The following is a 288358-nucleotide window of genomic DNA, read 5'->3' as shown; positions in this document are numbered from 1 at the left end:
ATGCACTGTCACTTTCGCATAAATCTGCCCCTACATCTGTAGGTGGTTCAGTTGTTTGTATATTCCATAACACCCGTAGTGCATGTCTAATTCTTTGATAAAAAAACTGTTACAATTAAAATATACCCTCTTGGTGAAAGGAGTGAGGTAGCCAGTTTGTGTAGAATAACAAATTGAAGGTTTATTGAAGAAGTCATAACTTAGGTTGCAGTTTACACGTTTCATGGTAAAGTACCCCACCAGGAGCAGCATCCTCTCTGCTTAGCCCACGCTCTCTAACTGACACTCCTATAGGCAGTGTTCAACATTCCATGGCATCACACACTCACTGGCTGAGCAGCAGGGAACAGAGAATCTATGAAGAGAATGCATTACAGCTAACAGCGAGTAAAAACAATTGCTTGTTCTGAATATCGTAGTCTTGTGTTAATATTCTACACTGTAGCAAATGCCCAGCAATGACCAGAGCTCCAACCCTTTTTATTCCTTTAGGAAACTGAGTGGCCCGATTACGATGCTGTTTGGAAAGGCTCCGAATGGGATTCGGAATCTTAGAATCCGATTTGGATCCTATGTTTCCAACCAAATCGTACACATTTCCAACTGACTGAATATGATGCACGGAAACGGTTCGGGCTGTCCGATTCGGTTCCGAAAGGCATTCGGCCAGCTCGAGTAATTAGGAGCCAAATCGTACACCTCTATGGACATGGTTTCTGAGCGAGCGATTACGATGACCGATTTGGACAGCCGTTCCAATTCGGTCTGCCCAACATTAAAGGGCTGTCAGAATCTGACTTTAAGGGGGCCCGTAGCAGACCCCCTTTACCATGAGCTCTCTGGTTGGGGCCCGTGAGGGTGCCCAAGGGACCCCCCTGTTAAACCATGCAGTGTGGCAGGTACCATGGGGTGCCCGCCACAGGGTGAAATATTTTCCCCAACCACCTCTTTTTTCAATGGGAGCCTGTGTTCTCATTTGGCACACAGGCTCTCATTGAAGTCAATGCAAGTCCAACCTAATGATTTTAGGAAGCATCGCAGTCGGTAGGACTCACAGAACCTGATTCGGTCGAAAACGATACTGAAACAGATTTGGTTGGAAGAGTTTCCAAACAAAATCATAATTGGCCCCTAAGGGTGAAGTTGTGATGAAATAAGCAAGTTTTCATGCATCTACTTATCAACAAATTACAAGTTAATTATAATACATCAAACAAATGACATAAACAAGTAACATATTAACTTACTAATCAGATACTAAATTAGCGTAAAACTTTGAAAAAATTAATATAAATTAAGTAACTTCCTATACTAATCCACTGCAAACCCATCAGGCTACTGCTAAATTATAAATTAGTCCTTAAACTATACAAAAATAGATTATACATAAAAAGTCACAAAATTCACTTTATTAAAATATTAATTAATTGGTTAAACCATTTACATAATTAATTACTAATAAATATTTCATTTACATAAAAAAGTAATGTAAAAAAAGTATATCTTAGGTAAGTTTCCACCTTATTCTCCTGCAAATCCTAAAACTGCTAGTAAATTAGAGACCTCTCTGCATACCGCCATGAAATGCAAATTAACCCAGCATTCAGTTCCATTAGTGTAGAGAAGAAGAACTGACATCTTAGATATAGAACATAGTGCTTGTAATATAAGTACTGAGTAGAAATGGGTCTGTGTACCCGACTATAGAGAGTTGGCAATACTCACCTAGGATTGTGAGTATTTAATGTGAGGAAACATAGGGGGTGAAGGGATAAGCTCTTGGGATGTAATTTAAGGATATTATTAATTGTATGACATACACCACACAGAAATGCACAGTAGTTGCACAAGAGACAGGGATAAAGTCAAAATGAACAGTATTCGTATGAAGTATTAAGCTTCAGAGAGAGGCTCAGTTAAGTCATTTGCAGTGTTTGGAGTTAGAGTTAACCTAATAATACATTTCTGTAAAAATGATAAATTGACTATAATATCAATTGACAACTAGGAAAGTCAATACGCCCTATGACGTGTAAATGATTTTGAGATTATGAAGTAGAAAATACGCACAGTTACATGGAATCTTCCCTGCATTGTTGACAAAAGCATTTGAGTTTTGCAGGATTGTCATACGTAATGTTTTTTCTTTATAAGTCACTTTGAATCTGCAGGGGTGAAGAAGGCCGAATCTTACATTACTTGCCCTCAGTTGTGGATGCAGATCAAGAAACTGTTTTCGTTTGTCAGCTGTGGCTTTTGCCACATCTTGAGAGAAGTATAATTTATTGGAGGGCCATAAAATCTGCTTTTTCAATTTAAAAGCATTTAGGACCTTAAGCAAATGTGTATTATCCAAAAATAGAAGAATAATACATCTAGGTTTAGAGCCAATTTTTGGACCTAGTCTATGTGCAAGCTTAGGGTCATATTTATGAAGGCCTTGTGCCACTGTTGCATTACTTTTTAGTGATGCTGCGGCAGCTTGATCACTGTGCCACACTGCCTCTTATTTACAAAGTGACACATCTAGGTTGATGCATCATTTTGTAACTTCCTGCTCTACTTTATGTCTGGATCAGGTTTATTGTTTGCAGGGTGGGCGTTACTCCATGAAAAAATCCTCATAGAAGTGGTGCAGTGACATTTATGAGATTTCACTGTGCCACTTCTACAACTTGACTGCGTAAAAATCCTTCTGCCTGCTTCAAGAAGGGGTAAGGAGTGCCACAGGGCTTTTCACATGGGTGTCATCCGTGTGAAAGTACACATTGCTGTAGTTGCTTTTAATTATCCGACACACTCCAGCAATGCGTCCTTTTTGCGCCACCAGATACGTCAGGATATCTGATGTACCTGTAAATCCTTGAACCATAATACGGTGCATCCACGGTGTTATAAGGATGGCGCAATGAAAAGTGATCCATTGCTGTTTTTGCCCAGTGATGCACCACCTTTCATAAAGGAGGCCCTAAATAGTTATGGCTGAACTACAGTGACGGTTTACGACATTTGGAATAAAGTCCTCAAAGAGAGTAAGATCCCTCCATGTTTTGTGGTAGATCATAATTTCTATGATTATTTCTGCACACATTTATGCATAAATGACCATTTAGTTTTTAGATAATGTAGAGGATTGGTAGCGTCTTTCATAAAAAGTTTTTATATCCTAATTTCCTCTAGGATTAAGTCCGTTGAGATAGGCACAGTAGGTTTAATTGGAGAAGAAGGATCTTTTTTGGGCGTTTATGAGATGGTTTATGAGATGGTAATGGTGTTTGTTTAGCTGGGAATCAGGCTTTTGAACTAGTCACCTTAGGAGTGTCCTCTTTATGTGATGCAGGTTCAGCCATTAAGTTATGTATTTCAATGCCTGTGACTAACTGCAAGGTATGCTGAAGGGTTAGTAGATTTTGTGTGCATGAGTTTCCACTAGCATAGCCTTCCTATAAACTAGACTACAAAAGGTATTGTTGTTTTAAAAGCAGTATCAAAGCCAAGAGGATTAAAATGGTGATGAACGAACACTTGTATTCAGAGATGAATCTCACTCAGGGGCATATGTACAAGACCATATTGCCACCACAACGTCACTTTTATCGACGTTATGGTGGCAATAGGGATTGTGCCTCATTTACAAGGCATCTTTTTCTTTGTACATTGATTGTTGGAATTGATGAATAGATGTCAACATAGTTGTTGTAAAGGTTAATTTATGTCACCTTACAAACTATGTTTGGTTGCTTTTTGATCCTTTATTCCCTGATTTATTGATTATATATTACATTTATTTATATATTGAATAAGATTTTCGCCCGTTGTGTTACTGTACAATTGTTCTTTAAGATTAGATTTCTTTTCTGAATGTTACATTTACTGTTTTGATTAAATCTGCTGTGCACCACTTTTTTAGGGTGTAACCATGAGAGATACCTTTGAAATATTATCTCTAGAAGTATTAGACTAACAAAATCCCTTGTAGGCAAACTCTCTTTTTTCAAAATGTTAGCGCCCAAGCCTCCAAGGGTATATTGGGTTCCCACTCTTTTCGAAATTTCATTTACAAGGCAGCGTTAAGCCACTGAACCTGGCTTGACGCTGCCTTGTAAATAAGGCCCCCTTTCACGCTATGGAAAGTGTGAAAGGGGTGGGCAGTGGGTGTTGTGGTGGGCGTCCCACTGCAACACCCATTGATTTTGATGCTGCCTCCTATGTCCAAGGGCAGCATACATAGGAGGAAGCGCCAAAATTAAGACCAGGGAAATCCTGGTCTTAAGTTGGCAAAACGAGGAGAATGCATTATTTTTCCTCGTTTTTTCCTTTTTCTTGTATGTTGCCTTGTGCCGCAAAAAAAAAAGCTGCCATTGATTGTTTATGTACAGGAAGGCCCCCCTTCCTGTACATATACAATCTGTCAAACAAATGCCATTTTATGATTTTAATGTGTGCTGCATGAAGCAGCACACATAAAAGTGACAAAATGGCATTTTAGGATTGTTTATGTGCTGGAAGGGACACCTTCTTACACAAACAATCCTCACCTGCACACAGACACCCTTACACTATGGTGCAAGTGGGCCTGCCTTGGCGCTACACTGATAAGTGTAGCACCAGCGCAGGGGGAAACACAAGGCTGAACCATATCACTGTAAATATGGTGCAGCCTTGCGTTTCTGAAGTGGCGGAGGGAGGCTTTAAGCCATGATGGCTAATGCCTCAATCCGCCACTTCCTCATACATATGACCCTCAATTTCTACAATATATAGAGAAGAAAATATAATAAATCTATCTCAGGCCTAAGCTTGCCTGGAACTGACTTTGCAGCATCCTGAAAGGTCCTTTTAGGACTGTAAGAAAATAAAATTGCAGAAAGAGCCCAAAGGCTGAACAAAGATCAGAGAAAAGATGCAAGATAGAGCTTGTATTACACCAAAACCAGCATTATTGGTAAAGCTTCACAATAAGGATTCCAAATATTGTCGGTGTGCCAATTCTCAAAATAGCAGCCATGAGTGCTGACAGAGTTGAATCAGCGCTTGTATGCCAGAAAGTTTAATTTATGGAGGCTCTAAAGTTTGCTGACAGTGGAGAAATAAGAGGAGTATACATTCAACACTCCTCCATCCTGAAAATGACAGCTTCGGAACAGCAAGGGTTCCTATATCTAGGCCGTGGCACAAAGCTCCTCCGCTACGCGGCCTTCCTCGCCCAGACCATGCCCTCCCTGAATCTTTCCATCTAATAGATATTCTCAGGACCAGGAGAGCTGGTCCCTCACACTACAAAAAAACAGGGACTCTGGGCTTATCAAGGAAAATCCTCCGCTTTTCATCCACTCCCGCGAAGGTTAAGGAGGGAACAAGCTCCCAGGCTTAGCACAAGCACTGGAAGAAACCAGCAGGACCAGTAGGAACTGGACCTTAGGGCAGAGTTCTTAACTAGAGTTGTTAAGAAGCGTTTGTCCCATTACAGCCCATGCAACAGCCAGTCAAAGGTGACATGTTTTGGAACATCAGAACTGAAGCCATAGATATTTTCTTTACAAGTTCTGATAAGTGTGACAGTTACTTTCAACAGCCTTTGGAATTGTAGACTTGTTTGCTGCAAGCGAGTAATGATGTGTTTTTTTTCGATAAAAGGTATTAAAGAGTTTTTTTTTAATTAGAAAATATTGTGCACTGACATCCATCTTGAAGTTTCTGAAGACAATGTGGCTTTAAAAATTGCATTAACAAGTATCCAATGTGCATGTTAGTTTCCTCTGTTTTTTCTTTTTATAAAATAAAGTAAATGGGATTCATTTGCTGTTGTTGTTTTTTTTTAATGAATAAAGTTGTATTCATCTCTGTGCCTTAGGAGGGTGCCATGTTCAAATGTTCTCATATGTTACAATATTCAAGGCTGCTGTGGCCCAAGTCACAGCTGTAATTTCATTTATTCTAAAATGGCTGATTGTTTGGTTTGCTTCAATAGTCCAATGTCATTTCCCTTGTTTGCAGAGTTAGGGGTACTTAACATTTATTCGTGATTATGGCGTAGGTAACTTATTTTAAGTAGAAAATGTCCACGGTGTTGATTGATTTATGTCTTGTATCTTTGCTTGTACAGGCCTATGATACCACTTCATGCTATGTCAAGTGTATAGTTTTTCACTTCTCAGAAAATCGTAAAATGTGTCCTTTCTGGGATGTGTGCCGCACCTATTGCTCATTTCTATGAAGACAAACTCGATAATAGTCTGTTTGTTTGATTTATGCTTAAAGACGTTCCTTGCTTTCATTAAGTGTACAAAAAAGAGATTGCCAACCTCACATTTCTTTTCTCCTCACAATTGAGGAAAACAAACCAAAATTACTACATAGTTTGTTCGGTATATCCACTTCATACCTTTTTAATTTTTATTTCATTATTGTTAGGTATTTCTTGTTTGAAAAAAACACAAAACATGAACACATTTGACACTTTCTACATAAATACAACATATGTCCAACAAAATATTACTAAGTGCCAAAGAGCTGCACTGAAAGATCTAAAAGAAGATACCTCTATTGTGCTCAAACAGGCCGATAAAGGCGGAGCGGTTGTAATTTGGCCAAGGGATAAATACTTAGCCGAGGCCTTATCACAGGTCAATAGTCGAATGTGGTATAGGCAACTGCAGGAAGACCGCGACAAAGGAGATACAAGGTACAATAGCTGAAATCATCAAACAAGGCAGAGAAAGTGGCTTTGTAGGACCAAACGAGGGTGAGTTCTTGGTGAAGAAATTCCCGAGAACCCCCCTCCTTTACTTCCTTCCAAAGATCCATAAAAACTTAAGCGATCCCCCGGGATGACCTATCGTTTCCGGGTGCGATTCGTGCCTAGAACCGATAGCGAAATACATTGACTTCTTTTTAAAACCTTTTGTAAGTGAAGTCATATTTACGAGACACAGTTGATTTTTTAACCAAAGTGGAGGGTACTCGGTTCAACCCCTTGAACCAACTGATGGTGACTATGGACGTGGCGTCCTTATACACTCAGATTCCCCAGGAGGAAGTACTGGAAATAATGGAGATCTATCTTGAAGCTCGAGAGAGGCCACATAGAGTCCCCACTCAATTTATTCTTAAATTAGCAGAAGTCGCTTTGAGAAAGAATTACTTCAGATTTAATGACCAGTTCTTTATGCAAACAAAAGGGACAGCAATGGGATGTCCTTATGCCCCAGAGATGGCCGTTGTGTTCATGGGCGAGTATGAGAGAACATTTGTGGATAATAATAATCCATACAAAGAACATATAATACAGTGGCAACGCTACATCGACGACGTGTGGCTCCCGTGGCAGGGGAGCCACGCGGATTTGATGCAGTTCCATGAGTGGCTAAATCTAAAACATCAGGACATCAAATTTTCCATCGAGTCGAGCTGTACAAAAATGACATTTCTGGACGTACAAATCACATGTGCAGAGGGCTGTCTGCAATCCTCATTATATAAAAAGAAAACTGACAAAAATACAATATTTTGCCATCGCAGTGCACATCCCAGGAGTCTAAAGGCAAATTTGCCATATGGCCAGCTACTCCGGATAAGAAGAAATTGCACGCAGCTAAGAGACTATGAGCATTATGCAGAAACATTTTGTGGAGAAATGATAAATAGAGGCTATCCACGGAAAATGCTGAAGCATTCCTACAAGAGGGTACGCTTTACTCCACGAGAGTGTCTACTAGAGGTCAATGAAAAACAAGAACTAAATAGATTAGTCTGTGTGACTACATATGGCCCTGACACCCATAAGATCAGACAAATGGTCTTAAAAAATTGGCACCTACTCGAGGACTTAGAATGCCCATTTCCTCGTCCGCTGTTTGCCTACAGGAAAAACAGGAGTATTGGCCAAAATATTGTGCGTGCAGAGATTGCTCTGCCTAAACCAAAGAGTGATTTATTATCACAATGGGGGATGAAATCCATTGAAGGACACCACAAGTGTGACAATTGTGTGTCCTGTGCTAGCACGATGGAGGGAAAAGAATTCCAACATGCTAACATTAAATGGAAACATGTGGGGTTCTCAAACTGTCGGACACGCAAGGTTGTGTACGTTGTTATGTGCCCATGTTCAAAAATTTACATTGGCAAGACTAACCAGCAGGTAAATGTACGAATAACGCAGCACAGATCCCGTATAAAAAATAAAGTAACATCAGCCCCCATGGTTGAACACTTTATTGACAAACAACATGGGGAAAACGACTTTAGGTGGTCAGTACTGTACAATGTCAACCAGCTAAAATGCCCCACTGACACAGAGAAGCTGTTATTGCATAAAGAATCGTATTTGATTCTAAAATTCAACAGTGCCCTTACTGGATTAAACACATTGTCTGAAGTCTCCAGACTCTTATTCGAAAAATGTTTTGTTCGAACTTCAAAATTGAATGAAATTACAACAATCAATTTGGAAATTCGAAATAATCACAAATGGCTATCATAACATTTTTTTTTTTAAACAAATCGAGTTTTTCTAGAAGTCAAGTGAGTGAGATAAGACAACCAAGATTAAAGCGAGATTATACGCTAAAAGATGGCGCCGTGCTTGCCAACCCAGGAGAGCTATATCTTTTAAAAAATTGCACGTTAAAAGATGGCCGCCATTTGCCAAACAATAAAAACACACTAAAAGATGGCCGCGATGTCATGGAAATCTGAACATTAACGACCGGCACACAGGAGAGACAGGCAATACGAACGATACCTCTAGGCGATTTTTGACTGAAATCCTATGAATGTTAGACTAACATTGGGCACTGCGCACTCACAGGAAACTGCCAGATACGATGACCCCGAAGTGAGTAAGCCAAATGAGCAAGCTGTAGACGCGAAAAGCACTCAGCGCTGGATCGCGTAAGAAACAAAGCAGGTACGCCCTCCTAGAGGTTAACAAATGCGGGTAGCAAATAATGATAATTGACATCAAGGTGATAGAATTCATTCTAATTTGCAGGCAGAATACAGTCTACTACTTCAACTGGAGACGTGTAGCACCCCGCGCATGAACGCGCCCATTTGAGAGCAGGTATGTCCCTTGAACTGCCGATTAGCGCAGAATGACTTTGTGAATAGAATGTAGGAGATCAAATTCTAAAGTACTCCATTTTATCAATTACAGCTAATGAACAGACAGCGAGTGAGATAGATAAGTGATAAGGGTGCCAACATGATGACAAAGAACTGATGAGGTACGCTTTAACAATGCTTTTGCAAACGAGTTCGTGAGTCGATTAAGAATTGAAAACAAAGGTCCTTATGTATATAATTTACATTGTAGATAAAGAAACAGACGAAGTAGTGAATAAAACGTACAACTGTGGACCGGCGAAACGCTGCAATACAGGTAAAAGTAGCGACACAGGAGAATGGAGGCGTGAAGATTGAGAATATTTGAGAGTAATAACTGAGTACTAAAACAGAACACTTTTTGTTTTATATATACTTTATAGATAAACAAAAGAGACAGAGCCCTGATGAGAACCCAGAAAGTGATGAAATTGGGTTTGAAACGCGTCGGCATTTGGAACAGAAATGCATTAAGTTGCTGTTTATTGAATGAGAAATGTTTTCGTGTTGACTTTGTCCGTTGGGTAAAAATGTAACCAGAAAGCATTTTGTGAAAACGAATTTATTGTTGATAAAAGTCTTTGTGAAATGTATAGTGTATATATATGTATTGTTGAATAGTGTTGAATTTTGATGTATTTGTATTTATGTAGAAAGTGTCAAATGTGTTAATGTTTTGTGTTTTTTTCAAACAAGAAATACCTAAAAATAATGAAATAAAAATTAAAAAGGTATGAAGTGGATATACCGAACAAACTATATAGTAATTTTGGTTTGTTTTCCTCAATTGTGAGGAGAAAAGAAATGTGAGGTTGGCAATCTCTTTTTTGTACAAGTATAGATGGTCCAGCCAACTTCGCGCCCCTGGACCTAACTCCCCCTTTTTTAGAAAATTGCTTTCATAAAGAGCAGTCCACATGAGTGATTACTATCTGACTTACTTTGTTTTTAACTGAGCGATATCCCATTCATAATCAGTTTTTATGTCTCGGAGGCGGACTACATGTCGGTGATTACTCTTGTTGGCCTGATAATCTGAGTAGAAGTATGCGAGTTTATTATTGATCTATAAATATCATTAACGTGCTTGTTTTCTCTTCTTTAATGATTTTTATTTTTGGTTAAACCTTTATGGTTTTGACTTTTAATAGTGTCTTGTAAAATGTTTCTTTTTTCATTCAAGGACCCGCTTTCTTTCTGACTCCTCTATGAAGTTAGGAGTGCAAAGTGCCAACAAAGGCATTTTCCTAAAAACTGTACTGTCTAGGACCATTTACTGGGTGGAGGCAGGTTTGCTTTAGTGCCAAAAAGTGATGTACTGCTACATCCTAGTGTCCACTTTTGAATTCTCATTTGCCAAACCTGTTTTTAATGCACAAAGCTTTCAAATGTGTGTTTTTGCATCACTCCCAATTCCTACAGTAGGTGTAATTCAGTGTATGTAATTTTAATCATGAAAGTGTTTTTGGCCAATTCACTCTAAATAGCAGAGGTTGTGTACTTATTGTGAGCAGTCTGGACAGAACAGAAAAAATATTTCACTGATTACCCGGCTGCTTTCAAAACAGCAAACATTATTTACAATTTGGCAAATAAACAATTATTTTTCTCGGCTGTTGGGTAAATAGCAGAAATGATACACTATTTCACTGGTAGCCTGGCAAATGGCAAAACATTTTCAATATTTAACCAGCTGCTGGCTAAAAAGAAGAAATTATGGGGCATATTATCAAGGACAGGCGATACATTATCGCCGCTTTTATCGGCAGGAAACTGCCGATAAAGCGGCGATAATGGACTTGATAATATGCTCTATGAATTCCAATCGAAGCCCATGTTAGATGTGTTCACATCTAACATGGACTTCGATTGGAGTTCATAGAGCAATAATGTATTGCCTGTCCTTGATAATATGCCCCTATGTATTTTTAGCCAGTGGTCTTGCAAATAGAAAAGAAACTTAATTATTCACCTGTTAGCTCACTAAATGGCAGACAGTGTTTGCACCTTGGGCAGTAGCCATGCAAACAGCAAATGAATTTCACTAACTACCTGGCAGCTTTCTAACCAGTTACAATTTTGTGGTATTATGCCCTATGCAGATTTCAAAATGTACATACCTGCAAAAACCCACCTGGTACCACAAGGAGACCACCTGAGAACTTCAAACACAAAGTGAATATAAATGGCATCCATCTCCTTCTGAAAGTTAGTGCCCTAATGTATCATTATTTAATTCACAAAATGAGGTCACAAATTGCACACATACCTTTTATGAATGGAAGGTATTTTACAAATTGACATATGTACTATTAGATTGGTTCACAAAATACTGGATTGCAAAGGCTCGTACAATGTCCTGCTAAATTAATATTCATTGGTAGGTGCCATTTTACAACCCTTTATGATTGGCTGTAATCACGGGGGTGGTGGCCTGCAAAGGACTGCACACTACCATTTCCATGAATGCATTCCAGAATGGAAACCCTTTTTTAAACCAGTCCATGTTCCTTCAAGGAAACAGTGCTGTTTTAGAAACATAAAGCTTTCTGTTTTGAAAGGGGTCTCCCCTCAGAGGCTGCCAACATGATTCCCAAAGGGTAACGGGCCCTTAGGGGGCCTTTTCCTTTGTACACATTAGTTACAATTTGGGGTTCCGCTCGCACAGTTGGAGGAATGTAGTAATTCTGCATTACTCATGTAATGCGTAATTACTAATAAATACTGCTGCTCTGCTGCCGGAATTAATCAGCGCTGTAATTGTTTTCTAAACAGGGCTGGAAGAGGGACCAGTCCCTCTATTTTTAAAAACTACTGCAGATTATGCTTTAACCCCTCCCATGCTCGTGACGGAACCGTTCCGCCACGAGCCTCGGGTGGGCTGTGCTGGTGACAGAACGGTTCCGTCATGGCCCGCTCGCGCGCCTGCGCAGCGCGAATTCTGTGCCTGCGCTGACGTTCTAAAGAGCGGGCGGGCCGTGACAGAACTGTTCCGTCACAAGCACAGCTCACCCGAGGGCCGTGAGGGAGCGGTTCCGTCACGAGTACGGGAGCCGCGCAGGCCCCGTCTCCCCCTTAGCGCTGCGGCGGAATAGCCGCCGCAGCGAAGGGGTTAATATACAGTGATCTAAACATAGAGGGACTGCTCTCTCTTTTAAGCCCTGTTTAAACCACTAGAGTGCAGAGCATACCCCTTGGTAACCCAACATAAGAATATAAGGGCACAAAGGGGGTATGCACTGGAGGGGATACACCTCAGTGACCTTACATAAGTATGTGAAGGTGCAGGGTGGCATGCACTGTAGTGGATACCCCTTAGTTCCTTACATACATATGTAAGGGCACCAAGGAGTATGCTCTGCACATTGCAGTGCCCACTCTGCCCCTTCACAAAACTCTGAAGAATCCTGTGGAATTTCAATATAATTCAATGGAATTCTGCAGTATGAAACTCCGCCAATTCTTCCCACCCCTAGTTACCGCCTCAACTCGGGGGCCGTATGCTTATCTATGGTTTGTGAAAGCTATTACAGCAGTACAATATCAATGAACTAGCAGCCCGTCCCGACGTTGTCTGGGGGCAATGAGGCTTCCAGGTAGCAGGAACTCCCTTACCTCGCGTCATCCCACTGTGTGCTTGTCGGCTCATAGGAGGCACAAACGGAAGGCCAACTATTGGTTCCTCACTCTCTCTGACACCACGTTAGGAGTTACCAATCCCCAATGAGGGTGCATCCTCCACTCTGGCCTGCAGCAGACGGCGACTTGGAGTAGTAATAAACATGCACCACACACGACAAACTGCCCTCGAATATGTGTACTCAGTTATTTATGGTCTCTGCTGTCAGGACAACACACAATCTCAAGAGTAATCAGCGCCTGGGTCGCACAGCACAACTCTAAACGTCACTGCATTCAATCCCCAATGAGGCTGCATCCTCCACTCTGGCCTGCAGCAGACGGCGACTTGGAGTATTAATAAACGTGCACCACACACGACAAACTACCCTCAAATATGTGTACTCAGTTATTTATGGTCTCTGCTGTCAGGACAACACACAATCTCAAGAGTAATCAGCGCCTGGGTCGCACAGCACTACTCTAAACGTCACTGCATTCAATCCCCAATGAGGCTGCATCCTCCACTCTGGCCTGCAGCAGACGGCGACTTGGAGTATTAATAAACGTGCACCAAACACAACAAACTGCCCTCGAATATGTGTACTCAGTTATTTATGGTCTCTGCTGTCGGGTTTGTGTAGCTCGGTCAAAATAGCCTTTTTACATGAGGGGCGTTGCTCACCTTGCGTCTTCCTCGGGGGCCGTCTCAGCCCCACGGCCCCACTGTCGCCGCCGCTCTCTTCCGCGCTCCTCCCGCTGAACGCCGCGTTACTTTTTCTCCCCGAATTTTTTTTTAGCCCCCCCCCGAAATTTGGCTCTAGTTGTGCTTCTGGATGGCAGCCTTTGAACCATCGACAGAAAGCAATGTGCACAGCATAACTGTCCCAAACAATGAAAAATACCACGAACTGTAAATTATTACGCAGACGGAGCCCATGTTTTCACCAGGCGCACGTGAGTATTTCGGTCATTTTGTTAAAAGTTGTATTATGGGGGTTGTAGTTCCCGTTTTACATTATGACATGCAAAACCACAACTATGAGAAAGCCAGGAAACAAACAGAAATGGTAATCTACTCACACCTGCCATGATACGGTACTGACACAACCAACAGAGCGGCATTTACGGACGCACAAGGTCACCGCTACTCCAGAGACAAACTACAACTTTCCACCTTGTAACAAAGGCAGCGGGACTGCTCTGCGTTAGCACTTCCTCAGTTCGGAAGGTTGGAAAGTTGCTCTTTCTTGCAAACATGTTTTCAAGGGAGCAACAGAACATCATGCTCCGAGCCCTGACTGCAGCCCATGGGCTGTCATGGAAGATGTAAATAATAACCCCAGTCCTGCCAAGTATCACGCAACAGCATCACCGCACTGAAATGCATTGTCGCGCATTTTGCCACTGGCCAGCGCGCACCACCAGCGGCACCGGCTCTAGTGCTCAGAGAGACGTGCTGCCAGCAGCTTGCTTGCTGGGCTGCGTTAAATAAATAGTTAAAGATCCTTCTGCGCTCAGCTGTGGAGAGCGCTATAAAGTAACAAATCTTCCCAACCTGTGCGTGCGCCTGGCTGGCGCCGCTTTCCTTTGACTCACACTGCTGCCAATTACCGACAGGGGTGGGGGGGAGGCGGGTCCTGCCCTCTCAGTCCACGATGCTACTGGTTGTCAGTTATTATGGCCTACCAGGGCGCCCGGGTTTATTAAATCCGGATGTGACCCCAGTGCCCTCAAGTCCGAGAAAGAGGAAGTGAGGCAGAACGGCGGGGGATCCAATCTGAATCAGTCGAATCCTCCTCGCCGAGTGTAAGAGCGACTGACCGACCGCACCCAGTGAAAAAGTGAATTAATTTCACTGACCGCCGACACAGGACAGTGAGTGACTCTCGTCATGGCCGCCCGCCGTGCAAGAGGCATCAGTGATCATGGGTGGCGCAAATTACTGCGGCCAAGCGGGGGACGAGTGAGTCAGCAGCCTGCAGTGTCTGGGGGGAGAAGAAGATGAAGACTGCAAGTGAGGCTGCAGAGTGCATTATGCAGCAGCGCAGTCACAGTGCTGCAGCGCTGTGTGTCAGGTCCCCGAGTCTCTGAACTTGTCTAGTAAGTGTTTTATTATACTACGATGAGTCATCTGAAAAAAATGATTTAACACACAATAGCATCTGCAGGGCTGATCTGTCTCATAATCCTTCCTGAGTCAGTTAGCCTCCTGGTTTATCTGCAGTTTGATCACTGTGATTTATCACAGTAAATGCAGGCGGACCGCAGGGATGCTCTGTCTGACTCACATCATTGATCTTAGGGCAGTAGTAAGGTTTATATTAAAGGCCGGGTCACTGCGTGACAGTTTTACCAGGCAGGGCTCTCTCTGCTCTGAGCACTGGGTGTAAAGTGTGTGCGGGCGTAAGTGATTATTTGTGGGTCAGGGTGTGGCTGCCCTTAAAGAACATTCTGCCCTGATTTACATGCGTTCCTCCAGGTTGGCCCCGGGGTGACTATAACCAGCCTGCACCTCCTGTGGTTCGCATCTGGGAACTAAAATTAAATAAAAGATCTGGGGGTGGAAATGGAGCTCATCAGATATCCCACGTGGACACTTGGAGGGCTGGGGAGGGGGTGGCGTGATTCCTCAGAGGCCCCCTCCCTATCCCTTCTCATGTTCAGAGTTAGCATCTGCAGGCAGGGCTGCTCTGTCATCCGTGACAGTTTTACCAGGCAGGTCAGGGTTCTCTCTGCGTCTGCACTGGGGCCTAGTGCGGGGAAGGAGTGGGGGGGTGGGGGGGGAGGTGGGTAGGTTAGCGTCATTCCTCAGAGTCCCTGTCCGGAACAGAACTTACTTGCCGCTGCAGCACGCACTGTAGATCAACTCTGAATAAATTATTTCAGTCACATACAATCAATATTGTTTAAAATCTGCAGGCAGAGCAGCTCTGTTTTATCCACCCTTCTGAGTAAGCCTGGTTTATCTGCAAGTGCAGATCTGATTTAATCACAGTAAATTTGTAGGCCAGGCCGCAGGGCTGCTCTGTCTCCTCATCCTTATCATGGGCGCTCCTGACTAACTTTTATCTTCACAGATTGGGGGTCAGTGCGTGTCATCCTGATCGTTCCCCATGCAAGACTTCACATGGTTTCCCCTTCAAGAAGGCTTAGCAAGTCAGTGGAACCTGTCGCAGGGTCAATTGACCGATCTAGTGTTGGTAGCCAGCCTCACCCATCGCACTCTGCAGTGGTGGAACCCACAAAATGTATCCAAAGGGCAGCCCTTCATCGACCCTGTTCCACAGCCAGTGCTAACAGCAGATGCATTGATCACTGGTTGGGGTGCTCACTTACACAATCACACAATTCAAGGATAGTGGAGTCTAAAGCACAAAAGTCTCCATATAAATCACCTAGAACTACTAGCAGTGTTTCTTGCGTCCAAAGCCTTTCAAATTCACCTCATAGACAAAGCTGTCCTAGTCCGTACGGACATGGCATCTATGCACTATATACATAGGTGGGGGGAGACTCTTGCCAACTGTTGTGCCTAGCACAAGCCATTTGGAAATCGGCCATACACCACAAAAATGTTTGCCTGGCATAGCATCTTCCAGGAGTAAACAATATGATTGCGGACCTTCTCAGCAGACAAAGCAGCAAATCCACTAGTGTGAACTTCATCCTCTGGTTCTCTTTCCCTGCTTTCAGGAATTGGGATTTCCTTAAATCTAGCAGCAGTAGCTGCACAATTACAAAACAGACACTTAGCTCTATTCAAAGTACCAGTGATTAAAGTCTTTATGGAAGGATTAAAAAGAGTGATACCACCAAGGGTCCCACCTGCACCAGTATGGAACCTAAACATAGAGCTTACAAGCCTACAAGAAATAGCACTAAATGTCTGGTCACACTCCTTGCGTCATTCTGTGTAATTTTGCTGTAATTCCAGGTAATTATGCTACAGAAATTATGCGAATTACACTGATCCTTACTTATAGGTCTAAATGTCCAAATGTTTGAATGTTTACAAGTTGTTTTGATATACATGGCACAGAATGCCACTCCATTACACCATGGAACAAGATACAAGAGACCTGGGAGATGTCTCATGTTCAACACATAAACCTACTCCTTCATGTTTATCCATGCAGTGGAGGCTAATGAGAAAGATAATTAGAACCTTTGCAAGTCTAATTTAAGTTGTTTACTCTTCAGCTATGAATTCACTTGTACTCAGAAAGCCATGGGAATGTACCAGGCAAGATACAGGGTTAGCAAAAGGCTCATGTAATCAGAACACCTCTTTTTCTTCAGCAAATCAGTGCATTCTGGGATTGTTAATTCAGGTTCAATTCAATTAAGCAAACCAGACTAAAACACCTGAAAACAATGATTTGTAAAAGCAAAGGCCAGAACGACAAATGTTGTATCCCAGTGACATGGTGCTGTCTGATATTTTGGGTGATCTTATCAAAATAGAATAATTTGCATAGGCCGCTAATGAAGTCAACAACACAGAGTAAATGAGAAGCTTCATTCCAATCTCATTACTGAAGGATAATAACTATGGGCCTTTGCAGGACAGAGTTAACTCTGGGGATGGCGGAGAGCAATACCTATAGTTTGCCCTCAAAATTATGGAAAACGTTCTACATTGACAGGAACTACTGTCATGGTGATTCCTGGTAAGCAGGAAACGTTTGATGGACAATACAATTAGACATGATGGACAGCTTGGAAACTTTTTAATACTGGGAACCTTTTCAAAAGTTTTTTGGTTTTCAAGAGCAAACTCCCAAAGCGCAAGTTTGTTTTTGAAAAACAAACAAACAATGGCCCCAACAGGCTGAGCCATTATTTCTTTCCTGTTCCTTACAGTCGGTGTTTCCCTAAATAGTGTGAATGATGTAAAGTCCCTAATCAGACAAACCCAACTGTGCCAGGCCGCCGGAGAAAGTATTCCATTGAGGAGCCACAAACAAAGGAATGGGACAATAAAATAACTGAAATGAATGTTATTGGAATGTGAATGAATAGCTCCAGTAAATCAGAAAAACATCAAAGACACAGAAGAAAAGAAACTCAAAGAGGCATTTTCTAGGCCTGGGAGGAACACACAGAGTTTCACTCTGCTGAATTCTGTGGAGTTGCAAAACAAATCTGTGAGATTCCAGAGAATTCCTTGAATGGGGGAAAAAGGCATGTTGCTGTGCTCTAGCTATGATTTCGCGCCAGGAGCTCAATCACATAGGATGCCAGAGGTCTTAGCTTCTCAAGTTGATTTTGATGCCGCTCAAGTAGATTTTCAACGCGAGCTGCAGCTTTCTGACCACGAACGATAGCAATTGCCCTGTAATTCCAGCATTGGAGAAATCTCACCGGGTGCTCTCTTAGCGACCAAAAATCATGCTAGGGGATGCTAAATCTCACTTGCTCTCACCAGCTTACCGTTTCGAGCCGCATGTGACATAAAAGTTCGCTACACTGCCGTTGGCGGAATTTGGCCAGAACTCCGCGTTACAAGCGTAACGTGGAGTGGACAATATTCCACCAATTCCGCCGGAAGAGGGAATATATCGCCCACCCTTAATATTTTATTCTTTGACTTTATTCAAAATATTGCAAGAAATAAGACACTTACAGCCAGATTCATGAAGCCAAATTGCGATCACAATCGCAGCGAATCAGCAATTGTGATCGCAAATTGAAGAAAAGCAATTCATGACAGTGAAAACTCACAAATTGCGAATTCGCAAAAGAAAAATTGCGATTTCGCAAAGTAATTAGCAGAATCCAGGAAGAAGGCCATTAGCGAATCGGAAATAGCGAGAAACCATGGATTCTGCGAATTGAGTTGCGAAATCGCTAAATAATCGCTATCGCTATTCAAGAAAAATCGCAAATAACGAAAAACCCAAAAATCGCCATTAGCGACGCGCAATTTAAGTAGAACCCAAACCAGGTGGTAACCATTAGGAAAAAAAAAATCCTTTAACAAATTACCAACAGGTGCAGGCCTGACCAAACACACTTAAGGATACCCAGCTGGTGCATGAGGACTCTCACAATGCCAGGACTCCTCATGGTGGTCAGGCGGCGAAGGCTACAGCGAGTAGCAGGGAACAGACGCAGGATCCAGGAGCGAATATTCCGCCAGCAGGTCACCCTTCTGGGCCAAACTGATGAGCAAATTTACTCTAAGTACCGCCTGAATGGGGCAATGATCATCAAGCTGATCCGGGACCTAGGCCCCCTGATGCAGCAAACAACAAGGAGGACCAATGCCGTGCCCACTCATGTCCAGGTCTTGTGCAGCCTGCACCTACTGGCCTCCGGAAGCTTCCAGGGGATAGTCGCTGTTGCAGGGGGGATATCCCAGCCCACCATGTCCCGCTGCCTAAAGAGTTTCCTGGAGGCAATGCTGAGCCGGCTACACCACTACATCTCATTCCCGACCACCCAACAGGACTTGAATGACACCAAGCTTCAGTTCTACAACATTGCGCAATTCCCACATGTAATAGGATGCATCGACTGTACCCACATCCACATCTGCCCACCAGCACAAACGGAATACATGTACCGCAACCGCAAGTCATACCACTCCCTCAATATCCAGATGGTGTGCAACGCCAAGACAATCATCACGGACATAGTGGCACAATATCCGGGGAGCACACATGACTCCTTCATATTCTGGCACAGCGGCATGCACGCACGACTGGCCAGGGGAGACTTTGGCGAAGGACACCTACTAGGTAAGTACACATGCCCCCAAATAGTGCACTGTGATCATGTATCTGCGCAGAACAGGCACTCACCCTGTGCTCCTTTCCTTCAGGTGACAGCGCCTACGGTCTCCGTGAGTACCTCCTCACCCAATACCTCAACCCTGCCACACCACAGCAACGGCGTTACAATGCTGCACACATACGCACAAGAAATTGCATTGAGAGGACATTTGCCGTTATGAAGAGCCGTTTCCGCATACTTCACAAGACTGGTGGGGCCATCAAATACACGCCTGAGGTCTGCTGCCGCATCGTGGCTGTGTGTGCAATACTCCACAACATTGCTACCAAGCGCAGGATACCAGTGGAGATATCTGGCAGTGAGTCGGAAGGGGACAACCGCCCACCTCCACATGTGCGTCATGCACGCGGGGAAAATCCTGCTGAAGGACACAGGCGCCGCAACCACATCACTATTAACTGTTTCTAGTGCTCCCATTCCCCTCACACAACACTGCACTCATGCATGACAAATGTAATAATGACATGAGTTGGAGTTAAGTGAGACCAAACATTTTTATTGTTAATGCACAATAATGTGGCCTTTGATTTCCTTGGTGTCACATGAGGACAGTATTGCTTCATACCTCCCATGCAGGGGTAGAGGGCTTGCTTAGGTGTCCAGCATGGCCCTACACACAGTGTTCAAAGTGTCACTGGCCCCTACGTACAGACGCACCGAGTCGTCTCTCAGGCTCCTGAGGGACGGTGTTGGCCCGTGATCCTGCTGTGGGCCTGCTGCTGCGGCGGCGTTCGGGCACCGGCGGCAAGGAGATGCTGCTGTTGGTGGACGCAACCTCGCTGACATCGTCACCCCCCTGGTTTAGCATGGGCAGTGGGCTGCATGCTGAGCACTGCTGCTGTCAGCTGTTCAAGTGGCCTAGCCACATCCAGGCAACACTGTACCATTTGCCCCTGCATGGCAAGTGATCTGCGGGATAGTTGTGATGTAGCATTGCCTACTACGTGGTTTGACCTGGTGTAGGCCGACAGGCGGGCCAGTAGTTGGCGGTGGTGGCGGCGGGTCATGTCCTGCTGGGCTACCAGCAGCTGACTATTTTCACGGACAGCTGTGGTCATCTGTCCGACATTGTTGGCAGTCTTCTGCAGCTGAATATTTATCGCTGCCAGGTGACGCACCTGTGTTTGGTGTACCGCCAGCATGCGGCGTTCAATGGCCAGGCCAGGATCAGGTAGATGGAGTGCCCTGCCCGTGCCTGTTGAAGCTTGACGCTGCTGGCGCCTCAGTCCGCTGGACTGGGATCTTGCTCCGGCAGTGCGCCTCGTCTGCCTCCTAGCCGCTGGTCGTGTGGCCTGTACAACCGCCGTGGGTGTCTTTTGGGGCGGTGGCTGGACACCTGTGGCTGCAGGGGTGGCCCTGTCCACACGGGGTGGTGATGGTGGAATCACTGCAGGTGGCTGGGATGGACCTGGTTGTTGGTCAGATTGGCCCTCACCCTCAGTGTCCACCGGTAACTCCTCGATATGCAGGGCCTCGCTGTCAGTGCTGGGTTGGTCGGCAGCACCTGTGATGTGAAAGGGTGCATGATTAATGATATGTATCTTGCACATGAGATGTTGCTACATGCATGCAGGCTTGCTTTCCCTGACTGGCTTTTGGAATGACTTTGATTTGACAGGTCTGGCTGTGTTGGGCTATCTGGGGAAATATGATTACACTACAACTACCACAATGCATTGGGGAATTTCAGGTGTGCATGGCCTGCATTATTGGGGATGGCATATTGCTAGCACAGGAGTCATGGGCATTGTTAGGGGAGGGGGTCGCAGTCGCATGGCACTTACCTTGTGATTGTTTGCTGGGTCGGGACGAGTCCAACTGAGTTACACCGACGAAAGGCTTCTGGTGTGAGGGTGTCCTCGACACGGTCCTCTAATGGAGTGTTGGGTGTGGCAATTGGATCCCCTCCGCCGGTGGCAACTTGCTCCCCAAGCCTCTCCGCAATGCGCTCCTTTGCACGACCTCTCAGGTCGTACCAGCGCTTCTTTAAGTCATCGATTGACCGCTGGGTCACCCCGACAGCATTCACTTTCGCACGGATGCTCAGCCAGATCCGGCGCTTGTCTGCCTCTGGCACCCTCCGGGAGTCCTTGCCGAAGAGGCGTCCATGGTCATTGCAGACCCCCTCTATGAGATGCTCAAGTTCTTGTTCTGAGAACTTAATTTTTCTCTTAATGCCTTGGCCACTGATCCCTTCTGCTTCCTGGGACATGTTGGTGGTATGTGTCCTGCTGGGGTACTGCAAAATCACTGTAGTTGAGCTCTTCACAATGCTGCTTCCACTGGCTGGCTCAGTGATCTGTTTGTGGGAGGGAAAAGCCTACTTCCTGGTTGCGAGATCGCAATTTCAACATGGGAAATGGGCGATTCTGTGAATTTTACGCGATTGTGGCACAATCGCAATCGATAATTGCGGCCGATTGCGATTCGCATTTTTCTATCGCTTTTCTTCATGAATGCCATTCTGCGATTTTCAAATTGCGATTTGTTATTTTTCGCAATTTGAAATTCGCAGAATGGCACTTTGATGAATCTATGTGATAATAAATAGAGACATTTTGTTACATTCATTCTTGTGACATACAAATTAATATTTTCACTGTTCCACTTTTATACAAATTTTTCAGACATGGTATGTGGATCCACTGTTCAGGTTTCAGAACTTATTTGGGGTGATTCTCTTCCACATTTTATTTTCTAGCTGTAGCTCATACACAACCTTTGTGCTAGGTGGTGGTTCCCAAAGCTGTTGCAATAGTTCTGTTTCCAAGTAGGAGGATCCAAACAAGATCTGAACGAAGAATGAGATATCAGCACCTGGATATCATCAGCCTTCCTCAGTAGTCATCGGTCACCTACAAAAGGCCAGCCCTGCTGAGTAACCTTGTCACGATTAACAAGAGAATTCTCTTACCTACCCCTCAAACATAACATCAACCCTATGCCTTCACTCCGAAAGAACTAATCACAAACCCTTTGCTAACAAGGACCTCACAGAATTTCTGGGTGTAGCCTTTCATTGTGTAATATTTTACCCATCCTCCCTCATTAAATATCTGGGTTTCCACCATCTGGCCACAAGGATGCAGTCAATAAACTTCCACTGTGTAGAGAAGTTGTATATACTCTCCAACACATCATGAAAAAGAACCCCACTGGTCCATGAACGAAGGGCCATATTATGAAGGAAGCTGCGGTAGTTTATCGCCGCTTTACCGGCAGGAAACTGCCGATAAAGCGGCGATAATGGGCTTGAAAATATGCGATTCGAATTTCAATCGAAGCCCAGGTTAGATGTGTGAACATCTATCCTGGGCTTCGATTGAAATTCGAATCGCATATTATCAAGCCCATTATCACCGCTTTATCGGCAGTTTCCTGCCGGTAAAGCGGCGATAAACTACCGCAGCTTCCTTCATAATATGGCCCGTAGACTTTTACAACACACGGAGTCTTACTACTACACACTTGCTACATTTTCGCTACATTTTCGCTACATTTTCGCTGCAGGTACATACACATGAAACATCAACTCAAAGATCTGGGAGTCACACAGACTGCTCTACCAGACTTGACACTCATTGCCTTTTTGCTGTTCTTCAAACACTTCTGTCACATATGTACCTCCAACACCCTTAATCTAGTCCTGAGAGCTTCACATGCCACTCATCTGGTGCTGACGCTACCATGCTGGCCTTAGTTCCTAGTGCTATCACAGCTAGCAATCAGAGCCAGAATTCAACTTTGGGCATTAGACAATCTATCTGGAGCCTCCTCACACCCTCTTATGTTCATCTGAGCCTTCTTATAATGCTGAGTTCCACTTTTCTGATTACCATAGCTCTTTGACCCCCTTTGTTAACCATTAGGCATTTTTGCCGAAGTGAGCCACGTAAATTTCCCCGCCCCTTTCTGCCATTCTTCACAGACAACACCATTTTTTTATTTGTATGTACATCCATACAAGTATTGCTTGAAGGTGCACATGGGGTATGAATTACCCATATCACCTCCATATCTAAGTATAATACACCACACACAAACATCAACGTGATGGTTTGGGCTTGGTGCAGTATACACAGATATTAGTATTTTATAAATATACACATATATAAAAAATGGCAGAGAGCCATGTATCCACTAAAGTGAATTGCTCACTGACATCATCCATTGCATAAATGTACCGCATGCTTCAAAGCATATTGCCTATATTGTCTTCTTTTAGGTGACCACAACTTGAGTCCAGAAACCTTTTACTAGGGCCTACTGGTAGGCTTTCACCTAGGGGTCACATGGTAAATATAACATGTCCATGTTACAGAGGAAAAGATTGGGTAATGAGGTGTTTTTATACCTACTTTAATGTCATTTGTATGTTTTTCACTTCCTATTGTTTGTCCATTTCTTCTTTTAATAAAGGTCCGATGCTTAATTGGGTGAATATGTGTCCTCATACCGTGCTGAATTTGCCAGTAGGTTTATGTGTGGCAATGAGAAATGTTGGCCATTCACAGTAAAATTGTCTGAACATGCAATTTTGTTTTTAATCATGAGCATAGGGGTAAAATAAAGGCATGTGTAACATGCCATACTTCACTCTTTTGAGTATACTCTTGTTAGGAAGATAGCATAGCCATTTCTCCCTGAATGAGGACTGACAGGAGGTTAATAGCGGGTGTTTTTTTACTTTAAAGAGAAAGTGTGCACAGGAAACACTAGTAGCTTCAGTTATGGTGTTGGTTCCTCCTGTCAATATAGGGAAGTGACTAATGATGACAAAGCGATCCAGTTGTAGAGTGACAGCCAACCGGCTCATAGTGGTCGCTTACGTGAGGTATATATATATATATATATGTACATTCAAAAAGAAGTGCACCGGCACAGGTCGTGTCATGAAAAAATTAGTTCATTCAATGGCATGGAACCCCATTGCATGAGGGACTCACACTTTCCCAACGTTTCTGCTCTCACAGGAGCCTTGATCACGGGACTAATCTCTGCATTTTGAATCCCCCCACGTGGTCCTTTTAAACATGCAGGCACATTTTCAAACAGAGTGCAAAATGGGAATAAGGAAAACCTGGCATGGAGAAAATAGCGCTCTTTTAAAAGTCCATGCGCCAAATAGCTGAACAATAGACCCAGCGCTGCATAACTTTCCTTCCACTGACAGTTTTTCCCATGTGTGCATAATTAAGGTGTGTTCCAACACTTCATAATGTTTAAAAGTTCCAGGTACTCCTTCAAACACAACACAGCCAGCAGTGAAAACCTTCATCAGCTTCCTTTACTTTCCACACACGAAAGATTTCACCTTTCAGGGGCAAGCAGGTCCGGCTCCCACAATAATTCTCCAACTCCAATTTGCCTAGAAAGAGCCCGACCTTCACAGGGCAGCCAATGCATCAGGATGAGGCAGCCTGAATATGTCCCAACAAATCTCCTCTCTCTTCAAAAAGAAGTGCTCCGGCACAGGTTGTGTCATGAAAAAATGTGTTTATTCCATGGAACCCCATTGCATGAGGAACTCACTCTTTCCCAACGTGGGAACTAATCTCTGCATTTTGAATCACCCCACGTGGTCCTTTTAAACACGCAGGCACATTTTCAAACAGGGTGCACAATGGGAATAATGAAAACCTGGCATGGCAGACTACCTGTACTCAGGCCCAGCCTCACCACACGCATACACTCACATACTCATCACCATCAGTTTCAGCTGCCATGTTTGGCTGAATCAATCTACGTATTAACTTACTATTCTGGATAGGTCCTATAAAGAAAAAGAAACCTCTATTGAAATCTGTATACTGTTCTAGAGCAGTTTCAGTTTGATCGACAATCGGAGACTCGATCTCCCTTCTATGTCTAATGTGTACTAGATGTGTGTTTCTATGATAATCAGATGGGGCTAGGAAAACTGGTGGCAGTAGGAAGGCAATGTAACAGGTTCCATCCCAATCGAGGGGCAGACGAACATATGCGGTCTGACCACAAACAAAATAAGAATGACGTGAAGCTTTGAAAATAGATTTCCCACTGTCACTATACTTTACAATAGTAGTACAATCACTATGTCCTACATGTGCGGAACCATTATTTCTGACACATAATTCGCCTTTGACTGGTAGTACTGAAATAGCAGGTAAGTCTGGAGTAGGATCAGACTGAACATTCAAGACCATAAAATTCGAAGAATAATTACCCAAATTATAAACTTCATTTTCTAGATCTAACCCTGTTCTGTGGGGAAGACCTCGCTTGTCTGGAAAACATGTACTATTCAGAAGGGACATATCATTTGAGGATGACGTTAACATGGACCAGGCTCCACATGAACCATTATGTGAAAACGGATAAGGAAACAGTGGCAGAACTCCCTTCGGTGTCTGGAAAGGGGGGAGTCGACCACACACCCAACAATTAGTGGCATTGCTGGTCTGGTGTGAATAATGTAACATACGGATAAATGTATTGTTGCGCATAGCAAGACGATAGGATAGTTCGTGAGGAGGTAGATCACTAAACGTGTGCTCTACTGTAGCATTAGAAAACTTATTTACATGAGAAATTGGAAAACATAAATGAAATGCATAACTCGTGCAGGTAACCATCAGACTCAAAAACAATATAAAACTTAGAAAAACGATACATCGGATTGAGTTTTGACTAACTCTCTCACTATGGGGGTCTATCTCATACATGTCAGATACCTGTCTAACCGTTTCACCCAGGGGGACTTAGACAATTAAACTGGCTGACTTATTTTACTAGACCGAAGCTTCTGTTTATACTCCTGTTGCGGAGTTTTCCCTAACAGGGGATCCTTTGAATCAGAGTCAATAGCGGGACAGTCCTTGATAAAAGTGTCTGTAGAAGTGTTATTTAAAGTTTTAGGTCTTAGTCCATGAAATTTCTTGACATGAGACAGATGCACCCAGCCATACACTGGCGAGACAAGGCACTGTCTACATGGCATTTATGGACTTGTCGTCCGCATTTGACTGTGTAGACAGAAGCCTACTCTGGGCTGCTTTGTTGAGAATGGGTGTAGAGAGTAACCTTGTCTACTTCCTCGCTGATCTGCATACAGATACCAGAGCGAACGTCCGTTACTCCCAAGACCTCAATGTAACGGACGAATTTAAAATAAATCGAGGTGTCCGACAGGGCTGCATCTTGGCCCCATTTTTATTTAACCTGTACATTAATGAACTGGAGGAATTTCTTCTTAACGTAGAAGCAGATTACCCCTTAGTTGAGTGCAAAGGGGTACCTGTATTACTCTACGCAGACGATGCTGTTCTTATTTCTAGAACAGCAATCGGTCTCCAGAAACTATTAAACTCCTTCCACAAATTCATGGAGTCACGTGGTTTAAGCATAAACAATACCAAGTCCTACGTCATGAAAGTAGGCAAGGGTGTCTTGAAAACTGACCACTTTAGTATAAATGGTGAGAAAATTCCATCAACCAACTCCTTTTCTTACCTCGGGGTCCTGCTTGATCACAAATTGTCATGGGGCCCTGCAGTCTCCAAGAAGAAGGGAGAAACAATAAGGGTCAATGCGGCCATTCTCGGCTTTGCAAAAAAAATCGGCAACTGCCCGACGGTCGCATCGCTTAAACTGTACCAGGCAAAAAGCGTGGCTGTTGCCTGCTATGGGAGTGAGCTCTGGGGCTATCGTAAGAGTAAAGACCTAGAGGTCACAGAAAATAACTTCCTAAAAAAGATTCTGAGACTCCCCAGGGGTATTGGGAACTACTCGGTTCACGAGGAGCTGGGGATCCCCCATCTAGGTGACAGAATAGCAGTAAGCCCTGTTATATGTTGGCTGAATTGCTGGCTGAACAATGACATCCCATTAACACATGCTATAATGAAAGAAGCCTTACAGCTAGATGGGAGGTTTAAAATACCGTGGGTGAAGTACATAAAGGACAGCCTAACGGCAATCGATCGACAGGATCTGTTCTATGCCCCAAATTTAATTACAAAATCTGATGTGAGCTTGGTTAAGAACGCTATACTACTGTTAAGAGGTACCGACAGAGAAGAGGTTGAGATACAGAAGGTCAGTGTTAGGAAACATCTTTTATTAAAAACTTGCTTGCAAATGGAACCTTACCTGACATGGCCTATGTCTAGCTATGAAAGATTTTTGCTAACAAGGTTCCGCTTTGACCTCTACCATCTTCTACTGGCAGTCCCTAGTGGGGTTCAACGGGGCGAAGTGTTGCCAGCTTGTGGCTGCGATGGAAAGTCTCCACAAGACCTGGCACACTTCCTTTTTATCTGCCCCTATTATTCTATCCCACGGAAATTATACCTCAAACCGTGCCTTAAAAAGCTGAGTTTTACACAAATTAAACCTGCACTTTATTATTTACAACTACTGAATAGCGATTGCACTTTATTTGTATGTAATTTTCTTAAAAAAGCCATCTGCTTTAGGAAAAGCATGGATGGCTAACCACGCTGCAAAAAATTTTTAGGTGATTTTAATATTACAGTTATTTATATTTTTAATCATATATTGCCCATGCTCATACTGTCTGATATATTGTACTGTATACTGTGTCTCTATTTGCCAATTGAACTGAATTGTTTGTAACGTTATTTTTTATTGTGTGCTTATAAATTGTACTTTTATGATTGTAAAACCTACAATCGAATAAAGATTTTGAATTGAATTGAATTGCTCGCCATGCCCCATTCTATGTATGTAACCCTGTTATTTTTTTTTAGATAATATTTTTTGACATACTGTTCTTCTCATTCGATATTATTGTTGTCAATATTCTGCCATACAACACAGTGATGTCACTGGTGATATCAAGTTTGATCTCTTCATTTATGTTGTCAGTGATGTCATTAGAGAGGTCATCAATGATGCTATCAGCGACACCATCTGTGATGCCATTTGTGAGATCTTGAGCACTGTATCACTGGGTCATGAGTTATCGTTTGTAATGTAAAGTGGATATATAGAGTGCTGCTTGTCAGCTGTGAAGGTAACCAGGTGATGGGATCACTGAAATTATATCGACTACCAAAATATCGAATACCTAAAATATCGAGGAAAAAATATCGAGGGACATAATATCGAGTTCCTATCTTTACAAAGGTAAGTACAAAAATATCGAGTTTAAAATATCGAGTATTAAAAATAAAGACTGTCAAAATATCGTTTTTTTTTATATGTCTTTAAAATAATTTGAAAAGTATTATAATAATAAATATATTTAATATAAACATTATTAAAATTATTTAAAAAATGTAACATTATTAAATATTTAATGTAACTTTAAAAAAATATAAAAAATATAATACATATATATATATATATATATATATATATATATATAAATACTTATTTATATGCCTTTAAATTAAATTACAACTAATATATTAAGAAATATATTTAATATAAACATTATTAACATTATTAAATACATATACAATTATTAAATAATTAATGTAACTTTAAAAAATATATATAAAAAAATTAATACATATATATATATAAATACATATTAATTAATATAACATATATAATAAATTTACTGTAGCATAGCAAAAGGTTTAAATTTAATGTAACCACTCCAGTGGGTGCTAAATTAGGGAGATCGTTGGATAGCGTAGGGGTAAAAATTACTATTCCCTCTCCAGTGGGTGCAAGAGTAGGGAAAGCGTTGGATAGCGTTGGGGTAAAAACTACTATTCCCACTCCAGTGGGTGCAACAGTAGGGAGAGCGTTGGACAGCGTAGGGGTAAAAATTACTATTCCCACTCCAGTGGGTGCAAGAGTAGGGAAAGCGTTGGATAGCGTAGGGGTAAAAATTACTATTCCCACTCCAGTGGGTGCAACAGTAGGGAAAGCGTTGGATAGCGTAGGGGTAAAAATTACTATTCCCACTCCAGTGGGTGCAACAGTAGGGAAAGCGCTGGATAGCGTCGGGGTAAAAATTACTATTCCCACTCCAGTGGGTGCAACAGTAGGGAAAGCGCTGGACAGCGTAGGGGTTAAAATTACTATTCCCACTCCAAAGAGTGCAACAGTAGGGAAAGCACTGGATAGCGTAGGGGTAAAAATTACTATTCCCACTCCAGTTGGTGTAACAGTAGGGAAAGCGCTGGATAGCGTAGGGGTAAAAATTACTATTCCCACTCCAGTGGGTGAAACAGTAGGGAAAGTAAATACTTCATATATATATATATAATTAATAGAAATATAAATAGCAATTAGAAAGTATTTACCAATACCAATTAATTTGTATTACCAATTATATTTTATTTAATTAACAATTAATAATTAATTAACAGTTATAATTAATTTACATATTTAATTAATTATAATTAAATTACTTCCCACCCTATTCCCCTAAAAACCCACAACCCACTACAGAAAATTATTTACTAAAAATTAATTTGTTATCAATTATTCAATTATAATTAATTACCAATTATATTTTATGTAATTAGCAATTATTAATTATTTAACAATTATAATTAATTTACATAATTAATTAATTATAATTAAATTACTTCCCATCCTATTCCCCTATAAACCAACAACCCGCTATAGAAAATAATGCACTAAAAATTATTTATTTATCAATTATTCTATTATAATTAACTACCAATTAGATTTTAATTCATTAACATGTATTAATTAATTAACAATTACAATTACATTACATGATTAATTAATTATAATTAAATTACTTCCCACCCTATTCCCCTATAAACCCACAACCAGCTACAAATTTATATTACACAATTATTAAAAAATATTAAAAACTTACCTTATTTTCTATCTAGTCAATATTATGTCTAGTCTATATTTTTGATTCGATATTTTGGCTATTATTATCGATATTATTCGATATTTTTGTAGTCTATATTATGTCTGGTCGATATTTTGGCTAGTCTATATTTTTTACTCGATATTTCGTCCAAACGATATTTTGGAATCGATATTATGTCTGTTTACCCAGGTGATGAGTATGTGAGTGTATGCGTGTGGTAAGGCTGGGCCTGAGTACAGGTAGTCTTGATGGTCCCGCAAGAAGACTAATTAAAAAGCCAGGTTTTAAGCTTTTTGTGAAATTCAAGAAGTGAGGTGTACGGCTTGATGTGTTGTGGGATGTCGTTCCAGGATTTGGTGGCTTGGTAGGAGAATAATCGACGTCCCATTCTGCTTCTGTGAATGCAGGGTGTATGTGCGAAGGAGAGTTATGCTGAGAGAAGCTGTCTGGTGAGTTGGTGATAGTTAAGCCAGTGATTGAGATATGCAAATCCCATTTTGTGTAGTGACTAGAATGCATGTGTGAAAAGTTTGAACTGGCAGTGCTTCTGGATCGGGGGCCAAATACTGGAGTGGTGTGGTGTAAGTTTGGTGAGTAAGGTCAAGGACAAGTCTGGCGGTGGTATTTTCGGTGGCTGGAAGTCTGGGCAGAATACGGGTTGGGATGCCTGCATGGAGTGATTTGCCATTGTCCAACCTGCTATTGATTAGGGCCTGTCTGATAGTACATCTGGTGCCCAGTGGGAACCACTTGACGATTTTAAGTAAAATGCAGAGGATGTGGAAGCATGAAGTGGTGACGTTTTGACCTGGGACTTCATGGTGAGGTTGGTTTTCAGGATGAGGCCTAGGGTCATGGCTTGGTCAGTTGGGTTGGGTATGGGTCCAAGTTTGTTGGGCCAGCAGGTGGAGTCCCAAGATGAGCTCTTTTTGAAGAGAATCTGCAGAGTCACAGAACTATTATTGGGACCCTAGAACCTTAGTAAACAAGAACTGAGTTATCTTACCACCTTAGTACCTATGAGCCCGGGACCGACTAGCTATAGTGTCTCACTTGCCTCCCTACTCACTCACAGAGGAAAAGTAATTAGACACCCCAGAACACAACGCTTCTTAGTGGTGACGGTGTCATCTGAGAGGGAAAAAATTGGCTGGGTGTCAACAACACAGGAGATGATGTTGACTCTGTGGGTCTGATGATGTTAGCCAGAAGAGCCATGTAAATGTTGAAAAATGTGGGTCTAAGTGATGATCCCTGTGGGACTGCACAGATAATGTCCTCAGGTTCCGATGTGAACAGCGTGACCGGGACTTCCAGGAGGATGATCCATTTGGGAGCTGGTCTATGTATTCCAGTTGGGTGTATTATGGCAATGCGTACGTGGTTGGAGACCACGTTGAAGGCAGTTGAGAGGTCAAGGAGGATGAGGGAGATGGTCTGTCCACAGTCGAGGATGGTGCATATGTTGTCTGTGGAAGTGATGAGTTCTGTTTCGGTGCTATGGTTGTTTCAGAATCCTGACTGCGAGTCATCCAGGAATTTGTGACATTCTAGGAAGTCAGAGAGTTGCCTATTTATGGCCTTCTCGATGACTTTGGCTGAGAAAGAGAGCAGCAAGATGGTTTGGTAGTTGCCGAGTACCTTGGGCTCGGATTATGGTTTTTTGAGGAGGGTGGTTACTTTGGCGTGTTTCCAGCTATCTGGGAAGGTGGCTGTCTTGAGGGAGGTGTTTATGATAGAAGTGATTGCAGCACTGATCGCGGTTCTTCCTAGGTTGCAGATATGGTGGGGGCAGGGGTCTGTGGGCACCCCTGAATGGACTATCTTCATTATTGCTGCAGTGTGCTCAATGGATAGTGTTCCTTGCAGTCAGTTGGTATATTTGGTTGATGAGGTTAGCAGGCTGGGAAAGAAGAAGGGGTGGCTGTGGTTCATAGTTGTTGTAGATCTTGCCGATTTTTTCTTGAGAAAAGTCAGAGACGTTTTTGCAGAGTTTTTGTATGGGCTGATGGTGTTAGTTGTGGCTGGTTGGTTTTGGGAATTCCTTGACAAAAGCAAGCAGTTCCTTGCAGATTTTGAAGCTAGATTCGATTCTCAGGGCCATTTTCTTTGTCTCCTTCACTTGATGGTGATGGAGTCTAAATGTGGCCTTGTAGGTGGTTCTTGTGGTGGTTCCTTGGGTGGTTCTCAATTTCCTTACTGTTTGCAAACTCTTTTGGAGTCTCTGAGGTTTTCATTGTACCAGTTAGCTTCTTCGTTGGATCTTTTGGGGCTGGTGTTTTTCATCAGTGTGTGTTTGTGTCATTGGTGGAGTCCAGGTAGTTTAATTGGAGGGTGTTGAGCCAGTCTGTTTCTGTAAATTTCTTCCAGCAGTGGCTTGAGGTGTTGCTAGACTCCGTAGGGGTGGTTGGTAGCCCTGCTATGTGGCATTGAATGATGCAGTGCTCTGTCCATGTGAGTGCAGTGATGTGGCTGACTAACCTTGTCGCTGGAGGAGAAGATGGGGGTCCAGGGTGTATCCAGCAATGTGGGTAGGGCCTTGAAAGAACTGGGTGAGGTTGATGTTCTGTAGACTTTCAAGCAAGTCCATGGAGCTGGAGTCTGTGGAGTCGTGGAAATGTGATCGCATGGGAGTATGAAATCTTTGGTGCCCATGGCAAGGGGTAGAGTGAGGTTGGTGAGGAGATTGCAGAAGTGTGTATGAGGTCCTGCAGGCTGGTAGGCAAGAGTGCCTTTGAGAGTGGTTTTACTGTCTGACTGAAGGTTGAAGTGAATGTGTTCAAAAAGTGGCTTCTGAGTCAATGTAAGAGGTACACTTGATAGTTTCTCCGTTGTTGATGGCGTCTCTGTGGATAATGGCGAGTCCTCCTCCTGGTATATGGGCTCAGACCTAGTGCAAGATTTTGTAACCAGTACGAATGGCTGTGGCGATGTCTGGCGCCAATGTGAGTTTGAGTTAAGTTTTGGTGAGGAACAGGAGGTTTGGTGCGAGGGAGTCAATGAGGTCCCAAGTCTCCGTGGAGGGCTTGCCGAGTGAGCGTGTGAGCACACGAGCAATAGAGTGTTATGCATTAGATGAGTGGTGCTGTGTGAATTCAGGTCATGAGTTCTGATTTGGTGAAGGATGCGGTGTGTGTGTGTGGTAGTTGCTGGTGTGTGGAGGCATGTGAAATGGCAGTACGAACAGGCTTAGGGGCCCATCTTGAACAGAGCTGAAGCTTGGCATCAGCATTTGTGGTGGCAACCAGGGTTGAACAGGTGGAGTTCATCTGTAGTTTAGCTGTGGGAGACATTTAGACCAGGATTCCTGGTTCCAGGTGCGATCCAGATGTGGAAGGGAATAGAAAGGTTTGCCTTTGGACCGACCTTTGGTGCACCGGTGGCACGGCCACCCTGCGGCCTTCATTAAGTAGGACCTTGGAGAATGGGAGTAGACCAAGGGGCTGGGCTCAGCAAGATTGAGAATTCAGGTACGGAGAGCAGTAAAGTGTGGTGGGGAGAGCAGAAAAGTCCGGCGGGAGCAGCTAGACGGGAAAGCGCGATCTGCAATGCAAGTCTGGGGGAAAAATCTAACAGAAGAGACCAAGATGTAAAATGGAGCAGTAACAGGAGCAAAAGATGCAGAAAGGGGCAGCTATAAGGAACATAGAATGCAAGATGCGCAGATAAACAGAGACAGGGGACATATTAAAGAGTCAGTAGAATTAAGGCTAAAGTAGTTACCGAGTCTTAGGCAGAACAAGCAGCTAACAGGAAAAACGGCAGGAGACAGACATCAACATCAGTCAGAAGGGCAAGGAGAGGTCAGAGTCTTGCTGAAGCAGAAGAGAGATGTCTGGGCACCTTTGTGTCAGTTTCAGATGTTTTATTACGTAACCAAATCTTCACACAAATAGTTTTTGTTCAATACATATGTTGCAAGATATAATTGTAAGCAGGAAGCAGATTTGTTTGAAGTTCAAAGGAGTATTTATTTAAGTATACGTCTTCTGAGTAGAGAGTATGTGGCTCTTCCCTGGACAGTGAATCTGCAACTGCCAGAGTATAGAACCACGAACAACAACCTGGAATGTGGAACGCACTAGGCACAGTGCTCCACACTCCATTATGAACATGAACAAGAATATAACATATCCTTTCCCCTTATACAATTAAAATAACAAAAGTTAAAAGGAGAGGGAGTAGGACGGGGAAAAAATGGGAAAAGGAAAATAGCTGCTAAATCATATACTAGGAATATCAATACTAACAAACTCGACATAGAGAAACCATAATACTAATATTTCAAGTGCATATGTGATCTTTTAAGTAACCTGGAGGGCAACGACCTCTATAAAGTCTTACCTCCCTTGTTTGTTGACATTCGACAGGAGGAGCAGGAGCATCACCTCCCACTTGTACCACCCTTTGAGAACCATTGCTACCCTGAGAATTGTAAGTAGGGTCACTGTCAGACATAGAGAAAAAGATATTGCTAGAAGGAACATCATGACAATTTGTTCTGACATTAACATTCATGTCTGTATTACCCTTCTGATACAGAGCTACCCGTCTATAATTCCATTTCTCACCATTGACTAAAACTACACAATAAGGTAAGGCAAGTTTTACTTTGTAGGGTCCTATACATTTTGAAAGACGAATACCAGGTCTACCAGTACGTATTTTGACCCAGTCTCCAGAACAAATTTTCTTTCCTATTTTCCTCTTGTTGCTCACAGCTTGTTGAACAGAAACAGAAGCTGAATCAATGGAAATAGAATTTCTTAAAACAATGTCTTTGAGCCAAGTGGGAACAAGTTTTGTGTTGGGAAGTCTCCCATGCATCATTTCAAACGGTGTTTAATTTGTAACACCATGCACACTCGAGCGATATGCCCAAAGCATTTCTGACACCATTGAGTCCACATCGTTTCCACTGGAAATGGCCATTTGGATAGTGCCTTTGACTAGGTGGTTCACTCTCCCAACAACACCATTTCCTTGTGGGTTATATAAAGAGGTGCGAGTGTGTTTAATGCCACAAGTAGACAAGAAATTCTTCATCTCAACTGACGTCAGTTGAGTGCCATTATCCGTTATAAGGACTGAAGGTACACCTTCCTCACCCCAGATGCTCTTCAAAATATTGATTGTGGTTGAAGTTGTGATATCTCTAGTAAACTTGACTGTTCATCACTTAGTGTGGACATCAACAACTACTAAACCAAAACGTAAACTATCTTTAAGACTAGTCATGGGCCCAATGAAGTCCAGACATATGGTGTGCCAAGGTTGTCCTGGATCAGAGATGTGCCCTAAAGAGGCCTGAACACCAACTCTCAAACGTTTGTCACTTTCCTTGCAAACTTCGCACTTTGTAACCCAAGAGTCTCCGTCTGAGTCCATACCTGGCCACCACCAATTTGTTCTTAGTCTTTGCTTTGTTCTGGTTTGACCCAAATGCCCTACATGGGCCAGTTTAATTAAATTAATCCTTAAAGCAACAGGAGGAATGAATAGATCGCCTCTCATGATTACAATATCTTCATACACTGATAATTCATCTAAGATCTTTACAAAAGTTCTAGTAGTGAGAGAAACAGTACTTTCTCTTTTACAGCCTAGTTGTATTCATCTCTTAGATTCCAACATGGAATTATCTGTAGACATTGCATTAATCCATTCACTCTTGGTCAAAGCTTGATATTCAAACACACTTAAAACATCTTGAACAAAAGCAACTGCTCCTTCATTTTGATTCTTCAAAGCAGCTACTTTGTTAACTGTTACCAATCAAGCGATAATCTCGACAGGCAATCGGCCTGTATATTCTTCCAACCTTGTATGTAAACTATGTTGTAACAAAACTCCTGAAGCCGAGAGGCTAATCTAGCTAATCACGCTGAACACTATGGGGTCCATTAGAATGGCGGGCGGATTGCCCCCGCCAGGCTGGCGGTAGCCACCGCCAGCCTGGCGGGAGCAATCCGCCCGCCATTCTTCCCTGTATTCCCCCCCGCCATATTAGAATGGCGGGGGGGACCACGGCGGAGCAAAACACCGCCCGCCACTTTTCCGCCCAGTCGCAGTGCGGCCAGGGCGGAAAATGATTAATATGGTGGCGGTGTCTATGAGACACCGCCAGCCATATTACATTGGCAATAGTGCAATGCCTTTCCGTGGCAGCGATGCCGCCATGGAAAGGCATGCAGTGTTCACTCTGGGGGCCCCCTGTGGGCCCCCAGAGTGAAGGCCCAAGGGGGGTGGCACACGGGGGGGTACCTGTGGTACCCCCCCTGCATTTGCATAATCAAAGCGGCAGGCACCGCGCGGTGCCTGCCGCTTTGTTTATGTAAATAATGCAAAGCATTTTTAGTATTGTGGCGGGCGGAGCAGAGAGCTCCGCCCGCCACAATACTATAAATACAGGATGTGCCCGCCACTGTGGCGGGCACATCCTAATGGTGTGTCCAGATTTCCGATTTCCGATAGGATGATCGGATGATAGGATGATCGGATTTCCGATAGGATGGCGGGCGGGCAAAGCCCGCCCGCCATCCTAATGAGCCCCTTTGTGTTACCTCCTGGTAGTAATACCTTAATGAGAGGTTTATGATCTGATTTAAGTGTAAACGTGGATCCCCAAAGGTAGGTCCTAAAATATTCACAAGCCCAAGCAGCAGCTAAGGTTTCCCGTTCTATTACAGAATCGTTTTTTTCTGAACTGGTTAACGTTCTGGATGCAAACGCCACAGTCTTTTCTTGACCATCATGTATTTGAGCCAAGACAGCAACGAGGCCCGTGGCGCTGGCATCAACAGTGAGTACTGATTGACGCTTAGGCCCCCATTAGAATGGCGGGCGGATCATCCCGCCAGGACGGCGGTAGCCACCGCCGGCCTGGCGGGGGCGATCCGCCCGCCATCCGTGCCGGAATGACCCCCGCCATATTGGTGTGGCTGGGGGGTCCGCGGCGAACGTAAAGACCGTCCGCCGCTTTTCCGCCCCGATCAGAAGGGATGGGAGCCAGACGAATGACATCTAAAAGATTCTGTTTAGGCTTCACCCCAAGATCTGAAATTTCATACCCAAGGTAGTCTACTTTATCAACTAAGAATTTCCATTTGTCCCGTCTGAGGGTTAATCCTGACTCTCTGATTTTAAACAAGGCCTCTCGGAGTGTATGGTTATGTTGGTCAACAATGTCTCCAAAAATTAAAATATAATCTTGGAAGAAGACAATGGTTTTTATGCCTTTAAAGAGTACATTCATCATTCTTTGAAATATGCTCGCCGCAGAACAGATACCAAAAGGCATTCTTGTACATTGATAAATACCCTCCATGGTGATAAAAGCTATAAGGGGTTTGGGTTCTACATGTAACTTAATCTGGTGGTACGCATTTTTCAAATCCAGTTTGGAAAATAACTTACCACCACTCAATGCCAATATTAAATCATTAATATTTGGGAGTGGAAAGGTATCGACCACCACATTTTGATTAAGGGACCTAAGGTCAATGCAAAACCTACATTTTCCATCCGATTTTTCGGTAATAACCACTGGAGAAACCCACATTGAGCTCTCAACAGGTTCAATTACACCAGAAGCAAGCATTTCTTGCAACATTTCCTTGACAGCTTCCCTAGCTATCAAAGGTGTTCTACGTACTTTGTGCTATATTGGAACAGCATTGGGTTTCAAGATTATTTTATGTACGTACCCTTCAAAACAGCCCAACTCATCTTTAAAAATGTCTTTAGCTTCCTCCAATATTTTTCCTAATGACGGATTATCAACCACTAGTACTTGAGTAGGAGCTCTGGGATCGATAATGATGGAAAGATCAAACTGATGCATCCATCCCAGAATAGGTGGGCCATCTGTGGGAATATACACTTTGCCTTCAACAATCTTCCACTGAATTCAATAATAGATTTCATATAATCAATAAGGTTTATCGTTCCACCCTGATACACTTCTGGATTAATGTCTTTAGGTTGTAACTCAATATTGGACCACAACTTAGTTTGAACGATTTCCTACACATATTATAGAAGGTATACACCTGTTACAACGCATTTTTTACTCCGCACTACCATTACAACGCGACTTTTACTCCGCATACCATTACAACACATTGCGCTGGGGGGCGCTCTAGGATAGGGAATAAGTATAATTTACTATCCAACACCTTCCCTAGGGTCCACGGGGACTGGAGTTAGAATAGTAAATTATACTTACCACTATCCAGCACCTCTAAGCGCTATGCGTTGTAACGGTATGCGGTGTAAAAGTCGCGTTGTAACGGTCTGCGGAGTAAAAGTATGCGTTGTAACGTCATACATCCATTATAGAAGTGACCTTTGCGTCCACATTTCTAACAATCGTTATCAATGGCAGCACATTTACGGTAATCCGCATTATGGGAAGAACTTCCACATCTATAGCATGACCTGAATTGTTGTCTGCCCCTTTGAAAGAATTTTCCTGATTTGGATACTGCTGCCACATTCGAGTCTTCATTAGAGACTACAGATACATTACCAGGATTGTTTTTCTCTTTCTTGCTTAACTCACGCATACAATACTGTGAGTGCTCAACGACCTTTGCTATATCTATTGCATCTTTTAGTGAAGGATTCTTGGCAGTCCATACATCAACATGAGTCAGAAGGGCAAGGAGAGGTCAAAGTCTTGCTGAAGCAGAAGAGAGATGTCTGGGCACCTTTGTGTCAGTTTCAGAGGTTTTATTACGTAACCAAATTTTCACACAAACAGTTTTTGTTCAATACATACTGCATCATCCTCTTATGTTTTCTTATTATTCCTTTCAGAACACTGCTCAATACAGATTTGGTACCAAGCTTGCCTTCATCCAGACCCTGGTCCCTTGCCCTACTTCTTCCTTACAAAGGGATGTCAAAAAGTTTTAGATGCAGTGAGATTTTCTCATACTTGTGATAATTTGATAATGACTTTACAGGTATTGCTTGTCTTAGCAAAATAATCTTCTACAAAAACTTACATTGTGGTTACCCCAGGGAACTTTTAACCTGTTTGTTATTCTAGTTTTTGGAGAGTTTGACTTGTTCAACAATGCTGCATTTTTTACAAATAAAAATATATTATTTATCGGTTAATACATAATGTAGTAATTTGGTGTCTCTAGGATTTTGTTCTTGCAATACTATTGTAAGAGGCAACTAACTAAGTTTTAGATTTTGTGATAAAATTGTCTCTTTTTGTAGTGTTTTTAGATATGTTTGACTGCAGTTTATTTCCTGCTTTGCAGTATATGATTTTAATCAATCGACAATCAACTTGCTCAAACTCAGATCATGCGAAGTGTCAGCCCTCCTTAAAGCGCAACATGTTTTACAGTTCTAGGGGGCTTTGTGGTAGTTAATTATAAAAATCTTTTTATAGCTAAGACCTTTGGGATAGTCAGTGAGTCAGAGATTACAATACCTTACGAATTTCAAATATTCATATTTTCCTGTCTGCCCACTTGTCTTCTTTTCGATCTATCCGCAGACATGCATCTGGGTGCTAGAGTCCTACAGTGACATATATGGGGGTTGTCGGAGATACAGAAATGTACTTTTTTTTGTAAATATTACTGTTGGGTCACTTATGCAGTGACTTTTGAAAATATCTGTAGCAGTAGTGCTCTTCACTCCACAGCGATTTCTACTCTGGTGCACTTGAACTTTGATGCATCAATAAAAAGATTTAAATATGAAAATTGAGTGTAAAGAGTACAGCTTCCATGGCCAGACAAGACATGTTTCCCCTACCTCTTCCTTTCATTTGAAGCTCCCACAAAGAATTGTGCCATTTACTGATTTACATCTACAAGTTACTGTCGTCAATGCCTTGATTCAATCCAGGCTTGATACAGAAATCTATACTACTATTATAAAGAGAGAACACAAACCTTTGAGCCAGGTAAACTACAAAAGTAATGCACCAATCACTACACCCAATACACCATTTGAAAGGGGAGATATAGCAGAAGGACATAGGCTATAGATATGTACACCATATACATTAAGAAAGAAAAAACGCAAAAAGTGTAAAAGTAGTCCCTTGGGGGCGTGGTCGTGTGTGGGCGTTTACAGGGGCATGCCAACTGCTAACAACACCTTACATTGCACACATACAGCACAAATGCGGAATTATGTGCTTTCACTGAATTTAAAACGCAACAACAGCTTACATTGCACACATAGACCACAAATGCACAAATTATGCGCTTTCACGGAATTTAGAACGCATTATATGCAGACCCAGGCATTATATGCAGACCCAGAGCGAAATGCGCTTTCACACGAATTATAAGTAATACAAAACCATAAATCGGAAATTCTTTTTATACGGCGCGGGATCAGCGCGGTATAACAAATATTGTAATATTATAACACATTCCTTGTAGTTACCCTTGACGCCTTCGTCCCATTAGATTCAAAAGCGGCCGTGCCTTCCATTCACGATAACTCTAACATGACGTCACACAGGGGGCAGGGTGAATCACATTGTTGACTAATCACAACGCAGCTACTGAAACACACACACGACTTCAAAGTAAAAAAATCACAACACGGTAACCATTGGTCAACGACGTCATAAAGGGGCCAAACAGGAACAAAACAAGGCGCCATTTCTTCGGATACAAACGCGATCAATGCTTGATTTATAACTTTTAAAAGAGCGCAGAAACCCATTACAGATCTTTTGACTGGGTGTGAGTGTTTGATTGGTTCAGATGCTCCGGCCATCACCACCCCCTTTTGTACCGAAATTACACGAAGGCATCTTTAGATAGCGCGGACTCGTTCCTACATAGCGCTGAACATAGCCGAAGGCGTCTTCATATAGCGCCGACCTTACCCAAAGGCGTCAGAGCAAGTGTGCAGGTTAGGTAGCGCGGACCCGTTCCTACATAGCGCTGAAATTAGCCGAAGCCGTCTTTAGATAGCGCCGACCTTACCCATAGGCGTCAGAGCAAGTGTGCAGACCAAACGAAGTACAATTAGAAAGGCGTCAGAGCAAGTGTGCAGGTTAGGTAGCGCGGACCCGTTCCTACATAGCGCTGAAATTAGCCAAAGGCGTCTTTACAGAGCGCCGACCTTACCCAAAGGCGTCAGAGCAAGTGTGCAGACCAAACGAAGTACAATTAGAGGTATAATACTGCAATATATGCTACACACTCTGGCACACAGCAAACAAAATGTGAGAGGTAGCATACTGTGTTACAAGGGAAAAGTGGTGTGTGCAACTAACATAAGGAGCACATTACACGTGAACACATTACAAAAGCAGACGTAAAGATACACATAAAAGTCATAATTCTGACCAAACAAAATACATAAGGTAGCAAAAACTGCCAGGAGGAAACAGTAACAAGTGTGCAGGTTACACAACAGGTTACAAGACAAAACAAAGTACAATAAGAGGTATAATACTGCAGTATATGCTACACACTCAGGCACAACAATAAACGATACGTAAGAAACAGTGACAAGTGTGCAGGTTACAAGACAGGTTACAAGCCAAAACAAAGTACAATAAGAGGTATAATATTGCAATATATGCTACACACTCAGGCACAACAATAAACGTTACGTAGGCAATGGTGGCACTTGTGCAAGTATCAACAGCAAACAAAATGTGAGAGCTACCATACTGTCTGTTACAAGGGAAAAGTGCTGTGTGCAACTAACAGAATTGAAACATAAGGAGCACATTACACATAAACAGATTACTAAACCAGACGTTAAGATACATGACAGAAAAGTGACAATTGTGACCAAACAAAATACATGAGGCAGCAAAAACTGCCAGCAGGAAACAGTGACAAGTGTGCACGTTACAAGACAAAACAAAGTGCAATTAGAGGTATAATACTGCAATATATGCTACACACTCAGGCACAAGAATAAACGTAACGTAGGCAATGGTGGCACTTGTGCAAGTACCAACAGCAAACAAAATGTGAGAGCTAGCATACTGTCTGTTACAAGGGAAAAGTGGTGTGTGCAACTAACAGAATTGAAACATAAGGAGCACACTACACGTGAACAGATTACAAAACCAGACTTTAACATACATCACAGAAAAGTGACAATTGTGACAAAACAAAATACATGAGGTAGCAAAAACTGCCAGGAGGAAACAGTGATAAGTGTGCAGGTTACAAGACAAAACAAAGTACAATTAGAGATATAATACTGCAATATATGCTACACACTCAGAAACAAGAATAAACGTTACGTAGCCAATGGTGGCACACACATTACTACGCAAAAACAATTAGGGAAAGCAACAGTGAACATCAACGTAACTACATTACTCTCTCTTTTGTAAATATTTAAAACACATACATTTCAATATGGTGAAGAGGAAAACACATCTTTCACGGACTACATATAAAAAACGTGCAAACACAAACAAGCGCATAAGACTAACGCACACAAATAATGAGGAAACGTTACATAACATCGATGCACCATCAACCTCACATCTTCCACAAACAAACAATATAACACATTCACAACGGCATCACAACAGTACTCCACAGCCAACAACCTCTAATACCAGACACGTGGACAACACTAACAAGACTAACAAAGACACCACTCACATACAAAAACAGCAAACTTTAATAACTCCAAATATGCAATCACAACAAGAAGAACATACAGTACAACACACACACACTCTCAGATCTGCATTCAACTACAACCCACTTCATGACTACTGCAACAGTCCACATGTCAAAATTGGAGACATGGACAATGTCTGTAGTCACTGCAACGCACTTAAATGGAAGGCAGAACCTAAAGGCCTTTGCTGCTCATCAGGAAAAGTACTTATTAACAACATTCAAGATCCACCGCCATTCATTAGACACCTACTAGATGGCACTCACACACTTTCAAATCATTTCTTAACAAACACACGCCGTTACAATACTCTATTCCAAATGACATCCTTTGGTGCAAATGAAGTTAGGGAAGGAAATTTCATGCCAACATTTAAAATACAGGGACAGTTATACCACTTGATTGGAAGTATGCTTCCAATCGAAGGGAAAGTGCCACAGTTCCTACAAATATATTTCCTATCTGAACAACAACAAATTGACGCACGCTCACACATGGTGCCAAATTAAAACACACACCTTATACAACTACTACAAGACACATTGCACCATCATAACACATACATTCGTTCACTAAAGTACAACTATGAAATTAATTCACAAGTGGAAGATTTGCGCATTATTATACACGCTGATATACGGCCACTAAATACACATGCAGGAAGATATAATGCACCAACTACCGATGAAGTTGCAGTTCTTTTAGTCAACGAAAACAAGGGACCACGCGACATTGTATTACATACCCGAGAGGGAGTATTACGCAAAGTAACTGAATTACATAGATCCTATGATCCTTTACAATACCCCATCCTATTCCCTACAGGTGAAGATGGTTATTGTCTCAATATACCACAAACAAACTCTGCAACAAACAAATCAGTTACATGCATGCAGTACTATGCCTATACTCTTATGGTTAGAAATACAACTTTCAATACCTTGCATTAGTTACGCAATCTCTTCAATCAATACATTGTAGATATGATGGCCAAAATGATCACAGAAAGACTAGACTTTATCAGGCACAATCAAAAACAACTAGGCGCAGAAAACTACATCAATTTAAAAGATGCTGTCAATCAAGATCACAATGTACAAGCTCAAGACATTGGACAGCACGTTATTTTACCAGCTACCTTCACTGGATCACCAAGGTACATGCACGAAAAAACACAAGATGCTATGACATACGTCAGGCACTATGGCAGAACAGATTTATTCATTACTTTCACATGCAATCCAGACTGGCAAGAAATTAAAGATCAATTGTTCCCAAAACAAAAACCATGCGATAGACATGACAAAGTTGCACGGGTATTCAATTTAAAAGTTAAAACACTATTGAAACTATTAACACAACAGGGTATCTTTGGATCTACTAAAGCTTACATATTTACTATTGAATGGCAAAAGAGAGGACTACCTCATGTACACATACTATTATGGCTTGACCCAAAAATTAATGCCGATGATGTTGATCTCATTATCTCCGCAGAGCTGCCTGATCCTATTAACGATCCAAAACTATTTCTAATTGTCAAGAAAAACATGATACATGGTCCTTGTGGTGAACACAACATTCTTTCACCGTGTATGAAAAACGGGATTTGCACCAAAAAATACCCACGCCCTCTCATTAATGAAACTGAAGCTGGGGTTAATGGCTACCCCATTCATCGTAGGAGGAACACCGAACATGGTGGACATACTGTCACAATGACGGTTAGAGGACAGGAAGTCACTGTCAATAATCAATGGGTTGTTCCATATTCACCACTACTCTGTCGCACTTTGAATGCTCACATTAATATTGAATACTGCCAATCTGTTAAAGCACTCAAATATATTTGCAAATATATTAACAAAGGATCGGATCAAGCAACTGCTGCTATTGAAAACAAACACAATGAAATAGACACATATCTAAATGGATGGTATATTAGCACTTCCGAAGCAGTGTGGCGCATTCTAGAGTTTCACATTCATGAACGCCATCCCACTGTCACACATCTAGCTGTGAATCTTGAAAATGGTCAAAGAGTCTATTTCAATGACAAGAACATTCTACATGTAGCACAGAACCCAACACACACAACGCTTACTGCCTTCTTCCAATTGTGTGCCACCGACAATTTCGCAAAAACATTGCTATACCAAGAAGTACCACAATACTATACATGGTCAAAATCAAATTTTAAATGGCGAGAACGTGGACAGCAAGTATTAGGACACCCTGGTGTAAAAAAAGACTCAGCTCTTGGTAGAATGTACACTATTCACCCAAACCAATCGGAGTGTTTCCACTTACGCATTCTTTTACAACATGTTCACGGACCTACAGGCTTTGACACTCTTTTAACTGTTAACTGACAACTAATGCCTACCTATCAAGCAGCGTGTAAAGAACTTGGACTCATTGAAGACGACCAACATTGGAAACATACATTAGGTGATGCTGCACTTTCACATTCCCCATCTAAGCTACGTGAATTGTTTGTTACTATTCTGCTGTTTTGTAACCCATCTGATCCTCTTACTTTATGGGAGCAATACAAAGAAGATTTGTGTGAAGATATACTACACAATAGGCGACAACAAACAAATGATGAATCACTACCAATGACTAATGACATCTTTAACCAAGGTCTCATTCAAATTGAAGACTCGCTGTATGTACTAAGTGAAAAAACATTAAAAGATTTCAAACTACCCCAAACATATAGAAATATACATACACTGTACAATCACACAGATCTGCAAAACTCAACAGACAACCTAATGCATTACGTTGCACGACATTTACCAAACTTAGTGCACGATCAAACAATAGCATACAACACCATTGTTGAAAGTGTGGGGAAAAAAAGAGACAATTTTCTTCTTAGACGCACCAGGAGGGACTGGTAAAACATACTTAATTAACCTAATACTTGCAAAAATACGGTATTTAGGACTACTGGCTCTTGCAGTTGCATCTTCTGGAATAGCAGCCACTTTGCTAACTGGAGGAAAAACAGCACACTCCACCTTTAAACTACCTTTAACGGTTTCCATTGAAAAAGAATCCACTTGCTCAATACGCAAAAACGGACCCATAGGCACCATGCTACAAAGGGTGTCTCTTATTATGTGGGACGAATGCACTATGACACACCGCGCACATATAGACGCCGTACACCGAACTCTACAAGACATTCGAAATTCTCATCAAATCATGGGTGGTGCCACTTTTGGCACCACCCATGGCTGACGGTGTTGCTCCCCACAAATCCACCCCCCGCGCCAGGATACTCTCCAGTAACGGAGCGCGCTATAAAATGGTTTATACTTATACTTATACTTATACTTTTGTCTTTGTAGGTGACTTCCGTCATACTCTTCCTGTTGTCCCAAGAGGAACACGTGCCGATATACTTAAAGCATGTTTAAAAGCATCACACCTATGGGACTCCATACAAACTCTTACCTTACGCACTAACATGAGAACACATTTAGGAGGTGGAGATAATATGTTTGCTGATCTTCTACTACAAGTTGGTAATGGACAATTCCCAAACATAAATGATAACATTAACATTGAGAAATTAGGAACGGCTGTCTCTACCTTACAAGAACTCATACAACATGTATACCCAGACGTTCAACTGATTATTAACAAACACTACCAATGGATTTGTGAAAGAGCTATAGTTGCACCCAGAAACACAAATGTCAACCACATCAATGAACATATACTCCAACAAGTCCCAGGTGAAAATAAAATATATAAATCCATTGACACAGTATTAGATACTGAAGACGCAGTACATTATCCTCAAGAATTCCTAAATTCGCTTAACCCTTCAGGACTTCCGCCTCATGTACTACAATAAAAAATAGGCATTCCAATCATCTTATTGCGCAACCTACATCCACCCAATCTATGCAATGGAACACGACTACAAATTAAAAGTCTTTTACCTTATATCATTAAAGCAACTATTCTATCAGGACCTGCAGCAGGACAGTTAGCTCACATTTCACGCATACCCATGATCCCTACAGATCTACCATTTCAATTTAAACGTTTGCAATTCCCTATTAACATTGCCTTTGCATCTACCATTAACAAATCGCAAGGTCAAACATACAAAGTTATAGGCATCGACTTACAAGAAGACTGCTTCACTCATGGCCAGTTATATGTTGCACTCAACCGCACCGGTAATGCCAAAAATCAATTTATTCTACATCCTCATTCAAATGAAACTAAAAATGTTGTTTACCGTGAAATCTTACAATAAGATCACACTTCATCAGTAACAACATTACACACTTTACTTTTTATCCCCGGACAACGTCGGGACGGGCTGCTAGTAATATATATTCATGGATGGAAGAAAACACTCTTCACCAATTCAGGCTGATCAAAGATGACACTGGTATTTATTTATTGTGTGCTTAATTAGAAACCATTCGAATTTTAGCAAAGAAGACAGACAAGTTCAAAACAGCAAGTCTGATAAAAATGCAGGCATTTAACTACATAACAATTTGACCAATGTGCAGAAGGATTATTATGCATACCTAAAAACAGGAGCGTTAATATAAATTTACAACCACATTGAGTCAAACACCAAGGTAAAAAAAACAGCAGGGGCATTTGGGAGCAATTTAGAGCAGACATCAGGTTAAAAAGAGAGATAAAAAAAAGAATATTAGTTCAAGACAAAGTGCAGGTGCGGAGCCAATGAGAGGGATCCACTGGAATAGAAGAACTAGAGTCACTCGGAAACCCAACAAACTTGGTTAACAGGAGGCCTCATTTACAATATGTTGATGCATGGCAGCACAGCAAGCCTTCCTGCTGTTCTGCCATGCTTCAAAAGAAAAGGGGAGGAAAGCACCATATCTACAAGATACAGCGCATTCCTGTCCTTTTCTCCTGTACTGGCGCAAAACAGGCTGCCATTAACCAATGCAGGCACCCTTGTGCCATGGTGCCACGGTATCTGCATTGTTAGGGTGACTGTTGTTGTGCAGGAAGGGATACCATAGTCTTGGGCATGGCGTTGGATGGACCTCTTGCTTCTGGCTGACGGTGTTGCTCCCCACAAAGAGGTGCTCATGCCATGGCATTGCTAATGGATGTGGCCTTAGGAAGGAGTGATTAGTCTGCGCAGGATTCCTGCCCGTGGGCAGCAGGACATGCTAGACTGTACTTGACCCATCTAGGGGGGCTACAATGTTGCCAGGAGGAGGCCTCTCACTGTGCCAGCATGCAGTTGGGGTGACTGATCTTAGGGTCGCTTTTTCCCCCTCCAGGTTGATGGACAACCAAGAGTGAATGGCGAGCAGAACAATGCAACACCAATAGTGCAACCGAAGCCCGCCAAACCCTCCTCCACAGAGGCATCGGTCTGTATCAGAGATGCGGAGGGGGAGCCTGTGCCACAGGCGTCTGTAGGTGTTTTTGTAGGACTGGCTATCCTATACCGTGCTGAAAGGTAAGGCCTCTAAATGGTTCACAGGTTTCCCAGGAGACCACCGGTGCTGTGGGTTCCCTCCAAGGGCAGTGGTGGCCAGGTTGCTCAATTTCCGCGATCAGGATGCAATCTTGCATGAAGCCAGAATGCACAGCCCATGGAACATTGAGAGCGGAACAGTAAATTTCTACCCGATTACACAGCTGTGGTGCAGCACCAACATAAGTCATTCTTCAAGCTTTAAACCTTCACTATACCCTGTTGTTCTCAGCAAAACTGCGGATCGAGGACCAAGGGGAATCACATTTATTTGATGCGGCAGAAGATGTTTGGTACTGGTTAGAAGCCTGAGGCGTATCCAGACCAGGGGATCAAGAAAAAAGCTGTCCTCCAAGAGGTCGGCACAGATGGGGATAGTGCCGTAAGTGGCTCAAACAGCCCCCACCAAAGACCAGGTCCAATTGGAAAGGGCCAAAGTGGTGGCGGAAATTCACCAATGAAGATATTCTGTACAACTGAATAGGTGGTCAACCCTGACAATCCACCCTGGGGACTCTGATTGAAGAGGGAGTGGCAGAGAGCCCTCCCAGTCAAAGGTTACCCCAATGACCGCAGATGACAATTTGAAAAGGGGGCCAGGAGGAGTATGGAGGTCACTGTTGGCAGGGTGGGGGCAATGGCTCCCTGGAGAGGGGTATTAATGTGGCTGAAGGACTGTACTGTGGGCCACAACAGTTATACAATCATCCCTGTCTAGACAAAGGGGGGGAGACTTGACCCCTGGAACCTGACAGACTTGCACAATCAAAATCATATACTCCGGGAACTGAGGAACTACCTCCAGGACAATGCTGGGTCAGTTAGCGCTGCACCACCTTTTGGGAAGTGTACAAACAGTCATACTAGTCACTTGATAACCCCTATATTAGGGAAACATAAGACGTGGGAGAAGGACCTGAGAGACTTAGAGGACCAACTAGTGCATGAGGAGGTGGACTACACAGCCACCCCCACCACAGAGCAGGTCGTCCAGAGGAGTATAGGGCCTGCACCACTCAGGAGGCAAGAGCTCTATTCCGGAGTAAGCAATCTCACCAATATGAAGTGGGGAACATAACTGGGATGCTCCTGGCCTGGTTAGCCTGCAGGGAGTAAGAGCAGATGTGTGTTCATAGGATGTGTAGGCTGGACGGGGCCCTGGAGACTATGGGGAGGGCATAGCCCAGGCATTTGCCATTCACATGAATAGTCTGCATCAATCGCAGTGCAGGATGGCAGTACTGTGGCTGACTTTGTTCCCCACTTAGGAGATGAGGCGAGACATTCTTAGAGGTGGAGATCACTGAACTGGAGATCTCTGAGGTGATAACCCAGTTGCAAAGCCAGAATGCGCCAGGCTCCAATGGTTTATTGGTTGAATATTACATATGCATGAAACCCAGAAGGATGGGGCCACTCAAGGTAAATTATGGAGGTGACCAGGAAAGGGGAATGCTGTCCTAAGACTGGAGGCAAGACACAATAGTGCCCATTCTTAAGGAAGAGAAACCAAGGGAGGGCTATGCCTCATATACAGGTCTCCCTGCCTAATATTGAAGCCAGGATATTGGCCGAAATACTGGCCAACCATCTGATGGGGGTGTTGGACGCACTAATTGTGGCCGACCAGTCTGGCTTCATGTCGTATAGAGTGATTCAGCGTAATCTGAAGAGATTCTTTGACAACCTTGTGCGCCTAAACTGTGTCAGGGAGCTATCTGTGCTCCTAACCCTACATGCTGCAAAGGCCTTAGACTCTGTGGCATTGCCCTACATTTAGGAGGTCCTATGCAAAATGGACTTTGGCCCGTCCTTTATGGCAAGGATATGGCTCATGTACAAAGAGCCGGTGGCACAGGTATGGGTCAATGGTGTGACTTCTCACAAATTCCACCTAGGCAGGGGCGCCAGACTAGGTTGTACCTCTTGCTCTTTGTGGTAGTAATCGAATAGTTGGCTTGATGGATCAGAACGGATGCTCTACTATGGGGGCTTAAGTGAGACCCAGATTGTGAGAATATGATCTTGCTCTATGCGGATGACATGCTCCTCAGTCCGGCGGACCCTAAGCGCTCAATAGGACAGGTCCTGCGGATCATGGGAGTGTTTGGGGCCTACGCGGAAATTTGCATAAACTGGGCAAAGTCGGCCATTTACTCCCTGACACTGCAGGAACCGGGAGGTGAGTGGGGTTCCTCTATGCGATGCGAACCTGAGGGGTTTAGGTATCTGGGGATTTATATGACAATGCATCGTGATAGGTTATACCACAGTCTGGAAAACTACAAAACTATGTCAAGCACTGGCAATGACTCCCCCTATCTCTGATGGGCAGGGCAGCCGAATACACAATGATCCACATATCAAAATTCCTATACTTCCTGCAGAACACTCCGTTTGAGGTCTCTGCACTGTTCTTTAGGGAAGTAGACGCACTGACGATGGAACTCCCATGGGAAGGAGGAGCCTCTATGAAAGCACTCATAACCCTGACTAGGAAACCCCACAATGGGAGAATTGCTCTCCAGATCCTAAAATTAGACTACTGGGCGCCTCAGCTATAGATGGCTTATGATTGGGTTGATCCAAGCCAATGGCACACCGCATAATGGAAGACAGGGGAGCAATGGACTCAGAGGGATATCTACAATACCTGTTATGGTGAGCCCGGGCAGGCACGCTGCCATACCTGACGGCAACAGTGGGAAAAAGCAACAGTGGGGTGGGGTGGCTCTCCAACCTTCTGCCTTCCACAGGGTTTCTTCAGGGTCCATTGGAAGGATCCTTTAAAATTGCAACCACAACTTACATGTTGATTTATAAGTAGAAAGGTGGTTGTGTTCCCACACTGTACACGAACTCCGTGGGGTTCCTAGTCACTCATCTTGGGTGGTTCCTTGGGTCCCCAGCACTTTTACGTCCTCTGGGCATTGTCTTGACACAAGTCGTTGTTCTTATACTACTTTCTTAGTATTTGGTTTGGTCCCACTGGGTCTACTGTGTATTCCATACTATTTACTTGCTTTCGATGCAAAGTATTGTGTGTATTGTGTATATCTCCAGGTAGGAGATATCCATACATATTAGTGAGTGTTGAATACATATTTTTATAAATACATTGTGTGGTTCTTTTTTACTTAATCTATACCTATAATATTGCATTCTGGTAAAAACAAGTTGTTATACACTCCTTCTGGAATAAGCCTGAAGGCTCCTCTACACAGCTACCACTTTGAGAGCTTTCTAAGGTTGTCTAAGACCTCCTAAATCACCATAAGGGTTGTCTGGACTGGTGCAGGGTGTCCACTAACATAAGTGGACATCATATACAAGGCCAGCCTCTCACAAGATCTCACTGTAATTTTTGGTTTTCTGTCCTTCCCCCAGTGCTGCTAAACAACCTGTCTATTCTTGTTGATTTTTTAAACAGATTGTATTGGATTTTAAACAGACATTCAATAAGGCACATCAATTTTACAAATTACGTACATCCAGGTGTTTTCGTCCATGAATTCCAGTTATTTTTCAAGATGATCTGGAGGGCTGTGCCAGTGGACCAGAGCCTCTCCCCACTACCCACTTAATAAAGATAGTACAGTGTACAACCCAGTTAGTCCATCCAGGTCCTGCTATTAGTCCATATAGTCACTGGTCAACATTTCAACGCATCCCCCACCAACCCCACCCACAGGCATGTCACATGCGACCAGGCACTTATCCATTTGATCCGGGATGTCCTGCTCTGTGCTCTGCTAGCTGCCATTATAGTTCCATACCACTAGTCTACCGGTAGATAAGCAACTGCCCTGGTTATCTGCTCCAGCATTCGGCGTACAACAGAGTCTAGAGTGTGTGGTTCAACCTTCACCATCAGGGGCCTCTCCTGCTGGGTCTTCGTCTCTCTCATCTTCCGGGTTCTTTAGCAATTCCAGTAAAGCTGCACATGCCCTGGCTGTTTCCAATGCCTTCTATCTTCCTGTTTTTTTTATATTTGCAACCTGACCTCCCCCTCACATTTTGCCCATTTAACAAATTATTTGTTCCCAGCTGTATTTGTTAGGGCCACCTCTCGATTTCCAATAACTGGTGACGCCCCTTTCAGCTAAGACCAGCCCCCTGTATATTCTTGTTAATGCTACCACACTTTGGCTTCTGTCAGAAATATACCTTTTGTTCTCATACTAAAGCTGACTGTTACTCTATTCTCTTTTTGCTGCCAGTTCCCAAAATGGTGTTGGTAATAACAAGCCACCAAGCCAGCAAAATGTATTTAGTGCTAAGGTTTTCTTGTAACGCCACCCCCTGCACCCCCCAAGACCGTCGCCAAAATTAAGCTACCTGCTTGATGGAGGGATAAGCAATGTTGCCTAAAAATGAACACTGCTCTATTCATAATGTTATGCACTACTGTCAGACTCAAGTCACCACTAACCTCTAGCTCTACGTGGAAACCACCATCCTCATTTCCCATTGACAGTGCTGAGCACGCCCACTTGACGTGGATGGCGAACAGGGCAGATGAGGGATAGGGATAGAAGAGATAGCACACAAGAGACATTGTCAGTTTGTAGTCACCCGGCTCATCTGTAGTCTCCCACCACTAATTACTTTACTGTAAACTATACAGAACTCAAAACTAGACTCTGTCCTTATGTCAACTTGAAATGAATGCCTTTTTTCATTTACATGGATTTCACATGATTGGCAATATTCTACTGTAAATGACAGATATTCAAGTTTCACTGTAGTAAATGATGCACTATGGTAAACATTCAGTGACAGAGTACCATAATCATTAGCCAGAATAATGCATGGGACTGTTCTTGTTCCAATACTGTATCACAGTTGTTAGTCTCCACAACTGGAGACACTGATCAGAAACAAAAGTTCACACAGGATCTGCATTTAAAACGTCAAAAGCCAATAGACAGTTGTTACAGAGTGTGGGAGAATCCAAATATGTAGGTTCGGGTAGGGGAAACAACCTTTACAACGCAACTTTTACATCGCATTACCATTACAACGCAGTTATTACATTGCAACATCCTTTACATCACATGTCACTACAACGCATACCATTACAATGCATGTCACTACAACGCAGGCATTACATCGCAAGACATTACAATGCATACCATTACAACGCATAGTATCCTTACACTATTCAACACTTACCCTACTGTTGCACTCACTGGAGTTAGAAAAGTAATTATTACCCCTACACTATCCAACATGTACCCTACTGTTGCACTCACTGGAGTTACAATAGTAATTATTACCCCTACACTATCCTACACTTACCATACTGTTGCACTCACTGCAGTTATAATAGTAATTATAACCCCTACACTATCCAACACTTACCCTACTGTTGCACTCACTGGAGTTAGAATAGTAATTATTACCCCTACACTATCAAACACTTACCCTACTGTTGCACTCGCTGGAGTTAGAATAGTAATTATAACCCCTACACTAGCCAACACTTACCCCAAATGCGATGTAATGGTATGCGTTGTAATGGTATGCATTCTAAATATATAATGCGATGTAATGGAATGCGTTGTAAAGGTAGTTTCTAAAAATGTGTTGTAGTGACATGCGATGTAAAATCCTGCGATGTAAAGGATGTTGCGATGTAAAAAATGCATTGCAATGGCATGCGTGTTAAAAGTATGGGTTGTAACGTCATACAACCGCGGGTAGAGTAGTGGGCCCCACGGGAGTACCAAAATCCAAACAATATCTGATTCTCCCTGGTATCACCAACCTGAGTCCACAGAGTACAACACTGGGAGAGACCGAGTAATTACAAGGATGCAAGTATAGTTCTCCCCCTGACAAATTCATATGCTGGAGTCAGGGATGTTGAATCTGGACAAGGCAGACTCAGCCTTCCACCTTTCAAAGGTGGGTAGACTAAATTTAATAAACTGGGCAATATCAAATCTTCTTTTTACAGAGTGACGAAACTACAAATGTATGGTAGTGGGTGCTCCCTAAAAATAAAGTTATTATTATTAGGGCAGTTTATCTCCCACAATCATTTAAGGTAGCATACTTTTGCTAAGCTTTTTAACAGTCCTCATGCTTCTCAGATTGCTGACATTTAGTTTCTCACCAAACATCTTCTGCAAAGTGTGCTGAGTGTTCAACTACTAGTGAAAGGTAAAGTCAAGATTATAGCTTGAACACATCGATAATATCTACTAAAAAAACATTCTAAAGTTAGGGGTGTAAAATTGTTTAATTTGTGTCACATTTTATGAAATCCCATGCAAAATTACATGAAATTATACTTTCATATTAAAAAGTGGTTTGGCGATACCTTGCATAACTTACTTTATATAAGTGAACACCTCAGATAAAACACATTTGCAAGATACTAGCAGAGTCTGACTCAAGTAGAAAATTTGCTTGGTGAGTCATTTTCTGTATGCACCAGTCGTCTGCAGTCACCATTGGACAAGATTGTGCAATGCAAAATGTTAAGAAATGATGGGCCACATGCATCAAAGTTAGGATTTGCGATTCCTAAAGAGCGATTTTTAAGAAATGGCTATTTAGGACTCGCAAATCCCTATACATAAAGGAATCACAAAAAAATTGCGATTCCTACATATACCTTAATAGCGGGTCGCAAATTGTGACTTGCTAATAAGGAATGGCTTCCCATTCATTTCTATGGGAGTAGAGGCCCATAGGAATGAATGGCATTGCATGCGCAATTTGTGAGTAGCAATCTGAAAGGGGCCAAAAGGCCACCCTGATGCACCCCCAAAAAAAGGGTAGGTATGCACTTGTGACAGATTAGATCAGGCTACATACTTAACATTTTAGAACTCATCCATCAGCTCCTGATTCTGGATCATCCTCAGTTATGACTTCTCCCAGAGCTCCTAACACCTCTTTCTTCTAATTGAATAGGTTGTTAACCCCTTCGCTGCGGCGGCAATTCCGCCGCAGCGCTAGGGGGGAGGGTGGGCCGCGTGGCGCTCACATGCTCGTGACGGAACCGCTCCATCACGAGCCTCGGGTGGGCTGTGCTTGTGACGGAGCGGTTCCGTCACGGCCCCACCCGTTCAATAGAACGCGCCGCGCAGGCGCGCCGAGCGGGCTGTGACGGAACCGCTCCGTCACCAGCACAGCCCACCCGAGGCTCGTGACGGAGCGGTTCCATCACGAGCATGGGAGGGGTTAATAAGTCAGCCCGGAGCCTTTATTACATGCCCTAAAAGCCGACCATCAGAACTGATATAGGTGGCGATTGGACCATTCGAACAGAGTAAATCCTAGGTATATTCTAAAACAAATTGTAGTTGGATTTACGATTTATTAACCACCTGACTCTTACGTGAGTGACATTGCTGACATTGCAGCAGGGTGTCTGTACCATATCTTTTATGCCAGAGGTGGCAAGTAAAGGTAGTAGCTCTGCAGGGACTCTGACAGGACTCATCACAGGGCCATTGAAGAGGACTGATGAGCGCCGAGTTTATCATAATCTGGTGACGACGATCTCCCAGTTGACCTGATCTCCACCTCAAAAAGCATGGAGTTGTCATGTCTCTTTGGTGACAGTGCCAAACAGTTGTAAGTGTGCATCCATTGCACATCACCACTTTAGGCCCACCAAACCCCTGGATTTGCTTGGACATGTAACAATGCCTTTCCTAGTCCTGGGTGGGTATTGATCCTAGACTTTCGTCATGCCGATTGTAGTAGAAGGAAGATCCAGTGTAAGAGTTTTGACAACCTGATTATGTATTAATTACCCCATAGAGGGAGCAGGAGGAGGTAGTTCTTTCAATCATCTCAGTTTTCCTAGTGCCTTTGGACTCACTCTACGGAAGCTCCATGTAGCAAAGGTGAGGAAGCCTGAGTGGCTTAGTATGGTTCAAAGCGAAGGTTTTGGAGTGTGGTACAAAGCGAAGGTTGTGTACACTTGCCTATTATAAGAAGAAAGCAAACACAAGGAGATGATGGACGGAGCACTGATACTTTTCAGAGACTCATCCCCAGTCACAGATCTGGGTTGAATCCACCATATTTTCTTAGCTCACTTTGCTACCCCAGTTCAGACACAGCTATATGCAAATCAGTCTTGACCCTGTGCCTCATGGGAACAGTCCAGCCTGAACTGCCAAGCCGAGTCATCCCTGGATTGGATACAAGCATCCTGGGACCTGATTTTTGGGGTGATAACCCTTATCAGCCAGGCTAGCTCGGCTCCAGTGGCAAAGTGAGCAAGGGACCCACGTCTGGGCATACCCTGCCAACTTAGGGTGAACAAAGCAAACCCAAAGAGATGATGGATGGAGCCCTGAATCTTTTCAGACACTCACCCGCAGTCACAGATCTGGGTTGAATCCCTCATCCTTCTTCAGCTCACTTTGACACCCCAGTTCAGACACAGCTATATGTAAATCAGTCTTGACCCTGTGCCTCATAGGAACAGTCCAGACCGAGCTGCCAAGCCGAGTCATCCCTGGACTGGAAACAAGCATCCTAGGGCAGGTTTCGGTGTAACATCCCTCATCAGCCAGGCTAGTGTGGCTCCAGTGGCAAAGTGAGCAAGGGACCCACATCTGGGCATACCCTGCCAACTTAGGGCGAACAAAGCAAACACAAGCAGATGATGGACGGAGTGTTGAACATTGCAAGCACTCACTCCCAGTCACAGATCTGGGTTGAATCCATCATCTCTTTGTGGTAGCTCTATTATAAAAAGAGTTAATTCAGCCCCAGAATGAATGTGTTTCCCTTTATGGATATTTCTGCTTTATGTGCCCACAAAATGATTTCCAGAAGGTCTTGTTAAGCAGCATCCTCCTGAAAGATGTCCTTCTGTATCCTCATGAAAGAGCAACAATGCAATTCATGTATTTCTCCAAATAAACCGAGTTTGGCACACTTAAGTGATGTCTGTGGTCGCTTGGCCGATGGTTTTTGCTGATCTGCTCAAATCTAGATTAAGGCGCTAGAAGATATGATTTCACACTGGAGACATCTACTCATAGTGCATCGTAGGCTGCAACTACAAACACCAGACATGGAAAGCCCACTTTGGTTACAAACCAAAAGTTGTGCCACTTCAATCTGACCTATTGGACATAAGATAACTCCATACGACATGGACTTCATTTTACTCATGGCTCTGTGTGGCTTCAACAAATGAGCATTGCGGTTGTTAATTGAATGTTAGGATGAATAATAAATGAAACAAATTATTCAGCATTACATCTTTGATTAAGCTCTTGAACCAATTTCAGATACCTTTAAAATTCATGCCACATGTCCTCCAGTTCTGGAAACTCGGTTAAACTAGATAATGGAATGTACTTTTGCGATAAAACTGGGATTAGGCAACTATCAGGTAGATTCATTAACACAAATTGTGATCGCAATAGTTGCGAAACAGCTATAGCGATTGCAATTCCATGAACCGCAATTCATGAACAGAAAAGTAAACAAATTGCGAATTTGCTAAATATATTTTGCGAATTCGCAAATAAAATCGCAGAATCAAGGTGGAATACACTTTGCAATTCTGAAATAGCGATTCCCCAATGATTCTGCGATTTCATTAGCGAAATCGCAAAATAATCGCAAACCCAATGCATGAAAAATCGCAATTAGCGAAAAAGCTACAAATCGCTATTTGCGAGGCGCAATTTAAGGAGAACTCAAACCAGGTGGTAACCATAAAGAAAAAAAAAATGAAGAAACAAATTAAATTCTAACTAGCTACAGGTGCGGGGCTGAGCAAACACACTTAAGGAGACACAGCAGGAGCATGAGGACATTCACAATGCCAGGACTCTACATGGTGGTAAGGCGGCGAAGGCTCCAGGCTGCAGCAAGGAACAGACTCAGGATCCAGGAGCGAATTTTCCGCCAGCGGACGACACTCCTGGGCCAGACTGAGTAGGGAATCTACTCAAAGTACAGACTGAATGGGGCAATGATTACCAAGCTCATCCGGGACCTTGACCCCCTGATGCAGCACCCAACATGTAGGACCAATGCCGTCCCCACCCATGTCCAGGTCTTGTGCTGCCTGCACCTCCTGGCCTCCGGAAGCTTCCAGGGGATAGTTGCAGTTGCAGGGGGATCTCCCAGAGCACACAGTCCTGCTGCCTAAGGAGTTTCCTGGAAGCCATGCTGACCCGGCTACACCATTACATAACATTCCCAACCACCCAACAGGACTTGAATCAAACCAAGCTACAATTTTACAACGTTGCTCAATTCCCCTATGTAATTAGATGCATTGACTGTACCCACATCCACATCTGCCCACCCGCTGAGACAGAATACATGTACCGGAACCGCAAATCCTACCACTCACTGAACATCCAGGTGGTCTGCAACGCAAAGACAATCATCACCGACATAGTGGCACAATACCCGGGGAGCACGCATGATTCCTTCATATTCTGGCACAGCGGCATGCACACACGCCTTGCCAGGGACAACTTTGGCGAAGGACACCTTCTAGATAAGTACACATCCCAACAAACAGTACATCTAAACCATGTAGCTGCGCATAACAGGCACTCACCCTCTGCTCCTTTCATTCAGGTGACAGCGCCTACGGCCTCCGTGAGTACCTCCTCACCCCATACCTCAACCCTGCCACACCACAGCAACGGCGTTACAATGCTGCACACATTCGCACTAGAAATTGCATTGAGCGGACATTTGGGCTTTTGAAGAGCCGATTCCGCATGCTGCACAAGACTGGTGGGGCCATCAAATACCAGCCTGAGGTCTGCTGCCGCATCGTGGCCGTGTGTGCAATACTCCACAATATTGCTACCAAGTGGAGGATACCTGTGGAGATCTCTGGCAGTGAGTCAGGAGGGGACAACCGCCCACCTGCACATGTGCATCATGCACGCGGGGAGAACCCTGCAGAAGGACACAGGCGCCGCAACCAAATCACAATGAACTGTTTCTAGTGCACCCATTCCCCTCACACAACACTACACTCATGCATGACGAATGTAATAATGACATGAGTCGGATTTACTTGTGACTATAAATTCTTATTGTTATTTTCACAATAATGTGTATTTCAATTTTTTACAAAGTAAATGAGAACTGTATTCCCTCATACAGCCCCATGATAGAGAAGAGGGCATGCTTGTCTAATCAGCATGGCCCTGCTGGTAGACTTCATTGAGTCACTGGCGCCTCCGGCCGGACGCACCCAGTCACCTCTCCTCGTCCTCCACGATACTATTGGCCCGTGATGCTGCAGTGGGCCTGGTGCTGCGGCGACGTGCGGTTACCAGCGGCAAGGACAGGCTGCTGTGACTCGAAGTGCCCTCACTGGCATCTTCCCCCCACTTGCTTGGCCATGGCCAGACACCTGCAGACTCTGCACAGCTATGGTGACTTGTTCAAGGGCCCTGGCGACGTCCTGGCAGCATTGCACCATCTGTATCTGCATCGCAAGAGAGCGGCGCGAAAGTTGGGAGGTGGCATTTCCTATGAGATGGTTGGATCTCGTGTATGCTGACAGGCGGGTCAGCAGCAGGCGGTGGCGGCGGCGGCGGGTGATATCCTGCTGGGACACCTGGATCTGGCTGTTGTCCCGGACAGCTGCGGTCATGACCTGCATGCATTCTGTGAGCTGGCTCACGTTACGCGCTGTCTTATTCAGCTGCAGGTGGATGGCTGCCAAGTGCCGTGCCTGCTTCTGATGGACAGCAAGCATCCGGCGTTCTATGGCCAACCCTGGATGTCGGACATGTACCCCCTGCCAGCGTGTGTTGGGATGTCACGCTGCTGCCTCATCAGTCCGCTGGACTGAGATCACACAGTGGTTGTGCGCCGTGTCTGCCTCCTGGGTGGTGGTTGTGTGGCCTGTCCCACTGCCATGGGTGTCACATGGGGTGGTTGCTGGGCTCCTGTGGCTGCAGGGGTGGCCCTGTCCACATGGGGAGGTGGTGGTACTGCTGCTGGCTGTGATGTTCCGGGTCATGGTGCAAGATGGCCCTCTCCCTCGGTGTCCTCAGGGTTCTCCTCTATGTGGAGGGCCTCGCTGTCTGTGCTTGGTTGTTCAGACGCACCAGTGATGTAAATGGGTGCATGATTAATGATATGTATCTTGCACATGGGATGTTGCTACATGCATGCAGGCTTGCATTCCCTGACTGGCTTTGGAATGACTTTCATTTCACAGGTCTGGCTGTGTGTGGCTATCCGGGAATTGTGGTAACACTACAGGTCCCACAATGCAATAGGGCATTTCAGGTGTGCATGGCCTGCATTACTGGGATTATCAAATGGCTAGCTCTGGAGTCATGGGCATTGTTAGGGGACGGGGTCGCAGTCGCATGGCACTTACCTTGGGATTGTTGGGTGGGTCGGGAGGAGTCCAGCCGGGTGACCCCCACGCAGGCTTCAGGATTGAGGGTGTCCTCCACCAGGTCTCCCAGTAGAGTGTTGGGTGCAACTGTGGGGTCTCCTCCTCCGGTGGCAAGTCGCTCCCCCAGCCTCTCAGCGATGCGTTCTTTGGCATGCCCTCTGAGGTCGTACCACCTCTTTTTGAGATCATTGATGGAGCGCTGGGTCACTCCAACTGAGTTCACCTTTGCGCGGATGCGCAGCCAAATGCGCCACTTGTCGGCCTCAGGCACCCTCTGGGCCTCCTTTCCAAACAGCCTGTCATGGTCCTTTGAGACTCCCTCAATGAGGTACTCCAATTCCTGCTCAGATAATTAAATTGTTCTCTTTCTGCCTGGTGCACTGCTCCCTGCTGCTTCCTGGGACATTTTCAGTTGTTCTTTGTGTCCTGGTGTGGTGCTGCAGGAAGTCTTTGGTGGAGCCCTGGCCTGTGCTTCTTCCACTCTCAGGCTCTGTGTTCTGAATGAGGGTGGGAACTGCCTATTTCTTGGTTGTGATGTCATCATTGTGCCCGACTTCTCGTTTTTGCGATCTCGCAATTCGCGAGATCTCAATTCGCGATTTCGGTATTTGCGAGTTCGCAATTTCTACATGGAAAACGCACGATTATGCGATTTTTATGCGATTTTGCGAAAATCGCAATCGGCAATTGCGGCCGCTTGCGATTCGCTTTTTTTAATCGCTTTTCTTGATGCATCCAATTCTGGAATTGTAAATTGCGATTCGGTATTTTTCGCAATTTATAATTCGCAGAATATGGGATTGATGCATCTGGGTGTATGTATCCAACAAGAACAGGCACTTAGAAGTATAACCAAATCAAAGTAGTACATTTACTTAGCATTTTTTAATTCTGATATTAAGATAAAATGGCTGCATAATGTTCTTTATCTGGAATTTGCCTCGTCTCTGTAGAGTCTTATTTTAGAGGTATGAGTTAGTCTACCAACATCTGCAACTAATCTAATCCCAATTACCTCCAACCAGCACATTCACCCACACAGGTTTTAGGAACTTGTGAACACCGAACCGATGATGTGAGAGCTGCCATGTTAGCTGGGACACTTTCAGATTGGGAAAACAAGCTGGTGGAACACCACCAGTATGCCAAGCGCACTGCAAACTTTAAAGTATAAAAGATACGAACCACAGATATACAAATTACAAGAAAACAAGAATCAATCAACTTGTCATAATCTTTTTTCAACCGTTTTTTTGTGTCAAAAGCAATATATCATAAAACACATCGTACACAATTAGTGTTCATGATTACACACTGCGTGTGTGAAAAAAATACATAATGTTGCTATTAATAAAAATAATAAACTGGTCTGTAGGAACAAACTTGTTCAACAATCACAAATAATTGAATTACTGCATAATTATACTTCAATTCAAGTCATGCCCAATACATTTCGGGATGCAATCCCTTCTTCTGGGGCACTGTGGAAACAAAACAGTAAACCACTTATGACACAAAACATACTAGACATTATGTAACCTAATTGATTAAGATCTTGAAAAGGAAAAGAAAATTATTAAACAGTGTAAAACACGTCCAAGTTTGTGTAACAATAAAACCAAGGGACATAGATGTCAGGAATGTGCAAACCTGGTATAACTACCACAATCAATTGCTGTAAGAAAAAAGACCACCACCATTGTGCAAAGGACTACAAACCAAGAATGTCTGGCAAGCAAATGAAGTATGAAATGAGAATCGAATGAAGAGATTAGCAAAGGCGAAAAAAAGGAAGAAGACAAAACGAAAAAACGAAAAAACGGACGGCCACTTACGTGTGATCTGAAATCTGGTGCAGAATGTTGAAAAAGAGATTCACAACTGCTGGCCATGATGAGTAGAAAAAACAAAACCTAATGTGTGATACTGAATGAAAACGGAGTAGACTAATGCAATATAATGGATACTACACAATGAAAAGCAACTAGTGAAGCAGTTTTACACGTTGAAAAACATGAAAAAGAAAACCAATGCTCAAAATCCTGCCGCGTATGACGCTGGTCAAGATAATCATGAGAATGGTGTGAGAATTACCTCTTATTGAAAATGAATCCGGTTCAAAATATGGAGCCTGCGAAATGCGACAACCTAATCACGAAGGAGTTCAGAGTGACTGAGATCCCGAGCCTGGATGCCCATATTAAACATAAAGATGGGACTGAATGCAGCCGCCATCTTGTAGTGTCAAAACTGCAAGAGACAAAATGTGATGAAAGTGCTGAATGCTGGTGGGATGCGAGTAACCGAATGAATGAAAAAGAGTGTGGTGAAAATGTAAAAACGAACTGAAAGACTGATGCCAATAAAAAACACAAAATGAACGCTCTGGGACCCAAACCAAAAGTGAAAAACGCAAACCGAATTGGAGCTGCATAAACGTGAGGAGAAAAAGGAAAAAAGGAAAATTAGTGTCGCTGAAGCGAAAAGAAACTGTTAATAAAGTTGAAAATAGGTGTGACAAAGAAAGAAAAAATTCTAGAAAAAAGTGTGTCACATGCCAAAAAAGTGTGTACTGCAATTGAAAAGAAGTAGGAACACTCACAATCTGGTGTAATAAAGAATGCAATGAGTGGTTGCTTGCATACATCTTATGCACAATCTGCAGGAACATTCAAATAAAACACAGATGTTCAATCCTGTCATTAAGCCCCTTGGGTACAAGGGTCTGTAAAAACTTAATCCACCAAGCTTCCCTCTGTGCGAGGTGTCTGTCAGAATCTCTACCCAATTCGTGCAGTAGCACTTCTAATATAGTGAATTGCAATTGGGCGATTGTATGGTGATGTTCTAACCAATGTGCTGAAAAATGTGATTTTACATTTTTAGTGCGGAAGGTGCTTTTGTGTTCTGTCATCCTAATCTTGACTTTACGTGACGTTTTGCCTACATATAAGAGACAGCAAGGACATTTGATGGTGTAGATGACATTTGATGTGTTGCAGTCTCCGTTATGTCTAAGGAAGATAGTTTTGCCAGTGTATGGATGATGCATGGAATTACCAACTATTACGTTGTTGCAATGGACACAGTTTTGGCATTTGCGCATGCCCCGGAATTGTTGCGTTGTTCGATGGGTAGAGGATAATATGTCTTTGAGGTTGTTACTCCTGGTGTATGCGAATAATGGTGCCACGTTGAACAAGCCATTGAAATCAGGATCATGTTGGAGAACATCCAGGGCCGGACTGGGAACCAAAACCGGCCCTGGCAAAGTGCTCGGCCGGCCCCCCCTCGGGGGGCCGAGCGCTTTGCCAGGGCCGCTTTTCGGCCGATTTTGTTACAGGGCCGATTTTGCAGCTATGCTGCAAAAACGGCTCTGTAACAAAAACGGCCCCCAGGGCCCAAAACCGGCCCCCACCCTTGCGGCCGACCGGGGGATTGCCCGGTGCACACAACGGCCAGTCCGGGCCTGAGAACATCCCATCTTGATCTAATGATATTTTTGATGACATTAGACCGAGTTGAATATTTAGAAACAAACGAATGCCGCTTATTTACACTTTTGATTTTGGTTTGCAACAAGGATGCACGATTCTGAGACTCAGTTTTGTTGACTGCAAGAGTCAAAATAGATGCGGGATAACCCCGCTACTGGAATCTAACATTCTGTTCTTGTAAAGTTGTGGCCAGTTTGTTGTGATCAGAGGTAATCCGTTTCATTCTAAGCATCTGCGAAAATGGAAGGTTTTGGATTAGCTGTGGCGAATGAAAGCTAGAATACAGAAGTAAGTTCTTCTTATCTGTAGGCTTAGTGTGCACTGAAGTCGTAAAGCCGTCATTTCCTTTATGTATTGAGACATCAAGATAGGCAATCTTATCATGACTGAAGCTGTGTGTGAACTTGATCCTCTCATGTTTAGAATTGAGATCCACTATTAGTTTTTCCAGAACTTCTCTAGAATTATTCCAAATAAGGAATATGTCATCAATGAATCGAGTGTAGAACACCAGGTTGGTGCTCCACTGTTCTTGTTGAAAAATGTGTTCATGTTCAAATTGCGCCATGAACGTATTGGCGTACGACGGCGCCCCAGAAAAACCCATCGAGGTTCCACTCACTTGTAAGTAGAAGTCCTCTTTCCACTGTAAGTAACTGTGCTGTAGACAAAATGTAAGTAACTCAAGGAGAAAAACTTTTTCAACACTAAGAGTGGATAATTGGAGCAAGGCCCATTCGCAGGCGTCTATTCCTTCTCTCAAGGGGATCGATGTGTACAATGATGAAATATCAATTGTACACATGAACCTAGAGGGAGAAAACTGATCTTGAATATCTTGTAATTTTTTGAGGAAGTGAGTAGTATCCTTCACATAACTGCGCCAGGATTGGGCAAATTTCTGTAAAAAATTATCTACCAAGCATCTCGCTGGTGCAAAGATGGAATCGCACCCGGAGACGATTGGTCGAAAGGGTGGGTTGCTCAAGCTCTTGTGAACTTTCGGGAGCATGTACAACTTTGGTCTCCGTGGCTGTGGTACTGTGAGAAAATTCCGTAAGGTGTTGTTAATCCATGACATTTGTTCAGCATGTTCCAAAATTAGACCCAAAGTGTCCTTAATCATTGTTGTTGGGTCTTTGTCTAATTTAATGTAGGTGGTTGTGTCCGCTAGATGATCAAGAACTTTTTGATCGTAGAAACAAGTGTCCATTATGACAAGTGCACCGCCCTTATCAGCCATTTGAAAAGTGATCCTGTCATCATTGGCCAACTTACGTAGCGTATTCAATTCATGTTTTTTTTAATTGGGTTTAATGCGTGGATGTAAGTTGAGCTTGGCGAAATCCTGCCTGACCAGGTATTCAAAAGTGTCAAGCGATTTGTGTGAAACTGGAGACATGAACTGGCTCTTAGGTTTAAAAGAAGTAAGTTCAGGATCAACATCTTAACTGGGTGACGCTGCGTCGCCGAGTGTAGGAACGACGTTAGTGAAATAATGCTTTAGTCGCAGATTGCGCATGAATTTGAAGATGGAAACCTCCAGTTCTAGCTGGTTAGTGTGGTACGTTGGAACAAATGATGTACCTTTGTTCAAAACTTGCTCTTGGGCGACTGTCAGAGAAATAGATGAAATGTTGATTACAAGGGTTTCCCCTTGCTTCTCAGTGTTCTTGCTTCCTGTTCCTTCTCTTTGGCTCCTCCTTGTTTTTTTAAATCTGGTGGTTTTCCGGATGTTGGACCCTTCTCTAAAAAAGAAGCCGACTGTGTAGATTGTGTATGTGCAGAAGACGAACCTGCTCCATTTTTGGCACTTACTAGTGAAGCTTCACTGCTGACTACAAGCGGAGGTCTTGATGGATCCAACTCATCATCAGCGACGACTGACTCTTGCGAGGATGTATTGGGTTTTTGATACGGGCGTCTACGGGCATATACCTCTGCCCAGGTATATACCTCGTTTAGTTTGTAATCTATTGTATCTCGCCTGTATTTCCTCAACTTTCTTTCTTGTATATCTTTGCCATAAATGTCAAGTTTCTTATTCAAATCTTCAAGTGTTGCTTGCCAAAATTCAGCTTCACATCTCATGGAGAGATCATCTTTAATAACATCAATTTCATCGTCTAGTTCTTTGATGGTCTTGGACAATTCTTCGATTAATAATAAAATTAAATCAAGCGAACACTTGTTAAGTACCGCCTGCCATTTCTCCATGAATACCTTGTTGAAATGAAATTTATACAGTAATGATTTGATTGGTAGTCGTAAGCCACGGGGTATTCTCTGAACTTTATGATACTGTATAAGGGTGGATGCGTGCAACCGTTGACTCAATGCACGACGTGTAATAAACTCTAATTATCTGATTTGTTGTGCGACATAACTCCCTTGGGCGTTGAATGACGGTGCATCTTTAATTAAAGAATAAATGTCTTGTACTTGTGCACTAGTGTAGGTGCGTGTATCAGCCCTATTTTCAGTCAAATTTGATATGCTGTCAAAAGACATGTTGCTAATGTAAGTCGGGTGCTGCTCACCCAAAGGGGCAAATGAATACTGAAAGAATGGGTAGGTGTGTGCACTCCCTATAATCTAATGTTCATCAAATGTACCAATGTATTCAACTGATGCGTGCTGCCTGGCGGAATGGTTGCCAACCATGGAAACAAGGAAAACAAGCTGGTGGAACACCACCAGTATGCCAAGCGCACTGCAAACTTTAAAGTATAAAAGATACGAACCACAGATATACAAATTACAAGAAAACAAGAATCAATCAACTTGTCATAATCCTTTTTCAACCGTTAATTAGTGTCAAAAGCAATATATCATAAAACACATCGTACACAATTAGTGTTCATGATTACACACTGCGTGTGTGAAAAAAATACATAATGTTGCTATTAATAAAAATATTAAACTGGTCTGTTCCTTTTCAAGATCTTAATCAATTAGATTACATAATGTCTAGTATGTTTTGTGTCATAAGTGGTTTACTGTTTTGTTTCCACAGTTCCCCTGAAGAAGGGTTGCATCCCGAAATGCATTGGGCATGACTTGAATTTAAGTATAATTATGCAGTAATTCAATTATTTGTGATTGTTGAACAAGTTTGTTCCTACATACCAGTTTATTATTTTTATTAATAGCAACATTATGTATTTTTTTCAAACACGCAGTGTGTAATCATGAACACTAATTGTGTACGATGTGTTTTATGATATGTAGTTTTTGACACTAAAAAACGGTTGAAAATAGATTATGACAAGTTGATTGATTCTTGTTTTCTTGTAATTTGTATATCTGTGGTTCGTATCTTTTATACTCTAAAGTTTGCAGTGCGCTTGGCATAATGGTGGTGTTCCACCAGCTTGTTTTCCTTGTTTCCGTGGTTGGCAACCATTCCACCAGGCAGCACGCATCAGTTGAGTACATTGGTACATTTGATGAACATTAGATTATAGGGAGTGCACACACCTACCCATTCTTACACTTTCAGATTGGCCATGCAAGATGGCCATTTCTAAGGTACTTGCATGCTGTTGCCCTCACCTTTATCTACATCTTCCAATCCATGGACACCAGCATCGTCCTAAAGGATCCAGAGTTTCCCTCCAATCCAACGCAGTCACCATCTGAAACAAGCAATCTTGGTTGCAACTTGGCCATCTTAGTTGGATGCTTTCAATGATTTATGCTTTGATTTGTGTCTGACTTTCCTGCAAATAGAAAGATGAAGTCTTAGCTGAATGCTGTGAACTTCTATTCTGTGCTCTGGAGCTCTGGTCTTTGTCAAGGTCCACGCGTGGGTTTGATTGACTGTTGTAGGAGTCTGGTGGTCTCCAAGCAGAGTGGATGCGTCTACCCCAGTGGCAGTGATTACACTATGATATTTTGCTGTAACTAGTGCTCCCCATGATACACCTTGCCCCACCACTTTCTGAGTTTGTGGCGGTGACCTGGCCATTACACCGTTGACTCCATGTGCAAGGTCTTCAATTTATTCGGCATTTCCTTCCTGCATCGTTTTGGAAACCGGCCAACCATTTATTTAGCATTAAGCTTTAGATTTTCTTGGAAAGAAATGTAAGCTCCTCAGACAAGTTGAATCATTCTGCATTCAGTAATACGGGCAGGAGCGGGTTTACAGGTATGTGTGCCAAACCGGTTAGTGATGCTTAATCCGTGCCTTGATGGGCCAAAAAGTAATATCAACGCCTGTTTAGTCTTCATGGGTGTTGGCACTGTCGTTTAATGCCCACTGATTTAGAATTCAGGCCTAATCATGTGTGTCAATTTTCAGCAGAGAATGTTTTCTGCACACTTCCACAGTGTGCCAATCCTCCTCATAATGGCCATCTTCAACGGGAGTGGCCTTCAACAGAGTTCACGCCCTCTGCTCATTTTAAAATTATACCTTCGAGGTGTGGAAGTTTGCTAAAATTCACCTTTACAAGATACCTATTTTTTGAAGCCTACATAAAGTTCACAATCCTTGTGAAATTTAAAAAATATAAGTTTAAAACAAAGTTTTAAAACATATGCTCCAGCAGGAAAACAAACATGGCAAAAAAACACAATTGGAGAGAGGATTTCCCGCCAAACAAAAATTTAACAGGTAAATTCTTCCTCAAAAACAGGTTTTTCCTACTAGAAACTTTTCCTTCATGCAAAGCTTGTTCAAGTGCACAACCTTTACAACATTTCAAATAACTTAAAAATGTATGTACTGTGTGCAAAAGCGCTGGTGTAACTAAAACTGTGCTTACCGTGGCCAGTTCTAACCATAATGTCCCTCCAGAGCCCTTAAGTGAGGTACAGCCATCCTGAGCAGCTAACGAAGAAACTCGGTAGCAGGTTATGGCCTCTGAAAATGACACCTCTCCATGTTGACTAGTTTTTAGGTCGAGCATTCGAGACCTCTTGTATATACTTTAGTATATACTATATGTGTATGTACTTTGTGGGCTTCGGAGATCAGCCCTAGGACTTGTCTGCTTCCGCTTAGGGACTTTTTTTTCTGTTCAACTGCCTCTATTTAAGTGTCTTGATAGAAAACCACCAGCAGAGGTCAGTAAAATACCAGAATTGATTTCTGCTGAGAGACTTTCTTTTTTGAATTTTTCTGGCAACTGCCTCTAGTTAACTTTCTTGACAGAAAACGACCATCATAGGTCAGTAAAATATCAGAATCACTTTAGCATTATTTAGATTCCAGTCCATAGAAATTGTCTTCCACAAGCACCCGTAGACAATATTATTTTTTTTAAATCTTGTATTTTCAGTGATATGACCACTGAAGGCCGTGATTTTATATTAAAAACTGAGCTTTGGAATATACCATTTCCAGCTGAAAGGCAATATTTCTCTCTATATGGTCTCCTACCTGGCGTGTCACGCAGTTTGGTGCTTACTTTCCACCATGTTAAAAAACAGTAGATATTTCAGCACCCAGGATAATGTGCTGCATAGCTAAATACATATAAGGTCCCAAAGGCGAGACCGATTGCTTTGCAAATGCTTGTTATGCTTATCTTTCATGTCTTTTCAATGTCAAACGCCCTAATTAATTTGGTGCAGGACACTTGTTTATTTTTGATCCCGGGTAAGTATTTAACTTACTATGGCATTGACTATGTCACATTTTAGTTTTCTGTATATATCACTTTGATGTTTGTTTTGTGTTATTAATTTAAAAAAAAAATCACTATCACTTCTGAGTGGAAGCCTTCTGCTTGGCCTGCTAGCAAAAAGTCACCAAAAAATATTTGTAAAGATCCATTGTCTGTTCTGTTAATGCTTGGCCTTGCAGGAAATTTGCTCTGGAGCACATGAATGCCTTGCTCTACCCTAACTCCCATCTGACTGAGGGTTAACTGGCACATGCATCAACATAGGCTTTTTTTGCGATTCCTAAATAGCGATTTTTAAGGAATCGCTATTTAGGAATCGCAAAAGGCTATGCATGTAGGAATCGCTATAAAAACAACGATTCCTAAACATTCCTTAATTGCTAATTGCAAATTTCTAGTCGCAATTAAGGAATGCTGTTCCATTAATTCCTATGGGCCTAGGAATGAATTGGAGATTGCATGAGCAATTTGTGAGTACCAGTAGGTAATCGCAAACTGCTCATACAATTTCAAGGGTGCAAGGGATTCAAAATGACACCCTGTTGCACCCCTGAAATTGATCTCTGGAGATATGTTGCACACACACATGCCCTAAGGGCATATGTGTTCGCAACGTGAAACTTTTAAAAATGCAGAAAAGTGCATTTTTCAAAGTTTTTGCAAATTACCATGTAGTTCAACTTCATGGTAATTTGCTACTCCTTTTAGCAAAATCGCTAATTCTTTAACTTTCCCGCATTGCATTTAAGGAATCTCAATTTGGGATTCCTTAAATGCAATCGCAATTCAAGGAATCGCAATTTAGAGATTCCTTAAATTGCGATTTTTGCATTTGGGATGATGCGTCCCAAATTAAAAAATACCAGTGGCTAAGGGGCGGATTCTGAGAATATGCCCGTTTGCGACCGGTTTTTGGTATATATATTTTAGATCGCCCAAACTTCGACAGTTACTAAGGGGAAGAACAGGTCTGTGTCATAGGCCAGGCTAAACGAGAAGCAAGTATTCTGTGCATTGCAGCAGCAGTGTGCATGACACCACCATGCTTGAGAATGCAGGACGGGGTAAAGGACCCTCTAGAAAATATGAAAGGCGCCCTCAAGTGGCCCGTGAGCCCCTTTGCGTGCGCCGAAACGCGCAAGCTGCACCCTCATGCAGCTGCACAGAATCTACTGAGCGCGTCATAACTTCCTCACCTTCTGCCCGGTGAGATAAGTTGTGCCTGGTGCAGGCTGCGCCCTGCGTCTACAGCCGGAGAGCGCTGCCCCTCGCACCCGCCCACACGGGACGTGTCTGCATGTTTTCAAGTCTCTAGCCGGGAGAGTTGTGAGTTCTCCAGAGTGTGGGCAGGGCTAGAGGGCGCGGCGACGTAATAAAACGCACCTTTCCAATAACCTGTTTCAATCAAAGCCATCTCCACTCCACCGCAGCGCGCGCCGACTCACAGGTGAGAAAAGATGGGCAACTGATGCGCCACTATCCCTTTCTTTTATCTTTTCGAGGTGCCATGAAGCCTATCTTTCGATACTTTAGAAAAGAGGGTGACTTATTTTTTGTTCCAGCAGAAGAATCGAGTTTCAATCATTACAACAGGTTTCTTGGCCCGTTTCACGTGCGAAGGGAAAGGGAACGTCCCGTTCTCTGCGCTGCGCGCGCGCACCGCCTTATTTATGAAGGCCTTGCGCCGCCGGTGCGTCACTTTTTCCCATTTAAAAAGTGGCGCATCGGCGGCGCAAGGCCTTCATAAATAAGGCTGGGTCTTTATATTTCTTTTCCTTCTTCAGCGCGTAGGTGAACCCTAAAACTATCCGTGTCAGTGCAGGGGCTGCAGAGAGCAGAGCTCGGGGTCAGAGGGCAGTACATTAGCTTGTGGTAAACACTCCAGGATACCAGAAATGCTTAGAAAGTAGTTTAACTGTACAAATGAGCTCAGGACCTGGCAGTGTCTGTCAGAACAGCTGCAGCTGAACCCCCAGAACTGCAGACACCACCAGGGGCAGATTGATGCCAAAAATTGGACCAAAGTGGCCCATATTTGAGGAGCGAGTCCTTTCACAAAACATTACTTGGCTAGTATGAGGAGGTTACATTTAGGGAAACGTGTGGTACATTAAGGCATGTTAAAGCTCGTAGAATCAGTATCCTTGGCGAAGAATGAAAATACTGTAGCTGAAGCTGGCCCCAAGTCCTAAAAAAAGAAGTGGGGGGACACTGTCACCAGAAGTGACGTCACGACAGGAAGTGACGTCACGAAAGGTGGCTTGCACCATCAGACTCATTGCCTCCCCTCGCTCACCCCTTAGATGCGATTGTATCAGAGAAGCCAGCGCGTGAGCAGAGTTCTGAATGGGCTCCGATCTCGCCCCAGAGAGGCCAAAGAGTGAATGTGTGGCTCCATTTGCTCCAGTTATCGAGCTCCCGGTAAAATAAGTGGGGGGACGCCCTCCACCCGCGAGGTACCCCGACTCGAGCCCTGAGCTGAAGGAAGGTGCCCCTTCCTTCTTTTCCATTTCTCCTTGTTGCACCTCGCTCCGCCTCCCCTGGAGTCCAATATTTTAATTAATATTTTGAGTTACCATTTCACTGTTACGAAGTACTTCATTTCATGATAACTGGACCAAAATAACCTTGTATTGTAAAAAATATATTTACCCCTTAATGTAGTCCTGGATCGCTGTTTCTGGGTTGTAGAGACTTTTACGAGCCACTCTGCTTTTGAGTTTGTCGTTTATGATATCCTCTGAACCCCTCAATGGCAGTGAAGATTCCTACACATGGTTACTCACTCTGTACTCTCTAGACACAGGCTAAATGTTTTTGAAGACTTCCATTTAAAACCAAGCAACCAACATTACAGATTAGTATTTGTCCAATCGATGACCCCCAACATCCTGTCAATGCTATGCATTCATCAACATTCACTGTTTTATTAAAGTATTATAAATAAGGCTCCCTGTTTTCCGTTTTTACTGATTTTTACAGATGAATACAGACAGGAAACATTCATTTTCTTGTTTGTGTTTATTTTTAAATGTGGATAAAAATGGAAACTGGGTTGCTTTTTGAATATTTCTAAATACTGCCTGCCATGACTGCAAGGCCAATAGAAGTGTGGATTGAGAGATAAGGGGGTCAAAAAAAAGGAATTTTAGTAAAGAGGCTTTAACAGCAGTAGATATGCACAAGGTTGATACTGAAATGTGCATAGTTTCATATAAGTGCCCAGATTTATCTTCTGCGGGTGTTCACAGCACTGAAACCTGGCAGATATTCAAGCATGAGTGCATATTTAATGGTGGAAATATACAGATTTCAGCTTAATTTTTCCACAAAACCCAAAATAAATATGGATAAATACAGATAAAATTAGCAAAAAATAAATATGGATAAATAGAGACGGAAATGGCATAAAAATAAATACCATAAAACCGAGCGCTAATTAAAAACAATAAGTGTGTTTAACCAAATGCGGTGGAACACATTGGTGGTGCATGTTTTGAGGAAGCTGTTAAGAACTGGCTGCCTCTTGTGTACCTGCTAAAATGATTGGTAGTCTTAGGACAAGTGGAATGCCGAGAATGCTCTGATATCTGCTCGGATTAGAATAAATCTCTTGCAATGTCAAACCCTGAGGAACCTCTAATGTTCAACTTACAGTGGACTGGTAGGAGCGGCTAGTCAGTGAGAATGTTGAGGGTGATGCGCTTGACCTTAAAATAAGCTGGTAGTCTCAAACATTCTTTTAAATTCTGTGCAATTTAACCATGTGCACCCTGTTGTACAGTTTATTATATATATATATTCATAAAGTTGTATATAGCGACAACAATATATATATATATATATATATAAATATATATATATATATATATATATAACATAGCCAAGCCGCCTAACCCGCCCCTATTGTTTTTTTCTTTTATTTATTTAGTTTAGTACAGTTGGCACATAGAGATGTGTATAGCACATGTCACTTTCTTATCCTGTTTTAGCATATAGTAACAAACAGAGAACAGGTAATGCAAATTAAAACAGGGTATGTTGATGCAGCTATACAAATGAAATCATTTTATTCATAAGAAACATTTGTTCTAGTACATATTTTTATGAGTGTGTTTAGGTATTCAAACCAGGACCAAAACAAGCAAGACAATATTATTTATTCAAGTATTTATTGTAATGGTAGGGTATATTTATATATTTTATATATGGCTTGCTGTTCAAAAATGCATGTATGCATGTATTAATGAGGACTATGCAGTGTTTATCTTTTATGTACAATAGCAAAACAAATTACATTAGCAAATGGTTGACAAATGTTGCTAACAGCTGTTTAGTGGGTGCCATTGATGAATTGCAACACCTCTTTTATTTCCATGTATTTTTCTGTTTGTTTAAATGCATGGGTCACTTTAGGAAAAAGTCACATTGTATAAAAATGAAAAAAAAACGTATTTAAAAACTGTCAAAGCTAATAGCCTGTCATGTGATCAAGTCCCCGGTGAGGGACGAAACGCATCATGGCTGCTTCATCCATTTGGGAGTTTTAATAAATATTGCAGTTTGACGAACTTCGGTGGTCCACGCTCGTTCTTTGTGCCCTGGAAACTGGCAGATCGAGATGGAGTTTGATTGGAAATATATATATATATACATCTTAAGATCGGACCCAATCATTGGAAATGATCTTCCAAAGGTGCCACTCATTACTTTCAGGAGAGCGAGATCTCTACGAAGAGCCTGGTTCAGAGCCACTGTGAGAAAGATGATAAAATGTCGCCATTTGGGAATTTGGCGGGATTTTACCCATGTCTGAAGTGCAAGGCTTGCAAAAATAGTAAAAAGGTGTTGGAATACAATGTACCAGGTATGACAGAACCAAAGAAAACCAAGAGTCTAATGAATTGTAACACAAGCCACACGGTCAGGGCCGTTTCTACCATTAGGTAGGACTAGGCACTCGCCTAGGGTGGCAAAATGGGGAGGGCGGCAAAAAGCAAGAGTTTGTGCTGACCCTATCCAACATTTCACAAGGCTGTACAGTGTCTGTCAATAAGGTTTTTATGTATATAAACAAACTGAGATGCCTTTCGAACCGTTGAAAACGAATATATCTAAAGGACAAACCTTATTTAGCCATAGGCAAAAAATGAAGTTTTCTCTTTTATATGTAAAGAATAAGAACTGTACTAAAAGTTACTGATTTTCCGAGTATTTTGGTTATGTGCATATACTTGGTGCTGTTTTGTTGTGTACAATGGCAAGTTTTGTCATGATTTACGAACATTGTGTACAGCGCTTACAGGTGGCGAGGTTTCGTATTCCAAGATACGCCCTTTCTTTCAGAGCATGTAGGTCCATCTGTCGCACCTGGGAGTCCTATGGGCTAGTTTTCAGACTAGGTCACACCGACGTCAAGTCAAGTTCAAGTCAAGTTTGAATTTATATAGCGCACTACTCACCCAGAGGGTCTCAAGGCGCTTGAGGGAGGGGGGGAGCTTTACTTATCAAATATCCAAGTTTTAAGTTGTTTCTGAAGGAGAGGTGGTTCTGTGTGAGGCGGAGGTGGGTGGGGAGGGAATTCCAGGTCTTGGCCGCTAAGTAGGAGAAGGATCTTCCTCCCATGGTGGATCTTTGGATGTGTGGAATTGAGGCGAGGGCTTGATTGGACGATCGAAGTTGGCGGGTGGGGGTGTAGAAGGACAGGCGCGTGTTGAGGTATTCGGGTCCTAGGTCGTAGAGGGCTTTGTGTGCGTGGGTGAGGAGGCGGAAAGTTATTCTCTTGTTGACGGGGAGCCAGTGGAGGTCTCTCAGGTGACCGGAAATGTGAGCTTGGCGGGGGATGTCTAGGATGAGTCTGGCTGAGGCGTTTTGGATGCGTTGGAGTTTTTTCTGTAGTTTGTCTGTGGTTCCGGCGTTAAGGGTGTTTCCGTAGTCTAGTCTGCTTGTGACCAGTGCATGGGTGACCGTCTTTCTTGTTTCGGTGGGGATCCAACTGAAGATTTTGTTGAGCATTCGTAGGATGTTGAAGCATGATGATGAGACGGCGTTGACTTGTCTGGTCATCGAAAGGGAGGAGTCTAGGATGAAGCCCAGGTTACGTGCGTGGTCTGTTGGTATGGGTGCGGTTCCCAGGGCCGGTGGCCACCATGAATTGTCCCAGGCGGAGGGGGATGATCCTAAGATGAGGACTTCCGTTTTGTCTGAGTTAAGTTTAAGACGGCTGTTCTTCATCCACTCGGCTACTTCTTTCATCCCTTCGTGCAGGTTGGTTTTGGCGGTGTTTGGGTCTTTGGTGAGGGATAGGATCAGCTGAGTGTCGTCTGCGTAGGAGATAATGTTGAGGTTGTGTTGGTGCGCGATGGATGCGAGGGGGCTCATGTAAACGTTGAAGAGGGTGGGACTGAGTGAGGATCCTTGGGGTATGCCGCAGATGACTTCGGTGGCCTCTGACCTGAAAGGGGAGGCGGACTCTCTGGGTTCTTCCGGCGAGGAACGAGATTATCCAGTCTAATGCTTTTCCTTGTATTCCGACGTTGCTGAGGCGCTGTATGAGGGTGCTATGACAGACCGTGTCGAAGGCTGCGGAGAGGTCGAGCAGGATGAGGGCAGCAGTTTCTCCGTTGTCCAGAAGAGTTTGAATGTCGTCTGTTGCTGCGATGAGGGCGGTTTCGGTGCTGTGTTTGGCTCGGAAGCCGGACTGCGAAGGGTCGAGGGTTTTGTTGGATTCGAGGAAGGCGGCGAGTTGACTGTTGACGGCTTTCTCAATGACTTTGGCAGGGAAAGGGAGGAGCGAAATGGGGCGGTAGTTTTTAAGTTCGGTGGGGTCCGTTGTAGGTTTCTTCAATAGGGCGCTGAGTTCGGCGTGTTTCCAGCTTTCCGGGAAGGTGGCGGAGTTAAGGGAGCAGTTGATGACGTCTCGGAGATGGGGTGCGATAATGGAGTCTGCTTTGTTGAAAATGTGGTGGGGACATGGGTCGGTTGGCGATCCTGAGTGAATGGTGTTCATCAGGCGGATGGTGTCTTCAGTGGTGATTGGGTTCTAGGCGTAAAGGTTGTTGGAGGGGGGTTTGGTTCGGAGGTTGGTGGGGTGGGCTGGTCTCCAAAGCTGTTATGTATGTCGGCGATTTTGTTGTGGAAGAACGAGGCAAGAGAGTCGCAGAGGTCTTGGGATGGAGTGATGTCGTTGGTGCCGGCGGAGGGGTTGGTAAACTCTTTGACGATGTTGAATAGTTCTTTGCTGTTGTGGGCGTTGTTGTCGAGTCGATTCTTGAATGCTGATTTCTTGGTGGATCGGATCAGTTGGTGGTGTTTGCGGGTGGCGTTCTTGAAGGTGGTCAGGTTGTCAGTGGTTGGGTTTTTATGCCAGGCTTTCTCGAGGGTGCGACAGATCTTCTTGGATTTCTTAAGGGCATCATTAAACCAGGGGGCTTTTTTGTTGCCTTGTTTGATTTGATGGTTTTTCAGGGGTGCTAATTCGTCAGCGCTGTGGGTGATCCATTGTGTGAGGTTGGTGGCTGCTTGGTTTGGGTTTGATGATTTTGCAGGAGGGTTTTGGTGTAGCGAAGTGAAGAGCTGTGCGGTAGTGATTTTATTCCAGTTTCTCCGGGGAATAGGTTGTGGGTGGTTGTGGGTCGTGGTCTTTTTTTGTAGTTGAAGTGAACGCAGCTGTGTTCCGTCCAATGGAGAGCTGTGGTGTGATTAAAGGAGATGTGCTTGCTGGAGGTGAAGATTGGGTCGAGCGTGTGCCCGGCAAGGTGGGTGGGGGTGTCGACAAGTTGTTTGAGTCCGAGATTGGCGAGGTTGTCTAGAAGGGTGGTGGTGTTGCTGTCGTTGTTCTTTTCCAGGTGGAAGTTGAGGTCTCCCAGTAAGATGTAGTCCTCGGAGGGGAGGGCGTGAGGGCTGATGAAGTCAGTGATGTCATCGCTGAATTGTGTGCGGGGTCCGGGTGGTCTATAGATGAGGGTGCCTCTGAGTGTGGTCTTAGGGTTGGTGTGAATCTGGAAGTGAAGGTGTTCGGCGGTTGTGAGGTTTTCCTTCAAATTCAGGAGCAAAGACAAGTTTTACATTAACCAACAGGCTACTTTGTCTGATGCTACAGCGGGAAACATTGTAAGTAGAACAAACATGCAGAAGTGGAAGATTACGAGAGGTTAGTGCACACTAGAAATGTAATGCGTAACACATCAGAAAAATAGGCTTTTTTATCTGCTTAGAGTCTTTGGTGAGGCCCAGCCTGTAAACTATGGCATTGTGCATGCTGACTGCGTAGGAGAGATTTAGGAATTAGGTATAGGAAACAGGTTTAAGTGAAATATAAACAGAACTATGTGAGATGACAACAAGAAATACTAACCCCATAGATAAGATCTGGGGTGGTGTCATGAAGTCGTGTGTTCCCGCAGGGCACTGATGTCTTCCTGTTTTTGCGAGGCACTTTCTAAAGCGCATACAATAAACTTGGGTTGTTTTCAGGGTTAAACATGTGCTGCAGAGAGCACCACTTGATAACAGTGGGAGGTTACTGCCTGTCATTCTAGTTATGCTGCTTGCTGCACATCCTCTGAGAAATTCCGAGTTAAGTGTTTGTAATTTTTGTTGTTGTTGCAGTTTATATACCGCAAACTCGAGCGGAAGGTATCAGTGCACTTTACAGGAGCACCAGTCGCATTACAGATTTACATGAGGACACATTCATTTTTGTTCTTTTCTAGACATGGGGAAATTAAGTGATTTTCCCAGAATCACAGGATGATGGAGCCTCCCGCCAAACTCCAACCTGGTCCTCAGCTTAAAAGTCACAATAAATTCACCTAAAAACAAACACACATCTGGGCCCTGCACGAACACGCACCCACATCATAGGGCCCTGTATTTGTAGTTCAATGAATGCCCATTCAATAACATAAAGTGCATTCCAGTTATTGTGGGTGAATTTGGTACACTATATTTGGGCTGCGTCACCTGCTTATCAGCATGCATAGAACCGGAGTGATGTACCTTGGCACCCACGAGCCTCACCTGTCAATGAATTCTGAAAGCCTGGATGATAGGGGGAGAGAGTAATGGAGGTAAAAAGGGAGGGGACAGCATTTTTCTATTCTCGCCTAGGGTGGCAAAGCACCTAGAAACGGCCCTGCACACGGTGTACTGTCTGATATGTCTGTGTGGCTTGCGTTACTTTGGAAGCACTATACACCCCAGTAAGATCAGGATCTTGGAACATCTCAGGGTCATACAGAATTGGGACCCCACCTATCTGGTGGCGAGGCATTGTGAAATGTTTCATTAGAGCAACAGAGATCAGTTAAGTTTGTTATGCATGGATCAGATGTCTGCGAATGTTAGAGGAGGGAACAGGCTATTACAGCTATGTAGACTTGAATCACGGCACATAATTGACAACCAGACAAAGAGACCAGGGGGTCTTAATAGTGGTGAAGAGTTGGCCGTACACCTGTAATTTTGCTCAGAAGTATGTGTGAATCTGGTGAACATTGAACATATCTAAACTTTGGGTGCCCATCCACGGCGTAATTATCTTTTTTATCTTTTCTTTTTTGCATTATATGAATGTTGTTTTCTATTTCTGCATATAACCTTATAAAAAAAGCCCATCCAGGGCTAGAATTCAATAATTTTCATGTAAAAAGACAACAGGGAATGTGAAAATTGCCCATTTAAAAATGGTGGACTCCCTGACTAAAGGTGAACCGGGTGTCCTTTGTTTATGTTAATGAATGTTGTATATTTAAATCTGCCTTATGGCGGCGCCGGCCACTATTGACGAAGGCGGCAGCCGAAATGCGTTTAGTGGTGTATTGTTGAGCCCAATAAAGGTTTGGGTCACGTTCCTGAGAGTGCTGGTGCATTATTTTGTACTGTGGAGCTGTGGTCTCGAAGACCAGCGTGGTGTCCGTCATCCCGCAATCAGAGCACCTGGTCACGAGTGAAAGGGAGTTTGATGGTAAGTGAGCATGGTATATATATATATATATATATATATATATATATATATATATATATATATATATATATATATATATATATATATATATATATATATATATATATATATATATTGTCACACACTTCCAAATTGTTCGGATTTATAAAACAGGTGGCACTCCAAGTCAGCGTTTTCACCAGGATGGTTTATTTGGCAGACCCCCCTGCCCCCTCGACAAACGCGTTTCACCTTTTAGGCTTCGTCAGTAAAAAAAAAAAATATATATATATATACATATATATATATATATATATATATATATATATATATATATATATATATATATATCACCACACTCCTTCTCTTTTGGGAAAAGAATTCGGGCGCACTCCATTTGAAATTCCACAAATTAATTTATTCAACTCCGTTTAAGCATGAAAAAGCAGTCGATCTACGCGTTTCGACGCTGCAAGTGTCTTGCTCACGATCAGCTTCCTGCAATTTTTTCAATACATTTAAGGCATTCAATTAGGTATTACGTAATTTCCTTAGCTTAACTGCAAGTCATTGTGGGTATTGTAGTTTAAATTAAAAAGAGTCTTTGAAGGAATGAGTAATTGTTCAATTTTTCGAGAAAGTAATAACCCTTATTTTCTTTTTAGATCATTGAGTCCCATTCTTTTTATATTTCATTTTCCGTTTTTTTATTATTGTTTGATACCCTCTGGTCGGTTTAGTCCTTTCTTTCAGGTGCATAGTGGCTCAATGTTCACTTTGATTCCCACTAGTGGGATTATTCATGGTTGTTGATTTTTTGCGGTTTCTGTTCTTTCACAGTTGTTCTCTTTCCCTTATTATTTAATACCCTCCGGTGGGTTTTAAATAATAAGGGAAAGAGAACAACTGTGAAAGAACAGAAACCGCAAAAAAACAACAACCATGAATAATCCCACTAGTGGGAATCAAAGTGAACATTGAGCCACTATGCACCTGAAAGAAAGGACTAAACCGACCAGAGGGTATCAAACAATAATAAAAAAACGGAAAATGAAATATAAAAAGAATGGGACTCAATGATGTAAAAAGAAAATAAGGGTTATTATTTTCTCGAAAAATTGAACAATTACTCATTCCTTCAAAGACTCTTTTTAATTTAAACTACAATATCCACAATGACTTGCAGTTAAGCTAAGGAAATGACGTAATACCTAATTGAATGCCTTAAATGTATTGAAAAAATTGCAGGAAGCTGATCGTGAGCAAGACGCTTGCAGCGTCGAAACGCGTAGATCGACTGCTTTTTCATGCTTAAACAGAGCTAAATAAATTAATTTGTGGAATTTCAAATGGAATGCACCCGAATTCTTTTCCCAAAAGAGAAGGAGTGTGGTGATAAGTAACGGCGTGGTTCTGCCGTAGGTGTACGCACCCGCTGTGAGCGCCCGATGATCGGGGACCCGAGAACCGGCGTGTGAGGATATATATATATATTTTAAAAAAAATATATATATATATATATCCTTTCTGAAGTTGCCCAACGCTTAAGGACGCACTCCACAGCAACGTGTCCACAGGACAATTTTATTTGGAGCGAGCCAGCGCCTACATGCTCGCATTCGTTCATGCCTGACCGGTTTCGGAGCCCCCAAGCTCCTTAATCATAGGCATGCTCTGCAGTTGAACAGCTTTCTCTGTGGCTTTCACTCCAAACCAGCATGCTTTATTATTTCCTGCCCTCCAGTGGGCTTTTATCGTCAGTAATGTCTCTCAGGTGAGTGTTCTAAAACCGCCTTGCATGCTGGAACTTGTAGTTTCTTTCCGCAGCATACTTTTTCCCTTTCAGTAGGTTGAAATGGCTGAAATGGCACACCGGAGGCCATAAATACTGATCACAGCACGCAGGGAACTGTGGGAGCCTTAGAACAATTAGTGCTTTTAAATGCCTCTGATGAAAGAGCGTGAACGCTCTGAAACGCGTAAGGCCTATGGACAGAAAAGCCGAGCTGGAACCTTGCTCCTGTAAAAAATAAAGCTGTGCTTACCAGCTGGAGGAGTGCGTCTTTGTTTGCTTGGGCAACTTTGGGTGAATATATATATAGTGTAAGGGCCTATACACCGTTTAAACCCAAATCAACTTTTTGCCCCATAATGCTGAGGGACAACTGGGATCAATTTAGTGAAAAAGTTACCAAGGAGTTGAAGACATTGTATTACAAAACTATGCACTCAGCAAACAAATTCAACCATCAGAACAATGAATACCACAAACTGGTGAAGAAATTACAAGCCCAACAAAAAATCATCATTCGCCAATCAGACAAAGGGGGCAACATTGTTCTATGGCCGCATGATATGTATGTAACTGAAGCCCCAAATCAACTAAACAACAGAGACTGCTATAGGCGAAGCAACATGGTACAGGTTACTACAGCGCGCAATGAATTTTATGGTAAACTGATAGCATGGAAATCAGCTGGCCTATTATCAAAAGATGAATTTAGATTTCTGAAAAATGACTATCCGAACCTTCCTGCAGTTTACTTTATCCCCAAAGTGCATAAGAATGCTTCAGCCCCCCCGGGCAGACCAATTATATCAGCATGCGGTGGTTTACTAGAGAACACTTCGCGATATGTGGATTATTTCCTACAGAACTATGTCAAAGAACTTCCATCCTATATAAAGGATACTAGTGACTTTTTAAGGAAACTAGGTGACTTGGAATGGAAGGAAGATTGTCTCCTAGTAACACTTGATGTGACAACTCTATATACGAGTATTAACCACCGAGATGGTATCAGAGCGATAGAGTACTACTTGGATACCAGGCCTGAGGATATGAAAATGCACAACAAAATGTTATCAACCATGATTTTAACCTGCCTTGAGAATAACTTTTTTTTATTTAATAACCAGATCTTTAATCAGGTCAGAGGAGTAGCAATGGGGGCCTGTTTTTCATACAGTTATGCGTGCCTACATATGGGCTACTGGGAAGAACAGGTCCTCAACAAGGAATACTCAGATGTACTAAAGAAGCAGGTTTTATGTTGGTACCGTTTTATCGATGACATTTGTTTAATCTGGCGGGGAACTGAGGATAGTGCTCAAGCATTTGTGGGATGTATTAACTGTAATGCTTTTAATCTTGGTTTTACAGCACAGATGAGTAGTAGCACAATCAATTTTTTAGATGTGGAAGTTTTTATTCGGGATAACATATTGAATACCAAATTACACAGAAAGGCTACAGCTGGTAACACATTACTACATGCCACCAGTCACCACCCGATCCACTTAATCAGAAGCATCCCCTATGGGGAGATGCTTCGGATTCGCAGAATATGCAGTAATGACCAAGATTGTAGAAAAGCACAGTCAGCAAGTAGGATGAGATTCCTGGACAGGGGTTACTCTGAAGCTGTACTGGATACTGCTATTCGTAAAACAAGGGGGCTAAATCAAATGCAATCCTTGATGGAGCGCACTAATGATGTAGAGCTACAAGAGGAACAGCCAACTAGACTAATCTTAACTTACAGCTTGCAACACAGAGCCATACGTAAGATTTTAAATAGAAATTGGCCACTTGTGAGAAGCGATCCAGTTTTAGACATTCAATCTACCCAAGCATAACATTCAGGAAAGCCCAATCCATGAGCAATGCTCAGGTGCTGACAACTCAAAACTGGTTAAGCCCGAAGAAAGGTTTTGTACACTGTAAAACATGCAGAGCATGCAAATACGAGGTAAATATGACAAGCTATAATACACCATTCAGACCCAAGCCGGTTCCAATAACGAAAAGCTTAAACTGCAAAACAGAGTATGCAGTTTACGTATTAGAATGTACCTGTAAATTGAGGTACATAGGAAGTACGAAATTACAGGTACACAAACGAGTTCTCAAACACTTAAGGGCTATTACTAATAATGACACCGCATATCCGGCGCACGCCACTTTAAGGAGTGTCATAGCAACCATCTAGAAGATCTAAAATACTATGTTATTGACACAATATTGCCCCAAAAACGAGCTGGCCACCAGGAAGCATTGTTACGCAGGTTGGAAACTCGATACATTTTGGAACTTGATAGCAAGATACCTCAGGGTCTGAATTTTAGTGAAGATTTTTATACTTGTCTATAATCCCTATACTGTGTGTTTTATATTGGGTTTTAGATAAGAGGAGATTCTACTGTACATTTATTCTGTTGACTGATGTTTATATGAAAGTTCTATTCAATTTCTAATTTTTACCTTCTAAGTTTTTTACATGCACATTTTTGCACAAGGTAGGTCATGGCTGTGACCACCTATATATTGATAAGATTCATTTTTTGCACTAGAACTTTAGGCCATTGAATTTCATGGTAAACATTTACAACATGGTCCACTTGGGCAATACTATTTATGAGTGGTTGTTTACATTGTATCTATACAGATATATTTTGCATTTTTGCATAAATAACTGTCATCTAAAAACACAATCGTTTTTAAGATATTATGCTGCTAAATAACAAAAAGATGTATTTTTAAAAAATGAAACTCCTAGGAGAGTTTCCTTTTTTTAAACATTTTTTATCATATTTATGAATATTTAAATTATGACTAAAGTGATAATATTTATTATTTACTTTCATGATTGGTAAATAGCAGCTCTTGATACAATCAATGCACTTTAACAACTCATAATGATTGGAATGAAGTATGTTTTCCATGTTTATGCCTAATTTGTAATTTGCACTGTCACTTGAAAAATTGGGAGGCACTCCTCATGCGCGTCATGTGAGCAAGGGCACGGAGATGCCCGAAACGCGTCATGATGGTGGTGCAGGGCGTAATGGATTGAAATAAAAAAGTATTTGCACCGAACTTGGGTCTGTGCCCGTTTGTTACGAGAGATGGAAACAAGAAACGGAACTCTAAGCATATATATATATATATATATTTTTTTATTGATTTTATTTTATTTATTTTAAAGTAAAAGTCATAGCTAACGGGTATCATTATGATCCTTGTGTATTGCAACATGTCTGCCTTGCTTTTCTTTTCTCCTGGAAGCTACCTGTAGATGTTCCACAAAACAAGGTCTCACTCTCCACAGGGAGGGAAAGGGCTTCAGAAGCATGGAGTCTGTACTTGCCAGTTGCACGTCTAAGCGAGTTTGGGGTTTACCTGTATTCAGTGCACAGAAAGTTGAGCATCGGTTGAAGGCTTCAGTACTCTATGCTCTCCATCAGACCCTAGGGCTTAGAAATTGTTCCCCAGTGTGCTCTCTGCTACCACCCTGCCCCACTTCTGCACGAGCTTAATCCCTACACAGGTGTGCTCCAGAATCTATTGGTTCCTGCTGTTATACAGATGATGCATATGCCACTGCTGCAGAACATGAAGTGTTAAATTACTTGTAAGCCGGCCTGCATTTTGTTCTTAAGGCACAGTTTACTCTGTCAAATACCTTAAAAAACCCTGGGCCTCATTTATGAGGCTGTGTGTCACTTTTACGCCGCCGGTGCGTCACTTTTTGTGCAGCACCAGTGGCGTAAAAAATTGCGCCTTATTGCGCCATATTTACAAATTGACGCATCTAGGTAGATGCGTCACTTTGTAACCCCCTGCGTCACATTATACCAGCGCCAGGTATAATGTATGCAAGGGGGCGTTTTGACGCAAGAAAGGGTCATGGAAGTGACACAGTGAAATCTATAAGATTTCACTGCGCCATTTCTTGGCCACTAATGCGTCAAAATCTTACGCCTGCTTCATGGCAGGCGTAAGACTGACGCAGGCACTAACAACATGGGACTTGCTCATGTGAAAGTACCCATTGCTGGAGTTGCGTCACTTTTGTGACACACTCCAGCAATGCGCCACTTTTGCGCCTATATATACGTCAGAAATACTGACGTATCTGTAACTCCTTGCGACATGATGGGTCATATTATAAGTATGTCGCATCAATTATGACGCAAGGAGTGCGCACTGAGAAGTGATGCATCGCTGCTTTCACGCAGTGATGCGTCATTTCTCATAAATGAGGCCCCCTGTAATTAGAGGAATCCTCCTGTAATGGTTTTGTAGATTGTACCGGCACGGCTGTCCAATATCATCTAATAACATTTTTTGCCATATGGAATTTGTTATAGCCCATGAGGTTTTCGACTGTCCCGTGTTTTTTATTTGTATCTGTCCAGATTTAGAAACACCAAGAATTGTGCACGTTTCATGTACACTTTTAGGAATAACACTGGACTGAAATATTTTTCACTGATCAGAAAACCAGAAATCTAAGATTCTTTCTTGACAGATCCCAAAAGCGTGAAATGCCACATTAAAGTTTCGAAGAGTGAGTGTGTAAATAAGCGAGCGCAACCAGAAGTCTGGTCCCTCCAAAGTGGTGGTCATGTTGACGTGTAAAATGAGCCTTATTACCCCTTTTTTTTCTCATGCCAGGAGGTAGTCTGGTTTATTCCTTCTCTTGAAGTGCATCTAATTCCCAGTTAATTGCCTTTACCACAATATGGGAGGAAGATGCCTGGTGTTTGGGAACACTGGCCAGATTTGTTTTATTTTCATTTTAATAATCACTTGTCCTATTTTGAATTTTTTCTTTTTAAACCAAGAAAGCATTTATTTTGCCAAGCTCTAACTCTGCCCTAAGACCATCCCCTTTTCATGTCATAAATAATTAATCTTGTCCATTTTCTGCTTTTTAATGTCAAATTGTGAAGCTGGGAAACCTTTCATAGTGGATCAGATGTTTGAAAATCCTTAACTTACAGTTTCAAATGTGTACTTTTCATATGGCAGTAATCATTCCCGCCTGATTCTGAAACGTTCACATGGATTGCAAAGTCTGTAGAGGCAGAATTCATTCCAACATGAAAGTTGGTGTCCATTTTGTGTTCATGCTCCTTCTTTTCCCCTTTGAAGTGTATTGGTTTTTAAATAGTAGAGTCAATGAACAGGTTATTGGTTCCGTTCTCACTGCATGCAGAAGGCTACCCTCCACCCCAAAACTCTGCCTGTCTCTCTCTTCTAAAGTTTCTCATCTTCCTCAAATCCAAACTCTGCCTGTCTCTGTTCTCTCAAATGCACGCTCCCCCGCCTATCCTCCTACCCAAAACTATGTCGCTCTCTTTCTTCTAGTTTCTCCTCTACCTCACTCCTAACTCTGAGTTTATCTCTTTTAAACTAACTTATATCCTCCAAACTCTCTGTAGATCTCTATCTATGCTATCCCATTACCTCCCACTTCTGTCCTTTTGCAGAACTCTCTCCTCTCCCTCTCTCACACTGCCCAAACACTGCTTTAAAAGTCTACCCAAACTGTGTTAGCTTTTTATTCAACACAGCTGGTCTCCCCATTTCATGCCTCTACCCTAAATGTGCTAAATCGCTAAATATGTATAAGGTCTCAAAGGCGAAAACGATTGCATTGCAAATGCTTGTTTATAATACCAGTAAGTAATAATGACCTATTATTCACTAGTATAATAATAAATATGCCCACTCTCGCTGCCGCCGAAGGCAGTAAATCAGTCTGATGATTGGTAACGCCTCATGGAGGCGCCTGCAACAGCCATCACCGTGATTGACCAGGACTAACTAAGTCCTAGCCTTGGCCTCTGGATCCTGCCAGACCTCAGGACCTCCCTATTAGTGCTGTAGTGTCACTGGTACAGGTATCCCTGGGTGCTTTTGTCGTAATCCCTACCGTGCCCAAGGCTACCCATCAGTCATGTTGTCAGCTCATCCTCTCCAATCCCAACACGGGGGAAAAGGAGAGGGGTTGGTAGGAGCCTCAATAACTGCACCCTACCTTATCACAAGAAGAGGTGAAAAGGCAAGAAACTGACCGCTGGAGTGTAGGGGTCACTGTGCACCAACTTTGTGCCTCAGTTCTCAAGGTTGGAAGAACCTGTGTACCTGCCCTGAGAGTTTACCCAGTACCATCAGCGGAAGCACAACAGGTCAGGTAGCTGAAGGTCAGTAAAAAAACCCCTAAGAAATGTTGTCCACTGGCTCCCAATCAACAAGAGAATCACCTTCAAGCTCCTCACACATGCATACAAAGCTCTCCAAAACGCAGGACCATAATATCTAAACCACCGCCTTACTTTCCACGAACCCGCCAGACAAATTCGCTCCACCTAACCTGCCTTGGCCTCCGTTCCACGGATCCACAAGACCAGAACTGGAGAAAATCTTTCTCCTGCCTCACCGCTAAAACCTGAAACACCCCGCCACTCCCCCTCCTGTTGATGACCCAATTCAGGAAGGACCTCAAGACCTGGCTCTTCAACTGAACCTCCACGCTCAGATGGATCAGCAGCCCCCCCTCCCCCTCAGCACCTTGAGACCCTCACAAGTGAGTACCCACACTACATAAACTCCTGATTGATTGATTGATTGAATGAGAATGTATGTGTGGGCGTCTATGAGTTATGGTGTAACTGAGTGTGATTGAGTGAGTCAGAGGGAGTGGGAATAAGTGAGACTAAGTTAGGATTAAAGTGTGAGTAAAAGTGAGTGCAAGTGAGTGTGAGCTAGAGTGACAGAGTGAGTGAGAATGAAGAAGAGAGAAGGAGGTAATTCCTGGTATATTATGTACGTAGATACAATGCAGTCACATAAGCTGTCATTCATAGCATACGAGACAGCTGTGGCAAAAGGTTGGCGGTGACACACTGGGCGTAAATCTTGGTACAAGGGGGACCTATGGCAAAATGCAGGCATTGGCACATTAGAGGTAATTCTTTGCATATGAGACGGGGCACCCATGGCAAAATGCTGGTGCTGGCACACTAGAGGTAATTTGTTGACTATGGGACGTCAGTGGTAAATGTATAGTATGTGATTTAGCGACAAAGGCGATTTCTGCTTAATTATAGATTTTCCGCATATGCCACTTAATCCTTCACCTATAACATAATATGCAGATTGTAAGGAGAAAAATTGTTTCTAGCTCTGTCGGTTTAAAACATACTAAAAACTTGGCAACATATTTTCCTACACATTGGAAGGCCCCTCTTAAATGCTGACTGGTCATCTTTAAATTGTTTATTGCAGCAGATGATTGTTAAACTGATACTAACGAGGTCAAATGTTTGCCAAGGCTGGCTTACAATATTTTAAAGTCCTGTAATAATGAAGCAAATCTTTAAGCATGGGCGGATTTTGCGGATTCGCAATCCGCGAATTTGCGTATTTGCGGATTGCGAAAATCCGCAAAATCCGCGAATTCTCGCGGATTTGCGGATTTTTTTTGGGGGTGTGTGTTCGCACGGGTTTCTGCAAGTTTGCGACGGTTTTGTACAATTTCGCAAATTGCGAACTTACTTGTCGGGTCGCCAGTTTTGCGAACTTGTTGTTTCTACGTGCCCAGCCTGTTTGCAAGGCTTTCTTCATCACTGCCACCCTCTGTCACCACTGGCACTCTCTTTGGTCACCCATGCCACCCTCTGGCTCACCCATGTCACCCTCTGTGTCATCACAGCACCCTCTGGTTCACCAGTGTACATTATTGGGGCAAAGCAAAGCACTGCCATCCTCTGTCAACACTGGCACTCTGGTTCACCCATGGCTCTGGCTGGCACACCCATGCCACCCTCGGTGTCATCACAACACCCTCTGATTGACCAGTGAGTGTACATTATTGAGGCAAAGCAAAGCACACCTGCTAAGTGTTTTAAGTTTTGCAAACAACAACACCTGCCCTGCCCCAACTGACATTAATGAAGGCTGGCACCTGCTTGTCTGCTCCCTTTCCTTTTTGTTGCATTGTAAATTTTTTTTAACAGGATGCAATGGCATACTTGTAACTATTCTGTGACTGTCAGAGCAGGGTCACACAATAGTTGCAAGTAGGCAACCGGATTCTGGAGGGCCCCTTCAGGAAGCACTACAGGTAAATGGTTACAAATGATGAGCTCGAACTTTTGCACCTGCTCGTTGGTTTTGCTTTCGGTAATTTCGCCCTATTCGCGAGGCGCGGCGTCGTGCGAAATCGATCGTGTGAGCCGCGAACTCGTGCGAGTTACCCCAAGGTTGAGTACGGGCGCCGCCATTTTGTTTGCATGACGTATTTCCGTTTCCGCCCGGTATGTGTAATCTCGCGCGATGAGCGCCTTGCGAATACAAGTTCGCACGAGTTCGCGAGAGAAATCGCGTGTGAACTTACTTACACGCACGTGTTCGGGCGGCCATCTTGTTTTTCATTCATTCCTATGTGTCTGGGCATGGTGTTTCTATCCTCTGTATATCTCTGCCATCCTTTGCTTGTTTTATTTTTTTTTTGATCTATTAAACTTTTTTTCTATCCCTCTTGTTTTCTAGGTCTATATTTTTGTGTTTTAGGCTACTTTTGTTTACTTTTCAACTACTTTTTAAAACTTTTATTTCCTTCTTCTCTACTCTTATTCTTTTTCATTTTATCTCCTTACCTGCCCAGAACATGGTGAAGACAGCTGTCAAGCTGCCCAAGACGGGCACCGCAGCCCGTGCCCGGCTCCCGTGTGGCCGCTTGAGGGCGGAAATGGTGGTGCCCAGGGAGATCTTCAGCCCTGAGTAGGTCGGCTCACTGGTTTATTATGTGCAGCGCCGTCTCCCCAGGACCATCGCGGCAGGCGGCAGGATCGCTGCCGGTTATACCAACAGCCAGGAGCGACGGAAGCGGTAGGGGCAGGTGTGCCGGGCCCTTTTTAACATCACGGGGGTCCAGCGCACCTATAATCAGGTGACCCACCGCTGGACCGATATCCTGGACCGGGAGCACGACCTGCTCGACCTGCTGGGAGTGGAGGTCCCCGGGCTTGGTGAGTAGTAGTAGCAATTTTTTCATCACTCACTACTCTGTTTTTTCTCCTGCTCTGTGTGTTATATAATATTGCAAATGTTTGCTTTAACTTTTTTACAAAGAGCAATAATGCTGCTGATTACATTGATAGGAGAGGTAAATTAATATTTCAAAATCTTCTGTGCATTTCAGGTGCACTGCTCTCCTTCTCTGTGGCGGTGCCACTGCTTATTTGTTTTCTATTTTGTGTTCATTTAATTGGACTGAGTAATGTATGAGTGTACTTTACAGAACTGCGTAATGCTAGACACAAAGGGGCAAATTTACAAGCCCCTTGCGCCACGTTTACGCTGCCTTACCTGACGCACAGCGACGTAAACGTGGCGCATCCCTGCGAGTCATGTATAACGTGATGCTTCTAAGGAGATGCGCCACGTTAAGACCTGGGCCTGCGCCACAATGGGTGCGTTCCCACGCAGGGGGAGGGGGGGGTGGCGGTCAGGCAGATGTGCGCCTCGCAAAAGTGCCTGCGTGAAATCTACAAGATTTAACGCAGGCACTTCCGCGACGCTGCTACGTCAATTCTTTATGCCTGCTTGCTTCAAGCAGGCGTAAGGACTGATGCGGTATGTTGAGTATTGGGCAGCCCTGAGCATTGCTATAGTTGCATCGCGCCTGCGACGCGACTCTAGAGATGCGCCCCTCTTTCGTCACGAGATGCGTCACGCATCTGCCTACCCTTGCGCCAGGGTTTGCCGCATTGTAATTGCGGTGCATCTGCCGTGATGCAAGATTAGTTTTGCGTTACGCATTTGTTCTGGTGCACATCTGGAGGTGTCCAGCTCAGAACTCGTAAGTATGCCCCTAAGTGTCAGATTAGCAATTACCTGCGCATCCCTGCAAAGTGTGAGGCACGCCAGCACCACCCATGGTGCGCCGTATTTTCAATGCGGCACGCCATGGTGCCAAAACGTCACCGAAGCGTTACGCATCGGTGCCGTAAAGGTGGCTTATTGATGGAGTTGCGTTGCAACGATGGCGCAGCTCCAGCAATGCTGCGTCAAGCCGTAAGTCTGCCTCATGCAGGCGCAGGGTTTCAGTGACGCATCATTGTCCTAAATGACTGATTGAAATTTTATCTATTCCCCATAGCCACTTTTAGCATGCGTTCCTGCGCAGGAACGCCCTCCCTTGCGCTGGAACGCTCCCTTATGGCGCAGGGCTTTAGAATGGGATGCATCTCCCATATGCGTCACGTTGTTAATATACGCCACACCATGGCGCCTCTCTTGTTGTGGCGCTGCGTCACAAAAGTGACGCAAGAACGGAGCAAAAGAGCTGCAAGGGGCTTGTAAATCTGCCCCTAGAGTAGAGGCTCAGGTGCAGTCCTTCCTTTGTAGCCCTCTTTTTGGCTGAAATAGTTGGTTCTTGTTCTTTCTAAATGTTTGATTTGGTTGACAAGGACATCGACAAGCAGCAATCATCAATTTTTTCTGTTCTTTCTTTCATGTTGTACGTCAGGTCCGCCCAGGGGCAAGCGGACAGAAACAGCTGATGCAGTGGCTCCAAAGGAGGAGGATGCAGGCCAGGGCGGCGAGTGCTCCTTTGCTGGCCCCAGTAAGTTTTCATTTAAATATAGAGGACCTATTGTTGTCCAAGCGTTCCTAATTTAATTTTTTCGAAACAGTGTTTAGATAGGAGCAAAATCAATAATACTACTGTTGCAGGGACAATTCTCCACAAACCAAACTATGGACACCAAAGACCAGAGTAATAATATTTCAGAGTGGCGTGTTTGGCACACTGTATAAACCTGGTAGTGTCAGCGGCACGGACTCCTCCTTGCAAAAATTACAAAACCTTTCGCTCAGTCACTCTAGTCTGGAGGACCAAAAACCACAGAGTCAATTCAAGTTTAAAAGCTTTATTAAAAGTAAAAGTAAACACATATATTAAAATAAAGTTAGCTGGAAAAGGAAAAGTGTTTGGTGCTGAGTTGATGAGTAATGGAACACATTTCTTGTGGTCGAGCCGAGCTTTCACCTGGTTTAGTTGATGTTGCTCTTGTCCGTAGAAGTCCAGCGTCTGTCTGTTCAGAGAAAAATGATGTGTGTTAAAATTAAGCAAGCATTCATCAATTGTGACAAAAAAAAGCAGCAAGACAACAGCCTTCCCTGGAAGGAGGGACATTTTTACTTTAGACTAGAGTAGACAGTCAATTATTTTTTCTGTTGTTTTCAAATTTCTTCATTCCTAAACCAAATACTAGTGAGTGGTGTAATCTAACAGTCTTAAATATATTTTTTAGGTGGAACATCTGGTGGCGGGGCCAGCTCGGACGTGATCGTGATCGACTCAGAGTCTGAGGACTACTCTGGGGAGGATGCGGCGCCAAAGGACAATCAGACTGTGAGGAAGCAGGCAGTGGTGGTGGCGAGTACAGGTAAGCTGGATCATGGTACTATCTGACTCTTAGATAGCATATGATGTGTATCCAGTGCTGGCCCAGTGACAAATTACAATATGGTAATTACAGCAGGCTGGGACCGACAGACGGATAGAGGCAGAGAGAGAAGAAGACAGAAGGAGAGAGAGAGAGAGGGAGGGAGCCAGAGGGAGGGTGAGGAGGGAGACAGAGAGAGAGAGACAGCGAGGTAGAGGGAGACACAGGGAGACAGAAAGAGGGAGACAGAGAGAGAGAGAAAGAGAGGGAAACAGACATATCGCCTGGGCCTGGTGCAGATGATACGGTTGCTGGTGTGGTTAACGGCTCAGAGGAAAAGTCACTCACTTCTGCCAGATCTCTTTCATATGAAAGAGCACCAAACCATAAGCGCCCCACCTTGCCCCTCCATGCAGACGCCCATGATACTGGCCTGAATAGATTTGTACTGCGCTGGCTAGTTGCTAGTTGTACTGTGACACAACTTCCTGCTGAATCATTTTGTGTTAATCATATTCTTAAAGAGCATTCGTTACAGATTATGTCTTTCTTTCTTCATATAGTTGGTAATACTAAAACTGCAAAACCGAGCAGGAGTATGCTGGCTGTACTGGCCCGGCAACGGAGGCTGGATGCCACTGTTGCGCAATATCGCCGGCTGGTGGAAATGGAGGGGGACGACACGCACTCAAGTGCATCAAATGTAACATCTTCTGCATCCTCCTCCGTGACCCCATGTTCTGCCGGTAAGCGCAGTGCTCCAGCCAACCAGAGCCGTGCTGGAAGACGCCACCGCCGAGCAGCAAAGGCTGCACCTCCTCACAGTACTGTAAAGGCTCGCTTGCGCCGTGCACTCCGCAGAGTGTCCAACCTGGAGGCGGAGGTCAAGAAATGGGAAGAGTACAAAAATGTGATGGAGGGCCTCCGCTTAGATCACTCCATACTCCGGGAGGAGTACGATGCCCTGGCCCTAAGGCATGATGCCCTGGAGGCTAAAGTGAACAACCTGCATCCGTAGAGTGTCCCTTGCCCCTTTTTTAGAGACTTTTGGGGGGTGGGAATTGGGAGTTGGGTTTTTTGGGGACTTTTGATGGACTATTTATTTGGGGTTAGGGAGGGTCTTGCGGGAGATTATTTTGTTAGGGATATAAATATACTTTTTCAAACTTTATCTGAGCATACCTGTTTTTTACTACTTTTGAGCCTGGTGGGTGGTGGTTTTGCAGTAAGTTCGTTTTACTTAACACTGTCATCGTGTTGGTTCACGTGTAATAGGCCAAATGTTTTCCGAAGTAAATGCCTGTCACAGAGTTTGTTAATTCAAGAGCCCTAGGACTTTACTGCTAGTACCACTGTCACTCTCTCACCTCTCCTAATACTCCATTATACTACCTCCCATCCAAACGCTTATCTTACCTGTAATTTGTGTTTGAGGGCTGGCTCCACCTGGAATTCACAGTGTCCTAAGGCGTTCTGCAGCAGGGCCCCAACTGGAGTTTCCCGGCGTGGATTTTCTGCAAAACAAAAGCAATCAACATTAGAAATGTGGCAGCGGTGCTCACACAACCCAAAAACCTAGAAGCCCCACAGACAGCACCCCTGAGACAGGCAAGCGAGCAATAATAACGTCTAAACGTTCATGTATAATAGGCCAAATGTTTTCCGAAGTAAATGCCTGTCACAGAGTTTGATAATTCAAGAGCCCTAGGACTTTACTGCTAGTACCACTGTCACTCTCTCGCCTCTCCTAATACTCCATTATACTACCTCCCATCCAAACGCTTATCTTACCTGTAATTTGTGTTTGAGGGCTGGCTCCACCTGGAATTCACAGTGTCCTAAAGCGTTAGGGGACTCGTCAACGTACGTTTCTTCATTGTGCAGAATCCAGGCATCAGCATTATGGGTAATGGATAGGGTGAGTCTGGAGGAGGAGGACTCAGGATAGACGACCAGGACTGAGTTCTTGTCAACTAATTGTTGTGAACCTGAGGAATGCTGCGGCATCAAAATCAAGACAGTTCTGTTGATGGGCTTGTTGTTTTATTGGTTGATTACAGTTTTGTTGGGAATGTGATGAAGCACTTGCTAAACAAAGAAAGACAGACACACAGGAATAAAAGTGAATAAGGAGGACTAAATTTACAGTTAATGAATGATTGACTCATTTTCAGAACTCGCTGTCAGCGAAACAGAACTCGTCCTCATACTCTGCTAAATCATCAGTCGGTTGTACTTCTGGTAACTGAGGAGAACTTTCCTCAGGTAGGTCGGTGTCCTCTTCTTCCTGCGTGGATTCTCGTACTCTGTAATCTGGTGGTATGAAGTGCTGGTTCATCTTTATCAAGGTGAGCCGCTCCACATTTGCGGGCAAGAGGCGGGACCTTTTGGAAGTCACAATGCCACCAGCAGAACTAAAAACACGTTCTGAGGACACGCTTGCGAGTGGGCAAGACAAGTAATTGATAGCCAGGTTGGTGAGCTCTCGCCATATTTTTCTTTTCCCATGCCAATACGCCAATGGGTCCTCAGTAATATTGACCGCTGTTGAGTCATCCAGATAGGCCTGCACCATTGAAAGAATTTCCTCCCGGATTCCTGTACTTTGCACTTCTGTGTCCTTTCTAGGACAAGGAAACCCTAGCTGAGTTAGCCAAGCCGCTTCAGACATATCGCCTGGGCCTGGTGCAGATGATACGGTTGCTGGTGTGGTTAACGGCTCAGAGGGAAAGTCACTCACTTCTGCCAGAGGCACAGATGCAGAAGTGCTTTTTGGGACGCCTGATGGCCTGCTGATTCACTAGTAGTACTGTCTTCTCCTACAGTTTCCTTCCGCTCTCTTTCAAAACGAATGGCTGACTGAGCTAGCCAACCTTTGTACTCTGTAACATCCGATGTTTCAAAAGGAATTATTACTTTGCCAAACAATGGCTTTTTGTAACGTGGATCCAGAATAGTAGCACAAATGTAGTGCTGTTGTTTCTTGATATTTACAAGCCGTTTATTGCTAACTAGGCGTTGTAATAATCTCTGCGCCAACTCATGTGCTTCGTTCTTTCCAGCGTCCTTTAATTGTGAAGACACCACCTTGACTTGGTGCTCGAGCTTCAGCAACAATGGGATAGCTTTGCTCAAAGAACAGTCCTCCCTGCTGACGTCACGCGTGAAGACCTCAAAAGGACGAAGCATGTCTGTCAGGCTTTTAACTAGCTGCCATTGCTCCACCGCTAGCATCATTTCTGTCGTATCACCACCCAGGTTGTAGAAATACTCATTGACTACTGGAAACAGCTCATGCAGACGCTCAAGCATGTAGAAGGTTGAGTTCCAACGTGTTGCCACCTCCTGGATAAGTGCTTTCACTGGCATTCTATGTTCATTTTGCTTGCGCCTCAGCTCCTTCCGGGCCTTAAAAGAATGGTTGAAATGTATGCATATTCTTCTGCAGATGGTCAGTGTTTTGTCGACTGCAAGTTCTTTTTTCAAGAAATTTTGCACGACAAGGTTCATACAGTGCGCCAAACACGGCACTCTGAAATAGAAATCGTCCTCCATGGCCCTAACTACATTGCTGCCATTATCAGTAGAAACATAACCAACCTTGCAATTTCTTGGGGGCAGCCATTGCAAGACCTTTTTGTTAAAGTCAGCCAAAATGTTGACTGCAGTATGACTTTTCTCCATGCCAAACATGGCTAATGTTGCATGTTTACGAGCACCCTTAAAAATCTCGACCAAGTCACCACCTGCATTTATCTGTTTTGTAACCCCTGAAAAAGAGACCCAGTGTGCAGTGATGCACATGTAATCAAGGGCTTGGCAACTGGTCCACATGTCTGTTGTCAGGTGTATAGTGTGAACAGCACTCTTCTGCAAAGCTGCCCCCACCAAGTCAAGCACCTCTTTATTTAGTGCTGGAACAGCAACCCTGGCAAAATAGAACCGGCTAGTAACCTTCCATTTAGGGGCCAATGTTGCCACGAGTTCAAGGAAACCCACACCTTCGACAAACGAAAAAGGGAGAAGGTCCACCGCTAGCATTTTTGCCAGCTTAGTGTTATACAGGCGCACAATTGGGTGGTTGCGTTGAAATTGCACATCCGAGGAGACCATGGCTGTAATGGTGCGCTGGACAAATTTACTGGCTGATGCCTTCTTCGACCCACTTCTGTTCAGTGTTGACATTTTCCGCATTGGTGTGTCTCCCAGACTCTCAGTGTGCCTCCTATGTGTTCCAGAGGGTGTGGTGCTGCCAGGGGTACTGGGTGCAACCGGACACATGTCTGACGCTTCTTCTACCTCCCCGTCATCTTCTGATGAAACACCAAGTATGGGTATATTTTGGCCACTTGCCCTTTGGGATTGCTTTCCCTTGACGTTTGCTAGGTGCGGAAACCATTCGACAGCGTGCTTTCTTTCAAGATGACCTATCTGGCCTCCGGTGACATAGTTGGTACCAGTCTTACCACGGCTAACTCTAGTCTTACAAATGCAACAAACGGCTATGTTATCATACTTTTCATGGACACTAAAAAAGTTCCAAACTGGGGACTGGAAACTTCTGGTTTTGCCGCACGAGGTGATACTGCCAATGCCAGATGAAGCAGTGGTGGATGAGCCTTGCAGACATCTACTGGGTTGTGCAATTATTGCAGCAACCTTACTTGAGGGAGTCGAGCTGGATGGAGTCCCCCTCTGGGGAGAAAATATGGGAGCTGTAGGATTTGTTGAACTTGTTGTACTACTTGACTGCGTTGGTGGTGCTACCAGTGGCACGTCGCCAGGGTCACGCTCAGCATGACGTCGGGATAGGGTATAAATGTCTGTCTGCTGCATGGCCGGTGTGGCTGGACTGACATGTGTGATGACTAGGTCATTGCTGTCATCCTGTTCATCAACATCAGAATGCACCACTTCATCAAGTCCGACGTTCGGATCCATAAGTATGAGCTTTCCGGGGCCCTTCCTTTTAACATTTGATACCTTTCGCAGCTCATGGTGTGCCTCCCTCTCAGACGTCGGAGATGGTTGCCAATCTAGATCCAGATCATCATCTGATGGAGCGGGGCTTGAAGAGGAACTTCTACACACCCTCCTTGATCTTTTCCTTGCTGGGGAGCTGGGAGAAAATGAATCATCAGGAGGAGTGGCTTCGTCTTCCTGACATGATACCCCGGCTCCAAAGTCAATTTCCTCCTGTGCCCCTACTTCTGGAAGAACAACCATTGTGGGCACTTGCACCGCTCCATGCGCCGCTACATGGGCATCTTCACTGACCTCTACTTGCAACTCTCCATGGACCTCTCCTTCTCGGTCTTCTCCTTCTCGGCCTTCTCCTTCTCGGCCTTCTCCTTCTCGGCCTTCTCCTTCTCGGCCTTCTCCTTCTCGGCCAGCTCCTTCTCGGCCAGCTCCTTCTCGGCCTTCTCCTTCTCGGCCAGCTCCTTCTCGGACAGCTCCTTCTCGGACAGCTCCTTGCGCATGTACTTCTGCTTGTACTAGTAGCCCATGCAGTTGTTGTTGCGGCTTTGGTTGTTGAATAGTATTTGTGAGATGAGTTACAACCTGTGTTGATGGTGTGCTGCTACTTTCTTGCGATGAACCAACATCACTGGTCGTTGGTGATTCAACAACTAAACAGGCTACCTGTGCAGCACTCATGGTGGGCCTTTGTTTTCCCCACAAAAATTTAGTAGTGGTGCCACCAGTCTCCTTGGTAAGTGGTGCCACTTGCTTCTTCTTCTCCTTAGTAGAGACATCTTTCTTGCTAGAGGACCTACGGGCACCTCTTTTTGGAGCCATCTTCTTCAGATGTCGGAACAACAGGCCGTAGCAGGACTTCTTCCTGGCACTGATGCTCAACGATGATGCGGAGTTTTGTGCACCTAAAAGCAAACGAAGACAGAGGAACATCAGTAAATATATGTTGCATATGTAGCGCTTCAATAAATAGTTTGCAAGTAGGCATTTATGAATACACACGTGCACACCACACAATATGGAAATTTCTAAATTAGGATTTGCTAAATTTTTGGGAAACAGGAATTTAACATTGATCCAAGAGAGCACACACAGAGAGGGTTGTACTTTCATGTACCCCTGACTCCGCCTGGGCACAATGGGTGAAAGCAAGGCACAATGGATGCAGGCCTATGTCTCAAAGCTCACTGCCTGCCTTCAAAATGGCCGCTTGACCCCCATCCACATGGCCAGGACCATGCCTCAAAATGGCCACCACCAACATAGCCAGCCCCCAACCCCTACTCCAAAAAGTCAAAAAACACAACACAAATCAAATCACCACAATCCAATGCCATCCATCAAGTTTCAGAAGGCTTATGCTGCCTGCTGGTGGTTTTCCGGTGCAAAATTGCAATTTTTACAATTTCGCGAGTGCGAGATTGTTGCTTCACGGCGCGAACGTGACGAAAAACCAGCAAAATCCGCGAACAGACCGATTCTGGGCCCCCTGGGCATAATGGATGACATCAGAGCACACTGGGTGCAGGCCTATGGCACAAAGCACACAAACTGCCTTAAAAATGGCCCCTAGACCCCCACCCACACGGGACCAGGCAATAAAATGGCCCCCACCCACATAGCAAGCCCCCAACACAACCCCAAAAAGTCGTAAAACACACAAAAATCACCACAATCCAATGCCATCCATGCCCTGGCCAGAATCATGTTAAAAAAAAATTCAACAAAACAGTTGTATCATGCATGCACCCATAACTAAGCCTGGTGGTTTTCAATTCATGTGCAGAATTGTAATTTTTACAATTTCGCGAGTGCGAGATTGTTGCTGCGCGGGACACGAGCAGTGCGAACACAAGCAAAAACATCCTCAGCTCGCGAACTTGCAGATTTTCCCCCCAAAAAAGTCGGGAAAAAAGCAACACACACAAAAATCACCACAACCAAACAACATCAACTTACTTCTTTGTGAAATCAAATTTCAAATCCAAAAGTAATCCAAAAGGCCTCAAATCCAAATATCCAGCAGCAACCACAAAAAGTAATCCTTCCCAGTCAAGATCGAAATAAAAGTGGCCAGGAAGTGGACTAAGCAATGGGAGGAGCTTGCTGGACAGGAACAGGAAGTTGGAGACTGGGGCACTTCCTTCACCCCACCCCTATGGGAGGAGCTTGCTGGACAGGAACAGGAAGTTGGAGACTGGGCCACTTCCTTTACCCCTCCCCTTGTAATTTTTGTACTTTCGCGAGTGCGAGATTGTTGCTGCCCGCGCCGCGGACCGCGAGCAGTGCGAACACAAGCAAAAAATCCGCTTCGCGCGGATTTGCGTATTCTCGCCACATCCGCGAGAGTTCGCGGATTGCGGATTTTCCGAAAATCCGAAATATCCGCGAGCGTAACGGATTTTACGCCAATGCTTAGAAGCAATACCATCATAAAAGTTTCATAATTTGTCTTTCCTTGCCCTAAAATGTAGTCAACCATGGTGCATAATTTGGTCCTCCCCTGCCGCATAATTCGAATGGCCCTGGTTATAACATATGAGTTGCAAGTAACAAAAGGACATCTAAGCAGTAACCCACTGACCGTTCTACATAAAATACAAATATGTGATCTGCAAGCTACATGCTGCACTTTTCAGCAGGCATTTAAACCCTCTCTGTTAACTTATGATGAGTCAAACCTGACTAGACAAAAATAGATCTATCCAGCAAGTAAATGCATAGAAAAAACTGGAGATGTGCTGGCTAATTTACTTAATTAAAATGGAACTGGCCAGGTCGAGGTAAAAATGGCCACAACACCTGACCTGTCGTTCCAGCGAGGATTTTCAATCTTTGTGTGCTCCCCTACCCCCTCTCGCTATGACCTAAATGTGACGTCCCGTTAGAAGAGGTGGTCAGATGAAATATAAATTACATTGTTTCGCTTCTGGGCCACGCTGGCCTATGATGGCCGGGGCGAGACCTGACAACTAGGTGAGGATGGCCCAAAGGCCACAACAAGACCTCGCCTCTTCATACTCCCCCCTCCCCCGCTCATTATGGTCTCAGTGTGGCGGCTGGGGGAGGAGAGTTGGGGAAGAACGCTGCTTCTGGAGTCAGGTCCAGCCCCATGGGGGCTAAGCTAGCCTCCCAATGACGATACTGCAAGCCCCTCATCCTTGCACCCGCCACAAAGCATAGCGCTATGTTTCTTTAGCCTACCTGCCCATGCCGTCCCCATTTGACTGTGACCTGTGCATGGGGACAACCATGGGGGTGGATGGGGAGGACAATAGGACATGCTGTGGGCAGGGCACAAGTGGGGGGACGCTGATGTCACAACAGGAAGTGACGTCATGAAAGGTGGCTTTCCCCATCAGACTCATTGCCTCCCCTTGCTCACCCCTTAGATGCGATTGCATCAGAGAAGCTAGTGCGTGACATACAGCTGAGACACTTCATGTGTACTGTATTTTACAGATCAAAGGAGGTGTCACTACGGCCGACAACAAGCACGCACATTAGACTCTGGCAGTAGTTTGTTATCGAGCGCCCGGTAAAATAAGTGGGGGGACGCCGTCCACCCATGTGGTATCCCAACTCGAGACCTGGCTTTGGGCAGTTGACAGAGGCCCAATAAAAGCTGCCCCATGCTGGCACTTTAGCACCATCCCATGGCCGATTGCTGCCTTTGGCAATCCTACCCTGGACACAACTCTGGAAGAGTAACATTAGTTAAATACAAGTAGAATGTGGAACACATTGAAAGAAACGAGACATAATACAATGAAAAGTAAAGCATGGAACATCACCCCTTTTGTAGAACGGAAGATGGTGTAGATATTTGGTTTGATGATTCTTCCTGTGGTCCATTACGGTCTGAGCGGTCTGAGCGGCCTGTTCATTCTAATGATGGATCTTTTACTGCGGTCCATTACGGTCTGAGCGGTCTGAGCGGCCTGCTCATTCTAATGATGGATTTTCCTGTTGCCCATTACGGTTTGAGCGGTCTGAGCGGCCTGCTCATTCTAATGATGGTCTGGACAGTTCTGTTCTCTCAGATGCTGATCCTGTTTTGGGCTCTACTGCTTCTGATTGTGATGTTGGTACTAACTCATCTGTTCATGGTTTACATGGTTCAATTAAGAGATGTGTTAGGTTGCCAAAGAAATTTGATGACTATATCTTAGATTAATTTTTGTTTTTATTTATTTTATTTTTGTTTTATTTTATTGTGGAAAAGGTACATGTGGTAATGTAATGTCTTTCTTCTCTCTTTATTATTGTTCCTTTGATGTCATATAGAACTTAAGGGTGTAATGTAGAAGGTTTGCTATGTAATGTGGATTGTGTTGTTGGTGTACCTAGGTTCTAGATCAGAGAAGCGGTTGGAGCTGATCTGGTCTGGACGCATAGGTGTGAGCACCAGTGGGTCTTTTGTACAATTTGAATAAACTTTAATTTAAACTTATTTCGCCTCCTCCGCTCTTTACAACCCCCTTTCCTAAACATAACAAAAGTGAGAATTCTTCACACGTGATATGAAGCATAAACATGCTACTAAAAAAGGCAGCCATTACCCTACACCGCGTGGTTTATGTCCTGGTGATCGTCCCCGGGGTCATGGAGTACGAAACGCCTTCGACCTGCACAAGCTAAATTTGGACTTTTGAAATATGACATGATTTTATAAATTCGTCCATATATGTATTGATTCATTCATATTGTTTTGATATCCTGTCCAGTACGCTGAGGCATTATTTATTACCTTCACTTGTGCCATTTTAATGTTTTTTATAAGCACAAAGTGTTCGCCTTTTCACTTAGTACACAACTTTAGAGCGGAGGTATGACATTACAACGCATACTTTTACAACGCCTACCTTTACAACGCATTTTTTACACCGCAACATCCATTACAACGCACACCATTACAATGCATGCCATTACAACGAATTCTTTGAAACTACCTTTACAACGCATTCCACTACAACGCATACTACATTTACAACGCATACCATTACAACGCATAACATTACAGTGCATGTAAGGTAAGTGTTGGATAGTGTAGGGGTAAAAATTACTATTCTAACTCCAGGGGGTGCAACAGTAGGGTAAGTGTTGGATAGTGTAGGGGTAAAAATTACTATTCTAACTCCAGGGGGTGCAACAGTAGGGTAAGTGTTGGATAGTGTAAGAGTACTATGTGTTGAAATGCTATGCGTTGTAATGGTATGCGTTGTAATGACTGCGTTGTAATTGCATGCGTTGTAGTGGTGTGCGTTGTAGTGTCATGCGTTGTAATGACTGCGTTGTAAATGCATGCATTGTAATGGATGTTGCGTTGTAAAAGTTTCGTTGTAATGGTAGTGTGTTGTAAAAGTTGCGTTGTAAAGGTTGTTTCCCCTTTAGAGCATGGTTGATGCTGCATTTTGATTTGTGAAGTTCAACCTGTATGTCTCTGCCGAAAATATACTCGCATTCAGTCATGTTCCTGGGACAGTTTATCTTTTTTTAATGTTTGCATTGTAAGTAAGTTACTTCTTGCATGTTTTCCCCCTGATTTTGTCCCCTTGCAGGTATGGCTTCTGCCCTGAGTTAGGCACATTGGCACAGTGTCTAAACCTACACTTGATTGTGGGGAAGTATACCATTGCTAGGCGCTATCCACTGTACCTGGCCTTTATGGACCTTTCAACTGCATTTGATAGTGTAAATGGGACTACAATATGGCTGACTCTTTTAGATCTGAGAGTGGGAGTCCCCTCAGTAAATTTTCTGTATACACTTCATGAGAACTTAGCGGACAAGTTTAGGTTACGAACGCGCAGCGTAAACTTCAGACATCTCTTGCTCAGGCAAGAGTGCATCCTGGCTCCTCTGCTTTTTATTATTTACAGGAATGCATTAAGTGTTCACCTAAGGGCAACTACTTCAGACGTACCAAAAATAGCTAACATCCTGGTTCCTGACATTATTATATGCGGATGACGCTTTCTAATGGCCCCCACCCCATGTGCCCTGCGTATATTGAATGAATCTTTCATCAGATTTATGGGGAGTGTAGATTTGACAACTAATTTTGGGAAATCTCATTTAATGGCATGTGGCCCAGGAAGGAACAATTTAGGGTCCTTGCGGGTTATCAGTCCATGAGCTTTGTTCAAAATGATAGCTATTTTGATGTCTCGTTTGATTCCCAGGCTCCTGGCAGGCTCAGGTTAAAACAGCCTGTCTTAGGTCAATTAGGGCTGCTGGGTCTTTATTTAATCTCACTTGTAAGGAAGTCAAGGGTAATATCCCTCCTTACATGAATATCTATCATTTGCAGTGTGTCCCTACAGCTATTTATGGGGTAGGGTTGTGGGGGTTCCACAAGGGAAACATCCTTTACAACACAACTTTTACCACGCAGTGCCTTTACGACGCAACTTCTACAACGCAAACCATTACAACGCATTGCGCTGGGGGGCGCTCTAGGATAGGGAATAGGTTTAATGTACTATCCAACACCTTCCCTGCTATCCACGGGGACTGGAGTTGGAATAGTAAATTAAACAATTCACTATCCAGCGCCCCAAAGCACTATGCGTTGTAAAGGCATGTGTTGTAAAAACCGCATTGTAAAGACATGCGATGTAAAAGCATGCGTTGTAACGTCATACATCCGTTCCACAATGCTTCTCCCATTCAGGTGGAGGAAAGCAGAATATGTAGGAGACTCCTAAATCCACCACCAACTAGCTCCAACTTTATTCTGCATTCAGAGTTAACCAACAATATGTTTCCGATGTAGTTAAGCTGGCGTGAGTCCTGTTGTGAATTAAGGTATGGTCCAGCCCGAAACAAAGCTTCAATAGGGAGGTCGTTTTTGATTGCCTCATGCAAGACAAGGGTTTAGCTATACCCTGGCTGAAACATGTTGATAAGGTATTCACGGATATTGGGCTCCACAAAATGTTTACTAGCCCAACTAACTTAAACAATCAAGCAAGCATCTAGTCAAGTCCCACCATGTAGAGTTCTGTAGCTCTCAAAGAATGGAGGGTGTGTTTAATAAGTGCCATTCACAAAACTAATATATACTTCTAGCTTCAGGGGAGAATGGCATCTTATTTGCATGTGGAGCTCTTATGGTGGGAATAGACACTTCCTTATAGACTTAGGGCTGGCACAGTTTGGTGCCTTTTGTATTTTCCTGATGACTTGGAGCCTTGGGGGAGCAAAATACCGACCTGCCCTTGCTGTAGGGTGGCTGAGCAATCCTTGGTGCATTTTATGTTCTTTTGCAAATTTTGCAAATGTTTCTTTCTAAGCTGCCTTAAACATATCCGAAAACCTCTTGCCTTCCAGTAATTTACATATGCTCTCTTATTTTTGCAGCTGCTGTGCAGTCTATGTATGTATGTATGTATTTGTTTTTGTAGATCGCCCATTTCACCATTAGGTCTCATAGCGCTGGCAGAGGGTATGGGAGATGCGGAGGGGAGAGGAAGTTATACTGTTGTCTTGAATAGAAGAGTTTTAAGTTCTCTCCGAAAGATTATGTGATGCTGATTGGATCTTAGAGCTGAAGGCAGGGGGTTCCATGCCAGAGGACCAACCTTTGAGAAACTTCTGTCTCCATTTCTAACAGTACGAACTCTAGGAATCTTCAAAAGATATTTATTTGAAGATCGTAATGTTCTTTCTGGGCAGTATTCTTGAAGTTTGTTTTTTAAGTATTTCGGGCCTTGTCCATTTAGTGATTTATGCACTAGACAGCAGATCTTGAACCTTATGCGCTTTCTGACTGGAAGCCAGTGCAGGTTTTTCAGGCAAGGGGCAGAGGAAGTGCGTGGAGGTAGGTCGAGGGCCAATCTGGCTGCTGCATTTTGGAGTGTCTGCAGTTTACTTAGTGTGCCTTCGTTTGCATCCGCGAGGAGAGTATTGCCGTAGTCAAGGCGGCTAGTAATTAAGCCTTGAATCAATGGTTTGTGATAGCATAGGGGTAGCCATTTAAATATTTTCTTTAAGGTCCTCATAAGACCTATGCAGGTGTGTACTAATTTGTTTGTATGGGGGACCATGGACAGCTTGTCATCAAGGGTGAAGCCCAGATTCCGAACAGTATCTTTAGGGGATGGGCAGGGACCAAGTTCAGTTGGCCACCACTCTTGGGACCAGATGGATTTGGCCGCACCGAAAAGCATTATTTCGGATTTATCTGCATTAAGCATGAGGTAATTGTTGGTCATCCAGTCCTTTATTTCTAGCATACAGTTCCTAAATCTCACTTTGGTCTCTGTTGGATCAGAGCCAAGAGTTATAAGAATTTGGGTGTCATCGGCGTACAACAGTGTGTTGAAGCCGAAGTCCCTAATTATTTTGGCCAGTGGTGAAACATAAACATTGAATAGGGTTGGGCTTAAAATTGAGCCCTGAGGCACTCCCTTATCGTTGTCAATGGCTTCTGATGAAAAAGGTCCTGATTTGACCCTAGAGCTGCGGCCTGTGAGATAGCTCTGGATCCAGCCAAGGGCTTGGCCTTCGACACCTATCCCCGCTAGTTGCTTTAATAGGACTCTGTGGGATATGGTGTCGAAGGCCGCAGAGAGGTCTAACAAGATGAGAATAGCCGACTTTTTGGAGTCCAATGCCAACCGGATATTGTCAACCACCTCTATCAGTGTGGTCTCAGTGCTATGGGAAGCTCTGAATCCTGATTGTGAGGAATCTAATAATGAGTGACTTTCAAGGAATTTAACCAATTTTGCATTAATAATAGATTCTATGGATTTGCCAAAGAGTGGTAATAAAGATATGGGGCGGTAATTAATCGGTTGCTTGGGGTCTGCATTATTTTTCTTAAGGATTGGCCTCACAATGGCTTCTTTCCAGGGGGTAGGGAACCAGGCACGAGTTAGGGACATATTAAAAATGGAGGTCAATGTAGGAGCCAGGGCAGGTGCTAGTTTCGCTAAGATCTGGGCGGACGCTGGGTCTTTAGGGGAACCTGATTTGGCCTTTTTTAGTATGTTGGTTACCTCGTCCTCAGTGATTATTCCGAAATCAGCCAAATTTTGCTGTATGGGGTTTGTGGGGGGATCAGCCTGGTATATTATGCCTGTTTCTGTGGGAAATGATTCATGGATTGTGTTAATTTTAACTTTGAAATAAGTGGCTAGTTCATTGGCCCAGTCTTGAGATTCCTGAATGGCCTTTTGGCAAGCAATGGGGTTTGAGAAGTCTTTTACAATTGCATAGAGTTCTTTCTGTGAATTCCAGCTGCTATGATTTTTTCCCCAAGATAGGTTTTCTTGGCATTGGCAATTGTATTCATATATTCTTTATGGGCAGTTTTATAGTGTAATTTATCATCAATATTTTTTGATTTGCGCCATTTACGTTCAGCTTTCCTGGTGAGTTGTTTAATAGTTTTCAGTTCATCAGTGAACCAAGGTGATTTCAGTTTCGGGCAGTTTATTAGGCGCTTAGGAGCTATAATGTCCAGGGTATTACTAATTGCGGAGTCAAGGTCTAGGACCGCTCTATCTAGCTCAGTGTCCTCAGTTATTCTCGGAGGAGCAAAGGTTTTGACAAACTTTTCTAAATTAATCTTTTTCCATGGGCGGCTCATCTTTTTTTCTTTAGAGTGGACATGTGTGGACTCATTTGTTTTAATGGTGAATTTCATTATCACATGGTCTGTCCATAGAACAGGAATTAGTTCATTGATATGCAAGTCTTGATAATTGGTACATATAATATCCAGGGTGTGACCCGCTTTATGTGTGGGGTCGGTTTCGAGTATCCTTAAATCTAGAGACTCAATACTATTCATTAGTTCCATTGTGTACGGGTCATCGTGTATTTCCATGTGATGGTTCAGATCGCCTAACAGGAGGAAATTTTTACAGGCTAGTATATGAGGTGCCAGGATGTCGACTAGCTGGGCGGCAAAATTGGCCTTGGTCTCTGGAGGTCTGTAAATCAGGGCTCCTTTCCAGGACCTATTACCAGTGAGGATAAGGGAGAAGATTAAAAACTCTCCCCAAGTCTCGAGATGAGTGGAAATGATGTTAATTTCAATCTCCGTTTTATAAATTATTGCGGTCCCTCCCCCTCGTTTTCCAGTTCTATCTAGGCTGACTATTTTATAGTCAGAGGGCAAGGCAGCTGCTATGTCTGGATCAGATGTTTCTGATAGCCAGGTTTCGGTTATAAAGAAAAGATCTGGGGTTTCTTGATCTAGTAAGTCCCAGATCTCTAAAGAATGCTTAGGGAGTGACCGCACATTTCCGTAAAGGCAGGTCAATGGTTTACAAGTTGGAGGGGGGCCAAGGTTGATAGAAGGCGCAACGATAGCTGTGTGGGGCAAGTTAAAGGACAGGAGCTCTTTGCGAGTATAAGTGATCATATTTAAGAGTTGTAGAAATAGCAATGTTAGTACCTGTTAGGCAACGATGGGCTGTCAGGAGTTCAAGAAAAAAGTTGGCCTGTCGCCGGCCTGGCGCGGACAGGCGCAGACAGGCAGGGCTTGACTTTGGCGCGACTTAGGCGCGCTGCCTGCGCGTCGCTGCGCGAGTCGGCTCTACGCACTCCGCTATATGCAGGAGTGGGCGGCACCGCCTTCTGGGGAGTCTGTAGCGCTGACCGGTGTAGGCTACCGGAAGCGCCGTAGGGTAAACAAAGAGCCCGCCGTGCCCGCGGCAAAAGCCGAGACGGATCGGGTCCACTTAGTAATCAAGGGCCAGGTTTAAATTACTGCATTAACAAGTTGTCACACATATGTGAAAATGCTGACAGCACGGCGCGGCGCAGCACAATTAAAGTGAAGGTGTAGGGCGACTTTTAAATCAGTCAGACGCGATGTATAATTTTACAGTTCTAAAGTGCTCGAGTGCTCTGTGCTAAATGCTGCTACTTGCTTGTCATAGCATGTGTCATTATTTTAAACTTTCAGTTAGAAGCAGGAAGTCCATGGACGATTGAGAAGCTTTACTCAGTTAACTATTGAATCTATGGTTCAATATTTGGGGAGGGGTAGTTTGCTAGTGATTATGCACCTTCTTTAAATGTTATTGTAAGTATTTTATAAAACTTTGCTTTCCATGGAAGCAATAACAGTAGTGAGAGTGTTCATTATCGAAACTGTCTTTATAAATAGTTGTATTGCTTCAAGATGCAATGTATTATATTTATTGGGGAAACATCTATTATAACGCAGTCATTACAACAACCTACCTTTACAAAGCAACTGTTACAACGCAACTGCCTTTACATCACATGCCATTACAATGCATGCCATTACAATGCATGTCACTACAACGCATGCCATTACAACACATTATAAGGTAAGTAACGAAGATTTCTTTAGTATTAGGCTGGATATGGGTTTTGGGGTACAAGGGAATTTGTACCCCTATACTATCCAAAACTTTCCTTACTGTTGCACTCACTGGAGTGGGAATAGTAATTTTTACCCCTACACTATCCAACATGTATCCTACTGTTGCCCTAAAAGTATTATGCATTGTAATGGTATGCATTGGAATTGCATGCTTTGTAACGTCATATATTATAGTAATTGTCTTATGTTCTTTTCTAATTTTATCTGTAAAATTGAATAAAGATTTATTGAAATTGAAACAGGTCACTCCGAAGGGTTTAACTACCACAGGCAGGCTGCAATGGTAGACACAAAGACAAATTTTCCTTGGCAGACTAGATGATGGCACAATCAGTTCTGCAATCCATAGGTGACATTTAACCTTCTATACCGTGGATGAAGTGTTTACACCATATGCTATGGCCTTACAGGAGAGCTAAATATGCCAATCAGGAGTGAGACAATTTTGAAAGGTTTTAGGGGTCAAATGACATGCACTGGGGACTGGACAACAACCACCAATAACATTCAGGAAAAAAAATGGAGACGGCGACACAAAAAGGGGCATTTTTTCACAGGAAGTATTTACTTAAAAAAAGCTTGCAACTAATTATTTATTTTACCAGTATTTATGCAAATATGGCAACTGTGTGTGACTATTCCTAGCATCACCATTTTCATTTACAGGAGCTATCCTCGTGCAGCAAACAACAATACTGTAAACGCACAACAGGGGCCGGCACAAAAATGTCACACCTACTGGAAGGCTTGTGGAGCAATAAGGTTTCAAAATTACGAAGCAAGTAACAAAATAAGCAAATTGCACTACAATAGGTCATCAAACAAAGCAATATCAGCACTTCATCTGCCTTCCTCCTCCCAGTGATAACATTTGAGATTCTGCACTCAAAAACACATTTACACAGCTAGTGCCATAAAGCTGTTCTTCCTGCTATAGTCCCTTGGACCCAATATCCCAGCTCTGACTTCTCTGCCAAGTAAACCAGTCAGGGGTGGAGCACCCACTGCAACACCCATTGCCCTCCCCTTTCAAGTTAAGTACTGGGTGAATAGGGGCATTATTTACAAGGCGGCGTTAAGCCACATTAAGTGGCTTAACGCGGCCTTATAAATAATGCGAAGGGGTTATCGCCACCAGAATGTCAAAAAAGTGGCATTCTAGTAGAGTTAAACCCTTGTAAATATGCCCCTCTGTTTTTTATTTTGTCCAGCTTGATGTGGAAACATACTGCGCTCCCTAGCTTTGTAAGATAGATACTTTTTTGATTTTTTTGTTGTCAGTGGTAGAGAGTATAATGATTACAGCAGAACTATCTGGAAATGCTCCCTGTATGTAAAGTTCTAGCTGATGTGGAGTGCAAGCTAGTGTCCTATACAATAGAGTGAGGTGGCTTAGCCCAAGGAAGACAGACACTCCATTCATTAACCAATGTATTCAAAATTAAAGTACACATTTACTGGCAGGAATCAGCCCTTGAATTATGTCAGCTATGTCTGAGACATCAGGCACACTGAGTTCTTCTTTTTTATTTTTCAAACATATTTTATTGCCTTTTATAGTCAACATATCATCTGCAATTTCAGTGATACATTTACATTTATATCATCCAGTCTCTGCATCACTTTCTTACATCACATCTCTGTTAATTGTATAATGCACCCATACACTTCAGCGACATTTAATGAGTCTTAGTGTTGCTGTCTAGTCTACTTCTGCATAGGCATTATCCCCCTCCCAACTTTTCCCCAACATCCCCCCCCCACCCCTGTGCTGCTGCTTTCTATGGTGTCATACTACATCCTTCTGACTTGCATTGTGATCTTATGTCCTGTACCTCCGTGACACGGGCAGTGGCGGCTCACATAGGGTGTGCTGTGGGGCAGTGTGGCGGGGCAGGGGAGTGCTGGGTGAGGGGTGGTAAGCTCAGACATACGACGGAACAGAGGAAAGTATTTTCCTCCGTATCGTCGAATGTCCGAATTTACTACCCTCCCACCCTGCCCCTCCCCCGCCGCGCCACACCGTCCGCAGCATGCCCTATGCGAGCTGCCACTGGACATGGGGGGCCACCTCATCAATCTTGGGGGACCTGCCTGCTATGGGCTCCTCTCCTCTAGCTCTGGCTCTATTCCCTCATCCCACGCTCTCCTGCCAGGGCTCCCCTGTCCAGGTACTCCCTCTGAGGTGCCGGATTACACTAATGGGTCAGAATTTTCATGTCTTCCAGCAATACCTCCCAAGCATGTGCTCTCTCAATCCTGAATATACCTCTTCTCGCATTCCTGAGCAGAATTCTTCCTTCACTGCTTGCCCATTTCTCCAGCTCTTGCATCCATCTATAGAGGCTGGGGCCATTCGATGCCTTCCATGTACTGGTTCTCTCTCTTTTTGCCAATATAAATGCAAGGTCTTGAAATGTATCAGTAATTGTAGTTTTGGCTGTGTGAGGGAACATGTGTAGTAAAACCTGTTCTGGTGTGCGTGGTATCTCCCACTCTATAATCCGCACCACTTCTCCTGTCCCTTCCTGCCAGTAAATCTCTAAAGACGGGCAACTCCACATCATGTGTATCAAATTTGCCCCCTTTTCTCTACATCTTGGGCATTCCCTGTGAAAGAACCAGTTAATTCTGTCTGGGGTAAAGTATGCCCTATGTAGTATGTAAAAAAGAATCAGGCTAAATTTAGCGTTGTGCGAAACTTTAGTGGTTTGTTGTAATATGTTTTCCCCGTCTTTTTCCTCTTAACGGTTTGCCCAGGTTTTTCACCCATTTAGTCTGTAGACCCTCAAGCGGGTACGTAGAGTTGCTCCTAATGGCCCTGTATAAACATGTCACCGCTTTTATGGCTCCCCCTGCCAGTCCTATGTATTCGCAGGCAGCATGTGTCGGTGGGTCTGTCGTCCCTGCCCCCCAATGTCTTCGCTTTGCTCCTGTGACAGCTCCGTAGAGCAAGAAATGCCCCTGCGGGATATCCCATTCTGTGCTGAACTCCTCAAATGTGAGTAATTCCCCATCTCTGTAGAAGTACCCAATCTTGGTTACTCCTGCCTGTTCCCACTCCTCTATTCTCCCCCATTGCCCTCCATGTGGGAGCACTTCTAGCAGTTCAAGCGACAGCTCTGGTGACTATGGGCGTTTTGTCTCCATCCTTTGTAGCAGGGCTCGAGTCGGGGTACCACGCGGGTGGACGGCGTCCCCCCACTTATTTTACCGGGGGGACGCCATCCCCACTGTCAAACAGCTGAACTTAACTCTTTGGCCCTCTGGGACGAAGAGCTCGGCACCTTTCGTGATGTCACTTCCTGTCGTGACGTCACTTCCGGCGACAGCGTCCCCCCACTTCTTTTTTTTACGACTTGTGCCCTGCTTTGTAGACATCTGCCCCAACACCGCCGGATCACCCTGTGTTCATTAGTGTGTATATGCCTCAGCTTAAGTGTCCCCATTAGGGTGCCAACACCTCCACTTTTTCTGGGTTAAAAGGGAGCCTCCCTCTCTCTGGCACCAGACTTCCCATCACCCATTGCGTGAGCCTCTGCAGCTGTCCTGCCAGGCACACTGAGGTCTTGCAGCCTGTTCCTTCTGTACCTAGAAAAACATAGGAAACCAAAGCAATAAAGCGCATTTGAGTGCACTTCTTCGAAATGTTTTTGTTTTTTCTTGACACCTCTTGTGAAGAGCCATGCCATGGGGGTGATGAGAAACACAAGCATTCAGACCAGTCTCAGCATGAGCAGGAGGCTAAGCTAACAATCTCTTGACTCTTTGGGTGTTGCAGACGACCATTGATAAAGCAGTCAGCAAGGCACGAGGAAACATGCTGAAACTGATCCTATGTATGTTTGTGATTAAACTGAAGGAAATTAAACAGAAGATATCTTAAGGACAAAGATTAAAGGGTTTTTTTTTGGCACACATAAAAGATAATTTAGGTTTTGCACCTCCTGATATGGAAGTAGCTGAGGAGCATTTCTTTGCAGGTTTTTGCTCTCAGAGATTTGATTCTTTTCCAGTAAATGTATCAATACCATGTAATCTGGAAAAAGATAAATAAGCATAGAAAAGCAGCCAGGTTTTTAGCAAAGAAATACCGGTTCTAAAGAATTGAAGATGAGGAGTGAGCAGCAATAACTAAGTGAATTATGTGTTGGTCAGTGGGTCTTCACAATCTTTCTTGGTTTTGGAAGATGCATTATCTTCAGGCAGTACAGATAAAAGATTAACATGCCATTTAAAAGAGCTTATCCAGTCTCAATGTTGCTATGATGGAAGGAGCCTATGCCACTCATACTGTGCAGTTGTTGCTAATCGTTTTCAAAATCCATTTGAAGTCATGCAGACAGATGTCTTTTGGCAGGTGTGGCTGAGTTCTTGGAAGTTCAAAGCAAGTCAGCTCACGTTCTTTCTTCATTTGTCATTTCTAAGATCTCTTTATTTAGTTCAGGTTTGTAAATGTGATAAAGAAATAACTGGAATATAAAGACAATGTTGCCTTTTTTGACACGTCACTTGTTCTTTCTTTAATTCGTGCTGTTTTTTCAAAGGGGCAGCAACACTTTTAACAATTTAGAAGACCCTTTCGGGGCAGGACCCATGCCTGCGGGGGAGGTGCTAATTCGTCTATGATAAAAATATAAAACAGGCCTTTGCAACCAGTGTTACAGAAAATTAGCCAAACCCTCCCAAAGCATGACTTTATGTAGGCCTTTTTGGTCTTGCCAGTTGGTGTCAGAAAATATAATTATCTGGCATTTTCTGATGCTTCCATACGCAAGAAGGAGAGAGATCCCTATTTTCTGTCTGTAGCCATCAATCCCTGGGATTTAAACTGCTGCACCCTCTATTGTTAGGTTGAAGCTGCTTCTCCCAGCTTTTACAACTAAGCAAACACCACAGTCTATATAGACACAGTTGTAGGTGGATAGCTCTGTGGCAGACTCTTGCACACATTTGCTTCCCTACTGCTGTATCCACCCTCCCCCCAAATTTCCTTGGTATATAAATTTCAAAGGATCTGGGAGCATGATCTGTATTTGGGAGATAACCTGACAATCTGGCAGAAGTAAGTAGACTGGAATTGCTATATTTCTGTTTCTTTTTCCATGTGGCCCCTAAGATATTCTGTGCCTTGAATTTCTAAGTGGGTTTGTCCCGCTTTCTGTTTTGGATTTTCACACATTCTCATCTCAAAATGAGAAACTGCAAGGGTGAGGTTGGAGAAGAAGAATAGCAAGCAAGGGACTAGACAGCAATTTTTAGAAGAACCTGTAGCCCTTTGCAGTTTTACTCTAGTTTTTCTTTTGCTGTGGTTCTCATCCAAACATCTAACTGTGATAATGTGACCTTTTGTGTTTACTCTACAGGAACAGGTGTCCAATCTCAGGAGTGAGATGTTTTCACTGATCAAATCTAAGGGGACTCTTTGGCCATCAACGCTAACAAGTCTTTGCTGTTCGTCAAGGAGGAGCAGCAGGGCAGCAGAAGGGAGCGCCATGCATGCTGGGAAGGTGGCTGTGATGACTGCCTCCACTAAGGGGTAAACAACCACTGCAAAGAGAACATAACTGAATGTTGTGATGAAATCATTGGGATAGAGGACAGAGATAAAAGTGCATGTGGGTACAAGATTGACTGATTCCTGATGCTCACACAAAACTAGCAGCAACCATTATGCATCCTATTTAGGGCAGGCGCCAGGCATGGGCAGAGCGGGTAGCTGCCCAGGGCCTCGTGTCTGTTCCCATGCAAGTGGGGCCTCACAGCAGTACCTTTTAAAAGACTCTGTTACGATTGTGGTGCAGTGCTGTGAAGTCTTTCAGTAATCTAACTGCTGCATCTGCATGAGAAAAGTGATTAGATGGGTACTTGAAGTGCTCCTCAGTTGAAGAGAGCCCAGCCCCTGCCTGAAGAGAAAGCCGGGTATCCTGCAGGTCTCAAACTACGGGACAGAATCAAGTTGCATGACAATAAATATTGCTCACTTTATGGGGTTGTCACATTTCCAAGAGAAAAATAACCACCATTTTTGTGTCTTTAAGAGTCTGCAAAGGGCCGGACATTATACGAAATGGGATTTATAAAAAACACCATATATATTCATTTGTAACATGACTTTTCTACCTCTGCTGACTTTAATTTAGTCAGGGATAATAATAATAATACTAATAATAATACTAATAATAATAAAAGTAATAATAATAATGTGATTTCTAGATTGCATAGCTACCTCAAATGAGGTGACCCAGCTCTAGGTACAGGTATCCACCCGCCCCTTTAGGGTATTAAGCCCCCTTATATCCTGAAAAGAAAAAAAAGGTTGTAAGATTTTTCTTGAAAGGGCATTCCGACTGGGCCTGACGAACTGTTAGGGGCAGCTCATTCCACAGTTTTAGCGCTAGGTAGACAAACAAGCTCGCACTCTCTTAACTCTGGGAGCAATGACCAACCTTTCTCCTGTCAATCAACGTTCCTCAGTGGTATGTAAGGTCTAATCAATGATTTCAAGTACTGTGGGCCTTTGGTATTCAGAGGTTTGTAGCAATGATACAAGGCTTTAAATGGGGATCTCTGTCTCAGTGGCAGCCAATGAAGCTGCTTAAGTGCAACCCCTATAGATGCATGCCTTGGCAGATCCAGTAGGAGCTGGGTTGCCACATTCTGCACTCTCTGGAGTTTCTTTATCCTACCCTGTGTATTTTTAAGATATAAAACTTTGCAGTAGTCAAGCCACGACACAACCAAGGCCTGCACTACTGTCTTTCTAGCCGACTCCGGTAAGTAACGCAAAGTTTTCCTCAGCATTTTGAGAAGTCTAAGGCAATTTCCAGAAACTGCAGTAGTTTGACTGTAAAATGACAGCTTATCATCTACCCAAATGCTGAGATTCTTGACCTTAGGGTTAGGATCGAGTACTGGACCCAGCTGCTTAGGCCACCATGCAGTGTATTTCATTCGGACCGTTAAGACGAGACTCTGCGACTTTTACCGCCTCAACCAAACCCTAAATGCAAAGAGAGGGGAAAGGAGGATGAGTGGTCGAAAGATTCAGCACGGCCCAAGACTATCAAGGGAAAATAATTCCTAGCCAAAAAGAAGTTTTTTTAGACTTGATTTTTTTTTTTTAAAACCTTTATTCTTAATCGCAGTATTACATTTGCGGGCCTACAACCACGAAACGAAACAGAAACGTAATATACCACATATACAAAGCTATTTAGCCGACAGCCCGGAGGCCCGGCAGCCATTCAGCATATTGTTCTTACGATTCAAATGTTGTAATGCAGGATAAGGCCAAGGTTTTACTGTTTAAAAACATACAAACGAACAATAAAACAACCAAAACTAACTGAACAAAGAGGCAATGCAATATGTGTCCGTTCCATGGGGAGAGCCGTATCAACCACCGTGTGTTGTGACAATAATGGAAGGAGAGGTGGGACGGGGGGGGGCAGGGAAATTGATCATGTTCTGCAAAAATCTGTACCGTACAAGGAACGTCAGGCTATGGGGACTGCGACATCTCCGGGTCATCTACAAACGGAGGGGTACAAATCTCCCCACGGTATGAATTCCACTGGTTCCAAATTCTGCCCCACTTTTTAGGCTTGCCACGTGCAACATATACAGTTTTTTCCCTGAACATGCACCAGTCCATGTTTTCTTCCCAAGCAGAAATCGTAGGTGCTCTGTGGGACCCCCACAATTGTGCTATGTCCCTTTTAGCCACCATGTTCCCAAGGGTAACCCATTGCGTCTGTGCCACTGAATAGTCATTCGGCTCCCACACATTCAGTAAACAGCATCGAGCTTCAGGCAGCAATGAGACTCCCGTGACCTCTTCCATGACCACATGCACACGGTTCCAGAACACAGCCACTGCAGGGCACTCCCATATAATATGAAGGAAGCTACCAAGTGAACCACATCCACGCTTACACATACCGTCTACGCATCAGACGGGGACCCGTTATATAGATACGATGTAAAATCTTTAGTCGCGACCTCTTTGGGAGAGGATATCGCAGCCTGCCAGTCTTCATCATCCAACTCCAGTCCATCCCCGGTCCAAGCCTCCTGGAGCTGCAATAGTAAATCCGTTCGATCGTTAATCAGCTTTTTATATATAAGGGATATAGTGCTATCGGGAACATGGCCATCAAGCACCCTATCTTCAAGGGGAGAGGATTCCGGGATAACGGTTCCGGCCGGGAAGACCGAGTGAAGTGCGTGACGGATCTGCATATAACGGAAATGTTCCCTATCACTAGGCACATATTCCAACTGCAGCTCGGCAAAGGACTTTATCCTATCTTTGACCCAGAGGTACCCTACCCTGCTGATGCCAATGAGGTCCCACTTCTCGAAACCTTTCGTTGTCCATAGGCTTCCCAATCTCTCGGCTGCGTAGAGCGGGGTCGCCCTGGTCAATCTGTCTGATTACCCCATGGCGGCGTTCACACAACCCCATACCCGTACTGCCACTCCGGTGGGTCCCGGTAGACCCCTGCTAGCCGATTTGGAGTACAACGCCCTGTTATAGTTCCCTCCCGGCAACAGCCATTTGTCCATTTCAAATGCGGGATTTGGCGTTGGGCCATACATGGCATGATTAATTGCGCTCAATTGGGACGCCCAATAATAGCGCCTGATATCCGGCAGTGCGATGCCCCCGTCGTACCAGGGCAGAGTCAGTTTCGCTAAGGCGATGCGAGGACGCCCGCCCCATACTAGCTGTCTCTGCAGGCTCTCTATCTCCCGAAAGTATCTGGCTGGTACGAGATCGAGCGTGTTCTGAAGGGCGTATAGGAATCGGGGTAGGGACATCATCTTGAAAAGAGCCACCCTCCCAATCGGGGACAACGGCAGGCTACCCCAGGCCGCTACGTCAGATTTAAGCCGAAGAAGCGGAGGGAGCAGGTTGCGTTCATATCGCACCGTGGGGTCTAATGATATAAAAATCCCCAGATATTTAAATCCAATCTGCGTTATTGGTATCGGGCATATGCGCGGTAAGGGGGGTACGTCACCAGTAAGAGCATAGACACTGGATTTAGCCCAATTAATCACTAGACTGGAGTTTTTCCCAAACAAGCCAAGGACATCAAATAACACTCCCAACGACTTCCGTGGGGAAGTGAGGTACAGCAGGATATCATCTGCATATAACGATATGCGGTCCTCAAAGTCGGGGGTCCACCTGATACCCTTAAGCGATGGTTCCCATCGCAGCCAAGCCGCCAGGGGTTCTAAAGCAAGCGCGAAGAGCAGAGGAGACAACGGGCATCCCTGTCGCGTACCCCTCCCGAGAACAAAGGACTTCGAGACCCTGCCATTGACCACCACCTGGGCCAGCGGTGCCTCATGAAGGAGTTTAACCCACCCAATGAATCTAGGGCCACAGCCAAACTTCGCGAGGGCAGCCCACAAATATGGCCATTCCACCGTATCGAAAGCCATCGTGGCATCCAAGGACACCAAGATGGCCGGTTCACGTAAGGACTCCGCCCTCGCCAAGACACCATGAAGATGACGCAGGTTGAGCGCGGTGTTGCGGTGAGGAATAAACCCAGACTGATCCGGGTGTATCAGGTCGCCGATCACCTTTATCAGTCGGTTCGCCAATAATTTCGCCAAGATTTTGGGCTCGGCGTTCAAAAGTGATATTGGTCTGTAAGATAAACATAGATCCCGGGGTTTCCCCTCCTTATGGATCACAACAATGGACGCAAGTCGCTGGTCTCGGGGAAGTGATCCGACATCACGCGCTTCCAGGAACATCTCGCGGAGATATGGCGCCATTTTGTCCGGGCGTAACTTGTACAGCTCAATGGGGATACCATTTGGGCCTCCGGCCTTTCCCGAGCGGATGGAGCGGATAACGAGCGCTACTTCATCGTCGGAAAATTCCGACTCCATAAGCTCTTTGTCCGAGTCCGACAAACAAGGCAGAGCGATATCTCTAAGCAACAAATGCGAGTCCTCCTCCTGTAGAAAAAGGGGTCAGGCAGATCAGGTCGATTACCCCTTTTCAAGGTTTGCCCGGCGTTAGCCGCTTTTCACCCAACTCACGGTTACCAAATAAAGAGGCAGGCGCTGGAGACTGGAAGGCAGGAAACAGGAGTTTATTTCCGACGGAGCAGAACACATCAGATCGGACAACGAGGTATCGTTTCGAGGTGCTCTAACCGCATCTCTGAGGCCTGGCCTCTTATACACAGCTTTATGGCTTTATTACATTAGTGACATCCGTGGTATTGCTTTGAAGTACGGAAAATGCATCTTTGGAATCCCCGGTTCAGGCCCGTTCCCACACATATCTACAGTAGGAGTCCCCACCCCAATCTCAGCATGATGGCTATCGCGCAGCTGGACATTCCGCTGGGAACAGAAATGCGGGCGATCGGTCGGATCTAGGGGTGTGAGGGCATTTATTTATTTATTTATGGGCTTGTATAGCGCTATGAATAAACTCCCAAGGGAGTATCTCCGCGCTGTAACTGCAGGTACAGAACTGAAAAAGGAGCAAGTAGTTAAAATACTGTGAGCAGGAAGCTTTAAAAAGAACCAAACAGAAACGTTTTTAAATGTTTTCTGAATTGACGGTGGTCATTACATTGCCTTAATGACAACGGAAGCGAGTTCCACAGTTTGGGACCCACGACAGATAAGGCTCTACCACCCAACCTGGTTTTAGTGATTTTTGGAACATTTAGTAGCAGTTGGTCGCTAGATCTAAGGGCACGGATGGGAACATAAGGAATTAATTTGTTCGCCAGGTACTCGGGTCCCAATTGGTTGAGGCCCTTGTGGATGGTACAACAAGTCTTAAACTTCACTCGTTGACGTATTGGCAACCAGTGGAGCTTATAAAGTAACGGTCTGGAGGGAGATCTAGGGGGTGCATTTAGCACCAGCCTCGCTGCCGTATTTTGCACCACCTGCAAACGGTCCAAAACCTCCTCACTTGCACCTGCCAGGAGCCCGTTACAATAGTCGAGCCGGCTGATGAGCAGAGCCTGAACAAGGGTTTTCCTATGAGAGTCAGGGAGGAAAGGAAAGATTTTACGAAGAAGGCCAATTACATGAAAGCAAGAACCTACAGTGATGTTAACGTTTTGCTTCATGGTTAGCTCTGGTTCCAGTCTGACGCCCAAGTTCTTGACTATTGTTTTTGGCACAGGGACCGGCCCTAGGTCAGAGGGCCACCATTCAGGGGACCATTGAATCCTGGCTTCACCAAAGAGCATCACCTCTGTCTTTCCAACATTGCATTGTAAAAAGTTGGAAGACATCCACCTTGCAACTGCCTTCATCCCCTCGGAAAAGGATTGTAAAATTTCCGGGGTAAGAGTTTTAAAAGGGAAAAGCAGCTGCGTGTCGTCTGCGTAGGACACTGGACAAAAACCAAAAGCTCTAGTAACACCTGCCAAGGGGACCACATAGGTGTTAAATAGCGTTGGGCTCAAACATGAGCCCTGTGGTACCCCCTTGGAAATGTTAACCTCCTCCGATTTAAAATCACCCATGATGACAGATTGGGTGCGATTGGAGAGAAAGCTTCTGATCCAGTCCAGTGCCCTTCCGCCGATTCCACTCGCAGACAGTCGTTCGATCAAGATGGTGTGGGAAATCGTATCGAACGCTGCCGATAAATCCAGTAACACCAGGACAACAGAATAACCTCTGTCCTGGTACAACCGAAGATCGTCTGTTACCGACATTAGAGCTGTTTCAGTACTGAATTTAGGTCTGAAACCTGACTGCGAGGGATCTAGACTACCAGAGTGTTCTAGGTAGGTGGATAGGTGTTTATTGGTGTGCTTTTCGATGATTTTCCCTAAGAAAGGTAGAAGGGAAATGGGCCTCAAGTTGGACATGTTAGACCAAGGAATGGATGTATTCTTCCTAATAGGTCTAACTAAGGCTTTTTTCCAGGCCAATGGGACCACTCCAGATGCAAGTGATAGGTTTACCAGTCTTAGCACATCAGGACCTAGTAAGCTCCCCAGCGGACCCATAAGTCTGGCTGGTAGTAAGTCTGCCGGGCTTCCACTTTTAATATCAGAAAATAGTTTCTGAACTTCCAACAATGATATTTCAGGGAATTCGTTAAAAGCACAAGTGTTGGTAGAAGTTGTCAGGGTGGAGGTCCCAGTGTCTAGATTAGTTAAGTCAGGACCCAGTGCTTTTATTTTATCATAGATGGCATCAATTTTCTCTGAGAAAAAACAGGAAATGCTATCACACAGGGATTGTGAAGCCATGTCAGCACTTTCGCAAGCTGTTGGTTTTACGAAGGTGTTGACAATTTGATATAAAACTTTAGAGTCATTACCAGCAGCATCTAACTGAGCAGTAACATAGTTTTTCCGTGCTAGCCGCAGGGCTTTATGATAGATGTTGAGGTTGGCTCCATAATAGTTTTTATCTTCCTCCCTGGCAGATTTTCTCCATGTTTTCTCAGACTTTCTCGCCAAGCGTTTAAGACTACGTAATTCCTCCGAATACCAGACCTCCTGTTTCCTAGCAAGTCTAGGTTTAAAAGTTTTTATCGGGGCAATATGCTGTACTGCAGCATCAACTGCATGCTCCCAATTTAAAAGGGCAGAATCAATATCATCTGAACCGTCAATTAAAGATGAAGAGTATTTGTGTGCAAAATTAACAACGTTAACTTTATGCCACTGCCTACGTGTAGATTGAATATGAATACAGGGAGTGGGACAGGGATCATTAATAGGCATAGAAAACGCTAGCACAAAATGGTCGGTCCAAGGATATTGCCTAGGAGCACCACATTTTATACCAGGAAAATTCGATATAATCATATCCAAAGTATGTCCTGCTTGGTGCGTTGATCCACTATTGCATTGTTGTAATCCTAAAAAGGAGATGTCAGTGAGGAAGGACTGAGTCTCACTATTGACCTTATCCTCACTATGGAGATTGAAATCTCCAAGTAACAAGAATTCTTTATCGTTGCACACATGAGGAGCCAGTGCTTCCACTAGTTCCTTGGACATATTTTTTAAAGGGCCCGGAGGCCGATAGACCAAGGCGCCTTTCCTACTATGTTTGGGAGAGGAGCCAATCCTAAAAATCAACATTTCAAAAGAAGTATTAAAATGTTGATCGATAACCGATATGGAGATCTCTTGTTTAAAAACAATTGCAATACCCCCACCAGTTTTTATTGGTCGATCCAACCTGACAATTTTATAACCCTCCGGTATACCAAGGGTAATAGCGGGGGTAGAATGTGGTTTAAGCCAGGTCTCCGTTAAAAAACAAAGATCAGGTTTATAAGTGGAGATAAGATCCCAGACCTCGAAGGAGTGCTTGACTAATGATCTTACATTGCACAACAAAATATTTAAAATATTTCCTCCCTGAGTGTTGACCACAGAGAGGTTCTTAGAATCCTGCCAATGGTATTGTTTTTCTGTTGTAAATTGTGTTCGGCACGACCTACATGAAAATGGCCCTTCCGGAAGACAATTAAGCGGTAACTTACAGTGTGATGTTAACAGATTGTATCGTAAGTGCCGTAAGGACTGTGAGGAATAGACCCGCCTAGGTACAACGGTCTCGGCCAGAGATTCCTCCATAGCCCCTAGCCACGTCATGCCGCGGACGGGCGCAGACGGGCTTCTCTCTGGCGCGTCTCAGGCGCTTCGCTGCGCGCGACCGCTGCGCGCCAGCTGCGACGAGGGGGCTAAATACCCCTGAAGGTGCAGCAACTAGAGCGCTGACCGCTCTGACAACACGGAAGTGGCCTGGCTCTGCCTGACCCGCCCTCCGCTCAAACGGCACTGGTTGCCGCGTCGGAACGGGGCGGGCAGGACGGAAAATCGAGCCCAGGCTAGGTAAGTGGATGTTAGTGTCAGAGAACACAGTAGCGAGTAGCGCTTTCAACAATATTTTACACAAGTGTTAAAATACAATCCGGCGCTATTAAAATAAAAGATCAATTCAGCGTGCTGTAGTAATTCACAGGACTGAACTATATAATCACAGTGGCATTAAAACAATTGCTGCATCATTCAATACTGGATACCAGGCCGTCAGCGGGTCGGGGAGACACTCTCACCGTCCTCCCTACCGCGAATGGCGCCTGTTCCTCGCTGCCTAAATACCCCTGAAGGTGCAGCAACTAGAGCGCTGACCGCTCTGACAACACGGCATTGATTAATCCCCGCTCCTTTGATGTGAGGCGAGGCCCTACTGTAGGGGCAATAAACTGCATCTGTTGGGCTAGGTGATGGCCTGGGATCAGGCCGGACAATCGGGCAAGGAGGAAGAGGTTATCAAAGGGCCTGTTTTATGAATGAGATGAAAGAGTGTGGGGGTTCAGCACGGGATGTGGCTCGGAGGCAGGGTCGCGCTGGAGGTGCGTTTAGGGCCCAAGCAGGAGAGACCGGGGGCTGTCAGGGCGCGGGGGGAATGCTTGCGAGGCCGGGGAGTGAGGGGGAGAGACGCGCTGGCTATCGGCAGTGGGCAGAGAGGCCATGGCACCTAAAATGGCTGCCGTGCATATTTGTGCGTGAGTCTGAGTAAATGGACAAGATGGCGCAGATGATGTTCAGTTCACAAACTAGATTTCAACAGTCCTCCCTTTTAACATGTCTCGCCAACTTGTCAATTTGGATCTATCCCCATAAGGCCACGTATTTCTACCTCATAGAGGGGACTCATGTGCTCAGTTCCGAAGTCCAAAGTCTTAGGGCACATGCAGTTAGCAATGAGTGAACACAAAGGTGGCAAGCATTGAATACCTAGGCAACACCCACACAGTACCATGACCGGTATCAATATAAATGTAAACAACCTCCATCCCCAGTCCTTCAAAGTACCCCAAAACCAGCTCCCAAGCGACCATCCTTCCTGCTCCTGGTGAACCTCTGAGGAAAGTCTGTGGAGGTGCTCGATTGCTTTGTAGACTGAGGGCGAGTTATCTGGCACGTAGGTGCAACAGCTGGATCCGATGATGCGGCATGCTCCTCCACGGTCAGCTAGAACCACATCTAGAACAAGGCGGTTCTGAAGAGCCACCAGGCGGACTGCCTGAAGCTCGGCCGTATTGTTAGTGAGGATGCCAGCCGTGATGTTCATGGTCGTTTCTACTGCCTGGGTCAGGTGTCGGATGGCGCGGCTGTTTGCCATTGGACCCCACAGAGGAACAAGTCCCTTCACTGCATCCAGGAACTGTGCTCCGGTGGAGTCGGCTTGTTCAATGTCTCTTGCGCGCTTCTGCCGGTGATGGTTTGCTGGGGCCACGTACGTTGGAGGGAGAATGAAGGCGATGTAGCAAGTACCCCCCCAACTTTTTGGAAGCCAAGTGTAAGCTTTGGTGCCACAAACAAAGTACATATTCGGAGAAGCAACAAAGGAGGGGGGATCAATTGAGTCCAATGTTCTGGTGATGTGGCAGGAACTGTGACCCACCAGCTGTGTTCCCAGGCCTTCGAGGCACACGAGGCCTGTGACATTGATAACAGACAGAGCCACAGTCAGAGTGGCAGCAGTTCGTTTCCGTAGGTAGGAGAAGGTGGGTCTGGCTGGATTATGGAACACCTGCATTTCAACTCGTTCCTTGGCAGGGATGTCCATATGGAAGGAGGAACCAGAGGTCAAAGGACAAAAGGGAGCAGATGTCCTTCCGGTTTTGTTCAGCCAGAACCCATGGTAGAAGTGTGACACTGTTTGACCAGAAGTGGCGTTGTCCTTGTAGCTCTCTTGCAAGAGGATCAACCAGGCAAGGCAGGAGCCGTGAACTGAGAAAGGGGAAGGGATGAAAGGGATGGAGTGTCTGGTGGCATGCGGGAGCAACCCGCAGATTCAGCAGTTTGTGGCGTTGGCGGCAAGGTTGTGTTGGTCCAACAGTTGCACGAAGGAATTGTTCCAGAACTCCTTACGCCTTTCTCGGAGCTGAGGCGAAAGGGAGATCAGGTGATGCTCTTTCATAGTGGTTGGCTGTGCAGTGGTCAGCAATATCTGATGAGCGGGTGTGCTCTCTTTCACGATCCAGAAGGAAGTCATGATGAGGAGGCAAAAGAGGAGGACAATGAAAAGGGCAATTGTCTTCGATTTGTGCATACTGTCAATCTTTGGGTTCCAGTAGTTGGTATTTCCGGTTGCTTCCATCATCTTCTTATCTGGCGCTTCTATCATCTTCGAGGTGCTCGGTAGTGGGCAGAACCGCAGACTTCGTTTAGCTTCTCTCCGGGTAACCCTTGGTTGTGTTTAGGCTACCGTTCTGAGATTCAACTTAGTCCGTGGTCTCATTAGCCGAAGCTCCCTCCTTTCGACGCAGGAAATACCCTTCCCTGGATGGCACAGTGGGATCAGAGAATTTTGCAAGTTCGAGTGCCTCGGTATCAGGATAACAGTTCAGTGATGGCCGGTCTTTGTTCAGGAGCTCTTCTTGGGTGCTGACGTTTTCTGTCGTGGCCAGGGTCGAGGAGACCTTCTTGCAGTGGTGTGCATGCAGCCAGTGCCGTTTCCCCTCCACTCGAAGAGCCGTCCGGGTGGTGATCAATATTTGCCAGGGGCCTGTCCACCGGGGTTCCAGACTCTTCGCCCGTTGGAAATTTCGGATCATAATCCCCCGGTTGGATATCGTGACCCGGACCCCTGGAAGCATCGGGGATGGCCTGCTGCACCTGCTGATGAATGACAGACAACGTTTTAGTCAATTTGCACAAGTAATCAGACAGTAGGACGTCCGGGACGTCGTGAATGGAGGTCGGTTTAGGGGCAGTCCAGAGGTTCATCTGTTGCCCAAATACATCCTCGTAGGGGGTCAAATGGTGCTTAGTGGGAGTGGAGCGCATCGATAGCAATGCCAGTGGGAGGGCATCTGGCCATTTAAGTCCTGTGGTGGCCACTATCTTCGACAGTTTTAGTTTCAGTGTGGCGTTGTGTCGCTCAACTAAGCCAGCAGATTGGGGGTGAAAGACTGCATGAAACCTCTGTTTTACACCCAACCCTTTCAAGATTAGTTGGATAACTTCAGCTATGAAGTGGGGGCCGTTGTGGCTCCATAGAATTCGACAAAGACCGTAGCGAGGGAAAAACTCTTTCAGTAGTACCTTGGCAGTGGTCATGGCAGTGTTATCACGGGTTGGATAGGCTTCTACCCATTTGCTGAAGGCACACACAATGACTAATACATACTTCAGGCTTTGGCATCTTTCTAGTTGGATGTAGTCCATCTGGAGGACCTCAAAAGGATGGTCGGGGACCCCAAACCCTCCCCGGGGTACCACAGTTCCTTTCCCAGGGTTGTGTTGCAGGCAGATAAGGCATTGCTGGACCAGGCGTCTGGCTGAGTCGGGGATTTTGTCGTTGTGCCAGACCTTGGAGATGAGTTCGATCATGGGGGGCAGATCCTATGTGTGCAGGGGAGTGAGCCATAGTCAGTATGGGGATCAGGTACGAGTTGGGTAGCAACCATTTGTTAGTGTCCTTTGTCCGCCAGCAGCCTTCATCGTCTTTCAATCCCACCTGTGCCCATTCAGTCAATTCATGTGGTGAGCTGGCCATCTGGATGTCCCTAATAGTCTCCCTAGCGTCCGTCCATTTTTCAGCTTGTGACCTAGTCACGTACATGTGAGTCGTCGTCCTATTTTTGGCTGTGGTCCGAGCAGTGATGTCGGCCAGTGCGTTTCCCTGTCCTATGACGTCCGTCACCTTTCTGTGTGCTTGGCATTTGATTACGGCCAGTTGCTTGGGGAGGAGAACTGCTTCAGTCAGAGCGGAGACTAAATCTCCGTGCAGGATGGGTGTGCCATGAGATGTCAGAAATCCCCTCTCCTTCCATAAGAGCCCAAAATGATGAACCACCCCGAAGGCATACTGGCTGTCCCTGTAAATGTTTGCAGTCGTCCCCTTTGCTAGGATGCATGCTCGTGTGAGGGCAATCAGTTCTGCCGCCTGTGCGGATCGTTGCGTGATGCGGGCGGTTTCAACTACAGTTCGGGCTGTGGTAACTGCATAGGCAGCTGAGGTGGTGCCGTCGGGGAGTTTTATGCAAGAGCCGTCTACCCATAGCTCTCCGTCAGGGTTTGGGAAGGCGGTGTCTAGGAGGTCAACTCTACTCCTAGTCTGTTCGTCTGTGAGGGTCACACAGTCATGTATAGGGGGGACATTTGGGTCGTTTTCGGGCAGAGGCAACAAGGTGGCTGGGTTCAGTGTGGTGCATCCTTTCAGCGTGATGTGGGGTGCAAGCAGAGTCAGTTCGTATCCAGTCAGTCGTGTGCTAGTCAGGTGTTGCGTCTTAGTCTGGTTCAGGAGGGTGTCAACAGCATGGGGCACTAATACCGTGAGGGAATTCGAGAGTACGATCCCCTCACTTTGTCGGATAGAGACAGCAGCGGCAGCTACGGCTCGAAGGCAGGCAGGCAAGGCTCTCGCTACGGGGTCAAGGGTGGCAGAGAAATAGGCACATGGTCGTTGCTTGGGGCCAATGGTTTGAGTCAGGACAGACAAAGCGCACCCCTCCCTTTCGTGAGTGTAGAGAGAGAAGGGCTTGGTGTAATTAGGGGTTCCTAGGACTGGTGCAGAACAAAGGGCGTCTCGAAGTTCTTTGAAGGAAGATTGGCATTCGGGGGTCCAAGGGAGTGGAAAGGGGACATCTTTGGCTAGTAGGGAAAGTAGTGGCATTACAATGAGGCTGAAATTTGGCAACCACTGCCGGCAGAAGGAGTTGAGGCCTACCAGGGAGCGGACTTGTTTCTGGGTCTTTGGGACAGGGGTTTCTAGAATGGCCTGAATTTTATCTGGTGTAAGCTTTCTCCCGTCTTTGGACAAGAGGTGGCCTAGGTAGGTGACCTGGGGTTGGCAGAATTGCAACTTCTTCTTGGAGACCTTGTGGCCATTTTCCGCAAGGAAGTGCAAGAGTTGGATGGTGGCTGTGACTGCAAGTGGAGTGGTGTCGGCCGCCAAAAGGATGTCATCGACGTACTGTATCAACACCACTCCATCCGGCAGCTGAACGGCGTCCAGTTGTCGCTTGAGGGCCTGGCTATAGATGCTGGGACTTTCTGTGTAACCTTGGGGAGCTCTACAAAATCTATATGAGCGGGATTTTAACGTGAAGCCAAAAAGGTAGCGGCTGTCTGGGTGGATGGGGATGGCGAAGAAAGCGTTCTTGAGGTCTATTACAGTGAAGGTGGTGGCTGTGGAAGGAATCAGGGTCAGAATGGTGGCGATATCTGAGACTACGGGGTACTGAGGTACAACTACCTTGTTGACCTCTCGAAGGTCGATGATGAAGCGGTACGCTTTCTCATCTCCCTCGCCCTGCTTCTTCACAATGGGTAGGATAGGGCTGTTGCAAATATTGCTGACTACTTCCTCTACCACTCCTGCCTCTACCAGGGACTGGATTATCATTACCAATGCCTTCTCACCTTCGGGCGATATCCGATACTGTGGGAGTTTTGGGAGTATCGCATCTTGGCGAACAGTCATGTGCACGGGGTCGATCATCATTCGTCCTACGTCAGCATCAGTTTTAGCCCACAGATACAGAGGTAGAGAGTCAAGTAAGGATGCGTCAGCGTCAGAGATGGAGAACATGTGTCGTGCGGGATGAGGTCTGAGCAGAGTCGGGTTATCGTACAGAATGACTCGAACTCCGTCTTGTGAACACCTGATAGTAGCTCGGAAATGCTTCAGTAAGTCAAGTCCCATAATGGCATCGGGGGTGTTGGAGGAAAGCAGAAACGTCGTGTCAGTGGGGTTACTGTCCAAGTCGAAGGAAACCGGTACGGATAAGGGGTTAGTGGAGGGCGTTCCATCAAAGCCTATTGATGTTATGTGTGAGCCAGACAAGGGTGCCCTTGGAATCAGTCATTTAGATAACGCACTACGTGTCGCGCCAGTGTCTACCAGAAATGGAGACTTCGTACCTAGGACCTTAGCGGTGACATAAGGACCTTGCTGGTCAACATAGAGCTCAACTGGATCCCTCCCTTGCCCTAGGCAGTCCTATGCAGAGTCGCGGGCATCGTCATAGTCAGTCTGCTGGCATTGGTTCTGTCGGGGGTGGTCAAACGTGTTCGGTCTGCCAGGTCTGTCATTGTTGGTGTCGTAGGTGTGCCCTCGTCCCTGCCCTCTAGTCCTGGGGCCATTCGTCATGTCCCTCGTCTCTTTATTTTTAATCATTTCCAGAAGAACCGGACATTGGGACTTCCAATGGCCAAATCCTTTGCAAAACGCACACTGGTTCTCATCGAGGTCTGTTCGTGGAGCGCCGGGTGCGGGTGTGCGGTCTCTAGGGGGTGGATTTCTAGGAGCATTCGACTGGTAGTTTCCTCTATACTGTTCCCTTCCTGTCGTCACTCCTTGCAATTGAGCAATCATCACTCGTTCTTTCAAGTCCTTTTTCTTTTTCTCAGTTGCCCTATCGTTCTCGTTCTTTTGCCGTTCGTAGTATTGAGCCATCTGAAGGATAGCCGCGGGTTTGGAGGCAGCCCAACTACTTTCACTAGTCTGCAGTTTTTGCGAGACTTCTGGTGTCAGGCCTTTTACAAAGTTCTGGACGAACAAGTGATGTCCGGTCGCAGAGGTCATGTCCTGGCCACTGTAATCGGAGAACACCGTTTTGAACCGGGAGAAATATTCTGAGGCGTCTTCCTGTGGTTTCTGGCAGCAGGCCGTTACTATCGACCAGTCTACCTTCTTTTCTGGTACTATGGTTTTCAGTTTTAGTACTATTTTGTCTGGCAGGTCTAGAATCGATTTCAAGGGTTTCTGTCCGGGCTCTCGCTGTTTGTCCATGCCATCGAGTTGTGACCAGGTATGTCCGAACAGCTCAAGGTGGTCGACTTTCCGGATTTGCTTCCACACATCAGTTGGTAGACATAGCCCGAAAAACAAGTCGATGTCCGCTAGGGTCATAATCGTCGAACCCAAGGCGGTACCTAATTCTGTGTAGAAGGCAGTGGGGTTCTTTCGTAGATCGGGCAAGGACTTTCGGAAAGTCAGGATGTCTTGCCGATCCCAGGGTTGGTAGACCCAGTTGTACACTACCCTCCCTCTCGCTTCTTGGTGGTTAATATCATCGTGTGTTCCCTGTCCTCGTGAGGGGACCCAATAAGGTGCCGCTTCTCTTATTGGCATCATGGTGTCAGTTCTCTCGGTTTGAGGTTCAGTCGCTACACGGGTCGTGGTGTCGGCTTCTAATCTTTGTTCAGTGAGGTGGCGGAAGACTTCAAGCGTGCGCGTGAAGAGGTCCGTCACATCACCCTCGCCCTCGTCTCCAATGTCGACTTTTCTATACAGAGTCGTTAGGCTTTCAGGACCTTTGTTCCGATACCGGTCTTCATAGGCGTTAAGGGTGTGGTAACAGAAACGTGCAACAAAGTGTAGTTTGTGGTTATCAGCATATGTATTGCATATATCTGTCACGTAATCTTCGTTTTCTTTCCGTTCTACTAGCGTCTTTACAATCTTATCAATCCCTGCTCGTTCATTCTTACTCAATCGATTGAGTCTAGCAGAGTCTTTCTTCTCAGTTTCGGGCTCATCTAATGTTGCTGCTTGCGCTGCGCTGAGTACAAGGGGCTCGGCCGGCGCGGAGGCCGTGAGGACCGAGGCTCTGGCACTGCTCTCATCTGTGCTAGGGGGCTGCGCGCGTTGCACTAAGGGTTGGGAAGGGGCGAATGGAGGGGGCATGTAGATGATCGGGGGACCTAGCAGTAGATCATCGTTCGCTCGCTGCTTCGAAGGTAGCTCAGGGTAAAGCGTAGAGGGTGTTCTAACGGGGCATTGGCTCGATGTCTCGGATTCTTGCTTCAGTCTAGCTCCCTCTCTTTCCTTTATCTCTTCTTTCAACTTGCTCGCGGCTAAATGAGCTGCTTTTCGCAATTCTTTCTCTAGTCTGACTTCGTTTCTTTTCTTTCGTTGTTCCGTCTCCTTGCGCCACATGCCGAAACTATCAAGCATAGTGGGCGTTGTTTTATTGTTACAAAGGGCTGTTTCCAGCACGCTTATTTTGGCGTCATCGAAGGATCCTATCAGTGGCCACTGACTTTCCTGATCCTTTTTAGTATATTTATGCCATAACTTACTATAAGCTACGGCGACTAGTCCATACTTTCAAACATATCCTTATTAGGGGTGCCCTCCAGAGGAGCCGGATGATCCACCTCTAATAAGCGGTCCGGGCTGAACCAACTACTGAATAATGGGGAGAAGATAGGCATGACGGGTTACAATGGGGACAAAAGTCTGCACTACCTATCCTTCACTACTTTGCGAAGACTAGATAGAATATTTCTCTTCTACAGTATTCGCAAATAGGGAATACCCAAAGAGAGAACCAATTCCAAACAGTCAATGTTCGGACAAACAATCAATCAATCAAATGAGGAAAAAAAAATAGGTGCGACGGGTTACAACGGGGGCAAAAGCCTGCGCTACCTACCCTTTCACTGCTTACAAAGACTAGACAGAATATCTCTATTCCACGTTATTTGTAAGCAGAGAATACCTCCAAAGAACCAATATCGAACAATTAATGTCCGTTCAATCAAACAATCAGTGACGAGAAAGAAATAGGCACGACGGGTTACAACGGGGGTAAAGGCCTGCGTTACCTATTCTTCACTATCTGCAAAGGAGGACAGAATACTTTTATCCTTCCCCGTTTGTAGACAGAGAATTCTCGAGAAAACAATCCTCGAACAAACAATGTTCGGCAAACAATCAATCAGTGGGGGAGAAAGATAGGCACGACGGATTACAACGGGGGCAAAGGCCTGCGTTACCTACCCTTCACTACCTGCAAAGGAAGAGAGAATACTTTCTATTCCTCTCCGTTTGCAGACAGAGAATCTCCAAGAGAACCAACAATTCGGAGAGTAATACTAGTATTTTCCAATCAATCAATCAAATATTTCACAGTTTGTCGTGTTACACGACCTTACCCGGACCGCATGGACAGTTTCCTGTCTTCCGATTCCAGCGCCCGATCGTCCTCTATCTTCTGTCGTGGCACTCCTGATGGTTCCCAGTCAGGACCGTAGATCACTCGAGAGAGGTCTGCTCGGAACCAGTGAAGTTCGGATGATCGGCCGCCAGACGAGGGTCTATCGGGCAGGTGCACTTCCCGATCGTTGCAGTCGTTCACTCCGTCGTCAGGACCTCTCCCACTGGATCCACGTGTCGCTGATGGGCCCCACGTTTGGGACGCCAATTGTAGAAAAAGGGGTTAGGCAGATCAGGTCAATTACCCCTTTTCAAGGTTTGCCCGGCGTTAGCCGCTTTTCACCCAACTCACGGTTACCAAATAAAGAGGCAGGCGCTGGAGACTGGAAGGCAGGAAACAGGAGTTTATTTCCGATGGAGCAGAACACATCAGATCGGACAACGAGGTATCGTTTCAAGGTGCTCTAACCGCATCTCTGAGGCCTGGCCTCTTATACACAGCTTTATGGCTTTATTACATTAGTGACATCCGTGGTATTGCTTTGAAGTATGGAAAAGGCATCTTTGGAATCCCCGGTTCAGGCCCGTTCCCACACATATCTACAGTAGGAGTCCCCACCCCAATCTCAGCATGATGGCTATCGCGCAGCTGGACATTCCGCTGGGAACAGAAATGCGGGCGATCGGTCGGATCTAGGGGTGTGAGGGCATTGATTAATCCCCGCTCCTTTGATGTGAGGCGAGGTCCTACTGTAGGGGCAATAAACTGCATCTGTTGGGCTAGGTGATGGCCTGGGATCAGGCCGGACAATCGGGCAAGGAGGAAGAGGTTATCAAAGCGCCTGTTTTATGAATGAGATGAAAGAGTGTGGGGGTTCAGCACGGGATGTGGCTCGGAGGCAGGGTCGCGCTTCAGGTTCGTTTAGGGCCCAAGCAGGAGAGACCGGGGGCTGTCAGGGCGCGGGGGGGAATGCTTGCAAGGCCGGGGAGTGAGGGGGAGAGACGCGCTGGCTATCGGCAGTGGGCAGAGAGGCCATGGCACCTAAAATGGCTGCCGTGCATATTTGTGCGTGAGTCTGAGGAATTGGACAAGATGGCGCAGATGATGTTCAGTTCACAAACTAGATTTCAACAGTCCGGTCTGTCTGAGACTGGCGCATAAACTTTTTGGAAATGACACGCAAAACCCTCCACTATCTCCATCGGGTCCACCACTCGCATTCCATCAGCAATTTCTATCACAGGCACAACACGATTCAATCTTTCCTTCATATCTAACCAAGCAATCAACTTCCCCGCTTTATCTCCCACATCATACAGCTGCCCCTGCTGCTCACGACTCATAGCCTTGGCAGCGTCAGTCACCAAAGCTCAGTAATCCGACTGTTTGAGGTTCAGTGCATGCAGTCTATCCTGTGTGGCACCAGACTCCAACTCTCTCTCCAATTCAATCATTTCAGCCTCCAGCCGTACCATCTCCTCATTTTTCCGCTTCTTTGCATCAGCGATCAACGACAAAGCTTGACCACGGACCACAGTCTTGAAGGCCTCCCATAACGAAATGGTGGAGGAGACCGACCCCACATTCTCCGTGAAGTAATGATCAATAGACTTAACCACACCTGTCCGGGTTTTAGGATTGCGAAGGTGCCAGGGATTAATCAGGGCCACTCGACCCTCCGCCCCCAGCTGAATATCAATGGAGAGCCACAGTGGGGAGTGATCCGAAATACCCCTGGCTAGGTGTTTAACCTCCCTCACTGAGACGACCTGTGCCGTCGGCATAAGAACATAATCAAGTCTGGCGAGGCTCCTGTGCGCCCCCGAGTGAAAGGTGTATTGTGCCTGTCCAGGGTGCATCATCCTCCAACAATCCACAAGACCCAGTGTCTCCAGGAAGGTGCTCAGCCAAGACTGCGACCTTAAAAGGTCCCTAGGGGGGTTACGGTCTTCTCTACCACAAACCACCGAGTTGAAGTCTCCACCCATAACTAAAATACCCTCGGGTAGACCCAACACTACCTCCCCCAGGTCAGCAAATGTGGCAGTTTGCAAGCCAGGCGGGACATACACACAAGTATGGAAATCGTCTTCCCCTCCCATCTGCCCGTGATAGCTGCATATCGCCCCCTGTCGTCTAGAGTCGTTCCATCTATTTCCAACGGGAGGGAGTTCCTAATTAAAATCCCCGCCCCCCTCGACCCAGTAGTGAATCCAGAGTGCGCAACCAGACGATACCCTCCTCTATTCATTGCGTGGACTGTGTTCCCTATTAGATGAGTTTCCTGCAACAACACTACATCAGGGGAGAGACATTTCAAAAACTGCAATACAATACCCCGTTTTATCCTGTCCCCCAGACCATTGACATTCCAACTTAATACCCTCAACCCCCTACCCCCCATCCCAAAGTTGAAGGCGGTCTCCCTCCCCCAGCGAACCGGACACCAAGATCAGAATATTTCGTTAAACATTGCCTCTAAACCAAACAAGAGCAAACAAAGTTCCCCCCCCTACCCCCAGGAAAGCCCTTCGAACACATCCCCCCACCCTGCACCCCTGCGTTAGACCAAAAAGCCACCCCAACTTGCAGTGTGCCTGTCGCCCCATCATGAAACTAGTCTACAAAAAGAAAGAAAACCCCTGAAGGAGGGAGAGTCCCGTCTCCCCTGCCGCCTCTGGGTATGACAAATAGATGCATAAACATAAGAATGTCATCAAACCACTGCTGCGAAGTCCATATACTGCATGTGCCGGTCGTCACTCCTCACTCCTGTTCCTGCAGGCCACCTTCTGCGCCCCTCGAGTGCTCCGTGCGATCTCGCTGTGTCGGCAAAGTATCAAGCCAGTCGCTGACGACCTCAGGTCGATCAAAGAAAAGCGTCCGGTCGTTGTATTCGATGCGAAGTTGGGGAGGAAAAAGCATAGAATATTTCATTCCAATGTCTCGCATTCTCCGCTTGACCCCCATAAATCGCATCCTCTGCTTCTGCACGGCTTGAGTAAAGTCTGGGTAAAAGCCAATCGTAGCGTTCTCAAATTTCGTGGGGCCAGTAGTCCGTGATGCCTGCAGGATAGCGTCCCTATCCCTAAAATTAAAAATTCTGGCTATTATGGGTCGTGGAGGAGCGCCAGGCTTATGTTCCCCACCCGGAACTCTGTGGGCGCGTTCAACCGCAAAAAAGTTACTCAGGCCCTTGGGGGCCAGATGATTCAATATCAGGTCCTCCACAAGGAGATCCGTGGTCATCTCGGAGGACTTCTCCGGAACCCCGATGATACGGACGTTGTTGCGCCTTGCCCGACCCTCGAAGTCTTCCAGCCGGCGGGCGAACAAGTCGGTAGAGGAGCGTAGATTACGAACCTCGGTTTGGAGATCGGACATATCGGTTGTGAGACTGGCGGTTTTGATGTCCAGAGACTTGACCCGTTCATTGGTCTTCGCCAGGTCGGTCCTGATCAAATTAACATCAATAGCCATCGTGTCCAGCATCAAAGCCAATGTCTCATATTGCTGGCCCATGGAAGTCTTCACCTCCGCAATGACGCTCATGACGTCTCGTAAGGTCAACTCTTCCGTCGTCGCGGAGCCATCGCCAGGCGTATTAGCCAGGAGCAGACCATGGGCCACCGAAGTCAGATGGAGACTGGTTTCAGTAGAGAAGGTCCAAAAACGAAACCGAAAGTACCTCAAGGGCACAGGACAACCCCCACTGGCCGTTGTTGTTCGATTACCACCTGGATACCTCGGGGACTTGAGTCCCAGGTTGTTTCTCGGTGTAGGCCGTCAACTTTCAGAGGGGAGTGAGTCCGGTTCCCGGCATCCAAATCGAATTCCGAAAAGAGCTTTTATGTCAGCAGGGTCGTGTCCTTAATAACCCATCTTCTGTAACAGGATTAGTGGCAGGATATATGCGGGAGGCGGCGAGGGTCTCGGGAGCCCTGTGCTCACGCGACCATCTTGGATGCGCGCTAAGCTCCTCCCCCTAGACTTGATTTTAAAAGCAATCCTGTGTAGCGTGGTGGACACACAAGAAGATCTTTCAACAATGGGGAAGAGTTACAAAATTAACGGTCGGTCATAGAACTCCTAGAGCGTGCACTGTCTCCATTATTATATTCAGAAGCATTTGAAGTAACAAATCAACGGATATACAGGGGACATACTATATTTTATACTAACTTGACCAGTATTGGGGCTACAAATAGTATTACCATGAGAAGGCACTGGAATAATTGAAACCTCTGCTTCCGATACAATCGTAAAAATTTAGAGAGTACGAATTGTCTTGTCTAGAAAAAGATGGTGAAAAAATTTTAATCCATCGAAACGCGTCGACGCCTATTCTTCATACATAATCTGTATTAAAGGAGGAGGTCTTCGAGTACTGTGTACCAGGATTTCTGCCACAATTACCGTTGCAACACAGATATGTAACAAACAAGGGGCATATTGAATTTGCCTGTGTTATGTACTCTCTTTTCTATTATTACTTGTATGTATTTCCATTTTAATATATTGTCTATTTAGTTGTGATCATATAATAGAGCTGTGTATAAACTTGATCTGATATCATGGTATCTGGCATGTGTTAAGCACAGGGTTCTTCCTGGTTTTATTAGTATTTTTTAAATTATTTGTGTCTTTTTTAATCAAGAAATCGATTTATATTTTTGCAATCTTGACTGTTAATGACTTTCTATGGGACATGTTTGGTACATTTCTCTCAAGTGTATTTGTGACTTTGTATGAATGGTGTGTACACACAAACTAGATTGTGATATATAGATGAATGGTTAATGAATAGGGATTATAAAATCCAAAAGGATAATTATTTTTCCTACACCATGCAGTAGACCAGATGTTTGACCGATTGTCTGCAGTGATTTGGAGGCAATTCAGGTCCATCCATCTGCAACATCTGCCAGGCAGAGGCATAGGGATCATTAACACAGCTCTAGAACACATTTAGTATATATAGAAATACTTTCTATATATACCTGCTGTTTGTACAGGTAAGGGTTAAAAATAGGAGAGTTTGCTTGTATTTGATCCGGCTGGGAAATTTAAAAACTTGTGGTGCCGGTATACAACCGGCCAAGTGGCAATCCTACTCACCCAGGTTGAAGGAAAATGGTAAATGAAGCACAGAGAATGGAAGTGCATTATATATAAAAGTGGTAAGATAAAGAAAGAACTTAGATAGAAGGAGAGAGAGAGGTGACAAGGGAGACGTACAGCAGAGAGGTGACAGGTGAGTGTAATGCGGGCAGAACAGCAACAAAGAGCAAGAGGCTTGAGGAAACAAACAGGGAAAGAGGAGCAGTGTATAAGAATAAGTGAGAGAGGGGAAGAGTCTGGGGGTATAGGTACTAACATTTTGCACCAAATTTGCTTCTCAGAAACAGTGCTGGCTTTAGCGCTGGTGGCGCCTAGGGCGTCAGTGTTTTTTGGTGCTCCCCAATGGCTTCCTTCATTACGGATTCCATTACTACCACCCATGTACACTGTTCCTCAACTCTTTATAACCAGTCTTTCACATGCATTTTTTGGGGTTTTATAACACCACTCATGCTAGTTTAGGGTGTCAGAGCACTTTACATCACGCTCACATTGCACAGAGAAAATGAATCATACGTGTTTGAAACAGTGTATAGAAATGTTACATAAGAAAGAGGACTACAAGGTGTAGTAGTCACAGCTCATCCATACTAGTAGGTAGTATAGTTTAAAAGTACTTGACCTGGAGAAGTACAAACTCCAAAGGGAAAACATAACACACACATAACATGTGTATTTGTGAAGCGCATGTTCACCCAAGGGTATCTTGGCACTGAATAACAGTTGTTTATTGTTACCCATTGGTACTCATTTTATCGACCCCAGAAGGATGAAAGGATGAGTGGACCCAACAGGATTTGAACCTGTGTCGATGAGAATGAACACAGGTCCCTACAGTAGACAAATTAGTCCACTGTACCCACCAGACCCCGCAACACCATGTTTGAAGGTTGTCTTTACTAATAATAATTGATTTCTACCCGAATTAGCCCTTTTTGCGATATTAGGACAATGAAAGACTTGGCAAGAACGCATAACGTTCTAGCCTATACTTGCAGCCTGCATGCAGCTCTTTGATGACAGTTAATAGGTCGCTGTTCTATATTAGGATTTAACGTATAAACTGCAAGTAACAAGAGGATCTCTGTGACAAAAGCAGTAACCCACTGAACTATTTACATGATATGCACTTTGTGATCTCAATAGGGCTCTTGCTTTGCAGCAAGCATATTAACCCTCTGTGCTATGATGAGTCAAAACTTTCACTAGACAAAGCTCTGATCTCTCTCCAGCATACCCATTAATTTCCAGAGTTATGTTGACATTTTTATTGTTGCCTGGATATTGCTGGAGGCAAAGAAGCTGCAGCAGGTATTTTTACATCCACAAAATATTTGAAAACAGGGAGCGCCTGTGCTGTGGCTCCAGTTGTACTGCCCTAGAGTCAGCCCTGCACAGAAGTGACACAAATTGGTGCAACAAGATTAATTGAAATGTACTTTCCAGCACAAAGCTTGTGTTGCGTTTGAAAGTCACCGGAATGTAACTCAATGCAGGACCTGTCGCTGCTTGCATTACTTTGTGTCAAAGTGGTGTTCAATGGGTGGTACATGGGCATTCTCTTGCAACCACCCATGGTTTTTGATGTAAAACTCTATCTAGTAGACAGAGTTTCACATAAAACATATCTCCCCTTTGACATTGGCATTATAGAGGAGAAACGTTGTTATCTCTCCAAGCTTTTCCAATTTTGATGTGTGCCCCACTGTACAGCACGAATATAAAGTAGAAAAAGTATAACATTTAGGGGCCGATTCCGATCTCGGTCGGAAAGCACTCCAACCAAGCCAGATCTGGGGTGTTTTCCGACCGATCCGAACTTCTGCAGTCCAACCGAGCGAGTACGATACGGCCGTATGCTGTCAGACTCGGTTCGGTCGGACTCCCATAGAAGTCAACGGGAGCCGGTCGTACGACGCGTACATGGGCTCCCATTGGCTGAATGGGTACATCGCGGACAATTGCATCCCCTACAGTGGGTACGGGTCGGTGCCATCCGCACCATAGATGCCTGTGTTTGGGAGACCCATGGGTCTCCTCCTGTGTCCTCGACGCGGAACCCTGAAGTCCAACTCCGGGAGCTATTGCGCGCCGGACGCTCCGACTCGATCCAGCTGTCCGAATCGAGCATCGTACTAGCTCGGTCGTGAAACCTCTCCATTGCAAGCCACGGTTTGCTTGTGTCCGAGTCGTTCAGAGCGGTTCGGACCCGGAAACAATTCGGTCGGAGATTTCGCGCTTGTTCGCATCATTCTTCGACGTCCGGACCCGTGTACGATTTGGACGGAAATTCAGCCTCCGAATCGAATCCGCTAATGCCGAACCCGATTCGATGCCCTACCGACCGATATCGGAATTGGCCCCTTAGTCTAAGTATAGTATTTTATACTGGAAGGATATCATTTCAGGACAAACCCTATGCTAGAGTGACACACACACTTGCACTAAGGTAAGGCTGACCAGACAACCCATATTTCCTCTGACAGTCCTGGTTTTCAGAGGGCTGTCCCGGGGTCCTGACACTCTTCCTAATTTTAAATACATGTCCCGGTTAATGGGTCCATGGTCAAGTCATTGTGCTAAGCTTAACTGAAAGTTATGTTATCGTTTCCATAGACAGCCCTCAAAAGTGTAAACTATGTTAAGTAATTTGTCTGTTTCTCAGTGGCGTAGCTAGCCCTTTCGGGGTCCCTGTGCTTTTTCCACCCTGCGGCACCATTGAAGAGCGGGGTAGGGGTTCCTGTTGAGATTCAGCCCATTTTGCTGCCCCACAATGGCTGTTTTGTGGAGGGGGTGATAGCAACCCGAGACGGCAGGTAAGAGTGGGAAGCGGCCGCCGCTGCCAAAACTCGTGTCGCCCGGGGTGGACTGCCCCTCCTTGCTATGCCACTGCTGTTTCTTTCACTCAGTTACATCTGTAGTACAGTGCGAGCATAAGAGCAAAGGTATTCCTTCTTGTGTATTGGGCTGTGATCCCCATGCCAATAAGTAAAGGACCCCTTGTGAGTATGTTGGTCCACATTTGGGTGCAGCACGATCCATATTACTGCAAGCATCTGTAGTCCCTTCTGTAATACCAAAGCGCCCCGGGTGGAAAGGTGGGTGCAAACTTAGATTGCACCCTTGGGCACTCTTTGTTGTATGGCGGTGGTTAAATGTGTCATCAAAGACATGTTAGTACTACTGGAGCCCACCGTATACCTCCACATACCATATTATGCTTTGTTACAGGTCCAAAGTCCCTGTAGCAAAACAAATCCTGATTTAAAATGTTGACATTACACTGAACATGTCAAAAATGCCTTGGCAAAAATGTAGAATAAGGCACTGCTAGATAGGTACAGTAATGTTGAAGGAACAATAGTTTTCACATTCTGTTAGAGGATTTTAAGAAAGAGAATAATACAGTAGGTTTATTATGGTGACAAGCCCATGATAAAGACTATAGGCTGATTGGTTCACTGGGACCCTTGACCCTGCCTCCAGTTCCTGTGCCCCGCTGCTGAATCGTTCTGTGGGTGTTCGAGGCCCGCCTCCACCCGCAGGCTTCCACCTGCGCCTCATCCCTGGTGGCCAGTGGGCCTGAGGTTTGTTGCTGCCACCTGTTTTTGTGCCCCAGTATCCTTGTGTCCACCTGTATTGTTGCTGCCACCTGCTTGTTTAGGGCCCCAGTTCCGCTGTATTTGTGACCGTTTTTTGCCTCTGTGCTCTTTTTTATCACTTGCCTGTTGCCTTGCCCTAGGCTTGTTTCCCCTTCCTGCCCGGTCCCGCCCCCCGCCCCCATTGGCTCCCTCCCCCCTCCGAGCTGCTCCTCCCTCCCACCTCCCCTTCTTAAGGCAACCGTGGCACGGACACGCGCTAAAGGCAAGCCCGCCTGCGCCTGTCCGCGCCTGGACCGCGCCCAGTGCAAGAACCCCTGGACCCCGAAGCCTCCACAACACCAGACTCCACTACGACCCCAGCACCCTCCACACACTCAACCCCGGATGGCCACCCCAAAACGAACCCAAGGACCCTTCACCTGCCGGAACTGCAGCTTCACCAGTATCCGGCCCGCCAAACCATCAACCAGAGAAGCCAACCACCTCCGCTGCATCCTCAACACCCGCTCCGCTCGCAAGCGCGCCATCGAACTCTGGGACCTCCTAGACTCAACCACCCCCGACGTCGCCTTCCTGACGGAGACCTGGCTGAACGCCACTTCGGCACCAGACATCGCTATAGCCATCGGAGAAGGCTACAAGATCACCCGCAAGGACCGCACCAACGGAGTGGGAGGAGGAATCGCCATCATCCACAAGGACACCCTCAGAGTCTCGACCACCACCGAAGACACCCTCACCACTGCCGAGCACAGGCACTTCCAGATCCACATCGACCCCAACACCACCCTCAGAGGAACACTTGTCTACAGACAACCTGGACCCCGACCACTTTTCAGCGACTGGATCACCGACCTCATCAGCACCCACGCCCTCACCTCCACGGACTACATCCTCCTCGGAGATTTGAACTTCCACCTCGAGAACAACAACTACGCCAACTCCACCTCCCTAATCGACAACCTCGCAAACCTCGGACTCAAAAAGCTCGTAACGACACCCACCCACGCTGCTGGACACACGCTGGACCCCATCTTCTCCGCAAGTCCCCATGTCTCCTTCAACCACACCACCGAACACAACTGAACAGACCACAGATGCGTACACTTCACCTTCAAGAAACCCACCACTGCACCCAACATATGCCACGCCGATGCTGGGGCAAGGTCACTGAGGACCAACTGACCGCCACCCTTGCCCTGGGACCACCCACCGACCCCACCGACCCTGACACCACCGCCATCAACCTCAAACAGTGGATCAACGACTGCGCTGATACCCTCGCCCCTCTCAAGACCTCCACCACCAATCACACCAACAAGAAAGATGCATGGTTCACTGAAGACCTTCGGACCTCCAAGCGCACCTGTCGGAAGCTGGAGAAGAGCTGGCTCTGCGACCAAACACCAGACAGCCACACAGCCCTCAAGAACTCCACCCGCAGACACCACCAACTCATCAGGACCGCCAAGGGGACCGCCTTCAAGGACTGCCTAGACAGCAACGCACACAACAGCAAAGAGCTCTTCAACATCGTGAAAGAACTCTCCAACTCCAGCTCCAACACCAACAACATTCCACCATCAGAAGACCTGTGCGACTCACTGGCCACCTTTTTTCACCGCAAGATCGCCGACATCCATAACAGCTTCAACACCGCCGCCCCCACATCCACTGCCGAGACCACCACCCCGCGACCACCACCCGCACCAGCCGCCTGATCGCCTGGTCCAACATCAGCGACGAACACACCGTCAAGACCATGAACTCCATCCACTCCGGATCTCCAACTGACCCATGCCCTCACCACGTTTTCAACAAAGCCAGCACAGCCATCGTGCCCCATCTCCAGAAAACAATCAACATCTCCTTCAAGACAGCAACCTTCCCAAAGAGCTGGAAGCACGCCGAGATCAACGCCTTACTGAAGAAACCGAAGGCAGACCCCAACGACCTCAAGAACGTCCAGCCCATCTCCCTGCCCCCTTTCCTGGCGAAAGTCACAGAGAAGATCGTCAAGAGACAGCTGACCCTCTACCTCAAAGACAACAACATCCTGGACCCATCCCAGTCCTGCTTCCGCAGCAACGACAGCACCGAGACCGCCCTGATCGCCGCCGACGACGACATCAGGATCCTTATGGACAAAGGAGAAACAACCGCCCTAATCCTTCTGGACCTATCAGCAGCCTTCGACACGGTCTGCCACCTCACCCTAACAGCACGCCTCCATGACGCCGGAATCCAAGAGAAGGCCCTGGCCTCGACCACGTCCTTCCTCTCCGGCAGAACCCAGAGCGTCCGCCTCCCTCCCTTCCGCTCCAAGACCACGAGATCATCAGCGGCGTTCCACAGGGATCATCCCTCAGCCCGACGCTGTTCAATGTCTACATGGCACCTCTCGCCCACATCGCACGAGAACATAGTCTCAACATCATCTTCTACGCCGAAAACACCCAGCTGATCATATTCCTCACCGAAGACCCCCACACCGCCAAAGCCAACCTCCGCAGAGGAATGAAGGCCGTCGCCGAAAGGATGAAGGACAGCAGGCTGAAGCTGAACTCAGACAAGACGGAGGTCCTCATCCTCTGCCCAACTGCCTCAGCCTGGGAGGACTCCTGGTGGCCAACAGCACTAGGAATGTCCCCAGAACCAACCGACCACGCACGCAACCTGGGGGTCATCCTCGACTCCTCCCTCTCCATGACATGGCAGGTCAACGCCGTCTCCGCCACCTGCTTCAACACCCTCCGAATGCTCTGCAGGATCTTCAAATGGATCCCCCCCAAAACAAGAAGAACCGTCACCCAGGCCCTGGACATCAGCAGACTGGACTACGGGAACGCCCTCTACGCAGGAACAACAACCAAGCTCCTGAGAAGAATGCCTCGGCATGACTGATCAACGATGTCCCCCGACACAACCACATCACACCCCACCTGAGAGGCCTGCATTGGCTCACCGTCAACAACAGGATCACCTTCAAACTCCTCATCCACGCACACAAAGCCCTACAAACGCCGGACCATCATACCTCAATAACCGACTCAGCTTCCACACACCCACCTGCAGCCTTCGCTCTGCCAACCTCGCCCTCGCCACTGTTCCACACGCCCGGAAAACGACCGCCAGGGGCAGATCCTTCTCCTAACTTGCCGCCAAGACCTGGAACACCCTCCCTACCAACCTACGTCAAGACCTGGCTTTTCGATCAGTAGCTACCACCCCTCCACCCCCCTCACACCCTCCCAGCGCATTGAGACCCTCACGGGTATGTAGCGCGCTTTACAAATGGTAATGATTGATTGATTGATTGATTGATTGATTGATGGGACCAGTTATGTCCAACACCATAGGTCTGATCAGTATCTTGTGAAAGAAATTGTCAAAGGCTGTGCATATTTGTTAAAGGGAGTAGGCATTTAACTGTGGATTTTTATTACGGGATGGGTGTAACTGGTGTAATTATCTCTTGTGTAATTACAGCGAAAATTCACGTAAATATGTCAAAAGCGAATTCCAACAGTTAGTGCTTTTTCTCTTAGCACAAAATTAACCCTGGTGTCCGTAATGGGATGTATTTTGCGCTAAGAAAATAGCTCTAACAGCTACTGGACATGATCAGCAGTAGCCAGCAGCCGCTCGCTCTCTCTTAGTTCATTGTTCCTGTGCTCCTGATGTTGAATTTGTGCCCTCAATTAGTCGTAATTACTCAAGCTGGTCATAAAGGTACGCCATACCAGGTGAAGCGCAATGAGTAATAACTTTATTTCTCCTTGTTTTTTCCTTTTTCTATCTGTAATGCATTTTGCAGCACACATAGAGAAAAAAGCCTCTTGGGATTGTTTTTGTGCAGGGAGGTGTCCCTCCTGCACAAAAACAAAATAATTCTTTTTTAAAACAAAATCTTTATTTGTTATATATCCAGCACAACATACAACTGTATATACGACATATTAAATTTTGAATTATACTGCGTCTCCATTCGCATTTTTGTGCGCTCTATGTGGGGGACAAATCACGGCATTTGACTTTACAATTGAACATTGCCAGCAGTAAGTCCCTCCAGAGATTGGCAGTAAATATTACTGTACAAAGCTGCCTTGAATCATAGTGCAAAAGAGTAAAAACAAAAACAAAGAAAGAAGTATTACATTTGAGACCACCATGCTAATATGCCTGTTCTAACAATATTGTGTGTATATGCCTGCTTAATGTGCCGCCTATATGAAGTGCAGGCCAACAGGGTCCTACCGTAATAAGTATTGGTGCGGGTGCAGAGTAGAGGGGGAGAGATTCGGACCCAGTGTTGCTGTTTATATGGGTGCGATTAGGCCGGGCCGGAAGTGTGAAACAATTATTTGGAAGTGACACGCCTCCATGGCACAATTTCACACAAAAAGAATCCTGCCGGCTTGAAAGCAGCCACCCTTGCACCATGGCGTAAGGGTGCCTGCGTTGGTGCTAGGCCGCACTGTGTACACCAGCATAGTGAGAGAGAAGTAATACACCCTATATTAGTAGATATTGTGCTGTGATGTATTCCTATAGGTTCTGAATCGATCCCCCTATTCCTGACCCAATTCTAGTTAAACAAACCAACGAGTTAACTAGCAGTCAGCCCATGAGGCAGAAAACCCCCATGATGCAGATACCGTTATCTGACGCAGTCACACTACGGCACAGGAACGTGTTATCTGATTAGGTCATAACGCTTGCGATCTAATTAGACAAGCGATATTCCTCCAGCCCCTGATAAGGCATACGGAGTTCTCATAACAAATCAAACCTATGACAACCTGGGCAAAACCCTGCGGCCATTGTTTTGATTTCACCGAGAACTTCAGTAAAAGAATGTGCTAACGAGCAAGTCGTATGACATCCTTATTGACGTATCTATGTCCATCCTTACGTCAATCTCGGCACCTTAAAGGTATAAATATTACCGATCTTGCCCTATGCAAACACACGCGTGGTGACGAGACGGAGCAGCCATACTTGCCGAAGCCAAGAGCAGAGCAGACCCCGCTGGCAGCAGCCCCGCCTTCCTGACGCGCTGAGAGACGCGCTGCTTTCTCCTGCCGAGAAATCCAGCCCCGGCGTTTCTGGGTAGCCCTCGCAGGCAGCCTGGAATATCGAGACCAGAGAGAGAGATACCATTCCTCATTCATCCTAACTTCCAGGTACAGAACTGAATAACCCCTCACAGAGAATTCCTTAGTTATTCACTTGGCAAAAACAAACTTAACTTAAACTGTAACTTTCTATTCCCGCCCACGTATTAGACTTAGGTCAGGTACACGGGGTAGGCGTATCTAGAAACACCAGTTGAGTACGTTTAGTCAAATGTATATGTGTATGTAATATATTTTAATCATTTTAAAACATCTTATGGCTTAGAAACCATATCAATGTTTTTACAGTATTATTTTATACTATTGCTTTTAATGTATGCACTTTACTTAGCTATAAGTATTGCAATAATATCGATCCATTTCTCTTGTATGAGAAAAGAGACTGATCAATAAATAACACCTTTTTATTGAACACGCCCGTCTCTTCCTTTTCTCTACATTCTGATGAGACTAAGAATGCACGTACTGACTGAGTAAAATAAATTGCCTTTTGTTCACACGACTCTCGAGATATACTCTTGATTAGGGGAGAGCAAAGTTGTCATGTTCTATGGTTGTCAGAAACTAAATCCCTTCTTGTCTAATCAGGGAAGTTAATTCCTCCTTGAACATTCGAGAAAGTTTCTAGTGAACTCTGAGCTAAGCTGGCAAACCCAAAACTTTAAGTCTAGTATCGACAGTAGTAGACCTAGTTAACGTCTGGTCTAGGCCTTTACTGCTGTAGGTATTATTCCAATGCGCAGAGCCTATTGGGATGATAGGAACTACACTACATGGCGCCCAACGCGTTTGGAAAGGGCGATAAAACTAACGTAAGACATTTAGAGTAACTCAGTCGTGCTTTCTCACTCAGACCCCTTTTCCCAAATACTCCAAAGACGTCTGGAGTGGGTGAAAGGTTATATCCGCCAGACCTCGCAGGAGGGAACTCCTATGTATGGTTCTTGGTATAAGTCAACGTTGAAGGATACACTGTTCCAAAATATTGTGCATCTAATCTTTGTTTCCATAATAAACCTGATCTGCAAACAAACAAAACAACCTTTTGGACAGAAAAATGTCAGACAATGAGGATGAAAGAGAGGCAGTTAGATTAGCAACTGAACTCGCAGCAGCTGATGCTACCATGCAAGCAGCAGACGAAGATATAATACTCATCCCGGTCATCAAAAGGAGATCTATAACTCTAAAACTTATAGAAAATGGACTGACACCTAGAGGTGGCACAGTCATATTCGTAATTGAGGCACACGAATATCGGCAGACAGAGGTATATTATTCATGGATACATTTTCCAGCAGCAAATGCTGTAACAAAGTACTTCCACTATTACAAAATAGAGGAACCTCCTAATGAGTACACTCCTTTCGAGGAGGTGGAAGTACCACTCAAATTTCAAGAGCATTTGCTCTTATTTGATGGCGCCCTAAAACATAATAATCACATCACCAGGCTCGGTCCTTTAGGTAGACCAGGAGCAACGTGGCCGGTCCTAGCCGGATACACACCACATCCAGACATCGAAGGGATATCTGCAGCAGAGCTGTTAACACAGCTAAAACAATTAGTAAAAATTCATAGACAATTAGTTCAGTATGTGATGCGGACTTCAACAATTCAGCCAGCGATTAAACTTCCACAGCTGACCCCTCACCAGGGGAACACAAATAAAATTACACCACAGAACATCCAATCCTGCCTAGGTAAAGTACCGGCTAAACGGGAACAAATACCATTCTGGTTAGCACAGAAAATAACCCAAATAGAGGCGGTGTTTCCAGACACCACCCCGCTAGAAAAGCACAGGATTCTGACTATCTGTCTTCCAATGGGAATCGCACCACACATTGAGGACTGTGACACTTGGGGTACAGTCTTTGCTTCCATCTACACAAAAACGCACGGTGTTCCATCCATTTCGGTGATACCAGATGTGCTAAAACAAATTCAAGATGAATATGGTCCGGAACCCGCTTTAACTCTTGGTATGAAATTACTGAAGGACTTCAAGCAGGTCTCGGCTATATTATTAGCCAACATAAAAGGTGAAGCAGCAAACGTGGCGATCCGCCAGAGGTTAAAAGAGACAGATATAGCAGACCAACCAGCTGAAATTGCCAGAATCATAGAAAAATCCTATGAGGAACTAGGCAGAGATAGTTTAGGTGGAATACCAGTAAAACCGCAACTAATTGAAAGTCCTGAAAAAATATTTTTTAATAATAAATCTACATCACCAAAAAAGAACTGGGATGGAAACAAACAATCCAATCCTAAAGAAAAGAAATTCCAGTCCCGTGGAAGGTCTCCTAGGCGAAGAGAAAAATCTCCGAACCAAAGACACAGGTCACCCCAGAATGACCCCTCTGGGAATAGATATAACCTTAGAAATAGGGATAATATAAAGAAGCCTGATAGATATCAAGACATTGATACACGTCCCTCTCAATCTTTTCAGACTTCCTCGCAGAAATCGGAAAGAAGAGGACGATCAGAACAAAGAGAAGAGCACGCCAAGTCCAAAGACAAGGAACCTGCTCAGCTAAAAAAGAAATTACAATTTCCAAAAAAGAAGGTAGCCAGTATCAAGGTAGTTAACAATGCCGAGAATACTGAGGACACAACTGAAAAACGGAGAGTGGGCTCAGACAATGCTAGACAGTGCAGCAGAAGTGAGCATAGCTCGCAAAGTCCTTATGAATCATCTGGAGACAGTGGACACGAATGAATATCTTCAAGTGGAAACTGCGGACACCAGAGTTAGCAAACCTCACAAAATATACGAAATAACATTGCGTATAGAGGGTGATAAGACTAGAAGAATAAGGGGTCTATTTTGGGATAATCTCTCCAAGGGCTATGATATCCTTCTAGCTGAAAAAGACTGGCCACCAGAGTTTGTCAGGGAGTGCCCTCATGGCAAAGAAATAATTATGCCTGCCTTCTCAAATCAAATTCCAATTCATAAAAAATACACACTTGCTAGAAAGTGGGCAGTGGCTCTAGCTCCTGCTTTATATAAAAATCACGAGGGATGGGATGAGGACTCTCCTCCTCACAAAATCCAGTTAAAATCACAACCTACTGCACAAAGGCAGTACCCAATTAAGCAAGAAGCTAAAAAACAGGTAAATGAAATACTAGATCAGCTAGAATACCAGGGGGTGATTGAAACTTGCACCTCACAAATGAACAACCCTTTGTTTCCGGTCTCCAAACCAGACAATTCATATCGTCTAGTTTTGGATTACCGACACCTTAACACATGTTGCAAAACTTTTGCAGTGCAAAACTCACATAGTGCTGCACTAATGAATAACATAGTGCGCAAAAAATACAAAACAACATTAGACATCTCTAATGGATTCTTTTGTCAAAACATAGCACCAGAGAGCAGATATTTAACTGCATTCTCAGTAAATGGCACTCAAAAACAATTCTGTCGGTTAGCCCAGGGGTACAAGAACAGCCCGGGGGTATTCTCAGCGAGAGTAACAGAATTACTACAACTATATGATGATGAAGCATTATCTTATGTCGATGACATTTACTTAACAGATGATGACTTGGAGACTCACTTGAAAAGAGTGAACACCATAATACTTGGGTTCGCAGCAGAGGGTTACAAATTCAACTTTAAAAAATCCAGAATTGCCCATCTGACAGTCCTGTTCGTAGGATATGAATTATCAAGTGTAGCCTGGCTTACAATCTTACAGAACTAGAAGAAATGGAAAATCTAGAATATGAAAAAACATATCCTCTGCCAATCGACATTCTGCCTTTACGACATTACGCCTGTGTAATCTATACAGACGGACATGCTCATCCCTCCGTTTGGGGAGAACAAGCATACAACCCCACATGTGAGATTACAAAAGAAGTGTGGCGCGGAGGTAAACTAAGACCTCTATTAACAAAAACACACTCAGTTGAAACTAATTCAGAACAACAAACTGAAATATTAGCTTTGAGAATGGCGCTAGATAATGCGGATCGCGAATTCCCGACACTTGTAGTGTCAGATTCATATTACTGCATCAAATCATATAACAAGGATTTGCAGACATGGATTCAAAACGATTACAAAGATGACACAGATGCACCAATAAAGCAAAAACTGCTCTGGGAACAAATAGCTCTTTTACAGAAAGAGCTACCAAAGACTCACGTGACTCACTCACTGAGTCATCAGCGTGATGGCGTTCACGTTGTAGGGAATTCATTGGCTGAAACAGCCGCAGCGGCAGCCACTAAATCGGCTCCCGTAGTTCGAAAAAAGCGTACATTAAAATACATTGACGGTGAAACAGTGCTGGCGGTGAAAACGTCATCAAAAGGCGACTGCTCAGCATTACCGATCAACTATCCACTCAATTATACATACATAATCGATGCAAACTCCGTCCCTTTTGCTCGAATCCCTGGAGTGGGGGATAGAGTGATTCCAAACATGGACAGGAGAAACTTGTCAATCGCAGACGCACATATGGGCGAGGGTCTCAGACACCTCAAACTAAAAGATTCTCTGGAAGAATTACAATCACGGTACTGGTGGCCAGGCATGAGCCTGCGTCACACCATGTTTGTAAAAAACTGCCCAAACTGCAACAGAGATCGCAGTGGGGAGAGAAACAGTTTAATACCTCGTCGTTCTACTCCAGAAAAAATCAGGAGTAAAAAGGAAGGGTTGCGATTAACATATACAGGCTAGTTCCACTTATAATGTAGATCACCAGCACTCGGCTGACGTCCGGACTGTTATACAAAGATTTGCGAGTCTAAATGGCATATACGCTAAGAGCATGCTACGTTTTGACCATTGTCTCCACTCTAGCCCTCAAGCCTGAGGGGAAACATGACCAAATGAGCATAGCCCAGCGGGAATCTTCTCACTTCCTTCCTGAGGGTACGGGATGGTGTAAAGAAAAAACCAAGGCATAAAGCAATCTATAACGGAAAGGATATTAGGTTCGGGAGCTGGGTGGGTCAAACATCTAATAAGTGTCCAACGTAGTCTCAATAACTTGCCAAGAAATTCTCTGAAGGGATTCAGTGCGTACGAATTATTATTTGGAACTAGGATGATGATCTCTGACATTGATAGTCAGACTTCAGTGGTGAAAGAAAAAAGCTTTGATATCAAAGACCGTTTGGCTATTTTGCAGGACTTAAACAAAACAAGAAAAGACCTGAGCAACATAAAGTTGAAACAACAGCCAACAACCACTGAAGAACCACCACCTGTCCCAGCAAGACCTGTCTGGATTCCAAAAGTCGGGGATCTAGTCAGGGAAAAGATCGCGGTAAAGAAGGAATTTGGGCCTTCTTACAGAAAAGCAGTTCCTGTCTTGTCTGTCAACGGGACAAGATCAGTTGTACTACCGCCACTTGCTGGTAAAAAGGAGAACCGAGTTGTATCCATCGACCTGGTAAAACCACAATCATGTGGCCGATAACAAACAGTAGGCCAAGTGGACTCCCAATAAGTAGCAGAACACCAAGGTTTGCTACCAGTACAGAGGTCCTAACAAAGAGGCTCATCACATTCGAAACGCCTACAGAAGAACAACAAGGGCTATGCAACAATGCAATAGAACTCAGACCTCTGAAAACCCAAATAAAAACATTTAGCAGAGACACACCAATCTATAATGAAGTACCAAGTGAAAATGCAAGAAACAGAAATCCTGAAGCAATTGGAACAATTGACAGAACTGCATCCGGCTACTTCATAAACTTCGATGATTCCTCTGAAGGCTTCCGTGAATCAAAGACACAGCCATCATCAAAAACCTTTAAAGATAAAGCTAAGGAACTTTTGAAACAACTGAAAGAAACATATCTGATTTCTCCATGGATTGAATTTTGGGTGGGTTTTGGTGCATTTATCCTCATACTTTGGCTCATCATGGTACTTACTTTGGGACGCTTCATTGAGGGAAAATATGCTAAAATGGACACAGCAAGTCAGAAAATCAACTTGATCCTCAAACCACACACATCTTCACACATCGAGAAAAGAGAACTTTCTTCAGCCAACTTCACAGCCAATCCGATACCTGGTGGGGTAGCCTGGGACAAAACTAACTATGAAATTTATGGTCCGGTCGAGATCCTGAAATATCCACACCAAATTAAGATCTCCTTGAGTGACTTTGTAAAACCAAACTCATTTGCTGATGATTGGGACTTCGAAAGCATTAATAATATGATGTCTGACTTAGTAATGTCTGCTAAATTTACCAAACATGATTACTTGCAGGGTTCTACAAATTATGATAGTATGTACTGTTATAACCACTATGGTAACCATTTTTTACATAGATCTGCACAAACTAGAAATGTTTTAAATTATAATCAATGGGAACATTGTGCAACACCTCCAAAAGGGAGCTCAAGAACCATTTACGACAAATATTCATATTTTTCAGGTTTTAACACAAGTAATGCTGAAACATTTTATTTTAAATTGTCAAACAAAACAGGGACCAAGACCATGATAACCAACACAAAATTGATTTATTCAGACTCATTCTTTGAAAAAATGAATTCTTTTGGTTTTGATTATTGGGACAAAAATGTTGAATTGAAAAGTGTTTGGGGTACAAAAGAATGGCAAGTACAGGGTATAGAAGCTTTGTTTAGAGCCTGCATGATCCCAGAACAAATGATATTTTTAAATGACACTGTTCAACAAACCACCTGTCTTGGCCTAGCCAAAATCAAAGATTTAAATAAACCGTCTATTCCAAAGCCAACAATGTTTAGCAACACTTCTACAGATGAAGAGATAGACGTAAACCATATATTAAACCAAAACAGAACACATCCTGATTGGAAACAATGGTTGATCTGGCCCACAGATACTAATAACTGTCAAGACAGATTCCTGAACAAAACACAGGGGTTCAAAATGACCAGGCCAGACCCTAGATATCCTCAAAGACATCACCCAGGGATAATAACAACCTACAGTGTGGGCAAATTATGCCTTCAATGGCTACAAACTTCCACACTGGCAGAAATTAAGCAACACCTAACTTTACTTACTGATGGTGCTGACTTGCGTGATTTCATAATGGGACCGCGCAAACAGCGTCAAAAACGTTTCATAGCAGCCTCTGTATATGCAGCATACAATGAGGCCTGGAAGGTTACTCAAATTGAAACAGCAGAGAGAATACGGGAAATTGACCGTAATAATTTGGAAAAATCACTTTCTGTAGTGGACAATGGGTTAATGACTCTGTCCTCCAGAATTTTTTCTTTGGACAGCTTTGTGTCTTCAGCAATCGACATATTATCGCAAGACTTACTGTTATTACAACACGGTCAGTCACAATTGCGCTCTATTGTACAGCTTGGCTGGACGTTACAAAATCTGCGTTCAGGCTATGTGCCTTGGCGTTTAATCAACATAACGTCACTATTCCAAATCTTTAACCTTACTGATAGACAAATCAGTATGGCACAAAAGGGTGCTGATTATACAATCCTGAGCATTGAGAAACTTGAGAGATTACCAGTGACAATGTCAGAACGACCTGTCAGTGAATGGATAATACATGGGATAATAAATATTCCAATCTCAACCTTCAGGTTTCAATACTGCCAAAAATATATACAGGCTGGCATGTACGAGAAATTGGGAAAGGGGTACCTTAAAACAACTTGGAACCTGCCCTATTCACATGCATGTGTCAGTAATAAAGGACAGAAAGTGTTTCTTAGTGGCAATAATTGTGCGATGTCACTAAGTGGCACACTTCTGTGTAACGGAATTAGTTTGCATGGAGCCTGTGAAGGGAATTCATACAACCTTTCATGTCACCAGCAATGCGCACCTGCAACAGAAATAGAACCATTCTTTCAAAGACTCTATAATGGTAGTTACATTCTAATTGTAGACCGCAGATGTTGTAGTCTTATGCCCGGGACTCCTTATCTAGTAACTACGACTGTGAAGGTCAAGTGCTGTGGACGCTCATTGTTCCCCAGCTCCTTCCCAGACAGGGAGGCAAGGGCATGGCCCGATTTGAAAATTACTTCTATTCGAATAGATACTTTAAGCAGAATGAAAACAGTGCTTCTTCAGACGCCTACCAGGCTCTCGTCATCAAAAGAAACGTATGATCTACAAGTCGCAAGGACGACTGCAGAGATACATACATTATTATCAACTAATTCCCCCGTACATTTCGCGTAAATCCTGAATGAAATCTTAAATATTTCTGATACCAATGGGGTCTCAAAGGTATTTAAGACAGTATTTTCGATGGCATTAACACCATTCAAAGCCATACTGGGTATTTTTCCAGATTTCGTCCATTCGATTTTTGGCGGACTTCCCCATATCATTGGGACTAATTGCAGGAATCCTATTCTTAGTCCTTATTTTTCGTTATGGCAACCCATGTCACAGACAAAACTCTTGCGACAAGGGAAGAAACAATCCTAGCCATTGGATACCGGGACAGGATATCAAAAATCCTGGGACTCTCCCGGCTTAGAGACCTGTACATGACTTGGTTTCTATCATTTCGACCAATGTGGCAAAGATGTGTTTTACCTGTATTAAGGTGTCTGCTATGCGGAGAAGAATGCGTGTTAGACACCTGTCTGACGCTACAATCGGATGCGCCAATGGATGCAGAAACATTGTTGAGCCCGATCAAGGTTCACGCTTTGTGCTGCCCTCAAAGGCTACCAATCCTGATGACGGCATTCGTGGAAGCTTCACCACTACGATTGATGGGTAGTGAAGTTCAAGATGAAAGCAGCATCGAACAGGTACGACCTTCTGTCAGTAATACAAATCAGAATGTCAATGGAGACAATCATGCACAAGAATGCATGATTACACCTATTTCCGAGTTAGTGGAACTTTCCCAGGAAGCTGTTGACAGTTTTTTCGAAAGCCTAAATGATATGATGTTCTCTCCAGAGCAGAAATAGAGACTTTTGAGCAAACTCGCACACGGCGCTCCCTGAATTCAGCCTTCAACTTTAAAAATAAAGTCACATGAACAGATTTTCCCTCCAGTTCACGGACAGCAATTTTTCAGCAGCCCTAAAATATTTTTCATATTTTTCGGGACACTATCTTCTGCTTAAAGTAAGAACTATTCTTAAAGAACTAAGGTTTCTAAATTTTAGATAGCTTATAGACATTAGCTGCCCGCTGGTACGTTCATAAATATTTTATTCTGTGATGGAATGGTCTCGAACCTTTTTTCTGTATTTAAGAGCCATTTCATGTGTAATTCTCATATACCAAATAGCAATAATGTATACAAATGCGATTACTTTGGCATTTTTCTACAGCTTGAGTGCATACTATACATATGTCTGCAATTTTTCCGTATATTTGAAAATTTCAAAATGCATTTATGTATTTTGGGGTGGTAAGGTATACACTATACTCTATAGTATGTTGTACTATGTTATACTATGCATAGATTAGTAAATATGACCATAGTTAGCGTGGAGTGGGTGTGATGTATTCCTATAGGTTCTGAATCGATCCCCCTATTCCTGACCCTATTCTAGTTAAACAAACCAACGAGTTAACTAGCAGTCAGCCCATGAGGCAGAAAACCCCCATGATGCAGATACCGTTATCTGACGCAGTCACACTACGGCACAGGAACGTGTTATCTGATTAGGTCATAACGCTTGCGATCTAATTAGACAAGCGATATTCCTCCAGCCCCTGATAAGGCATACGGAGTTCTCATAACAAATCAAACCTATGACAACCTGGGCAAAACCCTGCGGCCATTGTTTTGATTTCACCGAGAACTTCAGTAAAAGAATGTGCTAACGAGCAAGTCGTATGACATCCTTATTGACGTATCTATGTCCATCCTTACGTCAATCTCGGCACCTTAAAGGTATAAATATTACCGATCTTGCCCTATGCAAACACACGCGTGGTGACGAGACGGAGCAGCCATACTTGCCGAAGCCAAGAGCAGAGCAGACCCCGCTGGCAGCAGCCCCGCCTTCCTGACGCGCTGAGAGACGCGCTGCTTTCTCCTGCCGAGAAATCCAGCCCCGGCGTTTCTGGGTAGCCCTCGCAGGCAGCCTGGAATATCGAGACCAGAGAGAGAGATACCATTCCTCATTCATCCTAACTTCCAGGTACAGAACTGAATAACCCCTCACAGAGAATTCCTTAGTTATTCACTTGGCAAAAACAAACTTAACTTAAACTGTAACTTTCTATTCCCGCCCACGTATTAGACTTAGGTCAGGTACACGGGGTAGGCGTATCTAGAAACACCAGTTGAGTACGTTTAGTCAAATGTATATGTATATGTAATATATTTTAATCATTTTAAAACATCTTATGGCTTAGAAACCATATCAATGTTTTTACAGTATTATTTTATACTATTGCTTTTAATGTATGCACTTTACTTAGCTATAAGTATTGCAATAATATCGATCCATTTCTCTTGTATGAGAAAAGAGACTGATCAATAAATAACACCTTTTTATTGAACACGCCCGTCTCTTCCTTTTCTCTACATTCTGATGAGACTAAGAATGCACGTACTGACTGAGTAAAATAAATTGCCTTTTGTTCACACGACTCTCGAGATATACTCTTGATTAGGGGAGAGCAAAGTTGTCATGTTCTATGGTTGTCAGAAACTAAATCCCTTCTTGTCTAATCAGGGAAGTTAATTCCTCCTTGAACATTCGAGAAAGTTTCTAGTGAACTCTGAGCTAAGCTGGCAAACCCAAAACTTTAAGTCTAGTATCGACAGTAGTAGACCTAGTTAACGTCTGGTCTAGGCCTTTACTGCTGTAGGTATTATTCCAATGCGCAGAGCCTATTGGGATGATAGGAACTACACAGTGCAAATTGGAGTATTAAACTTGGAAACAATATAACCATGGATGAACTCTTACAAATAATAAAATTAGGTAACACCCTTCTGCTAACAGCGAATTTAAAAGATGCAGCATTTTAAAAATATTTTGATTTGTATTATACTCTTGTTAAATTATATAAATGGGGATGCAGATCTAATAAGCAATGCCCAATTTGTTGCTTACCCAAAACCTAGATAGTTCATATATTCCCAAACTGCCCCTATCCGCAACCATTTTGGGGCAAGACAAATGGCGTTATGAGCAGTGTCTTGATGGGATGAATGGGTTCTTTGGAGTCAATAATAGCACAAAAAATCAACTACAAATTGCAGCGCTCTATTTGTAGCCTTGTTCTAAGTCTAGATCTCTTTAGCTGCAGCCTAGATCAATAGCAAACCACCTATTGCTCATCAATGGAAGGCTAGATACCTAGCAAGCTATTATCTGGAACATTTGCTGTATGAATGTATGGGTAGATTAGATCGGCGGCGGGGGGGGGATTGAATTGAAGGATGAATTATTAGACTTCAGTACAACTTTTATTGTAGGTATTTGTTCCATTAACTCTCATTAACTTTGTATAATCATATCTTTCTTAACATATTCATTAATATTTGTAAACAGCCCTCACAACGAAGCCATCACCCAGAAAGCAATTGCAACGTGGTCGTTACAACGACCGCATTGTAACAACGCACACCATTACCCCGCAAGTCGAAACGACGACTTGCAGAGGGGGGGGAAATTGTTGGATGTAAAATCCAACACCTTCCCTACTGTCCGCACAGATTGGAGTTGGAATAGTAAATTATACTATTCCAACATCTAGCGCCCCCTCCACAAGTCGTTGTTCTGGCTTGCGAGGTAATGGTATGCCTTGTAATTGCATGCAGGGTGATGGCATGCATGAAAAGGAGGCATATTCATTATTATTTCCTTAATTTAATGATATAGTATATTTTTCTCTGTGAAATTTTTATGATGGATTACACTTCCGATAAAAAATGAAAAATAGAGAATATATACTTGTGCACAACCCTATGCCGATTTTAACATTTTGAGTGGCGCCTGATATGCTGTTAACAGTGGCTGATCATGTTCATTTGTGAGGGATCCATATTTTGTGCTCAGTGGCTTGAATGGCTCCATGACTTGCCGCACTAAGTCTGACCATGTAAGCACCTTATATTTGCCTTCTGACAGGATTTGTATGTTCAAGACTCCATACTATGGTTAGCTTACATACAGGTGTGTGGGGCAGAAGAGTTTTGGAGCTAGGAACAGGATTGCTTGGATTGTGGTTGGCTGTCCATCACAGGGAGAACCCTAAAGGCATGTTCTGTAGTTAAGATGTGGGACATTTAAACAACAGGTACTGTGCACACGTGAGGTAAAACAGTATCGGTAATGTGGTAGTTCTTGAGACAAAAGAGAAATGTAGATATTATCGATGGAGTGAAGACAATTAGTAATTTTGAGTGTCAGTCTTTATTTCTTTTCTTTAGTCGAAAAACACCAGCCGACACGTGTTTCATCACAGGTTAAGGACTGTGACTCATCAGGGCTGTGAAGGCGTGGTGCATATCAAGTGGTCTTGGGATACGTCAGATCCAAGGAAAGGCGTTCGGCAATGGTGTATGCTGAACAACAGGTCAGCCGTGCTATTCGGGTGTGACTGCTACGGGGCTGAAAGGGGTGGTGTGCTCCTGGCCGTAGTATGGCAAGTCGTGGAGGAGCTAGTGTGGGACATTACTTCAGTGGCAGGATAGGATATTCAGAAAGTTATGATTCCAGAGATGCAACCCTCATACAACTCTTACAATGAGTTTCGGAAAGTGTGCACAGATGATTACAGTAGGTATATTGGGGTTCTCCATTATGCCAAACAACTGTAGGGCAGTCCCTGTTCTGGTGGCTAAAGAAGCTAGTGGTGGTCAAACACATGTGCTGGCAAATAGATAACTCTATCGGAGATGTGTAAGAAAGACTTTCTCCAGACAACTATACTGTGTAATGTGCCATAACAAGTATCTGCTATAGACAAATCTAAGGACCTGAATATGAGTTTGGTGGTGCGGGAGCGGACCACCATGCTGGCAGCCCGCTCTCGCACCACCAAACCAATGTATGTACCGCTCGCCAGATTACAAGTTTCCTCATGTCTGGCAAGCTTTTTTGGGAGGTTCCTTGACAGTGCCTCTTAAAATGGGCACTGCAATGAGAACACCATTGTAAAGGCCATGCAGTGCAGGAACTGGGGTGTATGTACACCGGGGGCATATTATGTCCCCCTGCAAGCATCCCATGGCCTTGAGGCAACAGAGGGCCCTTTCATCTCCACCATGTTTTTCATGGAGTAGTAACCGCCATGAAAATCCTGGCAGAGAGGAAGCTCATAATTTGCTTAATGGGACTCCTGCAGTCCCGGCTAGCATATTGCAGCCTCAAGACCACTGTACCACCACCAGAGATCTCTGTTCCCTGGCAGTTGTTGTGGTGCAACAGTGGTCTAACTGCCCTAGTTGTCAAAGCACTGGTGTCGCTGTGGTTGGCCTGCCACCACGACGCCACGCACTCAGGAGTCTGGTGGTCCACGGACTGCCATACTTGTAATCAGGGCCTTAGTGCACTGCAGGATATATGACTCCGTTTTGTAATTCTAAACTGGTTTGCAATTTAAGACTTGACCCAGTCATCGTTATTCAAGAACACTTTGTGCGCGTGTGTGTGTGTGTGCAAGTGTGTGGGTGTGTATGTGCTTTTGTGTATGTATGTGGATAAGAAAGTTTATACAATTTCAATTAGAGCAACAGGATTGGGCTAGTGTCTATCAAGTGACTAGGTGAAGGTTTGATGGAAGTAGAATGACCACGATGTGACTGTCATCAGTAGAATAGAATAAAGTGTTCCTTTTCTGAGATATTAAGGTTTGGTGAACTCTGCTCTTAATTCACTGATGCACATTTACTGCACTGTTAGTAATTATCTATGGGCCAGTGAAAGAGAAAAACCAAAGGTGGTGATGGACGGAGCGTTGACAATACAAACACTCACCCCCAGTCAACTGATCTGGGTTTGATCCATCACCGTTCTTTAGCTCACTCCGCCACCCCAGTTCAGACATGGCCATATGCAAATCAGTCTGACCCTGTGCCTCATGGGAACAGTCCAGCCCGAACTGCCAAGCCATGTCTTCCCTGAACCGGAATCAAGCTTCCCAGGACCGGTTTCTGGCATTACAGCCGTCTTCAGCCGGGCTTGCTTGACTCCAGTGGCAAAGTGAGCAAAGGACTCATATCTGAGCATACCCTGCCAACTTAGGGCGGACAAAGAAAAACCAAAGGTGGTGATGGACGGAGCGTTGACAATACAAACACTCAACCCCAGTCAACTGATCTGGGTTTAATCCATCACCGTTCTTTAGCTCACTCCGCCACCCTAGTTCAGACACGGCCATATGCAAATCAGTCTGACCCTGTGCCTCATGGGAACAGTCCAGCCCGAACTGCCAAGCCATGTCTTCCCTGGACCGGAATCAAGCTTCCCAGGACCGGTTTCTGGCATTACAGCCGTCTTCAGCCGCGCTTGCTTGACTCCAGTGTCAAAGTGAGCAAGGGACTCACGTCTGAGCATACCCTGGCAACTTAGGGCGAACAAAGAAAAACCAAAGGTGGTGATGGACGGAGCGTTGACAATACAAACATTCACCCCCAGTCAACTGATCTGGGTTTAATCCATCACCATTCTTTAGCTCACTTCGCCACCCCAGTTCAGACATGGCCATATGCAAATCAGTCTGACCCTGTGCCTCATGGGAACAGTCCAGCCCGAACTGCCAAGCCATGTCTTCCCTGGACCGGAATCCAGCTTCCCAGGACCGGTTTCTGGCATTACAGCCGTTTTCAGCCGGGCTTGCTTGACTCCAGTGGCAAAGTGAGCAAGGGACTCACGTCTGAGCATACCCTGCCAACTTAGGGCAAACAAAGAAAAACCAAAGGTGGTGATGGACGGAGCGTTGACAATACAAACACTCACCCCCAGTCAACTGTCTGGGTTTAATCCATCACCGTTCTTTAGCTCACTCCGCCACCCCAGTTCAGACATGGCCATATGCAAATAGAAATAACAAAACAATAAGCCATGTGAATTTATTTTGTATTTGTGTATATTGACTTACATTAACACCTCCTTTGTTAAAATGTTCACTCATTTTTAACAATATCCATTCCATGTTGTGATTCCTCTCCTCTGAATATAAAGTCTTTATTTTAGTTACTCCCTGCCCATGCTAATGTCAAGTAATTGACCCACACATCTTTGTCTAATATCTTAATTTGTAGTCTCCACTCCTTGACCCATTTTCTACCCCTTCCAGCAGGGTCTTATTTCCTATCCACAGCACCTTAAATCCATTATACACTCTTAACCCCCCTTTATTTCCGTATTCATCACCATTTGCATTATCTGATTCTAGCTTTCATCGTATGTCAAAGAATCAAAGTTAATAAAATGTATTCGAACATATATCAATATATTGACTTGATCATCAAGGTAAGAATTTATAGGGAAGTTTAGATTCACTATTCTATACTCCTCATCTTCTCTCATTGACATTGAGCTGATGTTCGATAGCATGAAGTTGATACAAGAGTAGATCAATATTAAAATCTCAAGACTTTAGTAGAACACAATTTCCAGTCTTTCCACTTGATTCTGTTACCCTCTTATTTCTTCTCCCTATATTTGTTACAGCTTTCTCCTTAATCACATGATTGATCTGATGATTGCCCTTCAAAGCACCCTTAAAAATGAATCATTTCTAACTCAATTGGTCTCACAAAGAATTGCATCTTGAAGGTGTCTTATTGAACATACCATCAGTATGCCTAAGTAGCACAGAACTCTGCACATAAAAAGATAAGACAGGCCTATCTTTTAACCCCTTTCCTGCTGCCGTCGGCCATTGGCCATTGCGAACACTACCTCGCTGGTGCTGCGAACGTCCAACGGCCGACGCGGCCTCGCCCATTTCGGGGAACCGCCGCACTGCCGCGAAATCGCGGTCGCAGGTAACGGGTTAATGTGTGGAGTTCTCTGCCCCGAATGTCTGCAGAGTCGCTGCAGTCATAAACTTACGATTGACTTGTAATTTGTGAAAAGCAAAAAAATAGTAAAGTTACACAAAAGTTTACCGTTGTGAATCAGACCCAATGAGTTCTAAAACCTTGTACATAAAGTATTATCATTGCCCTGTTGAAAGCCTCCTCTCATATTCCTCTCTTTCAGGATTGGGTTAGCAGTTGCAAGGCGCCTCGCGCAGCAGGGTGCTCATGTGGTTTTGAGCAGCCGAGAGCAAGAGAACGTGAATGCAGCCATTAAGCAACTTGCAGCAGAGAACCTGACTGTGACAGGAACTGTTTGTGATGCTGGGAAGAAGGAAGACAGGAAGAGTCTAGTACAATTGGTAAACAGAACCGCAACAGAATGGTTGCTTCTTGTAAACTATAGGAGATTTGACTGAGTGTGTATTACAGTCTGGTAATTTATGTAGACAGATAACATCGCCCATGTATAATTCAACTTCTATTTGTCTGAAACTGTATACACCAGACCCACAAATGCAGACACAACAGCAATGCACACACAATCCTCCATAGTTATGGGTTGGCAGTCTAGCATATCATGATTGAATTTTTTTATTTCCCACACCTAAACCAGATTATTTTGTCCTAGGTTTATTCAATTTACACATGGGTGAGGCAGTATCGTGATATTTGTTCTGGCAGTAGCCAACACCATGTGCTAAGACATGAGCCACATCAGTGGCACACAAGAAACAGCTAGGTTCAGGAAACTCCATCCAGAGGGATATAGAAAATGGTAGATTATTCACATACCCACAAAGTAACTATTGCAAGAGAAGGATCACAAAAGGGGCTCCATTGCACTGATTTTACAAGTGTGGACAGCATTCACTCATCCTCCAGCTTTGTTTTACCTGTTTACACTACTGATCAGGTTGACTTTTTAAAATTAATTTATGAGGATAATTGAACTGAGTGACTATTAGATTTCCTCTGAAAGTAGATGCAAACTTTTGTCCGAAGGATCTGATATGGTTAATCTCTACTTCCACTAACGCAGGGGATCTTATTTTTCAGTTTAATGAGTGACTGCATGTATATAGTCCCCTACAATTTGACAGTCTCATTGTGCTCTTCTGAGTGCATGAGAGGCGAACAACAAAGTCTTGAGATTTTGTCTGAATTCTGGCAAGATAGTTGAAAGTCTAACATAGTGGGAGAGTATTCTATATGACAGAGGAATGAACAGAGAAATATGAACCATCATTAGTCCTGAGATTATAGAGTGAACTATTTTACAGAACCTGACTGGAACTCTGATGGCTCCTAGTTGAGGTGTAAGTCAACATTATATCTGAACTGCATTCAGGCCATATAGTGGATGCAGGTAGCCAAGCTAAATAGAATTGGTTTATAAATGTATAACCCTGTGATGTATGGACCAAAGAATGGAGGGGGTTTCATTGTGTAAGTGTTTATCTCTCTTTAGCCACTGAAATGATGCTCTCTGTTTTAGAATGATAATGTTTTAGGGGGTTTGCAATCATCCATGACTGAATGTTATTCAAGGTTTCTGTTAATTCATTGCAAGAAAAGCTTCCTCAGAGAATCTAACATGGACCTATGTGTCATCAGCATATGATTCAGTGGACATTTGAATGTTCTTAAAGAGGTCTCAAAAGCAGGGGAGGGTTGTCTATAGGGACTTAGGGGCACTTACCCGCAGAACTCCCCACTGCATCACAGCAGTTCAGTGGGAGGACCTGAGGCTGTGTCTACTGAACAGCACATGTCAGATTGGCCAGTGATTTCTCTTTGGAGAGCCTGACATGCGCAGTTCAGGTTTCTGCAATCAACAGCTGAAAGGCAGCTGAGAAGCAGATTCACAGACCCATAAGTGTCCCAACCAGCGCTGTGTTTGCCTGCTCCAACACATCCTAGCACTGCTCTGTAAGCAGAAAGAGAGAATCACTTGGCTTTGGCTTGGATGGTTTTGTCCAGCAAGCAGCGTGAGGCAGGATGAACTTCGAGAATCTATGAAGCCAAATGTGCTGCAGAAGATCACTGTTCAAGGCAAGTTTTATTTTTAACAGGTTTAATGTCATTTTCTTTGTTGGTCCCACGACTTTTAAAACATAGCAGCTACCACTGTCTCAAAGCGGAGAGTCTTGGGATCCTCGTGGGACTCCACACTCAACTCAGTAGCCAGATGACTCAAAACCACAGTCACTAATATCTGGGAATTTCCTCAAGACCTTGAATCCAAATGATACCACTTAGCCCTCTTGGAGTAGTGAGTCAATGACTCACGCATTGCCCTAAGTGATAGTAGGGGTAGGAAACTCTCATACACAATTAGAGAGTATTTAACTTTTATTACATTTGTTGAAAATGGCCTTCTCTGCAGGGTCACCCCCAAACTTGGCTATTTTTGTTTTCGTTGGCTTTAGAACTCTGTGCACTTTACCACTGACAACCAGTGCGAAAGTGCTTGTGCTCTCTCTTTAAAACATAGTTAAATTTGAATACACCTGATTGGCACATTTAATTTAGGTGATTCGTCTGTTTAAATATCTTTCACATTCTGTTCCTGTCCATGACAATATATATGATGGAAGAATGGTAAGTCAGAATTGGAAGCTGATGCTATCAGCCAACCTTACCTCACGAAGAACCAGAATACGGTTCAAAAGCCTCCCTCCATAATCCCAGTAAAAATGGGCACAAATAGAATCCCTAGAATTATCTAATCGCCCAGACCTCCTGCTCAATGCACCATCTTTCACACTGACAATAATCTTTGCCCTCTATCATGCATGCTCCTCAACTGTAGATCAGCAGTTCAACACGCTACAGATATCGCTGAAGCTATACTCGGTGAAGAAATAGATATTGATTTCCTCACCGAATCCTGGCTTAATGACCACTCCACCCCGTACTAAACTGGCTTACACCACCTGGTTACACCATCATTAGTCATGGCAGACCAAAAAGAACAGGTGATGGACTAGCTATCATTCACAAAGAAGAAATACCTCTTTCCATCTTTAAAAAACGCAGAATACCTAACTTTTGATAACCTAGGAGTTGAACTTACAGTCAAGGGCTCTTCTCCTATCAAACTACACACCATTTACCACTCTCCTGGTGATCACTCCCTCTTCGCAGAAGAGCTTACTGACCTAGTAATGCGGTTCTCCTTTACTGACACAAAGCATGTGTTCTTGGGCGATTTAAATATTCACTGGAACAACTCAGAAGACTCCATAGTCTGAAACCTCACAAACCTTCTTGAAATAGATTACCTTAAACAACTCTGCAATGGACCAACACATATTAAAAGCTCCACACTACATGCAATTATCACTAATAATGAGCTTGGCTCACTTAGATCCATCTCACCCATTGACTTTTCCGACCACCATCTCATACTGTTTAATAGCAATATCCTCCTCCGATCCCACTAAGCCTTAGCCTTAGCAGATAAACCTAAGCAATGGACTAAGAACAACAAACAAGTCCCAATAACTAAATTGGAATCTGGGATTTATGCCCAACTACTGCGTCACCCTCTCACTCAATTCAATTCATGAAGCTTTATTCGGCACATACAAAATGGCCATAAAAGCACAAAACATATAAAATACAATTATTACAAATTCAAGACAATGAAAAGGATATCATAAAATACAGGCGCTGTTCCTAAAATAACATACTTTTACGTGCCTTTATAGAACAATTTTAAAAAATGGCGGTATAAAAACAGATATCAGCAGACTCCATGTTAAATAACAAACTCATTGCCTGATTAACTGTACTGACACCATATTTAACAAACATGGGTTTCAAATAAGCTAATCGAAAATTCATGTACAGTTTACAAATCAGTAAAAAGTGCAAAGTGCTTTGTTTGGTAACCCCATCACACATACACGGCCCAATTGGATGTTTCTTAAGGTTTGACAGGGCCACTAAATGATGTGCTACGCCAAACCTCAACCTAGTTAGCACAAACTTATGAGAAGGCCTAGTTACCATAGCTATACAATGTGGGAAACCTTCATTCAAGTTGTATTTACTGTGAAACATGACTGTGGACAGAGATCCATGAACTGAAACCCGTTTCCCTGCTTTTTGGGCAAGGAATGTAGTTTTCATCTCTGCTTTGGCTATCTTAGATGCGGCACTAGGATCAATCAATACATTTATATTAAATATTTTTAAGTAACAGTCAGCTACATATTTTAACCATGGGATATTGCGAAATTTATCCAATGATAAACAATCCTCTATAATAGATCTATTAAAAACCTTTTCGTCCTGAAGCCATATCGATCGCCATAGCATTAGTGGCCTCAAGGATAATAGATCATCTAAAAAATGGATATCCAATTCCCGGTGGGTCAACTCAGTCGGAGCGGAGATAGGTAAACATAAAAGTTTTTTCTAAAAGGAATTCTCCTCCAATTGCAGGTTATGGGAGCATGTGTGACCCCATACCCCTGCTCCGTACATAGCGATGGTGACACATCTGGCTTGATAAATATACAGCATATCCCTTGTGTGTATGTCACCAACTTTTGCCGCAAATCTAAAAACAAAATTTTTCACTATTTTATTACCAATATTATTGAATACATTAGTCCACTTTCAATCAATCAATCAATCAATCAATCACAACACTTGTATAGCGCACTACTCACCCGGAAGGGTCTCAAGGCGCTAGGGGGAAGGGGGCCGCTACTGCTCGAACAGCCAGGTCTTGAGTTGTCTCCTGAAGGCGAGGTGGTCCTGGGTCAGCCGAAGGTGGATGGGGAGGGAGTTCCATGTCTTGGCTGCCAGGTAGGAGAAGGATCTGCCTCCGGCGGTGGCTCTTCGGATGCGTGGTACGGCGGCGAGGGCGAGGCTGGCGGACCGTACCTGGCGGGTGGGCATGTGGAAGGTCAGGCGGTCGTTGAGGTACTTGGGGCCTAGGTTGTGGAGAGACTTGTGTGCGTGGGTGAGGAGCCTGAAGGTGATCCTCTTGTTGATGGGGAGCCAGTGCAGGTTCCTCAGGTGGCTGGAGATGTGGCTGCGTCGAGGGATGTCCAGGATGAGTCGGGCTGAGGCGTTCTGGATGCGTTGCAGTCTTTTCTGTAGTTTGGCTGTGGTTCCGGCGTAGAGGGTGTTTCCGTAGTCCAGCCGGCTGGTGACGAGGGCCTGGGTGACCGTCTTCCTGGTTTCGGTCGGGATCCATCGGAAGATCTTGCGGAGCATGCGGAGGGTGTGAAAGCAAGAAGAGGAGACGGCGTTGACTTGTCTGGTCATCGTGAGGGAGGAGTCCAGGATGAAGCCCAGGTTGCGTGCGTGGTCTGTCGGCTTGGGGGCGGTGCCAGGGCTGGGGGCCACCAGGAGTCGTCCCAGGTGGAGGGTGAAGGTCCAAGGATGAGGACTTCCGTCTTGTCTGAGTTCAGTTTCAGGCGGCTGTTCTTCATCCACTCGGCGACGTCTTTCATCCCTTCGTGGAGGCTGGTTCTGGCGGTGTCGGGGTCTCTGGTGAGGGAGAGGATCAGCTGGGTGTCGTCGGCATAGGAGATGATGTTGAGGTTGTGTTGGCGTGCGATGGCTGCGAAAGGTCTCATGTAGACGTTGAAGAGGGTGGGGCTGAGTGATGATCCTTGCGGGACGCCGCAGATGACTTCGGTGGCCTCGGAACGAAACCGGGGAGGCGGACTCACTGTGTTCATCCAGCGAGGAACGAGATGATCCACTTCAATGCCTTCTCTTGGATGCCGGTGTTGATGAGGCGTTGGACTAGGGTGCGGTGGCAGACAGTGTCGAACGCGGCGGAGAGGTCCAGGAGAATGAGTGCCGCTGTTTCCCCATTGTCGAGAAGGGCTCGGATGTCGTCGGTGGCTGCGATGAGGGCGGTCTCGGTGCTGTGGTTGGCTCTGAAGCCGGACTGCGAGGGGTCGAGGGATCCATTCGTCTCGAGGAAGGCGGCAAGCTGTCTGTTGGCGATCTTCTCGATGACTTTGGCAGGAAAAGGGAGGAGCGAGATGGGGCGGAAGTTTTTGAGGTCGGTGGGGTCCGCTGTTCGTTTCTTCAGTAGGGCGCTGAGCTCGGCGTGCTTCCAGCTCTCCGAGAAGGTGGCGGTATCGAAGGAGGTGTTGATGACATCTCGGAGTTGGGGTGCGATGGTGGAGTCGGCCTTGTTGAAGATGTGGTGGGGGCAGGGGTCAGTCGGAGATCCGGAGTGGATGGTGTTCATCGTGCGGGCTGTGTCTTCGGTGGTCACTGCGGTCCAGGTGTGGAGGGTCGTGGCGGGGTGCGTTGGTTCAACGGTAGGGTGCGAGGATGGTGTGCCGAAGCTGTTGTGGATGTCGGCAATCTTGCGGTGGAAGAACGAGGAGAGGGACTCGCAGAGATCTTGTGAAGGGGTGATGTAGTTCTTGCCGGTGCTGGGGTTGGAGAACTCCTTGACGATGCTGAAGAGTTCCTTGCTGTCGTGGGCGTTGTTGTCCAGTCGATCCTTCAGTGATTTCTTCTTGGTGGTGCGGATGAGCTGGTGGTGCTTGCGGATCGAGTGTTTGAGGGCGGTCATGTTGTCAGTGGTCCGGTCGAGGAGCCAGGTTTTCTCGAGGGTGCGGCAGGTCTTCTTGGAGTTCTTGAGTTCGTCGGTGAACCAGGGAGCCTTCTTGCTTCTGGGTTTGCTGGGGGGGTTCTTCAGTGGTGCGAGGTCGTCAGCACAGGCTGTCAGCCACTGCGTGAAGTTGCGGGCTGCATCGTTGGGGTCCGGTGTGCTGGCAGGTGGGTTCTGGCTGAGGGAGGTGGTGAGCTGCTCGGTGGTGATCTTGCTCCAGCTTCTGTGAGGAACCTGTTGCGGGTGGTGGTTTTTCCGAAGCTGAAGTGGACGCAGCTGTGGTCGGTCCAGTGAAGTCCGGTGGAGTGGCTGAAGGCGATGTGCTTGCTGGATGAGAAGACGGGGTCAAGTGTGTGGCCGGCGTAGTGGGTGGGGGTGTTGACCAGTTGCTTGAGCCGAGGTTTGCGAGGTTGTCCAGCAGGGCGGCGGTGTTGCGGTCCTTGTTGTTCTCCAGGTGGAAGTTGAGGTCCCCTAGAAGGATGTAGTCGGCGGAGGGGAGGGCGTGTGGGCTGATGAAATCCGTGATGTCTTCGCTGAATTGTGTGCGTGGTCCCGGGGGTCTGTAGATGAGGGTGCCTCTGATGGTTGTCTTTAGGTCGATGTGAATCTGGAAGTGGAGGTGTTCAGCGGCGGTGAAGGTGTCATCGGCGTCGGTCGTGATGCGGATGGTGTTCTTGTGGACGATGGCGATGCCTCCTCCGGTCTGGTTGACGCGGTCCCTCCTGATGATCTTGTATCCATCCGGGATGGCGATGTCGGGGGCTGAGGAGGCGTTCATCCATGTTTCGGTGAGGAACGCAACGTCTGGTGATGTTGTGTCGAGCAGGTTCCAGAGCTCGACGGCGTGTCTGTGGACGGAACGGGTGTTGAGCAGGATGCACTTGAGATTGCTGCTGGGGTTTGGCGTTGCTGGTGCAGTGCATGTTCGGAGGCAGGTGAATTTGCAGGTTGTGCAGGTGAAGGGTCCGTGGAAGCGTTTCGGGGCGGCTTGGCAGCAGGCGGGGTTCCGGCCGGCATTCAGTGCGTTGAGGGTGGCGGCGTCGTATGTCTGTCGGGTCGTCTTGCATCATCGGTGGGGGCCAGGGGACCTGGCGCTGGGTGCGGTCCAGGCGCGGACGGGCGCAGGCGGGCTTACCTTTGGTGTGCCTTCGGCGCACAATCGGCGCGCCCGCTGCGCGTGACCGATGCGCGTAGGCGCGGTCGCCATTTATGGCGAAGTGGAAGGGAGGGAGGAGCAGCTGGGAGGCGGGAGCGGGGAGGGCACAGAAGGAAAAAGGGGCGTGGCCTCTAGCACGGCGGCGGGAAGTGGGGCGGGCAAATACAATACAAACACGGCACTGGGGGTACAGAATGTAAATGGAAATAACAAGATGGGGACGAAAGGGTTAAACAGCAGAGGAGGGAAAAAAAATGTTAATATACGACACAAATGGTGAAAATACAAAGTGATGAAATACGGCCCAGATGGGGAAAAAGAAATACAGCACACGCAGTTGCGGCGAGGGTCGGGATCAGCGAGGCAGAGGGTCGGGGTCAGCGAGGCAGGCTCTGCGAGCAGTAGTGGGGCGAGGAGCACACGCAGCAGCTGGTGGCCGTGCGGCGCGGGGTTGTCCTGAGACTTTCTGTTTTTCGAGAAGGTTATACAGAGATAGCAGAATTTATCTACTTCTTGCACCTTTTCACCCTCTATAAAAAAGGCATTAGAGGTTTTGCTTCTAGCCCCACAGATCATTGTATGCGTTTTCCCCTTATTGATAGACAGTTTTCTATCCTTAATAAAGTTAGAAAATCTATCGATCAGACGCTGTCTTGAAAGCAGAACAGCGTCGTCAGGGTATAATAACACTGGTACAGAGACGCCTTTAATTTTAGGGGCATCAGCATTAACGTCTTTTAAAATGGAGTCAATTTCATTAATAAACAATATGAAAAGTAGTGGGGCTAATACGCATCCCTGCCTAATCCCTCGTTTAACCCTGAATTTCGGGGTACATTCACCTTTTGTGCAATAACGCACACAGGTTTCTAACTTTTCGTATAATCTAGCAAGAAAAAAGATTATACCCTCTGGTGCTCCTAGTTGTAACAAGGTCGTCCACAATATAGTATGGTCGACCATGTCAAAGGCACTACTTAGATCTGCAAAGCAGAGGTATAAGGAACCCTGTTTAGCTTTGGTGTATTTACCTATCAATAAATCAAGATTAATACACTGGTCGAGTGTTCCCCGACCCTTCCTAAACCCGAACTGACTGTCGGCCAGGACACCCTCTAGCTCAACCCACTCTTCTAATCTAACCAACATGACTCTACTCATGATCTTAACTGAGGAGTCAAGAAGAGAGATGGGGCGATCATTTCTTACATCAGATCTATTACCCTTTTTGTGAATCGGGATTATGATGGATTCCCCCCAGGTTTTTGGTGTTACTGTACAAACTGCTGCATTAAAAACAATGGCCAAAAGAGGGCTCCACAACTCTGGGGCAGTTTTATAAACATCTATTGGGACCCCATCAGGTCCCTGTTTGCCTCCCTTACTGGCACCGATCCCAAGCTCAACCTCTTTAGCAGTAATGCCCAATGGAATAGTGGGCCATCTACTAGGGTTATTATCGACAAAATTGGGCAAGCCAAAAATTTTGGAGAAATGCGAGACCCAGTCATCACTAGAAACGTTGGATGTTAGCTCAGCTATGTTTTCCTCCTTAAGAAAAGCGGAGTTAACTGTTGCCCAAAACAGTGTATTATTAGATAACTCTACGGCTTCATTAAGTGAATCCCAAGCCTGCTGCTGCATATCACCCTTCCTCCTCTTAAGTGCTCTAGTCTTAATTTGACAATTGTGCCGAGGACCCTAGACTTTTTTGCAAGAGCGTGTTTTAGCTTAATTAATAAACTAGTACACATATGGTCGAACCAACCCGGGCCATTTCTGCATTGTGGTTTTTTTGGTCTGGTGAACCTGGCATCAATGGATTTATTAATTCCCTTAAAAGCAGTTAAAACACGTTTGTGATCTGTATCATTATCAGGAATAAGGATAATGTCAATCAAACTTTCTTTGACAATAGAGCTTATCAATTCTTTAGCCTTCTCCCCAACCCATCTTATTCTTAAACCGTTGGGTCTGTGTGGCTCCACATTAGTAATTGTGGTACCCACTTCCACAGTGCTTCTCCCCCACAAGATCCATTCCAAAATAATACAATTGTGGTCACTTAAAGAGGTGACCTCGATCCTGGGTGGGGCACAGTATGGGGTAATACTCTCACTTAGATCTCACTGCCCACTATAATACAACAATGACAGAAGTTCTCGACCAAGTGCCACTGCTCAAACTAAAACAATTGAGTTCAATCCAATCTAAATCTTGGTTCAAATCAGATATTAACAATGAGAGGTGACAACTCAGACAGGCAGAAAAGATATGGAGACAGAATCCCTCGACAATGCACCTAGCACTACTAAGAACCGCATGGCTTTCATATAAAAAGCATATTTTCAGAGAAAAAGCCTCTTTCTTTCGTAACCAACTTGACCATGCTAAGAATAGACCCAGGGAGCTCTTCAACATGATCTCACTAAACCGAAAAATAAGGCTATTGGTCTGACCCCATCCACGATAGTACAAACTCTTACCCACATCATTGCCCCATTCTGGACAAAAATCATCAATATATTTCTCTTGCTGTGTACCTGACTTCCTCCAACTAGGACAACTCACATCCATACTCAAAAAACCAGGGGCAGACCCTAATGATCTCAACAACCTCAGACCTATCTCCAACCTTCTTTTCCTAACCAAAACTACGGAGAAGTGCATCCTACAACAACTTAACCGACATATATGGAAATTCAACCTCCATAAACCCTCCAATCAGGATTTAGTCAATGCTGTAGCACAGAAACTAAATTAAACAGAATAGCTCTCTTGTGACCTGTATTACTTCTTTGTAGGCTTGAAAAACCTCTATGGATTAACCACCACTAAACTTATTGCATGTGAAGAGACATGAACAGGCTGATCTTTGTATAATTATTTTTTTTTCAATGTTTTAATTGTTTTCTTCTTATTGTATTATATAACGTTAAAACCATTTTTTAATAACCACATGTTGATCATTAATGCCAAATGCGTAATTCTTACACATTGTAATACATAAAATGATTGTCTTTGACAAAAAACAAATTGCCAAATGTACGAACATTTAAAGACTTGGGAGATACATATCTATAATTGTACCCCCAGCCACTTCACATTCACCTCTCATACATAACCTTCGCAACCGGAACTACATACACAGGTGGTAACAATGGGTAGAAACCTACAAACAATTGTCGTTGTAGTGTTGTAAGTTGGGATTCCAAATAAACAGATCGACACACGTTTCGATGGTTTGAGTGATTTTGATCCACTTTCCTCAGGACCACCCATTTATATAATATGAATTATGTGGATATTTAGGGGGTATCTGAAAAGAAATAAATATTACATTTGTAGTAGTCCACCCATGAATTCACTGCTCTTTAGAGAAATCATTTAGCAGAAACTGCCTACTTATCCTACTTGACTTATCAGCGTCATTTGATACTGTAAATCACTCAGCATTACTTGAGACACTAAAGATTCACTCTGGTATCAATGGCACAATCCTAAGATGGTTCATAGCTTACCTGCAACACTGCTCGCAACAAATTAAAATCAACACCTGTCTCCAAACCCACATTAGTTACTCTTGGTGTTCCCCAAGGCTCAATTCTCTCCCCTTCCCTTTTCAATCTCTTCATGGAACCCCTTTACAATCATCCTGATGCAAGTAGTGTTCAAATATAACCTATATGCAGATGACACTCAATTCTACTACAAAATCAAATCACCCAGTGACATCCTACATCTCAACGCCATACTAATCAAGATACAAACTTGGTTTAATACCAACCACTTAAAGTTGAACCCCAAAAAAACTGAACTAATTCTGTTCTTCCCCTTAAAGTAACCCTCTGCCAATCCAAGACTGGCTCAAACTGGGTGCTCTAAATTCCCCCTCACTGTGTCCAACTCCATAAAGTCCCTAGACATCACCCTGTACAAAAAACATGTCAATGAAAGATCACATCACAAACTCAGCTAAAGGAGCATTGCACACACTAAATCACCTCAGGAAAATTAAAGAATTCATTCTCACCAGTGATTTCAAGATGGTAGTACAATCGCTAGTCCTTTATAAACTGGACTATAAGAACGCCATTTTCACAGGGATGCCAAAAATTCACCCCCCCTCCCAAGATCAGTTCTAAACATGGTGGCCCTGCTCCTAACAGGTGTTAAGCAGTTTGAGCACATCACACCAGTCCTCAGGAGCCTCAACTGGCTTCCCATCAAAGGAAGATGTATTTACAAGACTGATGCCACAAACAAAGGTGCTCAGCACACACCAGTATATTTAAAGTATCAAGAAGATAATGTAATACAATCTATTGGAGTGCAATCTAATATCAGTCACAATCACAATAAATATGCTTCCAAGGCCCAATAAATTTGCTGAAAACTTCGTTTTATCACAAAATGTTCTTCTTTCTTTATTTTGATAGATGATATTTTCATTCAATTGTTAAAAACATGATACATGATCATAGCCGACGCCGGGCGTTTCGACTCCATGAGTCTTCTTCAAGGCTATAAAAATATACAATGATAAAGCTAATGTTATACAATATTTATTCAAAAAATAATTTATATGACATTTAAACAGCATGTTATTTCAAACTGTCTAAAAGGCCTAAAATATATAGAAAAAGTTCACCTATCTATAGAAATTTGTTTATATCAACAGAACAAAATGGGCTATGAAATAATGGAAGCATATAGACAAAACATATGAGCAATGTATATCGTGTTACATTCAAATAATCATCTGTTCAATTCTGCATTAATTTATCAATTTATCAATTTGAGCTTTAGAAAACACGGGGATTGTTCCTTGAACAGTTTTTCATAAGCAGATAGTACACACATCAATCAAAAAAACACATCAATCAACAAAACAGGAAAAAATTTCAATGACCAAAGAAAATACACCTCAAATCTGAATGTTTAGAATAACCATTTCTAAAGGAGTTGAAATATAAACATGAACAGAGCATCTGAATTTCAATTCACCGGTGCAGGTCTAGGGTGCCTTGACCGTTTTCTTTTGTGTTTTGTATTTACAAGACTGCTTGCATCAGATACAAATCCATTCACACACATATCCCCAACTATCTAGACAACAAACTTTTGAAAGCAGGAAGAACGAGAACTCTGAGAAACTCCAACACACTTCTTCTCATACCTCCCAAACTGAAAAGGAAATCCACCATGACTTGTTCTTTTTTTGGAAATGCAGCTAGGATTTGGAACTCACTCCCCAGAGATCTCCTATTCAAAACCTTCTTCTCCTGCTTCAAAGGGGCCCTAAAACTCCTTCTCCTCAACAAATAGTTTGACACACACGGCAACTGAATTGTGTTCCAATAGCTCACTCTCCCTATGACTAGATCCTTTGTGACAGTTGGTTGTTTGATTGTTCCAGCTGTATAATATGGCATGTACTCCTTTAACTCATGCTGTTCTAATTGTCTGCATACTGTATCCGCCCTAATTGCCTAACGATTCTCTTTGTCTCCATTTATTCTTGTAATTGAACCTATGTATCTCGCATTTTATGTAAGCCTATTTTGTTTTCATTTTATTTAAAGTGCTCTGATACCTTTGGGTCTAGATAGTGGTATATTAAACCTATAAATAAATAATATATAAAGTCAACTTTAGCCAACTTCACCAATTGGCTCTATTGCCCTCTGAATAATGGCATTTAGGTAAGCGTGCTCCAGTGCCAGGGCTTGTGTGCCAGTCACTTTAGGTTTGCATTTTCTCCTTTTATACGTCCCTATAGGTTCTTTCCTTAATTTTTTTCTATCTTTTAAAAAATTTCCGCACTCAGCAGCTGTATAGACAATTCTAACGAGCTCCTAGTTTACTGCCTATTTCATCTTCAGTGCACCATTTTCCTGCCTGACCACTAATTCTAAACCAGGCAGCCATCTTCATAATATATAGAGTATCAGTGTTTTACCATTTCATGTTGATAGCCACATTCAGAAGCAACATATCATTGGATTAGTGCTTTAATTAATCACCATACACATATTTAATTTTAAAATGGTTGCTCACCTCTATGTTTAACTTTTATTTATTCTTAATTGCAAAGCACATCTGCCATGTTTATCCGGTAGAATATCACCTCTTTTCTAGTATATTGCACATTTTTGGTGAATTGCTGAATGTGTTTTTTTACTGTAGATGGATGAGTGGATGAACATAGGAATGGGTTAGTTGGTGGATAAATGGCTATACTATATTGTATTGTAATTGAATTTATATAGCGCTTACTACCTCGACGAGGCATCAAATCGCTTTTTCAGTGAGTAGCACGCTACTCCGGATCCCATAATGGATTAGTGGTGAATTAGTATAGTGAAACATGAAATTACTTTGAGCATGGGATATGTTCGTCTGTTATTTGGAATGAGAAGGATTGTGGAGGGATAGAAGATTAAAAAGGTTTGCATTTATATAGCGCTTGCTACCCCTGGTGAGGTATTAGGCGATTAGTGGTGAATATGTCTTGGGAAATATTAAATTAATTTGAGCGGTGGACATGTTAGTCTGTTGATTGGATTGAAAAGGAAAGTAGAGGGATGGAAGAGGGAAGGGTTGGCATTTATAGAATGCTAGCTACCCCTGCTGAGGTGTTAAGCGTTTTTGGCGGGTAGCACGCTACTCCGGAATCCAAACAGGATTAGTGGACGATTAGAATAGGGAAATATGAAATTAATTTGAGTGGTGGACATGTTAGTCTGTTATTTGGATTGAAAAGGAATAGTAGAAGGATAGAAGAGGGAAGGGTCTAGAATTCCTATTTTTGTTGAGTTTATAGCAGTCGGAGTGGGTTTGGGATGAGTAAAGAGAAGGTGGAGGGGAAAGGTCAGAGGGAAGGGCTTGCAAAAGGCATGTTTGGGAGATCTGAATAGTAAAAGAGGTATGATATGATGCAAGGAGAGGCAGAGTAACGAAAAGTCTAGATAGGGTTATTTTGAGGATCATAGTAGTGATATGGGGTTTGGGATGAATGAGAGAGTGGAGGTAGAGGATATGTTGATAGTGGTATAGGGTGAGAAATAGGGGAGTGCATTGGAGAGAGTAGTAGAATGAGGTTTGAGATTAGTCAGAGAGTTGAGAGTTGAGGTCAGAGAGTCAGAGAGTTGAGGAAGAATATATATTGAGAGTGTTATAGGGTGAGAAATGTGGTAGTGCATTGGAGAGAGTAGTAGAATGAGGTTTGAGATGAGTGAGAGTGGAGGTAGAGAGAGATATAGGGTTAGAACAGGCATAGCGCATTGGATATGCTGAAGTAGAATCAAAATAATAAATATAAAGATACATAAGTACATGGAAGGTATATATATATATGTATAAGGAAGGTAACATATGTAGATTACATTGGCATTTAATAAACTCAGACTTCCAAGTGTTGTTGTACTGTAAATTAATGTATTTGTTTTACATTTTTTGTAATTCAGTAGCGAAGCATTTGTCGACAAATAGTTATTACAAAATATTTACTTATTTGTACTATATGAGTCCCATGATGACTGACATAGTGCGTGTTTCATGGGGTATTGAGCCAGACACAGTCATTTATGAGCCAGACCTACTTGCATTGCCTTTGGCTGCTTATTTGTGTCACTGATCTATCCTCCTGTGAACTGCTTTATGAAAGGAAACTGTAGCAAGATTCTAATACTTAGCGTTTTTAAAGTCACAATGGGTTATTTTATTACTTCTTGAATGGCACTTTAAACCAATATTTATTTACATTCATCTCTCAGTTGGCTCACTTCACTGCTCTTGACCAACATTTAACAGTACTCTATGCTCCTGCTTTCTTGTTTTGATACATTGAAATGTTTTCTTAAGTAGTGCTTGATAGAATAGGCTTTTGAATACAACCACCAACTAGCCCTCATGAAGGTCATATTTGTAATCATCTGTTATATTGCTATGTTGTGTGTTTCACTGTGCTGAGAAAAGCTTGTGAGGGATTTATGACTGTTATATATGGTATCTGGGGTAGTGTGCCTTAAGGCCTAGTGTTGCTGGACCCTGTGAAACAAGACAAACTATTTTTTCACCCTCATTTTGCTTCAATTTATATATCGTGAGCACCAGGGTTTGAATATTTTGGAGTTTGTGCTCTAGTAATAGTACTAATGATTTCAAAGATATATGGGGTATAAAGATTAGACAGGACACCAATATCTATACTTTTCCTAGTATTAGTTTTCCTCTTGTCTACAAGGGGACTTATATATATTTTTCTTCAGATTTTTCATCTCAGTGTGTATTTAAGTCCAGTTAGTTGCTTGAGCAACCTGGTGACTTTTTTAAGAAAGACATGTTCGCAGGAAGGCGAATCCCACATGATTTGACCAATCAAATGTGAGCAGTATTTGATACTAAGATGATAGAATAGTTGGTGTTATTTGATGGAACAACAGCACAGAGTTAAGTTTCAATGCTCCTCATTTTTCTGATTTTGTTTTTGGTGCAGGCCTTAGACAAATATGGCGGAATTGACTATCTGTTCTCGAGCGCATCCATGGAACCACTAAGCAAGGACATCTTGGCGACAACAGAAGAAGATTGGGATGCGGTAATGTACCAGGGGTCACAAATGCAACCTTCTTGGAGAGTCTGGCTGTTATGTTACCACATTCCTCCTGAATGAAATTCTTGTGTAATGAATTGCCTTCAAGGTTTAGGTTCTATATAGAACCTTGACAAGTTGAGAGGTGTGAGATTTCCTCTTACTCCAGGATTATTGGACAACTGCTCATCCAGTAATATTAAATCATTTAACAAGTGCAAAACATGAACAAGTCATATACTAGATTACAAATGACGTTGTTTTTTTCAAAAACCTGCACAATTATATCAGCACCACATTTCCATGGTAGTTGCTGTTTATTTAGGAATACTGTGCAAAGCTCATTGAAGAAGCCCCTACGTATTGGAAGTATCTATGGTATAGTTGCAGCATGCACCCCTGAATGGGACCACATCTCTTTAACATCAAAGTGTTGTATCAGATGCATCCAATGTCTCAGGTTTTTTCCCTGTACCATAGGACTATATTAACAAAATACAGTAGGTCTTGAAAATTAAATATTGATCAAAATACTTTTGATGACCCAATTGAATGGGTTCAGTTCTAAAACTAATATCTTTCCAGTATGGCACCATATTATAGAAACTTGATAATGAGGCAGAAAACAGATCAAGCCCATGCAAGACTCTGCTGTTGCTTAAATATTACAACACAGAGATCTCTCTGACAAAAACAAGGCCCTCACACATATCGAGATGTTGCATGTTCCATCATTGGGATTCCCACACCCTGAACCTAAATGAGTTGAAGATGGGCTCAACCAAATAAAGGGACCCATTAGGATGGCACCCTGGCAGTGCTAGGACCAGCTGCCAGTGGTGCGGCAGACCTGCACCTGCGATTAGGATGCCACTGCCACCGTGGCATCCTCCATCACCAGCATTGTGGCGTGCGGTGCTCACAGCACCACCCGCCACAACCCTGGGAATGCACTGTGTGCATTGTCATGCACAAGGTGACAGGCAATGTAAGGTGCCTACCACCATGTCCATGACAATGCAGGGGGTTCCATGGGTACCCCCTATGTTCACCCCCCACCCCCCCAATACCCTGGGGGCCCGCAACGGGCTCCCGTAAGTGCATTCCGCATGCCTTTTGCCACAGAAAGGCATGTTCCTACTCCCATGCTAATATGGAAGGCGGTGTCTAGCAGACACCACCACCATATTAAACCCTTTTCATCCAGGTCGACTTGTCCACCGGGCGAAAAATCGGCGGTATTCCGGTCCGCCGAGGTACCCCAGCCATACTAATTTGGTGGGGGGGGATGGGTGGCGGGCGGGAAAGGATGTAAGGTGGATCGCCACCGCCCTACATCCTAATGGACTCCCAAGTGTGGGAGCAATGGTTTTTGTAGGTGTGGAGTATATACTCTTTATTGATGAATGCTCAGTTAGGATTAAAAATAAAAATACAGGGATGAACCCAGAGACATTAGTAACCCTGTTATCCCTACATAGTCAACATGTTTTGGACATCCTGTATACACCTAACAAGGTCAGCGGCCTTCTTCAGGATCTAAATTCTCTGGTTAATCAATTAGCAGACAACCTCCACTAGGACGGAATATGCTGTCTGCCTCAGTTCTGCTTCCCTCTATGTAGCCTATAGGATTGACTAATAAATCCTAATGTTTGTGAAAATATAAAAGGTGTAAGACAGTTACTTTTATATCACTGTACTCCTGAGAGCAATACTCTGAGTAAAAGGAAAACTTACCTAACCTGGGGAACCCACAGGAGCGTCGTATTTACTCCAAGAGTCTGATGCCTCAGCGAAATACCGGTGGGGTCCAGGTTGTGTCCTGTGATGTTTGTTGGTTCTGTGACAAGTTGGGTTAGTCCAGGGTTGTTCAGGATTTTGAGGAGTGCTATAGAGCAGGGACTGATTCTATCTTCTAGGTGGAAGTTGTGGTCACTGAGAAGTATGAATGCTCTAGACGTGATAATAAAAAGGGCGTTAAAGTCAGTGATGAGGCTGGTGAAGGTAGCTTGGTGGTTGGTAGATGAGGATTCCATATACGGTGAAGTTGACAGAGATTTGCAGCTTAAAGTGTAAGTGTTCCATGATTGGGGTGGCACTCTCCGAGGATATTGAACTTATGATTGAGTCTTTGTAGATGACTGCGAGACCTCCTCTTGACTTGTGAGGGCAGTCCTGTGTTGCGGTTGTTTAGCCTACTGGGATTGTCGCAGCGATGTTGGGATCCTAGTATGGAGTTGACCTAGGTTTCCGCGAGGAAGAGGCAGTCCAGTGCATTGTTGCTCAGCAGGTCATAGATTTTGATTGCATGTTTGCAAAACGCTCGTGTGTTGAGTAGCTTGCATATGAGTTAGTGTTTTAGGGTGTGGGTTTGCCATAGCGTGTGTTGTTAGATGTGGGTGATGTGTGCATAGGCTGCTGCAGGAGAATCAGCAGTGGCTGCAAAGGAAGGCTCCTACCATGGTGTGTGTAGTGGGGCAAAAGCAATGGGCGTAGATGCATCACAGGAGAAGCGATTAGGCGTTATAACTGGAAGACCATTGAACAGGCTTTGTGGCTCTGGGTGCAGTCCAGTCATGGATGGGCGCAGACTTTGGTGTTGCAGTAGTGTGGACACGAAGGAGCCATCATAATAGAATGTATGGTTTAAAATATTTTTCACAATAGATTCTAGTATATTTCACTGCAGGAAATACACTGATGCACTCTACAGGTGTTTCTCCCATGTTGATGTCATCATCATTTTTCTGAGTTCCTTGCCCTTCCCTTATACTACACCTTCTTTTTCGTGTTTTTTTGTCACTAATCTGTGTCTTGGAAGAGTGGCTTCATTTTGCTTGTATGAGTAGACTGTAACCTAGATGTGATCCAAGTTTCTGGCCCACCTTCTTCCCTTTTTTATACCCCAACCTCATCTGCAGCTTTCCTCTGGGCCCTGACCCTTCCTGCCTGCATCTTCACATTGTTTCTTACCGCAGAGAAGTGCAGACAATAAAATGTCCCGTGCAAAGGCTACAGTGAAAAGCAGCTTTAAAACAAAATCATGAAGAAAATATTTTTTAAATCAATCAGATGATGCTTCACATTGTGTGATTTCACCCAAATTTTTCTTAAATCTATTGTATAGTTTACTTTTAAGTGTCTGATATAACTCAGTGATAATTTGAGTGCAAGGTTTCCCATCTTATAAAATCATTATGGACTTTGTCCTGTAGGGGAGGTTAAGGTAACTGATCTTCCAGACCTGTGCACCTTTATTAATTTTTCTAAAAGACATACCTACTATGGAGACAAATACAGTAGTTGTTGCAGTGGCGTATTGAAACGTGAGGGGGCCTCCCTGCAAAATACATGTAGTACCCAGTCGGGGACGTTCAAGCCAGGGGCTCCTCACCTGTACACAGTGCCATAGGGAGCCCCATGGAGCTTGGGGGCCTATGTAAAATATTTGTTATTATAGTACAATACATACATCAGGCAGGTCTTTTCATAATAAACAGATCAGCTCTATGACCCGGAATATTGGTTTGTCGCCAAAACTAACTCAGTCCTGCTGTATTGAGCATGAGCTTTCCAACATTGCACAATGTGTAACAAAAGCACTCTTTTTCAATGGTTACATGCAACGTCTTCCCAATCAGGGTTGACTGGCATTCATTGATCCAGGAAACCGCCATGAGGGTGGACACTCTCCAATGCAAATGGGACTCTTGGCACAAAACATGAGAAGTTAGATCTTCCGCAGGACTAATCTGGGACTGCATCTGACCGGCCTGAACCTTTACCTCAACCCAGTCCAGCATGACCAGATATCTCCAGTTGGCTCTTTATGCTTTTAAGCACTATTTTTCACTTTCATTTTTAAAAATTCATAACTCTGGGTTCTACTGATTGTTTTTTTCTTTTTGATGTTATTTATTTGATTTTGCTCTACTTTTCTGACTTTGTGTTGGATCCTTTTTGTGTGTTGTTTTCACTGTTTTACTGCTTGAAATGCTGCACACATACTTCTCACATTGCCTCTATATTAAGCCTAACTGCTGTATGCTAAGCTACCAGGGGGTGAGCATAGGTTGATTTTGAGTTGTCTTGTGCCTCAGCCTGAAATTGACTATGGTTTGCTGCTTGACCTGGGCTCACACCCCATTCTATGAGTAACCCACATGTAAATGTACAGCATGAGCATCTGCAGGGCAAATTTCCTCCCACCAAAGAATAGGAGTTACATGGGCTTCTAAAGTACAAGCTTTAATGATTCACAGAATAGGTATATCAGATGGCTCAACAAATTGTGGCCACCTTCTTTGGTCTGAACCTCCCACAGATTAGGAATAAAAGTTAATGTAGTGCTTAAAAAAATACATATAAAAAAGAATCAGAACCCATTGGGTGTCTTATCATCACAACAAGCTCTATGTCAAACCTCAACCTGGTGACATTTAAAAATGTATAAATCTCCCACAGTATGTGTCTTTGACTAGGCCACACAAATATCATCTAACAGCTTGAAGGCCCACACCATGGGCCTTCAATTCAGGGCAGGCCCTTCCTCCCTATGCGGGCACCCAAAGAGGTGGACTCAATCCCCTTCATATTCACTCTTACACTCTTTATTTTATTCCAGCCACTAAATAAGGAGAGTGTGAGCGTTCCCTCCTTCACTCACCATCTACACATTGTACACTGTTGTTACAATATGTGTTATGGTCATCTTCTCTTTTCTTTCTTCCTAGGGCTATGCACAGCCTCTTCATAATGGCGTTTCGCCCTCTGTAATTTCCGGGTAAAGCCCCTGTGGGGGAACATGGTATTTTGTTATGTTTCCAACCATCAATATCACACCTAAGTAATACTCATTTTTATTGGGGGTATATTCTCCTCACCTTAGAGGGACCCACAACTGTGCTCAAATATACATAGATGTCATCCTGCACCAGGTCCTCCCTTGGAATAGGGAGAAAGTCTCATATTCCCCAGATCTTCCTCAATCCTGGTATATACGTTCACTACCTGTGAATAAGATGTACGCATTGTAGTACACCATGATTCCCCCCAAAAAACATGAATCTGTTGGGATTGCTATTTCCCACCCCTAACTATCCCCTTATTCAGTTGTTTACTTCCAGCAGCCGGTTTTTCCAAAAAACTGTCTAGTTACCCCAATTTGTTGCAAAATGAATTTTATGAGACACCCAAATTGATACGTGGGAGACTTTCACTTAGTACCATGTGGTGTCACCCCATAAACTTCCAATCTCTTCAAATGTTCAGATATCAACTCCTTCCCAGAACTTCTTGCTAATTGTATAGCCTTCTTAATGGTGCAACTATTCCTTTCCACTGTTCCATTGGTTTCTGGATAATAAAATGCAGATTTTTTGTGTATTAACCCTCTTCTGTGTAAAAATTCCTGCATTTCTCTTTAAACAAACTGGACACACTGATTCAGGCAGCTCTTCTCTTGCAAACCCCTGAGATAAAAAGTCTATCACCATCTGTGAAGTGACTTCATTCACAACCATCAGTTCCGGCCACCTGGAATAAAGATCCAGCAAACCAATAATACATTAGCCCCTTGTCATTCAGAGGTCCTAAAATATCTAACTTCACTTCATTCCACACTTTCTTAGGCAAAATCCTCACTATCATGCAGTGTTCCCTTGTTTTACACACTGTGTCACTCAAACAGCACTCTTTACACTCCCTCACCTCTCTCTTCACTTCTCTATCCATTGTGGACCCCAATAATCCATTCGCAAAAGCTCTTTATACCCAATAATTCCCTGATGACCCTCATGCACCATTTTCACCAACATCCTTTTCACAGATTATGGGGGAATCAACCTGGTACCTCTAAACACAACTCCTTGTCACTTGACAATTCCACCCGCTAAATAAAGCTCAGGACACCGGTCTCAAGAAGAAGTTGGATTATTCCATAATACAGGCTCTATTCACAGCTATGGCTCCAGCTCCACCAGTGTCCCAGCCCCAAATGACCTTCCAACATTCCACAATCCATCCATCAACACCCCTGGAACCTTCTTCACCACAGATTCTGCATTCTCATATCAAGACACCACACATTCACATCATGATGGCCTGCAAGCTGGGCCTGGAGGAATTCACTTGTTGCATTGGGGACCCAGAGTCGGCTGGTGCTGATTACTAGTTGGATACATTGTATCCACTGCTATCAGGAGTGGGCCTGGGCCTCTCAGTCACTTGACATGATGTAAAATTTGATCGGGTATCTTACAGTCAAAGAAACAGCAAGAAGTGTCTGGGTCCAGGTAGCAGCGCTACTGAATGTTTTATTTCCTTGTTTCACACTCCCAAACAAGTGGTCCCTTGGCTCGCATAACCCTGTTTATTTATTTATTTTATTTATTCGTTTAAAGAGTTGTATATAGCGCTGGCTAGACCCGAAGGTATCAGAGCGCTTTACATGAGAATCAACAATGTAACAGAAAAAGATCAACAATTACACAATACATCAAAAAATAGGAAATATATTGGGAGAGGAGAGAAAGGAGAGAGAAAAGTAGTGGAGGGGGCAGGGGAGGTGAGAAAGGGAGGATAAGGGAAGAGAGAACAGGGAGAGACTAAAGGAAGTCTGTCTGAAGACTGACTGGGTAGGTGACGACCAAGGAGGGAATCCACGGCCCATCTCCCCTATAGCTAAACCAGGTAGCTCCATCGGGCATCAGACAAAATAGTTCAGTCTCAGTACATTGAGAGAGGAGAGACATAAATAGAGAGAGGATGCGGGAAGAGATGACAGGAGAGACAAAAGAAAGTCTGTTTAAAGACCGACTGGGTAGGTGACGTCCAAGGAGGGAATCCCCGGCCTGTCTCCCCTATAGCTAAACCAGGTAGCTCCATCGGGCATCAGACAAAATAGCTAGATCTCAATTGAAAGGGAAAATTCACAGATAAACAGGGTGGGGGCTAAGGGCCAGGACAGGTAAGGGCAAAGGTCGGTAGCAGGAAAATGGAAAAGAGTATTTATTTAAAGAATTTTATATAGCGCTTGCTAGACCCGAGGGTATCAGAGCGCTTAACATGGGTATCAACAATGTAACAGAAAAAGATCAACAACTACACAATACATAAAAAAATAGGCAATACATTAGGAGAGGAGAGAAAGGAGAGAGAAAAGTAGTGGAGGGGGCAGTGGAGGTGAAAAGGGGAGGATAAGGGAAGAGACAACAAAAATAGATGAACGGAAGTCTGTCTAAAGACCGACTGGGTAGGTGACGACCAAGGAGGGAATCCACGGCCCATCTCCCCTATAGCTAAACCAGGTAGCTCCATCGGGCATCAGACAGAATAGATCAGTCTCAAAACTTTGAGAGAGGAGAGAAGGAGAGAAATACATAGGGGAAGGATGTGGGAAGAGACGACAGGAGAGACGAAAGGAAGTTTGTCTAAAGACCGACTGGGTAGGTGACGTCCAAGGAGGAAATCCCCAGCCTGTCTCCCCTATAGCTAAACCAGGTAGCTCCATCGGGCATCAGACAAAATAGCTAGATCTCAATTGACAAGGGAAAATTAACAGATAAACAGGGTGGGGCCTGAGGGCCAGGACAGGTGAGGGCAAAGGTCAGAAGCATGAAAGTTGGAGAAGAGTAGAGCAGAGAAGGGTAAACCTTCTTGGCTGGAAACATCAATAAGAACTTGCCATTAAATTAGACCCCAGTGGCCATGGTTATTGGCAATACGCATTTGAAAGATGCTATGCTTGGAAAGTTTCCAGACTTTTTTTGTGAAAAATTGGGCCATTTAAAAAACTTACAACACGGAATAACAAGCATTTACAATGCAATAGGTTTCGCATTGACGTGAGTTTGAGCTATTGACATTGCAAATAACAATGCCTTTTATTATTTTATTTTTTTAAAAACATAAATAAAAGGCATTGTTATTTACAATGTCAATAGCTCAGACTTGTGTCAATGCGAGACCTATTGCATTGCATATGCTTGTTTTCATTGGAGTCTAAATGAGCATCTTAATCTGTAGCTGCACAATTATTCTGACCTAATTAGCTTGAGTGGGGGTGGGGCAGGTGGCGGTCTGCTCTCTGGGCGAACCACAACCAGGTGTGTTCTGTGCTGGAACAGAGGCACGTCAGCCGCTGCCCCGATAATTCACAGGGACATAGTTATCCGTGTAGCAGGTGCAGTGACGCCGGGGTAGACTGTAGAAAGAGCCACAGTCATCGTAAAAAGGAACCTGTTGCAGGAAGTGGAGTGAGGGGCTGCTTCCAACTTCCGGTCACATATTTCTCCGGACCCTGTACGCCCGCCCCCCACCCTGGGGCACCCAAGGGCCGTGCGGGGTGTTATGGTGCCCTTTGAAAGGTTGTTTTATATCCTACAAATATACCTGTTTTTTTTTTACATAACCGCGTTATTGTAAATATAAAAACACTAATCAGAGGAACCCTCGCATCAAAATCTCCCAGAACCATTTGTGGAAAAATAGATGCCCGTGATGCCTTCACCTGTGGTATTCTCCTTTGAATCGCTAAACTCGCCCCATTTAACATAAAAGAAATACGGGAGCACAAACCTCTATCAAAGCAGGGGGGGGAGGTCAGATTGACATGGTGTTCATCTAACAATGTGTCCACTGTATGGTCAGGTGAAGTGTAATAAATTAGTAAAATGACAACTCAAGGGGAGCCGAAAAAGTCTGCATTCTTTCAAACCCAAGAAGGCAGCAACTGGCTCTGAGCCAAGAAAAAATGGAAAACTAACAGATTTAAAGAGAAAAAAATGTGAGGGGAGGCGCTGAAACTGAGCGCACAATATCAGTGTCATGGAGGGGCAGAGATTAGGCCGGTTGGTTTCGGACTGTTGTTTTGGCGTCCCACGGAGATGATGTTGGCACAGGGGATAGCGGGCGAGGCCCGGCTGCTGCCAAGCACGCTGGGGTAGAAAGGAGCCTGGGCACCGGGAGAGATGAGGCCACGGGTCGTGCCAAGGGCACCCAGTGTCCATAGGGAAGAAGCGTGAACTTATTTTGCGGCCTCTGACTGTTGCAGTGCTCCAGATTTACTACCGGATTTCTAGAGTATGGCGGGAGTTCAGGAGTGCAACTAAAGCAAAGCACTATATGTGCATTGGGTTCTGGGGGGGGGATTTCTTCATACACGACTTATATGTAACACCGAATCACTACATCTATCTATCATTTCGATAAACTATGTTTATCTGACAGGATCGCAGCTCTTCACGCACTGTGAACACCAGGTCACTTTTACCAATATTAAGCGTAACTTTTAGCCAACTCGATAGTACTTTATTAGTTGTGAAGGATGAAAGACTGAACCTACCCCGCCCGGATTCCAACCAGTGGTCGGTCATACGCAAAGACAGATGCCCCACATTCGACTGACGCCCCACCAAGCAATATGTCCCTAAGTGACCTGTGTGCTATACTGCTCGCTCGGGGAACTCTTCAAGAAGCAGGGACAAATCTGCGTAATTGCTCTGCAGCTAATCAAGTGCCGGTTGGCGGCAGTACAGCCGATGGCAAGGTTAGGCCGCGAAACCGAAACCACGGTTGTAGAGCAGGAGACGCCGTCGCCGTGCGCATGCACGTTGCCTATACCTGAGCAAGCTGTGATGAGAAGACACGCCGAGCCGAGGTAGGGGATGTGTGTGTGTAAGCGCCGGGGGGCGGGGGGGTTCTGTATGTATGTGTGTGTGTGAGTGCATGTGTGGGTATATGCACGGCTGCAGGGGGGGTGAGGGGGTTCTCTGTGTGTGTGTGTGTGCGTGTGTGTATGCGCGGCGGCGGGGGGTTCTCTATGTGTGTGTGTGCGTGTGTGTGTGTATGCGCGGCGGGGTGGGGGGGTTCTCTATGTGTGTGTGTGTAAATGTGTGTATGCGTGGTGGCGGGGGGGTCTGTATGTGTGTGTGTGCGTGCGTGTGAGTCTGCTTCCAAGGAGCCATGGGAGACAGGAAGCGCTCGTGACCTGATCCGTTTACTCGCGCGTGCACATCACTTGTCTCCTGTCTCCCTTGACTCCTTGAAAGCAGAAATGATTACAATAGAGTCTCGCAGCGACGATCGCTTTGCGATCGCTTCGCAGTGCGAAACCTAAAAAAGATGCCTGGCGAGTGCATTGCTTATCACATCGTAAGTGCCAGATTATTAATATGGCTTTGACTACCTTATCTTTATCATCATGCTCTAAATTACAAAAAATGCATATTTGTATTTAAAGTAACCCAAGTCTTCACTTTGCCCTCTTTCATCCTCTACGATAAATAATAATAAACTACTTGATGTAAAATAATATTTGTGGATCGATCTAAGATTGCAAACCCACCTCCAGCAAGGCATATTTCAAGGACATTTGTTTCTCTGTTTTGTATATTCTTTTACCTGTCTCTACTTATGTGCAAGGCTGCAAATAAACCGAGAAACAGAAGGCATCAAACAGGCTGAAGCTAAGACAAGATTGACTATACAATAGAAAACCTTTCTTCCCAAAGCCTTGCTACACATCTTTGAAATCTCAAACTTAGCCATCACAATGGAGTCCTGTCTACAGGCAGAGCTGACTTTTCTTTATCGCCACTTAAAATCTAATTAATCCATATTGAAGCACAATGATTTCTGTTGTGTTTTAAGACGCAGGGTCATAGAGCCCTCTTTGTTCGACCACGGGGTTGTAATCATCAGCCATTGGGATATAATTTTACTGGGCAAATTGAAAGGCAACGACTCCAGTCCTTATCACTGCCTCCGCTCGCCGTGCCAGCAGAGTCCTCCGGTCTCTGAATGAAACCCTATATTCTTGGTGAACACACATCATGGTCAGGGCATGCAGAGGGTCAATATGCGGTAGGTTCATATTCTGAGCAGCACAGGCAGACGCTCATCACAGCACCATCAGCCGCTACAGCATACCTGACCTTGCTGCGATCCAGCTGGACAGAAGACCCAGGTCTGCTCAGAGACACTTCCTAGCCATGACTATGGCCAGACGGACATTGGCACAGTTGGCAGGAGTTGTGCTTGCACTGATCGGATGGGTAATAACCTGTGTCACCATTTACGTGCCCCTGTGGAAGAACCTTAACCTGGAACTGAATGAGCTCGAGTTCTGGACTATGGGGCTCTGGCAGGTCTACGTGGTGCAGGAGGAGGTTGGCATGGAGTGCAAGGATTACGACTCCTTCTTGGCAGTGCCTTATGACCTTCGAGTGTCCAGGATTCTAATGTTTCTGTCCAATGGGGTGGGGGCGCTCGGCCTCCTGGTATCAAGCTTCGGCTTGGACGGTTTGAAGATTGGAGAAGAGAAGCGTGACTTAAAAAAGCGGCTGCTCCTTCTTGGCGGGGTTCTGTTTTGGATTTCGGGGCCGACTACCTTAGTCCCAGTGTCTTGGGCGACCTACATCACAGTGCAGGAGTTTTAGGACGAGGACATGCCTGAGATTGTTCCAAGGTGGGAGTTTGGAGAAGCAATGTTCATGGGTTGGTTTGGAGCCTTTTTCCTTGTACTTCGCGGGTCGTGGCTGATTTGCATCACTTGTTACACCCAGACCCGGTCTTCCCCTGTGCACTATGCGCCCACAGTACAGCAAGTACAGTGTCCTTACTTGGAAACTGGGGGCCAGATGTAGCTCGCCAAATACCGGTCGGTAACGGCCGATTTCGGCCGTTACCGACCGGTATTTGGGATTTGTAATGTAGGGGGCCATTGATTTACAGAATCGGTAATTTTACCGATTCGGTAAATATACAGAGTCGGTAAAATACCGAATCGGTATATTTACCGATTCTGTAAATCAATATGTAGGTGGCACTGTAATCAGTGCTACAGGCCCTTACCGAATCGTTATTTAGCATGGAATACTATTCCATGGTAAATAACGAATTCCTGTGTACATGCACATCTGTGCATGTACACCTGTGCCATGTGGCACACAGACATGCCCTAAGGGCATGTATGTGTGTCACATGGCACACAAGCCAGAAACAGGGGTGAAACACGGTGTCAAAGTGACACCCTGTCCCCCTTGTAAATTCGGTATTTTTACCGATTCGGTAATTACCGATTCGGTATCTGCCATTGAATCCTATGGGCTTCAAGGCCCATGGGAATCAATGACAAATACAGATTCTGTAATTACAGAATCGGTAAATACCGTATCATACCGATTCGGTATTTGTTACCGAATTTCTACCTACATTTGAATTACCGATTCATTAATACCGAATCGGTAAAATTCGGTATTTATGAATCGGTAATTCACATTTACCTACATCTAGGGCTGGGTACCCAGACCTGAAAATCTGAAGACATTAGTGAAAATCTTACTGTCGGGTGGAAAACTGTGATGTGAACATAAAACCAGATATGTCTCGTGGGATTATGTCAAATAGGATGCACAAGCTAAACTGCCGCATAATGCATGAGAAAGTGTGAGTTTCTATTGACAAGCCTTCATGACACATTCAAGGTCAACTTTTAACATTTCATATCAATTAGTGACAGGCTCTAGTTATAGAAGCCCTTACAAAACTAGTTAGAAATTGAAACGACTACATTTTGAGACCCTGAGGTCCATCAAACGTCAATACTTTCACATCTAAAGAACTTGTCTGACTCTAGCATCCTTCTCAGAGTCAAGTTGTGTCCCACATTAGTGTGATTCGTTGTAATGCATTTTCTGCACACTTCCACTGCCAGCTGAAATGTTATTTGAAAAGTAAATCTAATGTACTGTCCACAAACTTAACATTGATTTTATCTTGACCATGTCATCATACTTTGCATGTGTTTCATTTCGCAAGCATTTTTCATTTTGCTATCACTACATATCATTATCAGCCTGATTCATCAACGGGCCGTTTTGCGAGCCCCTAATAGCGATTCATAGCGAATCGCTATTCAGGACTCGCAAAACGGTATTCATGTATGAATTGCTAAATAAATAGCGATTCCTACATGTTCTTTATTTGCGAGTAGCAATTTGCTACTCGCAAATAAGGAATAACTCCCCATTCATTCCTATGGGCCAAAAGGCCCATTGGAATGAATGGGGACTATCCCTTATTTGCGAGTAGCAATTTGCTACTTGCAAATAAGATAGCGATTTAAAGGGTGCCAGGGGTGTCCAAAGGACACCCTGTAGCACCCCTTAAATGCACATTTGAACAGGTGTTGCGCACACACATGTCCAAAGGACATGTGTGTGTGTAACATGCAAAAGAAAAAAATGCACTAAAGTGCTTTTTACACTATTTTCGCAATTTACCACCAAGTCAGACTTGGTGGTAAATTGCGACCAAATATTGCGATTTCGCAATTTCTAATTGGTTGATGAATTGCATTTAAGGAATCTCTATTAGAGATTCCTTAAATCCAATTCCTCGCAAATATGCGATTTCGGTAATAGTGATTTTTGCATTTGGGATGATGAATCCCAAATGCAAAAATCGCACTCGCAAAGGGCCAGATTCTCAGAATCTGGCCCTTTGCGAGCGCAAATCAGCTTGATGAATCAGGCTGTATATTCCTTAATTTCCTTGTTTACTATGTTTTCTGTGCCACTGTACATTGATGTGTACAGATTTTATTTCTGTGAAACTTACTCAGCAATCTGAATCACCCTCAAGGAAATGACTTTCAGCAATGCTTGCTTGCATGAAACTGGCAAAGCACAAGGAAGAAATCACATTTCATTTGGGGGTAACGTTCATATCTCCCAGACTCGGCCATCTCTCTCACCTGTGTTGGGTGTCCCAGTAGCAGTTCAATGCATAGCAAATAAATACAGGAAACTCAGAACAAGCGGAAGATGGAGGCACGGAAATGACTTGTTCTTTAGTTCTTGCCCTGTGAGACAGTGCACGCTTATCAGCAGAGAAATAAGGTTGTAATTTGTGAAACAAGATTAAGTTGTCCTAATGTTGAAGCACAAAACCCAACCTGTCATACTTGCATGTACTGTGCATTTTGTGCACAGCAAATACCTGAAATCTTTGAGTGATCTTATTTCAGTACTGTATGTGAAAGGCTGCGTGGGCAATTAAAATGTCAGAACAAATTACATTTGACACTTTACAAAGTTTGTTGGCATGTTTTTGTCTTTTGTGAGTCATGCAAGCACTTTCTCAAAGAGCCATCGTGCAGGGCCAGATAAGTACTAATGTCTACCGATTCGTTATGGAATTGATGAAAAACACATCAGCTAATGATGTCATTTGATTTGGGAAGCCTAACCAGGTCTTTTGAAATATATTTATGACGACTATAGGTTTTTGGGGTCGATGGAAGAAACGTTTTCCCCCAGAGTTTACTGCTTTGCCCGTCTACAGAATAATGCGCATAGTACTGTTTTTTGCAAGGGCGGTATCCTTCTGTACTCCAGATTGTGAGCAGTGCCCCACTTTAAATATGACCTGCTTTCTGGGCTCAGTGGTTCTAGAGGCAAAGGAGCCGATTCACAAACAATTATTGAGTTTGGGAAGCAGACCTAAAGAAGCACTTTTCTGCCCACTCTTAAATGCCATTGTGAATAAGTCCCAAAACGTCCAATTTCCTATTAGTAAAATTAAAAAGCGATACCAGTCTTTTCTATTTGTACTAGTGTGGATGAATGCTTTTTTAATAATCGCATTACGCTCAGGAATTACTTCAGTACTACTTTACATACAGGAGTACTGCTTCAGTACTACTTTACATGCAGGAGTACTGCTTTAATACTAATTTACACACACCATAATGCTTTTGTGCACGGGGGCAGCACTTCTTCCACACCTCGTGCGAGAAAAGGGAGACAAGACTGGTGCTGCAGAACAGGACTGATTAAGTAAACTTTCCTCTAGCACAATATAATTTTTCACTGACATTTGCACCGACCGCCTGCGTGGTGAAACATCGATACAAACTCCTCTGCAGCGGTGCCAAGATTCCTGTGGTCAGACTCTTTGTGCCGGGCTGCCCGCGGAGAGCAGCGCAGCAGTCCTTTGCCTGTGTTTTACACCTCAGCACTCAGCACTATTCTAGTCAGGTGTTAGTTACATAAAGGCGTGTGACAGCCTTTGCCATTTTTGCGTGACCTGCGCGTCTCTGTTCTGTGTCCTTGTGACGTGCCCCTGCTTATCTTTGTCTCTTAACTGAGCACTAAATTAAGGTGTACGCCTTATTTTAGAGCTCAATTGCGAGGCGCTAAACAGCTCAAGACAGGCCCCAATAACTGACGGTCATCTTGGCTTCAGGACTTACAAGTGATTGCGTTCATTCCCTATCTGTTGCATTACAAATTTTTATCTTTTTTACTTATGGGAATATTAACAGTTGTTGCCCGCTTTCCTGCAATCGAAAAAACTCTTTTTTTTAGTACCAAGGGCAGGTATCTAAGCACCTCTTACCGGTACTCTATCGTTCCAGTTTGCGCTGAGGGGAGGAGGCTGAAGGCCACGAGGGAATTGCTCTGCAGGTAATCAAGTGCCGCTTGACGGCAGTACAGCCAATGGCAAATTTAGGCCGCGAAACCGAAACCACGGTTGTAGCGCAGGAGACGCCGTCGCCGTGCGAGTGCACGTTGGCTGTCCCTGCGCAAGCTGTGATGAGAAGACACGCCGAGCCGATGTAGGGGATGTGTGTGTGTAAGCACCGGGGGGCCGGGGGTTCTGTATGTATGTGTGTGTGTGTGTGTGTGTGCATGCGTGTGTGTTTGCGCGGCTGCGGGGGGTTGGGGGTTCTCTATGTGTGTGTGTGTGCGTGTGTGTATACGCGGCTGTGGGGTGAGTGGGGGGTTCTCTATGTGTGTGTGTGGGTGCGTGTGTGTATGCGCGGCGGTGGGGGAGTTCTCTATGTGTGTGTGTGCGTGCGTGTGTGTATGCATGGCGGCGGGGGGTCTGTATGTGTGTGTTTGCGTGCGTGTGAGTCTGCTTCCAAGGAGCCATGGGAGACAGGAAGCGTGCGTGACCTGATCCGTTTACGCGCGCATGCACATCCCTTGTCTCCTGTCTCCCTTGGCTCCTTGAAAGCAGAAATGATTACAATAGAGTTTTGCAGCGACGATCGCTTCGCGATCGGTTCGCAGTGCGAAACCTAATTAAAAAAAGAATGCAATGCCTGTGGTACATAAAGTTGAAAACATTCCTAATTTAATGCGTTTGTCTTTTGGAAAATGAATTGAACAAATTAGTTTTGCAAGGTGTAATCGAGCCCATTGAGAGTTTGCTTTGGCTTGCCCCCATTGTCCTTGCACAGAAGGCGGGCGGGAAAGGTATCCATTTGTATGTGGACCTCAAAGATCTAAACAACAGCATATGGGTCGACAGGTTTCCCCTGCCAAAGAATAATGACAAGTATGATTGGTAATGCAAGATACTTAAGCGTGCTTGATCTTTCCTCAGCTTATCATCAAACTGAACCTCACCCTGAATCCAAATCCCTTCATTCATCACGCCGTTTGGTGCCTTTCAGTTCCGCAGAATGCCTTTTAGTCTGGCATCTGCGGCAGCTGTCTTTCAAAGAGTGATGCATCAGTTGTTGAACGATATTGAACGAATGTATGACGTTACAACACATACATTTACAATGCATGCACTTACAATGCAGTTTTTACATCGCAACATCCACTACAACGAATTCCATTACATCGCAATAAACTACATCGCATATTAAAAAACGACCTTTACAACGCATTCCTTTATGTCGCATACTACCTTTACAACGCATACCATTACAACACATACCATTACATTGCATTTAAGGTAAGTATTGGATGGTATAGGGGTAAAAATTACTATTCTAACTCCAGGGGTGCAACAGTAGGGTAAGTGTTGGATAGTGTAGGGGTAAAAGTTACTATTCTAACTCCAGGGGGAGCAACAGTAGGGTAAGTGTTGGATAGTGTAGAGGTTACAATTACTATTCTAACTCCAGGGGGTGCAACAATAGGGTAAGTGTTGGATAGATAGTGTAGGGGTACTGTGCACTGTAATGGTATGCGTTGTAATGGTATGCATTGTAATGCCTGCATTGTAGTGACATGCAATGTAGTGTCATGCGTTGTAATGGTATGCGTTGTAATACGTGCATTGCAGTGACATGCATTGTAAAGGATGTTGCGATGTAATGACTGCATTGTAAGTGTAGTGCGATGTAATGACTGCGTTGTAAAGGCTGTTTCCCATATTGAACATGTTCCTTATTTCCAAGATGGCGTGTTGAATCTAGGTGATTCAGTCAGTAGTCATAATGTCACTTTTGATGCTGTTCCTAATACTCTGAAGAATGTGAGTTTGACCATTAAAGCAGACAAGTGCAGTTTTTGTGTTCAATCTATGAATGACTTGGGTCACAACATTTCCAAAAACGGAATTAAACCAAAAGATGGCTTACTGGTTGCAGTCAAAGAGGCACCCCCATCAACGAATATGGAGGAACTCAAATCGTTTTTGGGGTTAGCAGAGTATACGGCGAAATACGTGAAGGATTTTGCTGACCACACTGCGCCCATAAGGCATCTTTTAAAAAATGGTGTATGCTTTGAGTGGGATAGAAATTGTAGAAAAGCCTTCGATTCGGTTAAGTGAGACATATTGGGGGCTCCTCATTTAGGAAATTTTGACACAAAAAGGAAATCCATTCTTTCCACAGATGCTAGTGGGAAGGCGGTAGGAGCATCCCTGGTGCAAGTGGTGGAAGGCAAAAAAAGAGTCAGCGTTTGCCTCAAGGTTGCTAAAGTATATTACTCAATGATTGAAAGGGAGGCCCTGGCTTGTTATTGGGCTATAACACATTTTAGATTTTTCTTATGGGGTCTACCTTTTACCCTGAGGTCTGATCATAGGCCACTAATGTACATTTTATCCACTAAAGGTAAAACGCATGCCACCCCTCGAATAGCTAAGTAGATTTTAGGCTTAGAGGGTTATAACTTCAAAGTTTACTTTGTACCGGGAAAAAGAATCTAGTGGCCGATTGCCTTTCTCAGTTACCTTGCAGAGGGGAAGATGAGGAAAAGTTTAGCTGTACTTATGATTCTGTGTTGCAAGTGACTTCCCAGTATGACTAAAGAAGAGTGGAAAGAGTTGTCTAAAAAAATAAATCTAAAAAAATGTGGACATTTTGGGCCCGATTCACAGAACTAACTTAAGACAAAATCCTAAACTTACTACTTTTGGTATTCACAGAAGTTAAGATTTTGTCTTAAGACAGACTTAAGACAAAATCCAAATTTAAGTCTGTCTTAAGTCTGTCTTAAGACAAACTTAAGACAAAATGCTAACTTCTGTGAATACCAAAAGTAGTAAGTTTAGGATTTTGTCTTAAGTTAGTTCTGTGAAGCGGACCTTTTATCTTTGAAAGATAACATTTTACATGGGTGACAGCCCAAACCCAACAGCCCTTATAAAAAGTTAATTGCATGTCCCAGAATGCAGCAGGGTGTTAGTTGAAAAAGCTGTGACTGGCTTAAGGTGTCACATATGATAGGTATACTTTTCAAAGGTATGCAGAACAACAGCTAACCTGTCAGGTCTTAATGGTGCCAGACGTGTTGCAGCAAATGGTACAGATAAACTGAGCTCTTCACAGAACAAGAGAATGGTATATGCCCTGACTTGTGTTAATCTCGTACTGTCAATAAAAGAGACATCATTTTCATAAGAACTTCTTGTGCATTGCCTAAGCTTCAATGTTTTTTCTAGACCTTAACATTGTGCAGGAGGTGGTAATATCTTATATTTATTAAATCATATGAACGTACCTATTTTGGTTTACCCGGTGAAACATTTCACACAAAGTGGCACACAAGAAGCATTGAAATGTCACACATACCCACACTGAAACTGTGGAAATGTCACACATAAGCAAACTGAAATGTTGGCAGCAAGCTGAGTAGTGATACATGTTGCTAGGCACCTCCTCCCACCTCCTCGTATTCTAAAACAAAGATATAAACAAAACACTGCAAAGGGTATTCCAATGGTTTGAAACATTTTACTGCAGAAAGGACACTCAAGTGCAGCTCAATGAGGAACATCTCATGTAAAAGTGTGTTCTTACGCGCGTCCCTCCGAGGGACTCTTTGGTGTCTAAGCCGACGGTTATAGTGATCAGACGTTGTCTGCGGATTCTCCCTATAATACCCAATTTCCTAAACTCTCTGCCCATCAACTTGACGTAACTTCCAACACAGCTTGAACCATGAAAATAGGTTTATTCAGAGAAGACAGCTTAAACAACCACAACTGGCAGAAACTCTCCCAACCGTTTTGCACGCGTGGGTTTGTATCCCATCCTCGTCGCCAAATTGTGAAGTAACTTCCAGCACAGCTTGAACCATGAAAGTAGGTTTATTCAGAGAAGACAGGTTAAACAACCACACGTGGCAGAAACCTTTCCATAACTCTCCCAACCGCCTGTGTGTAACCTCTCTAGTGTAGAATGCAAAATGACATTCTAATACCATAGGAACACCACACAACTCTTCTGCAGTTGCTATGGTAGCATGCTTCCTATTAGACAGGCGAAATAGTTCCACCAGCAATCCATGCTTAACCCCATAGTTTTGCAGCCAAAGAAAGACGAGACAGCACCTGCACTCCAAAATACTCCTCGGTATCAAGATCATTTCTCCTTTTTTGTACAGAGCTTACAAATAAAACTAACTGGGTGGCCCATCAAAAACTTTAAAAAACAAAAAACCCCACATGCGTGATAAACTTACAAGACAGCTACCCATTGTCTACTAGCACGCCCCCCTCCCCTATGAAGTTTCAGTAGATTAAACTACACTTCCCTTACTACTCGGGTTATTAACCATACAATAAAACTAATTTGTGAGTTGAGCAACTGCAGTGTTGCAGGCTTCCAATAAAAAAACTCCTATAATTTTAAGTAAATAAAGTAGCAGTTTATTAACTTACCCACACGTTGGCTAAAAATTTAAAATTATAACACACAAAAAGAGAGAAAAAGGGGCCTTAGTGGGCTCACGCCTGCTCTTGTTCACAAAATCACAACTCCAAGAAATGAAGTCACGCCCTAGGTGTACAAATACAAAATCATACAAGAGCAAGCAGAAAGGGCTAGACTGATTCAGGCGTGTCACAGCCACAGGCACAGTTTTATCAGGAGGAGTGCTATGAAAAGTAGGGGCATATTATCAAGAACGGAGATAAAATGATTGCCGCTTTAGCGGTAGGAAACTGCCGCTAAAGCGGCAATAATGGCCTTGATAATATGTCCTTGTGAATTCCCATAGCAGCCCAGGTTCTGTTGTTAACCTTGGCTTCTATGGGAATTCACAAGGGCATATTATCAAGCCCATTATCGCCGCTTTAGCGCCAGTTTCCTGCCGCTAAAGTTGTGATAATTGTATCGCCGTTCTTGATAATATGCCCCGTAGTTCCTTGTCTACTGCGTACAGACTTCCTCGTCATGTGCATGCCCCTACTTTTCCTGCCCGTAGTCAAAGCGATGAAGCATGCAGTGGGTGTGCACGGTGGGGGTCCACAATTCCAGGATCCGGTAACTTTGGAAGGCACCCTGCCTTTCTTGACTCTAAGCTTCAAGAAAATATCTGAATACTTCATTTGCAAATGTTTACTTTGACTTTGTTCAGGCATGTTGCTTTGTGCTCAAAGAACAGGCTGTATGTTTGAGCAAAGACATTTTTTTTTATCAGTGCCAATTTATGTAATTATGTGAATTCACTATAAACATATGGGTATTGCAAACATTACTACATTTGTGTTAGCATGTAATTTGAGGGGCAGTCCTGCAATCAGCAATTTTCATTGGATTTATATAGCACTGAATTTCGCTAGCTAGAGGCCAAAACACTTTTCTGATAGCCCTTGTGTGTAGCATTTATATGGATGGATAAAGCGAGACCCAGCCAGAGGTATGATCGCAGCCATTGGAATTATGCGGCAAGGAAGGACCAAAATTGTGTGCCAATAAAATGTAATGGATGCGGTGTATCACATTCTGTGATAGTATTGGTTCATTATTTGGTAATTTTCATGCTTGTGAACAGAGTATAGACAAACGTTTGATCTAATTAGTCCCAGTTTAAAAGTCAAATACAGCAATCAGCATCTGGAAGGTGGCTAGTCAGTCTTTGTAAATGACCCTTGGCTTCACAACACTTGTCACTGTGTTTTTAATAACTTTTGATCCATTTAAGATAGAACTTTTTTTGCTAAAATCTACAAATTATGCGGCAGATGATGGACTGTATGCAAAATGCGGCATATCCATCATAATGAGAAAAAGGGCACGGACGCAGAATCACATTATTCCCATGGTTCTTGGTATTATTAAATGGCCCACTGAGATTTCTGCTCAAATGAACAAGCTTAAAATGTTTTTTATACCTCGTGAACAGTTCACTGGATAAGGTGAAGGCAATCTCAGCTCACTGTGTGCCGCCTTCTGTGTAAAGGCTCCTGCATTTCTCTTTTAACAAGTTGGACACACTGATTCAGGCAGCCCTTCTCTTGCAAACCCCTGAGATAAAAGGTCTATCACCTTCTGTGAAGTGACTTCATTCACAACCATCAGTTCCTGCTACCTAAAATAAAGATCCAGCAAAGCAATCATACATTAGCACCTTTTCATCCAGAGGTCCTAAAATATCAAACTTCACTTCATTCCACGCTTTCTTAGGCAAAATCCTCACTATCATGCAGTGTTCCCTTGTTTTACACACTGTGTCACTCAGACAGCACTCTTTCCACTCCCTCACCTCTCTCTTCACTTCTCTATCCATTGCGGACCCCAATAATCCATTTGCAAAATCTCTTTTTATCTGGAAATTCCTTGATGACCCTCATGCACCATTTTCACCAACATCCTTTTCACCGATTCTGGGGGAATCAACCTAGTACCTCTAAACACAACTCCTTGTCACTTGACAATCCCACCCGCTAAATAAAGCGCAGGACAACCATCTCAAGAAGAAGTTGGATTATTCCATAATGCAGCCTCTATTCACAGCTATGGCTCCAGCTCCACCAGTGTTTCAGCCCCAAATGACCTTCCAACATTCCACAATCCATCCATCAACACCACTGGAACCTTTTTTACCACAGATTCTGCATTCTCATATCAAGATACCACACATTCACATCATGATGGCCTGTAAGCTGGGCCTGGAGGAATTCACTTGTTGCATTGGGGACCCGGAGTCGGCTGGCGCAGTCCTTGATATCTAGTTGGATACATTGTATCCACTGCTATCAGGAGTTGGCCTGGGCCTCTCAGTCCCTTGACATGATGTAACATTTGATCATTGGGTACCTTACAGTCAAAGAAACAGCAAGAAGTGTCTTGGTCTTGGTAGTAGCACTAGTGAATGTTTTATTTCCTTGTGGCACACCCTCAAACAAGTGGTTCCTTGGCTCGCATAACCCTGTGGACAATGAGGTAATTGGCATCTGCATGCAAAAACATCAGATGATAGACAGAATGCTGAACAAATCAAACAGTAAAATCTTCTTGGCTGGAAACATCAATAAGAACTTGCCATTAAATTAGACCCCAGTGGCCATGGTTATTGGCAATACGCATTTGGAAGATGCCATGCTTGGAAAGTTTCCAGACTTTTTTTGTGAAAAATTGGGCCATTTAAAAAACTTACAACACAGAATAATTAAAAAAAGAATGCAATGCCTGTGGTACATAAAGTTGTAAACATTCCTAATTTAATGCGTCTGGCCTTTGGAAAATGAATTGAACAAATTAGTTTCACAAGGTGTAATCGAGCCTATTGAGAGTTCGCTTTGGCTTGCCCCCATTGTCTTCGCACAGAAGACGGGCAGGAATTGTATCCATTTCTATGTGGACCTCAAAGATCTAAACAACAGCATATGGGTCGACAGGTTTCCCCTGCCAAAGATTAATGACATGATAAGTATGGTTGGAAATGCAAGATACTTAAGCGTGCTTGATCTTTCCTCAGCTTATCATCAAACTGAACCCCACCCTGAATCCAAATCCCTTATGTCATTCATCACGCCGTTTGGTGCCTTTCAGTTCCACAGAATGCCTTTTAGTCTGGCATCTGTGGCACCAGTCTTTCAAAGAGTGATGCATCAGTTGTTGAACGATATTGAACATGTTCCTTATTTCCCAGATGACATGTTGATTCTTGGTGATTCAGTCAGTAGTCATAATGTCACTTTGGATGCTGTTCCTAATACCCTGAAGAATCTGGGTTGACCATTAAGGCAGACAAGTGCAGTTTGTGTGTTCAATCTGTGAATTACTTGGGTCACAACTTTTCCAAAAACTGAATTAAACCAAAAGATGACTTACTCGTTGCAGTCAAAGAGGCACCCCCACCAACAAATAAGGATTCTTTCCACAGATGCTTGTGATAAGGGGATAGGAGCATCCCTGATACAAGTGGTGGAAGGCAAAGAAAGAGTTAGTGTTTGCCTCAAGGTTGCTGAAGTATATTAATCAATGATTGAAAGGGAGGCCCTGGCTTGTTATTGGGGGTATAACACATTTTAGAATTTTCTTATGGGTCCACCTTTGACCCTGAGGTCTGATCATAGGCCACTAATGTACATTTTATCCACTAAAGGTGGAGAGCATGCCACACCTTGGATAGCTAAGTGGATTTTAGGCTTAGAAGGTTATAACTTCGAAGTTGACTTTGTACAGGTAAATAAGAATCTAGTGGCCAATTTATTTATTTTTATTTATTTATATCATTTATAGAGCGCAAGAATCACCCCAACCGGGGTATCTCCGCACTGCAACATCCTGAGGCAACCAAAAGGGAAAGATCAGAACAATGAAGTTTTCAGCAGCTTCCTGAAAGATAGGCAGTTGGTGCAGAGACGTAGGTGGATGGGCAGTTGGTTCCATATAGATGGAGCCAGATATGAAAAAGATTTACCCCCTAGTCTCGCTTGTTTTATCCAAGGAATGTGTAAGAGATCTTTGGACCCTGAGCGGAGGGTCCTAGAAGGAGTATATCTTGACCAACTTATCTGACATGTATCTTGGTCCCATGTTGTTTAGGGCTTTGAACACCATGCTGCAGATCTTGAAGTTTATTCTTTTACGGATGGGAAGCCAGTGCCATTTCCTGAGCAGGGGAAGTGAGGCTTTTCTGGGGGGGGGGCATTGGTCACTAAGCGGGCTGCCGTGTTCTGGACTACCTGCAGTCTGTTTAAGGAAGATTCCTTGGCTGAAATAAACAGAGCATTGCAGTAGTCCAGACAGCTTAAGACCAGTGCTTGTATCAGGGTTTTGTGTGTAGATAGTGGGAGTAGGTGGAACACTTTGTGCAGTGGCTGAGTACATGGTAACAGTTCCGGGTGGTTGATTTGGCATGTTCTTCCAGGCTCAGCTTCTGGTCTATTTGGACCCCTAAGTTCTTCACCATTTGTTTTTGGGATGGGGCTGGGCCTAGCTCTCCTGGCCACCAGTTAGGTGGCCACCTGGTGACTGCTTCTTTGAATAACATAATCTTTGTTTTCTCTGCGTTTTACTGAAGGAAGTTGTTGCTCATCCAATCAGTGATGGTTTTCATGCCATCAGAGTAGGTGTCCTGAATACTTGTGTTATTTTTGTCAAAAGAGAGAAGCAGTTGTGTATCATCGGCATAGGAAATTGGCATGAACCCTAGGTTTCTTAGGAGAGATGCAAGTGGTGTGATATAAATCTTCAATAAGGTAGGGCTCAAACATGAATCCTGTGGTACACCCTTAGAAACATTTGTGGGTTGTGATCTGAAAGGACCAAGGTTGCTGGTTTGAGTTCTCTCTGCCAGAAAATCTGTTAACCATTTTAGTGCCTTCCCCTGGATCCCTAGAGCCCTGGGTCTGTTCAGCAATATCTGGTGTGAGATGGTGTCGAAAGCTGCAGACAGATCCAGCAGTATAAGAAGTACTGCTTGACCATTGTCTGCAAACATTCAGATATTGTCTGTGACTGTCACAAGTGCCGATTCTGTGCTGTATCTGGTCAGAATCAATCAATCAATCAATCAATCATGCCATTTGTATAGCGCACTACTCACCCGGGAGGGTCTCAAGGCGCTTGGGGGGAGGGGTACGCTACTGCTCGAACAGCCAGGTCTTGAGTTGTTTCCTGAAGGCGAGATGGTCCTGGGTCAGCCGAAGGTGGATGGGGAGGGAGTTCCAAGTCTTGGCAGCCAGGTAAGAGAAGGATCTTCCTCCGGCGGTGGCTCTTCGGATGCGTGGTACGGCTGCGAGGGCGAGGCTGGTGGACCGTAGCTGGCGGGTGGGCGTGTAGAAGGTCAGGCGGTCGTTGAGGTACTTGGGGCCCAGGTCGTGGAGAGACTTGTGTGCGTGGGTGAGGAGCCGGAACGTGATCCTCTTGTTGACGGGGAGCCAGTGCAGGTTCCTCAGGTGGCTGGAGATGTGGCTGCGTCGGGGGACATCCAGGATGAGTCGGGCGGAGGCGTTCTGGATGCGCTGGAGTCTTTTCTGTAGCTTGGCTGTGGTTCCGGCGTAGAGGGCATTTCCGTAGTCCAGTCGGCTGGTGACGAGTGACTGGGTGACAGTCTTCCTGGTCTCGGTCGGGATCCAGCAGAAGATCTTGCGAAGCATACGCAGGGTGTTGAAGCACGATGAGGAGACGGTGTTGACTTGTCTGGTCATCGAGAGGGAGGGGTCCAGGATGAAGCCCAGGTTGCGTGCGTGGTGGGTTGGCTTGGGTGCGGTGCCCAGGGCTGGGGGCCACCAGGAGTCGTCCCAGGCGGAGGGCGAAGATCCCAGGATGAGGACTTCCATCTTGTCCGAGTTCAGTTTCAGGCGGCTGTCCTTCATCCACTCGGCGACGTCTTTCATCCCTTCGTGTAGGCAGGTTCTGGCGGTGTCGGGGTCTCTGGTGAGGGAGAGGATCAGCTGGGTGTCGTTGGCGTAAGAGATGATGTTGAGGTTGTGCTGGCGTGCGATGCTGCGAGAGGTTTCATGTAGATGTTGAAGAGGGTGGGGCTGAGTGAAGATCCTTGCGGGACGCCGCAGATGACTTCGGTGGCCTCGGAGCGAAACGGGGGGAGGCGGACTCTTTGTGTTCTTCCGGCGAGGAACGAGATGATCCACTCCAGTGCCTTCTCTTGGATACCGATGTTGCTGAGGCGCTGGACTAGGGTGCGGTGGCAGACCGTGTCGAACGCAGCGGAGAGGTCCAGGAGGATGAGGGCCACTGTTTCCCCCTTGTCGAGCAGGGTCCGGATGTCGTCGGTGGCTGCGATGAGGGCGGTCTCGGTGCTGTGGTTGGCTCTGAAGCCGGACTGCGAGGGGTCGAGGGATCCGTTCGTCTCGAGGAAGGCGGTCAGCTGTCTGTTGACGATCTTCTCGATGACTTTAGCAGGAAAAGGGAGGAGTGAGATGGGGCGGAAGTTTTTGAGATCGGTGGGGTCCGCTGTAGGTTTCTTCAGGAGGGCGCTGATCTCGGCGTGCTTCCAGCTCTCCGGGAAGGTGGCGGTGTTGAAGGAGGCGTTGATGATGTTCCGGAGTTGGGGTGCGATGGTGGAGTCGGCCTTGTTGAAGACGTGGTGTGGGCAGGGGTCGGTCGGTGATCCGGAGTGGATGGTGTTCATCGTGCGGGCTGTGTCTTCGGTGGTCACCGTGGTCCAGGTGCGAAGGGTGGTGGTGGGAGGCGTTGGTTCGACGGTTGGGTGCGTGGGTGGGGCGCCGAAGCTGTTGTGGATGTTGGCGATCTTGCGGTGGAAGAACGAGGCGAGGGAGTCGCAGAGGTCTTGTGACGGAGTGATGTCGTTGGTGCCGGTGCTGGGGTTGGAGAACTCCTTGACGATAGTGAAGAGCTCTTTGCTGTCGTGGGCGTTGTTGTCCAGTCGTTCCTTCAGGGATTTCTTCTTGGTGGTGCGGATGAGCTGGTGGTGCTTGCGGGTAGCGTGTTTGAGGGCGGTCATGTTGTCGGTGGTCCGGTCGAGGAGCCAGGCTTTCTCGAGGGTGCGGCAGGTCTTCTTGGAGTCCTTGAGGTCGTCGGTGAACCAGGATGCCTTCTTGCTTCTGGGTCTGCTGGGAGGGTTCTTTAGTGGTGCGAGGTCGTCGGCGCAGGCGGTCAGCCACTGTGTGAAGTTGCGGGCTGCTTCGTTGGGGTCCGTTGTGTTGGCGGGTGGGCTCTGGCTGAGGGAGGTGGTGAGCTGGTCTGCGGTGATCTTGCTCCAATTCCTGTGAGGTACCTGTTGCAGGTGGTGGTGGGTCGTGGATCTTTTGAAGCTGAAGTGGACGCAGCTGTGGTCGGTCCAGTGGAGTCCGGTGGCGTGGCTGAAGGTGATGTACTTGCTGGAAGAGAAGACGGGATCAAGCGTGTGGCCGGCGTAGTGGGTGGGGGTGTTGACCAGTTGCTTGAGTCCGAGGTTGGCGAGGTTTTCCAGCAGGGCGGTGGTGTTGCGGTCCTTGTTGTTCTCCAGGTGGAAGTTGAGGTCCCCGAGGAGGATGTAGTCAGTGGAGGGGAGGGCGTGCGGGCTGATGAAGTCTGTGATGTCTTCGCTGAATTGTGTGCGTGGTCCCGGGGGTCTGTAGACGAGGGTGCCTCTGAGGGTCGTCTTAGGGTCGGTGTGAATCTGGAAGTGGAGATGTTCGGCTGCGGCGAAGGAGTCGTTGGCGTCGGTCGTGATGCGGATGGTGTTCCTGTGGACGATGGCGATGCCACCTCCGGTCTGGTTGATGCGGTCCCTCCTGATGATCTTGTACCCGTCCGGGATGGCGATGGCGATGTCGGGTGCAGAGGAGGCGTTCATCCAGGTTTCCGTGAGGAAGGCGATGTCCGGTGATGTAGCGTCGAGGAGGTTCCAGAGTTCCACGGCGTGTCTGTGGACGGAGCGGGTGTTGATCAGGATGCACTTGAGGTGGTTGCTGCTGGTGTTTGTCTTGGCGGGTGCGGGGCAGGTTCGTAGGCAGGTGAACTTGCAGGTGCAGCAGGTGAAGGGTCCGTGGGTGCGTCTCGGGGTGGCTCGGCAGCAGGCGTGGGTCCGGCCGGCATTGAGTGCGTTGAGAGTGGCGGCGTCGTAGGTCAGTCGGGTCGTCTTGCCTCGGCGGGGAGGGCCAGGGGTCCTGGCGCTGGGCGCGGGCCAGGCGCGGACGGGCGCAGACGGGCTTACCTTTGGCGCACATTCGGCGCTCAATCGGCGCTCCCGCTGCGCGCGTCCGCTGCGCGGTCGCTCTGGGGGCGTCATAAGTAAGGAGCCGGGAGGGAGGAGCAGCTGGGTGGTGGGAGCGGGGCGGCGAATGGAATCACAGGGGTGCGGGCCGCAGGGAGGCAGCGGCGGGAAATTCCAAGAAGCAGCGGGCAGCGGGAAATTCCCAGGAGCAGCGGGAAATTCCCAGGAGCAGCGGGCAGCGAGCGAAGGAATCTGCAGGCAGGAGGCAGCAAAGGCAGGCAGGAGCGGCAGCAGTGAGTGGGGCGACCAAGCCCTGTGGAGGGCTGAGCGGTCACCTGACTGTGAGTGGTCTAGGCAGTTTGAGGATTCTATGTATTTGGAAAGGTGTTTATTTACATGCTTCTCTAGTAATTTGCTTTGTAGAGGGAGAAGTGAGATGGGGCGATAATTAGTGATGACGTCAGCGGGCAGTTTGGCATTTTTCCTAATGGGCAAGATCTGTGCTGCTTTCCATTCCTTGGGGAGCTTGCCTTCTTTTAAGGAGCTATTTAAATGGAACAAATGGAAGTAGCGAGCTGATTGGCTAGCGAGCCTGAGATTTTGGCGGGATTCAGGTCTAGGAGGAGCCAGATTTGGTTGTTTTAATAGAGGTTCAGTTTCCCCTAGAGAAAGTTTGGGGAATTCTTCAAGTATATTATTTATAGCTGAGGTAGTGGGGGGTCCAATATGTGTCTTAACCGCATGCGCGCTAGCGGTTTTCCCGCTGCGCGCTGCGATTTCGAAAAACCCGCGTTACATGACGAGCTCAGCTCGTCATCAGCGTAGGGCACGTTACGCTCATGACGAGCTGAGCTCGTCATGAGCGCCGAAGGGGTTAAGCTAGAGCAGTTGTTCGCCGTTATCTTGTTGTAGATATTTTCTATTTTGAATGAGAGGTATTCTGCTATATTATCGCAGAGCTTCTGAGATGGCGCCTCTTCCGAGTTGCACGCTTTAGGATTAGTAAATGTTTTGAGGACCTGGAATAAAACTTTGGGGGTACTATCTGCCTGATCCAGTTGGTTAGTTATATATATTTTGCGTGCGATCTTCAAACTGCTGTGGTATTTGGCCTGGGTGGATTTAAATCTTTCTCTATCTTGGGGGTCGTGAGTGCGTCGCCACTGACTCTCTAATTTCTTGCACTGACTTTTTTCTGTTTGGAGATTAGGTGTGTACCATGGGACCTGAGGGCGTTTAGGGACTGCAGGAGTTAATTTCAGTTGTACCAACCTGTCCATGGTGGTCTTCACTCTTGATTGAACGGCTGTTAGACGATTGTCTACTGTGTAGGAGTCGGAGAACTGCGGAGGGACAAAAGTGTCTCTAAAGAGAGTGGGAGTCAATTTGTGCCACAGTCTATAGCACCTTGTCAATTGTGTTTTGGGGGCTTTGTGCTCTATGGATCCCACAATACTGAAGTCGATTTTTGAATGGTCTGACCATATAAGGGGGCAGGTTGATCCGCAGATAATGTTTGGTGAGTTGGAGAGGATTAAGTCTAGAGTGGGTCCTGCTACGTGGGAAGGTTCGCTATTGATTTTGGTCAGCTCTAGCGTCGATAGCTCTGACAGGAGGGAGGTGGCATCAGGGTCGTTAGGATTTTCACTGTGTACATTCAGATCACCAAGAAGCAAAAAATTGTTAGCGGATATAGCGTAAGGGGAAATCCGTTCCATAAGTATAGTGACGGCATCAAGGAGTGGTCCTGGAGGGCGATATACCAAGACTCCTTTCCAGCTTACTTGAGCATGTAGGTCTATTCTAAACACCAAAATTTCAATCTTGTCATTGATTAGGTGATCTAGTACTGTGACTTTTAGAGGATCTTTGTAGATGACAGCTACCCCTCCCCCCGCCCTGCATGGTCTATCCAGTTTTCGGATGTGATAGCCATCGGGTAGTGCAAGTGCAATAGCTGGGTTGGATGATGGCTTAATCCAAGTTTCCGTCAGGAAACCGATGTGGGGAAGGGAAGAGCAAATCATATCCCATATATTGATGGCGTGTTTGGGGAGTGATCTGACATTTGCTAGAAAACAATCCCAGCTTTTGGTCTTATCAGCTATATGTGACAGACTTATTTTTTTGCTGGGGTGCTGTGTATCCCTAATTCTTGAGTCAGTTATTTTATCGTTAGTCCTGGGTTGAGCAGAAAGTATACTTTGGTATCCGCAGTTTCTGCAAGTGAGAGGGCCTTCTATATCAATAGGGTAGGTATTCACGCATGAGTTGGTGATTAGCCTTTTAGGCCGGGAAACGGCCACTACAACGCGGCCGTTTCAACGAAATCCTTAACCACGCATGCATTACAACGCATGCGTGGTTACAACGAAAGCCTTTACCACGCATACTTTTACTACGAGGTACGTAGTAAAGGCATGTGTGGTAAAGGGTACAATTAAAAAAAGGGGGGGTGGGGGGGTTTCCCCCCCCAAAAAAAACACTAACCTTTACTCGAGATGTGCAGGCATTCGGCGTCGTAGAGGAAGGAAACAGTGTTTTTTTTTATTACGTATGACGTCACCACGGACAATTACGTGGAGAAGGATATGCGTGAAAATAGCATTCCGTTGTAACGCATGCGTGGTAAAGGCATGCGTTACAACGGAGTTCGTTATAAGAACATACAACCACCTGATCCTTTAGCAAATCGACTGGCTCCTGGCGATGGACGGGCGCAGACGGGCTTGATTTAGGCGTGCCCGCTGCGCGTTGGTCCGGCCATCTATTTAAGTAGTACCAGGCAGCTGAACTGCTGAGCTGGGCTACGCTCGTCACTTCCGGGTGGTGAATTAACTCCCTCCACTCAATCGGAACAATCTGTGGTGGAACAGAGTGACACCCCACAGAGTGTCTAATGAGCGCACCGCGATTGCGAGTGAGGACAGATTACAAGTGACTTTTGCTAAGGACAGAGTGCAAGTTTAAAAGCAAGCGACTTTCCTTTTAAAAGCAGGCGATTTCAATAGTACACGTGAATCACTAAGTAATGTTTAAAAACGGTTCTAAGAAGCCCTTTCCTATGCGCTCCTGCTTTCATTTTAAGAGCAAGTGACACTTCCCAGTATGACTAAAGAAGAGTGGAAAGAATTGTCTGAAAAAGATGTGGACATTTTATCTTTGGAAGATAACATTTTACGTGGGTGACAGCCCAAACCCAACAGCCCTTATAAAAAGTAAATTGTATGTCCCAGAATACAGCAGGGTGTTAGCTGAAAAAGCTGTGATTGGCTGAAGGTGTCACATATGACAGGTTTAGTTTTCAAAGGTATGCAGAACAACAGCTAACCTGTCAGGTCTTAATTGCGCCAGACGTGTTGCAGCAAATGGTACAGATAAACTGAGCTCTTCACAGAACAAGAGAATGGTATATGCCCTGACTTGTGTTCATCTCGTACTGTCAATAAAAGAGACATCGTTTTCATAAGAACTTCTTGTGCATTGCCTAAGCTTCGATGTTTTTTCTAGACCTTAACATTGTGCAGGAGGTGGTAATATCTTATATTTATTAAATCATATGAACGTACCTATTTTGGAAAAATTTCACACAAAGTGGCACACAAGAAGCTTTGAAATGTCACACATAACCACACTGAAACTGTGGAAATGTCACACATAAGCAAACTGAAATTTTGGCAGCAAGCTGAGTAGTGATACATGTTGCTAGGCACCTCCTCCCACCTATGCTAAAACAAAGAGATAAACAAAACACTACAAAGGATAGTGTTATGATTTGGAACATTTTACTGCAGAAAGGACACTCAAGTGCAGCTCGATGAGGAACATCTCATGTAAAAGTGTGTTCTTGCACGTGGCCCTCCGAGGGACTCTTTGGTGTCTAAGCCAATGGTTATAGTTATCGGACGTTGTGCAGCACACATGGAAAAAGCAAAATGCCATGGTTTGTTTATGTACAGGAAGGTGTCCCTTCCTGTACATAAACAAACTTTTTTAAAAATTTCATTTTGTCACTTGAATGAAGGGTAAACATCCATTTGTACGCGGTCATTACACTGCGTACCATTACTACGCAAGTGTTACAACGCGTGCGCTGTAATAACGCATAGCCTTTACTACATATATTATCACTTCGCATGCGCTGTTACAATGCCTGCATTGTAATGCATGTATGGATGAGGGCAGTCAGGGTATGGATTGGCGCACGGAATTGCAGTGACGTGGAGGCCAGCAAGACGGCGTGTTGGAAGGAGACCTGGTGAGACCAGCATCGAAGTAGGACACCCCCGCAGACGAGGACACGGGACGTGCACCGAGGAGAGAGACGTAAGAGGGACTGTGAATTTTTTAATGGTTTCTGTATGAGGAGTAGTGTTTTTAGTTTAAGGGTAGTGTTGTGGGTCGTGCAGGGTAGTTGTGTGTGTAGGGACAGGAGTGGGAGATGGGGGAGGGTTGTGCAGGGGTTAATGTTTTAGGGATAAGGGTAGTGTTGTAGTGTTTGTTTAGTGTAGAGTAGTGTTTTAGGGTTTAGGGTAGTGTCGGGGGCCATGCAGGGTAGTGTTTCAGTGTAGGGGATGGACTGGGGGTAGGGGCAGGGTCGTGCTTGGGGTAGTGTTTTAGGGTTTAGGGTAGTGTTGTAGTGTTTGTGTAGTGTAGGGTAGTGTTTTAATGTTTAGGGTAGTGTCAGGGGTCATGTAGGGAAGTGTCTGCGAGTAGGGGCAGGACAGGGTCACGGGGTAGGGTCGTGCTAGGGGTAGGGTTTCAGGGATTATAGTAGTGTTGTGAAGTTTGTGTTGTGTAGAGTAGTGTATTTGCATTTAGTATTTATCGTAGTGTTAGGGTGTTTATTTATTTATTTATTTATTGTATGAAACATATTTTATTACGTTTCTAAGTGTTGGGGTGTTAATAAAAAGGAAATATGTGATGTTAAACTATGCAGTGTATTGAATTTGATACCGAGTATCAATTTTTTAAATACATTTAAAATTACTCCCCCACCCTAAACCCCTATTTCCCTGGCATCCTGTCCAAGGGGGTAGGTAACTTTTAATTAAAAATATAAAAAATGGTCCATGCACGCGTAGTAGTGGTATGCGAAGTAAAAATCTGCAAAGTAAATGTAAATTATTATATTAGCAATGCATTTGCGAAGTAATGGTATGCGCAGGAAAAATATGCGTAGTAATGGCATTTATGATGTAAAGACATCGCACTAAAAGCATGCGTACTAATGGCATGCTAAGTATTGTCATATAGTCGCATGAAGCAGCACGCATGAAAGTGACAGGATGGACTTTCTAGAGTTGTTTATGTGCAGGAAGCGACACCTTCCTACCCATAAATAATCCTACCCTGCACACAGACACCTGCGTTGGTGCTATGTTGCTAAACTTAGTGCCATAACAGGGGGAAACAAAAGTCTGCACCACATTCTTGTAAATATGGTGCAGCCTTGCGTTTCAGAAGTGGAGGAGAGAGGCGTTAAGCCAGGAAGGCTAATGACACACTCCACCACTTCATTGTACAGATCACCCCCATTTCCCTAAACTCTCTGCCCATCAACTCTACTGCAGTTGCCATATGCTTCCCATAAAACAGGCGAAATAGTTCCACCTGCCAATTGCCGCTGAGCCCCGTAGTTTTGCAGCCAGAGAAAGACGAGACAGCACCGGCACTCTAAAGTACTTCTCATTTTCAAGCGTGTTTCTACTATTAAACATAGAGCGTACAAATAAAACTAACTGGGTGACCCATCAAAAACTTTGAAAAACAAAGACCCCAAATGCGTAATAAACTTACAAACTAGCTTCCCACTGTCTACTCGCACGCCCCACTATGAAGTTTCAGTAGATTAAACTACACTTCCCTTACTACTCGGGTTAATAACCATACAATAAAACTAATTTGTGAGTTGAGCAACTGCAGTGTTGCAGGCTTTCAATAAAAAAAGTTCCTATAATTTTAAGTAAATAAAATAGCAGTTTATTAACTCACCCACACGTTGGCCACAAATTAAAAATTATAACACACAAAAAGAGAGAAAAAGGGGCCTTAGTGGGCTTACGCCTGCTCTTGTTCACAAAATCACAACTCCAAGGAATGAAGTCACACTCTAGGTGTACAAATACAAAATCATACAAGAGCAAGCAGAAAGGGCTAGACCGATTCAGATGTGTCACAGCCACAGGCACAGTTTTATCAGGAGGAGTGCTATGTAAAGTAGGGGCATATTATAAAGAACGGCGATAAAATGATTGCCGCTTTAGCGGTAGGAAACTGCCACTAAAGCGGCGATAATGGGCTTGATAATATGTCCTTGTGAATTCCCATAGCAGTCAAAATTATGGCTCCAGTGACACAAGATACATACCACCCTTGCACTCCTTTCTATTTCATAATAATTAATCCATATGTTCAATGTGAATTCCCATAGCAGCCCAGGTTCTGTTGTGAACCTTGGCTTCTATGGGGAATTCACTAGGGCATATTATCAAGCCCATTATCGCCGCTTTAGCGGCAGTTTCCTGCTGCTAAAGTGGTGATAATTGTATCGCCGTTCTTGATAATATGCCCCGTAGTTCCTTGTCTACTGCGTACAGACTTCCTCGTCATGTGCATGCCCCTACTTTTCCTGCCCGTAGTCAAAGCGATGAAGCATGCAGTAGACCTCACGGTGGGGGTCCACAATTCCAGGATCCGGTAACTTTGGAAGGCACCCTGCCTTTCTTAACTCTAAGCTTCAAGAAAATATCTCAATACTTTATGTGCAAATGTTTACTTTGACTTTGTTCAGGCAAGTTGCTTTGTGCTCAAAGAACAGGCTGTATGTTTGGGCAAAGAATTTATTTTTATCAGTGCCAATTGTGTGACTTCATATTAAACATATGGGTATTGTCAACATTACTGCATTTGTGTTTGCATGTCATTTGAGGGACAGTCCTGCAATCAGCAATTTTAATTGGATTTATATAGCACTTAATTTCTCTAGCTAGTCGCCAAAACACTTTTCTGATAGCCCTTGTGTGTAGCATTTATATGGATGGATAAAGTGAGACCCAGCCAGAGGTATGATCGCAGCCACTGGAATTATGCGGCAAGGAAGGACCAAAATTGTGTGCCAATAAAATTTAATGTATGCGCTGTATCACATTCTGTGATAGTATCTGTTGATTATTTTGTAATTTTTACGCTTGTTAGCAGAGTGCAGACAAACGTTTGGACTAATTAGTCCCAGTTTCACAGTCCTAAACAGAAATCCGCATCTGGAAGGTGGCTAGTTAGTCTTTATAAATGACCTTCGGCTTCACAACAAGACTTGTCAGTGTGTTTTCAGTAACGTTTAATCCGTTTAAGCTAGAAACTTCTTTTGCTAAAATCTGCAAACTATGCAGCGGACTATGGACTGTACGGAGAATGAGGCAAATCCATCTTTATGCAAAAATTGGCACGGGCACAGAATGACATTATTCCCTTGGCTCTTCGTATGATTAAGTGGGCCTCTGAAATCTCTTCTGAAATGAACAAGCTTAAAATGTTTTATTATACCTTGTGAACAGTTCACTGAATAAGGTTAAGGCATTCTCAGCTCATTGTGTGCCGCCTTTTTTTTTTTTTTTTTTTTTTTTTTTTTTTTATTGAACATAGCAGTAGGAACTCAATGGTACAGAATATAAAAACACAGACATCTTTCACATCAAATTTTAACAATTAGACAATCTTTTTGACAATTAACAAGAGACAAAAAAGGAGTAAATGGAGAGGATTAAAAAGAGGATAAAGAACGCAGCCGGTTCCATTATAAAAACTTACGACAGCCCCTGTGCAAAAACCGCAATTTTAGGTAAACAATACCACTGCAGAAGTGCAAAACAGCAATAAAGTGCAACTGCAAAATGTAATATAATCCAATAAAGTGCAATTTTTAAAGTGCTAGTGCAAAATAGTGCAAAAACAGCTATTATAAATCTGCAATAATACAATAAAGTGCAAATATTCTGAATAAAAGCTCTAATACTTTCATTAATGAGCCGGTACTCTCTTTCTCCTCTCCTTTTTCATCATTTTCCCTTCAATATTTCCAAATTCTCAAAATATTTCCAATTTCTTTCAAATCTTGCGATGGCTCCCACCCTACCTGCATATGCTCTTTCAAAATTACATGTTCTTCTCATTTTATTAAGCCATTTTAGCTGAGATGGAATCTCCCCAGATTTCCAGGTTTGAAGAATCAGAGACCGAGCAACTACACAAGATATAAAAATAAATACTTCTTCTGTTTTGTTAATCCTGCTCCTCTCTTTACATATACCAAACAGGGCCACCTCAGCGTGTGGGAAAAATATTTTCCCAATTGCCAGCCAATATCTGCGAATAACCCCTTCCAAAAAGATTCCAACTTCGGGCAGGAAGAGAAAATATGAGACCATCCTCCCTGGTCCATAGCTTTGCATCTAAAACACTTATTCTCAACTTCAGGGTACATTTTCTCTAAGGCCTCCGGTGTATAGTACGCCAGCCAACGTGATAAAAAGGACATTCTCTTGTAGTTAGCTGCCAGGAGTGAATATTTTGTAATTTCTACGCTTGTTAACAGAGTATAGACAAAGGTTTGGACTAATTAGTCCCAGTTTCACAGTCCTAAACAGAAATCAGCATCTGGAAGGTGGGTAGTTAGTCTTTATAAATGACCTTCGGCTTCACAACAAGACTTGTCAGTGTCTTTTAGTAACTTTTGATCCGTTTAAGCTAGAAACTTCTTTTGCTAAAATCTGCAAACTATGCAGCGGACTATGGACTGTACGGAGAATGAGGCAAATCCATCTTTATGCAAAAATTGCCACGGGCACATAATGACATTATTCCCTTGGCTCTTCATATGATTAAGTGGGCCTCTGAAATCTCTTCTGAAATGAACAAGCTTAAAATGTTTTATTATAACTTGTGAACAGTTCACTGAATAAGGTTAAGGCATTCTCAGCTCATTGTGTGCCGCCTTAATGATCATAATAATTTGTTTTTATAAAGTTGTCTATACCACATTTCTGCAATTTCTGATTTGGTGATAATTAACTTACAAACCTCAGAATGATGATAACCTGAACTTGTGTCCTGGTGATCCTTGCTTTTTTTTAAAGGTTTTGATAACAACATCAATACTGATATTTATTTGACACCAATTGTGTGTCCACTGAGAGTAAAGCATCTCATCCCACCCTCTGCCTAACATGATCTACCCCTCTAATTCATAAAAAAAAGAATTAAGGAAATAAATGAAAAACAACACACAAGTAATTTGACTGGCTCTTTGCAAAGACACCAAAGCATGCAGAGGCTGACTGTGTTAAACATGCCATTGCTAAAGTGATTTGCAAATGCCAGGTAATGGGCCATGACGTCTTTGCCAGGTTTTTAAAGAGCATATATGACATGGCTTTTTGGGACTGGGTTCTGAGCTGTGATCACTCAGTCACACACCTTACCTATCTCAATGACACCATAAAGGAATACATGTTATAAATTATAAACAGGGTGGCATCCAATGTAAAGATAGCAGAAGGATTTTAAATCTGCATGCCTTGTGATTTATATGAACGTGCCTGGGTAGTATAGTACACTTTTACACATATGCAACTTGGACATAGAATGAACAAGCTACACGTTTGTAAATACAGCCTTAAGTAAGCATACAAATATATGTTGTAATATACTGATCTTTTCTTACTTTATAACAATTTGATGGATTATTTGCAAGTTTTTTTATGAATAGTGTATTGAACATAGTAAAGTGTTTGATTTCTTCAACCCTTATAACTTTTATAGTCAAAATGATTAATTGGATTGAAGGCTTCAAAAAGATCCTGGCACAGAATAATTTTCTATTTTTGTATCATCAGATAATGATTAGTTCGTCCCCTTCAATTGCTGTCATACAGAAATCAAAATTACACATTGGAAATAAAGTCCACTACAAACACAGATATAGTCTCAACTAAGGATGACTTTACAGACAGGTTAGGATAAGAAAATGGCAAATTCCCACAATTCTCATTTTCAGAATTGTAACTTGAATCCAACTGTACCATTAAAGAGGGTTTTAAATTGCAATTCTTTAGACAACAAACTCAATATTACCTGCTCCCAACTGAAAGTTGTCACTTATTAATTGTAATAAGGTAACCCTTTATTATCCTAAGGAAGAGGCAGGCCCTGTAGGTGTGAAAAATGAATTTACCGTTTTTCACTACTGGGACATGTAAAGGTTAAAAGTGCATGCCCAACTTTTTAAATACTCTGCACCCTGCCGTGAAAAAGGAAGGTTTAGGCCTTGGAAGAGGTTCATTTTTGACAGGTCAAAATTGCAGTTTAAGACTGTATACACAGGCTGCAATGGCAGGCCCGAGACATGATTTAGGGGCTAATTAAGCGAGTGGCACAATTAGTGCTGTATTCCCACTAGTAGCATCTAATGTACAGGCCCTGGGTGTGTGTAGTACCACTTTACTATTAACCTACGAGAAAATTAAATGTGCCAAATGGGTGTAAGCCCAGTTCACCATGTTTGAAGAAGTGAGTGCAAGCTTTTTAGCACTGATTAGCGATAGTAAGGCGTGCAGAGTCTGAAAAGCCAACCAGAATGGGTTCAGAAAACAGGAATGTGAAGGCATACATTTTGGGGTTTACCCTGCATAAAGGGCCAAGTCCAATATATACAGTAAGCAAATCTACTTGAAGCTGGATTACTCAGCTTTAAACTTTTAGTTAACAGATTGGTGAAAGAAAAATAATTCTGTATAATTGTGCCAGTTGCTTATTTTTTGGGCAAACAATTATCCATGATAAATGTATAAACAATATACTTGGTGACTACTATAAACTATTATATTGAGAATAAAGCCTAACTATGATGCTGGAAAATATGCTTATTCGGAGAAGCATATTTTCCAACTTTAACTTAAGAAGATCATTTTTAATAAGATTATAAATAACTAACAAGGAAGTTGAAACAGTATATCTACTTAAAAAAGGCTAAACGCTTCTAGTGGATGACTATCCAACTAAATGCTGTAATAATTGCAATATAAAACTCTCACCACTTCTTGCACAAGATTATAAATAAAGGCCCCAGAAAAGTTGTAAACTGATCATGATATATATGATAGTTAAAACACTAATTCCAAAATCTGATACAGATCTAGCCTTGTGTATCAATTATAGACCCATCTTGCAACTTAATGCAGATTTGAAGATTCTTACTATCATTTTAGTATGAAGATTGGAAGATTATTCCACAAATGTAGCCATCACATCCAGACTTGTTTCATTAAAAAAGGTTGTGCTATAAAAACACATGCACCCTATTTGATGTACTAGGTGTGTTCAGTAACTCAGGAGTCCCAAGAGTTACAGTAAGCCTCAATTGCAAAAAGCATTTGACAGGGTGCAATTCTTTTTGTACAGAATATTTTTGGTTTCCTGAGGAATTAATTTCTATTGTCGCTATATTGCATATACAAGCTAAGTCACTGAAATAAACCAATGTAATTGTAGCGAAAGATTTTAATTCAGAGAATGGGACCATTACTTCCAATTCTCTTGAGCATTGAGAAACAACCATTTATTTTAAACGTTCATATAATGACTCATTCATTTATTCTTTAGTTCGGCTCAAAATAAAACCATAAAAGATACATCAACAATATACACATTCAATTGTAAATTACATGTGGCAGTTCCGAGTATAAATAGTAGAGCATCAGCATGGTAGGGGCTGAAAATCTGAATCAGTAATGCATTTTCCGTACCAAAAAATACTATTAAAATATTTAAATACATTAAAACCTAGACATAAAAGTTTTCTAAGAGTTAATTCATTATGCACATAAGTTATTGTTTGTTAAAACCTAGTCTAAATATGTGCATGATTATATAAAATGTCAATGTTATTTCCACATAGGCATACCAATTCGAATATTTTTCTATGCAAAAGTACATTCATAGTTTAATTTTTAGCGTTTAGGCCATAAAGTGCATGTGCATAATTACAGTCTTCATCCAACTTTAGCCCTTATAAGACTCACATTGAATAAAAACCTACTGACACTAAAAACATTTTTTTGAGATGTATCTGTTTTCAGTATTCTTTCTGCCTCTATACAAATTCTAGTGTTCAGATTACGGTAAATGGGTTTAATCCATTTAGTCCTCGGTTTGCTGTATGCTGGTCAGAATAATAATACATGTAGATCATTCTCCTTTGGTGCGTTTTGACATAGTTCGCAAGATTCATTACTCTATATAATGACTCTCATTTAAGCATGTCATGCTTTTCTCTTCATTGCTTCTTTTTTATTTGTGGTTTCAGAACTTGAACTTGAACTTGAAGGCGATGTTTTTTTTGGTGCAAGAGACATTCCCTCACATGCAGAAGCGTGGGTAAATATCATGAAAGACAGGTTGTAGGATATGTCTGCTGGGGAGAGAGCTGAAGGGTCTTGCAAGGCTAAGAAGCAAATAAAAAAATAACCATCTGTGCCAAAGAAAGGGTTGGGTGATTGAGGCTGATGGGAGGGAGAGAGGTATGGAAGAAAATAAAAATGTATCGAAGGAAGGGACAAGGGTTAGGTTGAGACGAATGACTGAAGGGAGCAAAGGGATAAAAAAAAGGGTAGACAGGGAAGAAAGGAATTAACATTTGTGGGTGCAAGGTGGCCAGTGAGAGATCTAGTCTAGTGGGTCTAGGACAGAGATCTGGTGAATAAGCAAATAATGAGAGAAGGATACTGATAGATGGAAATACAGTGGGTAATGACATAAATACTGATGGTAGGTTTATGATGTTGAGGTAAAACGCTATAACTGTGGTGGGAGAATTTGAAGTGGTTACGGCACACTTTGTAGAAAAGTATTGCTTTAATCAAGAATCAATGATGAGGGATGTGGAATCAAAGATATGAGAGAAATCATTGGCAAAATATTGACTAGGATATGAAATATGTAGCCACTTTCAGAACTCCACACAGACATCTTTTGCTCTCATTTCTTGCAGTGGTGGGTCTATTGTCCTGAATTCATCTGTTCTCGGCTTTGCAGGCATTACAGTAAGTAAAGATCTTAGACTGTCACAAGTTTTGAAATGATTTTAGGAAATTAATAAGGGGGCAAACAACATAACACAAACCATTTGAAGGCCTTAAGTTTTATATATTAATTTATTATCAGAGCACAGCTTATTCATGAATTGTATGCGAGACCTGCAGATCATTGTCTCGAATGAGTATCTTATACTTAACGTTATTAATCTCTCGTCTACACCCAATAGGATTCCTATATGTTGGCATCCATAGTTCTACCGAGTTCCATGTACCATGTCCCCTGCAAGAGCTGGCAGCTGCTATTATCTTACGCTCATACCCTGAGCACTCTAATAGTCACCTGTCACCTCTCACCACATTTTAAATACTGAAAACCTATGAATGTATGAAATAACTTGTTAAGCGCAACGTATACAGAAAACCTATGAATGAGTTAAATAACTTGTTAAGTGCAAGGTATACCTGGGGGCATCTTGGCGCTAACCTGATGAGATCAGAGGAGGTCAGAAAAATTCAATTGTTTAAATAGCCAGGTTTTTAAAGATTTCCTAAAACCTAAGAGAGAAGGGGCAGTTTTAAGGTCCAGGGGCAATTGGTTCCAATTCTTGGCAGTGCAAGTGACAAAGCTCCTACCTCCCAAGGAGGATCACTTGAAGAGAGGAATGACCAAATTGTTGGCAAAGCTGGAACAAAGAGTTCTCCCTGGCGTGTACTGTCTCAGACTCTTCTTCAAGAAGGCAGGTCCCTGTCCATGCAGAACCTTGTAGGCTACACAGAAAGCTTTAAAAACTATGAGTTGAGGAAGTTGAGAAGTGGGCCTGCAGTTGTTAGGGTCCAACATGTTTAGAGTAAGTTTTTTTAACAGTGGCAGAACTGACAATGACTTCCATTGCTTAGGGAAATAATCTACATCAAACATAATGTTGAAGATTTTAATGAAATGACTGGCCACCATTTCAGGCACAAGTTGGATTATTTTAGGTGGACACAGGTCTTGAGGGATCCAGATGTTGTATTAGTATCCAAGCTTTTATTTGTTTGAATGTGGGAGATTCACATTTATTGAAACTCAGCTCTGTAGCATTATCATCCAGGGGTGCCTTGTTCTCAACTGGACCAAAGCCATGTGAGGAGAATTTTAAAAAAATCACCTCAACCTTCTCCTGAAAGAAAGTAACTATCAAATATCAAAAAGCCTTACTACAAACTGCTGAGTTGCTCTCAGATATTAACATGAATTTATTTACCGCTTGAAAAAGAGTTTTCCTTGAATTGTCAGCCAGTCGCTTTAAAATATATGTTTTACATTTATTACTGGAGGAGGGCAGCGGGCCCCAACGCTCGGGTCGATATCGCCCCAGGGACCCCATCTCCCAGGGCCTGTTTTTTTTTTAATCTAAAATAAAATTATGGGGCCACCCGGCTACCCTCCTGGGCCGACTTCGACCACTGGGACCCCATTCCCCCGGGTTCTGACCTCTATAGTGGGGACCGAGGGGGGAGCCTGAAGGCCCCCATGGTCCCTGCCAGCATCCCGCCTCCTGCGAGAGCCGGCATTGCTTCTTCAAAGAGGGAGCTGCTAACATGCAGCTCCAGCAATTGTGATCCACTTTCAGGATGTGACACATTCCTAATGCTCTTGCTTGCTGAAAGCAGAGCACAGTTTGCTATGGCTTTCTGTGAGTGGAAAAGCTCCCTCCAAGCCATACCAAACAGCTATGTCGGGGATGGGCACCCTGGAATAGCAGGAGTCATCGAGGGGGTGGTCCCCTGGGCCATCTTTGACTCCAGCAGGTGGGTCGCGGGTCCCTCCTCCTTTCTTATAATTTGCCCCAGGAAGGTGCTGTTCCCCGGGTCTGGGGGGTATCTGTGCAGCACCCTCGCACTAATTGAAAGTAAAGCACTGAAGAGGAGGCGGCCCCTGTAGCTTCGGGGGCAGTCTGCACACCCCCACATTCTTTAAACAAAAAAACCCCACTGATAAATTATTACGCTCTGGGGAGATGGTGGTCCTATACAGGCCTCCCCTGCTTTTTTTTTTATTAAACAAGCCCCGGACAGGTGGTGGTCTGGGGCATAAATCAACCCCAGAAGTGTTGGCCGTGCGCACACCCTTTTTATAAAAATGCCCCCGGGCCCACCCCAGGGCTGATTATAATCAAAGACTGGAAGCCTGCACTTCTTATTTTCAAAAATGTCAGAGGGATCCACGGATCCAGTGCAACTCCCACCTAAATGTTTAAAAAAAATACATTTCTGTCCCTGCAGGGTCCCTGTGCGACACCTCCAAGAGTCCTAGAGGTCAGGGTGTTTCTACTCTGCACCCTTTTCATTTTTATTACATTTTGTGTGTGATTCGGGTTAAGACATGTCAAAAGATGGCTGCCAACCCTACCTGGTTTGAAGTGTTGGGAGCCAATCAGATCTAAGCACAAGATCAGGAGGGGTTGTGGTGCCACCATGTACCCGATACACAAATTTGGATTTTGGTTAATATCTCTAAAACTACTAAATGGATTTACATCAAACAAAAAGGCACTTCCCTGGACTAACATCTATCTACCTGACAAATTTGGTGTAATTCCGTTTAGCAGTTCGGGATGTAGCCGTGTCTAATTGTCCAATGGGAATTAACATGGGGAAAGCTTGTTTTTGCCCCCCCCCCTTTTCTCGTGCCCTGCTTGACAGATCTCCCTGAAAATTTCAAGACAGCAGCTGAAGTGAGTAGCACACTAGTTTTGAAAATGTTGAGAATATTACTCAAACAACCCAAAAGTTATTGGTAAATAGCACCTGCCCTGAGTTATGCCCACTGTGGAGGCAGAATAATAATTCATGCCCCTGGTTGCTCTCCAGCACCTGCTGTGAGTTACACCCCCTGCGGAGTTAGTATAGTAATTAATTCCCCTGTTCGCTGTCCAGCCCCTGCCCACAGTTATGCTCCCTGTGGAATTAGAATAGTAATTCATGCCCCCAGTCGCTGTGTAGCCCCTGCCCTGAGTTATGCCACCTGCGGAGTTAGAATAGTAATTCATGCCCCTCGGCACTGTCCCGCACCTGCCTCAAGATATGCCCACTTCGGAGTTAGAATAGTAATTCATACCACAGGTCGCTGTCCAGTACCTGCCATGAGTTATTCCCCCTCTACAGTTAGATAGTAATTCATGCCCCCAGTTGCTGTCTAGCACCTGACCTGAGTTATGCCCCCTGCAAAGTTAGAAAAGTAGTTAATGCTCCCGGTCACAGTTCAGTAGATGCCCTGAGTTATGCCTCATGAACAGCAATTCATGCTCCAGGTCCCTGCCCTGCACCTACCCCGATTTACATTCCCTGAAGAATTAATAATAGTAATTTATGTCCCCTTTTGATGTCCGGCACCTACCCTGAGTTATGCCTCTTGTGGAGATAAAATAGTAATTTATGCCCCCTATCACTGTCCGGCACATGCCCTGAATAATGCTAACTGCAGAGTTAAATTTGTAATTCATGCCCCCTGTCTCTGTCCAGGACCTGCCCTGAGTTATGCCACCTGTGGAGTTAGAATAGTAATTTATGCCCCCGGCCACTGTCCAGCACCTGCCCTGAGTTTATGCCCCCTTGCAGAGTTAGATTACTAGTTTATGCCCCGGACAACATCCGCATACTACTCAACCAGGGACACACTGCGGCCCTCATCCTTCTAGACTTCTCTGCAGCCTTCAACACCGTCTCACATTGCACGCTCACAGCCAGACTTCACGACGCGGGGATTCAAGGAGCCGACCTCAACAGGATTCAATTCTTCCTCTCTGGGAGAACCCAGAGGTTAAGACTCCCTCCCTTCCTCTCCGAACCCACTGACATCAACTGCGGAATACCCCAAGGATCATCGCTCAGCCCAACGCTTTTCAACATCTACATGGCCCCTCTCGCCGCCATCGTCAGACAGCATGGGCTCAGCATAGTATCCTACGCCGGCGACACCCAGCTCATCGTCTCGCTCACGAAGAACCCCGAAGACACCAGACTCGGCTTCCATGAAGGAATGAAGGATGACGCAGCTTGGACGAAAGACAGCTGCCTGAAGCTCAACTCAGAGAAAACCGAGGTCCTCATCCTCGGACCCTGCACATCCGCCTGGGACAACACCGGGTGGCTCCCGGCCCTCGGGAAGCCACCCACCCCTACAGACCACGCATGAAACCTAGGCATCCTCCTCGACTCCTCCCTCTCCATGAACCATCAGATCAATGTTGTCGCTTCCACCAGCTTCAACTGCCTGCACATCCTCCGCAAGACCTTCAAATGGATGCACCCCAAGTGCAGAAGGTCCGTCACCCACGCACTAATAACCAGCAGACTGGACTATGGCAATGCCCTATACGCTGGAATCAACAGAACTCTTTTACACAAACTCTAAACCATCCAGAAGACTGCAGCCAGACTCGTCCTCGGGACACCACGCCACGAGCACATGACCCAACACCTACAAGACCTCCACTGGCTCCCTGTCGAGAAGAGGGTCACCTTCAAACTCCTCACCCACGCCTACAAATCCCTCAACAACATCGGACACAAGTACTTCAATGAGAGAGTCTCCTTCCACTCACCCAAGAGGAACGTCCTCTCCGCCGACCTCGCCCTGGCAGAGGTCCCCCACATCCGCAGAAACAGAGCAGGTAGGAGAGGTTTCTCCTACATCGCACCCAAGGCCTGGAACGAACTCCCTGTGAACATCAGACGCTCCCGACCCTGCAAACCTTGAGGAAGGACCTCAATACCTAGCTCTTCAACTGTCCTGGAGCTGCCCCCCCTCCCCCCAGCACCTTGAGACCCTCAAGGGTGATTAGCATGCTTTATAAACCCCCTGATTGATTGATTGATGCCCCCTGTCCCTGTCCGGCACCTGCCCAGATTTATGTTCCCTGTAGAGTTATTAATAGTATTTGATGCCTCTGTTTGCTTGCTGGCACCGGCACTTATGCCTTCTGCGGGGTTAGAATAGTAATTCAAACCCCCTGTCGCTGTCCAGTACCTTCCCTGAGTTATGTCACCTGTGGAGTTAGAGTAGTAATTTATGTCCCCCTTTGCTGTCCGGCACCTGCCCCAAGATATGCACCCTGCAGAATTAGAATAGTAATTCATGTCCCCAGTCGCTGTCCAGTACCTGCCCTGAATTTTGCACCCTTCACAGTTAGATAGTAATTCATGCCCCCAGTCACTGTCCAGCACCTGTCCTGAGTTATGCTCCCTGCACAGTTAGGTAGTAATTCATGCTCATGGTCACTGTTCAGCCCCTGCTCTGAATTATGTCCCCCCACGGAGTTGGAATACTAGTTCATGCCCCCCTGTCACTGTCCAACACATGCCCTGAGTTATGCCCCCTGAAGAGTTTGAACTGCATTTTATGCCCCAGGTTCCTGTCCTGCACGTGCCCAGATTTATGTTCCCTGCAGAGTTAGTAATAGTAATGTATGCTCCCGTTCACTGTCCAGCTGCTGCCCTGTGTTATGCCCCCTGTGGAGTTAGAATAGTAATTCATGCCCCCAGTCGCTCTCCAGTACCTGCCCTGAGTTATGCCCACTTCGGAGTTTGAATAGTAGATCATGCCTCTGGGAGAAGTCCGGCATCTGCCCTGAGTTATGTCCACTGCGGAGGCAGAATACTAGTTCATGCCCCCGGTTGCTGTCCAGCACCTGCCATGAGTCATGCCCCCTGTAGAGTTAGAATAGTATTTCATGCCCCGGGTTCCTGTCCAGCACCTGCCCTCAGTTTATGCCCCCTGCGGAGTTAGAATAGTAACTTATGCCCCCTGTCGCTGTCCCGTACCTTCCATAAGTTATGCCTCCTGCAGAGTTAGAATAGTAATTAACCCCTTCACTGTGGGATGTTTTACCTATGCGGGGGGAGGGGGCCGCGCGCGGCGCCGCTGTACCCCTTCACTGTGGGATGTTTTACCTATGCGGGGGGAGGGGGCCGCGCGCGGCGCCGCTGTGCTTGTGACGAGCTCAGCTCGTCATGAGCCACAGTGGAGCTGCACTCATGACGAGCTCAGCGCGTCACAGCCACACCTGCTTTGGAACGTTCAGCCCAGCGGGGAAATTATCCCCGCGTGCGAATGTTTCAACGGCCGTGACAAGCTCATCTCGTCATGAGTGCAGCTCAACCGTGCCTCATGACGAGCTGTTGTGATTAGAAGGGTTAGACCCATATAGTCATTGGGACCTGGGTAATTGATTAGGGTATACGAAAGGGGTCCCAGACCAAGAACATAGAAAAATGTTTTAAATCACAAAATTATTTAAATAGATTCAAGAAGCAAAAGGTGGTGCTCAGTGTTTTTATTATCACTGCACCAAAGGACATTCATTGTTCGAAAAATCATACATATAGTACACACATTTGGGTGCGCCCACACAAGGGAAAAGGGGGTGTGAGAAAGGGAGGGGGTGTGTTTCAATTAGTTATACATCACTAATCAAATATTCATAGAACATTAAATTCAACATTCAAAACATGATTGTCATCGATCCACAAGGAAGGGGTCAAATAACACACAAGTCCAATGAACCAATTTACAAAAGAAAAGAGACTCCCATATTGATTATTACTATCAGGCTGGGGTTAGGAGTTCTTGATTGTAGAGGATGGTCTACGTTTCGACCCATTGGTGTAGGACTGTAGATCCTTACTCGCGGGTCTTCATCAGGACGTGAGGGGCAGGGGGGTGAGGGTAATGTGGGGCTCGTTCCTAGGCACAAATTTAAAACACCAGGTTACTTGAAACGGTCTCAAAAGAGTCCCGACATAGTCATTCATCAAGACACCCAGAAGGGGTGTTAATTTAAGGATTAAAGGAGGAGTAAAAGGTTTGGAAGAGAGGTTCGCTTATACTGAGGAAGAGGTCTAGAAAAAACCAAGTTACGTGGTATGGTTTACCTGACGGTGCAGGTAGAAAAAACGGCCTGCCCGGTGGGCGCGGTCCGTGTTCAAGCGGTCCCTTGTTCCAGTGTGTTATCGTCTGGAAATCATAATGGAGAAAATAACATTGAAGTAACAGGTACCAATTGATTGAAGCAAATGCTACACGGTCTGGGGCGTGATCAGGGGCCTACCTTTTTAGATAGACACAGTGGTAAAGATCACCAAAATTGCCGTCGTGCCTTGCGTGATTGAAAAATCTCACAATACGATTTGGAATCGTGCCATGTCTGAAAAGACCGGAAATTTAATTAAAATGATTATTAAAATTACACACGAAGTTATAATCATATGCGGGTAGCGTTTGTGACTCGAGGCCCACTGTAACACATGGCCACTCACCCGATGTTGAAAACGACAAAAGATTACAGGGAGGGACAGTCGGGCGTCTCCGCGCGTCTTCTGATTAAGGATTACAATGTCCCCGTGTAAGTGCGCTCATTGGGTTAATCAGGCACACTCGTCAGTTATCTGTGAAGACACCAAGTAACAGATGATATCAGCGGTGCGCCCAAGGATCGATTATGTGGTAAACGTAGGAAAGAACTTCTGCTATTGAAACTCACCCGAGGTAAACCCGGGCCGAACTTAAGGAGCCGGCGTCTCTACAGCATCTGTCAGCACAACGAGGAAGTGTTGCCCGGGAAACCGGGTTAGCTTTGTAAACTCGTAGAGGAAAGACTCTAGCGCGTTGCTAAGAGACCGGGTAGCGTCCTAAAAGAATGTGCGGGGAGGAAAGACTCCCATATTAGTTTGAGCGTGGGGTAGGCCATATCATTAGAATTAAAATTAAACAGATCCACCAGAAACGTCAGATGCGGAGTGCACTACGTACTGGGACCTTCAACCACCAACTTCAGAGGGCTCACATTTGATAATACCGCATATCTGGCTATCAGATTATTGGATGCCTGAAGAATTGGGGAAAGGCCAAGGGTCCGACCATTCTTACATAGTGGAAAAAACACTAAAATGAAATGAGAGTAAGGGATAATTTGGTCGGAAACCTGCCGAAGGGCGGCGGTCAGGCGCTGTGTTATCACTAATTATAGCGTATTAGTCTGACAGATTTTGGGTTACTATTTACACCATGTTGTACGTCATAGGGGGTGATACTCTACTAACGCGGACCTGCCAAGCATGGTAGTCTGGCGTTCATAGGGCATCAAAGGCACTCAGAGAAATGAATAAATGCAATAAACTGCAGGCAGAATTTTGGTTACTATTTACACCATGTTATAAGTCATAGGGGGTGATACTCTACTAACGCGGACCTGCCAAACATGGTAGTCTGGCGTTCATAGGGCATCAAAGGCACACAGAGAAATGAATAAATAAACGCAATAAAACAAGTGGTCAAACGTACATTGTTCCGAACTTTCTTGAAAAATACCCTCATGTCCAACAAGAACATTGGCTGAATAGGAGTCGCGGACATGCCAAAAACAAGGCTGTCAGGCGCTCAGTACTCACAAAAAAGGGAGATAAACATTCCTTACTGACACTGTATTAGCATGATAGGCATACACTCATAATGGCAAAATGTCGTTACCAATTAAACCAGGTTGGTAAAACATTGGAGTCGATGCTCTGCTGGCGCGAAACTGCCAAACATGGTGGTCTAACGTTCATGGAGCATCAAAAGGCACTCAGAGAAAGGAATGAAAGAATGGGGTACAGTAGAATGGTTACAAGGGAACACAATTCGTGAGGGGTCCGAGGTATTTGGTTGGACACCTATCAATGTTCAGAGTGTTGCCATTTGTGCAAAACTACTCTCTGATTCATTCAGGCCCTGAGTGACAGAATCAAAAAATCGGATCCATTTTATCTCCCTTACATTAAGGACCGGTTCTATATTACCACCCCTTGGGCCTAGTTTAACCTGTTCCAAAATTGTCCACTTCAGACTCTCAGGGGGGTGATTGTTGGCATTGCAGTGGTCAACCAAAGGGGCACCAGTGACCTTGCACCTGACACGGCTGCAGTGCTGCAGGAAGCGTACTTTAGCACGTTGTTGTGTCTGTCCCACATAAATCAAGTCACAGGGGCATATTATACAATAGACCACGTTGGTGGAATTACAGTTCGTGTGTGACTTGAGAGGAACTTGATGTTGTTTGTGGCTAAAGATCTTAGTCTGAATCGTATTTGGGCATGCTTTGCAGGACCCACATCGGTAGTGTCCTACAATGGGAGGCAAATGCCACATTGTGGCAATTGATGGTGCTTCCGGAGTCGTGAGGAAGGAGCGCACCACATGGTCTCTAATGTTCCTTGCCTTTTTGAAGGCGTGCAGGGGCGGGCACTCGGTGTTGAGATCCTCAGCTATCAGGTTCCAATACTTATTGATAGTTTTTTTTATCATATTGCTTTTTGTGGAGAAGGTTGTTACACAAATGAGGCGTTCCTCCTTGTTGTTGGATTTTTCTCCTGATTGTAGTAGAGTTTCCCTGGGGTTGAACCATGCTCTTTTCATGGCTTTCTTGACCAAACGCCTTGGATATCCGCGTTCCAACAATCTGCCCATTAGTATTCCTGATTGTTCCATGTAGTCATCCTTCCTACTGCAGTTACGGCGGATCCGCAGGAACTGGCCGAATGGCAGGTTATCACGGAGGCCCCTCGGGTGATGGCTGGAGTACAAAAGTAAGGAATTTCTCTCCGTCGGTTTCCTGAAGAGGGTTGTTTGGAGGGTCTCATTTTCCACAAAGACTGTTAGGTCCAAAAAGTCAATGGACTTCTTATCAAATTTAATGGTAAACTGTATATCAGGGGACCTCGCATTGAGCCAGTTGAAGAAGGTGGTGATTTCATCCTCGGTACCTGACCAGACGCAGATGATATCGTCTATGTACCTCATCCACATAAGTATTTGAGATCTGAAAGGGTTTGTCTCGGCGAATATGAAGGTATCTTCGTACATGGACATGAAAATTATGGCCAAGTCCGGGGCAAAGGCCGCCCCCATCGCCACACCCTTGGTCTGAAGATAGAAACAATTCTGGAAGATAAAGAAGTTCCTCATCATAGCTATCTTAAGTAATAGGATAATGAATGATGTAGGTACTCGGACTGGTGCCTCCCGGGTGTCCAGTGCTCTTGTCATTGCCACAAGGGCCTCCTCCTGGGGTATGCTGGTGTACAGTGACACAATGTCACAAGTTGCCAAAAGGTGTCGGCTAGATTCAAATGGATGTCCATCGATCAGGTTGATCGTGTGGGTGGTGTCTCTCAGATATGTTGTTGTAGCCTCCGCAAGTGGTTTTAGAAAGAAATCTATGTACCTGCAGAGGGGTTCCAGCACTGAACCACATCCAGATACGATAGGTCGTCCCGGAGGCTGTTGAAGATTTTTGTGGACTTTAGGTAACGTGTAGATGGTGGGGAGTCGAGGGTGCTTCTGGTTCAAGTACTGGAATTCGTGTTCTGTAAGGAATCCTTGTTGTCGCCCATCTTGTGTGACCCTCAGAATTTCAGCCATCAGATCTTTGGAAGGATCTCCTCCCAGTTTTTTGTAGCTGATCCCGTCGTTTAATTGTCGCAGAATTTCCCGGGTGTAGTTGTCCAAGTCCTGAACTACAATTGCACCGCCCTTGTCAGCTGGTTTGACAATTATGTCCGTGTTGTCACTTAGAGATTTGAGTGCGAACTTCTCAGTTCTGCTGGTGTTGTGTTTGACAAATTTCTTATCTCCCAGGATTATCTTTACATCGCGTAGGACTAGACTTTCGTAGGCCAAGATTCGCTGGGTCATTGCATACGTGGAGGGTACAAATGTAGATGGTATCCTTAGGTTAGTTGCGGACGTGGAAGGCTGATGAGGCTTGTCCTTGAAAAAGTATCTGAGTCGTATCTTCCTGAAAAATCTATGAAGTTCGACCACAGTGTTGAAGGTATCCGGTGTAGAGGTGGGAACAAAAGACAGACCACGACTTAGCACTTTTGTTTCATCCTCCTTGAGAGTGTACTTTGAGATATTAATCACAGGGGAGGTCTTCTCTACCATCTGTAGGTCTTCCTGCGGGTGGATCTTTCTCCGTGTTCCAATGTTTTACCAACCTGGTTTAATTGGTAACGACATTTTGCCATTATGAGTGTATGCCTATCATGCTAATACAGTGTCAGTAAGGAATGTTTATCTCCCTTTTTTGTGAGTACTGAGCGCCTGACAGCCTTGTTTTTGGCATGTCCGCGACTCCTATTCAGCCAATGTTCTTGTTGGACATGAGGGTATTTTTCAAGAAAGTTCGGAACAATGTACGTTTGACCACTTGTTTTATTGCGTTTATTTATTCATTTCTCTGTGTGCCTTTGATGCCCTATGAACGCCAGACTACCATGTTTGGCAGGTCCGCGTTAGTAGAGTATCACCCCCTATGACGTACAACATGGTGTAAATAGTAACCCAAAATCTGTCAGACTAATACGCTATATTTAGTGATAACACAGCGCCTGACCGCCGCCCTTCGGCAGGTTTCCGACCAAATTATCCCTTACTCTCATTTCATTTTAGTGTTTTTTCCACTATGTAAGAATGGTCGGACCCTTGGCCTTTCCCCAATTCTTCAGGCATCCAATAATCTGATAGCCAGATATGCGGGTATTATCAAATGTGAGCCCTCTGAAGTTGGTGGTTGAAGGTCCCAGTACGTAGTGCACTCCGCATCTGACGTTTCTGGTGGATCTGTTTAATTTTAATTCTAATGATATGGCCTACCCCACGCTCAAACTAATATGGGAGTCTTTCCTCCCCGCACATTCTTTTAGGACGCTACCCGGTCTCTTAGCAACGCGCTAGAGTCTTTCCTCTACGAGTTTACAAAGCTTGCCCGGTTTCCCGGGCAACACTTCCTCGTTGTGCTGACAGATGCTGTAGAGACGCCGGCTCCTTAAGTTCGGCCCGGGTTTACCTCGGGTGAGTTTCAATAGCAGAAGTTCTTTCCTACGTTTACCACATAATCGATCCTTGGGCGCACCGCTGATATCATCTGTTACTTGGTGTCTTCACAGATAATTGACGAGTGTGCCTGATTAACCCAATGAGCGCACTTACACGGGGACATTGTAATCCTTAATCAGAAGACGCGCGGAGACGCCCGACTGTCCCTCCCTGTAATCTTTTGTCGTTTTCAACATCGGGTGAGTGGCCATGTGTTACAGTGGGCCTCGAGTCACAAACGCTACCCGCATATGATTATAACTTCGTGTGTAATTTTAATAATCATTTTAATTAAATTTCCGGTCTTTTCAGACATGGCACAATTCCAAATCGTATTGTGAGATTTTTCAATCACGCAAGGCACGACGGCAATTTTGGTGATCTTTACCACTGTGTCTATCTAATAAGGTAGGCCCCTGATCACGCCCCAGACCGTGTAGCATTTGCTTCAATCAATTGGTACCTGTTACTTCAATGTTATTTTCTCCATTATGATTTCCAGACGATAACACACTGGAACAAGGGACCGCTTGAACACGGACCGCGCCCACCGGGCAGGCCGTTTTTTCTACCTGCACCGTCAGGTAAACCATACCACGTAACTTGGTTTTTTCTAGACCTCTTCCTCAGTATAAGCGAACCTCTCTTCCAAACCTTTTACTCCTCCTTTAATCCTTAAATTAACACCCCTTCTGGGTGTCTTGATGAATGACTATGTCGGGACTCTTTTGAGACCGTTTCAAGTAACCTGGTGTTTTAAATTTGTGCCTAGGAACGAGCCCCACATTACCCTCACCCCCCTGCCCCTCACGTCCTGATGAAGACCCGCGAGTAAGGATCTACAGTCCTACACCAATGGGTCGAAACGTAGACCATCCTCTACAATCAAGAACTCCTAACCCCAGCCTGATAGTAATAATCAATATGGGAGTCTCTTTTCTTTTGTAAATTGGTTCATTGGACTTGTGTGTTATTTGACCCCTTCCTTGTGGATCGATGACAATCATGTTTTGAATGTTGAATTTAATGTTCTATGAATATTTGATTAGTGATGTATAACTAATTGAAACACACCCCCTCCCTTTCTCACACCCCCTTTTCCCTTGTGTGGGCGCACCCAAATGTGTGTACTATATGTATGATTTTTCGAACAATGAATGTCCTTTGGTGCAGTGATAATAAAAACACTGAGCACCACCTTTTGCTTCTTGAATCGATTCATGACGAGCTGAGCTCGTCATGAGCACTCAACGGGTTAATGCCCCCAGTCACTGTTCAGCACCTTCCCTCAGTTATGACACCTGCAGAGTTAGAATAGTAATTCATGCACCCCGTCGCTGTCCGGCACCTGCCTCATATATATATACCCCCTGTGGAGTTAGAATAGTAATTCATGCCCCTGGTCGCTGTCCAGTATCTGCCCTGAGTTTATGCCCTCTGCGGAGTTACAATAGTAATTCATGCCTCCAGTCACTGTTTAGCACCTGCCCTGAGTTATGCCACTTGCGGAGTTTGAATTGTAATTCATGCCTCCAGGTTAATTCCGGCACCTGCCCTGAGTTTTGCCCATGGTGGACACAGAATAGTAATTCATGCCCCCATCGCTGTCTGGCACCTGCCTTGAGATATGCCCCCAGCAGAGTTAGAATAGTGATTCATGCCTCCAGTCGCTATCTAGCACCTGCCCTGAGTTGTCACCCTGCAGAGTTAGAAAATTAATTTATGCCCCGTCACTGTTCAGCACTTGCCCTGAGTTATGCCACTTGAGGAGTTAAAATAGTAATTAATGCTCATGGTCACTGTTAAGCAGCTGCCCTGAGTTATGTCTCCTGAAGAGTTAGAACCGCGATTCATGCCCCCTGTCGCTGTGCAGCACCTGCTCTGAGGTATGTCACCTGCGGAGTTAGAATAGTAATTTATGCCCCCTGTAGCTGTCCGGCACCTGCCTTGAGTTATGCCCCCTGCGGAGTACGAATAGTAATTCATGACTCCGGCCGCATTCCTTCACCTGCTCTGAGTTATTACCACTGCGGACACAGAATAATAATTCATGCCTCCGGCCAGTGTCCAGCACCTGCCCTCAGTTACGACCCTTCGGAGTTAGAATAGTAATTCATGCCCCCGGGTACTGTCCAGCACCTGCCCTGAGTTTATGCTACCTGCGGAGTTAGGATTCTAGTTCATTCCCCCAGTTGTTGCCCAGTACCTGCCCTATTTTATGATTCCTGCAGAGTTAGAATAGTAATTCATGCTGGCATCACTGTCCATCGTCTGCCCTCAGTTATGCCCCCAGTGGAGTTACAATAGTTACATGCCCTCTGTCGCTGTTTAGCACCTGCCCTGAGTTATGCACCCTGCGGTGTTAGAATAGTAATAGCTACCCCCAGTCACTGTCCAGCTCATGCCCTGCCTGGGTAATGCCACCTGAGGAGTTAGAATAGTAATTAATGCCCCCGGTCGCTGTTGGGCACCTGTCCTGAATTGAGTTAGAACAGTCATTTATGCTCCGGGTCACTTTCCAGCACCAGTCCATGTGTTATTCCTCCTGCGAGTTAGAATAGTAATTCATGCCTCCAGGTGCAGTCTGGCACCTGCCCTCAGTTATGCCAAGTGTGGGCACAGAATAGAAATGTATGCCCCTAGTCGCTGTCTTACACCTGCCCTGAGTTATGCGCCCTGCGGAGTTAGAATAGTAATTAATGCTCCCAGTCAATGTTCCCCACCTGCTCTGAGTTATGCTCCCCTGGGGTGTTAGAATACTACTTCATGCCCCCCTGTCACTTTCCAGCCGCTGCCCTGAGTTATGCTCCCTGAAGAATTAGAACAGCAATTCATGCCCCAGGTCCCTGTCCTGATTCATGTTCCTTGCAGAGGTATTAATAGTATTTCATGCTCCCGGTCGCTGTCCTGCAGAGTTAGAATAGTAATTAATTCCGCTGGTCAGTGTCCAGCACCTGTCCTGAATTATGCCCCTGCTGAGTTAGACTAGTAATTGATGCCACTGGTCGATGCCTCAAACCTTCCCTGATGTATGCCATCTGCAGAGTTTAAATAGTAATTTCCTGTGCTCACTGTACAGCACCTGCTCTGGGAAATGCCCCCTGCGGAGCTAGAAGAGTAATTTACGCACCCGATGACTGTCTGTAAGCTTCCCTGTGTTACGCCTCCTGCGGAGTTAAACTAGTAATTTATGTCCCTGTCACAGTGCGGCAACTGCCCTGAGTTACGCCCCCTGCTGAGTTAGAACAGTAATTAATGCCCCCAGTCACTGCCCATTACCTGCCCAGAGTTATTCCCCCTGTGGAGTTGGTATAGTTATTCATGCCTTCAGTCACTGTCCAGCACCTGCTCCAAATTCTGCCCCTCCAGAGTTAAAATAGTAATTATCACACTATTTACTGTCCAGCACCTGCCCTGAGTTATGCGCCGTGGGAAGTTAGAATAGTAATTTATGCCCCCGGTCGCTGTCCAGCACCTACCATGTGTTATTCCCCCCGCGAGTTAGAAAAGTAAATCATACCCCCGGGCACTGTATAGCACTTGCTCTGAGTTATGCCCCCTGTGCAGTTAGAATACTAATTTGCGCCCCCCTGTAACTGTCCAGCACCTGCCCTGACTTATGCCCACTGCGTAGTTCTAATAGTAATTTATGCCCCCGGTCACTGTCCAGCATCTGCCCGAATTATGCTCCCTGTGAAGTCAGACTAGTATTTCAAAACTCGCTCACTGTCCAGCATCGGCCCTGTGGAATCCCTCTGATTGAGCTACAACAGTAATTAATTGCCCTGGCCGCTGTCTAGCACCTGCCCTGAGTTATGCCCCCTGCTGCATTAGAATAGGAATTCATGCCCCCAGTCCCTGTCAGTCACCTGCCCTCAGTTATGCCCCCTGCAGGGTAAGAAAAATTATTCATGCCATGGTCGCTGTCCTGCACCTGCCCTAAGTTATGCCCCCTGCAGGGTAAGAAAAATAATTCATGCCATGGTCGCTGTCCTGCACCTGCTCTTAGTTATGCCCCCTGTGGAGTTAAAATAGTAATTCATTCCCCATGTCACTGTCCAGTGCCTACCCTGAGCTATACACCCTGCGGATTTAGAATAGCAACTATTGCTCCTGATCGCTGTTCGGCACCTGCTCTGAGTTATGCCCCGTGGGAAGTTAGAATAGTGATTTATGGCCCCGGTCGCTGCCCAGCACCTGTCCCGGGTTATACCTCCTGGGGAGAAAGAATAGTCATTCATGCTCCCGGTCGCTGACCAGCATATGCCCTGATATAAGCCCCGTGCGGAGTTAAAATTGTAATCCATGCCCCGTGTCTCTCTCCAGCATCTGCTCTCAGTTATGCCTCCTCCAGAGTTAGAAGTGTAATTAATGCCCCCAGTCACAGTCTGGCAGCTGCCCTGAGTTATTACCCCTGTGGATTTATAATTTTAATTCAGGCCTCCGGTCACTGTGCAGCACCTGCCCTGAGTTATACCCACTGCGGAGTTAAGATAGTTATTCATGTCCCCAGTCACTGTCCAGCACCTACTTTTTATTTTGCCCCCTACCGAGTTAGTATTTTAATAAGAAGGGGGTTTGCCCTCGTACTCCACACGCAACTGGACAATATGAACAGCAAAGAACAAGTGCAGCGGAATTAATCTAACAAAAGAGACAATTTTAGAACCTGGAGGAAACCTGAATTAATCCTTCAGGGGAGAACTTATTCTCTTTGAACCATTTATCTTGTTAAAAAAACACTCACACCGAACTGAGATCTAGATGCTTTGGCCTAGATGTATCAAGATTCCATTTTGCGAATCTTAAATAGCGATTTTTAGCGAATCGCTATTTAGAATTCGCAAAAAGGAATGTATGTAAAAAATCGCTTTTTTTTAGCGATTCCTTTTTATTCCTTATTTGCGAATTCGCATTTTGCGAATTCGCAATTAAGGAATAAGTTCCAATGCATTCCTATGGGCCAGGAGGCCCATAGGAATGATTGTTTAGGAATTCTCAAATTGCGAATTCGCAATTTGCTAATCGCAATTTGAGAATTATTTCAAGGGTGCAGGGGTGTCTCAAAGACACCCTGCTGCACCCCTGAAATGTACATGTGTGTGCATATGGTGCACATACATGCCCTAAGGGCATGTGTGTGCGTCACATGCCACCCTAAAAAATTTCAATTATTGCATTTTTAAATGAATTCGTAAATTAACATCAACTACAATTTGGTGTTAATTTGCGAATTCTTAAACATAATTCGCAATGTAAAAATGCTACATACATTGCATTTAAGGAATCGCAAAAATAGCTATTCCTTAAATGCTATAGCAAAATAAGGAAACGCAAATTTTTGCGATTCCTTATTTTGCTAATTTCTCATACATCCCAAAAGATGCAAAATGTCCGTTTACGATTCGTACAGGCCGAAATTCTGCGAATTTCGGCCTTAACGAATCGCAAAAGGCTTGATACATCTAGGCCTTTATCTCTATGCATATATTAGCAAAAAACCACATCAAATATCTACATTTACATACAAAGTGATACAAAAAAAAAAAAAATAATAATTATGTACATATACATTCAACATACATCGACAGTCTTATAATTTCCTCTGTCTCCCAGACAGAATCATTATTGCCCAAATTTCTTAGGGGGCAGTGATAAACCATTCTTTCAAATCACTATGGTTCGCAACCCATATCATCAAGATAGCCTTTATCTCAACACAAATCTGGGGAGTAATGCCTCTAAACCCCTCTCTATTTTACCCGGTATTGTGGATTTCTCTTTTATCAGAGTGAAAATTGTCAGGCCTTCTGTCATCTATCAGGTCGACATGTTTCGGCCCATTTAGTCTGGGCCTCATCAGGACTAAGGGCACAAAGGAAACCTCTGTGTCTCGCCGAGACTACTACATCTATCGAGACACGAACAGTGGCACCGGAAATGCAGGACTACTTTGTCGACGGGAAACGGCCTTTACAACGAAGCCGTTTCCACGAAATCTTTAACCACGCATGCAGTACAACGCATGCGTGGTTACCACTAAAGCCTTTACCACGCATACCTTTACTACGAGATTTGTAGTAAAGGCATATGTGGTAAAGGTAAAAAGTTAAAAAAGGGGGGCTTGGGGGGGTCTCCCCCCAAATAAAAAAACTCACCAGAAGTCACGTCGGGATCTGCACATATTCAGCGTTGTTTAAGAGAAACCGGAAAAAAACTTCCGTTTCCTCTTAACGACATAAGACGTCACCACGCAAGTAGTCGAGGTAAAGGTTATGCGTGGTAAACTAATTCCGTTGTAACGCATGCGTGGTAAAGGCATGCGTTGCAACGGAATTCGTTGTAACGTCATACATTCTTGTCGACAGCAGTTTTGTCGATGGGCAATATTATAATAGGTGCTCTGAAGTCAATCCGGGAAAATAAATGCTCAATGCAGCTCTCCGGCATCTTAATTTCACTTCGAGATGATTCGGAGAACTCAATTCCAGACTAGGGGGTCCCTTCTGGTCCAAACGGCATGAGAACCTATTATAAAACAGTAATTCATGTCCCCAGTCATTATCCGGCACCCGCCCTGAGTTATTGCACCTGTGAAGTTAGAATAGTAATTCATACCTCCGGTCACTGTCCAGCACCTGCCCTGATTTATGCCACCTGGAGATTTACTACAGAAATTCATGCACCCAGTCATTGTCCATCACCTGCCCTGAGGTATTCCCCTTGCGGAGTTAGAATAGTAATTCATTCCCTCAGTCACTCTCCAGCACCTGCTCCTAGTTATGCCCCCTACAGAGTTAGAACTTTAATTATTGCCCTGTCATTGTCCAGCACCTGCCCTATATTATGCCCCCTGTGGAGTTAAAATAGTAGTTCAAACCCTGGTCACTGTCCAGCACTGGCCCTGTGGAATCCCCCTGGTGGAGTTAAAAGAGTAATTTCTTCCCCCAGTCACTGTCCAGCTCCTGCCCTATGGCATGCCCACCACTGAGTTAGAATAGGTAAATTACATCCCCAAACACTGGTCTGCACCTGCTTAGAGAGATGTTTTAGATGTCCTAACATTAGGAAAAAAATTATTCAGTTAATAAACACAACTGCTCTATAATAGTTATTTTTTTCTTTTAGTGAATGGAATACATGGTTTTGGTTTTTTGTTTGTTAATTTTAACAACGTAATATTGTGAGGAGTACTGTTTCACTGGAAAGCCAGTCTGTGTGTGGGTGGTGTGCTTGCACCGTGGGGAAAAGTGACATATGTAGACATTTTGAAAATATAATTCCCATATGCTGTGGCTACTTTTCAATCAGCAAAACACTAGTACCTGGCTTTAAAACATGGGACATAGTGGAAATCTTTTGTGGTGTGAAAAGCCCCTATAGTAAATATAAACCTGAATTAGCAGAATTTTGGCTCTTTCCACTGCGTCCGCTGCGAAACTACCAAAGCAGAGTTACATTAGTACAATAGTCATATTGGCACTCACTTTGATCAATCTAAGGGATGTCCGCAGCTCAATTACTTTAAACAATTAGCTGCTTGTTACCACACTATGTTAAAAATGGACTTCCTCCATGTTTGTGTTTTTAGGAAAAATATTGTACCTCACAATATTCTACACTGCATGCCCAGAGGGGTATGATTATTTTTTTTTAAATATATTTACCTGTTTTATAATTGACTTAAAAGGTCATTTGGGTGTATGAAAGTAGAGTGTGCTTACTTAAGTGGTATAGCTTTTGTGGTGAAGTAAATTTTGAGGAAGTGGAGTCACTGGCATGTAAACTGAAAAAAAATAAAACTGCAATTCTAAAAATAATTTAATTATTTATTATAATGCAGTTAGGGGCTTATTAACAAGCCCCTTGCACCACCCATATGTCACTTTTCCCATGTTAAAAATGACGCAAAAGTGGCGCAAAGGACATCTAAATAATGCCTATGTGTGTGTTAAGGCTGAACTTCCTTTAACCACTAGGTGGCACTGAAGCTCTTTCCTCAGCGGAGGACTCAAAAACTTGTGGTGCTGTTTAGTGTCAGCCACAAGTGAGGACAAAATGGTGGTTGGCTAGCTATTATACGTTTTCACGAAGGAAGTAATGTTTACAAAGTAAACATGTTTCAGAGTGCATAGTTTGTACCTAATTCACACGTGTCAAAATGATATTGTTTTAAATGTGTTTTACTTTGAACTTTTTAATTACCAGCTAACTAGCAGAGCCATTTTACTTTGGGGAGTGCTGTACAACATTCCAAGACAGTAAGATAGGACTACAAGTCCATACACATTCTGCATATGTACATAAGGCACGAAACTTGGATTAATGCTGTTTATCAAATGTAATCATTTCCCCAAAGCGGACACGTCCTTTGTCTGTTTGGTAATCGTCTATCATGGGCAATGGCATGTAGAATGTATTTTTAACCCCTTCCACGCTCATGACGAGCTGAGCTCGTCATGAGTTGCGCCGCACGCATGCTCATGACGAGCTCAGCTCGTCGTGTAACGCTGCTTTTCAAAAAAAGCCGCACAGCGCGAAAAAAGCCGCCGCACAAATGCGGTTAAAGCAGCACGTTGATTTTCATCAATTTCTGCTGCTAATAACCATTTGTCGTTGTAATGGTAATTGACATAAATGGACACGTTAGCAAGGCGTTTGTTGTAAAGGTGTTTACAATCTGTGTGCATATAACGGCGTGATAAAGCATGTCATATAAAAAACTGGCGTGCTAATGCTGGCGTCACTCTAAAACATTTGTTCCATAAGTCATTGGGAAAATCACTTTAATTCTTCCGTCATATTACCTTTATTAAACACAGGAATATATTAGCTTGTTCAATAGTACTGTGCAGCTCAGTGTAGTGGGGGAGAGGGACCGTGTTGGGGGTGCACACTGGGTCACACGCTTCGTGCAGAGTCAGACACAAAACACGACACACTCTGTGCAGGTCTGGGCAGGGAAGTCACGAGCGACTTCCGCCCAGTGTTGCCAGATTTTAAGACCCATCCCAAGCCCAAAGCTGCTCAAGTATAAGCCCAAATGCAGCTAAATGCAGACCAGTTTCAGCTAAAAAACTAGCCCAAAGTAGCAAGTCTCAAATTATGCAGAAATAGTCATCAGAAACAATTTTAAAGACACAGATACATTCTATTCAATATACAGGTAGTGGGAGGTTGTTAACTGGGCACCTGCCTTAATGCTACTCATTTTTAAGACCAGTCCTCACTGTGACTTTCTCATGTGAACCTAAGACCCATTTTAGGTTCTAATAATTGGATTTTGTCATTGGATTAATTCAAATTAGCTCAATTTTCTAAATTGATTTAGAATTGGAATTGTGTTTCACTTTATTACTGCTGGAGTGCTGCATAATTAATTTACACATTGCTTCCAAGTTAAGCCTGATGGCTTTTGTGCCAATCTACCAGTGGGATAATCCCACATTTATTTATTGCCTTTTGTGGCTCACCCTGACAAGGATTGTGTTTATTATTTGAGCGGGGCTTTCACTGCTCCCAACTAATAAACCAATTGTTTACACTTTACACTATTATTTATGACGTTTCTTTGCCCCTAGAGACAGTAGTGTATGTTTACCAAAACATATAAATATACATACTCTGGATATGTAAGATGAAACTGATAATCGTTTTAAACATATTTTGACACTGTTCCAGAAAAGTATGCATCTCCACCAAAATCTGGGGGCTAACTGATATTGAACAATATCAAAGAGCTTAATGTGTTCAGTTTGTCCAACTGCTGGTGTGAGTGATTCAGACAGCAGATTCTATTAGTACTGCATTTTTAAGTTGCCATTTTGATCTTGTAATTACATTACAAAACGGTATGCCTAAGAGCAAGCCACAAATAGATTGTCCACCACCATGTTTCCCCTTGCAAGTGGACATAAACCGTAAAAACATGAAAAATGAAAATATCACACGTTGGCACACTGTAAGTACAGCAGTGCCAGACATAGGCATACATAAACCTGCCACTTATGTGTATGGAACAATACATTAACAGTACATCACAAGACTTCCAATATTTGCTAACTAAAAGGTGTGATGCCCATCCCAGGCTCACTGTGCCACTGGAACCCTCCTAGATTGCTTGGGTTCCGGTTCAGGGAGGTCCTGGCCAGACAGTTCGAGCTGGACTGTTCCCATGAGGATCAGTGTGAAACATGATTTGCATATGGCCGGGTCCAAATTGAGTTGGCACGGTGAGCAAAAAAAAGAGTGAATGGAGTATTTCATTCATCACTTTGTGCACCATTTCAAGCAATGGATCAACACTAGAACTAACAAATAGAAGGAAATGTTGGCAGAGGATGATGTTTCTTGGAGAAGGGAATCTAGCAAAGACAGAGTGCGAGGAAGAGAGACGCTTAAGTAAGGGTCTCTTTGGCAGGGATATGAGAGGCATTCAACAGGGTATCTATGGTAAGGGATGAGGACGCATTGTGCAGAGCACCGCCCGGCGTTGTGATGGTGAGCTCTTACCTGCATCAAAAAATTGCGCTCTTCCAGACTGAAGCCTCGCTCCTCTGGTACACGTTCCACCCGAACATCCACTGGTTCAGCATTGGGGTTGTCGATGGCCAGCAGCGCGGTGCGTGAGTTGCCCAGAAGCACAGTCACAGCACACGAAAGGAGACCGTGCGAAGAGTCCGAGCTCTAGCACAGGACACTGCTCATCTTGCCCGATCTGCCCCTCAGCCGAGCACTGCCCTACATCGGCCCGCTCACACTACTACCAAGCTAAGTGGTGGTGATCTGGTGCAGTGCTGCGCATGTGGAAGTGTAGCAGGTGCGCTTGGCTGCACTTACACAATTTCACGTGCAGGCTGCCTGCAGCCAGCCAGCCGCCTCATGTGTCGCTCATGATGGGAGGGTAGAGGGTAGGGTCATGTGCGCACAGGCAAACCCTGGTTGGTCCTCCTCCAATGATTAGCACTGTGCTGCACTGATGTTAGCGCGGGCTGCGCACTCATTTGCCAATGGACCTTCTGCGCCACTGTGACAGGCGTACGCCACGGACTCATCGTGGTCGGCGCCGCTCCATCCAGTAAATTGCGCACACTGGCCTAATACCAGCCCAATAAGTAGCCCCCTGCCAGGTATGGGTTTTTCCCGCACAATTGGGAAAAATGTCACCCAATTGTACGGGAAATAGCCCAATCTGAGAACACTGCTTCCGCCCCTTTATTTTACACTGTCTGGCCACGCCTGGCCAGAGAGTGATACATAATGTGAAAGCGCTTCCGGGCTAAGTGTCTGGGGGTGCTGCCTGACTTTGCAGCAACTAGACCGCTACACTCAGTAAGCAGCCTTGAAACTTGGAACAGTAAAAACATTCTTCCCTCTGGGGGAACAAATATTATACCATTGTACTAGGACAAACCATGGCTGCAGCTGCATTTTTCATTGATTTTCTGAAACAGAGAAAGACACATGCGCATGGAACTCTAGTACACCTTACATAAACATGGATGTTTTTGTAGCATTTCATGAATGATTGTCAATGTGGCCTAGTGGGACCTAGATTCGCTAACTGAAACACTCCTAAATTAATCATTATATGCTAGCATATTAAAACACATCTGCACCAGTGTCCTATGAGGCAGCAGGCCCAGTCTCTCCTGCACAAGGCTTGATGTAGAGTGGTATATGAGGCAAAGCAGTACCAGCCCAGCAGTGTCACTAAGTGACCAGTGGCATAGCTATGGTTCCACACGCTTTAATGCAAGCATAGGCGTTTGGTCCTATTTCATTTAGTTTTGTAGTAAAAAAACAGCTATGAGTCGGGGTCAGTAGGGCCTGAGATCCCTGGGCCATGGGTCCATTGCACCTGCTACACTATTCATAGCTGCGCCAGTGCTTAATTTGAGCCAGTGGTTTCAGGTGCTCGGCAGTGGCACTTAATTGTCAACACCTGTGCTTGAGGCAGTCTGCCACAAGGTGGCACTGTCTGGCTAATTTAGAGATGACCGCAAGAACAGGTAATAATTAATTTAACATACATTAAAATGGCTATTACCTGCCGCCCAAGCCATTCTTGTAGGTTTGAGGGCCTGAAATAGTCCGGATTATCACACTTGTAGGAATGTGATGATTAGTAGTTCTGGTGTTCACATCATTGGCAGCATGGCAAGGGCAATATGTGATGCAAGCTGTAGTGGGCCCCTGACTAGAGCCCTGGCACTTATTGTTTTACAGATTAAGGTGCAGATTTACAAGAAACTGATGCATCTGTAGAGATGTGTCAGTTTCCTTGTGCCCACCTGAGATACCCTTGCACCACCATAGATGCGCCGTATTTACAATACAGCGCATCATGACGCAAAGATTGACAGATGCATCAGAAATTCTGATGCATCTGTTGGCCCAAAAATTACACATTGCTGGAGTCGTGTCGCAAGCACAACGCAACTCCAGCAATGCATTTTGAGGCCTCTTCTCACTACACTGCATCACTCCTTACGCCTGCTTGAAGCAGGCGTAAGGTTTTAACGCAGTGGCGTCCTAGAAGTGACGCAGTGAAATCTTGTAGATTGTATTTTACAAGGCTTTCCTGTGTGTGAATGCCCATCCTGCATACATTATACTTGACGCAGGTACAATGTGACACAAGCTTTACAACGTGACTCGTCTCCCTAGATACACCATGTTGAAAATTGGCCACATTTTTTACGCCGCTGCTGCATCACAAAAGTGACACAACGGCAGCACAAAAGTGTTGCATGGGTCTTGTAAATCTGCCCCTAAGTACTGAACTACACCCCTGTATCTGACCATGCTTACATATGCATTTGGAGTGTGTTATGTTTCCCTTTTGTGAACTGATGATGTCTGATGCAGCAATAACTGGTTTGCAAAACATTGCGTAATCAGACAATGTAGAACAGTCACTAAAAGAGTTACTAACTCATTCATTCAGTGACTGGCTAGAAGTGCTGCAAAGCTGAAAGATTAAGTGCTTCCCGATCGTGCTTTAATAATTTCTCATGTGCAGCATTCATGGAGTACAGTGTGCATTGCATGTCTAGTGGTAAGTGAATGATGTCACGTGTGAACATGTCCATAAGTAACACTTTCTTTTCCTGCTCTTCCACAGAATGTTGGTCCATACAGTGTCAGTAAGACTGCTGTAAATGGCTTGATCAAGGTTCTGGCCCCAGCTTTGGACCCTATGAATATTCGAGTGAACGCCCTGGCACCAGGCCTTATCAGAACTGCATTCAGTACCAAGGTAGGTCTATGAAGAAATGAGAGAGAAGGGAGAAAGGCATGCCACCTGAGATCTGGGATGAAGCAAACACAAGGAGATGATGGATGGAGAGTTGAACTTTTCAGACACTCACCCCCAGTCGCAGATCTTTGTTGAATCTGGTCTGGAATGAGGCAGAGAGACTGATATCTTTGACTGAGCTTTTGTTGAGCTGAGATTCCTGGTCTAATTGGAAACATCCTTTACAACGCAGTGTTTACACCGCACTACCTTTACGACGCAGCCATTGCAACGCAAATCATTACTACGACTTGCGCTGGGTGGCGCTCTTGCTTAAGCAATAGTTTGATTTTCTATTTTAACACCTTCCCTACTGTTACGTGGGCTGGAGTTGGAATAGAAAATTAAATTAATCCACAATCCACAATCCAGCGCCCTCCAACGCAAGTCGTTGTAACGACTTGCGCTGTGAAAACCGCGTTGTAAAGTACCGCGATCAAAATGATCGCGTTGTACTGACCTACATCCTGGTCTAATAGCAGCTCATTCATAGCTGTTAGTGACAGAGAAAGGACAAATCTCTTAAAGTTTGAGCAATCATGTTTTGTTCATATTGTGCTAAACATTTTTGAACAATAAATAAAATGTACTGAATTGTGTCTAGGGGCTAGAGGATGTCGCAGTGATGTTGAAGTCCACGGGACAGAGCAAGAGTGACTTACCAGAGGTAAGATTTTACATTTGACAGTGTGACTGAGTGTAATGTAGGGACAGGCGCCGTGAGCAAAGAGAGCAGGAGAGGGTGGCAGGGTAATGTAGGGGTTAATGGATGCCGGTATAACCACATCAGGTATGGGTCTGAAATATTGAGTGGTAAATGCCATTTTACCACAATTTTGATTCCTAAATAGAGAAGGAAAAAATATTGACAGGTATGTATTAATGCTAGCAGCTATTTACCTAGCTGCTGGGTAAATAGTGAATTTTCTCTGCTATTTACTGTAGTGACGGTCTAGTCTACGCGCGTCACGTCGGCGACGTGACGTGCCGGCGGCCATATTTGGCTGCGCGCGCAGAGCAGCGCGGTGGCGCCAAATTGCGAGAGCAGAGCCGATGGGCAGCATAGGCTCGGCGCTCTTTAGGAGAAATATAGTAATAAACGCGGTTACTGCATACTGGCTCCTGTGTCCTTATTGGTGGTAATTATCAACACTACAATGGCGACGAGGGTGGGATGAAGACCCCCCAGCAAGACAGAACCACCAAAACGACCACAGGACAACAAGGAGAGCACCAGTGGCACCAGGACCACCAAACAAAGAACACAAAGGACAGAAGGTCAAGAATACCCTTGAGCACAACAACAGGTACCCTAAAGAGCGCGGCAGAGCCCAGGAACACCCGAGGGGGCAGCACAGAGAAGCGGAAAAAGGGGGGACAGACCCCAGGGACAAGCAGGAAGTGCGCCAATCCACACCGCGGCCCGCAAGACAAGGGAACACGCGCTGGATAACTCACTGGGGACCGAGGGGGCTGACGCAGATAGTCCCCACGCCCAAGCAAGCGAAGAAGAGCAGGACGAAGCACCAGGGAGTCCCAGAAGCCAAGGGAGTGCGCAACCCAAGATCAAGGGAGAGAAAATGAGCGCGCAAACTGGATATGCGATGGCGCCGGTACAGTTTTTGCCTCGCCCCGGAGAACCCCTCAAGAAGTGGGAGGACTGGAGAGAATATGTAGACAATTTCATAGGAGTCCTGGAAGACGAGAACGAAGAAGTGTTCAAACCCCAGAGAAAGAAGCGCATCTTGCTACTGAACCTTGGCCCGGAGGGTCTCAGGATTTACAAGAGCCTAGTTCCGAAACAGAGAACAGCCACAGACGATGATGTGTATGCGCACGCACTCGACGACCTTAACAAACACTTCAGACCAGCAGTGTGCGTGTCGGTGGACAGGTTCAATTTCCAACAGAGGAAGCAGCGACAAGGAGAAATGGTGGAGGAGTACGTGGCGGCACTGAAGCGGTTGGCGTCCACGTGCAAGTACGACAACTGGGAAGAAGAGTTCATCAAAGACCAGGTGGTGATGCACACCACGTGCACGACAGTGCAGGACAAATTATGGGCCAGTGGAGACACCACACTGAAAGAGGTGTTGGTCATCGTCAAAAGGGCCGAATTAGCACGACGATGTGCTGAAGTAACGAGGAAAGAAACAGCGTCCAACGCTATGGTGAACAAGGTAGACGACGAAGGACCTCGCAGAGAGTATCAGAACAGGAAGCCAATGGAGAGGGGGCCCAACAAGTGGCAAAGCAACGCAAGTGCATCAGGGAAACAAACAGGGAGCAACAAGAAGCCATGCTACAGGTGCGGGAGCTGGTCGCACGAGGCGCACGACAGGAAGTGCCCGCATTTCGCGCCAAGTGCATGTACTGCGGAATAATCGGCCACTACGAGAAGGTCTGCCGGAAGAAGGCCTCCAAAGGCACTGTGAGATACGTGGGTCAAGGCAACGAAGATCAAGACGACGATATAGAGGAAGAGGTGGTCACGGTAATCTACATCGATGACCAGGTGCTGAGCACGGACGGCCAAGTCCTGGGCAGAGACGGAAGAAGGACGATGAAACCAGTCTTAGAAATGACAATAGGAGGAGTCATGATCAGCGTGGTGGCAGACACAGGATCGCCCTTCACTATCATCCAGAGAGAAGTGTGGGAGGAGAAATTCGCACCGCATCTAGGCCCAGAGCTAGAAAAACTAGACATCCGCCCGTCACGTACAACGGAGACCGCATACCAATGGCGGGGTTCAGACCTTTGAACCTCGAATTTCGAGGCCAGTCAGCATACTGCAAGCTTTACGTATCGGAGAAAGGCCTGTCGGTCTTAGGATGGCTAGATCAAGGCGACCTGGGCATCAAGCTGGATCCGGGAGGCAAAGAACAGATACTACTAACCGACCAGGAGGCGTTGCCCGGTCTTGACAAATGGAGGAGTGAATACCCCAAGGTGTTCGGAGGCACAGTAGGAAGGCTGGAAAAGTTCGCCCACAAAATCATCCTGAAGGAAGACGCCGTACCTGTGGCCCACAAAGCAAGAAATGTCCCGTTAGCAGTAAAGGAAGCAGTACGGGAGGAACTCCAAGACTTGGAAAGGAAGGGGATCATCGAGCCCATCACATGCGCCGAGTGGCTGGCGCCCCTGGTAGTAGTTAAGAAACCCAGTGGAAAGGTCCGGCTGTGCGTCGACTTGCGGGAACTGAATAAGAACATCGTGGTGGAAAGGTTCCCCTTGCCCAGAATAGAGGAGATGCTGGCTAGCACCAGGGGAATTAAGTGGTACTCCACTATAGACTTGACCTCCGCGTACCATCAAATAGCTCTGCACCCGGAAAGCCGGAAACTAACATCTTTCATCACCCCGTTTGGGTGCTATCAGTTCCGCCGGATGCCATTTGGACTGGCCTCAGCAGCGGCGGTGTTTCAGAAGCTGATGCACCAATTGTTCAAGGATATCACCGACGTTCAATACTTCCAGGACGACATCCTGGTGATGGGGAGAGACAGACCTGACCATGACGTGAAGCTTGGAAAAGTATTGAAGATCCTAGAAAGAAAAGGACTCACGGCAGAATGGTCCAAGTGCCGGATAGGGATGAACTCGGTGACCTACCTAGGGCATGAGATAGGAGTGCAAGGAGTGACTCCTAAAGCAGAAAACGTAAGGGCGATCTGCGAAGCACCACCCCCCACCAACAAGGAAGAGGTCAGGTCATTCCTGGGAATGGCAGAGTACTATGGAAAATTTGTGCAGCACTTTGCCTCCAAGACTCATCACATGAGACAGCTGACAAAAGAAAACACGGAATTCTGCTGGTCAGAGGATACACAAAGGTAATTCGAGGTCATCAAAAAGGAAGTGGCTGGAGCAATACCACTCCAAGGGTACGACCCTCAAGGAAAGACCGCACTGACCACTGACGCCAGCGATAAAGGATTAGGTGCTGTTCTCATGCAAGACCGAGGACAGGGAAGGCTAGAAACATTAAGCTTCGCCTCACGCACACTGAGCGAAACAGAAAAAAAGTACAGCGTGATAGTGAAAGAGATGCTGGCAGTGGTGTGGGCTACCACGAGATTCAGACAATTCCTGTGGGGCACACGGTTCCAGTTGCGGACTGATCACAAACCGTTACTGAAAGTGCTAACGTCGAGCGGACACGCAGATGCCACGCCCCGAATATCAAAAATGACACTGAAACTACTTGAATTCAGGTATGATGTGGAACATATATCAGGCAGCAAAAACAAAGTCGCAGACTATCTGAGCAGAGCGGCGGCTATGGAACCGAGTGAGGAAGGCAAGGCAGGGACAGAAGAGTGGGTAGCACTAATGGAGGATCACGAAAAGGTCATCAGCCTTCAAGAATGGAAACAGGCGTATGAGGAAGACCAGACATTAGAAGAGGTGAAGGTATACATCACCCAAGGATGGCCTGATAAGAGACACACCCGTGGGGCACTCAACCCCTACTTCGAAGTCAGGGAAGAACTGTCCATGGACAACCAAGGAATATTCATGTATAGAGGCGAGAAGGTCGTCCCCCCAACAAGCATCATCCCAGACTGCTGGACATGCTACACGAAGGACACCTGGGCATTGGTAAACTCAAGCTGAGGTCCAAACAAGACTATTGGTGGCCAGGAATGGATATAAGAGCAGAACGGCACGTAAGGGATTGTGCAAGGTGCCAGTGTGCAGACAAGACACTCAAACCACTACGCCCGGCGCTGGGCACGTTCGAACCTCCGAAAAATCCGTGGGAGGAGCTGTCGGTAGATATCCTAGGCCCGATCCTAGACACACAAGGTGTCCAAAAGTATGTGTGTGTCCTAGTGGACAAATATTCGAAGTGGCCAGAAGTAAAGATAGAGGAAACAATGGACACGGAAACCATCGTAAGATTTCTGGCTGACACCTTTGTGAGGGAAGGCATCCCAAAGTCCATCCTCAGCGATAATGGGCCCCAGTTCAGATCGGAAAAATGGAACAACTTCATGCAAAGGAATGGCATCTTAGCGAAGCACACATCCATTTACCACCCAGCGGGGAACGGCCAGGTAGAACGCTTCAACAGAGTAGTGATGGGGTCGGTACAAGCAGCCATCGCGGACAACAAAGATTGGGAGAAGGACATATGGCACATGTTGTGGGCATACAGGATCACCCCCACAGGCACTAGCTACAGCCCCTTCCAAGTATTGCGAAGCAGGGAACAATTCACCCAAGACAACCGGGTGTGGAAAGAGAAGACAATAGTAAGCGAATGGTCCCCTGCAGTGGTGCGTGCTAACATAGAGAAAGCACAAGCGATCTACACGAAACATTACAATAAGCGAAAGAATGTGAAAGACACTGAACTGAAAGAAGGGGAATGGGTGAGAGTAAAGTTGCCCACACTACAAAGGAAGGGAGAGAGCAAATACAGCAAGCCCATGCAGGTGAAGGAAATAAAGGGTAGAGCGGCCAGATTGAGTGATGGAAATGTATGGTCACAGGACCGCATGGCAAGATGCAATAAGATCCTAACATGGGACTATGGAGGAGCAGATGAAGAGAATGGAGAGCACGAACTAGGACAACAAGAACATCAGGAGGATGAACCCGGAACAAGAGGAAAGGAACAGCGACAGGCAAAGGCGGGAAGCATTGAGCAAGAGCAGAAGGTCGGAGAGAACCGGAATGAGGTGAATGGACAAGTAGAGGCACGAGGAAGCAGAAGAAGCGGCGAGGAAGAGAACCACACCACCCCGGTAAAACTGACCCGGAGCGGCAGGGTGGTGGTCAAGCCCATGAGGTTCAGAGACTATGATTTGAGCGACGGACTGTAAGTTATCAATGTTATGTGTTGGAAAAAGGGGAGATATGTAGTGACGGTCTAGTCTACGCGTGTCACGTCGGCGACGTGACGTGCCGGCGGCCATTATTGGCTGCGCGCGCAGAGCAGCGCGGTGGCTCAAATTGCGAGAGCAGAGCCGATGGGCAGCATAGGCTCGGCGCTCTTTAGGAGAAATATAGTAATAAACGCGGTTACTGCATACTGGCTCCTGTGTCCTTATTGGTGGTAATTATCAACACTACATTTACTTGCCCGCAAGCTAAATAGTATAAACTATTTACTGTCGAGCATGATGGGCAAAGGAGCAGGAGCGACTATATGAGCTCCGATCGGCTGGAATCTGTACTTGGCAGAAATCCCAGTTAGGCCCTAGCCATCCAGCCATCTAACCATCTGGAATGCGCTGCCATCCAAACAACAAACAAACCATTGATGTAACGTGTGAGCTCCAAGAGGTTCGTGACTTGGAGTCGAGACGAGGCCATATAGCGCCTTGTTGCCCTCGGGCTAAGTTTTGCGCTCTACAAGTCTAATTTCATTCATTCATTCATATGGGTGAGGACAGGAACTCCCTCAAATAATCCTCGATCTGCCCCCAGTCCAGCCTCACTGTCCAGGAGCTGGGTGCCTGCTGCCTCGACGCGTTTTGGTCGAACGGGGATGGCATGGGGGAGTCCGATCCCCAGGGAACATGGCGGTGCACAAGTAAGGACCACTGGGTCTAAGTTTGCCCCCGGCAGCCGGCAACCGATAAAAACAACATTTGATTAGGTTTGCTGGGCTGACATAGGCAGATCATGTTTATCTGGCAACTGTGGCACCTTCCTCATTGCTCACCAGTTGCTGTGCTACAAAATCACGTTTTTTAAATGGCCTTGGATGCCGGACTTGGCTATAGGGCCGATGTATATGTTGGCGGGAACTCCGTTTCAAGGGTGACAGAGTTCCCTCCCCACCAACATAATTGTCTGCCCACCATTATTAAATTTGGGTAGACCATAGTTTGACGACAGCTGAGACTACGGTGTAAGGGCCGTCAGAGGTTTGGCTGTATGTCTGACCACCTAATTCAGATGGGCAGACATACAGCCTTTTTTCAATGCTTGTCTTTGCAGGAAAAACCTGGCAGTGAGGGGCAATGAAAATTGCTCAATGTCCCTCTCGCCATGGGAGGAAATACCCATGGCGAGGGGCCATTGTGTTTTTTATTTTCAAAAAGAAAATCCTGTTTTAGGATTTTTTTTGTGAATATTAAAAAAACTACGATTGACATAGGGCTTGATCTTGTTGATGGAGCCGTCTGTCACAATGCTTTGGCAAGAACTGCCATCATGGCAGTTCCTCTCATTGCTTGAAATATACACTGGGAGAGTGGGCATCACACAATTTGGTGGGTGGCACCTCTGTCAGGGAGATGGAGTAATTTACTCTGTCACACTGGTGGATGTCAGGCCATGTGCCAAATATTAAATGAGGCCCATATCCTGCTTGCTAAGATCTCAAGTGAAAATAGTTCTGAAATACACTGTTCTGCTATGGGGTCTTGTCTATTCCGAATGCACAGACTGGATTACTAGTGCCCAAGAGATGGATAATTCTGTACAGGCACTATCAGGTACATGCATCATTGATTTTTTTGCGATTCTTTATTTGCGATTTTTAAGGAATCGCAAATAAGGAATCGCAAAACGGTATGCATTATAAAAATTGCGATTTATTAAGGAATCGGTAAAATTCGCAGATAATATTGCGATTGCAAACGAGAAATCGCAATGGTTTTTGCAGAATATTTTTCCGATTCCTTAATTTTGCGAAATTTAAGGTTGATGCATTTCTACACTTCAAATTGCGATCGCAGTTGCGATATTTTTGAGATTCGCAATTTTACCGACTTCTAAAATGCTTGATGCATATGTGACCATATAAAGTTGTATATATGTAGTGCATTGAATGCATGAAAGTATTTTATGATGTTAGTGAATGGTGTGCATGCACTGGGTTGATATCTAGCCCTAGTGAATAAAGGAATGTCCTCAAAGTCCGTATCCACAATCTCTAATTGGCTTGGACAGATACATGTTTGAATTTGAAGTTATCAATTAGTTTAATAAATGGGTTATTTATTTATTGAGCCTGGGGTTAGTGAATTATTTAGAAGCAGATGATAAACAGAGGAAAGACAGTTCTGTTATGGATGATGGTGATACTCATGCACCTTTTGGGACCACATTAATTCCTAAAAATATTTTCTGTCTTTTTATGAAAAAGAATTGGCACGAAGAAGCCTTAACTGGATATTTGAAGTCAATCTTTGGATTCAGCAGGTAAAGTGCATTTCTTATACCTTAATTCTTTGATCGGCTTGCACCCAAACCCAAAGTGATACCACATGGTGCCAGGCAAGGTAAAGACTATAAATCACAAGAGAAAGGTCTACAGACTCACAACGATCTTTCTATGTCTGCTGCATGCAGCACACATAGAAACAGCAGCTTGCCATGAATGATTGTTTATGTGCTGGAACCATTTGATGGCTAACAGCGCAGCAAGTGAAGTTGCTAAGCCGTGTTGCGCGTAAGGGAGACATCAGAACTAATTTAATCTGATGTTCATTTGTTGTATTTATTTATATTAAACTCACATATCTTGGAAGTCCCACTTAAATAATAAATTCAATACCTGTTAGGGGGAACCAAAAGCAGACACCATATTCACCTGTGCGTACCCCTTTTGTGGCTTGCCACAAAAGCCTTCAGGATTAACTTTTAGGCAATGTGAGACATGGGATTCCTGGCTGAGCTATGCACCCAGGCCAGGCAGTAACCACCACTCTAGTCAGGGTAAGCTAGATACACAATAAGATAGCCTGTGCTCATCCTCTGGTAGCTTGGCACAGAGCTGTCAGGCTTATCTACAAAAGAAATGTGTAAAGTATTTGTGCAACACACACACACAGCACACACAGTAACACAATAGAGCATATTAATCTAAGGAAAATAAGACCAAAACACCAAAATTCAATCAGTAGAAGTCGAGATATGAATTTTTGAAGATTAAATGCAAAAATAGTGCTTAGAAGTTACTAGCGGTCAAAAGGTTACTTGAGGTTGCGGGGGCGGGTGCAAATCCAAAGTTCTGGCCTACCGCGATGGAGGGCAGGCTGGCTACAGGACCCATGACGGGCCTGCTGAGACAGTACCTTGGATGGAGCAAAGCGTCAATGCTGAGGGCTCGATGCGTTGATATTTTCTACGCAGTCGGGTCGCTGCATCGTCGGCGAGCTTTGCTGAAGTGAAGGCAATGCGACGTCGTCGAGCCACATGGAGCATCGTTGTCGAACCACGCAGGCTGTGAAACCACTGTCGTTATGTAGCCTTTGCGTTGAAGAGCGATGCAGCGGATTTTCTCATGAAGTCGAAGCGATGCATCGGTTTTTGATGGCAACAGCTGCAGAACCCACTAGCGAGGCACAGAGTTTGGAGGGGGCACCTAAGGCAAGGATAGGACTCACAGAAGGCAAAGTCCAGTAACAGCAACAGAATTGTCGGAAGTCTTTAATGTCACTGAGAATTTAGGAAACAGGAGGCAAGCCTGCAAACTCTTGGAGATCACTTTGAGAGAAGACAGAGTCCTTCCAGCAAAGTCAGGGAGCAGCAGGTAGCAGGGCAACTAGCATAAAAGCAGTCCTTCCAGAAAAGCACTGCAGTTGAGTCCTTTTAGCAACACAGCAGTCTTTCTAACAGAGGTTCAGGTCAAGTCCCAGAAGTGTCCCAAAAGTGCCTTTGGTGTAGTGGTTGACTTCAAAGGAACAATCAGACCGTGCTTTGTGTGTAGACAGGGCACTGTCTATTGAAGTGTAACTGTCAGTCCCTCCCGTTCCTCTTTGCCCAGGAAAACCCATCAGAATGCAGATGATTGCAAATGAGTGCTCAGAATGCAGATGAGCCTCACCTTTCTATGTTTGTGGCTGTCTAGAGGGAATGCACAAAGTGTAGCTGTCACCCAGCCCAGACGGACAGGCTGTCAGGCATAAAGAGACGTAAGTACAGAGAAATGTCCACATTCTAAAAATGGCATTTCTAAAACAGAAATGTTAAATCCAGCTTCACCAGTATAGAGGATATATCATTACCATTCCAAACATATCCAACATGAAAAATCTATCCTAACTTGATCAATGGTGTCAAGCATGCAGGAGCACATCTCTCTTTGAATAATCCTTTTAAAGGGAACATTATTCATGCTGGGGATGGAAGCCTCAGCTTCATCTGAGTCACTGTCAGACATTATAAGGTAGGGTAAAATTGGCACTGAATGGCTGAAATGGATTAGTGGTGGAAAAGGTACTTGTGGTTGTTAGGCAGCAGCTGATCGTGGAGGCGATTCAACTAACGTTGAAACGGAGGCTCAAGCGGTCAGCCGTTTCCTATGTTGTCATAGGAACCACAGAAACCGAGAGGTTTCACGCTGGCTCAGTTCTTATTTGGCCCATTTTCAATCTTTCCTTTTTTATGCAGTCTTTCTTATTCCTTGGAGAAGGGTCTGTTTAGTCCGAAGACGAGCCCATCTCCAAGGTTCTTTCCTTAAAAAATCGGTACAGCACTGGAGAGGAGAAGGGCCGACATGAAGCGCTCATCTCGGTAACCACGTATCACGTCACTTTGTAGGCAAGGAATGAGACGAGCCGTCTGCGAGCAAGCGCTCACTGGTAACAGTAAAGTAAGTTAAGAGGGCTTACTGCGAACTGGCTGACTGTGGAGAGCAGGCCCTTGCGCTGCCCATGCCCATGCGCTACACTAATTTTGAAAGGTATGACTATGAAACATTGTCAGGCTGCGAGTGCCTGTACTGGGGGGGTGGGCATTTGGGTGCAGACTGGTCTGCGTAAATTGGAATCGGGTGATATTGGATATGGATTGCTGTAGAGGTAGCAAGTTAGAGCAGGAGTATGTTATGATAGGAAAAAACATATTAAACAGTCGTTCATGTTGAAAGATTTTAGAGACAAGGAGTAATATAAATAATACTTATCTGCCTGGAGCCGCGTTTAAAAGAGGCAGACTGTTCTTGGGTCATGGTTATTGTACATTATGAATATTCTGTTCGGGAATTATTTTACTTTATGATGTATTGCTTCGAAGTGCCTGCTTGAAGTTAGCATTAAAAGAAATATGCATACTGGAAGACTTCGGTCTTGTATTGAAATTCCCAAATATGGCCTATGAGAGGGATAGGCCTCACAGTAGGGAAAAACAAAATACACTGTTTGTCACTACCAGTGTAGTGGGGTGGAAACAGGAATTCACAGAGGCGTCGTTTTGATCCAGAGGGGTTTATTAGAATACACGGCAAGGAAACAAGCAGCAACTGCCAGGACTAGAATAGAACACAACATGACACAACAAGAATTCCAGGGAAAACATTCTAAAGATTAAAGGAGCAGTAAGAACTTACAACCAGGACATGCAAGTACATTTCCTACCTTTTACTTACAAGGCAGTCTGCCCTAGGGTTAATTAGGGCCTACATTAGGGGTGAATTATATATCATAAAAGTGGGGTTTAAGGCATGGCAAGTAGTTTTAAATGCCAAATCGAAGTGGCACACACAGGCACCGTAGTGGCAGGCCTGACACAGGTTTGAAAGCTAATTCTATGGGGTGTACAATCAGTGCTTCAGCCCACTAGTAGCATTTAAAGTACAGGCCCGGGGTATACGATATACCACTTTACAAGAGACTTACCAGTGCAGCAAATATGACTATCAGGTATACACCAATGTCATCATCTTTGGGGTGAAGCACATGCACTTTAGCACTGGTCAGCAGTGGTAAAGTACCCAGAGTCCTAAGGTCAATAAAACGAATCGGAAAAAATAGGAGGGAAAAGGCAAAAAGTTGGGGAAAGGCCAACCTAAGGATGAAAGGTCTAACCTGCAATGTGTAAAGTATGTATGTGGCACTCATGTAATAATAAAATAAAAACACACCACAAGAAAAATCCCAAGCACATTTTGGAAAATAGAGCACATTCAAATACTTGATATAACACCAAAATAAGTAGAAATGGAGTTATGGATTTTTAAAGTTCTTGGTAAAAACAAAGGGTCAAAAGGCCCCATTTGCAGTTATCTGGTCACACCAGACCAAAAGAAAGTCATAAGTTGGGACAGACTGGGATGGAGCACAGGTGAAATAGTTAGACAAGGGTAATGCAGCTGAAGTTACTTTCTCAAGTCATGCACAAAGAGTTCCTTTTGTGTTGGTGGGGTCCCTGACGTACAGGTCATGAATCGTAAAGCCTGGGATCAGGGCAAGTCCAATCTTCCTTCCTCAGGCAGCAATGTAGCCCCTAAAGCAGCAGGGCAGTCCTTAAGATGCAAAGCAGCCCTTCTTCTGATTCTTCCACAGGTACAGGAGTGTTCTGAAATGGCGTCTGAGATTGACACCTTTTATACCAAGCACAGCTCCGCCCCAGTCATTCTATCAAGATGGTTCATCCGACCCACACCTAGGCTCCGTTGTCTCACTTTCTGGCAGCAATACACAACCTACAACAGTAAAATCATGTGGCCTAGTCTACTGGCAGACATGCACAATTGATTTGGACACAAAAATGTCAACTTTCAAAAAGTTAAATTTCTTTAATTATTACTTAAAATCCAATTTTTCTATTAAAGTTGAATTTTAAATCGTAATTCAAAAGACACCAAAAAGTATATTTCTACCTGCTCCCATCCAAAGTTAGCACTTATTACATGTAATAAGGCAACCCAGTGTAAATCCCTGGCCGAGGTAGGCCTTACATTAGTGAAAAACACCTTTATGATTTTTTAATCACTACCAGGACATGTAAAACGTAAACCCACAGGTCTTACTTTTTATATATCATGCCCACTGCCTTTGGAGTTTTAGGGCCTATCTTAAGTGTGACTTATAAGTATTAAAAGGAATTGTTTAAGCCTAAGAAAAGGTGACATTTGCCAGGTTGTGTGCTGCTAGTGAGTGCCGCTGCCCACTAGTAGCATTTAATTTTCAGGCCCTGGGCACATGAAGAACCAATTCAATTCAAAAAGTCTTTATTGTGATTATTCATCTTAAAAGACAAAGCAGTCAGTTAATTACAAATAGATACAACCATATAAATACACCATACTAGAGCATAAAACTGACTTTTGAATTTCTCAATAATGTTAAAAAAATAAATACCTATAATTTCATATTTAAAATTCGATTCCTAAAACAAGATTAAATATATCCCACGCACAAGACTTTAAACACATCATAAATTAAAACCCATAAAATTCCCAAATCCACATAGCACGTTCAATAACCCAAGGGAAAGTGTCATGGCTATTATGGCCCCCCCTTTTTCATCCGTAATACCCATGCTCAGCTCAAGAACATAGCTACTCCTATTACCGCGATCTCGTTGAAGCCAGATTTCAGTAACCTCTTAGCGACCATCGCAGAGCTAGTTCCCAAGGACCGACAAACTGGTTTAAGCCACAAGCTTCGGGGTTTATGATAGACCGGGCAAACGAATAAGAGGTGATCAATATCTTCAGTTTGGTCTAGGCAAAATCGCCACTTATCACCAGTTCCTGGTTTCCACTTACATGTTAACTTCCGGAGCGGCAGTGTCCCAACTCTGAACTGGTGATAAAGCTTGCGATCTAAGGGCTTTGTTATGAGGTCCCAATAACTTTCCAGGCAGGGTTCGTCTTTTAACTAAAAAAAAATACTAGACAGAGTAGGGCTAGAGTAAGAGGAGAACTTCCTGGTTTTAATTAACTCCCAATATGCTGCTCGATAAGATTCTCTTGAGTTAAATTCCACCGTTTCAGGGCTCTCCCAAAGTTCCCTCATCCCCATGTCAATAAGGAGAGATTTAATGCCAATCAACCATGGGATCCTGTGCAGGCGATCCAGTCCCCTTACTTCGGACAAAGCCCTAGCAAAGAGACGGAGCTCTGGAGTAATCCAGAGTCGCCTCCAGAAGGCCAGTGGCCTATAACGGGCAATATCCTCAATAGTATGACAGCCTAAGTCATAGAGCAGTGGAGTACGGGGGGAGGATTGGGGCAGGCCCACAACCAATCTCATAAATTTGTTCAGGGCTGTGGACAGTTTGGTCAGGTTACAGAAACCCCAGATTTCAGCACCATATAAGATAGCGGGAATGATTTTAGTTGAATGAATTTTAACCACAGGAGCTATGGGCTTGGTTAATGATAGCCTGTGTTCCTTAATCAATGCTCCCAAAAATTGAGAATGTTTCAGCGCAAATATCTTAACTTGGGGGTCCCAACTCAGCTTATCGCCAAAAGTAACCCAGGTAGGTGAAGACATCTGTCTGCTCCAGGGGTTTTCCATCCATAAAGACTCGTGCTTTAACGGGCTTGGACCCATGGAGTACCATGAACTTAGTCTTCCCCACATTGACTTCAAGCTCATGATGGCGGCAAAACTCCTCAAAACGAGACAGTGCTAACTGCAACCCCTGTCTCGTCTTGGATAGTATCAGGGTGTCATCCGCGAACATGAGCAAGGGCACCTTTTGGCCGGCAAGTATGGGCGCGTCCGTTGGATGGTTGACAAAATACTGCACCAGACGGTTAATCAGCAAGGAGGGATGAGGATTTTGAGTGTCCGTTTCTTTCCCCAAGGTAATCTATTTTTAATCAACAAAATTGGACACTTGTAACACTGCTCAACCTTTGGTTCAGTGTAAATAAGGAAACCCTCAGAGAAGTCAATGTTTGAATTGGAGTGTGCGGTATATTTCTTTCATCCGCCCCACATTGACATTCACGCAGTTATCATAGGGTTATTCCTATTTGTGTGTACTGCTTGCCTCATCCAGAGGCACCTCCAGTCTCGAGTGCAGTGTCCAGAGACAAAAGGACTTTCCCACAAAAATTGTTTAAAAATGAAAATGTACACCAAAAAGGTTTATTGCAGGGCAGATTTTCATTAGTAAAAAAATAATGGATACTCAGTTTTGGCCGAGTTACTAGGCCATGTAGTACTGTTGGGTTGTCGACATGTTTCAGCTCTATTGGGCCAGGGGGTCTGTAGAGCTTTCGTCAGGACTTACGTAACAAAACGAACAAACAAGATTTATATACACATATAATGTAACTCACACGGATTTGTGCGGTAATCCCAAACTCATAGCAATTATATGAGTGTTGTGTTCTTCACGATCTTACGTGTAGGAGAGCTCTGCTTCCAGCGGGGGACACCGTCTTGTGCTGCAGAGCCGCATGGAGGCTTCACTCTAGCCTTGTGCTGACTCTGCCCTCTGGGGCTAGAGTGAAGCCTCCATGCGGCTCTGCAGCACAAGACGGTGTCCCCCGCTGGAAGCAGAGCTCTCCTACACGTAAGATCGTGAAGAACACAACACTCATATAATTGCTATGAGTTTGGGATTACCGCACAAATCCGTGTGAGTAACATTATATGTGTATATAAATCTTGTTTGTTCGTTTTGTTACGTAAGTCCTGACGAAAGCTCTACAGACCCCCTGGCCCAATAGAGCTGAAACATGTCGACAACCCAACAGTACTACACGGCCTAGTAACTCGGCCAAAACTGAGTATCCATTATTTTTTAACTAATGAAAATCTGCCCTGCAATAAACCTTTTTGGTGTACATTTTCATTTTTAAACAATTTTTGTGGGAAAGTCCTTTTGTCTCTGGACACTGCACTCGAGACTGGAGGTGCCTCTGGATGAGGCAAGCAGTACACACAAATAGGAATAACCCTATGATAACTGCGTGAATGTCAATGTGGGGCGGATGAAAGAAATATACCGCACACTCCAATTCAAACATTGACTTCTCTGAGGGTTTCCTTATTTACACTGAACCAAAGGTTGAGCAGTGTTACAAGTGTCCAATTTTGTTGATTAAAAATAAAATACTGCACCACCCCGTTAATAAATAAAGAAAACAGGGTATGTGCCAGCACACACCCTTGCCGGACGGCCTTCCCTACCATGAATTTCTCTGTAACCTCGCCCGGTTTTCCCCAACGAACCTGGGCATACGTTGATTCGTGGAGTCTTACCACGAAGGAGACTAGCTCTTTAGGCATCCCCAATCTCAGTAGGACCTCCCACAGTTTTGCTCTTGGGACGAGGTCAAAGGCGGATTTTAAATCCACGAAGGCAGCAAAGAGCATTCCCCTTCCCAAAAGGACCTCTTTCCAGTATAATAAGACAAATCTAAAGGCTTGGTCCAAGGTCCCCATATGAGACCGGAACCCCGCCTGTAGGGGAGTTAAAATGTCTTCTTCAGACATCCAACCCTGGATCCTACCCAATATCACACGTGCTGATATCTTTTGAACTGCATCAATTAAGCTGATGGGCCTATAGTTGGCCAGAGCGGAACGATCACCCTTCTTGTAGATAGGAATGATTTCCCCTCTGGACCGTGATGTAGGAATTGGGGCACCATCAGCTATCGAGTTGATTACGTTTGTAATTTAGGGGACCCATAAATCGAAGTCCTGTTTAAATAAATCGGCTGGAATGCAGTCGGGCCCAGATGCCTTACCACTCGGGATAGACTTAAGAACTGTCTCTACCTCTTTTGTGTCAAACAGCAAGGGGACATCAATTTGGATATGGGGAACAACCCCTAACCTCTCCGAGCCCAATTGAAATTGTGTTTTGAAGAAGACAACCCATTGCTGCGGTTCGACATTATTATTCAGGGTTACCGACCGCTGCCCATTCCCCCATTTAATAAGATCCCAGAATTGGGTCATATTCCTGCCTCTACATGCTGACAGTAGGCAACACCAGCATTCCTCATCCCATTCTTTCTTAGCATGTCTAAGAGCCATTTTATATGTTACTCTACACTGCTTGATGTTACCATGGATCCTAGATTTAATAGCTCCCACTAGAGCTTTGTGTGCTAGTCTACACGTGTTATTATACCACGAGTTAGGCTTATACATACTAATCTTTTTAGCAGGTTTGGCGTTTATAAAAAACCCTTTTAAACGGCTAAAAAGGTCGTCGTGGATTCCCGCTAATTTAACATTTATGGCCTCTTGGGAGCCGCAGTCAGAAAATTCCCTTAGAGAACCTAATACTAGAGCCCTAATATCTGCCATGTTCCTTTCATCTATTGCTACTTTGGCCCACCGTACCCTTCTTAAGTCGTTCGCGATAGTTAGTATATTGGGGCAGGTGTCGCCTTCCATCAATACGGGGCCACAAAAACTCCTGTCGTTAAATTTAAGAGCCAAAGGATTGTGGTCACTTTCAGGGCGGCATTGCACTTCCATATCTAGGACTAGGGATCATTTCTCCACATTCACAAGAATGTAGTCGAGGTGGCTTTTGTATCTACCATTATCAAAAGTCACTGCACCCTTGGCGTCAGACTTGGTCCTACCATTAACTACCCTTAAGCCTTGTTCCAGGCATAACCCTTTCACTTGGAGAGCAGCCTCGTTCCATTGTCTATAGGCTTGAGATCCAATTGCGGGACCCCCGAAAGTGCATCAATCTCTTCACTAAGCCTGCCGTCTTCTGAGTCTAGTGGTTTGAAACAAGTATTAAAATCCCCTGCGATAATTAAATCATCATTAGGGGCCACTTGGGACAAATGACTCTCTAAAGCCATAATAACCTGGGAACTCCTCCCACCAGGTTGTCCCCTAGTGTAGACATTATACACTGCTAAATCAAGGCCACTCACTGATCTGACCCTTATAGCCAAAATATCTGGGCTGTCAATACTGACCTCCTCCACACTTATCCTCTCAGATTGTCTCACCCAGCAGGTCAACCCACCCACTGGTCTGCCCCTATGTCCCCTTATTGCTGGTTGGAAAAAGTTAAAAAAGCCGACATGAAAGACCCCAGCAGTAGACCACGTTTCCTGAAATGCCCAAATATCTGAGCCTTCTATATAAGATATCCAATCGGCAGATGATACTTTTGGTTCCAACCCTGCTATGTTCCAAGAGTAAAAGGTCATTGATACTCTCATCGTAGCCGGACCACCGCACCTAGATGATGCCTCAGCGGCATTTAAGCTGGATTTCAAATCAGGAGGGTCTAATAACACAGAGGTACCGGTAGGTGAATGCATCTCGGTTATGATTCCGTTAGGGAACCCTACTATCGAGGGGTCTATGTCCCCCCTCCTCTTAGCCCCTCTAGCTAGTCTTGGCCATTCATCCATACCCAGTCAGTCAATGCCTTCGAGTGAGGATAAAACCTCATAACGATTATTGATCTGTATGGGATGGTCATTCCAGATGTCAGAATCCTGTAATACACAAAATCCCTGTTCCTACGTCTCGTGTGCTGTTTGTAGAAGAAGCCAAGGGGTAGGAGTCTAATTGCATCTGCAGTAAATGGTGGATGCCCAACTAACTCGAAAATGTGGCGAACCAAAGCAGGAGACCTAAAGCTCAGAACCACACAATCGCCTGGCATTGATTTAGTAGAGTGTCCGACCCATTTTATGCGTCTAACCATTTTGAACTCACAAGATAGGTCGTCCCCAATACCAGTTTTCTTGCTCAAGAAGTGGAGTGCCTTGTTTTTAAGAGTGGTCCAATGTTGTTATGTTATGTTAATACTGCTTATATAGCGCATGGCTACCCCAGCAATGGGGCGTCCCAGCGCTGCGGACAAACCTAGAAGCAGTGCAACACAGCAGAGAGAGTGGAGCTAGATGGAAGAGAACAGCCAAGTTTTAATCTGTTTGCGGAACAGCAGGTGATTAGAAGTGGCCCGAGCCCCAAGTGGGATCGAGTTCCACAGCTTCGGCGCCAGATGCCTAAAAGAGCGACCACCAGCTCGGCTCCTACGGATCTTAGTCGTGCGTGCCAGAGACAGGTCGGCTGAACGAAGGGCGCGCGAGGGGGCATAGAAGGTACAGAGTCCCAGCAAGGTTTGGGGGGCGGTATTATACAGGATTTTATGAATTAAACAAAGGCTTTTGAACTGGATACGTTGTTTAACGGGAAGCCAATGTAACCGATGGAGGATAGGGGAGGTGTGGCATTTTTTTGGCAGAGCGAATAGAGTGCGCGCCGCGGCATTCTGAGCTCTCTGGAGCCTGTTTATCACCGTCAAGTTAGAGCCTAGCATCAGGACATTACAGTAGTCTAGATGGGATAAGACTAGGGCCTGGATTATAGTCTGGCGGATGCAAGGCTCAAAGAATCCGAGGATAGGTTTAAGAGAGCGCAGGCGACCATAACAGGTGCCTGCCACTCTCTTGGCATGAGTTTCCATGGAGAGTGAGTTATCCAACATCACACCCAGGTTTTTAACAGTCTCTTTGGGGACAGGAGAGGGTCCCAGAGTGGGAGGCCACCAATGTGCGTCCCATTTCTCGGTATCCTTACCTACAATGAGTATCTCCGTCTTGGAAGAATTTAGCTGGAGATAGTTCTGTGACAGCCAGTTCGATATAGCCAGGATATCTTCCTGGAACTTAATTTGGTCAGCCCCACTGTTCTTAGAGAAGGAGAAGATGAGTTGTGTATCGTCCGCGTATGATGTTAATTTGATGTTACGATCCCTGGCCAGCATGGCCAGGGGGCGGACGTACACATTGAACAGTGTGGGGCTGAGCGCAGAGCCCTGCGGGACTCCACAGTCCAGGGGATGTTTGCTGGATGAGTACGGTGGGGCGTGCACTTGGAATGAACGGTCAGATAAAAACGACGTAAACCATCCCAAGGCACTCTCCCTGACTCCGATCTCCCACAGTCTCGCAAGCAGGATCCTGTGGGAGACCGTGTCGAAGGCCGCGCTCAAATCCAGCAGAACCAGGGCAGATGTCTCACCCTGGTCCAGCCCCTCCCTCAGATGTTCCGTAACGGCTAGCAGAGCAGATTCCGTGCTATGTTTAGCACGGAAGCCGTGCTGCGATTCGTCCAATATTCCATTCGACTCCAAGTGAGTGGTTAGAATGGAATTAACATGGGCCTCCATCACCTTGGCAAGATAGGGGAGCAAGGAGATGGGTCTAAAGCTGTCAGGTCTAGTGGGATCTAATGATGGCTTTTTTAGAAGAGGGACAACTTTAGCATGTTTCCAGGATGGGGGAATGGTCGCAGACTGAAGTGAGTTGTTAATTAACATCCGCCCTTCTCGTAAGATGGAGTCCTGGAATAGTCTGAATAGTTCTGGCTTAACAGGGTCTTCCGGGGAACCAGATTTGACTCTTTTGATCAGAGAGTCCATCTCAGTTTGCTCAATAGATGGTAAACATTGTAGTAAGAATGGCGAGTCGTAACCCCGGGATAAGGGATGGACATTCGCTAAAATGACTGAATATGGGGTTGCTTCTGGTGGTAGGTGGAGGAAACTAGTCTTGTCTGACCCGCAATCATTACTAAGTTCCACCTGCCTCCAATTTCCCTCTGCCCTACCAGGCTGCTGCTGGGGCACAGGATTAGCATTACTAACACCAATATGGGTTGCGCCTGTAGCCCTCCCTGCTGGTTGCTGCTGGGGCACAGGATTAGCATTACTAACACCAATATTGGTTGCGCCTGGTAGCCCTCCCTGCTGGTTGCACCTTGTCCACTATTATCTGGGCATTCACCCTCATACCTCCTTGTTCCTTACGAATTTCCCCCACTCTGGTGGGGACAACCCCTCCGATTGCCCGGGGGCTAGGTTGTGCAGGGTTCTCTTGGGGGGGGGGGGGACATGACAGGACTTCTTCAATCTTTTTAGGCCTAATATCGACAGAGTCTAATCTTTTCATTAACGGGTCAATAAAGGCGGCTAATTGTTCCCTTAATAAGGAGCGAAAATCACATTGGTTCAGCAAGAAGTTAGTATTGGCCCTGGAGGAAATGTCTACAATGTTAGTATTTGAGTTGCCAAATACAAAAGCCCCACTTGGTCTGCTAGTACCTGGCAGTGGCTTTTGTTTGTTTGTACCACGCCCCTTCCGTTTTTTATTTGGAGGGTCCATGCCAGTACGAGCAAGGGCCTTCTTCCCTCTAGTTGTAACCATGGCCGGGCTCCCGACACTACTCTGGGACTGTGGGGAGGCCGAGTTAGAACTAATAGGCGGTATACATGATAGCCTTGATTGAGACAGGTCATTTGTAGAAACAGCGTCAGAATTGGGCGGGATAGTTGGTAACTGAGCTCTCGTCAGCAGGACCCGCAGCAGCTGAGGAAAACCACGTTGCACCCTGGGCTATATAGTGCTTAGGGTGATGGTGCCACAACCAGCAACAGGGCTGAGCCTCCGGGGCGAGCGTTGGGAGGATTCAAAGCCCGCAAAAAGTCAGCGTGTCTTTTTCCAGGAGCAAAGGGCGATTGCAGGGACATGAAGAACCATTAACTAGAGACTTGCAAATAAATTAAATGTGTCAATTATGTGTAGGCCAATTTTACAATGGCTTAGGGAGAGAGCACATGCACTTTAGCACTGGTTAGTAGTGGTAAAGTAAACAGATTTTATAAGCCAACAAAAACAAACTCAGCAAATCAGTATGGATGAAGGTAAAAGGTTTGGGGGTGGCCCTGCAGAGAGGGTCTGGTCCATCGTTGCGCTCCACTGAAGGCCTTTAGAGGGGTTGGGATGCTTGAGAATGCATGGATCTTGAATTTGAGTTTCTCTGGCTTTCCTGTTTTACAGCCTTTTCTCCCATGTGGCACTTTGCTTTAGAAAATGTCATGTAACTTAGTATAGTTGTGTACAAACTTTGAATATTAGAAATAAAATTCAACAGAACTGCAAGGAATTTCACCAGTTGCATTTTAAATCCGAACATTCTCAATCAAATGTGCATTTGATGATGTTGGACTTACATCTTCTAAAACCATTTACCTGCAGAGAAATAGAAGTTCAGTCTGACAGCTATACAGACCTTGCTTTCTTGCCTGCAGCAGCAGGACAGATCTCAGTGGATATTCATGCTGTTTTCACTTCCTTGTGTTTAGGGGGCATACAAAAGCTCCAGGAAGCAGTTACTATGAGTCCAAAGTCATACAGTTCAACTTGAACTGCACCATCATGTCTTCATGAAATACCCCATAGTGATAGATGGTGGCACACACAGGATCAAAGACAGCAGAAAATGTAATACCCTTTTCCTCAAATGAAATTAAATCATTGATTGCTGGACACTGACTGGGGGAGTGAGGTCAGTGTCATAAGGTTGCGCATTCAGTCTCCCTTACTGCTTTTAAAGATGAGATGAGACAATGTGTTATTTATTGTTTAGTTTTAGTGGTGCCAGCCCTATGATGTAGGTAGAGGGCTTATATGTATTCATGCCTAGTGACTGGTTAATTAGATGCCCCACATTATATACAGGAAAAGACACACAATTGCAGTTTGGGATGGACTGTTCCCATTGAGCACAGGGTCAAGACTGCTCTGCATATGGCTGGGCATAAACTGAAATGGCATGGTCAGCAAAAAAACGATGGATTTAGACCCAGATCTCTGTACTGGGGTGAAGGCATGACATTGTTCTGCATTCTGTCCATCAATTGTTCTTTTTGCATTTGTCACCCCGAGTAGGATGGGTATACCCAAACGTGGGTCGCGTGCTCTCCATGCTACTGGAGTCAATCTAGCCTGGCTGAAGAGGGGTGAAACCCCGAAACCAGTCCTATGATGCTTGTTTCTAATCTACAGAGTTCCTAGCCTGGCAGTTCCGGCTGGACTATTCCTATTGGGCACAGGGTCAAGACTGATTTGCATATGGTTGGTTTCAAACAGGAATGGAATGGGGAGAAAAAAAACGATGGATTTAGGTCCAGATCTCTGTACTGGGGTGACACTGTTTGACATTGTTCTACATTCTGGCCAACAATTGTTCTCTTCCGACATTACAAGCACTACTGTCAGTCATCTACGCATTTCATAGCTTTGCAGAAACAAAGAAACGCGGGGCATATTACCAAGCAATAGCGATAATTATCGCTATTGCTTGGTTAGAGACAAAAATGTATCGCCGACCTGCGGCAATTTTTATCGCAGATAAACCTTGGTATTATCAAGGTTTATCGCAAATGCGATCAAAATCGGCCGCAATGCATGAATATCTTTGAAAAGTCAGCCATATTCAGGCATTACCGAGCTAATGCTCTTAGCCATGCTATCCACCTCCCATTGGATAACATGGCTAAGAACTTCTCAGGGCAGGTGTTAGCTTTTGGAGATATTCGCGCTTAGCGCGAATATCTCCAAAAGTTGGTAATAGGAGATAGCGATGTTAGCGACTGTTTTCAGTCGCTAGCATCTTGGCACGCCCACTTTGCAGGTCATTAGTGATCAATTTCTCTGACATGCAAAGTAGGGCCCAAGAGGGTCGCTATCTCCTACTAGTTGTCGCTAACTGGTGTTAGCGACAGCTAGGTAATAGGGAGATAATTTTATCTCCGCTTTCTTGGCTTTTAAAGCCAAAAAAGCAGAGATAAACCCCCTTGATAATATGCTCCCGCGTTCTTTCTTTCTTTTCACAAAATGAATTTCCTAAGAGCAATCTTGTATATATGTTTGAACCTTGCAAGTGCTCTTTGCTAGTCAGAGCACCTTTCTTGATAACATTTACTCTGCCATCCCTATGCATGGTCTTCTTTGAGTCAGAACGATAAAAGTAAACTTTAAATTCAACACAAATAAAAATCACTACTTTTCAAATAGTGTTCCATGATACCCTGGGGTAGGAATGGATAAGTAAGCTTGAAATCTGAAGAAGACAGCAAGTAACACAGGATGTTACAGGCCAGTCGCTTTTTCTTTCTTTGAATGCAGGAATACACCTTCACAAGGTCAAGGAAAGGTCATACCAATGCAATTAGAAATGCACCTCCCCCGCCCTTGGGACCATGTTATGATGCTTCCTTTTCGTACTTGTTTTTCCTCTTTTTAAGGACTTCCTCTCCCAGACTGACCCTGCTACATCCTGTTTCGTTTCTGAACATGTTGATTTCAAGAGCCTTATTTGTTATTGCTTATATATGTTCTTGTATACTGACTTTTCGGTATTGCAATATATCGGCCTTCCCGTGAACTCCTGTATCTCACATGTTCTTGTTGCTCTTTTGCCCTGCTTGTCTCCCTCTCTTCTGTCACTGAATATTTGTAAAGCGCTCTGATACCTATTTGGGTCATGTTCGCGCCATATAAAACTCTATTAACCCCTTCTATGCTGGTGATGGAACCACTCCATCACCAGCCACGGGTGGGCTGTGCTAATGGCGGAGTGGTTCCGTCACGGTCCGGCCGCCGCTCCTGCGCGGCGCATTCTATTAGGCGGGCGGTGCCGTGACGGAACCACTCCGTCATTTGCACAGCCCACCCGTAGCTGCTGACGGACTGGTTCCGTCACCAGCATGTCAGCGCCGCACAGACTAATTAAACTTGCAACTTAAGTCTTCCATCTTCCAGCAGGAGAAGAGATCATTTTTCTTATGGGAAGGGAACAGGCATTGCCCTTCTCTCCATCCTAACTGTGATGTCCTGCATAATAGGGCTACATTTTAGGGGCCCATGGCGGCTTTATCTCCCATACTTTATTCACTCCATTTGTCCCTCTGCCTATTTGACAAATCCATTAATCTATATGTGCCTGTCATATTCTGTCTCATTTTAAGTATACTGTGTAGACCAGTACTTTGGTCTGTAAAAGTATGTGAATCTCCATGTGTTTGTTTATGTGCATTGGCAATTGTATATCTGTTGGTGGGTCCACTTGGGTGATTGCGCCTGGATATCTCTGAACATGGGTGTATGTAGGTTTGACGGTTTGTGTGCATGAGTATCTAAATATCCGTGCACGGGTACTTGTATGTTCGTTGGTCTGTGCATGGACTTTACATCAGGAACCCTGAGTGCTTGGGTGTTTGTTGGCCTAGTAATTTGTATTTGTGTGTGTCTATGTGTCTGTCTCTGTAGATGTGATTGTTTGTGCATGAAGGTTGGTAAGTATGTTACTCTGTCTTCATATGTGCATGTCTGTGTGAGCTTTGTCAATGTGTACAAGAATGTTTTGTGGCTCTGCTTGCATATGTTATGCAAAAGTCAAGACTTTTGGCTTTGTAAATGTTTGTTAATAATGCTGCTTTTTTTGCCCTCAGAGTGGGAGAGCCAGAGGAATGCGCTGGTCTGGTGTCTTTTCTCTTGTCATCAGATGCCTCTTACATCACTGGAGAGATCATTGTGGTTGGGGGTGGATACAAATCAAGAATTTGAAACAGACAACTACCATCATTCAAACTTTTCCTCCACATACCAGGAATATATTTGTCTACCCAAGAACCACCATTAACACCAAAAGACTTCCTTTGTGTACTTCCAGGTACAATAATCAGGACTGTTTTCATCATTGCTAATGAGCACTTAATAACCGACTCAAAGGAAATCAAAATTCAGCAACAGAAAAACCTGAAAAGAAATCACAAACCTTTGTGGATAAAATGTGGTTCATATGTAACTTGCTTTCCATGCCACGGCCAAAGTGATCAAATTTTTTAAATTTTGAACTGAGGGTCTGATTTCAAGTTTGACAGATGGGACAGTGTCTGTTGCCAAATTTAGAAATGACTGCTGGCCCTGCGGCCATCTCTGTACAGAAGAAAAAAGCACTGTCATGGTGCTAAAAATGTGGTGTATTGCTGCAGTTGGTTTTGACAGCCATACATGAAACTATTCACATTATTATTTTGTTTTTCACAAACAAACTGCCAGAGAGGGAGTTTTTTTCAAAAACAAAAAACAAATGGCCCCCACACCCACTGGGTTTTCTCCCAGGGTGTGAGGGTAATTAGCATTTTTTTTAACCCCCTGGCTGCGGCCGGAATTCCGCGTCTGTGCGGCATATTCCGATCGCGGGCGTGGTCATGACGACTCCCGGCCGTCATCAGCACACGCCCACCATAACTCATGACGGCCGGGAGCCATCATCAGCACCGAATGGGTTAAACCTATTTTTTAGGATTATTTACATTTCACAAAAACAACAATACTCAATGAGAGATGTCTTGGAACCACTTTGCGTTCTTCTCCTCTTGATGAATACACAGTCCAATGTGTATTCTACCTTGAACACCAAGACTTGGCCCGGAGGACCGCTGGACTTTCATTAAATTGAAAATACGATCCTAAACAGAGTGTCGGGTTCGGCTGATGAGGCACCCATTTAACTGGCCCGGGGGTCCCAGGATCTATTCCACCAAGGGGTTGGTAATGGTTACCTGTGTTAGTACTTATCATTGGATTTAATATTACCTCCAGCGATCTGGTTACGTTGATGAGAGTGCCTTGAGGTACTTTGTTTATGGTCCTGATGAAATTCCATGGATCCCTTCAGGGACCAACAGAGGCATGAAACATGTTGACCTTCCCTTGATATGGCAAACATCTCACAAATTATGTCTTATTTAGTTTGAACTTTGTTTTTAATCAGACCTACCTCCTCCGGAATTTGACTAAAGGTTTTCAGGGATTTAGGGCCAGATGTAGGTCGCCCAATACCGGTCGCTAACGGCCGAAATTACCGAATTTCGGCTGTTACCGACCGGTATTGGGCTATTTAGATGTAGGTGGCATTTTTGTAGGTTTCGGTATTTTACCGAATCGGCAATTTAAGGATTCGGTAAAATACCGAATTCTTAATATACCGATTCGGTAAATTACCGAATCCAGGATGTAGGGAGCACTCAAGTTAGTGCATTCCGTAGTTAAGGATTCGTTATTTACCACCAACTACAAGTTGGTGGTAAATAATGAAAACCTTTAAAAAAGCATTTTTTTTGCTTTTCCAACAGTGCCATGTTGCAGACATACATGCCCTTAGGGCATGTATGTCTGCAACATGTGCACCCATACACAATTGAGGGGTGCAACAGGGTGTCACTTTGACACCCTGTTGCACCCCTCAATTGTCTTCCCTCCTTTTACCGAATCAGTATTTACCGATTCGGTAATTGACATTCATTCCTATGGGACTCCAGGCCCATAGGAATAAATGGCAATTACCAAATTGGTAAATACCGATTCGGTAAATACCGAATTTTACAGATTCGGTAAAATTTACCGAAAAATTACCTACATACTATTTACCTATTCTTAAATAGCGAATAGGTATGATTCGGTATTTAAGAATAGGTAAATAGTATTTACCTACATCTGGCACTTAGAGCCTATTTTAATTCATATTATTTCACCACACCCTGCAGCACATCATACACCACTAACTTTCACTGTAGGATTAGGCACACCTCAGCGGGCTCCATTAGGAAAAAGATCACTCTTGTGGGTGCCCTTCTGGCATTGCAGCGACTGCACAGTGAGGAGCAGGTCCGATGATGATGCATGACACAGTGTTAGGGCTCCATAATCATGTGAAGGATATTCCCATTGTCTAGTTTCTCCTTCTGATAATCCTCTTCAACAGTGGACAAGTGTCTGTAACAGGCATACATTTTAGTTACTACACAGTCCAATGTCCTGCCCCCCAATGGGTCTCTTCAATATTCCAGATTTGGATCACAGTGTATTTTTCCAGGCCCTCGGATTACACTGACCCCAGTCTCTTTCTGGTTGTCCCGCACATGGGGAAGTTAGTAGACTGATTTCTGTGCCAGGATACACCAGTCCCTGCTGATCAGCAATTGTTCCACCTTTGGGGTATTTCTGCTGTCCCATAGCTGAGCTATGTCCCTTCTAGCTACAGTGAGGTCATTGTTGCACAACAACAACATGTCATTGGTCAATGTCTGCTCTCCCCATATCCCTAAGGTTGCCAGTACCGGGTCCAGATTTATTTATTTCCCTTGACCTCTAAGAGCCAGACCCTTACCAAATCCCAGTAGTACCTAATCCTCCGATAGCCTAACAGTGGGTGTAGTAGCGTTTCTGACTGTCCGCATTCCCTCAGACATTTTTGTGTCTGTCTTTCCCATGCGGTGCAACCTTGTTCTTGTGTAGTATGCCCTGTAGAAGATTTCAACTGTACCGGGTGGAACCCTACACTGATTTGTTTTTTAAGTGGATGTTGACATGCCAACTAGTGATTTTTACTGTCCCTCATCATCAGATTCATTTTGGCAGCGATGAACGGAAAAAAAGCAATTACACCATCAACCATAAATAGGACAGATGGTTTAATATCCTGCCTCCCATGGCCCCTACTCCATCGTGCAATCAGAGGAAGTACTTTACTGACAGAGCCAATGGAGACTGTTGACAGAATACTTAAGAACTCCCCATCTCTAACCGAGGCGGGCAGACCGAGGTTTGGGGGTTAGGGTACTCCGTCAGGGGACTCTGTTGCATTTGAAAAGGTATACCCTGTCCACCAACCTGTAAATATGTCATTGGGATATACCCCTGCTGCAAAAGAAGAGCTTCGGTTGTGCTGATGACACAAAAGAAATATTGACATTTTACTGCCAGCACAGAAGAAAAACAGTGCTCAAGAATATGAAAATCTTTTAATTGGTACTGTCTCCTAAAAGGATAAAACAATGCGCATTTGGCAACACAGTAATGAAGAGGTGTCCCTTCCATTCAATTGTTTGCCTTACTGTGTTCAATCACAGCATGTACTTTTCATAATTAATTCTTCTGAAAAATCTGTTTCTTTTCAGAAGAGTTCCCTTTTTAGTTATCACCTATAGACATTTCTTATCTATCTGATGTTGAAGAACTTTTGTGGGCAATATTATTACTTATAATGGAATTTGGGTCAGCCCCCTGCTTACTGCTTGTTATTTTTCATTTAGATCTAATTTTATTACTTATTTATGGCTTGCTTTCCTTTAACCTAAAGATAGGGAGAAATTACTCGATGGAATGAGGGAATACTGAAGTACAACCCAGGAGAAGGGAAGGAAATTGCCAATGAAGTCAGGGTTATTTTGACATTCAATAATGGTCTAAAGAGGTCACCAATATCTTGACAAAGAATAGGGCAATTATGAGAAGTGAGCATACCATACATAAACACATAGTGAAATGACCAAGCATCATATATAGTAGAAGGACAAACATTATGGACATGTTAGTCTGAAGCCATTGTCAAATTGAGATACAACAACCTTGGTTAGGGAGGGAACCCAAGGATTTCTTTCCTTGTACTCGTTGCAAAGCTTTCAGACATAGGCCAAACAAAACTTCATATGCATTTCCATTTCAGAAAAACCCTGAGATTATGAAATGTATTTAATGTAAAATGTGGCGTGTTATTTATTGAATAGAGTGTCCCTGTCCAAAAGATACATTGGCAGTACAATCTTTCGAGTAATAAAGTGGATTTTAGAGCATATGAGGGCCAGCATGAATAACAACTCAAAATACCCAATGGCATGACACTTTCAAGAAAAACATAACTTGGGACTGGACACTTAAGACATACTTTGGTATGGTCAAGGTCTAGAAACATCAAAGAGAGGGTGATCAGTGCCTAGGACTATGCAAACCGGAATTCAAATATATTATTAATTTGGACACTGGGGCGCCAGGAAGTTGGAATGTAAGTGAGGACCTAGCAGTATACCTAGAGAAATGATGAGAAAATATTTGTACCCTCAGTGGGCCCGTAAGTCATTAATGCTTGGAGATATCTCAAGGTTATATAAACAAAATGTTCTTAGTATGTCTCTTTATTGTTTCTTGTTCACCCTCCTTGCGTTTCCCTCCTTTTCTCTTTTATAAGGCGTTCTACGACCATCAGAACATAAAAATGTGTGTCCCGGCCCACTTGGGCTTCAAACAATGAGATGAATGGTGAAAATGAAGGCTATCTATGCCGAGGCTATCAATGCCTAGAATTTTATATTATGTACGAATATATACTATGATAAGACAAGAGATATATTATTTCTATTTGTCTGTACAATTTTATAACTTGTGGTCAATGACAAAAATAAATTTGATATGTATTTATCATTATCTTCTCATTAAGGTATTGATTACATTTTGGCAATAAAATGAATTTTAGGTTGCTGTATGAATACACACGGATTGAAATTAGTAACTATGGGTCCGATTACGATTCCGGTCGCCATAATTAGGATCTGACCGCCGTGGAGGCTATTGGAATCCTCCATCTTTGCATTGAGGCTTGTGCTAGCTGAGGGCCGCAGCAAAAGCCCCAATGCCAACAGGATTTTGTTAAAAAAATCCCTGCACCATATATGTGCCAGGCTCCTCATGGTGCCTGCTACACAGGGCATGGACATTTCCCACGGCCTTTCAATGGCGGGTGGTCCGCCATTGAAAGGGCGACAGAATGGGCCATTGTAATCCCTATGGCGGTGCCTCAGCATGCAACGGCCTCATTGTAGGGATCACATGCCCACCGCTGGGCCAACGGTTTCCTTGAGCCCTTTTGGAACCGCAGCTGTCGGTCCCTCACCCCTGCAGCTGGACCGACCCCTTCGTAATGCAGTGGTCTGACCGCTGCTTCAGCTGTCCGCGGGACTGACAATGTTGTGCCGTCAGATTTGGTCCCACCAACATCGTAATGAGACCCCATGTTGTGGCTTTGAGGGTATGAAGGGTTTAAAACCTCTTTGTATGAAACACACATGAAGAAGGAATTTTGTAGGGAAATTATATTTTTGTTGTAACACGTGCATCTTTCTTTTTGGAACCATGCCTATCCATGAGCATGGCCTGAGGTTACGAGCCCAAATGTGCTTTAATAAAGAAAATATTACTAAAAACCAGTGTTGGTCTGTAGAATTCAATCCTTCTAGGAAGAGAGCTAGTTCTCAAGAAGGCCATCAAAGCAGGGTAAAGCAAGAACGATACAATTACATACTGAATATGTTCCCAAGGTTTCTCATAATACGAGTTTCTCTCTATGTCCATCAAATGTACACCAGCTGCAACTAGATAAGGTATATGTACTATGGGCCTCATTTATGAGAAAGGACGCATCGCTGCGTGAAAGCAGCGATGCGTCACTTCTCAGTGCGCACTCCTTGCGACATTCCTGATGCGTCATATTTAATGTATGACGCATCATGTCGCAAGGAGTTACAGATACGTCAGTATTTCTGACGTATCTATAAGCACAAAAGTGACGCATTGCTGGAGTGTGTCACAAAAGTGACGCAACTCCAGCAATGCGTCCTTTCACATGGGGCAAGCCCCATGTGAAAGGGCCTGCGTCAGTCTTACGCCTGCTGTGAGGCAGGCGCAAGATTTTGACGCAACAGCGTCCTAAAAGTGACGCAGTGAAATCTCATAGATTTCACTGCGTCACTATTACGAGGCTTTTTGCGGGTTAACGCCCCCTCTGCACACATTATACCTGACGCAGGTATAATGTGTGCAGGGGTTTACAAAGTGACGCATCTGCCTAGATGCGTCACTTTGTAAATAGTGCGCAACAGGAGGCATGTTTTACGCCGCCGATGCGTCACAAAAAGTGACGCATCAGAAGCGCAAAACTGACGCAAGGCCTCATAAATGAGGCCCTATGTGTCTCTTGAACAAGCTATTCATTAGAACATTCCAGGATAGTCACGAAGAAAAGAAAACATTTCTTCACATGAGAAAGAAGAAAAAATAACTTCATATTTGACAGTTAGAATGCCAGCTTGCCTAGGAATAAAGTAGTCATATGTCACAAAGCAAAGATGGCAACCAAAATTAGACATTTTGAAATTCGCGCCTACATTAGCTATGGTATCTCTAATTTGAAGCGGAATTCATATTTTGTGAAACGTTTTATTTATGTATGTGTTATTGATGTATAGAAATTTAACTTTGCACCTAAAAGTAGACTTCTCTTTGATAAACAGCTACACCAAAATGTTGGTTAATAGTGTTGAATGTTTGTTCAATGACAGCATCCCTGTGCAACCGTTTGTATTACTCTGTAACAATATTTGTTTTTGTGTTGCTGTCCATAACATCAAAGTGACTTGAGTTGTTCTGTCCATTTATGCTCCGATCTTTTTTTTGAAAATTCCGATTTAAGGGCAAAGCAATTTTGGAAACACTAAATAGACATTCAAGTAAAAAAAAAATAACTATCACACATACACCATCAAACTCAATGCTATCACATCCACTGCCGTCTTACGTGCATCATTTAAAAAAATGGGGTTACCCAATAGTGGTCTTGGACCTGGGTACAATATGGTATAAAAAACACTGGTCCTAGACCTTAGTCTGACAAGATGCAAATCAAAGTTCCTATTTGGTATATTAATAAATTCATGAGCGTCTGAACAACAACTTGTAGGCTCACTGTACTCAATACATTATTCAAAACATAAACAAAAAAGTGCCACACAGCATGACCTTATCCACTGTGCATTTTATTTTCATGTCAAGTGGTGATAGAGGGTTGAGAAACTTTCTGACAGTATGAACTTAAGTCAAAGGAGGTTGCTCCAAAGGGGAACTTGCACGAAGTAAGGGTGCTCAAGTGAGGAGGAGGTGAAAAGAATTCAGTTAAGTGACATGGGAAGCTTTATACATTTAAAATATGGACTGGTTGTAAGTCACCGTCCTACTAGGCCTGGCCACAATTACAGTAAATACATTCAGTTTTTGAACAGTTTTCAGTTACATAGAGTATTATTCTCATGTGGCACGATGGAGATGTATGGGGTCCAGGCCAAATTCAGGGGCGTCGATGTTTCGACCCGACTTATGGCTGTGTGGGTAGATGAAGCCTCGGCCGTGCGGGTCTTCTTCAGGACTGGGGTAGGTGAAGGGGGAGCAATCTGGGTCGGTTTGCGGCCTTGTCACAACCCACCAAGCTGTGCGGGATGCGGAAGCAAATAATTTGGCGATATGGTCTAGCCATCTAGCTGGTTGTAGAGGAGGAAACTTTACAAATGATAGAGAAGGATGCAATATTAAAGATAAGAAAGGAAGATAAGAAATGTGAAAGTACATTGTTTCTAGTGGAAAAAAATACAAACGGTGGGGACCTATGATAAATTTGAGAAATCTAAATCAATTTTTAATATGTCAACATTTCAAAAGGAAGGGGATACATTTGCTGAGAGACATGCTTCAGGATTTGGATTGGATGGTGAAAATGGATCTTAAGGATACCTATTTCACAATTCCACTTTCAAAAGAGAGCCAAGGTTATTTACTGTTTAGATGGAAGTAACAGTTTTACCAATTCCAATGTCTCCTATTCAGACTGCCAGCAGCACCATAGTGTTTTACAAAGGTTTTAAGACCAATTAGAACATTGGAATGTTGGGAGCTCCGTTGCAGACAATGGAGTGCTCCCTGCTTCTACGGGCCGGTAAAGGCCCGCAGAGCAACATTCCAATGTTCTACAAAGGCTTCTCGAAGTTCGAGGGGATTTATATCCCCTCGAGCTTCGAGAACCCTTTGTTTAATTTGTTAGAACATTCTACCCTCTAGTGGCAGAATGTTCTAATAGCCGTATAGCCCTTCGTAGCAGGGCTATACGGCTATTAAAGTCCCGCTGTTTCGTTAAAGTCCCTCGCCTTCGGCTCGGGCCTTTAACGATTCAGCGGGCCTTTAATAGCTGGTATAGCCAGCTACGGCGGGCTATAAGGCTATATTAGAACATTGGAATCTTGATCACTACATTGAATAGAATGGAGTGCTCTTGGCTTCTAATGACTGGTAGAAGCCCAGAGCCTCAACATTCCAATATGTTCCATTCACAGCTGTTGCTGTGAACAAAGGCCTCACTGAACCTGAGGCGATTTAAACCCCCTCGAGCTCCGTGAGGAATTTGTTTTAATATTAGTACATTCTACCAGGGGCAGAATTTTGTAATAGCCTTACGACCCACGGGTATATCGCCTATTAAAGACCCACTACCGGCTCGGCCCTTTGACACTGGACAAGTGTTAACTGTATAGTTAATTGTCCTACTTTTTTTCCTAAGCGTGAATGGTTTTTTTTCTATTATGCAGCAACAGTTTTTAAAGAAATCATTTACATAATTATTTAGATAACAATACAGCATGAACTATGGCGATGTTCATAGCTATGTATAGGTACAATTCCTTTAGCCCATTTGCAAATATGTAGCATTAGTATGCAGCAGAGACTTGTTTACTCAGATCTTGACCGGTGCTAATGCATTTGTAAATACTCAAAAATGCACTCTTTTTTCAAGATTTAGGTTTTTTATGACAAGTATCGCAGTTCCCCCAGTACTAGATGTCACAGCAGCTTGAAATAGGGAAAGCCTACAGCATGATACAGAATAGATGTTACTAGCAGAAGGAACTTAAGCACAGTGACCAACTGGGGCATACGCATGACAGTTGTATTGTATTGCAGCTGCATTGCGTAATATAACATGTATACGCATGTTATATTATGTATACACCTTGGTGCTGAATAACATATATGCATTGCTACTTAACTCAATATCACTAATTTTACTTACTTCAGAAAGAGCAAAGGCTGACTGTACTCCCAGAATTGGAATCCGTGACAATGATGGATTAATGCAGTGGGTAGATTAGTCCACTCAACCCCAGGTCAATAGTCTTAGGTAGGTAGGTAGAAAATAAGTTTATTTAGACAATAGTCCATAAAACATTCTAAAAAGCATAATTAAAATCAATAAAATGGTCCCATCTTACTACCTGACAACGCCCTATATAATTCATCATAAAATTCTATTTAACTGACCATAAAACCCAAGCAATTCCAAATGCCACATCTAAATAGCGCATTTTTTTAAAATTATTTTTATTGTTGACATTGTAAATACATTTCTGTTGTATTTCCAAGTTTGTTATGATCCCATACTAAACAGGTCTCTAATACATTTTTGTTTTGACTAGTGAGCGTCTCCCATCCTTATGTTACTCAACCTCTATTGTTAAGTGATCAGCTATCAGATATTTGTGTAGGGGTACACAAATATTCCCTCTGTATCTGTTCCATTTTTCCCCAAATCTGCGACCATTTCTTGGGACAGCCATGAGAGATGTCCTCTCCATCACCATACCCCAGTCCATATCTTTTTCCCATGCAGTTAATGTTGGTAACTCAGGTACTCCCCACAATTTGGCAATATTCCAGTGCCACCCAGGTTCGTTCATTCCCATTTATATCTGTGGGGTCCCATACATTCAAGACACAACGTTTTCTCTTGGGCTCTACTTGTTTGCCCAGTACATTTTTAATGCACCGTGTTACCTTGTCCAATATTGCTGTATATATACACAATTCCAGATGGTATGTATAAATGTTCCCTCCTGGCCACAACCTCTATTACATTTGGAGTCTTCCCTATACTCTATTTTTGCCAACACATTACTTGTTAAGTATGTTCTATGCAGAATTTTGAGTTGTACTAGTCGCAATTTTGATGAGTTGCCACCTCTTTCGGGGACGATAAATCTTCCTGCCATTCCTCATCCTCCATCGCCGCCACATCAACCTCCCAGTAGCTCCGGAGCTGGAGGAGGGGGTCCGGCATATTGTTTATTAACTTTTTATATACTAATGAGATCACTTTTTGGGCATGTATTCGTCCAGGATCCTATCTACGAGTGGGGAGGACTCTGGGCAGCGATTGGTCCAGCGCGATGGCTGCTTGCAATGCATGTTGGATCTGTAGCTATCTAAACCGTTCTGTTTCTGCTAGCTAGTATTCTTTTTGCAACTGGGAAAATGGAATCACCTCCCCCTTTTTCCATTGAATAGCACATTTCTGATAACAACTCAGCAGCCTTTCCCCTATGGAGAGTACCAAATTTAAAAAAACAGATGTCTTAAAAATGTAATTCGGTTCGTGAAATAAAAAACAGGTCATTGGTCTTAGAGTGAGAGCTCTGTGTTCTACTATAGGAAAAAATGTGGATACCTGCCATGTTCTGCAGGCAATAGGTTTGAATCCCAACAAGGCAAATGCAGCTGTCCATCCTCCTTAGGTCAATAAAGTGAACATCATTACGGTACATAACAGTAACATATGAATACTTAGAAACAAAGGGGCCTATTAGGATCATCCTACCGATACAAGGGACCGCCCACCATAAGGGCGGGGGTCCCGTGGGGGGAATTAGGATGCAACCGCCACAGTCTTTCCGTCTGCCGCGGACCCCCCAGCCATACTAATATGGCAGGGGGTCATTCCGGGTAGGATGGCGGGCGGACGCCCCTTCCAGGCCGGCGGTGGCTACCGCCAGCCTGGTAGGGGCGATCCGCCCGCCATCCTAATGGGCCCAAAAGTGTGGTATGATACGCTGTATTACTTATTGGGTTGTCATTAATTTACAGCTTTAAAGTATTGCTTATTATGTGTCTTACATTTTGGTAGTTCTTGCAAGGGAGTCTAATATTGGGATACGGGGTGGCAGCCAAATATTTTAACTATCCAACTATCACTGGAACCGATTGATATTCAGTGATTTTGTTTTTCTTTATTTTTATTGATTATCAAAATAGAAGCATCAGTTACAATCGTTATTGGTAACTGCAAAACATAGATATTGTTGTCATGAAAACATCACATTGACACATAAGAAGGCATTAGACAGTATCTGATCTCAAAACAATGACTAATAAAACAGACTTATTTGTAGCAAGCAGTTGGTTAATCATATTTCTGAAGGACCCCTCCAAGCCTAATAATGAAATGGTCTGTGACTGCCAAGCTAGTTGTGTCTCTATCCCAAAAACATAAATATAAGGAAGTGGTATGAGAACGTTGGTGCTAAACCCTGTAGTGCAGGATGATGTCTTAAATGATTCGACAGTGCATAAGTCAGATTACCTATCACCTCTGGTGTGGAGTAGTGTGGCTCACTGGTTAGAGGCAGCAGACCCGGGAGCAGAAGTCGGCCCGGGACCAGGGTTCAATTCCCGACGCGGCAGGGTTGTGGACTTGGGTCAGCGGACTCGAAAATTCTTGCTTCGGTGCTTACTCTAATCAGGGGTTCCACTCTGCAACTCTGGGCATTAGCTTGCCTAACCTCCACAACGGCCCCATCAACTCTGGGGATGCCTGGCTCCATCTTGGGGACTCCCAGGAGGGACCATCCCACAGGGAAAGCCAGGACGGGTTCCCCAGAGTTATACAGCGCCAGGAAACCTAAGGACGGGTAGCAGTGCGCTTTACAAGCTCAAATACATATACATTTACATTTATCTTATACCTGTGGGTATTATACCCGAGCTCGTCTGAGAAGTGGTGGAGTTGCGAAGGGTGTCGATATATACTTTATATGGACCCCAAATATCCTTGGGGCGTGCGGTGCGGGGTAATGTTCTGGAGTAGATCTCACTATTTATGTTGCAGTGGACTAAACGGCTCAACCAGCCTTGTGAAGTGGGAGAAACTTTGTGCCCAGTGTAATGCAATTTCCCGTTTTGCTAACTGGAGGCTAAGGGATGCAAGTTTCCGAACTGCCTCAGGGAAGTTCACTGCGTAACCCAGATGCGCCACTTCCAGAATAGGAGCAAGGGTGAGTCCACGAATGTCCCCTAATGTTGAGTGCACTAGCTGCCAGTAATTCTCCTTGCTTCGTTCTGATGCACACATAGAAAGAGGAATATGCCTCAGAGGATTGTTTTTGTGCAGGTGGGTGCCTCTTCCTGCACAAAAACAATCCTACGTGCAATGCAGGCACCCTTGCGCCAAAAGGCTGGATTGTGCCACATTGCCTTAAATATGGTGCATTCCTGCCTTTTCCCTGCCATGCAGCACGGCAAGGTGACTTGTGGCGCTGCGCTGTGCTGCATCGCGTGACATTCTATGAAACAAGCCCTCGAGTACTTTCCCAATAGATTGGTGCAACTGAAAACCCACAAAGGTCTGAAGCAAGATCATTCAAATTACTTTAGACTGGCACGTAAATTAATCTGGTCCAGCCCCAGAGGCCATTGGGAAATTAAGGTGTTTCTGGAAATGGCAGTACATCCCTACTACTAGAATAGTGTAGGAATACACACTTTTTAGTGGAATCACTCCATAAATACTAGGTAGCCACTGAAAGGGATGTCACTTCAGCGTAGAGCAGTCTTCTACCAGATCCAGGCACTCCATGCTCCACAAAGGCAGCCATGAGACTGTCCTACACATTGGCACAGTAGTGTACCAGTACGCGTGCCCAGACCTTACCACAAAACGACTGTTACTGTTGCAATGCCATCTTTAACCCAGGCTGCACACATAAGCAAGGATACATGAGGCATGAGATCATGAGCTGGATGGCAAGCAAAACGATAAAAAACAAAAAGTAAATTGTTTATAAATTAAGTGCAAGCCTTTTCCCATCATTAAAAGAGGGGGACTCCATAAAAGGTGGGGTCCAGGGCCAGAGCGGACTTTGCCCATGCCTTAAAACATCTATCTATGAGTGTCATTCTACTGTCAAATGTGTGACACTTCAAATGGCACTTTATGGCAAGTGAATCAAACCAATGACCAGTATTTGAAGACCTCTCTGTGGGTTTTGCTTCCATATATTGAGTCATATCACACAACAATAAACATACACTCAAAACAAGCTAGGCCTGTAGGCGTTGCTAATGCTCCTTAGCAAAATCAGATAAATGAATAATAATACATATACTGTTGTGAGTAATTCATACTGAAAATGTTTCAGTTCTGAGAACATTAAACTGTGAATTTGACATTACTAGACCTGTGGAAGGGGTAGTGGTCTTCAGAGTGTCTTGATCATTCATGTTCTGATTTCACATCACTTTCACTCCTCTGCAGTTTCTCACTCTGTTAGCCACTTATGCCATTTTTCACCTCACATCTTTCTGAAGTCCACCATCTGCATATCTAACACTTCATCTACTTCCACTGCTTCAGTGTCTTTTCACTCTGTCTTTCTGCATGTATTTCCCTGTGCCACCATTATGCCAATGTTCTCTCTCTCTCTCTCTAGCTTTCTCACACACATACACACACAGACACACTCTCTCTCCACACTCTTTCTTCACACTCTCTCTCTAGCTCTTCATCTGTAAGTACAGCAGTTTCTTTTAGTTTGGTGCTGTCAATATTTCCACAGCTGTGTACCACCTGCTTACTCCTTCAATTACAATTGGCGCATGTGACTTCATGAGCTCCGAGGAGAGGCCACAGAATGGATGAGCATGTAGTCGAAACAAATGTGATCCATCCACAGGCACTATGAGAAACTTTAACTGACTTCCGCCTCAAATCTAGCCCACTCAGTCAAGCTCTTTCATGTACATCCACCCAAACCTGAACTTATCCAGACACCTAGAGGCAACTCAGTTCACAGACAATGCACTATATAAGAATAACAGGATGCATGAAAGGAAATAAGGAAAAAGCATGTGCTCTTAGGGAACGTAAACGTAGGAAATGTAAACCCGGACTGCATAACTGACATGGATTACCTTAAGGGGTTCACCATCATTTTGTCTACTCTGTAGAGAGCATAGTAATTAGATGAGCAATATCACAGGTCTGAACACATTTATGGACATCCAACAGGGACTGTGAGAAGCTTTCACTGCCTTAATCCTCCACTCCAAAGCTGTTAATCATGTTCCGTCATGCACACCCACCAAAAATCTGAACTTAGCAAAATGCATAGAGGAGACTTAGATCACAGTTTATGCACTATGAAAGAATCACAAGCCGCATGGAAATAAATTGCATACACACATCTTGCAAAAGTATAGACACTTAGGGTCCTATTTATAAGAAACTAACACAGCATTGTGCCGGAAGTCATTGTGCTGTGCCGCACTGCGTTAGTTTCGAAGCACAGGTATGCCACATACTTACAACAATATGTCGCATCTCTGAGCTTTTCTCTCTGTGCTGCCATGCGCCGGCGCAGGCAACCGTGCACCATGGTTGCCTGTGTCATGGTGAGATTGTTTTGTGACGGAAGGGGCACCTTCCTACACAAAACAATCAATTGAGGTGATTTACTCTTTCAATGCATGCTGTAAAATGAGCCAACACGCATTGAAAGAGGAAATAAACACAGAGAAATAAAAAAAATTCTCCTCGCTGCGCCTTGCTACGCCACTGACGCATTTCCAGGTTTACAATTGCTCGTAAATCTGTAAATGCATCAGTGGACATAGGTGTTGAGTGGGAACACCCACAGCAACACCCATGTCCCGCCCCTAACACGCAAAGTGTTGGATGAAAAGGGGCGATATGTACAAGCACACGTTAAGCCATGCAGGGTGGCTTTACGTGTGCTTGTGGATATCACGCAGCAGGTTGAGCCTCCAGTGCGTCATGCAACGTGAAGCACCGGTGGCGCAAGGGGCTTGTAAATAAGCCTCTTAGAGAATGCAAGGTGAAGTAAAATGTGAAACGTAAGAAGGGCTTCATCACTCACATGAATCAACTGGTTTGAGTTTTGGGAAATTAATCTGCTAACACTTCCATCTGCAGACTGGGTGCTCTGGCCGGACTGTTGGGATGTGACTGCTCTGTCAGGCAGAGCCCCAGACTGGGAACCTGAGCAGAGCGCTGAGCACCTCAAAATTGCTGGGCCATGTGACACACAGTTGTTGGCTGGCACGGTGCATGGTGCACAGCAGCATGCACCTTTAAAAGGTGCTCTCAAGTGATGCTGCTCAGTCTGTGTGTCTCTCAAAAGACAATGTGATGGGGGGGCTGGACGTGGCTATGCTGAGTTTCATCCATGCCTGCGAAATCCTGCCCGAATCCTGCCACTCAGGCGTCAATCAGTCCCCAAAAGTATCAACCTGTGTCTGGCAAAGTGGGGGATGTGCCCTGGGATGTGTTTTGCTTTCCTGGGCTGACGCTGCCTATTAAACTGTGGCAGCCAGCCCTCGTGATCCTAAGATGGTGGTGTCTACTCTGCTATCCAGGTGGGACTAGCAGGGCACCTCCCTGCACAAAAACAATCAATTGAGGTGATTCCTACTTCCAGTGCATGCTGTAGAATGCTGCATGCATTGAAAGAGGAAAAACGGGGAGAAATAAAAACATTTCTTCTTGTTACACCTCGCTACGCAACCCCTGGGTGGCGTAGCATTCTGACACATTTCCAGATTCATGATTGCTCGTCAATCTGGAAATGCATCAGTGGACATGGTTGGCTATACCTGTGCTTGTACATATCACACAGCAGGTTGCACTGCCCGTGCGTCACGCAACGTGACGCACCGGTGGCAAGGGGCTTCTAAATCTGCCCCAATATTTTTAGTGTTTCATTTCGGCATTACATTTTTCATTTTATCATTTCAGATCGGCATTACATTTTTTGTTCCACATGCAGAAGCATTGCTTCCCGCTTGGCATTGTATCGCTGTGCTTGTGCCTCAGAGAACTTGTTTACGGCAATAACTTTTTTAGGCAAAACGGTGTGTGTTTTTTTGCCCTTATCAGCATTGCTATACTTTTTTTATTGTTTCAGATCGGCTTTTTTTTTCCCCTCAAGCATCGGCAAAACAAATTGCCGAAGCCAATAGCTCTCCAAAGGCTAGACCTATTGGCTCTGCTAATGCTTGTTTACCTTGCAACCAGTAGGTGGGAGCTGGTTTTCTTGCATGCAAATTGGTAGCCACGATAAAGCAAGAGATTGAAGTCGCTCTGGGGTTGGAATAAACCCGCAGGAAACGTAAGAAACCCCATCTGAAGTAATTAGTTACTGTATTATTTTACACATAGTTTTTATTCTGACGGAGATCATCAAAATAAGAGCAAATATGTTCCTTCATTGATTTACGACTGACCTTCACTATTTGAACACTAGGTGGCAATGTTGTTTAAAAGTCAGAGAGTTTATCAGTACTGTAAAGGGCTGTGTTGGGCCCTAGGCCCACATGCTAGCAGGCACACAATCACTGACGCAGGACACACTGGAGGTCTGGTGCAACTGGCCCAGAGCACGTGGGCTCGGCCTCTTTTATTCATGCTGTGTCACCTGACCAGTGACATCAGTGGTGGATGGGTGTTCAGTGTAGATACATGCTTCAGCACTAGACTGCTGACTTGTGCTGGGCATAAGGGGCCCGATTCACAGAATGAACTTAAGACTAAATCCTAAACTTACTACTATTTGGTATTCACAGAATGCACTTACTACTTTCGGGATTCACAGAGTGAACTTACTACTTTCGGGGTTCACAGAATAAACTTACAACTTTCGGTATTCACAGAATAGATTTAAGACTACTAACTCTAAGTCCGAAATCGGGGAGTAAATTCCGGCCCGGAGGCGGAGCTTCCGGCTTTTGGGCGGAGCTTCCGGCCCGGAGGCGGAGCTTCCGGCCCGGAGTCGGAGCTTGCGGCCCAGAGTTGGAGATTTCAGCATGGCAAAAATCCCCACCTCCGAGCCGGAAGCTCCGCCTCCGGGCCAGAAGCTCCGCCTCCGGGCCGCAAGCTCCGCCCCCCAAGCCGGAAGCTCCGCCTCCGGGCCGGAATTTACTCCCCGATTTCGGACTTAGAGTTAGTAGTCTTAAATCTATTCTGTGAATACCGAAAGTAGTAAGTTTATTCTGTGAATCCCGAAAGTAGTAAATTCACTCTGTGAATCCCGAAAGTAGTAAGTGCATTCTGTGAATACCAAATAGTAGTAAGTTTAGGATTTAGTCTTAAGTTCATTCTGTGAATCGGGCCCTACATCCCTTCCCAAATTGGTTAAAAAAATAAACCAAACAGAAAAAGTCCAAGAACCTGTCGGGGACAGAAAACACAGAAAATAACATTGGACTTGCGTTTTCAAAATGAGTCTCTTTGGCTGCTTGCAAACCGCAGGCAGTATAGTTCTTGTATTCTGGACTTGCAGTTCTCGGAGGCACGGTAGACCTGTCTCCCATGCGGGACTTGCTGCCACCAGAGTCCCTCGAGGCCTCTGATTCTGGTTTGCCACAGGCTGGTGCGAGGTGGTCAGGTCCTCAGCTTCTGGAGTCCTGAGTAGTCTCGCCGTCCAATCTTCCGCTCAAACCCCAGAGGGAGATGTCGCCAACCGTCTAACTTGCTCTCTTCTGCGATCGCCATGTGGATGGATGGCTCGTAGGTGGTTGTCTTTGGTCTGCACTGCCGGTGCTCTTGCCAGGTTGGTCTTCCTTTGCACTCAGGTGTTCCAGTGCTTGTCACCTTGCTTCTTTCCGCAGGGGCGGCTTCTTCTTGCAGTGGCAGCGTGCCATTCCGATTTCTCCTTTCTTCCTTTCCTGGGTGGCGGTGTGCCACTGCGATCTTCCTTCTTCTCTTCTCCTCTTCTCACAATGTACCCTGGTCCTTTTTCTTCATCTTCTCTGGCCAGGTTCCCCATGCAGTGCGCGCACTCTGCACGTGTCATCCTGGTCTTGTCCTAGTCCTAGGACACTGTCTTCTTGTCACTCACTTCCAGGGTTAGCGTCGCGACCTTTTCTACTATTCCTTCTTCCTTTTCATTTTGGCGTCACGCCCTTCTTCTCCCTGTTCCTTCTTGCGACGTGATCTGGTCACTGTACTGCCTTGGTCTTCCCAGCCAGTC

The 288358-nt window shown here is 44.6% G+C and overlaps 1 protein-coding gene and 1 pseudogene across 1 annotated transcript; both read left to right on the top strand.

Annotated features, from left to right (window-relative positions):
• The first annotated feature begins 71392 nt into the window (after positions 1-71392).
• LOC144791152 (dehydrogenase/reductase SDR family member 4-like) lies at positions 71393-271767 on the top strand. The gene is made up of 10 exons (XM_078665807.1): positions 71393-71456; positions 114921-115093; positions 162528-162705; positions 178604-178705; positions 219176-219246; positions 219860-219911; positions 244934-245068; positions 245712-245774; positions 253218-253273; positions 270056-271767. Exons 2-10 carry the CDS (start codon positions 114948-114950, stop codon positions 270168-270170), a joined length of 918 nt encoding a protein of 305 aa, XP_078521933.1. The 5' UTR covers positions 71393-71456; positions 114921-114947; the 3' UTR covers positions 270171-271767.
• Positions 189694-190347, top strand: LOC144791984 (claudin-24-like; annotated as a pseudogene).
• Positions 271768-288358: the final 16591 nt, after the last annotated feature.

The sequence above is a fragment of the Lissotriton helveticus genome, chromosome 11, assembly GCF_964261635.1.
Source record: "Lissotriton helveticus chromosome 11, aLisHel1.1, whole genome shotgun sequence".
Taxonomy (NCBI): domain Eukaryota; kingdom Metazoa; phylum Chordata; class Amphibia; order Caudata; family Salamandridae; genus Lissotriton; species Lissotriton helveticus.
The sequence above is the reverse complement of the archived record's forward strand: the minus strand, read 5'-3'. Positions and strand labels throughout refer to the sequence as shown.

Bases quoted from the DNA above. Each gene is read 5' to 3' on its own strand.
- LOC144791152 (XM_078665807.1), top strand. From the start codon at position 114,948: ATGTTTTCACTGATCAAATCTAAGGGGACTCTTTGGCCATCAACGCTA. The intron at 219,247-219,859 runs GTAAATATCATG...CATTTCTTGCAG, and splicing joins CCTCACATGCAGAAGCGTGG to TGGTGGGTCTATTGTCCTGA. The intron at 219,912-244,933 runs GTAAGTAAAGAT...GCTCTTCCACAG, and splicing joins TCGGCTTTGCAGGCATTACA to AATGTTGGTCCATACAGTGT.